General features: G+C 46.6%; 1 protein-coding gene and 4 long non-coding RNA genes across 19 annotated transcripts; 3 read left to right on the forward strand and 2 right to left on the reverse strand.

Annotated features, from left to right (window-relative positions):
• Window positions 1-36,864: 36,864 nt before the first annotated feature.
• Window positions 36,865-40,740, reverse strand: LOC123602399. Its single transcript, XR_006714480.1, has 2 exons — window positions 40,489-40,740; window positions 36,865-37,551 (listed from the first exon to the last, which is right to left on the reverse strand). It is a non-coding gene; the product is annotated as an uncharacterized LOC123602399 (long non-coding RNA).
• An 84-nt stretch (window positions 40,741-40,824) lies between these two features.
• On the forward strand, window positions 40,825-41,700 carry LOC123602398. The gene is made up of 2 exons (XR_006714479.1): window positions 40,825-40,946; window positions 41,422-41,700. It is a non-coding gene; the product is annotated as an uncharacterized LOC123602398 (long non-coding RNA).
• A 6,199-nt stretch (window positions 41,701-47,899) lies between these two features.
• AMOTL1 (angiomotin like 1) lies at window positions 47,900-201,370 on the reverse strand. Of its 14 annotated transcripts, XM_045483579.1 has the most exons (16): window positions 201,200-201,370; window positions 179,723-179,848; window positions 179,268-179,317; window positions 168,031-168,081; window positions 118,735-118,884; window positions 113,488-114,424; window positions 98,708-98,999; window positions 92,227-92,371; window positions 90,806-90,895; window positions 71,256-71,401; window positions 67,550-67,699; window positions 63,787-63,977; window positions 59,142-59,267; window positions 58,244-58,470; window positions 54,674-54,934; window positions 53,079-53,424 (listed from the first exon to the last, which is right to left on the reverse strand). In XM_045483579.1, the coding sequence occupies exons 2-16, from the start codon at window positions 179,788-179,790 to the stop codon at window positions 53,282-53,284; spliced, it is 3,027 nt and encodes a 1,008-aa protein (XP_045339535.1). In that variant the 5' UTR covers window positions 179,791-179,848; window positions 201,200-201,370; the 3' UTR covers window positions 53,079-53,281. The 14 variants fall into 14 exon arrangements, with proteins under 14 accessions (XP_045339533.1, XP_045339543.1, XP_045339535.1 ...); XM_045483577.1 differs by lacking the exons at window positions 179,268-179,317; window positions 201,200-201,370 and adding an exon at window positions 199,021-199,044 and having other exon boundaries at window positions 47,900-53,360; window positions 179,644-179,848; XM_045483583.1 differs by lacking the exon at window positions 179,268-179,317 and having other exon boundaries at window positions 168,031-168,077; window positions 201,200-201,369.
• On the forward strand, window positions 168,730-184,586 carry LOC123601003. 2 transcript variants are annotated; one of them, XR_006713922.1, is made up of 3 exons: window positions 168,730-168,956; window positions 179,819-179,923; window positions 184,387-184,586. It is a non-coding gene; the product is annotated as an uncharacterized LOC123601003 (long non-coding RNA). The 2 variants fall into 2 exon arrangements; XR_006713923.1 differs by lacking the exon at window positions 168,730-168,956 and adding an exon at window positions 178,186-178,296.
• Window positions 201,371-218,614: 17,244 nt separating the features above from the next.
• On the forward strand, window positions 218,615-219,373 carry LOC123601002. Its single transcript, XR_006713921.1, has 2 exons — window positions 218,615-218,821; window positions 219,060-219,373. It is a non-coding gene; the product is annotated as an uncharacterized LOC123601002 (long non-coding RNA).
• Window positions 219,374-275,976: the final 56,603 nt, after the last annotated feature.

Below are 275,976 nucleotides of genomic sequence, written 5' to 3' on the forward strand. Positions count from 1 at the left end.
AGTCAGAGGAAGGACTAAAGCATGTTTATAGATTAATTTTGGTGTGGGGTCTACTTCTTTTGTGCATGGTGACCGACTGCATTTTCCAAAAATCACCAAAGCAGTAGTTCCAGCAGCGCATATTTTCCAGAATCTTACCATTTGTGCCAAGTAAACTTGGAACCTGGGCCGGCCTTTCTGCTCGACAAACAGACGTGACGCCATGGGAGCTCCAAGGCCAAACCAGACAAGGCAATATGGCTTTTACTGGGTGCTCCCTCTTAGAAGGCTCACCCTTGGAGCCCAGCCCCTTGCTGTGAGGAAGCCCAGTCTAGTGCAGCAAGGGTCACATGGACATACTCGTGTGAAGAGGAACTGGGGCCCCCATCCAGCATCACCCCCCGACACATACAAGAAAGAACTTTCAAGTGATTTTAAGCCCTAGCCTTTGAGTCATCCGGCTGAGGCCATCAGGAAACACAGACAAGCTGTCTCTGCCATGCCTTGTCCAAATTCCTGACCCACAGACTCTGCGGGCGTAATAAATAGTGGTTTTATGTCACCAGGTTGGAGCGATTTCTCAGGTGGCCATAGTAACAGAATTTCCACTTGCGAATATGAAAGTGCTTCAGCAAATCCATCTGCGGAATCCACCTTTTGGAAACAGCTTTTCCGCCTGGAGTCCTTTCAAATCATGATTTTCTTTGGCCGATGCCCCACCAACTCTCCTATGACTGTGAATTCTGGACTTTTCCAAGACTGCAGGATCCGTGTTGACGGATGCTCTGGTTGTTCTTCATGAGAGCACAGTTGGCCTTTGGCCAACTTCACGCTCCTCACCACCGCCCGCTCCCCCCACCAGGAACTCCCTCGGCAGGCGCTGAAGCGGACTCTGCAAAGACCCCTGTGCTGGGGGGCCAAGCCACGTTTGCATTCCTTAGCCTTTTCACTTTCTAGAAGGAGCACCTTTCATTATGTAGACCGAAGTGTCAAACTCTAAATGCTGCTTTTTTTTTTTTTTTTTTTTTTTTTTGAAGGGCCGTCTTCCTCCACCTTGTCCATCATGGCTGTTTCTCAAGCAGTAGTACATCCTCTGGGAGAGACCTGACCCAACCATGAAGTTTTCCCGAGACAAAACCTGAGGCCCTGTCCCCATAGCAAACATCCGGTGCGGCACGGGCGGGCGTTGACAGAGTCGGGATGGAAGGGCTGGGAGTCTGCAGGCAGACAGACCTTGCTTTGCCACTTAATTTTCAGCCGAGGACCTGTGGGTTCTCCATCCATAAAAGACAGATAATAATACCTGTCTCTTAGTGTTGCTGGGGAGTAAATAGGTGCTTCTGCATAAACAAGTGCTTCTGCATAAACAAGTGCTTCTGCCTATGTCTGTAACACAGGTAGAGCCTGGTAGAGAGAGTTACCACTACCCTACTGCTACGGCCAACCAGCAATACCACAGGCATCACCACCACCACGTCTTCTGCCACACCGCCCTGCCTTGGCTCATCCACCTGGCTCACCTACTACAGAAAGCACAAGTCAAAGGCAGGGCGGGTACGTCTGTCTTTGCATCCACAGTGGCCCCATCCGGTGCTTTGAGACCGCTAGACACAGACACGTTATGAACAAGTGAATGAACATACATGATAGTGTTTTAAAATCACCTCTAGCACTAAATGGTTTCGGGACAGGGGTGTGAGACCTAACACAATCCGAGTTCCCACAACGTGAAAGGCACCGAGCAGGCCCTCCCTGTGTGAGGTCACATGTACTCTTTAACCTCGCCTCCCACCCCGGCGGGCCCTATCTCTACTGGCCCCCCTCTTCATACTCACCCATTCATTTTCTTCGGCCCACCTCCAGCTGAGCCCAGTTGTCATCCACCACTCACCGCCGCCCTTTCCTTGCGTTTTTAAGTTCGTCTGTCTTCTCCGCGTCTCGGGAATGATTTGTGCGAAGTTTAGATGGTATCCCTATAAACTCGCGGTTCTCTGTGGGTGGTTCCCTGGACCAGCAGCAGAATCACCCAGGGAACGTGATAGAAATGAAAATTCATGAGCCCCCACCTGCGACCCAGTGAGTCCGCAACTCCAGGAGTGGGGCCCAGCAATCTGTGTCTTAACAAGCCCTCCAGATGGTTCTGATGCGGACTCCGGTTTGAGAGCCACTGATATAAACCACCCAGACGCAGGTATGAAACGGTTACATGGCAACAGTGAAATGGTGGGGCGCCTGGGTGGCGCAGTCGGTTAAGCGTCCGACTTCAGCCAGGTCACGATCTCGCGGTCCGTGAGTTCGAGCCCCGCGTCGGGCTCTGGGCTGATGGCTCAGAGCCTGGAGCCTGTTTCCGATTCTGTGTCTCCCTCTCTCTCTGCCCCTCCCCCGTTCATGCTCTGTCTCTCTCTGTCCCAAAAAAATAAATAAATAAAACGTTGAAAAAAAAAAAAAAAAAAAAGAAATGGTGAATGAGCAGTCTTCCACTTCAGCCACTGTAGTGAGTCTACAAGGCTATTTGAAATTCCTAGAATACAGTGTTTGTAGATAATAAGGGACTGGCAGGAGTGAGGGCAGCATGGGCACAGGGTGAAAAGGTACAGGTCAGAAGGACAGGGACAGAGCTGAGAGTGAATCTTCCGGCCAGCTGTCAGCTCAGAAGTGCTCATTCTTCTGGCTGGCATCAGGGAGGTTTGTAAAATCCTTCTAATTCCACAGCAGAGCTGTGATTTTTCAGGGGAAATTGTCCGTGGGGGCGCCTGGGGGGTTCAGTGGGTTAGGCATTGGACTTCAGCTCAGGCCGTGATCTCGTGGTTCGTGGGTTCAAGCCCCGCTTCCCGCTCTGTGCTGACAGCTCAGAGCCTAGAGCCTGCTTTGGACTCGGTGTCTCCCTCTCTCTCTGCCCCTCCCCCGATTGCTCATGCGCACATGTGCGCACATTCTCTCTCTCTCAAAAATAAATAAATATTAAACAAAGAGAAGGAGAATTGTCTGGAGTTGTATTCAACAGAGAAGACAGAGCAGTTGCAGCTGAGGGGGCCAGGGCGCCCAAGGCCTTCTGCTCCTTCCCTGTCTTGGAGAAGCCGCATGCTTCTCTTCCTTGTAGCTGTGATTCCATAAGGCCATTCACAGAGCCCTTGATTGTCAGTAACATTGGAAGAATGTTGACAAATAGGGCAGCCCGGGTGGAATGGGCCCTGCCCCGTGCACCTGCAGGGGGCGCCATCACACAGGGTACACGGCAGCTAGGTCAGTCTAGGAAGCCGGGGCAGGGACCAAATTCCAGGCTGACCCAGTATGAATGCAATGCCCAGGCCAGCGAGGTGAGCGGCCGCACTGAGACCATGGGCAAGTCAAACCCCCAGGAGGCAGGAGGTGACGAGGAGAGAGAGCACCAGAATGGCTGTGGGCACCCCATCAGTTTGGATGACTTCTCCTAGACAGCCTTGCATTAGGGAGGGCTTGGGGGGAGACATTTCATAGTTTGTGCTTACGTACACACACACACACACACACACACACACATTGTATAGAAAACTAGTTATGGTTCTTGTTCCTCAGAGTTCAGTTCCTCTCAACAAGTCATTTTGTTGCATTTCTTTTTTTTCTTTTTTTTTTTTTTTAATTTTTTTTAACGTTTATTTATTTTTGAGACAGAGAGAGACAGAGCATGAACGGGGGAGGGGCAGAGAGAGAGGGAGACACAGAATGCGAAGCAGGCTCCAGGCTCTGAGCCATCAGCCCAGAGCCCGACGCGGGGCTCGAACTCACGGACCGCGAGATCATGACCTGAGCTGAAGTCGGACGCTTAACCGACTGAGCCACCCAGGCGCCCCAAGTCATTTTGTTGCATTTACTTTTTTTTTTTTTTTTTAAAGTTTATTTATTTTTGGGACAGAGAGAGACAGAGCATGAACGGGGGAGGGGCAGAGAGAGAGGGAGACACAGAATCGGAAACAGGCTCCAGGCTCTGAGCCATCAGCCCAGAGCCTGACGCGGGGCTCGAACTCACGGACCGCGAGATCGTGACCTGGCTGAAGTCGGACGCTTAACCGACTGAGCCACCCAGGCGCCCCAAGTCATTTTGTTGCATTTAAAAGATGCCCCAAAGTTGTACACCATGGTGTTATTTACCCCTCTCCCTTAGCTCCTTCTGGAAAGCCTTTCCCTCCCTGAAGACTCCTATCAGGGGTTGCCTCCTCCTGGTAGTCTTCCCTTAGGTTGGCTGCCCCTTCCTTCCCTTTGCTCCTGCTGTGTCTATCTCTGCACTCTGTTAAATTGCTTGTGGACACATTGCCCTCTCAAAACCACAACCCCTTGGTGACAGGCTCTGTGCACTCAGCTAATGCCAGCCCAGTGCTACTGCATCACAGATGTTCGAGAAATCCCTACCGAATGACCAAATCAATCGTGGCGGCGGAAGGGGCATCTCAGCTGGGCGAGCCCTGCCGACAGCTGGAGGTGGGTCCCGGTAGCTGGGCTCAGCGCACAGCTCAGTTGGACAGCCCACCTGCTGGGGGGTTGGGGGCATCCTTCACAGTCCCTACAAGCTCCTGGCCTTCCTTCCCTCCTGCTTGGCGAGGGCAGCTGCAAAGGCAGAGGAGGACAGATCTCAGAGCCCAGGAAGGTGCAGGCTTCTGTGGGTAATGAACCTCACCGCTAACACCCCAAGCAGAATGGCACTGAAGTAGGTCTCACTGCGCCCCCACCTCCACCCCCAGACTCAGAATATCAAGTCTCATTGGCTACAAGTTTGCCACTGAGCTGCAGTTTTCTGCACATGTGCTTTGTGTGTGTGTGTGTGTGTGTGTGTGTGTGTGTGTGTGTGTCTAATTTAAGCTGCCTTTCAGTGCCAGGACTCTGAGAAGGAAGGGGGAGATTGGGGGTCAAGGTGAAAATCAGCTGCATTGAATTCATCTGACCAGGTAGGCTGCTTCCCTTTTCCCCTTCATATCCTGTGACAGAGTTTCCTTCCACAGGGAGGATGTGTGTCTGACCTAAAACAGAGCACTGTCTCTTTCATCCAGATACATATTAAGGGCTTTGCTGTGCATTGGAAGACGAATAAATGACTGCAATCAGGTTTTATTTTTCAAGTTGGCATTTTTAACATTTGCTAAGCTGTTCTCAATAATGTTCACGTAATTGTGAAGTTTGGATAGAAGACAAACCTCCCCACCCACATTTCCTTCCCTAGCTTGAAAGGACCACGGCAGTTAAGGACTATCATGGACTGAACGTTGTGTCCCTCAAAATGCATATGCTGACTTTTTTTTCTCTGCCTGCCCAAGCACACTCACTGGGGAAAGACCACGTGAGGACACAGCCAGGCCTTCTACATGCCAGGAAGATGGTCCTTACCAAGAATGGCATTTACCAGCACCCTGGGCTTCCCAGCCTCCAGAACTATGGGGGAAATAACTTCCTGTTCAAGCCATCCTGGCATGTTATGGCAGTCTGAGCCGACTAAGAGAGGGACAAAGTTTGGAGTGAGACAGAGAAGGCTAGAGTCGGGACCACCTCCGAAGCTGCCTTCCTTCTGGACTGCATAGAAGCAGGCCTGGGTTTTCTTAGCAGCCATAGGGACTAGTCACTATGGCAGTCGCCACGCAGGCCTGGGCTGAGGCCTGGGCACAGGTTCCCTCGTCCCTGCCACAGGACTGCCTGCTGACCAGAACTGTCATGCCGAAGCCAGACCATGGCATTCAGGCCTGCAAGCGATCTCAGGGGTCCGCTCTGCCCCCCACCAACCTACGTCAGACCCTCACTATAGAACAACCTGAAGCTGAGCTCTCCTGGGCTTTTTGAGCCAAAGAGCAAATAGTGTGAAACAGGAGTCTGAAGAGGTTGCATACACCATCAGCAATTTTCAGCCCCCGCCTTTCCTCCCCACAGTCTGCCCTGTGGGTTGTAGGGAGGCTGGGAACCTCGAATGTGGCTTTGGCACGTTGCCGGATGCCAACATCTGTTCCAAAGAAGAGACAGCATCCCCCTCTGTCACCACAAGGTCAAACCCTACCCCTCAGCCCTGCCACCCAGCCAGAGCCCCACATCAAGGCAGGGATGAGGGCAGGCCAGAAAGGTTGTTACCATATTTACTTTAAAGAGAAAATGAGGATGTAAACCCAATTAAAAAAAAAAAAAAAGGTTCTATCCATTGTGGATGCTGAGTTCACACAGAAATATCAGAGAGGAGCCCTTGCAAACTAGCCAGAAGCTCCTGGTTTTACCCCGTCTCCCATGGCTGGCCTGACCCATCCTAAGCTCTCCGGGGAGTCAAGGGTTATGGGGTCCGGGGACCAGATTGTGACCCAGACTCGAGGTGCAGGGAAGGCATTTCTTATTTTCTCATCCCAAGGGCTTCTTCTCCTCAACTGAGAGCTGAGCCAGAGAAAATTAGGTCAACTAGCAGCCAGAGACATGATTTCCAGTCGAGAGAAGGGACTTTCAGACAAAAATGCAGACTTTCTGGAGCTCAAGTCACCTGGTTTGGAGGAGCTTTTGTGCCTTTTTAGGAAATCCATGCGGTGTATTTGAAGGAGCACTAGACCAGGAGTCAGGAAAAGTGGGGTATAGTGCCAGTTACTAGCCAAGCAGCCTGAGATTAGACAAGTCTCTTACCCTCCCAAGGACTCAGTGCCTCACCTACTGGTGGGAGAAAACACGGTCTGTGCAGCAGTCAGGCTGAGGATCGAACCAGAGGGGAAACGTGTGCAGCGTTCTTTGTGGACGCGTGACATACACAAAAGATTTTCAAGCACTTCGCATCCCTCAAAGAAAACGTGTTGTTAAAACAGACGGTGGCCAGTCTGGTGGCAGGAAGCAAATGCCACTCTCTGAGCAGGCAGCGGTTAGATGGCCCAGAAGGCACACAGTCTGGCCTTGCTGTTCCGCTCGTGCCGGTGACTGGGTCTGGAGTCACACAGCTGGCTTGCAACTCTGCAGAGAACCCGAGTCAGTCTATTCACAGAGCGCACTGACAAAAAAAAAAATTTTTTAATTTTATTTGTTTTCGAGAGAGCACAAGCAGGGGAGGGGCAGAGAGAGGGAGACAGAGGATCTGAAGCAGGCTCTGGGCTGAAAGCAGTGAGCCTGATGTGGGGCTCGAAGCCACAAACCATGAGATCATGACCTGAGCTGAAATCCAGACGCTTAACTGACTAAGCCTCCCAGGCGCCCCTCAGAGAACAAATTGATTGGGCCAGGTCAGCCCGACAGCTCTCCATTCTCTGCATGGAATCGGTCAAGCTGCCTCTGGGGCAGGATTGCATCGACAGGCTGAGCATCAGCCGGGAAACCTCACCTGACGCAGTGCCAGGGGTATAGAAAAGCTGGGAACCCAGGAGCTGAAACCACAGATTTAAAGGTGGCCATTTTTAGAAAATATTTTTAGGTTTATTTATTTATATTGAGAGAGAAAGAAGAATAGAGAGACAGCAAGCTGGAGAGGGGCGGAGAGAGAGGGGGAGAGAGAGAGAATCCCAAGCGGGCTCTGTGCGGTCAGCGTAGAGCCCGACGCAGGGCTCAATCAATCCCACGAACCATGACATCATGACCTGAGCCCAAACCAAGAGTCAGATGCTTAACCGACTGAGCTACCTAGGCGCCCCCAAAGGCGGCCAATCTAAGTGCACAGTGTGGAAGAGATCACTGGACGCTACCAGCCTCACAATAAGAGCGTTTATGGATATCGTTATTTCTTGAGTGCTCATCACGTACCCGGTGCCGCTGTGCCAAGTTCTTTACAAACATCTCCTCTTTGAATTCCCTGAAAACCTGCAAGAAGCCATTGCCATTTTACCTGTGAGAACGCCAGAGCTCAGAGCGGTTTAGGTGACATGGCCAGAGTGGCACAGGCAAGAGAGCTGGAATTCGAATTCGGGTACACGTGATACCCAAGACCGAGCTCTGAATCACTGTGTCAGCGAGCCCCAGTCAGTAGCGGGCACCGGATTCACCTGCAAGCCTTGCTGAGACCAGAGATTCTGAGCTCCGTGCCCAGAAAGTCTGATTCGGGGAGTCTGGGGAGGGCCTGGGGATCTCGAACAGGCTTCCCGCTGCCGCCGCCGGCTCTGGGGAGCAGCACGAGGTCGTGTGCCGTGCCAAGCGCTTCTCAGACCACAGGGGAGCCCAGCAGCAGGGCCCTGCTGTGCATGGGCTGCCGAAAGGGCCCGCCCGGCCTCAACACCCTTTCCAGAAGTGAATTTCCCCCTTCAGAAGCCTCGCCTGAGCTAGAGGTGGCAAACATAGGGGCTGTCAGCTCCTCGTTCACCCGATTCCTGATCTGTTAGGTCATTAACCTCAGAAGTGCCAGGACCTGGAAGGATCCTCTTACAGAACCTCGCAAATGGGAGGGAGCTCTGGGGTTCCCCTGCTGTGTCCTCGTGGGGATGTCACCAGAGCCGGCACAATAGGCCGTCAAAGATCCCAGGCTCAAGGTGCGCATTGCTGTGGTAGGAGACAGTCTTGTGAGCCTGGCCGAAGGGTCTTCAGAGCCTCCGTCCCCGCCTTGTTTTGTGGACTAGCTGGCTGTTCGCGTCAAGTTCATCCCACCCCGCTCCCAAATGCTCGAACTTCTGTCTTAGCCTCTGTAGCCAGTCAAATGTAGTGAATTAATAGATATGTCCGCAGTCTAACTTCTGCATGAAGGTCAGAGATACAGGATGATAGTCAAAACCCACGCTGCACAGAAAACAGCAGAGCACTCCAAAGACAGGCTTTTCCTGCTTTGCACTTTTCTGAAATACCGGTCGACATCAAGTAGCATCATTTTGCCATGAAAAGGACAAGGAACACCTTCAGCCTTTATACGGGCTTCAAACAGACAGACAGACACACACTGTCATCCGAGCCCACGTGTCCTCGGCACTCCCATCGGGCCACCACCAGGGAGGCTCAGGGTCACTGCAGGGGGGCCAGCCCCCCCCCCCCCAACTCACACCCCTAACAGTCTTGTCTCTGCTCACCTCCACCCCACCTGAGCCCTTTCCGCCACGGTCACATGGAGGCCTTGTCGTGACCTGGAGCTCTGCTAACAGAAGGACTGTGACGGCTCCTAGATGTTAACGACCCCACAGTAACCCCTCATCTCAATCTTCCTCCTTCCTGGACTTTCGCTTTCGTGCATGCGCCTCACCTGTCCCGGCCCTCATCAAAATCTCCCTGTCCACACTCCTGTGTTCTCCCCACCTCCCATCTCTCAGCTCGTCTTCATGTCCCCTGTCCCCTGCACTGCGGTGTTGATCCTGTGGACCGTCACTAACTTGACCATTGACACTTGTTTGCCACTCTTCTGGCAGAACTCTGACTCTGGATGATGTCGGTCCATCTGATTTCCCCTTTCTTACTCTCAGACCTCAGAACATGGCAAGAGACCGTCATACTCAAGTGCAGATTGAGGTCATTGCAAATGAATACAAGGTCTCCCAATTCGGAAGGGCCTCGGTGCTATCTGGCAAGGCTTTTCCAGGCCCCTAGTCAGCAGCTCAGTCCCAGGCCACAACCCTCCCACACGCAACGCTGGTACAAATGACAAGGTCGCCCCTTTTTATGGGCTACGCACAATGTAGGGCTGGGTGCGGGGCTGGGATTGCTTTGGAAGAATATCTTTGCAAAATTCAAACCTGCACACCTGCACTGGCCCTGCCTTTTCTATGTTTTTAAATTGTTTATCATTTTTATTTAAAAGTTAAGTTCAATAAAGTTATTTATTTTTCTTTATTTTTTTTTTTTTAATTTTTTTTTTCAACGTTTATTTTATTTTTGGGACAGAGAGAGACAGAGCATGAACGGGGGAGGGGCAGAGAGAGAGGGAGACACAGAACCGGAAGCAGGCTCCAGGCTCTGAGCCATCAGCCCAGAGCCCGACGCGGGGCTCGAACTCACGGACCGCGAGATCATGACCTGGCTGAAGTCGGACGCTTAACCGACTGCGCCACCCAGGCGCCCCTATTTTTCTTTATTTTTGAGAGACAGAGAGAGACAGAATGTGAGCGGGAACAGAGAGATAGGGAGACACAGAATCCAAAGCAGCTCCGGGCCCTGAGCTGTCAGCACAGAGCCTGATGCGGGGCTGGAACCCACGAACACGAGATCATGACCTGAGCCGAAGTCAGACACTTAACAGACTGAGCCACCCAGGCGCCCCTGCTCTGCCTTTTCTAGTCCCTTCAGTAGCTGTTTGAGAACTTTCTTCTGGCCATCACTTCCACTGACAACCTTGCCTTTACTTGATGGGGTAGAGACCACCAAGTATGCTCCCCATAAATTCCCCTTCCCCATTTTTTTAAGTTTATTTATTTATCTCGAAAGAGAGAGAGAGAGCACTTGTCTGTATGTGCGCATAGGGGAAGGGCAGAGAGAGAGAGGGAGAGAGAGAATTCCAAGCAGGCTCCTCTCTGTCAGCAAGGATCCCGACTAGGGGCTCGATCCCACAAACACTGAGGTCACGGCCTGAGCAGAAATCAAGAGTTGGACGCTTAACACACTGAGCCACCCGGGCGCCCCTCTCTTCCCCATTCTTAACAAATCTGTCTGTACATGCACGCTCGCCCTTCTCCTTTTTCTTCCGTTCTCAAAAGAAGCGTCTCTCCTACTCATTAAAACAAATCCTGTGTTTGTGGTTCCCTTTCTCCCTCTCCCTCCCTCTCCCTCCTCCTCCCTGAACCATCTTTCTAGTTCTTTCTCTTCCCATCCCACCCGGATTTCAATACATCCAAACCTCTTTCATTAAAACAAGACTTCCGCCCCATCTTCCATGCAACCCAGCCACTGCCCTATTGCCCTTTCTTCCTTTAGCCAATACAATCACATTAGGATTATAAAGCTTGTCAAACAGAATAGAACGCTGTCCACTCATGCACCATCTTATTTCCAGCCAAGCTTCTCGAAAGAGTGACTGGTCCTTACGACCCCCTCCTTCCATAACCCCCGAGATCTGGGGTTCCCCCTCACTACTCCAGTGAAACTGGATCCTCTGGTATTTCCATCGACCTGACAGCCAAGTCTACCAAACACTTTCCAGTTTGTAGCTCCCTACAGACCTCTTTCCCCTTCAGTTCTCTGTCCTTCCTTGCTTATATGTTGCGGTTTCTCCCAGCTTTACTGCTACTGGTCGGGCTCCTCTTAGCGCTGCTTGTCCCCTAAATGTTCCATTGGATCCTATCTTTACCTTTCTCCCTCTTATTCTTCCCCCAAGCATTTCCTGACATCCCACCACCCCCCAAATTGAGTAAGACACCTCTTTCCCTTGTTTCGAGAGCCCCCAACCCACCGAATTATACCTGCCTGGTTAATTATTGCCATTCTGGAATAAACTATGAATTCCTTAAGGTGAGGAACCCTATTTTTATTGATATATTACCAGCACCCAGCCTAGTTTCTAGCTCCCAGTAGGACCCAGTAAATAAGTGTTGGGGGCGCCTGGGTGGCTCAGTCGGTTAAGCAACCAGCTTCGGCTCAGGTCATGATCTCATGGTTCGTGGGTTCAAGCCCCACTTCGGGCTCTGTGCTGACAGCTCGGAGCCTGGAGCCTGCTTCAGATTCTGTGTCTCCCTCTCTCTGCCCCTTCCCTGTTGTGCTCTGTCTGTGTCTCTCCCAAAAATAAATAAACATTTTTAAAAACAATTTAAATAAGTGTTGAGTGAAAGTCCTTCAATACTGATGTCGGGAGAACAGGCCCATTCCCACCAGTGAAAATCACATCACCAAAACTCTGTTAGGGGATGTCTCCAGCTTGGCTCTGAGGGGGAGCAAACCGAAACAACTCTTCATTGTCCCTGCCAATTGGGGCACGAATAGGGAAAAGTCCAGAGAGTTCCCAAGCCTCATTTAAGTGCAGAATTTCAGAGCCTCCCAAAATAGTGAAAGGATTCATGCCAGAGGGATGGGTTTGTGTTTCAGACGCTCACTCTGTTCCTGGTCCCCAGGCCACGGAGGCCAACGAGCCACAATGAGACCCGGAGATGGGAAAGAAGAGGAAGCACTGAGGACAGAGAGTTTTCACAAATCGCAAGGAACTGAATGGGACCAGTATTTCCCCGTGTGAGTTCCGAGGCTAGGAGAATCCCCTCAGGTCAGCCGGTTTCTCTATAAGGCCTGGGGTGTGGATCACTGTTTCGCGGACTTTGTTAAATTGTGAAATTACCAAATTTTTCTGTGGAGCTCAGCTGTGAAACCCAGCCGGTGCTGGGGATCCTGGATCGGTTCTGGGGGACAGAAGGCTGGAAGCCAAGTTGGGGATTACTAAGCCGCAGCACGTAATGAAAACAACTGCCACTTACTGAGGCCCTCCTATGTGCCAGGCACCGAACCGGGCTCTCTGCATATCCTCAGTCCTCCAACGAGCCAAGCAAAGCAGCTTGTTATTGAGAACGGCATCCGGGACACCCAGACCATCCCGATGCCTCCACATGGCTGCTTGACCATATTTGGAAAGCACCCCCGTCGCCATCATCTTTGGCTTTTAAAAAATTCTCTGAGCTAGGCGCTGGGCAGCGTTCCCCCTGCACAAGGAGAAAACAGCAGTAGAGAGCATCTGTAGGACAATGCAGGTGACGGAGTCAGATATGGGCCCGCCTGCACCGTCTGCCTCTAGGGCTGGGGCTCCCTTCGCACTGTACCTGTCCCGAGGGGGTTGTCCCCACTGACCCATGGCATTCCTAGAACTAGGAACTAGATGTTTTCCCCCTAAGATCAAGTACTCACAAGTGTGATTAAGGGCACAGCGTTCAGAGGAAAGCTGAATTTCTTCGCTTGTCAGGATTTTAAGGTGACCTTTAAACAAGCAGCCAGCTGGGTTCTTAGTTCACAGTAATTTAGAACGGTTTAATGCAGAGGTTTTGAAAGCACAGATGAACACAGAGAGAAATATTTTGCAGGCGCCGTTCCCAGAAACAGCCAGAGGAGAAACCGGAGCTCCCAGGGGGCATGGGGCTGGGTCAGGAAGCTGGCCCAGATCTCTGCTGCCACCAGCTTCTCATCCCCAGAGTCAGGCAATCCTTGTCCCTCCTGGCCCTTTCCCACACTGACTTTCCGCTTCCTCCAGGTGGGGGCGGGGGTGGGGGGGGAGCCCAGGGTCTCCTCTGGCCTCCTGATCTTGGACCGGGGATGCGGAGGAAGAAGGCGGAGGGTGTGTGTGTCCAAATGCTCTGCCCATGGGAAAGAGGAGGGGGTGTGGGAGAGGGAAGCAAGGAACTCATTCACTGCTCTGTGCTGTAGCAGGCTGGCTGCCTCGTGTTATTTCATGTCTCGTGCTGTATACAAGGGTCCTACAGGGCAGCTGGATCTGCTCCCATTTCAGAAAGAGGAGACTGGGGCTCAGGCCTGGGCAGGGTACAATGTGAGGACTAGGGCACAACTATGAAGTGGGAGGGCTGGATTTAGGACGTGTCTAGTTTCAACTCTATACTCAAAGCAAACCTCTTTCTCCTGAGGGTCTCTCTGGGTATTCGTTGAAGTATATGCAAGCCCAGCACTGTGCATGGTGCCTGACCCCAATCCCGCCCCCCCCCCCCCCCCCCCCCGCCCTGCCTCTCCCAGCAGTACTCTGAACATGAGAGCACACTCTCCCTGCCCCGCGCTCTGGACTTGCCTCTTCCGTCTGGTCTTCTGTCTTGCTGTTCTTGAACATTTGGGAGAGTCACGGAATTCCCAAACACAGCAAACGTGTCTCTCAGCCCTTCTTCCCACCTGGCCTCCCTCCTTACATATAATACCCTGTGCTCATCCCCAAAAGTACCCTCCTTAATACCCATCACCCATCTAGCCCATCCCCCCACCCACCTCCCCGCCAGCAGCCCTCAGTTTATTCCTCTGTATTTAAGAGTCTCTTACGGTTTGTCTCCCTCTCTGTTTTTATCTTATCTTTGCTTCCTTTCCTCTATGATCGTCTGTTGCGTTTCTTAAATTCCGCATGTGAGTGCAATCATACGGTATTTTCCTTTCTCTGACTGACTTATTTCACTTGGCTCAATACCTTCCAGTTCCATCCACGTTGTCGCCAATGGCAAAACCTTAAGGGAGAAAAGGCAGAAGCAAAGCAGGGAAATTATTGATTGGCTCTAGCTTAAAGCCTAGCTGGCTATTCGCGATCACTTGCCCTTAGGTTTTGACTTCATAGCCTTGAGGCAGTGACCGGCTTAGATTTTGGTTTGCTTGCTTAGAACTCCACAACCTTAGGGCCACCTCGGTCTAATGGCCTCTCGGTTTTATTAACACCACACCACTCATCTTTGAAGGCTCGACTCAAGGGTTGGTACCTCTGTGATGCCTTTCCTTATCTCACCGTTCACTCAAAGATAGAATGGATTCTTTCCCTCTTAAGTCCCCACTGTGGCCTGTGTAGCTTTCTACTATAATATGCATAATATCTTATTTTTCTTGTATTTACAGACCCATCTCTCCCATCAGATCATAAGCCCTTTAGGACAGGGACAATATACTGCATAGATTTTGGGACTTCTGCAACCTTTTTCAGGGGACTTACTAGGTGCCATCTTAATTTAAAAACACATGTTAGTGCACAGATGCTATATTGACATGTGTTCACTGCAAAAACGTCAAGCAATAACGATAAGAAGAAATTCCTTTTTGACCCCAATTCAATCTCACTACCCTTCCCTGAGTAATCAATATGGTATACATACTTCCAGGCCTTTCTCTGTGGCTTTACATACCTCACCTACAAACATAGAGAAGTGTATACTCTTGAGGTAGTACGTAAAAACAGAATTGTATTATTAACTGCTTTACAACATGCCTTTTTTTCACTTAAAAATGTCTTCCAAGCATCTTAACAAGTCAATACGTATAGGTCTGCCCGATCCATGGTAAATGCCAGTATTCCACAGTGTGAAGAGGCCATAGTGGATTTAACTAGTTCTCCATTAATAGACATTCATGTGGCTTCCAATATTTTGCTATTATAAGTAATACTGCAATGAATATCCCAGGACATCCCTCTCAGAATACAAGGCTGAGTGTTTCTCTATGTCAGGGTCTCTCAACCAAACTGTATATTGGACTCACCGGGGGAGCTTTTAAAAAATGAACATACATGCAAAAATCCTCCATGGAGTATGAACAAATCAAATCCAGCACGAGATAAGGAGAATTACACACCACAACCACGTGGATACAAAGCCAACTCACTATTCCAAATGAATTCCACATGCTAGAAACGAGAGGAAAAATCATAGAATCCTATCAAGAGATGCAGAGAAGTGTTTGACAACACACTTTGGGGTTCAACACCCATTCATGATAAAAACTCTCAGAAAACTAAGGGTAGAGGGAAGCTTCCTTAGCTTGATAAAGAAAATCTACAAAAACCTGCAACTAACATCAGACTTAATAGTGAGAAACTAGATGTTTTCCCCCTAAGATCAAGAGCAAGGTGAGGATGTCCTCAGTCATTACTCCAGTCAACATTGCACTGCAAGTCCTAGCTAAAGTCATAAAGCAGGAAAGGGAAATAAAAGGAATATGGATTGGGAAGAAAGAAAACTTTCTTCATTTGCAGATGATGTCTATGTAGAAAATCCCACAGAATCCACAAAAAACTTCTGAAACTAAGAAATGACTATAGTAAGCTTGCAGGGTACAAAATCAATTGCTTCCCTATATAGTAACAATAAATGATTGGATTTTAAAATTAAAAATGAACACCATTTACATGAGCATGAAAGAAAGAAAAAAGGAAGAGAGAAAGAGAGAAAAGAAGAAAGAAAGAGAGAAAGAAAGAAAGAAAGAAAGAAGGGAGAAAGAAAGAAAGAAGAAAGAAAGAACACAGAAAAGAAAAAAGAAAAGGAAATACTCGGCTGTAAATATAACAAAATTTGTGAAAGATCTATATGAGGAAAACCACCCGATGCAGATGATAAAAATATAAGAACTAAATAAATGAGAAATATGCTATGTGCATGGGTAGGAAGTCTTCAATAATGTTAAAATGTCAGGTCTTTGCAACTTGATCTATAGATTTGATGCAATCTCAGTGAAAATCCCAGCAATTTATTTGTGCATATCAATAAACTGATTCTCAACTTTATATGGGAAGGGAAAAGACTGCGAATAGCCCACACAATCCTAAGTTGGGACAAAGTTGGTGAACCAACTCTACCCAATATTAAGCCTAACTATAAATCTATAGCAATCAAGACTGTGGTATTGATACAAAGAACAGAAAACTAGATCAATGGGACAGAATAGGCCAAAAATAGACCCACACAAATACAGTCCACTGACGTTTGACAAAGGAGCAAGGTAATTCAACGGAGAAAGGAATGTCTTCTGAACAAATAGTGGGGAATGATGGGACACCCATATGCAAAAAAAAAAAAAAAAAAAAAAAAAAATGGATCCAAAGTAGACTACATCTTTCACAAAAATTAACTCAGAGTAGGTCATAGACCTAAGTGTAAAATGCAAAACTATAAAACTTCCAGAAGATAGCCTAGGAGAAAATCAGGGTGAGCTTGGGCTTGACTTTGTAGATACGACACCAAAAGCACAATTCCTAAACGATTTAACAAAAAGATGGTCATTACAACCAAAAACTTCTGCTCTGTGGAAGACACTGTGAAGAGAGTGAAAAGACAAGCACAGACTGGGAGAAAAATCTCTGCAAAATGCATATCCATTGCCTGAAATACTCAAAGAACTCTTAAAGTTCAACAAGGGAGGAATCTAATTTTTAAGGGACCAAAAATTTAAATAGACACCTCACTAAAGAAGACATACAGATGGGGAAGAAACATATGGAAACACGCTCGACATGATACGTCCCTAGGGAATTGCAACTCAAAACAAGATAGCACTACAGACCAATTAGAATGGCTGAAGCCCAAAACACTGACAGCAGCAGATGCTTGCAAGGATGTGACACAACAGAAACTCTCATTTATTGCTGTTGGGAATGCAAAATGGTACAGCCACTCTAGGAGACAATTTGGCAATTTCTCGCAAAGCTCAACATAAGCGTGCCATATGATCCAGCCATCATTCGGCTCCCAGATATTTACCCAAAGGAGTGAAAACTTATGTCCACACAAAAACTGCACATGAATGTTTGTGGCAGCTTTCAACTTGGAAGCAGCAAAGATGTCCTTGCATAGGTGACTGAGCAAACAAAACCATTTCACGTCCACACAGTGGAATAGAGTGCAGCCACAAGGAGAAATGAGCTATCAAGCAATGAAGGGACATGGGGAAACCTTGAGTGCTAAGTGACAGAAGCCAGTCCGCAAAGGCTGCATGCCGTACGAGTCCAACTTTAGGACATTGTCGCCATCGCCGCTGCCATCGTCATCATCATCATCATGTTTGCAGGCCCATACCGAGTTCAGAAGGCACGACACCGCAGCGGTGATCCCATCTGATCCGCACAAGGAGCCCACAGACCAGACAGGGGAGAGGTGTTGATCCCAGTTCACCAGATGAGGGAGCTGTGATTTGGGAGAGGGCCCTGCTTAAGGTCCCACAGCTGGTAGCAAAATCACATCTCTCCATCCCAGATCTTCTATTACACGTCCTTGCCTCCAGTCCAACCTCCGAGGCTTTGACTAGGCCTCAGACGATGGTGGGGGGGGAGGGTGCCAGGGTATGTGACCATGGGACTTGATGCGTCATCCTGGAGAGGAGTGTAGAAGACAGTGTGGAAGAGAGTGGATTCAGGGGTTCCCTGTTCTCTCTGGGACCCGGATCAGCACTGCTCTCCCTCGATCCCTCCCTGTGGCAGGCGCTGACACTCGCAGCACGCAGAGACAAGACAGCAGGATGCTTATTACTTATGCACTGAGAGCACATCAGCAGATTCCTTCTACTCCACTTGCCGGGAGAGGGTAGGTCAAGATGTGCCAACCTCTGCCCTATCGGCCCTGGGGGCTGATTCGCTGGCCACAGACATGCCTGCTTGCAGAAAGCAGAGAGAGGATTTTCTTTAGGTAAGAGAGCTCCCCTGAGATGTCCATAAATGGACACAGTGGAGCTTTGCTAAGGAAATGTACAGAGGGGCGGGGAACGGGAAAGAGGAGAGAGTCTCTTTCACTAGCCTCTGGTCACCATGGCAACAATGTCACCTTAAAAGAAGCATAACTGATCATTTTAAGTCGGAGGGGTTTTGTTTGTATGTTTGTTGTTGTTGTTTTAACAAATATAAACATCCACTGGATTCCAGCCTCTTCCATAGATGGAATTCTGGAATACATGAATGGAAGGGCGAGTCTCAATACCCAGGCATAGAGTCTTGGTGACAAATGTGTATCTGAGCCTGGAAACCCCTGATTTAATCCCCTGACTCAGAACATGCTTTTTTTTTTTTTTTTTTAATTTTTTTTTTTTTTTCAACGTTTATTTATTTTTGGGACAGAGTGAGACAGAGCATGAACGGGGGAGGGGCAGAGAGAGAGGGAGACACAGAATCGGAAACAGGCTCCAGGCTCTGAGCCATCAGCCCAGAGCCCGACGCGGGGCTCGAACTCACGGACCGCGAGATCGTGACCTGGCTGAAGTCGGACGCTTAACCGACTGCGCCACCCAGGCGCCCCTTTTTTTTTTTTTAATGTTTATTTTATTTTTGATAGAGACAGAGACAGAATGCGAGTGGGTTAGGGGCAGAGAGAGAGGGAGACACAGAAGCAGAAGCAGGCTCCAGGCTCTGAGCTGTCAGCACAGAGCCCGACACGAGGCTCGAACTCCCGAGCTGTGAGATCATGACCTGAGCTGAAATCGGACACCCAACCGACTGAGCCACTCAGGCGCCCCCATGCTTTTTTTTTTTTTAAATGTTTATTCATTTTTTTTCTGAGAGAGGAAGCATGAGTGGGGGAGGGTCGGGGGTGGGGGGTGGGGACAGAGGACCCACAGCAGGCTCTGAGCTGTCAGCAGCGAGCCCAGTGTAGGGTTCAAACTCACAAACTGTGAGATCATGACCTGAGCTGAAGTCGGATGCTCAACCGACTGAGCCACCCAGGCGCCCCAGATCATACTTTTAAAAACTGTTGAGCCTGTTGGTGGGAACTGAAAGAGCCGTATCTTGAAAGCTCCCACAGGGAATGACTGGGGGCAGGAGGGGTGGGTCTGGCCTTCCCAGAAGAAGCAGCGGGGCTCACCTACCAGTGATGGGAGGCAGGCAGACCTCACAGCTATGAACAACGATGCAAAGAAGCAACTGTGTGGGACCTGTGGTGGGCTGAGTAATGCCCCCCCCAAAGATGCCCACACCCCAAACCCTGGATTTATGAAGATGTTACCATGGCAAAAGGCACTTTGCAATCGAAACTAAGGCTCTTGAGACGGGTGAGGGATCATCCTAGGTTATCCTGGTGGCCCAAAACAATCACAAGAGTCCTTATAAGAGGCAGGCGGGAGGATCAGAGTCAGAGAAGGTTATGTGACAACAGAAGGAGAGGAAAACAAAGATAAAGAAATATGACAAAATGGAAGCAGGGGCCACACGCCGAACATTATAAGCAACTTCTAGTGGCTGGAAAATGCGAGAGCCCGCAGAGAGAGCACGGCCCTGTCAATACCTTGGTTCTGGGCTTGTGACCTCCGAAACAGTAAGAGAAGAAATGTGTGCTGTTTTAAGCCACTGAGTTCGTGGTAATTTGTTACAGCAGCATTAGGGGACTCATAAGGGACTGATTTTCAGTTATGGCATGAGCCACTGTCACAGAAGCAAAGGGACCAGCCAACAAGGGCCCATCGGTGAATGATCAGACTCTGAACCTCCATGTGCCTGGCATCTGATGGCAAGACGGGCCCCTTGGAATGAGCAAGGCTATGCTGGACCAGGGAAAGGACGCTTGGGTTACGGACCTCGGGCGAAGCACGCAGTGCTTGGGAGCTTCCTTTCCACAGAATGGCAGAGGGGTGCGGATAGGGAAGGGGAACATGACCTTGAGGTTTTTTATAACACTCACCATCATCAGAAGTATCAAGTGGCTTTCCTCATCCGTGCAAACAGTAGGGGAGGGAAAACAGAACAACTCAGGGAGGCAACTGTGGTCAGTACTCACCAACAAATGCGATCAGCTAATCTCCTCTGCAAAGTCAGGGTGGCCATTAAGTTTGGAAACAGTCACATTCTTGTAGTGTATTTTTTTTTTAACGTTTATTTATTTTTGAGACAGAGAGAGACAGAGCATGAACGGGGGAGGGTCAGAGAGAGGGAGACACAGAATCTGAAACAGGCTCCAGGCTCTGAGCTGTCAGCACAGAGCCCGACGCGGGGCTCGAACCCACGGATCGCGAGATCATGACCTGAGCCGAAGTCATCCGCTCAACCGACTGAGCCACCCAGGCGCCCCTCTTGTAGTGTATTTTTTAGCCGGTTGTTATGTACATGCATGCATTTGTAGGTACCTCCTATCTCCAGAATCTGTCTTTCATCCACACACACATGTCTCTCTTAGCTGGGGCCATCCTCATTTGTTATTTTGGGTATGGTAACAACCTCCAACTGGTCCTCCACTCTGGCTGTCCTCAATTCCATCCTCTCCATTCTTTCCAGAATGCTAATCTTACTCCATCATCTCCTAGATACAAACCTTTCCATGGCTTCCCGTTGCCCTCAGGATAAAAGTCAAAATCCTTCACTTCTCTGGACTAAGGTCCTCCAGGGCAGTGGTTTTCATTGGTTCAAGTAGAATTCTCCAGCATGAGAACAGGGCTAGACCCCTACCGCGTGGTACAGGGCTGTCCTACGGGAACCTCCAGACCTCATCTTCCTTGACTTCACTTTGAGACCACTCCAGCCGTGCTAAATACCACTGATTCCTCGGCAGAGAGCTGTGCCCCATTTCCTGGGTCTCCGGGTCCCACTCCCTTGAGTCATAGCCTCCCATTTACCCTTGAGGAGTTAAATATCCCCATGTGCTCAGAGGCCGGCCCTAATCTCTAGGTTAAGATCTCAGAGTTTTAAGTTCTTACAGTGCCTTGCACTTCCTCTCCCATGACTCTAATCACACTTTACTTTAACAGCCTGTATGCTCAGTGACAGGGCTTCTCAGCCTTAGCACTGTTGACATTCGGGACCAGATAAGTCTTTGTTGGGGGAGGGGGGGTTCCTCCTATGCCTTGCAGGATGTCGAGCAGCATTCCTGTACCAGCCCCCTCCCAAGTCACAATAATCAAAAATGTCTGCGGACATTGCCAAATGTGCCCTGGGAGGCAAAATGGCCCCGGTTGAGAACCACTGCTGTATGAAAGTAGGGTCTATAATTATCTTGTTCACCTTGGCATTTCTAGCGTCTGGCAAAGTACCTGGGTCACAGCAGGCACTGCCAACTAATTGAGTTATGAAAACTCATGGGTACCCATGCCTTTGTAGCCACTGAACATGATTTTATACGTCCTCCAGGCTGGCACACATATGCCTGCCCCTTCCCCTCCAGGGTCCTCTCTGTTCTAGGAAGTTTTTTTTTTTTAAAGGCTTTCCCTGGGGTGCTGGTAAACCTCTGAATCCAGATGAGGATTATAGACATTCTACCGATCTTAAAAATCTGTATCCCCCCGCCCCCAATATTATACCCTCGCTGACGGATGGCTAGTTAGGTGAGCTCTGAGCCCTATACATTAAGGATTCAGCATACTAAAAAGCCATTTGAAATCATGGAAAAGCTCAGCAGCCCGGGACTCAGTTCTACCATCCAAAGCTCTGTGTCCTTGGGCAATTCACTCTCTGGGCCTCAGTTATTTTAGCTGGAAAATAAAGAGTTTGGCCTGGGAGATCAGCAGCTTTTTCTAAACATCCGGAAAGCTGTCCTTAAGAAAATGGCATTATGGAAACTACCAACGAATAATAGAACACTTAAGAAAAAAAAAATCTTAGAAAAGGAAGCAGTCCATCAAGTCCAGTCTCCCCCATCCCCCCCAGGATGCTCTGCTGTTCCCGATGGGATGTACACTGCTCTGACTTTGTATTACAGCGTCTACATCAGGTTAGTTCTGCAGCTGGATCAGGACCCCCCTGCGTGAGATCAGGCAGGAACGCTGTGGCGTTCTTCTTCACACCCTTCCAGACACATTTATTTGTGTTACTCAGAGCTTGTCGTGAGCAACAGTCACTATAGGCCCCCACACATTGCCCATGCATAGGCGGAGCTCTGCACACATCCATAGTGACTCATTTAATCCTCCCACCAGCTCACAAGGTAGGATCTGTTGTTATCTCCACTTTACAGGTGTGGAAACTGAGGCACAAGACACTGAAGAAACTTACCCAACTTTCACAGTTGGTAGATAGACAAGCCCGCACTCCAGCCCAGGCAGAAGGGCTCCAGCGTGCACCCACATGGTCTCGAGTAGCTGTTCAGTCAATACCCGGTGACCAGTCAATCGGCTGAATGAATCAATCTGTCGGGAGAGGCCTTCAGGCCTCAGGACAGGCCCCAAACTCTGCACAGAGCCAGGGAAAACACACTGCAGGAAAGGCATCCGGGGAAAGTGCTGGCCACCCCAAGAGGTATGTTTTTAAATAGTTAGAAAATAGGACACCCATAATTCACAGGCTCCCACATGCACACCTAGTACTTAAACTTACCAAGATTATATAACCAGCCAAGCACAGACACCCTGGCCTCAGTGAAACCAGCAGTGCCCCGACTGAACCCCCAAAAACCCATGTCTCCCAAAGCTTCATTCATGCTCAGATTCAGGAGAAATTCCAAGTATTCATTTCGGAGATTTAAAGGAAACAAGCAAAAAGAAAGCCTTCCTGGCTGGATGCATGGGGATTTTCTCCCCAAACGGAACACACCTAATGACCCACATCAGTTATTCACCATGTGCGAAGGGGCAGCCTAGAGGCAGTGACGTGAGCCTGTGGCCCAGCTACACTGTTCACCAGCTGGGGCATTTGTTTTAATTGATTGATTGAAGTTTATTTATTTATTTATTTATTTTTAAATTTTTTTTAAACATTTATTCATTTTTTGAGAGACAGAGACAGAGCGTGAGCAGGGGAGGGGCGGAGAGAGAGGGAGACACAGAATCTGAAGCAGGCTCCAGGCTCTGAGCCATCAGCACAGAGCCCGATGCGGGGCTCGAACTCACAAACCGCGAGATCACGACCTGAGCCGAAGTCGGACGCTTAACGACTGAGCCACCTAGGTGCCCCTGAAGTTTATTTATTTTAAGAGGGAGAGAGAGCAAGCAGGCATGTGCACACACGAGAACTGGGGAGGGGCAGAGCGAGAGGGAGAGAGAGAATCCGAAGCAGGCTCTGCACTGTCAGCGTGGAGCCTAACGTAGGGCTCGATCCCATGAACTGTGAGATAATGACCTGAGCCAAGATCAAGAGTTGGATGCTTAGCCAGCTAAGCCAGCCAGGCGCCCCAGCTGTGAAATTTATATGCCGAGGCTCCGGGTGTGTGGTGTCACACTAGTGACAGTAATGTCGACCTCATCGAGCTTGGGAGGACGAAATGTATGTGAAAGTGACCGAGTGGGCGTGGTCGGGATGGTTCACCTTGTCTGCCCCCGTCCCTCGCTGGCGTGGAGACTCCAGCTGGTGGTCGGTGCCTGCACCTGTCAGTCCATCCTGTGAGAGGCTTTTCCTGCCTATTGCCTGAAAGGGCCCTTTTTAATTCAGGATGTCCTCAGAACTGCAAAAGGACCAATGGAGCAGAAACAAGCCTGTATTGTGGAGTCACTGTGGCCTGGCTTATGAAATCTGGGTTGGCGATCGCGTGGTAGCTCAGAGCACGGGCCGGGAGTCAGGCAGGCCCGGGCCGAGTATCAGCCCTGCCATCACATGTCTTCAGGCAAATGACCAACCCGCCTAGGTCACAGTTTCCTGTCCCCTACAATGCGAATGCTGATAGTAACCACTTCACAGGGCTTCCGTGAGCATTAAACGTGAGAGCGTCGGTGCATTTCTTAGCCGGGTCAGCATCCCCGGTCATCGTGGGAATGTACAGCCATCTGCACTCAGCGCACAAGCAGCAGAGGGCAAATTCCAAGCCTCTGAAACGAGCCTTCCCTGGTGAGGCAAGCGGCTCGGGGTGCGCACGTCCACCCTGTCTCTGGATCCCTCACCAGGCCAGATCCCATCCTGGAACACATCCGTCCGCAGCAGGGAGGACTTCCTTGAGTCACGGTGGGTCGGCGGCTGCAGATAGTTGGGGTCTCTGGACAGTCAATGGTTTGCTGTCTTTGCTGGGCCGACGTTAACAATGGCACATACTTCCATTGCTCTGGCTCATTCCGTTCCCGTTTGCAACTGCACAGTCACTCACTGCAAGGCAATGTTGGAGGGGCGCCTGAGTGGATCAGTCAGTTAAGTATCCGACTGTCGATTTCGGCTCAGGTCATGATCTTACGGTGGTGAGATCAAGCCCCGCGGCAGGCTGTGTGCTGAGTGAGGAGGGTGCCTGGGATTCTCTCTCCCCCTCTCTCCCTGCCCCTCCCCTGCTCGTCCTCTCTCTCTCTCTCTCTCTCTCCCAAAATAAATAAGTAAACATTACAAAATAAATAAATAAAAGGCAATGTTGGAGATGCCTTTAGTCACCCTAGTGCCTTGCCAAAGGCCTGGATCAAAAGAGGTGCTCCATTAATATTTACTGAACAGACTACCTCCTACAAAATGCTTACAAACACCCGCACCAAGTGTCTGCTGCAGCTATAGTGGAAGAAGTTTCCTAGACTTCTCGGCACTGCCTGGTTTCTCAGGAGACTTTTTTCTTCCCTGGGCATCAAACGTACTTAAATGCTGCAGCTAGAGCTAAAAAGAACTTGTTCCCTTTCAATAAAATGTAGCTTCGTCCTCATTTTTCAGCTTAACCGTTTCATCTTCAGTATGAGGGGATTTCAAATGTACTTTGAAAACTGGGAAGACCCATAAAAGCATAATTGCTACTGTTTCATGTAACAAACTAATAGAGGTTTCAGGCAAAAGGAGCCTGGGTCCCTGCCAGTCCTGATTTTCCAAAGGCCTAACAATTTTTTTACACCGGTTCGGTGTAGCAAAGTTGTATTTGAAAGAAACAAAGAAAGAGAAACACAAGATCAAGAATGCTTTTGAGTGATTCACTGAACAGTAGTTTGCTAGGAGTCTCATTCCTGCAGGCAGCAGACCCCAGTCACATCAGTGAACGGGTAAACCAGAAGCTCTCACCAGGCTGGAGCTCCCCATTTGCTCTGGCTGAAGTCAGTATTTAGAAAATACGAAGCAGTGGGGTGCCTGGGTGGCTCAGTCCGTTGAGAGGGTGACTCTTGATTTCGGCTTAGGTTGTGATCTCATGGTTTCACGAGATCGAATCCTGCATTGGGCTCTGCACTGACAGCATGGAGCTTGCTTGGGATTTTCTCCCTCTCTCTCTGCCCCTCCCCCACCTTCAAATAAATAAACATAAAAAAAAAAAAAGAATATACAAAACACATCTCACCCATCTCCCTGATGCTAATCATCTCTCATACAATGGCCACAGGGATCCTTCTAAAACAGATCCAGTCGTGACTCCTGGGACACTGCTCCTCTGGTTTTCCTTCTACCATTTTTTTTTTTTTTAACATTCATTTATTTTTGAGAGACAGAGCAGGAGCAGGGGAGGGGCAGAGAGAGAGGGAGACACAGAATCTGAAACAGGCTCCAGGATCTGAGCCGTCAGCACAGAGCCTGATGTGGGGCTTGAACTCATAAACCATGAGATCACGACCTGAGCCGAAATCAGACGCTTAACTGACTGAGCCACCCAGGTGCCCCTCCGTCTACCATTTTGATTTTCCTTCTCTGTCATCAGCCATTTCCGTGGAGTTCATCAGGGCTTCGGCCTAAGCCCTTTCCAATACTTCTTCCTCGTGCTCTCCTCCAATAGTTTCAAGTATATCTAGAGGCTTAATTCCCACCTACAAACAGATGACCCAGTTATTTCTAACTCCGGTCCAGATATCTCCTCTGACCTCTAGATGCACTCTTTCAATTGCTTGCTTGAGGCCTTCACTTAAATATTTCCATGGCATCTCAACCTTCATTTATTCAACACGAACTCACGGTACTTTTTTTTTTTTTTTTTTTTTTTTTTCAGTGTTGTAGCCAATGACCCTGCCAATTGTCTGGCTGCAGGAGCCAGACCCAACTGTCACCTCCAGCACAGTCCTCTCCCTCCAGCCCCATGTCCGACCATCATCAAGCTTCCTCTCCTTCTCCATCACTACTGCTCTGGAGCAAATGTCCATGATTTGTCTCTTAGGCTATTACAACAGCCTTTCAACAGATTTCCATTTTTCCCCCTGAATTGCAGATCTGATCAGGTTACCAACTCTCAACAACTATTAAAAAGAAAAATCTTTTCCCAGGACTCCCTGAAAATAAAGATCACCTGGAAAATCTTTTAAAACAGTTTCTGGGGACCCAGTACAGATTTATGGAATTAGAATCCCCAGGATAGCTGCTTAAAAATCTGTTTACTAAATAACCACCCCAGTAATTCTCACTGTCAACAAGTTTGAGGCTCTAAAATGGCCCATGTGACCTGCATTGTGTCCACAGCCCTGGGTCCTGCCTGCTTTTGGGGTCTTACTTTCCTCTACACAAACTTTTCCCCGGAGCTCCAGCCTTCCTTGCCTTCTTTCGTTTATTCAGTGTAACATGGTGTCTTGTACCCTCTGGCCTTTGAGGAGGGTGTATTCCACTCTTGCTGGAAGCATCTGAGCTCTATGGATCTCCGACACAGAAAACCCACAGCTTAGACGTCTCGCTAAATCTCTTTGGGCGGCGATAACAAAATACTATGGCCTGGATGATTTATTTCTGTTCTGGAGGCTGGGAAGTCCAAGATCCAGCTGCTGGCAAATTCAGTGTCTGGTAAGGCCCAAATTCCTGGTCCATAGATAGCACCTTTTTACTGTGTCCTCACACCGTGGAACAGGCAAAGAAACTGTCTAAGGTCTCTTTTCTAAGAGGCACTAATGCCACTCATGAGACCTTCACCTTCCTGACTTAATTCACCTCCCAAAGGCCCTGCCTCCTAATACCATCACTTGGGAGGTTTCAATATAGGATTTTGAGGGAAACACAAACATTCAGAGCACAGCACTCCCCCAGTCTTTTATCATGCCTGTAAGCTCGCTTGGTAGAGGGCTGTAGGTAGGGTTTCACTGGCAACCAATAAATACAACGTCCCACATTTATCTTAACTGTCCTTTCCAAGAAAATAGGACCCCAAAGTCATTTTCTTGACGATTGGTCTCTTAAGGCCAATTCACTTTGCACCAGTCACAATGCTGTTTTATTTATTTATTTATTTAATGTTTATTTTTGAGAGAGAGAGGGCATGAGTGGGAGAGGAGCAGAGAGAGAGGGAGACCCAGAATCCGAAGCAGGCTCCAGGCTCCGAGCTGTCAGCACAGAGCCCGACGCGGGGCCTGAACCCACAAACCGTGAGATCATGACCTGAGACGAAGTCGGACGCTTAACTGACTAAGCCACCCGGGCGCCCCAATGCTGTTTTATTTAAAGTTAGCCTAAGCACCATATCGATGTCATCCTCCTTCTTTCTTCCTTCGGAGAGAGATTGTGTTAATGCTTTTAGTTCTCCCTTGCTTGAGCAAAAAATAAATTCAGCGTGGTTTTCCCAATTTTAACAGTTTGAATATGCTGCCCACTTCCCACCTCCCCTTCAAAGGCTTCCTGTGGCCTCGACTGGTCTTTCCCAACTCACCCTTCATTCACCTTAGCTCGCTGCCAATCCCCCAGAGAAGTATCTCAGAGCCCCTGAAAGGCCTCCTCGTTCCCAGTGCCCTTCACAGTGGGATTTTTACACTCCTTTGCAGGGGCGGTATTTGAAAGCTGTCCTGCCCTAGACCGTAAGCTCCAGGAGGGCAGAATCCTGTTCTTACTCTCTACTGCTGGTCCAGCCCCGGGCCAGGCAAGCCTCCCACAGGTGAGAAGCCTCCATGTTCCTTGAATGAATGAATGAATGAATGAAGCTCTCCCTTTGTTTTAAAATATCCAGTGATTCGCCATTGCCTGTGGATCAAGGATGAACCCCTTCCTCCTCCAAAATGAACATAAAAACATCCATGATGCTGCTTCAGATGTCTGACAGCCTGGCCTCTTCCGTTCATGCCCCAGCCCTCCCCTTACTATTCTCCTCTCCTTCCCTTCTTGTTACCACCGTCCGTCATTTCCTATGACTCATTCATGACTTAGAAAAAATACAGAAGAACATGTTAAAACCCACACTCTGGGGATGCAATAAGTGAAATCTCGATGCCAAGGAAATCATATAAAATGGATGACCCAATTCCTTCAAAAAATTAGCTGCTGGATTGGGGGTGGTTGGTGGGTAGGGGGAGAAGGGATGGGGAGGCAACATGCAGATTAAGAGATTTAAAAACACATCAGCCAAGGGGCGCCTGTGTGGCTCAGTCAGTTAAGTGTCTGACTTCTGCTCAGGTCATGATCTCATGGTTCGTGAGTTTGAGCCCGGTGTTGGGCTCTGTGCTGACGACCCGGAGCCTGGAGCCTGCTTCGGATTCTGTGTCTCCCTCTCTCTCTGCCCCACCCCTATTTATACTCTGTCTCTCAAAAATGAATAAACGTTAAAATTTTTTTTAAAAAAACACATCAGCCGATCACAGTGAGTGCACCTTGCTTGGACTCCGGTTCAAATCAATGGTAAAAAATAAACATTGATTACATTCCTGGGACAAATGGAAGTTTGAACACTTCCCATTTGGTATCAGGAAACCACAGAGATTCTTTAGGTGGTATTAGTATTGTGATTGTATTTTTTTTAAATATCCTTATCTTTCAGGGAGACATCCTGAAATATTTATGGATTAAATGACATCATGTCTGGGAGTTGCTTCAAGATGATCCAAAAAGGGGGAAATCGATGAGGATCTGGATGAAGGGATAAAGACAGAGGAGGTGGGTTTGATCCAAGCGTGCAAAGGCAGAAGTGGCCAGGCCTTCCTTCCCCAGGCTTGGGAGGCCAGTCCACCCTCCGTGTGGAGGGGAGGTCCCTGGGGACCCACCCTCTGCCAACAGGGCCCCCACTCCCTCCCTCTGAGCCCCACCTGAACTCACTCTCAACCTGCCCATTGACACAGAGACAAAAGCAGACGTTCTCCTGCTCGTCTGTAAGTGCAACTTCATCGTTCTTAGGACGAAGTCCAGACCCATTGGTGTGGCCCACGGAGCCCCTTCCACATTCTCCATGTCATCTCCCACACGGCACCCCGGCCCTCCCCTGGCTCTGCCTGCTTCTGTCCCTGGAACCTGTCTGGTTCCTCCAAGCTCTCCCGGGGGCTTTCTCCACCTCCTCCCACTCCCCACCCATCTCTCCAAATCTCGGTTTAGGTGTTATCTATTCCAGGAAGCCTCCCTCAGAGGCAGACTGGGCACTGAGTGACCCAGATCCCTTTTCAAGAGAGGTCCTGCCACTGGTCACGGTGATGCATCTGCAGACAGCATCAGCTCTCAGTTCTTTGCAGCCTCCATATTTAGTGGCCGAGCAAGGCGGAGGCAGGGGAAGGCCCAGCAGTGTCCACTGACTGGGGCCCTGTGACAGGCAGTCTTCTCTCCAGAGTCCCACGCCCAGTTGGCCGAGGCTTTGTTGGCATTGCGTTGCCTCGGCCCAATCCCGCCTCTCCCGTCTCCTTTACACAATTGTCATCCCACTAAACGTCCTGCGCTCTAAACTCCGTCTCAGCATCTTGTGACCGAGAACCCAACTTGCCATCCTGTCTCATCGAAACTGCTCAAAAGCATAGCGTTGCACAAAAATAAAAATGGCTGCACTAATGCTTCAATGAGGCTTGGTTTTGGACTAAGCAACCTTTTCCCTGTCTTGCTCACACCTCCCCTCCTCGCTTCCTAGCTTTTTGCTTCAGGAACCTGGTACCACGTGGAAAATGACCAGGGGGCTGGCGGTAGGTACACAGTCCTGCTGAAACTGGCTACGGGCTGTCAAACTCCCCGGAGCCCCTCCTCCCAGAAGGCTCGCAGTTTTTGAAGACCTTGGCCTGTCGCGGCCTTCTTTCCCTGGCAAAGCAATAAAGCTATTATCGTTCCTCTTCGTCTAAAACTCTGTCTTCGTGTTATATTTTGCTTCCGAAGCGTGGAGGCTGGTTTCCCATACATTATCCCACACCTCCTTCTGGCCCCGGTCTGGGTAAATGGCTCTTCTAGTTAATTGGAGAACAACTCTTTTCTCATTCCTTTGTGTCACTTTCCCTTCCCGCCCCTGCATCATAACCATCGATGGAAGAGTCTGTATCCCACACTGAGCCAAAAGTCCACCAGACAGGCTCGCCTTGGCGTGCTTGGGACCCAGGACGATTCCCCGGCGAGCAGGAAGCTGGAAATCAGTATCAGAATCCCACCATTCCTGGTATTCATAAATGACTTTGAGACCCTCCTCCTGCTGGCCTGCTCAGTCATTGATAATGAAATGAAAGCATCGGCATTTCCAAGCCTCAAGAAGACTTCGGCAGAAAGCAGCATTTTTCCAAAGAGGTGGATCCTTCGGAGAACCTTGCTAAAATGAGGTCTGCGGTGGGTGTAGCCATTCTTGGGGTCTATTAATAAATAAGTTTGTCACCTAGGCAAGACATCTGGGGACATTATCCTACAGATATGTTCAAAGAAGCGTTTTTAAAACGCTCATAAAAGCTGAACAGTGACTGGGAAAAGACATTCCCTGGGGAACGGAAACCCTGGGGATATATCTACATATATATATATATAAGCCTTCCAGCATTTCCTTTAATAGCCAAGGGGCTCTCTGGGGCCATTTTAAGCCCATTTTCCCTAAGTAATGTGCAGCCAGAAAGAGGCTGCCTGGATTCTTCCTTAGTAGCTGTGGGAGAATCAGGGCACAGAGAGAAAACCTTCTGTTTTATCTCTGTATGCTCTCCTCTCTTTCCTAGGCCACCCCTCCCCTACAAGAACATCTGCCAAATCTCTGTAGCACAAAATTAGTAATAATAATACCCTGACATTTTATTCAGTACTCAGTGGGTGCCGGGCCTATACCGGGGAACTCACTGTGGGTTGTCTGGGTAAACAGGTTGCAGGTTGCCAGCAGCAACCCCGAGGGACTAATGTCATCCCCAAACAGACGCAGAAGCTGAAACTCAGAGGTTGAGTTGCCCAACCCTTGTAGGAACTTTGAAAGCGAGGAAGGTGTGAAGCTACGTATGCGCGATGCCACAGTCCATCCTCTGGGGCCACAGGTAGAATCACCTTGCAAAGTCAGTGCCTGTCTTAAATGTCTTATGGACGGAGGCTGCTCTCAGAGGCAAGACGAGACACGGCAAGGGTGGGGAGGGCGCAGGGGAGTGGGGATGAGGCAGCTGCTGCCCTAGGCCTATGCTCTGCTGTGTCAGCAGAGCCCCAGTGTATAGAAGTCCTGGAGGCCTGCCTCCTAGGATTTTCTGAAATATGCTAAATGCATTAAAAGTTCTGGGACTGATTCCAGTGTGCGTGGGTGTTAGTTTCCACATACTGCCCAGCCATTCTCAGGACACCAGCTGGGTGTCCTACAGCGTAGCTCAATTCTGATGCTAACTACTCAGACTCCAGTTTGAGGGTTTGGTCCTACGGGACTGTGCCCGCCCCCTGCCCCTCCCCCTCCAGATGCCAGTCGCAAACCCAGGTCATCACTTTGTGCTTCTGACCAACTGGCTACAGCTTGGAGGTTCTAGTGATCCCCTCCTAGGGCTTGTTAAGTTTGCTAGAGCAGATTTCGGACACTCGTCCAGGTTCTAAATCAGAGGTTCCCACGACTTTCTTCTTGGGCTCAAGCAATTTGCTAGAACAGCTCACTCACAAAACTCAGGAAACCTTTTACTCATTAGATTACCAACTTACTACAAAGGGTATTAGAAGATTCCGATCAATAGCTAGATGAAGAGGGGCGCCTGGGTGGTCAGTTGGCTAAGTGTCCGACTCTTGATCTCGGCTCCGGTCATGATCTCAGGGTTCGTGAGCTTAAGTCCCATGTCGGGCTCTGAGCTGGTAAGGGGGATCCTGCTTGGGATTCTGTCTTTCCCTCTCTGTGCCCCTCCCTCTTTTATACTCTCTCTCTCTCAAAATAAATAAATAAACTGAAAAAAGTAGCTACATGAAGAGATACTTAAGGCGAGGTCCTCAATAAAGGAGCTCTGTCCTCATGGGGTTTACATGGAGATGTCCTCGTTCCCAATCTGGAAGCTCTCCAAACCTCCTCCTCTGGGGTTTTATGGAGGCTTGATTACATCACGAGCCAGTCCCCAGCCCCTCGTCAATCCCCAGAGGTCAAGTGGGTAGGACTGAAAGTTCCAACCATCTACTCCGGACTGGTTCTCCTGGCAACGAGCCCCCATCCTTAGGTGCTTTCCAGAAGTCACCTCATTAACATAAACCCAGTTGTGGTGAAAAGGGGCTTGCTAGGAACGACAAGACACCCATTTTTACCTTTACGGCTCTGTTTTCAGGAACTGAGGCCAAGAGACCAAATATTGAAACCAAAGATGCTTTCATTGCTCTTATCTCTTAGGCAATCTCAAGGACTTGGGGAGCTGTGAGCCAGAAACAGGGGATGAGGACCAAGTGATGTGAGAAATACATTTTGGTCATCTGAGGGACCAAATAGGTATTTCCTATAAATCACAATATCGCATGCATCTTCTGGAAGTTAGAGCAGTTGGGCAAGAGCTGCAGAGAGGAGGCATAATGTAATGGAAGAGAGCATTACACCTGATTAAATCCCAGGGTGGCCAGTTCCTGGTCATGTGACTCTGGCCTTGCCTCATTTCCTCATCTGTAAATGGGAGGGGGGGGTGGTTTTGTACCTTACACGTAGGACTGAGCGGTTTAAATCAATTAGTAATTCATGTACAGTGCACCATAAATGGTGGTTCCCTTCTCATCAGCATATGGTCTCTCCACGGCCCCATGGAAAACTCACAGTGAGTGACCAATGGAGACTTGGATGAACCTCGGGGCCTCTGAGAGAGGTGCTTCTATGGTCACCTCCATTTTGCCCTCCAGACATCAGAAGATGACAGCAAGGCCTCAGTTATGTCTTCCCTGGTTGCTATGACTGTATAAAGGGTTGAAGGTTGGACAGGTGCCAGGAGCAAGCATTCATTGGTTAGCAGGGTTTCCAAGTCAGGATCCGGGAGAGAATGGTGGTCATTGCCACGGTCTGCCACGCGAGGGCGCCGCTGTCAGAGCCGCAAGCCCTGAGGGCGCCCAGTCAGTTCCTCTAGTTACCTATTTTTTAAAGGCGGAACAGGTGGCCAACTTCTTGGTGATACTTCCATGTCATATGCAGGCAGAATGTCTTTCCAAAATAATTTTTCCCGACGTCCGAATGCACTGATCAATTTCAAGGTTTTGACCTAGTTATTTCGAGGCAAATTTCCAAAGAATCAGTAAGGCTTACCAATCACTTTCTGAGAGTAGCTTGACTCAGAGAAGGAAGGGTTAGGAGAGTAATGAGAACGGATGCAGGGTGGGTTGGGGTAGGATTCACGGGAGGACAGGTCACTGGAAAGGGAGGAGCAGAGGAAACTGAACACAAGCCCCGGTGCCAGTCCAACTCTTCCTCCACTGTGATGAGAAAAACACGCAGGACTTAAAAGGGTTCCCATTATCCCACTTATGGCTGGGCAGGGGAAAGGGAGGGAGGGGGTGCACGTCCTTCAGGGACAAGCCCCCTCCCCACCACTGATTTTCAGTATTTCCATCTCATCTCAAGAAGAAAACCCCTCCCCCTGGGTCTTAAGCAATAGCTCTTTCCTATTTACCTGTTCAAACCTGTGAGCAAGTTGGACAGGGAAACAACACCACCTCCATTCTATCAGAAACTGAGCTTCAGAGAGCCCAGTGACCTTCTCCAGATCATTCAGCTAGTGAATGACAGAATCAGTTTGGACCCAGGTCTCTGTGACTCATCCTGAGCAGTATGGTTGCACAGGTTGTGCATTATACAATTGTAGGAAGGGACATGCACTTAGGGGTCTCCCTAGATGTGTAGATATATAATCATAGTTTTCCAAAAAATAGCAATCAAGGGTCTTGAGTGAAGGTACCCTTTTCCTAATTTGTCAAAGTTACCATTTGAGCCCTCAGAAGTCCTAGCATGGCTTCAATCATTCCTCTGTCTATAAGTGGAGCCAATGGGCTGTTTCTGAAGTCTGGAAGATCACCTTGAGGGCTGGCCCTGCTCAGTTGGCCTCCTCATGCGCTAGTGCTCAGGCTAATTCCAAAGTCGACTGAGAACCTTCTGAATCCCAGCTAGGACTCTGGGTAGGGATAGAGACTGGAGGTCAGAGGAAGATGCCCTTTGGTGAAGAAGAATTTGGTAATAATAATAATAATAATAATAGAAAAGAATCCATTCTCTACTGACCAGGAAAGGAACAGAAGCACCAGTAGGGTAATAAAGAACATGGATTCTGACACCAGACTGTGGACCAAATCTGGGCTCTACCACTTACTAGCTGTCTGGCAGGCAGTAAGCTCCTTAGCTTCTCTGAGCCTCAGTTTCCTCATCTGCAAATGGTGGGTAAGGAGGGGTTGCACGTTTTCAAAGATTGTTGTGAGTATGAAATGAAATAAAGCATGCAGAGAAGGCTTGACATAGTGCCGGGCACAGTCAGGACTCTGCAGATTTCAGCCGCCATCATTGCTATTGGATATCAGGTCAGCAATCAGAGATGCAAACCCAGAGAGTGGGGCTGGGAGCGTGGAAGTCACGGACCTAGAGCTGAGGACCTCTCTGCAGTCCTGGTCGCAGGCTGAGGAGACTGGGCAGCTGGCGAAAGCGAGCCTCATTCCACCAAGGCCCATCCAGACATCCCACCCCCAAAGCTTAGTAGGCAAAGCGTTGAGAGAGACGAGCTGTCCTGGGTGCTGAGCACCCCTGCCCAGTCCTACTAAGTATGCCAAGAATGCAAGGTCCTGACTGCTCTTTGCCCAGACCGGTTTTTCAAGATTGTGTTTGCAGCAAGCCAGCACCTTAGAGGGATGACGTAATGTCTCCCTCCCGATGGAGAACAGGCATGCTTGCCGCTCTGTATAAAAGCAGTAGCTTCCTCAAGGTTAGTGATCCTCAGCTTTGACGCAAACCCACTTTCGAGGACAACATCGATCTGTGTGACTTGGGACCAGAGGAGACTGATGCCAACATGATGCTCACACTGCTTTGCGTGCCACGAATAACCAAGTCCTTTGTCGCTGACCCAGGACTGCCATGTCTTCTGCCAGGACCCACGAAAGAGTATCAGGCTAGCTTATTATCTCCAAAGGAGATCTCCCAGGGCTTTGGGAGCCTTCTGGTTGGAAGGAGGGGCGGTGGGGGGTGGGGGGCGGTGTCATTTAGATATTGTTTTTATTATTGAAGCTGTGTCTGACTCTCAAACACATTAGGGGCAGCGTAAGAGGAAAAGAACACATTGAAATTCATTAACGCGTCTGCCCCTCCCCACGGAAGTCCGCTTGGCACCAACACAACCTTGGATGGGGGGGGCTTTTGGAGGCGCAGGCAGGTGGGTTCGCCCTGGTCTCGGGGAGGCAGCAGGCAGGGATGCTTTATTGATATGCAGTGGTCAGCCTCTCCTGCACCCAGGAATGGGGCTGAGGCTGAGTGGCTTGAATTTCCAGGGGTTTGAAAATTATCCCATGTCACGAATCTTCAGCATCATTAAAGATGAAGGTAGGGAGGGGCGCCTGGGTGGCTCAGTCGGTTGAGCATCCGACTTCGGCTCAGGTTGTGATCTCATGGTTTATGAGTTCAAGCCCCACATCGGGCTCTGTGCTGACGGCTCAGAGCCTGGAGCCTCCTTCGGATTCTGGGTCTCCCTCTCTCTCTGCCCCTCCCCCGCTCATGCTCTCTCTCTGTCAAAAATAAACATTAAGTTTTTTTTTTTTAAGACGAAGGTAGAGATTTGAAATCACAACTGTCAAGGGTCTCCTGTTTTTCTTTTATGAGCCATTCCGTGTGTGTGTGCTTTGCTGTGAACCGCCTGGAACCCTTGTGGGAAAGATGAAAGATAAAAAAACAAGCTGACCAGCAAACATTAGAAAGACAAAAAAACCCACATTCAGATTCTTCTGATCAATGCTGGTGAAGTTCCAAGGATGTGAGAAAAGGGATTGACCCGGCTTTTCAGAACATGAAGTTGGCCTGCTCTTTGAAAGCTGTGCGTAAACACAGGTTCTGTAAAACTCCCACTTGAAACGCACGGTGGGAAGTAAGGGATCTGCCCTTGTCATGGTGCTCCCGAGAGGGACACGGCCTCCCATCAGGAAGGCTGCGGTTTATTTATTTTTAATTTTTTTAACGTTTATTTATTTTTGAGAGGCAGAGAAAGACAGAGTACAAGGGGGGGGAGGGGCAGAGAGAGAGGGAGACCCAGAATCCGAAGCAGGCTCCAGGCTCTGAGCCATCAGCACAGAACCCAATGCGGGGTCAAACCCGAGAACCGTGAGATCATAACCTGAGCCAAAGTCAGATGTTTAACTGACTGAGCCACCCAGGTGCCCTGGAAGTCTGCGGTTTAAAGCCAGGCCTACCTGTATGTAGCCTTTAATGTTGATTTTTGTTTTTCAAAAGGGAAAGGGAAGGAGCAAAGAGTGAATTTAGCTCCAAGATAGCCTGCGGAGTTAATATAGGAAGAAGGGAGGGGGATTCTCACACTCAGCGGGTCTTAACCCGGGGAGGACGGGGGAGGGGTGATCCACAGTGAGGACACCCAAGAGTCTGGCTTTGAAGTGTTTGGAAGGAAGGTTCTACGGAAGGCTGGAGGGGTGAGGCCATGATCTCTAAGGATCCTCGCTGCGGGGCGTGGGAGGCAGGCTGCTGCAGCTGGTCCAAAAACCCTCTCATGTGAACATCACTCAGGGCTTGGAGTGATGGCTCACCCTGGGGACCGGACCAGCCAGCCAGCTCGGGCAGGGGGAGGCACGTTTTACTTCACAGAACCGAATCACCAAAACACCAGAAGAACAGCAGTGCCCCTGGGTGGGGGACCATGGGCAGGAACTCAGCTGGGGTGCTCCCAGGGGCTGGTCCTCTCCACCCTCTCTCAGCCCTTCTCCGTGACGCTGGGCACCTGCCTTCCGGAGCCTAGCTCCACTTCCAGAGAAGGGGTGCGGAGGGGGTGAAGAATGTCACGGAGGGCTTGGTAACTGAACGGCCCCGCCCCGATGCCTGTGTCATCTGAGGTGAGCAGGAACTTAGCCTGGGTCAGTGGCCGCAGAAGCAGGTGTGGCCTGGGCATGCCAGCCCCACCAGGCCACGGGGCTAGAGTCCCCAGAAGAGGGGGTCCTGGCCACTCCAGGAACAGTGGACGCCCCCCACCGTGCGTAAACCAAAGGGAAGGGCCACGCTTCCAAGCTCTGGGGTCTCGGCTCCCTGCTCACTCTTCCGAAAGTACCCGTGGAAGCTTCTATGAAGCCTGCCAAGCCCTCTGGGGAGCTCCAGGCATCCCTTCACCCTGGCCTCAGGGCTGATTCCTTGCAGTCACTTGCCCTGTGGTCGGAGGAGAAGCTTCTCCATGGAACTTTAGCAGCAGCAGGATGATACTTCATGTGGGGCACTTCTCCCGGGTGATGAGAGACTCTGCACAGGGGCTCAGCTGGAAAAAAAAAAAAAAAAAAAAGGCCTAATTTGGAGTCGAAGGCAGGTCCCTCCTCTCAGGTGCCTCCCTGTGTACAACCACACGAGCTTCCTTTCGAAGCAGAAGTGGGGTTGGCCGGGCAGGTGGTAAAGATGCTGACCACTGCGGGGGGCTCGTTCTTCCTCGTTTGCAGCTCCTTTTCCAACCCAAAGTGCCCAGGCCTACATCCAGAGCCCCGCTCGGCATCACTGGGATGCAGCCATGTGGGCTCCGACTCAGGCCATCGGTGGCATCCCTGGGTTTGGGGCCAGTGTCCATGAAGCTGCACTGTGTCTGCACACTTTTCCGTCTGCCCCTCACCCCACTCCCCATTTCATCGTTCGTTTATCCCCTGCAAGTGGCTGGGCGGAGTAACCCGCCCCCACCCCCACAAGGCAAGTATAAACAAGCCGCTCTTGTCCCTGGGCAGAAAACGATGCAGATCCCCAGAGCGTGAGATCTCCCGGTGCACAAGTCAATGCCACGGAGCCGCTGGCACCAGCCTCCTGGCAAGACACAGTGGCTGCAGCCGTCAGGTGCTTCTTCTGCGCCACGGGGTGCACGGAGACCGCCCAGGCTTGTCTTACACTCCTGCTGAGAACCTCGTGTTACAGAGGAGGACACTGAGGCACCGAAAGGTTAAGTGACTGGCTCGAGTCCACACAGCTAGTGAGTCGTGGGGCTGGGTTCCAGCCCAGCCTGTCCGAGGGGGCTTTCCTAACCGCCCCGTGGCCGGTGCTGACCCATGAGAGCGGGGCGGGGGGGGGGGGGGGGAGCATCAATTCATCGGTTCCTGTTATCATGGTGGATGGGGAAAAAGGCAGGAAAGCGGGGGCCACGGGGTGAGGTCCCCTCTGCGATGCTATTCAACTCCTTGAATTCCTTATTCAATTAATAATAATACCTGTCTCACAAGGTTATTGTGAAATTAACGTAGGGCACGTGAAGTGCATCTCCCAGAGCCTGGCACTCGGCAAGTGCCAGCTGATAGCTCTGACTCCCGGGTATTTGTGGCGACTGCCACAGGAAACGCTGGTCACCTGTCACCTGTGATGCAGATACAAGGTCTTCAAGATCTTCAAGAACTGTTCATCTTCAAGATCTGGCCTTTAAGATCTGTTGGTTCAGCCTCCTTTTCAGCTCATAAATCGCCCTCCCTTTTTAGTGGTGATAGCATTCTGGGGCAGAATAATGACCTTTGAACTAGCCTGCTTCCGTGGTTTCCTTCCCACGGCTGAGGTGGCAGCAGGGAGAGGGAAAGACGCCCAGGGGCCATTGGCCTTGCACCCGGAATCCAGCCCCATTGCTGCTTGGCGTATGGCTTTAGGCAGACCACTTAACCTCTCCAAACCCTCCTGGGATTTCCTGGGTGTAAAGGAGACAGGATTAATACCTCCCTCTTGGGGCGCCTGAGTGGCTCAGTAGTTAAGCGTCCAACTCTTGATTTTGGCTCAGGTCATGATCCTGCGGTTCATGCGATCAAGCCCTGTGTGGGGATCTGTGGGGATTCGCTTCTTCCCTTCCTCTCTCTGCCTCTCTCTCCCTCAGATACATAAACTTAAGGAAAAAAAAACAAAAAACCTACCTCTTAGGTAGAGGGGAGAATAAAATGAGAAAATGTATTTAAAACTTTGGCTCCTGGGCCTGGCACGTAGCAGTGGGGAACTTTATGTTCCAAGGTGGTCAGAGCAACAGCAAGATTTCTGATCCCCCCATGTTCTTCGAGAACCCTGCCGGTTCCACTTGAGGAGTTTCAGGCTACCCTGCCCTGCCCCCTCCCACCTGAACCCTGGCCGGTCCCTGTCACTGCCTGGATGAGCAGAAGAGGAGCTGTGGCTCCTGAGGCCAGGTCCTAAGAGGCAATCCCATCATCTGCCTCCACGTACGCCTTTGACACCCTGGGCCATGTCAGAAATGCCGCCTCGCCGGAGAGACCCTGTGGGGAGACCACCAAAAGGGAGATGCCCCAGGACTCCCCACTGCTGTTGCCCCGCCGTTGAGCCCCACCTGAGCCAAGCGGGGACGAACTACCCCAAGCCCTGCCCAAATTGCAGTTCTGAGCACAAGAAGCAGTTGTGCGGCTAAGTTCGGGGGGTAAGTGTCGTGTGGCCATGGGGACTACAACACCCAACGCCGTTATGCCCCTTGCTAATGCTCAGAACTCTGCAGACCTCATCATCTTTCCATAAAATAGCACTGGCTGGATCCCGTTCCTGCTTAAAATACACTTTCGCCGGCCCCCAACACCCTACGGCCACAGGCAAAGGCCAGATTCTTTGGCACAGCAGACGGGGGACCCAGAGGGCCACCTAGCTTCACGCCCGCCTGCCGCTGCAGAGCACAGCCGTTGTGTCCTGAGCATGCCTGGCCTCTGTGCCTGCTGTTGCCTCTGCCCCCCCGGCCTCAGGCCTGTCTCCCTTTCTCACCCATCCAAGGTCAGTTCACAGGTCACCTGCTTTTCTATTTCCCTCTCCTTTAGACCAAAGAATAGCCTGTACAACCCAAGAGTTTGACACTGTATTGTGGTCCCTTCTTGGTCTTTTCACCCTGACTATGGGCTGGAGGTGGCCATGGCAGGTACAGCGTCTTATTCATTTTTAAGCCCTTCATTTATTTTTTTTAATGTTTAATTTTGAGAGAGAGGGAACCAGCGGGCGTGCGGCAGACAGAGAGGGAGACACAGAATCCAAAGCAGGCTCAGTGCTGTCAGCACAGAGCCCGATGTGGGGCTCGAACCCATGAACCATGAGATCACCACCGGAGCTGATGTCGGTTGACTGAGCCACCCGGGTGCCCCCTCGCATCCTTCATTTAATGCGCTAAGAGGGCGTTGAAGTGATGTGTGCGTGTCACGGGTAAGCATGTTGCTCAGTGTGAGTTATTTACATCAGTTACTTGTGATGCTGATGACGTTACCTGGGATGTTATTTGCAGTTATTCACATCAGGAGTTACTTGTACATCCGTTCGTGTACGCTCTTCGCACACTGAGAGACCTGAGGAACCAGCTGCTGTGTGTGGCCTCCAGCAGACCAATGGGTGGTGTCGCTCCAGTCTCTCCAGCCCTGGACTCTCAAATGCAGAAGGGAGCCGCGGTTACCATCAACTCCGTCATCCCTGGGGAAAGGCCCCCTTGCTTATTTCGATCTGCCATCTCGTGGCTGTGGCCGTTCTCATCTCAACCCTGCTGTGAGGTCACAGGTTTGGAGGCTGGCAGAAGGATCCCCAAGCATTTCCCACTGTGATCTCACAATACTGGCTCCCGCCCTCCTGGCTCTGCCACAGGGAGCAATTCCAGCTCCCGAGTCTGGAGGGATGTCTTTGTGAAATCTCTTAGCTCTTTAGACATCAGGTCAGACACGAAGCTCTGCTTAGGTGAGCGCCTGACTGACCCACGCCAAGCCCATCGCCTCTCCGTTTACTGATACCCGGGCAGGGAGGGGTGCAGGGCTCTGAAAAGACGCCCACACTGCATCAGCACAGGTGGCCGGACTGTGCTAAGAGGGCTGCAGGAGGGCCCAGCTCTAACCTGGCTCTGCGGGCGTTTCACCATGACCTTGGGAAGTTGCCCCTATTTTCTGCCTGGTTTCTCCCAGCTGTGTAGAAACGAATCATGATAGCTGTCCCTAGGCAGTGTTACTAGCGTAAAAGACCTACTTAGGCTCTCTCGAAGGAAGGCATTGCATCCAGGGGGAGGGATTGTTACTGCGTAGAGATTTCGCATTTGCCTGCTCACTCACTGAATGCCCGGCATCTCTGTGCAGAAGACAGATGCCGGTGGTGGTGTTTCTTATTTGTTCATTTCCAGAAGCCCTAACGCTGTGGGCTTTCATCCCCCCGCCCCTCCCAGAACACTATGCTGGTCTTGATCGAGAGGCACACACGACTGGAGAAGTGGCTGGCTTTGCATTTCTGCTTATGACTTCCGTTCGTTACTGACACCCCACATTGGCAGTGCGCGCCCGGCGAGCCGTGGCAGGCACCCGAGCCTGGGTTCACGAACGCAGAGAGGAGCCGCAGGGACGGGACAGAGTGGAGAAATGGGAAAGGGGGGTTTGTCGGGATGTCAACTGTTGACATCTAATTAAAACAACTTTCTAAACATAAGTAAAGATACTTATAGTTACTGCCTCGGACTACTTCCCTTCCAAGTAAAATCAGATGGAGACGATAAGTAGATGAGAGAGAAAGGAGGGCAGAGGCCACCACCGGCTCCTGCTGGACCCCTCCCAGGGGCTCTCAGTGGGACAGGACAGCAGATGGCCTCGGCTGGTGGTGGTGGCACTCTTAGAGCTCACACGAGGGGGAAAAGATTGGGTCTGGGCTCTCTAAAGGTGTCCCCACTTCGAGCCCGCCGCATGCAAACTCCGGCGGTGCCTGGGTCTGCTCGCCCCTTGGGGGCTGGGGACCACCACGCGTGACTGGGCACCGTCAGCTGAATTCCCTCTGGATGCCGAGGGTGGCGGTATCTGAACAGGTATGTCCAGGGATCTTGGCGTACATGCCCCGACGAGGAGCACATTATCTCCTATACGTGTCTTTTGACCTCACGCAGACAAACATGGGGGATGCATGATGTCGTGGGAAAATCTTGACTTTTCACCACCCCAGCCTGGGCTCAGCCTCCGCTCTGGCACTTATGTGGGTAAGTGTGGACCGTGGGTCATGTGTTTCCTTGCCCTGATCTCCCTGTACTTGCTGTCCTGATGGATGTAAAATGCTTGGCACACAGTAGGTAGCCAGTTCTCCTCAGGGCAGGGGTCTCCAGAGCAATCTGCACCCTCTGGCTTCCCTCCCCACCACCCCCTGCCCAGGATCGGAAATGTGCTGGGCACATCATTAATTTTCCGTTGTAAACTGACAAGTGAATCACGAATCGGTGTTCTGTTTACAGGCTATCCTAAAGCTAAATATTTGCAAAAAGCTGAAAGACAGTCTGCAAAACGCAAGTGCCAGGGACAAGGGAGGGACCGATGCCATCAACGTCACTGAACACAGTCAGACTGGGGCTGGCTCTGAGTTGATTATGCCAGGAAAATGTGTTCTTCTCTAGGTCAGAAGGTAGAACATTGGATGGAAAATCAGCTCCTCCGTCAGAGACTGAGGTTTTCTGGATAGAAACAGTCCAGGCCAGGCCAGACTGGGCCTGAGCCATCAGCTGGGGCCATGGCACGGTCAAGTCTTTGGGATCCCAATGTCATCACATGAATCACCAGTTGTGCTTGGACAGGCAAGTGGAAAAGCTACGAGGCACTGGAGGAATCAGAGACAGCACTTGGTCAAGGCTGACATGTATTGCAAGTTTCGGCCTCTTAGAAGAAAAACTGCACGTCTCCCCAGTGTCCTCAAGCCCCTAGCTCTCCTTTAACTGCTGGGGGAATTGCCGTGGAAAAGCTGGGTAGCAGCGAAGGAGCACGCTCCAGATTTCAGTAAACTCCCCCTCTTCCACACAAAGGAGCATTATGCAGCCACCAAAGATAAGAAGAAACTATAAGTTGGTAGAGAAATCTGCCTATGATCTATCGTTGAGTTTGAAAAACAAGTTAGATGAGGGCCACCCGGGTGGCTCAGTTGGTTAAGCGTCGGACTTCGGCTCAGGTCATGATCTCGCGGTTCGTGGGTTCGAGCCCCCGCATCGGGCTCTGTGCTGACAGCTCAGAGCCTGGAGCCTGCTTCGGATTCTGTGTTTCCCTCTCTCTCTGCCCCTCCCCTGCTTGGACTATGTTTCTCTCTCTCTTCCCTCTCTCCTCAAAAATAAAAAAAAAAACATTAAAAAAAATTTTAAGAAGTAAGTTGGATGAAATAGCATGATCTTATTTTTAAAATTAATATCCGTTCACACAGAGCTATGAGCCTAGCTCTATGGTTGTATACAACAGTTAACAATGGTGACTCACAGGGCTTTAGAGGAGACAATGACTTCTTTGTTGCACACTTGTGTATCATTTGTTTATATAACAAATGTGCATTACTTGCATAATTTTATTTTTTTTAAATTTTTCACATGTTTATTTATTTTTGAGAGAGAGACAGAGCATGAGTGGGGGAGGAGCAGAGAGAGAGGGAGACACAGAATCCGAAGCAGGCTCCAGGCTCCGAGCTGTCAGCACAGAGCCCGACGCGGGGCTCGAACCCATGAACTGTGAGATCGTGACCTGAGCCGAAGTCCGACGCTCAACCGACTGAGCCACCCAGGTGCCCCTACCTGCATAATTTTTAAGAAAGATTTTTACTTTAGGTTCCTCTTCCAGTTTCCCTGAAAACATTCACTGATCAGAGGCTTGGGGTAATTCACATTCAGCACAAATTTTAATGAGCAGCTACTCCGGACCCCAGACAGAGGAGCGGACAGACATCCATGCCAGAGGATGCCACGATGCTCAGGGCTGTCGCGCATGGAGGGCCTCTGGTGTGCAGGCACATTACAACTCTTCTCTCATTCAATCCTTAGGGTGACTCATTCAGTCAGCAAATATTCCAGCACCCACTCTGTGTCAGGACATGCGCTAGGTCCCCGATTCCCATTAGTGAAGAAATAGACACGGTACCCGCTCCAAATCATCTTACAAATGAGACGTTTTGAGGACATAAGCAACTTTGTTAAGATGACTCAGCTCAGAATGGAAGAGGGGCAATTAGTTGTGACCCTGGTGATCTGGAACACCTCCCTGAGGGAACACAGCATCTGAGCCCCACCTGAAAGAATAAATAAGGCTTGGACAGACGAGAAGGAACTCCAAGCCAAAGCACCTTGTGAGCAGGGGCCAAAATGGAGATGCAGAGAGCAGATGTGGGCCGCGGTGGTGATTCCAGAGTGACTTGAGGGCAGGGTGGGAAGGGAAGCAGAGGAACCAGCCCGGGGAACGGGCCAAGGTCATTGTGTAGGGCATGGACGCCTTATTAAGCAGTTTCAGCTTTATCCTGAAGGCCACAGAGAACTCAGAATTTTGTTGTTTCCCTCAAGGGGGTGATGTGATCAGACAAGCTTTAGAAAGCTTGAAGGGAACGGTGCGGCCCAGAGTCTCTGGAGCCAGTCTGCCTGGGTTTGGATCCCAGCCCAGCCGCTCACAAACTCTAGAGTTTTGGGCATGAGACTGAACTTTCCTGCCTCTTGGGTTCTCCCACAGTAACATGGGGAGGGACTAATAGAGCCAGCCTCAGAGTGATTGTAAGAATTCAACGTCCCTAATACAGGCAAGGGTGACAGGAGTGTTGGATGCACAATGATGATAAGTCAATGTCAGTCATTACTCTCATTTCTCTGTGTCCGTGTCAAGGATGGAGTGGATGGGATGGGAGGCGGGAGGTGACTGCAACTGTCTGAGTGAGATGAGGTCTTTTTTTTTAAATCCTTATTTATTTTGAGAGCGGGGGAGGGGCAGAGGGCGAGGGAGAGAGAGAATCCCAAGCAGGCTCCACACCATCCGTGCAGAGCTGACACGGGGCTCAAAATCATGAACTGTGTGATCATGACCTGAGCCGAAATCAAGAGTCAGGTGCTCAGACGGAGCCACCCAGGCGCCCTTGAGACATGAGGTCTTGAACTGTGAGGAAACAAGATGGGAAGGCAAGTGGGCAGGACAGGGGAATGGCTGGCCGGCCAAGAGGGAGGGTTGGCGAGGAGCCCACCCTTGTGCGGCCACAAGCAGGACAGTGAATGTGGCAGGGAAGGCGCCAGGTTTGGGCTGAGGCCACGTTTCGGGTGACTGGGAAACCCACACAACGCATAGAAATCACTCAGTACAATCAAGGATTTCCTATGACCAAAAAACAAAGGCTCGGCATCTCTGGACTGCAAATTCTGAGGTCTTAGGACGTGGCTGAGAAAAAACAAGAAGGGGACCCCCAACCCATCAGAGTCAGGTCGCTCTGATTTAAGTCTGTCTCTTACAAACAGACCGGAGGCTTTGATCCAGCCTCTCCGTCCGGTTCGGGCCTTCTGCCGGAGATACCACATTTCCAGAAAGAGCCTCAAAAATGCTTTCTCCCCCCGCCCCTTTTTATTTAATGTTTATTTATTTTGAGAGAGAGAGAGAGAGAGAGAGAGAGAGAGAGAGAATCCCAAGCAGGCTCCATGCTGTCAGTGCAGAGCCCAACATGGGTCTTGATCCCACAACCCTTGGGATCATGACCTGAGCCAAAATCAAAAATAGGATACTTAACCAACTGAGCCACCCGGACGCCCCCAAAATGTTTCTTTCAGTTAGCCATGTGCCTACCGATTCTCTTTAGAGCCATTGAAAACAAAAACAAGCAAACAGACGTTAAAAATAAAAAGCCACGAAAGTCCAAGGCCACAACACAGTACATGAAGAATGGGGGTGTAGAAACGAGCGGGCCTGGGCCGGATGCTAGGGAAGAAGCACGCACTGTGCTTCTGGTGAGCCCACGTCCTCGTCTGAAACTCCGGTCACGATGTATGGGAACACCCACCTTGGGGGCTGTTCAGGCTAAGTGATATTCAAAAGCCAACTCAATAAACGTGAGGTCTTCTCTCCCTCACCCAGAGGGGTGAAGCCAATCAAGGTGTAGTCACGTATTCTTATTTTCCAACCAGAGGAGTAGGATTCCCATCATGTTTCTCCAAATTATTGACGCTGTTGTCTGTGAAAGCTACATTCTCTGTATACGCATCAGAGCCTTGGGAGGGGGCACCCTTTGACCAGAATCCACACCAGACAGGAAGGGCCTCTCCCGGGCAGAGAAGGGAAGAGGTTGGAGGGTCAAGAGAGCTCAGCCTCACCTGGGCACGGTATCGGACATCTGCCTGGCGGGAACACGCGGTTAAGCTTGATAAAACGGTGACAGAAACAACAAAACAGCAGCACTGTTTAATGATAGAAAGCTCCCTTTATTTCATCATTACAGACTCTTTTTTTAAGAAAGGAATTTCAGGGTTCCTGATTCATTTCTCATTTGGGGCCAACTCCTGACTGTGATGAGCCTGGGCGATCTAAAAGGCACCGTTCCCCTGCCACCCGTGTGGGGAGGCCCCAGCCCGGGATCTCGGGACAGGGGCGACGTTCCTTCAGGGTACCATGGTGCGTGGGGCAGCCACATAGAACTGGTGGGTGGACGGGTCTCTCCTGCGGTGTACAAGCGGCCGAGAAAGGCCAGAGCTTCGGGGGGCCTCGCGTGAGCTGCCAGCACTTGGTCAGGGCGGGGAGATGGCGGAGGTGGATGCGGGCTTCGAAGGGTCCTTAATCTGAGCCCCAAATCAGGTGCAGTCGTCATCAGGCTGTCCTCCCAGGCACTCGGGGGCTACAGAGCTGCGAAGTTTATCCTCTTGGCTGCACGGTTTCTATCCTCGTGTGTGCAGAGATCTGGGGGCCCTGCAGGGAACCCCTCTGCAGGGCAGGGAAGACCCCAAGCCGATGGGGGTGTGTGTGAGCCCTCCCGCCTCCCCTCACCTACCCCCCGCCCCCTTTTACTGCAAGCGCACGGACTCTGTGTCAGGCGGACCTGGGTTCAAAGCCTGCTCTGCTGTCTTCTGCACGTTACTTGCTCAAGGTTCGGTCTGTTTCCTCGTCTTTCAAGTGGGGGTAATCAGGCTGTTGTGAGGACCGAGGTGATGCACGTTCAGTCATACCAGCCATCACTGGGGAACTAGAGGCGCGTCCCTTGCCCTCCCTGAGCTCACTTCCAGGAAGTTCCTCCCGTGCGAGGGCCCAGGGTGGGTGAGGAGAGAGGCTCCCCAGCAGAGGCATGACCAGAGGACAAGCAGAGGAGAGGTCCTCTGGATCAGCGTCCCCAGAGTCACTGTCTCCTTGGGAGGGGGCTTCTTGTGGGGACTCTCACAGCACTTACTCAGTTCTCCTGCCTCAGCCGCTCTGACTCCCACCTGGATGGCACCAGGTCACCATATGACCCCTTGCGTTTCCTGTGACCCCAAGACCCAAACAAGGCAGATCCGTCGTGAGGTGCAAAGACGCATCCGACTCCAGCCCAGACTTAGCCGTTTGGGTTAATTTTCCGAGTGACCGTGGTCTCCGACACACTCGGAACCCAGGATCCCCAGGGGAGGACACTCAGATGTGATCAAAGTCACACTGCCTCCCGGGGCCCAGCCTCCCTGCATTTCCCCTTTCCTGGTTTGTCTGGAGGAGCTGGGAGTGGGCGGACGGCAAGCTCCAGTGGTCTGGATGACTCATTTCCTTCTCAGAGTCAAGAGCGGGTGTCTGTGGAGGCATGAGGCCCACGAGGGGGGCACTGGCTGCCTCTGGAAGCAGAACAGCAGGTGACGCTGCCTCCGAGCAGAGAAATGACATTAAAGTCAACAAGTACATGAGCTTTGGGGAAAGAAAAGAGCACGCGCCAGGGCAAGAAGAGCCATTTTATCCCTTTATTATATACAATATTAAGGCACAAGTTTAAGCAGCAAAGAATAGGAAAATCTTTGGCTGACCAACAGTGTCAACGTTTGCTGTGGGGGACACACTGCGTTCTTGGATTTCCTCCCCCACCCCCATACACAGACCCCCTGGCTGGGCAGCTGTGCGTACCCTCCCCCCCCCCTTCAATATAGACCCGTGAGGTGCCAAGATGTCACGCTAGAGTCCGCTGGAGGGAACTGAGCACTCTGCCACCAGGCACAGCAACCACGTACGTGGCGGGCGGAGAGCGTGGCGGCCCTAGGGCCGTCCGAGTTTTGGCTAAGGTCGGTGCGCGTGCCGACCCTCGTTTCACAGAATTTCACACAGATCCTGCCAGTGCCCCCTTGAGGAGGGGGCCCCACTGTCCCTCCACCAAAGGGGAAAACACCTTAATTCAAAGAAAACCACTGTGGATAAATGTGCTCACATTCCGGTTAGTAATAAATACTTGCAGGTGTCTAGATGCAAACAGAATCCTAGGCAAAATCACATGTAATTTGGGGCAGCAACAGTTTGGGAGCTGATACAAGAAAAGGCTGTGTATGTACCTCCTTACATTGAGAGCAGGAGTTTAATTCTGTGCAGAAGCAAAGTTTTATGACAAAGAAACACCCCAGTCATTGCTTAACACGACAATAACATGCACTTAAGTATACATGGGCTTTACAGAGCACTAAGGAATATGCACTTCCGTCTGCGTGTATGCAAAGATGTGAACGCATCACAAGGCATGGCAAGAGAAAAGATTTTTAAAAGCAAACCCACCAGAAGTTACACGTACTGATGACTCCCGTCCTTCTCAAAGGGGCCACTTGGAGAGGCGCTAGGAGTCCAAAGACTCATTCCAAGGAACATTTTTGGGATTTCCTTTTTAAATGTTGTGGCCTTAATCACCCATCTTTATTTATTCAACTGGGATTATTTCCACACTTAAATCCATCCTCAAAGGATGAAGATTTCTCCTCTGGAAGGATAATTAAAGGAACGTGCTAGGCCCCAAAGGCCGTTCTAACAGAGGCGTTTGCAAACTGTTTCCACTCGAGCAGCGGGGCGGTGATGGGTACAGTCCCCCACAGGGTCACCGTTTGAGGAAGGGGTGACATGAAACATTTGGATCTTCCGGATTTTAAGAAAGGAAACCCGACGCACAGCCTTGTACTCATACCTCATATGTTCGCACTGACATATACACAGGTCTTCGTATATCGTTAAATTACTAAGCAAGAAAAGGATATACTACTTAAAAGGAAGAGCGAAAGTTGCTCATTAGTTCCAGAAGAAATCCGTTTACTGAAATGCTGACCTTTACATGCTCCCAGTTGGTCAGCTTCTGGAAGCTTCTTAATTACTCCACCCATCTCCTATGGAGCCACGCATCAGAGGCAAGCTGATTAAACGAACCTCACATTGAATAAAGACATTTTAAACACATCGATTAATTAGCAAGAAAGAAGAAAAGAAAAGCAATATTTATAAAGCATCTACCATGGCTGCCTCCGGCTTGAGGAAGCCAACCGTGGGCTGGAGACTCTCTGGCTCGGCAATGGCTTTACCATTTAGGAATATCTGCAGGTTCCCACTTACCACGGCCACGGAACTCCTTCGCTCAGGAGTACAAGTTCATTTGCAGCAGCACACAGAAGCATGCTCCCCCGACTCCAAGTGCAGACTGGAGCAGGACTTTGGTTTTGGAAAACACGCCTTTTTTCGGTATCTGACCCGAGCCCTGTGCAGTCAAGTGCCCGATGCGTTCCCAAGAGCTACCCTGCAGGACTGAAGAGAGAATGGCCCCACTGCTCTCTGCCCTCTGACCAAAGCTCTGCGTGAGACGCGGCGGCCTTGTCCTGCAGGTCTGCCTGGAACGGGCCAGATTCAACAGTCACTGGCAACCAATCTCTGGGAGGCAGAAGAAAAGCCAAGGGAAGAAAATACTAATGCACTTGCTCTGAAATGAGTTGCTGGATTCCCAGCAACACCTCTTCCATATGATACCCTGGTCAGCACGCAGAAACTGCTAGACAACCCATTCCAGGAGGAAGCAGAATTACTCTGGCATGTCTTCACACAAAGCCAAAGCCTTTACCCTCCCCTGGGACAGGACTCGTGAGTTCCATAATCAGACACCACTGGGAAGTCCAGGCCTCTGGACAACGTGCCAAGCGTTTTTAGATGGATTTTGTAAACTTGCATGGGATAGAACATGAAGGCTTCCCTCTGTACCTCGTGTTTATGGGCAATTCTAGGAGTTCTGAGCTTTTAGTCCTATTTCTTAGCTCCCAAGAGGTGTGGCAGGTGTAGGGGTGCGTGTATGCGTGTGTGTGTGTGTGTGTGTGTGTGCATGCGCACATCACAGACGAGGCAGAGCGGGCCAAGGCGCGACATGAAAGATGGCTACCACCCAGCCAAGCAAAACTCCCAGTCCAGCCTGTGATGGAGCACAGCTCCTCTCTCAGGCCTTTGGTTCAGACGCCACTACTGTGAGGCTTTGGGGAGGGACTGAACCTCCCCGAGCCCTGGTTTCCTCCTCTGTGAAATAAGGAGAAACTAGCCTTGGCTCTCCGGGTGGCTCAGAGACTCGTTAAAAGGTACTTACCACCCTGCCTGCATATAGTCAGCACTAAAAAACAGAGCTGGCATTATTTTTCTGAAAATCAAATGAGATAAAGGATGGTAAACTGCAGAACGCAGAGCAGGGGCTCAGTATTTGCAATCCCTTTCTCCTATGCGCAAGCAAGGCTTCGAGAAAGCTGCAAACATAAAAAGCCAGCATCAGGGGGCCCTGATGGGGCAGGAAATCTCCCAGAAAAGAAAAAAGCCCCACATCTAAAAGCTAGAGATTCCTTTTCTTACGGAGGAGTCTTAGCGAGTTGGAAGAAATAAGACTGACGGAGACCACAGCACGCTGAAAAAAAAACCAGTGATGTTGTTTGCGTTTGTATTAGACGATTAACACTCTGGATCTGGGCAAGCGAGACTGGTGCCCGCAGGTGCCAAAGGGTGTGTTGCAACAGAAAGATGGGGCTTGGGGAGACTGGGGCTGTGGCTCTCGCTTTTACCCATGTCTAGGGGAGACAGCCCAAGTTTGGGGTGGCCCAGGTGTGGGTAGTGGAGGCTGGCAGAGAAGACTCGCCCTCTTATCTCCAGACTCTCTCATGCCCAGTCCGTTCCCAACATTCATCGGGGCTCAAAATATCCTTAAGAGAAACAGCTGCAATCACCTAAGCTTCACCACTGGTAAAAAGCGATGGGGAGCAAAGATTGGGACGGTGCCTCCTGTGCCCCATCCCCGCCCGCATCCACACTCGCACAAGCCCGGGGCATTAGGCAGGCTGCTCGGCCCCCAGAACCGCTCTGGGCCCCCAGAACCGCTCTGGCTTCCCGGGGCGGACGGGACTCGAGGAGGAGGAGGAGGCAAGAGGCAGGAAGCACCCAGCACCCAGAGCCCAGCAGACAGCAGAGCTCAGGAAGAGTCAGTGCTGCAATGTCACACTCACTACGCCCCCTCTGGCCGAGGCCACAGATTTCCTCCCTCCCCCTCTCCAGTCCGCACCCGAGTCCTCCTTCCGCCATCTCAATCTGGGGAGGCTACGACACCACCCACCTTGCACTTGAAAGACCAGCTCTAAAATAAGCCAGCCAAGCAAAACTCCCTGAGGAGTGTGGTCTTCAGGGCTCTGTTCAGGTGGGACTTGAGAAAGCCTCAGACCCATGCCCTTTTTCTTCCTTCCCTTAAGCGAGCACAAGGGGAAGGACCTGGGATACAAGGATCCAGCTGATCTGGAGGGACAAAAATATCAGGACCCCGCAAGAGCATCTGACGGCCTGATCAGCTTCTCGTCTTTCCTGCCCAGCACCTCTTAGGCGTGCCACCACACACAGGGGTCAGAGGCTCACCACCTTGCCCACTCCCGGCTCTTCAACATGGTGCTTCCGTCTTACTTTGGTCAACTTGTCCCAGAAGGAAGCCTCGAAAAACGTGCCCGCACCGTAGATATACTGGCCAGTTAGGTTACAAAGCAAGCTCACGACAGAGAACGTCTTCCATGTTTTCACTGACGGGTCACCACGGAAATCTACGTGCTTGTTAACAGCGAGCAGAAGGGTGCGAGAGGGTGGAGACGATGGGGAGTATGTGCACGAGCCACAAATTCTAGAAAGTGGGACAAGCTGCCTGGTGAGACTCTGGATGCCACCGAGTCAAGAGTCCTCCATTTCCTGGAGGGCAGTCCTGAAAAGTCTTAGCCCAACAGAGCAACGGGGTGGAGACGGCAAGGTCTATGCAAGGGAGCTGATGTGAGAGAGAAAAGCCAGGGCCTCGAGCTGAATGCGATGTGTCACAAGGACCATGGGGTCTTGCGCCTGATCAAAACTTACCTAGTTCACAGTCACAGTGAGATTAAGGGCTGCAGCCCAAAGACTCCAGAGTGGAGAAAGCAGCCAGGCAGCCAGCATACGGCTCTGTCCCACTGGTCACTATTAAACAGAGATCATGACGCTGCTCTCGTAAATCCCAGACCTAAGGAATTCTGCTGGGTCTTATTAACAAGAAAAAAAAAAAGTGAATGAAAAGAAGAGTAAAGTGAAAGAGAATGAAGCAGAGGAAGAGATGAACTCAGAGCAATTAGGGAGTTTGAGCACCAAAATCATAATGCTCCCATCCTGTTTTGTATTTTTACAAAACAGAATCCAGAAAAGCTAAGAAGCCCCAGAATCTCCTGAAAACCCAAACCAAGCAGATAGTTAGGTGAGAACCGCCTTCTTAATTCCCTTCACCCAAGGACACTTCTTTTCACTGCCACACCCGCACACATTCACAGGACACCCTGGATGGCGCAGGTGATGTTACATTATGCCGAGATGGGCTCTCTGAGACTTCTAGGAGGTTCTTCTTAATAAAAACAAACATGCTAAGAGGCAAGGAGAATGGGGCTGTTTCAAGGAAGATCCACGTTCAGGTTTATATGTTTATAACCAAAGAGCAGGTGAACACAGACCCCCCCCCCCCCCCACAGAGATACATTTTCTATACAATGAAAATCCCACTTCCTGTGACTTCCCTGTTTCCAGACCTACACGTGTCTTCTCTCTTCCACCATAGGCAATACAAATCCATATGAGTGTCTTCACGTGGGTCTTCTGAATTTTTTTTTTTAACATTTATAAAAAGTGTCCTCACTAAATTTAAAATCTTTATCAGTTCAAATCATTCCTGGTTTCCCATCCACAACTTTCTTGATCTGTCTCCTCCCTCTCGGCCACATTCCTCATTCGTCAAGGTCCCACTACAGAATTCCGCGGGGACGCCAGTGTTAGATGAGGACTTCCATCATCTCTCCGTCAGGGAACTCGGGCTTGTGGAGCAAGCTGCTGACGCGGCCTTTGTGGTCGGGGGACTTCCCGTGGCCAGGAGGGTTCTCTGCCAAACAGAAGGGGACATGAGCAGCCTGCCCTGCAGAGGGGCCGGGCCAGGCCGGCTCTTTCTAAAATGAAAGCATTACCAATACCCACACTCAGCACCAGCGTTTGTAGGTGAGGCCACAGAACCCGGCCCCTAGTGGAGAAAAGCAGAATGATGGGCCCCGGGATTCAGACGCAAGTCTCAGAGCCAGGGTGCTGATGGGAAGGGGTAAGTGGGTGAAGCGGACGTGGGGCTGTGTGCCCGGAGCCCCCACGGTGCTCTCCCCCCACTCTATGCAAAACCACCAAGTGCTGCACCTACAAGCCAGGTCCTTTCACATGCTCCTTGCCTTCCTTGGAAAAGTACGTCTTGAGAACTGAATGTTCGAAAAATGACAATGCTGGGGCGCCTGGGTGGCGCAGTCGGTTAAGCGTCTGACTTCAGCCAGGTCACGATCTCGCGGTCCGGGAGTTCGAGCCCCGCGTCAGGCTCTGGGCTGATGGCTCAGAGCCTGGAGCCTGTTTCTAATTCTGTGTCTCCCTCTCTCTCTGCCCCTCCCCCGTTCATGCTCTGTCTCTCTCTGTCCCAAAAATAAATAAACGTTGGAAAAAAAAAAAAAAAGAAAAATGACAATGCTGTGTTTACCTGCCTATTTTGGAGGATGCAAAGAAAGCAGCCCCATGGAGGACATGGTTACTTTATGCCCCTGAGAGCCCCACACTCTCCAAAGAACGCAAGAGGACTATCCCCATGACTGAGATTGGTCCAAAGGCACGTCTGGTCTTTGCCCGGACGCCTCTGGACTCAGGGCCAGCCCACCCCAGGCAGGCTGTCTTTTATTTTAAAGCACCTCATTAGTGCTGGCCTGAGTGATGGGCCTGAAGTCGACCTGCCCTGCAGTTAAATCTGCCTTCTCCTTCAGTCAGGAGAGCACCCCAACCTTGAATCCCTGATGAGTAAACCTCTCGAAGGCAACATCTATGTACCGGGTGCCTGGCTAGCTCCCAAACAGGCTTTGGGGAACTAATTCCCTCACACCCCACAGTGGGTCCATTTTCACCCCTCTGGGAAAGGACTGATCACAAGCATGTGTTAAAAGGGTATATTCAAGTTGTGTACTCATGTAAATGGTAATAAGTTAAAAGCATCTACACACATTTCATTCCCGTAAGAATACAGTGCATGAGGGTAAGCATAATCATTCAAAAACCCCAGAGAGCGAGAGCCGATGAGAGCCCTGCTCCCTCCCTAGCTCCCAACCAAAGGCTGGCTCCCTCTCAGGCCAGAGTTGTGGGCTTGTCTAAGGATAAGCGGAGCTAAGAACTTCCTACCTGGTTTCTCTGCAGGTCCTTTGGCCACCGGGTGTTTCAGGACCGGGCTGTTGGAAGGGGTGACGCTCAGCCTGCCACGGTTGGGCAGAGAGGCCATGCTGGGCCAGAAGAGTTCGGCGCTCTTGTCCGTCTGGGTGCTGCTGTCCTTGCTGCCTGTCTTAGCGTGGGCGCTGCTGGCTGAGGCGGTGGAGGCTGCGGGGGACAGCGCCGCGGTGGAGGCCGTTGAAGTGTGCTCAGGGTGGTCCTTCCCCAGCAGCAACCCTGAGGGCGCAAACACAGCTTTTTCAATGCCATTCTTTTCTTTTTTCTTTTCTTTTCTTTTTTTTTTTTTAATGTTTATTTATTTTTGAGAGAGAGAGCACAAGCAGAACAGGGGCAGAGAGAGAGGGAAACACAGAATCCGGAGCAGGCTCCAGGCTCTGAGCTGTCGGCACAGAGTTCGACACGGGGCTCGAACCCACGAGCCACGAGATCATGACCTGAGCCAAAGTCGGCCACTTAACCTACTGAGCCACCCAAGCGCCCCTCAATCCCATTCTTTAAACAAAAACAAACAAACAAAAACCCCAAGTCTTGGACATGATTTCTTTCTTGCCTGAGGACTGCTTCCTTCATTCACTTACTCATTTACCAAATGCATTTATAAGCACTTCTTATGTGCTTGATCAAATGACAAGTGCTGAGAAAATTAAAAAAATAAAAAGATTACTCCCTTCTCTAAAACTATATAGGTTTTTTGGGGGGAGGAGAGAAGTTGTTAAGTAAACTGCTTATGATGTAATATGATGAACAGTAGGATAAAATTGTGCCCAATGTAATCTTAAAATTAAAAAAAAAGAAAATTAAAATTTTTTAAATAAAGAAGAAAAAGAGTTGCCTAATAGCCAGTTTTGAGGGACAAGGGCATTCCTGGAAGGCTTTCTAGAACGAAGCTGTAACAGGCCCAGGAGGGCTCGCCTTGAGCAGCAGGTGTCTGCTGAGGAAACACTGAAGGCTCCTTTGATCTGACACATGGTCCCGGTGACCCGCACTCTGTTGAGCGGTCCACAACACCGCCCCACTCTTGGTGGCCCCCGGCAGGCCCAGGTTCAAAAACAAACATGCTTCCCAGTCAGGGCAACACTTGTGCACATTACTCCCCAGAGGAGAACCCTTGCAGTGAGGGGACAGCCACGGCCCCCAGGAAGCGGGAAGCCAGCTAGGCTTCTGGACAGAGCCACTTAAAGTTTTTTATTTATTTTTGAGAGAGAGAGAGAGACAGAACACAAGCAGGGGAGGTGCAGAGAGAGAGGGAGACACAGAATCCAGAGTGAGCTCCTGGCTCTGCGCTGTCAGCACAGAGCCCGACACGGGGCTCGAACCCACGAACCGTGAGATCATGACCTGAGCCGAAGTCGGACGCTTAACTGACTGAGCCACCCAGGCGCCCCTGGACAGGGCCACGGAGCCCTCTTCCTCCTCTCTGTCCCAACAGCAGGCTGGGGTGGAAAGGGGACGTGCTGGCCAAGAGAAAACCTTTGTGTTCCTCAACGGTGAAATACAGCACACATTCAGGAATGTGCCGGCACTCCACAACACTAGCCTATAGAAAAGGCTGTGAGCACACTCAAGGATCTGTTCGCCAGGGCTATGTCAAGGTGCCCACTCCTAACACAACGCAGGGCAATTCAGTTTGCCCACAGCGGTGCTTCTCCAAATGCAACGTGCACGGCAAATACTTGGATACATTGTTAAGACGAAGATTTGGTTCAGTGGGCGGGGCCTGGATTCTGCTTCCCCGAGAAGCCCCTCAGAGACCCGACCAGCGGCCGCTGCTGGTCCCCAGACTGCATTCTGAGGGACAAGCGTCTTTGGCTAGGTGCTTCACACGCATCAGCTGGCTTTTTATCTTACAGCGCTCTGACACAGGTCCTGCTGTTTTCTTCTGTTTTACAGAAAAGGACATGGGAGCTCGGAGAAATTAACATCTCCATGGCTAAGAAGTAGCAGAAACAGGACTCAAGTGCAGCTGGACCTGACTTCAAGTCCAACCTGCATTCCCCCGTCCCCCCCCCCCCCCCCCCCCCCCGCTCATCACCCTGCCTGTCGAACCTCCACAGTCCGATGGGGGACGTTCTGGTGGAACCGAGTCACTCACCAGTCACCCCGCTGGGGAGCCCCGAGCCTGCAGGAAGGTAGACGCCATCACCTCCACCTGCTTCCAGAGCCCACGGGGCAAGAGACGGCAGAAACATTTTGGGAACTGTGAATGCGTGCCCCCTGCCCAGCCCCTCCGAGAGGCCCCTTCTGTTTTCCTGTGATGTGACCCCAATCACAACAATGAGGAAGAATACCCATGCGGAGAACACAGCAACTCGTCCTGCGGGCCGGGTCCTCAGGCTCCCGGGCCCGGTTTAGGCTTGCCGAATGCCAGCGGCCACAGGCACAGACACCAGGGAAATGCCTGCCCGGCTGGATGTCATCAACGGCCTGTGCCAGCAAGGGCTCCATCACAGCCGAGCCCACCTCAGACTCCTTCACCAGACCTGACCGAGCACTGCCCCCAGGCTCTGTTAACTGGGGTAGGGAGCTACGTGTCCTCGGGAGGGTCTTTGGTGATCCTAGCTGCTGTCCACACGTCCTCTCTGAAGTACATTTCCTTGGAGGGCCGGGGCCGCTGAACTGCCTTGTGGAAGGACTTCAAACGGAGACTCTGGGCACCTTTGATCCCCCGACTCTGTCAGGCCCACCCTGGAAGCTCTCCCCTTGGCACAAAGCAGCCAGGCTCCTCTGGGGTTCCATGCTGAGGGAAACTGGCTCTCAGCTCCACAGATAAACAAAACACACCGGGACCCAGGGAAAGGCATCAAAGGGCCAGACCCTGGGAGCTGCCGGAGCGCCGGGGAGGAGCAAGGAGGACGGGTGTCTGGGGGTGCTGCTGCTTCCTCTCCAGCCTCAGCTACCTCAGTCAGCAGGCCTGCCCTCACCCTAGGAACCCTGCTGTGGCTAAGACCACATCTGGAGAACTCGCCCCGAAATTGTGCCCGTGCAACCACAGCACCACGAAAACTACCACCGCCCACCCCGTACGCTCGAGAGCACCGTTCCACAGCACCGTCTCCCCCTTCTCCTCCCATCCGGCCCTCACCTCAGCCGCACGGCACAAAGCAGGGCAGACAAGGCCTTGCTTTCCCAGACACAGGAGCGGAGGTGGAACCAACCTCAAGGCCCGACGGCCCCGGGCTTTTCCCATTGGAACGTGTTGTGTTGTAAGGGGTCACTTCAACTTTCAGCAATAATGATGATAATCATGACGTGAATCAACCCATGGCTAAATGCTACCCCTGGAGGACAGCTTTGTTTCCACATAGCTCATTTAATTTCTCCCAGCAAGTAGGAGTGGTTATCCTCCCCAGTTCACACACGAATAAGCAGACTCAGAGATACTCGCTGACACTTCTATGTCCCATGAGGGGCAGAGGCAGCGTGCCACAAAAGGGTCAGGACCCTTTCCTCCGGATGCGCTAGCCTCGCCACATTTCTGCAGCTCCTGCTTTTCCGACCCTGGCCCGAAGGAGGCACGGGGCTCACCTATGCTCCCCTTCCAGGTCTTCTCCTCCTTCTTCTCCTCGGCCAACTGGCCGCTGGTGAGGGAAGTCTGGCGGGAGTGTATCCCGGTGGCCGCAGCAATGGACGGCACGGAGCGGGCAGGCCGCAGGCTCGAGGAGTCCGTCTTCCCGGCATCTTTACGGGATCGCTGCTGAAGGACCTTAATCATGGCGTCCTTCTCTATGATTTTGGCATGGAGATTTTTAATACTGTACAACAAAACAAAACCAAACAGTCATAATCGAAAGCTATTTGGCTGGAAGAATTTGAAACATTTCGCTCAGGCTGCCCCAGGGACTTGAATTGTAACCCAGGGACGAAGAGCTAAGTGCATGGTGAGTCTTTGGCACTTACACTCTGCAAATGGCAGAAGATGGACCTTTCGTGGTAGATCAGAGGGTGCACCTTCTCTGGCCTCTCAGGGGACTCTGTGCCCTCCTGGGATCCGAGGACAGACGGGCAGAATGGCTGTGGCCTCCCAGCAGGGACCCCTTCCACCCCCACCCCCCCCCCCCCAGGCCAAGGTGTGCTCAGGGACCAAGTCAGAGGATCTTGGGTCCCGGTGGCAGGGGCGGGAGGGGCAGCAGGGAAACTCGGAAACCCTAAAGCCTTACCCAGGGTGGGCGTTCCACTAAAGTCAATTTCCCCATTTTCTGAAGAACGAAAAGAAAAGATGGATGGGTTTTCTGGGAAAAGGCTATTTTCTCCCCTCATGGCCAGAACTGAGAGTCAGAAAGTACTTGGTGTCTCTTCGTGACTCAGCTCGTGACTGGGCTTGTCAGCTGTTCAGAACAGGGAGGGGCCGGTGGGCCCCGTGGGGACCTTGAGAGTGGCCACAGGGGAGCCCGGTGGCGCAGCCAGGCACAGGGCTGTCCCTTACGTGTACTCCATGTCCTGACACCTCCTGGTGGCCTGTGCCACGTCCTCCTCCTCCTGCCAGATGTGCACCTCCAGCGAGCTCTCGCCGTAGCTGCCGTTCCTCGAGTGGTTGATGATCGTGGTGTCCCTGGTAACACAGGACACACACAGAGAGTGAGGCAGATGCCCCGGGGAGGCGCCCGAGGGCACCACACGAAGGTCTCTCTCCACAAACTCCTTCACCTAAGTCCTCTCCTAAACCCTGGCCAATGCTCCCCCTAAACCCGACAGATGAAGACAGTGTCCAGGGAAAACAAAATAAAGTCCACAAATCAAAACTCCCTGCCCCTTCTACTAACGGCATTGTGCATTAAGCTATATGGCATGCTGTGGACCCCAGACATCGGGTGCTGTTGTTACTGTACTGGTGTATCTCCGTTTATTCTCTTCCATACTTATCCATTCTCAATCACAGGCAAAGTTTTATTTCCATTTCTCCCCCACCCAGCAGTGATTTCTGTATTTTACAGTAAGAAAGAGACTCAGCAAAGACATGAAACAGACGCTGGTCCTCCCGGATGGTGAGGCTCAGCTGGAATCTTCCTTCATGCTTGCAGGCTAGCTCACTTCTAGTTTTCTGAGCCTCTGCCTAGGATTCAGGTCCGCTCAGTGTGACAGCCATGCTGGGGAGCAGGGCAGAGGATGAAGGCGGCACACGCCTGTCCTCAGAAAGTCCAATTAAGAAGGTGAGCGAGGGCGGGGCACCTGGGTGGCTCAGTCGGTTCAGTGGCTGACTTTGGCTCAGGTCACGATCTTGCAGTTGGTGAGTTCGAGCCCCGCGTCAGGCTCTGTGCTGACAAGCGCCGAGCCTGGAGCCTGCTTCAGATTCTGTGTCTCCCTCTCTCTCTCTCTCTCTGACCCTCCCCCTCCCCCACTCACACTCTGTCTCTCTCTCTCTCAAAAACAAATAAACATTAAAAAAAAAAGAAAAAAAAAAGAAGGTGAGCAAGGGGAGGGACAGACAAGGTGAATGAAAATGCTGGAAGCAGGCGTCTGTCTGAAAACAACTGGTCAAAGATCACTCTTCCTGTCACTGGTTTTGGTAATTTATTACTCCTAATTAGCCATGATCAATAAAAAGATAACTGATGGGGCACCTAGGTGGCTCAGTCAGTTGAGCGTCCAACTTCAGCTCAGGTCATGATCTCACGGTTTGTGAGTTCGAGCCCCGCATTAGGCTCTCTGCTGTCAGCACAGGGCCCGCTTCGGATCCTCTGTCTCCCTCTCTCTCTGCCCCTCTCCTACTTGCACTTTCTTAAAAATAAATGAACATTTAAGAAAAAGATAACTGAGCCACCTGAAAGTCATCTAAGTATATCTCAGACCGAAAGGTGTAGTAATGTCTCCGATCAGTGAACGTTACATTGATAAGAGAGGATCTAGCCGAAGATTTCACATCTCTTTAGCTTCATATTCCAATGCCACAGTCATATTTAAAATCTGAACAGCTCTTTTCTAGAACACTCAAGAACAGCAACGAGAACGCCTTCTTTCAGCTCTGTGACGACAGCTAGCAACGGATGAGCATTTCCTTTCTGCCAGGGACGGGGTAAGGCACGCTGCACACGGCCTCTCACATGGTCCTTATAGCAACCTGTGCAGTTGGCATGACTGTGTCCTTTTACAGGTGAACAAATAGGTTAGGTGACTTTGTGAGAACACTCAGCGAAGGTGGAGCCAGATTCAAATCCCGAGGTTCCCTCCATGCCCTCAGCTACCACTCGACACCACCAAAGCTTCCGCGTCTTTGTGAAGAAGGCCCCAGCAGAAAGGCATGAAGAGAATATAAACCAATGAATATAAACATGACAGTGTGTGGCATCTGTGCGAAATGTGGCTGAAAACAACCACAGGGCCAACTAACACAGAAAATAAGCAAAAGCTTTAAACAAACTGACTGGCAAAAGAGCACTTGGGAAGAAGGGCTCTGGAGCACCAGGGGTTGATGGGTGGGGGTTTCTGCTGTGTCGTCACATGGGCAGAATTTTGAGGCCAGTTCTGCAGGTTATGGATTCACCCTGGAGTGCACAAAAGTCATCAACACAGAAATTGGTGGCGAGGAAACATTTCCAACCGAGTGGCTTTGGGCAAATTCATACAGAGCCAGAGACAAATTAAAACATTTGTGTTTATACTGTCAAGTAAGGACAGCAAGAACAATTAGATCAAAACAACTTAGAAAGTGTAAATACACTACAAGGCTCTCGAAAAAATATTTCATTGCATTGAAATCTGTAAAAAGCTTCAAAACCATAAAAAGGCCCAACCTCTCAAAATTCTGATCGTTGGTGCCAAAATGCACCAAGATGGGAAAATCACTTGGTATACAAAAATAAATTTTTAAAAATTCACTGCTTTATAAATGTGAAGCATGCATCAGAGGTTGGCAAGTTACAAAACCAGCGGCTGGTCATTTTTACCAGTTCACAGGCAGCCATTCAGCATCAAGACGAGAGCTCAGAATTTTGGCCTTCCTCAAAAATTCATTTTCCTTTTCTCCCTTTCTATCAAGAGGAAAGCAGTGCAAAATTACAAAGGTTTTCCGTGAAAAGAACATCAAGACTGGAGTGACTACCTGACCTCCTCTGCACTGACTTTCCCCAAGGCCGTGGGAGGGAGTGGTGGGGAAAGGGAAGGTAATTTCCACAGAATTAGTAGATACTCAGTAAATACACACCTCTGGCAGCAAAGAAGGGGGGAATGGAGGGATGGTGGAAGGAGCTTTGATTCACCTGCCCATCTGCGACTCCAAACAGGGCAGAAGACAGCGGCGGGGCTGGTAAACCCCACGGGACTCCCGTTCTTTGAGGGCAACAGACCAATTTCTCTTGCCCGGAAGATGACGAGTAAGGCAGGGCCTAGCACAGGCGAGTGGCTGAAGGTGGACTCTGGTCCGACACCCTCCCCCCCCAACGGTCCCCCTCTGGCACCCACCACAGGGCGCTTCTGATTTGACATCCCAGTTACACTTGTCCTCTCAGGGCCCAGGATCCCACACACACACACACACACACACACACACACACACACACACATCTAACCTGATAAAACAGCAGAAGCGGAGACAACATGGACCCTTGTGGGGTCCCCACGCGTGCCCTGCTGTGGGCTTTGGTGTCCTCGGCCAGAGGAATGTGCTGTGGCTCTCTGCTCGAAAGTAGCCAAGAATTATAATTTCCCTTTCGGGGATCGGGTGAGTTTTGAATGAAGTAAGGACTCTTGGAAAGAATCACACCTACGGGCAGCAGTCGAGGCAGAAGCCTTGAATGTGGGTGTCCTGCCTACGCGGCGTGCTCTCCGTCAAAACGACACGGCGTGAACGACTCCCAGGGCAATCACTGACAGCTGTGCGTTAGCCCAAATCTGGCAGAGAAGGCCAAATCCCCCTGTCGCTTAACGACGGTCTGCGTTCTTCCTCCAGATACAGAGGTGACTCAGCATTGCCTCAGAACACGAAAGGCTGAACGTAAAAGCCTCTCAACTACGTAAAAATCAAGGCTTCGCGGTTCTCACCCATGGGCACGAGGACTGAACTGGAGGCTGCAGATTCCTCCAGGTCTCGGGCCACGACTCGGGCTCTGTCACACGACGTGCCTCGCGCTGGTCTATTCCCGCTCCCAAGTCTCACTCAGAGGGGCTTAGGTGGGCTCTTTTCCCTCATGGCACAGACATACGTAGGTAACACGTGAGCCCTAGAAAATGACCCCCGGTAGTCATTTTCCACACGGGTCTGCAGGTCTCCCCAGGTACCAGTGTGTGGCACCCAGTGAAGGCACCTGTGTCCTTGTGGGTGGCACTGCTCCCTCTCCAAGTCCCTGGAGGTAACATCTGGGGTGCTGGGGGGGGGTCTTTTCTACATGAGTTATGAGACCTTACAGAGCACCCCCATATACCCTCCACCCCGACAGGCCTTCTCTCCCTCGTTGAAGAAATAGCACATCCCCCCAAATGTGGGACTGACCAGATGATCGGGTTGCATCCCGAGTCTTTACTCCTCACCTGGTTCAGATCCCACCCTCCCAGATGGTGTAACAACAGCCTGTATGTATCAAGTCCAGTTTTATGGGCGCTCCTTTGCGATTTGAGGATCTTTTCCATATATGTTGACCCTAAACGTGGAAAAATCCCAAATGACTCTGAATTAAACGCCCACAGCATCTACGGGCCCACAAAAAACTGGCGGGGGAGGGGTGGGGAGGCAGTGGGGGCCCTGGCTGGTGGGGGGATGCACGGCCACTCAGATCCGGGCTACCACATGCACAGGTGAGCCCCTGCTCATACAGAGAAGCTGACGGTTCAACAGAACTCCTTCGGGAATTATAGAGCATCCTGAGCTAATTTTTTAAAAACGGTTATTTGTTTCGAGAGCGAGCGAGCGTATGAACACGAGAGGGGCACAAAGAGTGGGAGAAAGAGAGACTCCCAAGCAGGCTCCGTGCTGCCAGCACAGAGCCTGACGGTGGGTCCGTGAAACACACCCCCTGTTAGAGAACAGCCTCAAATACCCTTCTGCAACACCCCACTGGAGGCCCACAGAGTTCTCTGCTGCGTGGGTGTCCTTGCAGTGTGTGAACGAGTCCCCCGGCCGCACCGCAGGCCGGCCTCACCTCTCAGCCGCGGCAGTGGCTGCGGCATTCATGGCGAAGTGGCGGATGGTACTCTCCTCCAGATACTTCTGTTCCCACTTGGTCATGTCGGCCTCCAGGGCCAGGATCCGCTCCTCCTTCTCCCTCACAAGTTCCATGAGGGCTGGGGCATTATACTCCGGCACGCTGGCTGGCTGGCCGTTCCCATGTTTCTGCAGAAGCAGGAGAAAGAACACTGGATCCAGAAAAGGGCCAGACCGTGCACACGGTGCGCAGCGCGCACGCTTCGTGCCGATCCCGCGGCATGTTCCCACGCTGCCCTCACGCTCTCTGCTGCCTCTCAGGCGCGGGTAACCCGGACTCGACAGCTCCCGCCACCAGGCCGCCTCACCTCCCAAAGTCTCCATCTCATTGCACTCTCACGGAAGAGCCTGGGAGACAACATCCTCCCAGTGTTAGAGATGACAGAACGAGGCCTCTGAGAGGCGAAATGAACTGTTCGGTTATCCCTCAGCTACTCAGGAGGAGGGTCGCACCGGGGGGACTGTCTGGCCACACAGCTCCGCACAACTACAAGCGGCTTGTCCGGCGTCCTGCCGTTCATTTATCCCAAGAGCGAAAACAGGAACTAGGGCTTGGCCTGCTGGGCTAGGGCATTTTCCCTGGGGGCCAAGGAAGTGGTTCCCACTGTCTGTTGCCCCTGGAGGCTGGGAGGTAAGATGTAAAGGCAAAGGAAGGGGGAGCCAGATGCCCTGAGGTACATGTCCCCCCACACTTCCCATCTGGGACACAGAGCAAGGAGTGCTTGCGCCACAGAGGGGCCTCAGAATCAAATAAGATAGTGCATATGAAAGCACTTAATGAATCTGAAAGGGCCAGCCAAAGTAAAGTGCTACCAGAAACCTCCAATGCAAGTCGAGCTTGTCAGCCCTTTCTTTTCATCTGTGTCTGGAAGATAGGAAGTAAAGCGGTGGTCACAAGCCGAGGATACTGACATTTCAGGTCCCCCCCCCCCTCCTTTTGACTCAGGGATACTATTTCCTCTGAACAGCACGACTTCCAGGACGGCGGGGTTTTGAGGAAGTTCTGCCTTCAGGAGAGAATTTCGCCCCAGTTATTCTACGTCCTGGGACGCACACTGCCCTCGTGTTTTCCAGCGATCACAAACTGTAAATGGCAGGGCTGGTTGCAAGGTGAGGGGTACCTGAACACTTTACCCTGAGGCACACCCATTACCCAGAGCAACAGCTCGCACGCGAGCTGCAGTCACAAGAGTCCAATCCTACCACAGAGGTGACAGCAAGTGGGCCCAGGGGCTTTCTAGAACCCATACGTTTCTAGTCAGTTTTTTAAAGCTATAACTACAAATATTCTAGAATCTGGTGGCTGCTTGCCAGTAACCAACGGTTAGGCAAGAATGGAGCAGAAAGCACGTAACTGTCCTCATCAACCTGTACAGGAAGCCGCTGTACAGGCCAGGCACCGGCCTCAAGCAGGGGGACAAATGAACCCGTCCATCGAGAGGAGAGGCTCCCCTGCTGTTAGAAACTCTCTAAGAACAATATCCCACAGCCTGGCTAAGCTGCTATCTCTGCTTGTCATTTTCTAAATCCCTTGTTGACGTCACTGCGGCTGGCTTATTTCTGCAACATCCTTCTGACCTCCCATGAGATCACGGCACCTCTTCCCAGGGCCCTTCATTCAGGTCATTAAGAGTTATCTAAATAAATGCATGAATTTCAATGTTCAAGAACACAGAGATAACACGGTCTAATGGGTACATATCCTGGCCAGAAAAACGGGTTGAGGGTCAGGTGGGCCAGCTTCTGCTGCCCACTCACTAGTCCACAAATATTTACTGAACACGTACCCTCTGCTTGGGGATACCACAGTGAACAATACACATACAATCCTTTGTCCTTCGTGTTTTCACCTGGGAGGAATGTCCTAATTAGCTAATGACCTTGGGCTGGCCTCTTAACTGCCCTGTGCCTAATTTTCCTCTTCAAGAACATTTCCCACCCCCCACCCCCCCACCACCTTCTCTCTTTTATCTCCTAGGACTGCTGTGGTAGCAAGACGTGAAAATTATTTTGAGCTCTTTGCAAGAAAGATAAAATTGTGAATTCTTAAAAATGTTCATTTCCCTTCCTCTTACCTTCATTTCTCCTTTACCTCGTCTCAGCCTCAAATGATGCTAAGTACTATTTTACCTCCCAAGGTGGAGAGAGAGTACTTATAATAACAAAGATAATGGAGTTGAGTCTGCTTTCACAGCACTCAAAATAGAAGATCCAAGGATAAGGAATCTAACTGCAGGGTGTGGGTGGCACATTAACTGAAAAAGAAACTTCTTGTTTGCTCTGATTATTGAGACGTGCCCTTTTTGTCAGCCAAAAGCTCATAAGTATCCACCTGGTACTGTGGAACCAGAGTACCAGAGAAGCCTGCCCGCAGTGTGGGGAGGTTAAGATCTCAGTAACTGAGAAGAACTGAAGGGTGGACCTTAAGTACCAGGGAATATGGCACAGGTTAGAGGATGTGAAGTCCAGAGACAGACTCACCCTTCCTATGAGCTATCAACTAAGCCAAGATGGCGGGAGGCTGGGTGGGTTCCTTAATTTTCTGGGCAATCTCACTAACACCTCCTTCCCTGGCCAAGTACACACACCCAGAGGGAAATGTGTGCGCCTGCCATGGGAAAGAGCTGAGCTGGACTGAACAGATGCTTTCAAGTGTTTTCAAGTATTCCAACCACAACCACTATGCTCTATCCAGTAGATAATTCCATGGAGCCCTGTCTAGTGTTTCCCTGGTTCCCAACTTAGAACACACCCTTCACCAGCTGCAGAGAGGGCTCAGCCCACTGGCTGAGGACACACAAGCCCAGGCTCTCTCTGGAGCCGGGGGCCTTTGACCAGTGTGTAATGGAGCCCGGCCCAGCTGCAGAACTTTCCGGCATGACTTTTCCCCTTGCTGAGGCACACACGGGCCCTAGGCTGGTGCATTGTACTCTAAGCTATTAACAGCAAAGTCATATGGACAGCTGTTATTGGCAGAAAGAAGGAAAGGCGAAACTAGGAGCTTATGGCCAATATTATAGTCTAGTGATAGTCCTGAATCCTTCCTCTCTTTTCCTCTCAACACTCACCGGTGACCACGCCCTACTAATTTCACCCTCTTACTGACTCCCCCTTAGAGTCCCACCCATAGCCTGGCTCCCTTAACTTCAACATTCACCCCTCCAGACCCTCCCAGAGGGCTCTTTCTCCAGTCTTGTATCATGTTCCTCTCTGCCTTAAACACACTCCAGTCACTGGTTCTCTGCTGACTACAGGAAAAAGTACAATCTCTCAACCTGACCAAATGCCCCCTCACAAGCCACCTCGCTGCATTCTCCCCCAGCTAGCTGTACCCAGCCGTCCGGAACTCGCCCCGCTGTTTCGTACCTCTCTCCCCTACGCAAAATCCTCCTCCTATCTCTGATGTTCTTTCCGCGGAATGTCCAACGAACTCATCTCTTCAAAGTCCAACTCAAGGGTCCCCCTCTGTGAGGCTGTCTACAGCCACATTCCGCTGTGCCCTGCCCCCCCACCCCCCTCGGTGGCCACCACTTTCTCTCTTTCGTCATTGCAATGCGCGGACTGCCTGGTTCCTCCGCTGGCTGCTACGTTGGCTCGCTGGGGATGGAGTTCTCGTTCACCAAGGCACAGTGCACAGCCTGAACCACAGCAGGTGCTGGCTGCAGAACAGGTGCTGGGTGGATGTGTGGCCCCGGCCTCACCTGCTGCGTTCTCAGCGCATCCAGCTCTCTCTCCAGCCAGGTCCGCAGTCTCCGCTCCATCTGCTCTCGCTTCTCACACGCAGACTGCAGCTGGCTCAGGGCCTGCTGGAGCTTCTCAACCTTCTCCACATAGGCTTGCTTCTCTCGTAGCTGAGCAGGGGACAGTGAAGAGCAGCAGAGAACTCAGACCGGCAGTACTCAAAGCTGGGGTGGAGGTGGGGGGCTGGATTACCTGGGGTCCTATCTGAACTGCAAGTGCATGTGCCTTCCCTACCGCCATCCCCCTGGTGTGCTGGGGCAGAAAGGGTTCAGACTAAAGGCCATCAGGAATTAAAGACCCTACTAGGGAGCCCGCTTTCAGTGGCGTGTATAGCTCTGAGCTCCATCCTTGGTAATCGCTTAACAATCACAGCATTTGCAGACACCGAAAAGGAAGCCAGTAGAGTTTTCAGTGCCACGAGGAAAAGCTTGTTCTAGAACGTGAAGTAAAAAACCCAGAATCAAAAACTATATACGTGCTCACAACTCTGCCTGCCCATCTATCTATTGTCTATGCGTAAAAAAAGACTGGAAGGGGCGCCTGGGTAGCTCAGTCAGGTAAGCGTCCCACTCTTGATTTGGGCTCAGGTCATGATCTCATGGAGGTTCGTGGGATGGAACCCCGTGTTGGACTCTGTGCTGACAGCTTGGAGCCTGCTTTGGATTCTCTCTCTCCCTCTCTTTCTGCCCCTCCCCCACTCATGCTTGCACTCTCTCTCAAAATAAATAAGTAAATAAATTAAAAAAAAAAAGACTGGATGGTTAAGCAGCCGACTTGGGCTCAGGTCATGATCTCGCGGTCTGTGAGCTCGAGCCCCGGGTCGGGCTCTGTGCTGACAGCTCGGAGCCTGGAGCCTGCTTTGGATTCTGTGTACCCCCCTCTCTCTGCCCCTCCCCCACTCGTGCCCTGTCTCGCTCTGTCTCTCAAAAATAAATACATGTTAAAAAAATTTTTTTTAATTAAAAAAAGACTGGAAATTACTTAAAAGCATCACCATGTTTATGTGTATGGCACAACAGTAGCTTCTCATCTTCCTTATTCTTTTCTGCAATTTTCAAATCTTCTATAATAACTGTAGGTGTATGTATACATGCATGTGTACCCATTGTGTGTGAATAAATATAAAATTTCCTATTCAGATATTTGTGGAGTAACTTTCTCCTAAAAGACTTCAGAGCCTTTTACAGAGGAGTGGTTAACAGCCCCAAAGACTACCGTAAACTGAGGAGACGGAAACTAAGGTAAAAAGGATTTATGTAAATGTCCCATCAGGCACAGATTTAGAATCATGAAAACTTTGTTTTCTTCCAATTAGGAGTCTGGCCCGTGTCCATAAATCCCAGGCCCAATTCTAACTTTCTGGGAACTGGCTCATGCCAAAAACCAGGCTGAGGTGTTGACTTGATCTGGTTGTGGGTGAGAAGACACCAGATGGTATTTCCTGTCTGCACCTGGGTGTGCTGATGCCTTGCAGGTGATTCAGATCCTGAGTTCAACCCACGATTGCACCGGCAAGCTGGAACATGCTAGTGATTTAAGAGCTTGCTGCAAAAGGCGGTTTCTCAACTTAGCACACAGCACCGTATTGAGCTATACCTGTATCCCAGCCAAAGCCACTGAAATAAAATGGAGGTGCTTCTGACCTTTCGTGGCCGGGGGGTAGGGGGCAGCAACCTTACAGCCTTCTCTAAGCCTGCTCTTGGCATCAGTGTCCGTCAAACTCTTTCCTTCACTGTGCTTTTGATGACTTGTTTCAACCAAACAGACACTGAAGGACCCACTAACTGCAGGTTCCTGTGCCAGAAGAGGACTGATCTGAGGAAACATTTTGTGAGTATCGTTCATACACTACTTACAGCACATCCTACACTGTATACAGTTTTCTGCGCGTGCAGCCATTCGAACAGAAGGGCCATGAGATCTGTTCATGGTGGTCGCTGTTGGGCAGAGGACACAGTATGTCCCTAATGCCTGCGACAGTACCTGACACCCTGCAAAGTACTCAGCAAATGTTTGCTAAACAGAGAGTTGCTATTCCTAATCAATAGCAAGTTCCTTGAAGGCACAGATCTGTCTCATTCACCTTTGCATCAGCCGTAAGTCTAGCAATGAGGATATTAGGTTGAGTGTGATTAAGAATAACAGTTAAGGGGCACCTGGGTAGCTCAGTCGGTTAAGCGAGTGACTCTTGATTTTGGCTCAGGTCGTGATCTCATGGTTCATGAGTTTGAGCCTCACGTGGGGCTCTGCTCTGACAGTGTAGAGCCTGCTTGGGATTCTCTCTCTCCCTCTCTCTCTGCCCCTCCCCCACTGCTCTCTCTGCCTCAAACTAAAGCTTCTCCATGCCAAGCATGTGCTTTACATGCAATTATCTCATTGAATTCTCCTGATGACAGTAAGAACACAACTGCTGTATTATCTCCATTTAAGAGAGAGAAGACTGAGAACTGAAGAGGTCACAGGACTTTGCTCAAGGTCACACACATCGTAGGGTCAGGATTCTAATTCACCACAGTCTGGCTCTGGAGTCAAAGAAGTCAGGGCAAGCACTCAATATGAGCTATCTGAACTGAATGAAGACCTTTCAAAAGAAACTTTAATGAGAACAGGGAGTCATGCTGGAAGGGGGACAAAGAGATTTTGGAGGAGCTCCATGCAATCAAAGACCTTCTGTAACAACAAGAAAAGATCCATACCAGTGACTATAAAAAAAACCTGTCTTTAAGGAACTCACAATTAGCTTGTATTTTATTAGAAATATTAAAATGAAAAGATTTAAAAAATTTTAATTCTCTTTGGCTCCATATATGGAGATGGAGCCTGAATAAGAAATTTCAGTGACAACCTTAATGAGGAGTCCTGGCCTCCCTTTCTCCAAACAGACCTTGTGTCCTTGAGGGATTAAGGTCGCTGTCTGCAGCACGTGTACTTCCTACTTAATGAGTGGCAACAGAGAATCCTCTGGGACTGCTGCTTGGGGTCCTCATGCTAGTCTTAAAATTGCGGTTTCTGCAGAGGCGCCTGGACGGCTCCGTCGGTTAAGCGTCCAACTCTTGATGTCGGCTCAGATCAGGATCTCACGGTTCATGAGACTGAGCCTCGAGACGGGCTCTGTGGCACTGATCCTGCTTGGGATTCTTTCTCCCTCTCTCTCTCTGCCCCCTCCCACCCTCTCTCACGTGCACACTTTCTCTCTCTCTCTCTCAAAAATAAACATTTTTGTAAATTGCAGTTTCTATATTAGGATTCATGGGTTTAAAAGGCTTCTAATGGGCAAGACCTTTGTTGATTTAACAGTCTCCCCCTTCAGCTGCTTGAACCTTGAAGTCGAAGGTGCTGGGACACCCGGGTTTTTTTTAAACGGTTAGTCTCTTTTCTCCACAGGAACCAGTGGTTTCCGATCCCTCCATTTATTTCCAGCCCTGGACACCTGCCCACCAATGGGCGGCAGGCTGGCTTTCAGGCGGAAAGTGTGCTCTCTCACGGCTGTCTTTCATACTCTGCCTAGTTCTGGGCTGTATAAACTGTGTTTGTATGAACTTTTATTTGGGAGGCCTCCTACATCCCTCCCCCTGACTTAACGCCTTGGAGTTGGCTCCGGGCAGGGGTGCTGGTTAGGAAAACGAAGCAGAGGCCCTCAAGGGTTATGTCTTCACCCCGTCTCACCTCCTCCTCCAGCTTGATGACCCTGGCCTGGGCGTTGCTCAGAGCCTGGTCCAGGATCTCGATGTGTCTCCGGTGGTCCTCACTCGCGGTCCGCACTGCTGCTAACTCCATTTCCAACTTCTCCTTCTCCTTCAAGAATTCTTTGTCTAAAAGGGAGACAAGAACAAAACCACCTCTATCAGAAAGCACTCACGCTCTGGGCTCACGGCCAGTCTACATCTGGCAAGGATTAGAAACAAAAAAGCCTGCAGAGAGCAGAGGGTTGAATTACTGCTTTTGCTCCCTCTTAATAGCGGTGATGTGTGCGGTAAGGATTTGCTCAAAAACCGCTGTTAACTCTCGATACATTTCGGCTCATGGTTCCAGAGATGAACGGTACACAAAGAACCAGTGACCCACGTTCTCTGTAACTCACTTCTGTACAACATTTACTTTAATGCTTCAAATCAGCCTTGTACCTACGATTTCATTTTATGCTCAAACCTCCCCTGCTTCTGTCTTCTGAACCAGTGATGAAAGGGCAGGCAGGACTAACAATAATACTAATATTCTCATTCACAGAAAAATAAACCAAGGCCCAGAGGGTTCAGCTCTTTGACTGAGGCCAAGAACAGAGGGGAGCTCTAACCCAGGCCTCCAATCTTGGGCTGGATCCTCTTCCTGTACGACCCAGACCCCCACATTTTCTCCTAATTCTGTTCAAGAGGGGAAAGGGAAATTGCTTTGGATTTAGGGACACTGCTTTGGATTTAGGAAACTGTTTTCTTCTCATTCAGTGGCAGTATATCTGATGGCAATCACTGTCTCTTTGCACACGGACAGCAAGGGCCACCCTGCATTCAGTAGCTTCCACACTACCTTCCGGTAGACTGACCACCATGTTAGTTTAAGCACGGGAACAGTATTACTTATCGGAGACATTTTTCCTGTTAACAAAAGCAATACATTTTATTTTGAAAATAAATCCAAATCTTTGGTCACGTTGTACGTAATATGGAAAAACTTGAATGAACTCAATGTGAAAGTTTAAGGGATTGGGTAAATAAACTACTTAAAACCCTCCAATAGCCTAGGTTGCATCCATTAAAAATTAAATAAGATATTATTAGTGACACGGAAAAACACTTCATTATTAAAAAAAAGTGGTTACATAAACCCTACTCATGCTGTTCCATCATTGTGAAAAACAAGGCATATGCAACAGCAGCGGCGAGAGTTAGAAGCTGATTTCAACGGGCCCGCGCCACTCGAATGCTTCAGATGGGTTATCGGGATCCTTCGGCAACCATGGTCCAGAAGCTACACCAGCGGGTGCCCATGGTTTCACTCATTCGTATTTCCTCGTAGAGTCATCCATTAATTCAACAAAGAGTTATCAAACACTAAGGACCAGCCCAGTGGGCATGGAAGCAATGGAAAAAATGCTGTGCTTAAGGAGCAGGAAACGTGCTTTTGAATACAGGGCAGGAGAATAAAAAAGACACTTTAAGCCTACAAATAAGCATTAACAAACTCATAATTTTAGAGCCGGAAGGGATCATAGGAAATACCCCCTCTGGTTCCGCCTGCTACTTTATGAGTGCAAAAAGGAAAGCCCAAGAACGAAGGCACTTGTCCAAGGTCCCCCTGCCAGCTGGCACAGAGAGAGAGCCCAAACCCGGGTCTCCTGATGTCTCAGCACAATGTCCTTCCCCCTTGACTACACTGCCCCTGCACTGTGAGGTCACGGTGACAGGATCCGAGTGCAAGCAGAACAGCTCTGGAACTGGCAGCCTGGGTAGCCTTGTACAGCTAAGTGGCAGAAACAATGGCATCCCCTGGAAACAAAATGAAGCCACGAAGATCCTGACCCCGAACACAGAATTACTTGTGGGCTATTTGTGTGCCTCCCGGCAATGGCCAACTGACCTCCCCACTTCTCCCTTTCAGCGGCATCTGACACTTCTTTCCTAATCCGTGGAGAACGGCCACGCGAAAGGCCCAAACGAATGGGTCAGTAGCAGCCCACTGGCTCTGCGCCCCACCATCCACAGCCCTGAACAACCCAGAGCATTTCACTCTTTCCATGCAAAGTCAATGACATCCGAACACTAGCTCCATGGGTTTGGGCAACATCTCAACAGGCAGAGTGCCCACTTGCCTTGTCCAGGCTCTGGAGGGCACCCAGGAGTTACTCAGCATGCTTGGGAATGAAACGCTGGATTTCAGGGCTTCTGTCTGCTTATCAGCCTAAGCGTAAAAGTTTTTCTCTTTGTTGAGGGCAGCCAAGGACATGTTGATTTTGACCAGAAGAGAGTAAAACGATAGACTGAGCTCAAGATTAGAAGACGCTCAAGTTCGGCAAATTGATGATCACAATTTTTTCTGTGTCGCAAGGACAGCTATTCATATTTCTGAATTAAGTATCCTTCCCCTCCTACACACACACACACAAACACACACACACACACACACACACACACACACACACACAGGCAGACACACTGGATTCTAGCATTTACTACTTACTTGACATCATACTGTGGTTAAGGCATGGACCTCAACATCAGAAAAGAACTAGATTCAAATCCCAAGTTCACCACTTTCCAGTTATGAGGTCTCAAGCATGGTTAACCTCTCTCTGAGACTCAGCTCCCTCATGTAATCAAATCACCTAATGGAACTATCCGACGAGAGAGATCGCATCTATATCACAGTGTTATCAAACATGACTCTGTTGGTAGAGATGAGGCATATAAAGCCTGAATATCCTAGATATCTGTTTTGGTCATTATTGACTCCTTGAGCCTAGAAGAGTGCCTGGCTCAATATCGTTGAATGAATGGATGAATCTCTACTATGTGCCAAGTTCACTGCCAACCGCATAATAAACGGTAGTTAGTTCTCGTTAGCTGCTAGCTATCTCCTGACAGCCTTTGTTCCACAGCTGTCCACTCTGCCACTGAAGCCGTGCTGACCATGGATGTCCCTGGTTCCCTTCTCTGCTGAGGCTCCCTGAACCCCACAGGTTGCATCACCGGACTAAGACGTAGGTATTGAATGAAGACTCCATTAGCTCTGGACTGCTTTGCAGTCCTCTGAAACTCACAGGTCGAAACATCTCTGTTATGAGGTTGATGACCTTAAATTTCAGGCTGTAGCAATATCACTTAGTATCAGTCACACTGGCTCAGAACTTTTTGTCCACTGATAGGACAATGTTCTCGACAGCAGCAACAGTAACAAAATCTGCTCATGTTTGTTGAACCCGAACTGTGTTCCAAGAATGGTGACTTAATTCCCTCTAACTATTCCCATTATTCTAAATTTACTGTGTAATTATTATTCCCGTTACTATTTCCACTTTCCAAATAAGTCACATGCCCACAGGAGCGGGACGACTCTGTCAACGGCTGAGGCAGAAAGTGCTTTTGTGCCGAACTCAAGTTCACAAGCATGGTGCTATGTGCCTCACCTGTGCAAGCAGGCAGAGAGAAGTGCAGAATACAAGACGCAGAAAGTACCAGAGAGCTCCATGATGCTCATTATGGAAGACACTTAAGTATGTCACAGGCCATATCACATTTCTCCAAACACAGAAATCCCATCCACATGTATATTCATTTGTAAATATAAATCAATTAAGCATCTATTACATGGAGGCGTCAGAGGGTACCGTGAAAAGCTTGGTTCTAGAAGCAAATTGCCTGGATTCATGTCCAGATCTACCACTTACAGTTCTGAGACTTTGGGGGTAAATGAACCTCTTTGTGCTTCAGCTTCCTTGCCTTTAAAGTGAGGATCACAATAGTACCTACATGGAAAATGCATATGGTATGGCGCAGGGCGCCTGGGTGGTCCAGTCAGTTGAGCATCTGACTTCGGCTCAGTTTGTGATCTCATAGTTCGTAAGTTGGAGCCCTGCGTTGGGCTCTCTGCTGTCAGTGCAGAGCCTGGAGCCCGCTTTGGATCCTCTGCCCCCTACCCCCCTTTCTGTCCCTCCTCTGATTGTGCGCTCTCTCTCTCTCTCTCTCTCAAAAACAAACATTAAAAAAAGTAAGTACCCAGTAAATGTCAACTATGATCATGCTGTGGTTATTGCTGGTGTTCCTAAAAGTGTGATAAATTCGGGGGCTGTGAGATGAGTAGGTTGTAGCGTTTTCCTCTCAGTCAGGCAGGAAGACACAAGGACACACGCAAAGGCAATGTGACAGGTCGCACTAACATGCTTGCACAGGTGCTATGAGAACACAGAGAGAACATCTAATTCAGGCTAGTGTGTGAGGAGAGGGGTATCAAGGCAGTGAGCCTGTGGGGGCGCGTGCTGGCTGCGCCCCTAGAGACACAGGACTGAGGGGTGTCAGAGCTATTCTAAAAGGTCCTCTCTTGGGAGATGCCAAGGAACAGCCCCATGGGTGAAACCACTGCATAAGAGAGTCGCTTCAGCTTATTATTAGTTAAGCCCCATGGGGTATCTCAAGAAATACCAGCCTCGCACTGAATTTTTGGTTGGGCTCCAACGTATATACTGAGAATTCCTAGAACAGGCAAGTTGACACAAGAGAACTCTTGCCCAGAATGGTCCGTTTACTCAGTGGATATGAATTACCCTGAACTGCGTGGAGCAGTGGGTTGTTTAGCACATGGCCCCAAGCCCATTTACACAGAGGATGTCTGCTCATACACTGTTTACTCTGGAAACCACAGCGGTGGCACGGCTTTGCCAGGCTAGCCTGGTTTCATTCTGGCACTTTCACACACCGGTTCACCTTGGACACGTGAGATGTCCTGGACTCCATCTCCTCAAAAGGAACAAACAAGATCCACTTTGCGTGACCGATGTGAGGATTAGAGTGGCTATCCGCAAAATACCTCCCACGGGGCTTGGCGCATAACAGGTACTCGATAAATAACAACACAAGCTGACGTCTTACTGGGGGCTTACCATGTCTCGGGCACCATGTCTTCTGCTTTATAGCAGGACCTCACTCAATCCTCCTAACAACTTTGTTCGACAACTGAGAAAACCAAAGCCAAGTGAACTGTGACACTAGTACAGATCAAACGGTAGTCGCTTCTTTGCCGCCACCCACAAGGTTAGTGTCTTTCCTAAGGAAAGTGCAAATGTGGACGCAAACTAGAACTGGCCCAATAATTCAAAGATGCTCCCTCCTCTCCATCTTACCTTCTCCTCTGCCAGTTCTAGGGAAGGTCCAAAGTGGACGGTGTGTTGAAAGTGTTTCTGCAATTGCTACCTGAGTCAGCTCAACAGCTGACTGAGCCATGGGATGGTGAGTGTGTCCTGGGAAATACAGAGGATGGGGTATGTGGGTGGGGCCTGACAGTGGGGATGCCAGGGTGCCGTGTGCCACACTGCTAGTTTAGAATTCGGTGCTCCAACTTATGTCTGGAGTTCATGCGGGAGCAAAGCTGTGACCTGGCTCTTCTCAATAGGCATTAATTTCTAGGCCTTTCCTGATGTATGGGTTTTTGATGAGCTTTTACCCTGAAGCCAATATAGCTGGAGGGACAGGAGAGACCAGCTGCTGCCAGCGTGGCCGAGGGCTGACTAATTTACTGGAAGGCGTGGAAGGTAAAAGATAAGTCTTCCTTTCCCCATTCTCTCCTTGCAGCCAGAACCAAGGTTTAACCCATCCCTGGCTGGTTCTGTGGGGATTTAGATCTGTCCTGGATTAGGTGCACATTCGTGTGTGTATGTGCATAGATATAAACACAGACCAAGCCAATTCTGTTCGAGTTCCAGATCCCATGTGCTCACACAGACGCACACAACTAGCCCATTAACTGGCTGGTTCTGTGCGGTTATTTCCCTGGTACTTCTCAAGGAAGATTCTTGTTGCCCTGCATGTGGCAAGAGGACGCAGTGGTGATGGAGCAAAGGGAGGAGAAGGCAGGCACAGCCCAACACAGCCTCTGAAATGCCAACAACCTGCACTCTCGTTCTGACTGATGAGACCGATTGTAGGAGTACAGCATCTGGCTGCTCTGAGTAACGAGAACGTAAAGGACGCTACCAGAGAACAGGCCATGGACAGTGGGAGTCAGAGGAGATGGTGCTGACAGTCCCCAGGCCCTCTGTACCACAGCAGAGGGCCCACGTCCAGCACCTGTGAGACAGGGCCTGCAAGAGGCAAGTGCTTCCTCACTGGCTCTCCATGGAGCAGCCAACTTTCAGAGACTTGGTTTAGACAACACTCAGTTTAGAAGGGCCATTACTACAGTGCTCTACCCACAGAGCTAATCTGGCAAGTTGCCATGAGTGCCCTACAAAGCCCCCCTCATCTGTCCCTGCCTAGTACTCCCCATCTGAGGGGGTCAAACCTGAAGGGCCACGCGCCCAACCTAAGCCAGTCAGAGTCTCTCGTCCAGGAACATGCAAGTGGGAGCCATGGAGAGGCGTGATGCTGACGTGGTAACCCAGCTCTTAGGCTAGCAGCCGTATTCCAGACGTTCTTTGGAGACACGGAGAAAGCCATTCTCTAGAGAATGCAGAATCAAGCAGGTGAACATAAGAGTGGATGAGAATCCACGGTGAGAGAGGGAGGAAAGCAGAGCTGTACAGACAAACATAAACCCTTAAATGCAAACTATGCCTTGATTTATGGAAACCCCGGCCCCTGACTATACTTCCTGCCTGAGGGCTCCATTGCACACAGATGCGCTTAGAAAACAGCCCTCTTATTTGGGCTTTAGCTACTAGCTCAGGCACATTTTACTTTTCATAATGAAAGATCGCTAAGACACTCTACTCTTCTTTATACGTCTACACCCTTCTCCACCAAGAAAGGACTTGGTAGTTTGGTTAACACCTTAGGAGGATGCTGACTAACAGTAATGGCGTCAATTCTGTTAACCAGAAACTCCTCTGCACCGCTAATGAAACAGATTCCCTCTTGCAAAAACGTGTCCAAATACTTATTTGCCATATTCTCTCCCTAAAGTTTCTTCGCCTGTTTCTTCTCCTCTAGGATGCTTTGGCTCTGGATTCCCTGGCCCCGTATCTTATTAACACTGAACAGATGTTGGGGAGAACTCTATTCCAAGGGCCAGCTATAAGCTATGAGGTAAGGGAAGAGTCAAATCCTTTTGGAAGTCCCGTTGACGTTAAGAGTAATTTCTTTTTTCTGAGGTCGTGTGAGTGCAAAGACAACAGGAGGTATTTCATTTAGTTCCCTATTTGCAAATTATTCAGGTTCATTCTGCCTCAGAGATATTTTACACGGGAGTGCATTCTTGACATCTGCCCTCACCCCCTCACCTCAGTTTGAGAGTCAGACTGATGAACCCAGAAAGGGAACCCCCCTGCCCCCCGCCAAACAGGGTGCTATTTACATTATAGAAGAGTGAGCTCTTGACATGAGACTCATTTGATGTAAAAGATGAAAGATGGGGCGCCTGGGTGGCTCAGTCAGTTAAGCATCAGGCTTCGGCTCAGATCATGATCTCGCGGTCCGTGAGTTCGAGCCCCGTGTCAGGCTCTGTGCTGACAGCTCGGAGCCTGGAGCCTGCTCCGGATTCTGCGTCTCCCCCTCTCTCTCTACCCCTCCCCCCGCTCATGCTCTGTCTCTTTTTCTCTCCTCAAAATAAATAAACATTAAAAAAAAAAAGATGAAAGATGATCCCCCTTTCAAAGCCACGCTAACTAATTCAGAGATGAAAAAGCAATGCAAAGCTGACCCCATAAGCTGCTTTTCTAGCTTTTTGTTGTCTTTGTAAAATCGGCTGATACGGTTTCTCAGGTAAGGAAACTTGTCATCTCAGGAAAGGGTCTTCAGCTCTGGCAGCCCCAGTGTGCAAGTGCGGGTTGCCATGGTTCCGCCGGGCGACTGGAGACAGAGGAGAGGGTGTGAGTGGGCGGCTAAGTAGGTCTGTTGACACACACACTGAACAGTCCAGTGGGGGCTTGTTTTACATGGCTCAGACAGTGAACTGTTTTTAAATGAATTCTCAATAGGGAAGTTAAGATCGGGAGTTCAAACCCCACTGTTTTGCAGAGCCTGGGCAGAGAGAGCTGGGGAGGGGAGAGAAGGGATGTGGGGGGCCAAGTAGGAAGGAGGGGGTTCTGAAGAAGGCACCCCGTCCCAATTTAATTAAATTTCTTTCAATTTACAAGGAAAAACAGTTTCCCTTTCACATTGTACTATGGCAGCAAAATTACTCTAAAATACTAATCAGTTTTCAAGGCCCACCCTGAAGGTTACAGGCTGCATGAAGCTTTTCTGATTCCTTCCATAAAACAGATCTTTCCTGAACGAGACAGCCCGAACACATACACTTTGCTTGGGGGGGGGGGGGGGGGTAGGGAGGGGAGAAGGGCGGGGGCGGGGGGCAGCAGGTGTGGGGAGTGGTCTTAATGAGCCCGTACCATATTCTGCCTTGTAGTCCACACACAGTGGCCGGTGTCTGTCTAGAATCTTCCTAGCGGGCTTACTTTGTACCACCTTTGTAGGATTCTAAGAACCTAAGATAACAGAAGTTTCCTAGGTAAAGAGCTGTGGCAGGTTTAGGCAACAGCTTACTGAGCAAGACAATGCTTCTGATACACGATCAAGTTCTAACTCAGTCTTTAAAACTTTTTAAAAAATGGGGGCGCCTGAGTGGCTCAGTGGGTTAAGCGGCCGACTTCGGCTCAGGTCATGATCTCGTGGTCCCTGATTTCGAGCCCTGCATCGGGCTCTGTGCTGACAGCTCAGAGCCTGGAACCTGCTTCGGATTCTGTGTCTCCCTCTCCCTCTGTCCCTCCCCCATTCGCATTCTGTCTCTCTCTGCCTTTCAAAAATGAATAAATGTTAAAAAAAATTTTTTTAAACATTAAAAAAAAAATGAAAGTTTCAGATACTTCTCACTGGAAGGAGACAAAACCTAACCAGAAAATATTCTATTCATCTAATGAAGGAAAACAATACAGTTTGGTCTTAACATACTTAAATTTTTGGTACTTTATAGAAGTTATCCGTTGCATGTTAATACCCAGGCCTCAAAGTGAGTTTGCAGCGCCGAAAGTAAGCTACCTTAGCTATGATGTGGTAAAAATATTTGAATATCAGTAGTCCTTTCCAATATAATTTTCCTTTTTTTAAAAATGTTTACTTTTGACAGAGAAAGACAGACACAGAGAGAGACAGAGCACGAGCAGGGGAGGGGCAGAGAGACGGAGACCCAGAAACCTAAGCAGGGTCCAGGCTCCGAGCTGTCAGTACAGAGCCCGACGCGGGGCTCAAACTCACGGACCGTGAGATCATGACCTGAGCCGAAGTCGGAAGCTTAACCAACGGAGCCGCCCAGGTGCCCCAATATAATTTTCTGTAAATACGGTCTTCTTAAATAAAACATAATCTCTTAAAATATAATGTTCCCTACTATAGTCATTCTTCCTGTTGCATTTCAATCTTGGAAACTGTACTTACACATTGAGGTATAATTTACAGGTGCTGGTTTTTTTAACCTACCTAAATTTATGACCCATGCAGCTTGCTAACTTGCTTGACTGAGTAAACACCCCTGCATCCGCTCAGCTTCCAAATGTACTGTTCGACTTGCCACTTTATTTATTTATTTTTTTTACTCGAAATAAAAATGTACTGCTACTCCTGTATCATTGCCGATGGCAAAACGGCAAATTCGGCAATGAATAATGCCACATAAATATAGGATACACCGGGCGTGTGGTTTTGACTGCACGCATATTTCGTAAATCAATTATAAACCGAATTTTCTCTAACCACCAGAGAACAGAAGTGCGTTTTTTATTTTTGTCTTTTCTTAATATAAAAAGATGAACCACAGACCCTTCTGTTTAGTGTGGCTCCCCGTGTAGAAAACATCCATAAAACCTGGACATAACACAGAGAGCAGTGATGTGAATGCGGTGGAAAGGGATGTAAGCAGACACATGGGGGGAGGCGAGGGAAAGGACTACAAGGTCTACATGTGCTGGACCTTGACTGAGGTGGTTGCTTCATCTCCTCACACGATACACCTGAAATGTGTAAATTTTATTATACATATATATATACACATTATATACTTATGTCTGTTTGAATTAAGACATTAATTATAGCATCATTAGAACATGTACATATAGAAAGCTATGGTTTTAAATGGGCCCTTTAGGGGGGCACCTGGGTGGCTCAGTCGGTTAAGCGTCCGACTGCGGCTCAGGTTCGTGGTTCGTGGGTTCAAGCCCCACATCGGGCTCTGTGCTGACAGCTCGGAGCCTGGAGCTTGCTTCGGATTCTGTGTCTCCCTCTCTCTCTGCCCCTCCCCCACTCATGCTCTGTCTCTCTCTCTCTGTCAAAAAGAAATAAATATTAAAAAAAAAATTTTTTTAATGGATGCTTTGAATGGCAGATAAGACACCAAGGCCTGGCCCAGGCGGGCATTTATGCTGAGGAAGTTGTTTTCCCTGGGGAATCAAGTGGTCCATTCTAGGACTGATAGAGGGGAAAGAAATGTGTTGCCTGCAATTACACCTTCTGCCTTCCTTATTTTTAATGGTCTAAGACCAGAGTTTCTGGATTTAAAACAAACATTTTGTCCCCTCAAAGTTCTCTGATTCCATTGAGATCCAGCTGTATGCTCTCACTACAATTCACGGACCAAAAATAGTTTTGAAAACGAATTGTCAGGAACTGCACCGCAGAATTACCCACTGTTAGGCTGCTTATTTTGTATCATCTCAAGAACAAAAAGTTTAATTTCATAGATATTTTGAGATATCTTTTTTTTTTAGACTCTAAGTTCTATTCTAGTCTCAATGATTCTTTTGTTTTTGTATTTGAAGAGAGATTCTGGATTATCCAACAAGGCCTTCTGTTATAACTGGCGGGGGTTCAAAGATAGATATAGAAGTCGGAAGTCCAGAAGATTAATTCCAGTAGTTAGAACTTACTCGAGAAGACCCAAACATTATTATCATAAGTCACGGTGCTGGGCTAAATAATTTGTGACCAAATAACAATTCTAGAAAGGGACTGTTTGTCTGCCCTACTATCCCGGATTCTTCTTGAGGTAAAAATGTGAAATCTTTCATCACCCCCAGGGCCAAAAGAGATGACCTTTGCAGAAGGGGAAGAAAAAACATAATGAGGAAGCTCTAATTGTCATCGTGGTTTAGCCATTAAACACCTACGGGGCCTTGGGCAAACCACTGGACCGTGCTTGGCTGAGGTTTCTTTATTAGTAAAACATGCAGGCTACACTCAATGTGTCCTAAAGTCACTGGGAGTCCCCCGCTGCCACCCTTCACATTACAACCTCTCTCTCCACCTCCCAGTATATAAGAAGGGCATCCCATGCCAGCTCAGTATGTTTGGGCTCCAGACTCAGAATGACCTGGGTTCAAAACCTGTCTGCCCCACTTACCACCTTGTATGACCACGGACAAGCTACTTAACCTTCCTGTGCCTCAGAGTCCTCATCTGCAAAATACCTAGAATACAGACCTGACAGGTTGTTTGGAGGATGAAAATACGCAATGTACCTACAGAGGCTAGCAGAGTGCGTGGCACACAGTAAGTGCTCAATTAACGCGGGCAGCTGTTACTGTTCTTCCACACAGGCTGGCCTGAACCAGGACCCACAGGACAGATTAAAGGGGGCAAACTGCACCCGTACCTGAGGATAAACTTTTAACCATCAGCTCAGCAGCCTCTGAAGACCCTGTCACTCACAGCAGCAATCAGATGGCCTTTTAATGAGCTTCAGTTCAGAGGATACATGCATTGCTCCTGACCAGATTTGTGATCTTCGAGGTCCTCTCCAAGATCTGCAGACCTCATCTCCCAGGAGGCTGCTTAGGGCAGGAATTTCTGGCACTGATGGGAAAGGCACCCCTAAGACCTCACTATCCAGGCAGTTACCTACCATTACCCACTGGCTAATCCTGCCCAGCGCTCCATCATTATCAAACTCCTGATCCTCACTGAGAGCTAAGCCTTGTGTCTGCATTTCTACGTGTCTCGGTTTATCTAAAATGATAATCATCATGCTTCCCTGATTCGGGATTAAGTAAAAGAAGACTGTGAAACTCCCAGGAAAGCAAATAACAATTACATCTTGATTTATTAGTTAGGGCAATTCACAAAGTGAGATCTAGGGAATGCTTCAGGAGGGTTTCATTTTCCATGCTCCTTTTACTGAGGTTCCTTCTTTTTCTTTCCTTCCATGACTAATACCTGGGACAGAGGTCAGCACACTACGACCTATGAACCAAATCCCACAGCCTCATTCTGTAAATCAAGTTTCATTGGAACTCAGCCACACCCACGTGCTTATGGACCATCTATGGCAGCCTGCAGACTACAGGCACAGAGTGGAGCAGTTGTGGCCCCTGAGCTTAAAATTATTTACCATCTGGCCCTTTACAGAAAGAGTCTGCTGACCTGTGGCCTAGAATACAACTCGTACAAAGGAAATAGCCAATAACTGCTTAGTTAAATGAGAATCATCATCATTTTATTCAGTAGCCAACAAATATTTTAATTTTTTTTTTTTACATTTATTTATTTTTGAGAGACAGAAAGAGACAAGAGTATGAGCAGGGGAGGGGCAGAGAGAGAGGAAGACACAGAATCAGAAGCAGGCTCCAGGCTCCGAGCTGTCAGCACAGAGCCCGACGCGGGGCTCAAACCCACAAACTGTGACATCATGACCTGAGCCGAAGTCGGAAGCTTAACTGACTGAGCCACCCAGGTGCCCCATCAACAAATATTTATTAAATGACTCTAAGTGCCAGGCACTGTACCAGAGTCTGGAGATAAATGAGCTGGGACTACAACAGTGAGGGTGACTGACAGGGCCCCAACCCTCACGCTGCATACAGTTTAGGAAGGGAAGACAGACTATGACCATCCCCATAGTTATTTATGTACAACCGTAATGGGCGTTTACAAGGGAAAAAGTACCAGGCGTGGGAGGAGGATATAAAAGGAAGACTTCGCCCTATTCTCAAAGACTTCTCTGGCAATTGCCTTTTGAGCTGAGACCTGAGATTCTGGATTTCCTGGTTCTGAACTGCCAGGGAAAGTGAGGGTTTCCTGATGGCACATGAAATGCAAATGGACTTCAGCATGTTTCTCGTTTTGTGCTCAGTCCATCCGTCCATCTACGTATTAGTACAAGAAACACGGACCCTAATAAAGTCAAAGACATTTGATTTTTCAGTCCCCTAACAGGAATGCCAAGGAGCTACACGGCTTGAAAACCAACAATGTGAAACTCATAACCCACATTCAGTTGTGAGAGGCCGGTGTCAACACATGATCAAGAGGCAGTCCTTTAATCAGCTCTGGTTCTTTAAGCACAGAAAATCAGCCAAATTGAATAATGTTAATTTTCACACTTGGGGAGACTTGATTGAACGTCAACAGATGCCCTGCAGCCTGGGCGTGCTGCTGGTTGTCATGTAGGTTTGAAGTTTCTCAGTGCTGCCTGTCAAGGTTGATCGAGTGGTGTAAGCATGCACATGCTCTGCTTTCCAAATTCAGCAAGGCTCGGTGAGCCACGCAGGCATTCTTTGGGAAGGCAGCCCATCGCCCTGCCCTGAAAACTGGCAGGTCCTTCCAGAGAATGCGAGTGCTGGAACTGATGGAGGATGCACAGATGCACGCGCCACAGAAGTAATGCAGAATAAATGCATTTTATAAAGTCTTTGCATTTCCCGTCACTGGTTATCCCACAGAGCTCTGTTGGTTGAATTAGATTTATTCTATTTCTTTAGATGAAATGGAGGTACAGGGAGATTAAGCATCTATCTTCAAGTCACTGAGTACGTTAGTGAGAGACCAGGATTCAGATCATGCAGCACCCGATCCACGATTATTTGCTTGAGCTTGTACCCACAAAACCTTTGATACTAAGGACCGCACAGTCCTATTAAACATAGGGATCGTCTCTAAGGAGCATCGGTTAATTCAGGGCAGGACCATTTTCTCAACTTAAATGACACTGCCTTGGCAGGTTTCATGGACAAGTCCTTCCTCTTCACGCAGACACTGATCTGTGGTGTCTGGAATGGCCTACGGATTGGTCAGCATAAACATCTGGCCGATTGCTACAAAATGGTCAACTCTCATCTCCAACACAACCACAACGGAGCAAAAGGGAAGGAGTCAAGGGAACCAAAGTCAACTCTATTAATACCAATGTTCAGGAAAAATACTATTAAATATTACTGTCCTTATTAGTAAAAGATTTCCCTTACCTGGATATCCTCCTACCTGGAAAAAAAGGAAGGAGGGAAAGAACAAGGCCAAAAGGGAATTTGAGCATTTTTAAATTGCTCCTATTCTGATAGTTCTTTTTAATAATTTGCCTAATGTCTCAAAAATAACTGAGGATAACTCAGGTTATCTCCAAACATGACTGGGAGATAGCTGAAACATTTCGATACGGATGCTCCATCAGGAGAATTTCCAGCCTAATGTTACAAGGGTTTTCCACTTTCATTCATTCCCTCAATACACACTTATTGAGTGCCAGGAACACAAAAAGGTTCAAGGGCTTGTAGTGCGGGTTGGAGATGGGTACCGTGACTATTGGTAGAGAATGCCTACAGCTCTCCCACCTAGAAGAGGAGATCCATGCAAATAAATCACACCCATATGGAATGCCAATAGAGTAAACACTGCAGTAGGGGCTCAGGAGAAGCTGTGGGCACTGGCAGGCCCAGAGGAGGGTTAAACCAGTGCACCCATAACCTAACCTGTCTTTCCCAATGAAACCTGATGGGAACTCACAATACGAGGAAATGAAACCCAATGAGGATTCAGAACAATCTCCTCATGCTCTACGTGGGTCAGCTGAACCAATGTTTCTGTCATTGTAAATTCTGCTTGGTGTTTCACACAAGCCCTTGCAGGAAATACAAACATCTCAGAGGGATGTTCTTGCAGGAAATTATGGTAGTTTCTTTTATATGCTACAAAAGACAGAAAATCAAAGTACCTAAAACAGGATTTAAGAGTAAGATGATGATTACAAGACACATGGAAAATGGCAAATTACTGTTATTTCTAAAATACGTTGGTCGCACACATTTTTTTTGTGAATTTCCAAACCCATGAGAATTATAAGAAAAATCAAATCCATGTGGTTCTGACTTAGGTACAGTCATTTTTCAACAACTTGGACAAATAACGGAGTGTTCAAAACCTATTTTTTTTTTTTAAAAGAGGGACACCATTTAACAGCCAGAATCTAACTTACAACAGACTGAAATTTAACCAAATATGCTCAACCTGTAGGGTCTAAAGAACCCTGGAGGGGCAGAGATAAGTTCTCGCACACCATGGGACATGACTGGTTTCATCCTGGAATAACACACATATTCCAAAGCTAACCAGCTCCCACTCAACCCGAGAACGTAGTGAGATCATCTCTACTAGTCCAGTTTCCGTGGATCTAATATTTCATTTTGGGTTTTCTGGCCTAATGGCATGGAAATTCTGCAGAGCTAACAATTTTCAGAGAGAAAAAACAGTTAAGCCGTTGTACTTATGGAGAAGACAGAGCTAAGAATGATGACAAACATTCCCGGGGCTCTGCCTTTGGTGGGCAGCGGCCCGCCTCTGCTGTACGTGTGAGCACACGCGTGAGGACGTGCACAAGTGCATGTGCGTGAGACAGACAAATACATGAATGGGAAGACCAGGGGTCCCAGTAAGTTAAAGACGTTAAACGGGACAAAGAAGCCCCAGTTTCGCGCAGACAAAATAGGGATTGGCTAGATGCCCTGTTTTTCAGGAGAATTTGTTTGCAAAAACATTTAGAAAAATAAACGAGCAAACCCAGAAATCAACCAAATAAAACTCTGAATTCCTCCAAAGACAGGGATGCAACACCATGAGGTGATAGAGAAAAACAACTCCGCGCAGTCACCAAACTCCTAAGCACTTAATTAAGTGCAGTTTTTTTTTTTTAAATGTTTTTTTTTCAACGTTTATTTATTTTTGGGACAGAGAGAGATAGAGCATGAACAGAGGAGGGGCAGAGAGAGAGGGAGACACAGAATCGGAAGCAGGCTCCAGGCTCTGAGCTGCCAGCACAGAGCCCGACGCGGGGCTCGAACTCACGGACCACGAGATCGTGACCTGGCTGAAGTCGGACGCTTAACCGACTGCGCCACCCAGGCGCCCCTATTAAGTGCAGTTTTTAATACCGACAGATTTCACGATCAAGGGAGGCTCAATAATCACCCTGTTTAATGTTCGTTTCAATCTGAAGAGCTACGTAGTGACCACCCTGGCAGTCCACCGAGGTCTTTATCAGGCTCCAACTTAAGAGCAGAGAGTTCAGGCCTCAAAGGAAAACTCCCCTGGGCAGCAGAGAGATTTAGTGATCTGGCCAGGAAGGAGTTTCTCCCTCTATTATTAGAGAGAGCTTTACAGAAATCCTACTGACCAATGTACTGCAAGAGTTCCTTGGGTGTTCTTGGACCTGAACTCCTAGATCCAACAAGAACACCTAGCAAAAAAAAAAAAAAAAAAAAAAAAATCAAACATACCAGACTCTACTTTCCCCTTCCCTCCAGTGTCTCCATTGGCCAAGGTGTTTGTCAGGGGCTTGGCGACTTAGCCTTAGCTCGCTGCCTTGTGTTACTCAGAGAAGTCACTACTATTTGGTCTGCAGTCTTGCTTTCTCTTAGCCACGGGCTAGAATCTCAAAAGATTCATTTGAAAAGGATGGCTGCTTTTGTGTGTGCAATGCTTATAATTATGATTACTAAGCATTGAAAAAGCATTCCAGGGGTGCCTGGGTGGCTCAGTCAGTTGGGTGTCCGACTTCGACTCAGGTCATGATCTCACAGTTCGTGGGTTCGAGCCCCACGTCGGGCTCTGTGCTGACAGCTCGGCGCCTGGAGCCCGCTTCGGATTCTGCGTCTCCCTTCCTCTCTGCCTTTCCCCTGCTCGCATTCTGTCTCTCTCTCTCTCAAAAATAAAACATTAAAAAAAAAAAAAAAAAACTTAAGAAGTATTCCAATAATAGAGCTTCTAAAACAATACACGGATAATGGAACACATTAATAACGATGAGGAGGGGTAGTAATTCATGCCTGCCCTTCTGTGCCCACATGCTGAAGCCTGCCAGGGGGCAGTGTCCATCACCAGCCTTCTGGGCATGTCTGCCCCTACTGTTACACCTGCTCATTTAGCGAGGGGCTGCAGCACGAGAGGACTCAACGTGCTCAAACCATTCCTCATTATCTAATCCCAACATGCTAGTCCTGCTTTTTACTGGTAAAGGGTGACCATCCATCTTATTGCTCAGTCACACCTTTCTCTCACACTCTCACTGCCATTACTCAATAGGTCACCGAATCCTACTAATTTCGTCACTTACTTCTCTCTCCTCTACCCTCCATCACTATTTCTGTTTTCGTTCAGGACCTCTTGTCTAGATCCTAAAATATCTGGAAATTAGTCTTCTTACCTCTAGGTTAGTCCTTCGTGAATTTCTCCTTTACTGTGCCTCCCTAACTAGCTTCCGAAACATAATAAGCCTTGCAAACAGTGAAATCATAAACACATCTGAAGAAAACATAGGTGAATATTTTTATAATCTGGGTGAGCGACAACCATCTCTAAACATGATATAACACCTAGATGGCATAAACAAGGTTACTTAAAAAAATCTCCTGTAACATAAAGAACACTGTAATCGAAGATTAAAAAACAACTGAGGAAAATATCGGCAACATGTAGAGTATGCTAATTTCCTTAGTTTACAAAGAGTTCTTACAACTCACTAAGAAAGAAAAAAAAACCTACCTGCAAATTTGAAATAACATCTCAAGTCCATCTCTTGCCACACCAGGAGAGGAAAAGCTAACGCAAATAATTATAAAGCTGTGATAAAGGCACAAGTGTCCTATAAAGAGTAGGCTTTGAAAACTTGGTTAGATATCACTGGTAGCAAACCTGTTTCAAATGCCCTGATTCAATTACATTACACATCAACACTGAGATACCTTCAAGCAGTTGAAAAATGTCTCTGGACGCTCTTGTTTATGCCTTTGGAACACAGTGGAGCATGTTTGCACAGAACAAATCATTCCCTGTAAAGCTAGAGACCCTCTTTGCCTGCGTTATTAATGTTTTAGCTTTCAGCCCGGAGGTTCAAGTCTTCAGGAACATTTCTCAGCTCACACAGCACCAAATCTTATTATTCCATCAGCACAGTCTGGGCTGGGAGGCTGGAGCTAATGCCCATCAGATGAAACTAATTGGCTTTTCCATTTTCACTTAAACTATGTGACAAAATAATATCCCCTGACAAGAAGGCAGGGTACCAGCAGGGTGACATTGCTCACGTGACTGCCAAAGACACACACTCCACCTAGGCACACGGTCATCCAAAAGCAAGGTGTTACAATCCTAAACGCAAATAGTACAGGTGACTCTTTTTTTTTTTTTAACGAAAGCTCAGATGAGAGATGGACTGCACCCATTAGAAGAAATAATATTTGTTAGGAGAGCGAGTAATTCAAGATACTGACATAGTTTTTTTTTTTTTTTTATGTAAATCTGGAACACAAGCCAATTCACCTATTGCCAGACACCCAAGGAATCGGAGGCAAAATCCCTCGACGGGGTTAAGTGTCCATTTCCCAAAACAGAATTAAAAAACTGAAGCTGAGGCAAATAAATGGAGTGGTCCCAAGAGTAAATTTGGGGGAAACAACGGAAATTGAACCCAACCAAAGAGTACTGGGAATTAGAAAATTGAACCAACTATTTCCCAGCCTTGAAAACGTAGGGCTGTACTCAGGACCCAAGCATCAGAACACCACCATTATACAAGGGATGGCCAGTGTCTGGATACACAGGACTTACTGAGACTTATGATACAGAAATAAATTTGATTTTCTAAACAGCTTAAAAAAAAAAAAGACCTGGATTTTTACATTTCTGACATACAATGGATTTGCAGGAATTCAAACCATGACCGATGGTTTCTCAAAACCCTTTTGTTTCTATCTTTTGCCTCTGGTAAAATGAATAAAATATTCTCCCAATGAAGCCAAAGGCACAGGAAGCCACTGAAGATTTTTTTCTGCGCTGCGCTGGGCTCAGTGGCTTTTGGAAACGGGCACCACATACGAAGATACAAGGTGAGACCCTTCGGTGACTCGATGCTGCCAGAGGCGGCCAGGCCGGAAGTGCTGAACCTAAGGAGCACAGAACATGCCAGGAGGACCCAATCCCGCCACGAGCCTCCTTCCCTCTCCGTGGAGCAAAAGAATTGCGCCTGACTGAAAGTGGTGAGTGTCAGGAAAGACTGCCATGTTGCTTCTCCGGGAGGATATTAGAGAGAAACTGTAGGTCAGAAGGACAGAATACACATTGCCGAAATAATACAAATCAACCTTGGCTTCGTCTCTGGCAGACGTAGAAGGGCCTCCTCCGAGGCCCAACAGCTCATTCACTAAATGAACGAACCAGAAGCCAACGACCTACTTACAAACCTGCTTAAAACCTGTAAGATTCTTTCCACAGGCCCCCAGTTTTTAAGAATACCAATGTCGGGACAGATAAATGTTGGAGACTCACTCTGGGAAGCATAAAGCCCCTCTGCGGCTCTGTCTTCGTGCCCGTCGTAGTCCCTGCTGGACAGTTGCCTGTTGGCGGTCTCCAGTCGATCTGCGTGCAAAGAGGAAATGGTTACAAAGAAATGCATATGGATCTAAGACACCATCCAAACAAGAAACGACGTGGGTGCCAGGAGCTAGGTATGCAGAGATGCTCAGGCAGGGGCCCCAAAGTGAGTAACTCTTGGGGAGGGGCAGTGTGCTCTCAAACACCCAAAGGAAAGTCTCCAGAGGGCACGCTGTGTGCCTTCATGCCATCTGATGTCAGGGTAGGCAGTGGCGCGAGGCAGCCGAGCACAGGTTCTGAGAACTGCATCACTCATCACTGCCTGCAAGGCCGGCAAACCTCTGTTTTGAAGCCCCTGAAAAGGGGTTAAGTCTCCTTGGCCTCAAACCCAGCCCTAGTTCTATCCCTCACCACCAGCCCTGTGGTTAGCCAGGGACAGCTGCCCGTAGCTGGGAAGCAAAAAATAGAAATAACAATTCAAGAAATACCAAACATTTTTTTAAAAAGTCACAATGACCTAATGGATAAAGAGTCTACCTACGGAGTTCCATGTCTGCTCAAACTGCTTGGTTAAGTCTTCCCTTTTTCAGTGAAATAACTCAGAAGAAGTCTTTGTTGGACGTGCACGAGTCCCAACACAAAAGGATTTGTAGGAATAGGAAAGGGAGGCTCTAGGTCCTGGAGACCGCCATCAGGACATTATTTTGGCAGACGAGGCAATTGAAAAATGGCTTAGTTGACTGAAAGACAAGGGAAATTTTAGGGGTTGAATCATTCTGCGTGTTGGAGACTGCCAAGATCCCGCTGCAGGTGGCTTCCAGCTTTCGGGGAGTTTATATATATCTACATTTATCACAACTGTGGGCTTTTTTTTTTCCCTCCAAGAGGGATGCTGTCTAGCTCCACCTTCTCTACTATATCTAGCAAGTGCGGAGCGGTGGCTTTCAAAGAATGCCACCCAATGACTCAGCCCGATGTGGGAAGGGTTGTGCCTCCAAACGTTCGCCTTTGCGTAGTCACAAATCACTGAGTACTTGTATTTTATTATTTTTTTTACATTTTGAAGTGATGTTTTTATTTTTACCTTACTGAATAAATTTGCCATGGACTAGCAAGTACTTTCAAAGCGGAGAAGGAGCTGCACACACTCTCCCTCCCTTTCATGGGCTCGTGCACGGAGGCCGCCATTTCTCAGACCCAGTGCTGCAACCCACAGCCCACGACCTACAAAGGAGAAAGGAACAATCCTCCTCTTTGAGTGCCCCTGCCCCGGGTGGTTGGACTTTCCAGGACCATCGGACAGTGTGGACCTGAGGCCAGGCAGCCAGCTACAAGGGAGTCTAGGGCAGAGAGTGTGTGGGTGGGGCTGGACATGCCTCGCAGGTCTCTGTTGAAATCATGAAGTCTTCGGATCTCGCCTTCCAGTTTGTTTCGCATCGCCTTGTCCAGCGATTCTCGCTTGGTAGTAGACTTGACCAGGCTCTCATAGGCTTCTGAAATCCTCTGAAGCTCTTTTTCAAACTGAAAGAAAGAAGTGGCATGAAAGTCGGATTCCTGGCATGCCCACGGGTGCCTCTGTGACACTGATTCTTTAGCATTCCGAGTGCGAAGGCTCTGTCTTGGGTGCAGTCTGCCTGCCCCTCCAGTCGCACACCTCCCCAAATGCGTAATCGGTTCCGCTCCCCCTCTGCCCTCTAAGGGCCACGTTAGGACCCTGTAAACAGCAGGTTCACAAGGCTGGCTGGACTGCCTAATGTCACCTTGTAGAAGTTTCTCTGGACACTTACCAGGAAGGGGTGAATGTAAACGTAAGTTCAACCTCCTATATTTTGTATGGCAATTTGCAACTATTTTTCTTCTTCTCACTTTAGGTAAGGGAAAAGTATTCACGTACAGAAAAACTAAAGGGCCACAGCTAGAACCCACATTTCCAGGCTACAAGTGCAGTGGTCTTCCAGAGCCCCTCCTACCCGGCCCCAAAGGAACATCAAATCCACGCAAGGAGAGGCATCATCACTCAGCATGTTGACCCCTTTGTCTGTGAACTGACCCGCGTAAGGACAAAGGACTCGGATCTAATCACATACAAATGCACCACAGGAAACCTCTTTATGTGAAGGAATTGAAAGATATGGGGTTAAAACCATTCTTTTTCCATTTTTCAAGAAGTCAAGAGGTGTGCCTTTAATCTCGGGCGCAGGTAAATCTATAACAAGTAGCCATACCTGCTCTAACAGGAGTTTCCTCTAACAGCATGCTTTCCAGGTAGGTGTCAACAACCCCCATTTTATTGCTGTGTGACATGCACGCAGGAGAAGGGAACACGGAACCTTGATGAACTGCTGCTCCGAGTCAGAAGAAGCAGAGGCCCAGTGGGGAGGGCTGAAGCACTAGCGCCCCTCACTGGGCACCAAGAGACCTGCATTGTGTTTTCGGTCCCTTCACACGAGACCTGTGTCACCATGAGCCAGGCAAGGCACCCTAACTGCCGGTACCTCAGCTGCTCCGATCAGAAAGTCCCTGCTGGGACCCCTGTAAATAATGCACGTCCTGACATAACAGACATCTCTCGCACATTTTCGATGTGTCCTTGTGCCAAGGATACAGAAATTAGTAAGATAATTCCCGGTCTTTGGGAGCTCAGTCTAGTGTTGGCCTCTCCCCAGGCACGTGCACTTCTCCAAAGCAATGGGAACCGGGGGGTGGTGGTTCTGTAATGCTCTGACAGCCTAGCGATAAAGTCATTAATTCTGCAGGGGTGAGAAATGGTTTCTTTAAAAAAGATATCAGAGAAAATGCCGCTTAAAATGAGTCTTGAAGGATGCACAGGGTTTGCCCAAGCAAAAAAGGCCAAATGGCTTTGGCGTTGTGGAGAGAAGACAGGGTGTGAGCCACAGCACAGGGCCACAAGAGAAAGTGCATGTCTCTGACATGACAGGTAGTCCAGGGATGAGAGCCAGATGAGGGCGGGAGCTAGTCCCGAAGGAAGGACTTCAGGGGTGAGGGGGAATTACAGGGGTAAGGAGGGTTGGGGAACAGAGGGGTATCTAAGCAGCTGGGCAGCATGACCTTATCTGAGACTTTATAGAGATACAAAAGGCAGAGGGGGTGGGGGGGACGTAGGGGGTGGGGGAGAGTGTAGGGAGAGGAAACAGGAGAAAACAAGTCCAGGTAAGAAGCTAACGTAAATAGTTCAATGACAGATGACAAGGGTAGGGAACTATGACAACTGAAAAGACAAATTCCAATGACACTGAGGAGTGGAGTCAACAGGGCACAGGGAGTGGTTGGGATGGCAAAGGAGAAGGAAATCAAAGACAACGTAGACATTCGGATCTGGGAAGACAGAGTAGTAAGACTTAACCAAAGTAAGTGATTCTAAGAGAAACGGGCTTAGCAAAGCCAAGGAAAGCGGCCTGGTTTGGGAGGCACCGACCTCCCTGCAGAACAGCAGGCAAGGATTTCCAGGTAGCAGGTAGAGATGCAGGTCTGGGGGCCTGGAGAGCGGCTCGCTCGCTGGGTCCCGATGACAGCTGATGTCATACAGTGGGGACGACTTAGGGAGATTGACAGAAGACGACAGGGCCAAGGAGGGGGCGTCAACCCTGTGCAGTACGTGGGGCAGAGGAGCCACTGGACAAGAATGAAGCTGGGGGTGCCACAATCTTACGAAGAGAGAATGCGGTTACAATGGAGCCGAGAAGACACGTCCGAGAAGAGGCCAGTGAAGAGGTGTGGAGAGCATCAGGGCTTCTGTGGGATGGAGGAGCCAAATACCAAGGCCCCTCTGGGCACCGTGTTATTCTCCCAAAGGCCTCCGGCTACCAGAGTCGATTCTCTCAGAGTCCCCTCATTTCAATAGGCCTTTCTGTTTCTTCCCAAGATCTCCTGAGCTGTTGGGAATATGGCAGCCAGAGAAGGGCACATCCTGACTCCTGTTCCTAGCCCTCCCCCAAATCATGTTCCTTCCTTTTAATTTTGTGTGCAGAAGAGTTGGCTTTGAAACATATCACCATTTCTATGCTAATTTCATCTATAAAAGATGGCCTTTGTTTTCAGACAGATGGGCATGCCTCAGGGACCGTCCCCTTGAGGGCCAGAGGGCATCACCTAGTGCTGGGAAGCCTAGGGCAGCATAGACCCTGAGGGGGGCATCCCCCCTGAGGTGCTCAGTGCTTCAAGTCCAGGACAACGAAGAAGTCAAGCCAGAAACTGTCCTCAGCTACACCGGCCACTGGAACTTCGCTCCGGCTGATTTCACGGACTTCCATCTGCAGGATTCATCTGACTGGAATTCGGCTGTGCACGTGTACTTTACATCCCCGATTTGACGTCAGCTCCTCGAGTGCAGAAAATAAGCCCTTACCGCCCTAAAACTCTGCCCTGCCCACGACAAAAATACAGACTGATCCATTAATCTTTACATGTTGTAAGTTTCCAAAGACAGACTTGGGCACTGATGAACCATACCCGATCGTGGATTCTTTCCTTTCACTGAAAGAGCTGCCCTCTGCATACTATAAAAGGAAGCTAACTGCGGGATCCCTGTGACAGCATGGTTTGCTATCTTAAATACTAAAACAATGAAGAACTGGGATACGGTTAACTTGACTATAGCTACCAAGTGAGAAAGGGTAAGGGTTTCAGTTCAGTACAAGGTATTTCCTGATGGAGACGTTAGTCTCCTTCAGTGTGGTGAGGGAGGACAGAGCTATGACTCAATGTAGGAAGTTGAAGAGATGCAGCTTTTGATTCCACATAAGGGATTATTTCCTAACTACGTTTTCCAGAAGGACGCCCGGTAGGGAGCTTCTCTCCTCTGTAGGCATTCAAGTAAAAAATGAGAGCTCTCCTTTCAGGCACATGAAGCAAGGATTCCTCAAGAGTGGGAAGCTAGACTAGAATCATTTTAAGAATTTTAAGTCTAAAGCTCTATGATTTGACTGCACACTCCTTCAGAACAGGAACCACATACCCACTGTGTCCAGAACATCTGAATCCCCCTGATATTTGTTAAAGATAAAGGGAAGGTTGGACAGGCTATACAAACACCTGGGCTAGTGATGGTCCAAGTACGATCCTCTGAACACAGCCCTGGGTTTGCCTTCACAGCGCCTATTTTCCCTTCCAGCTGGATGTCAGGAAGCTCTTAGGCCAAGCCGCAGAGCCCCTGAAAGCACACAGAGAGACGCTTGCCGCAGGAACAGAACTATGAGCAGAGTGAGAAGCCCGGAGAAAATCTCAGCCACTCCAAGCTCTAGATACTGGTGTTTCCCTGTGCCCCTTCATGTGCACAGTCCAGAGACCCACAGGACAAAGACTGGCCTTCCGTCCAAGCGGCAGACGGCCCAGTCAAAGCCACCGCTACTGCGCTGACAAAAGAGGGTCTCCCCTAAAGCAAGCCTGGGGGAGCCATAAATACCTGGCCCTTTCCCTTCAAATGCCCATCTGTGCCCTGACGGCTTCTGAGGCCAACCCTCTCAACAGCCCACAGTCTAGTCCTGCTAGAAACTCTGTCCATTAACTAGGTTTCAGGGAAACTGGGAGGAAAGAGAAGCAAAATGAGCGACCCAGAGGAAAAACTAAAAACAGCCACTCCTTCTGGGGGTCCTCAACCATCATTCCAACACCAACAGCGATAATCACCACCTTGCACCTCTCTGGAAACAGGGGCTTCCTATCTAGGCCGCGCTCCGGCAGCCTCTGCGTTTAGTTGTTCTTCCCTGCTGTGTTCCTGGCACGGGATGCAGAGGGTAAGCCCTGTAATTAAAAATTCATCTATTTCTGGTTTTGCCTTTACCATGAATCTCTGCGAGCGCTCTCAACGCTGTGAGGGCCCCGGGATGGATGTTCCTGTCGGCACAGGGCGCCCACATCCTCCGGCACAGTTCGTGTCTCCACCCAAAGCTGGGTCATCCTCACTGCCAAGTGAGGTCGTCACCTCATCTGACAGTCCTCTCCCCAGGCCTGCCGACACACAGCCGAGCAGTGCGGCCGATGCGGAGGCAACACCTGGGGCAAGGCCGACCTCGGGGACACAAGCCACGAAATGTTAAGGTGCAGATTGCAGGCAGCCCTTGTGTCTCTCAGTCCCAGTTGTTGACAACAGCTGGGGAACTCGTGATGAATCCGGCAAGTATCCACCAAAATCTGGGTGTTCAAACTGGCAATTCCAGTTTGACATATGGCTGATTAAGGGCACGTAATAATTATAGAACCATTTACAATATTCAAGGGACTGAAGGAGTTTTGAGTTCCAGAAAGGAAACAGCTTTTGATTTTTCCTTTCTTGGTCATCAGAATCCTTTTGGCTGCAAAGTTTAATAATCACCCCCTGTGCAGGGAAACTGAGTCACCGGGAGATTGATTTTGTTTTCCAAAACAGAAATGTGCGCTGACATCAAGAAAGAGATGTGCGTGGGGCACCCGGGTGGCTCAGTCGGTTGAGCGTCCGACTCTTGATTTTGGCTCAGGTCATGACGCCAGGGTCATGGGATTGAGCCCTGCTGAAGGTTCTCTTTCTCTGTCTCCCTCCCTCTGCCCCTCTGCCTCTCTCTCTCTCTCTCTCTAAATCTCTAAAGTAAATTAAAAAAAAAAAAAAACCCCACAAAGATCTTCACGCAAAAAGACCCAGAACTAAACTGCCCTCAGCTGGGTCTGCATAACTCCCGGACATGTCTGCCATAGGGCTTCGTTGGGGAGAAGAATTAGTTATTTCCCAGGAGGGGCTGAGTAGCTCCTTCCCAGTGTTCGACTGCACCCGGAAGGAAGCTGCCCCAGGACGTGTCAGACACAAGTTTGGGCCTGAGCAGTGACTTACAACCAAGGCCACGAGACAGCATGCTGGTTTCCCAGCTTTTACCGTCCGAGCAGGGTGGGAGTGAGGCCGCCACCTTCAGGCAGCCCATTTGTTTTTGGCTCTCATCTTCTCCCTCCAGGAAAGGCATCCAGAGCTCTCTGGACCAAGTCTGGTCTTGACTCCAGGGAGCTCCAGACCTCTTCAGTGGAAGCTCTGCACAAACGTGCTGGGGCAGATTCTGTCTGTGAACATATGCACCATCAAACCCACTGCTCCCCACTGGGTACCGCCAGGAAATCAGAGGCGCCCACTACTCTGAAAACCGGACCAGCGACAAAGACTCCGCCTTACCTGAGAGGTGAACGCTAAATGGGCCAACCGGGAGCATTAACTGACATATGGAACCAAACGGCAAGGCTCCTGCAGTCAGGCAGGGTTTATATTCCTACCTTTTCTATTTATAAAAGCCCCTGATTGTCCAGGACAGAGCCAGGGACTCAGACTCTTACAAGATCACTTCTACCACACATGCCCTCTCGCCTCCAGAAAGGAAGCTAGTGCCCTGTGGCTCTGCTACCCTAAAACATCCTATTGCCCTTTGCCCCCTCACCTCTTCTGTTCTACCACAAGCATTTCTGGTGCTGACACATGGGGGTGGGCGGTCACCATGAAATCACTGCCTACCACAGTTCATCTTGCATAAAGTCTTCCTGACTGTGGCTCTCGGCATAAAGCCCTAAGAATGAAGGTGGCCACACCCTCTAATATTCCCGATGTCCTCCTGGGGAAATACTACCCACCTCTGAGTCCCAGGTCCAGGGCCACCCTCACTGTACCTTCTATAACCACCTGACACCCTACAGCAGGTGTTAGCTTAGGCAACCCTCCCCCTTTTGGACGGTAAGCTCCTCCAAGGCAGGGCCTGTGTCCTCTTTATTCGTCTCCGTAAAGCTTTGCACAGTGCCTGGAATACACGGGGGTCGCTGCTGGCCAGTGAGTCAAGCAGCGGGGAAACAACTCTGTCCCTTCCCCTCTCCTTCCCTCCGGAAGTCACCTACCTTATGGAGCTTGTCCGCATTGTCGTAGTAACCCTGAAGCTCCTGGTGCAGCACGCGGTTCTCCTCGGTCAGGATCTCCACCATCTGCTGGGCTCGCTCCACGATGGCGAACGCGTCCGGCCCGAGCTGCTGGCTGGGGGAGGCGGCGGGCGGGGGCTGCGGGGCCGCCAGGGTCATGGGCAGCGCGAGCGGCACTGACACGGAGTGCAGCGGCCCGCCGGCGGAGGGGTTCTGGGAGGACATCGGGCTGTGCGGCTGCACTGTCGACGGGAAAGGGAGCTGGCAGGGGCGGCTGCAAGGGAAGTGGACACCGGTCATCACACCCGAGAAACAGGGGAGCAGGGGGGATGGGGTGGGGGGGGGAGTCACAAAAGGACGCGTCCTAGCGACTGGCCTGGGCTACCAGAGGCCATCAGCGCACATCTGGGTGCTGGCGCCAGTAGAGCAGGTTGGGTCCTTCACCCACAGGCATTTAATGCGTTCTCCCTCTAATCAGCACTGTTTTGGTCGTGGCGGACACAAGGTCCCTGCTCTCGTGAGGCTTACATGTTCGGGGACATGCTGATCGGCCAGGTATAGCAGAGTAATGTGACTGTGAGTGGCTACGTGCCTAGTTCGTACAGAGAGGTCAGGGAGGGAGACGTGGGTGCTTGCGTTGAAGTCTGAGTGACAGCTAAGAAGGACCCTGGGGAAAGGAGGAGGAAAAGGAGTCTCCCAGGTAGGGGAATCAGCTAGGGCAACGGGCCCAGGTCAGGATTTAGCACAGGCACCAATGAGTACGAAAGAGAGCGCACACGCAAATACCGAGTAGAGTCTGCAAGTAGTGTGAGATACGACCAGAGCCACGAGCAAAGGCCTTTGTCAGCCAAGGCCAGCCCTTGGTGTAGACCGCGGCCGCAGAGGAGCTGCCCCACTGACTGGTCTGCAGATGGGACGCAGTGGCAAAATGCATGAAGGGCGCCCGCAGGGAGGCCTGAGCGTGGTCTAGGTGAGAACCGTGAAGTCTCACAGGGCAGCAGCGGCAGAGAAATCATGGATAGATTTGGAATATGGCTGGATAAATCATGGACAGGGAGAGAGAGGTGAGGAAAATTTAAAAATTACTCCTGGGGGTGCCTGGGCGGCGCAGTCGGTTAAGCATCTGGCTCTTAATTTCTGCTCAGGTCATGATCTCACAGTTCGTAGGTTCGAGCCCCGCATTGGACTCCTGGCTGACAGCATGCAGCTTGCTTGGGACTCTCTCTCTCTCTCTGCCTCCGCCCCTGCCCCTCTCATGCTGTCTCTCTCTCTCAACATAAATAAAGGTTAAACAACATTACTCCTAGATTTGGGGCTTTACCATGGACAGAGGTACCATCCAGTGAAATGGACAAGTCTTGGGGAAGGGACAAATCTTTTGTTTTGATTTGCCAGGGTGAGGAGGTCTGGGGATCTTAGCCACGTAATAAAGATGGTTCCAAGCCCAGGCACTAGCTTATCTGAAATCTTGGGGGGCGCCTGGGTGGTGCAGTCGGTTAAGCGTCCGACTTCAGCCAGGTCACGATCTCGCGGTCCGTGAGTTCGAGCCCCGCGTCGGGCTCTGGGCTGATGGCTCAGAGCCTGGAGCCTGTTTCCGATTCTGTCTTCTTCTCTCTCTGCCCCTCCCCCGTTCATGCTCTGTCTCTCTCTGTCGCAAAAATAAATAAATGTTGAAAAAAAAAAAAAAAAAAAAGAAATCTTGGGCTGCCCTCTCTGACTTCATTCCCTAACAATCCCTCCTCACTTCCCTGTTCCGTAAGAATCATCGCATTTTCTCTCAGCCTAAGCCAAGGGCTCCTACCAACAACTCACGCAGGTATTAGCACCAAAGGCAGTCATGGTGGCCAGTTCTCCAACTACGGCTGTCTCTCTTCTGCAGACTCGGGAAGACAAGTTTTCTTGTTGACCTCCCTAACCTTTAGGATTCAGTCTGGGAACTGGAGTGAGCAGAATGGTCAGCAACCCTAAACCACCCACATTCTGTATCACAGGGCAGAGCCCTCTGGAGATCCCGCTACTTTCCAATCCTTGACACTCAGCCCCTGCCACCTCCCCTTATTCCTGGCCAGCCGGAGCCAAAGCCCCCCTTTTCCCCAGGAGACTGTGCGGCCTTCTATCTTCCTTTTAGGTATACTTGCTGGAATGTTTTTGGACCCTGTCAGGCTCCGTGCCGCTTATTTTGTAAGCGTATCGTACAGTCAGGAGCCCTCTGCATGCCGACTCCTGGCACCTAAATGTCAAACTCTAGAGGAAAATTTGAGAAGGGCCACCTTAGCCCTCCCTGCACGGATATGCAGACGTTCGTAAAGATGACCTCAGAAGAAATGCAGGAGAGCCCGACAACGTGACCTACCACAGGCCTCGCTTTGGTAACAAACACCAGAGCCTCGCACCTAGGCTCGGGAGGGATTGCCCAACTAGGTTTCCTTATGCCTTCAGTCAGGAAGCCCCTTCCATTTCCTGTTGAAATGGCTGGGATCTGAGTTCTGCAACGCCTGGTGGAGAACGATGGAGCTCATTCGGGTTCTTTACTCCTTAAGCGGGCTCCACCTTCCAGCCATCCTCAGAGTTCAGAAGGAGTGTTGTCATGAGGTGGGGGGGGGAGGGATGTAAACCAGTCCTCCTCCCTCCCTCTCCATACCTGTGACATAACTACCTGCCCGTCTCTTCAGAAATAAAACGCTTCGGCGTTTTGATGAATTTGTGCCCCTTCCACAATGAAGCGTGTATATGACTATGTGTCGTCCTGTGTGTATGAGGTCCAACTCCGTGGCAAGAGTGGAAAGGCTCTGAGTGTCATACTCCCTTCCTGCTTCATCCAAGGCAAGGGACACATGTGGCGTGTCTCCTTGGAGGTGAGGTGGGTACAGATGAACCTATCACCTGCTCTCCAAACCATGGGGCTTCCCTTTGACCCAGGCAGCTTCGGACTAGGGCTTCTATCTTTTAACATTTATTAAGCTCTGGGATTTGGGACTCACTATGGTCAATGGTAGGCTTATCTTCTCATCTTTCTCTGATATATAACAAAAAGGAAGTGTTTTCTGAATGCCAGCCTAAGTTACCCATGATGGTGACTAGTTACCTGAGTGGCAATGCAGGAAAAGGGTGTTTGCCAAAGTCAGGCGACAGAAAAGAACTTACTTTTTCAAAATGGTTACTCTTCTACTAAAGAGAACACTGGCCGCATAAATAACTCCGTTACACATTCGATAAACACCACATTACAATGGATGATGTGCAGGCAGGTCAGCAAACTTCTATTCATTGGCTCCACTACTCAGCCAACGCGTTGGTGGGCTCAACGATCTGTACAAGGCAGATGTGGGTTTAGTGTGAATGAGGGGGACACGGTGTTGGGACAGAACAGGAAAATGTCACATGAGATCATACTAAAAACCACCTACCCTTAGCTTACACAGATAATGTTGTTGATTGGCCGTGACCCTGGCAACGGGGACACAGAGAAAAGGGAAAAAGACAAGATGGGAACCAACAGTTAAATGAGAAACACCTGTGAACAGAATGCGATGCTACAGGGATTTGTGCGCCTCTTTCCCCTGCAGGTTGTGAAGTCAGAGAGCTAGCTTATTTGACACCATGTGTCTTGGGTTTCCTGGGACAATGCACAACTTAGCTCGATGCTAAAGGACTTAGGGAGCTAATAATATGTACAAAGCCCGGCACAAAGGAAGTACTGGTCAAACAGTTAGTCATAATCACCATTAACTATTATCACCTGAATCCCACAGCCCCTAATACAAATCCTCCCACCAAGCAATGCAAGCGTAAGTCCCAATAAATTTTTTTCTGTTATGGCTAATACTTATTAGCATTTTTTGCATTTATAACTGCCTTATAAAATAGGTATCAATGTCAGACTACTTAGATGAGAAAAACAAAGCGCAGGATGGTAACTTAGAAAATAGAACAGAGATAATAGGAACATAAAGAAGACCCAAGTCCAGGCTTTCGGTTTCCAGAGTCCATGCAGTTCACTATTTCCCTATACTGGCGAGAACAGGGAGGGAAGGCGGCCACCCTTTGGTTCTTTGCTCCTGGGTTCCCGTGGCCTTGTCGGAGCAACCACACGACGGGGTGTCCATGATCCACACCCTAACACCAAGCATCACAGCTTCTGTAGGCTCGAGCAGCCTTGGGGGAAGCAGGAAGGCTGGAAATCTGCCTCTGAGTTGTTCTCTTGGACTGTTCCTTACATTCAACATTATTAGCTTTCACGGGCTAATGTCCTGTCTACAGAGAGCATTCTACTAGCACTTATTGGAGGCCTAGGCTATCTGGGAGGCACCACGTTTCATCACCTTACCTAATGCTCACAAAAACTGAGGCCAGTACCACGAACCAGGTCCCGATCCTTTCTGAAGGAATGCAACGAACCTTGGAACGCCACAGGAAGTGACCTTTTTCCATCTGCCACCGAACCGACCAGTTACTTAAATATGTCTGAGCAAAGCTGAAAAAGCCTCTTGTCCCCAAGTCCACAGTGATGTATTTAAAAAAGAAAAAAAAAAAAAAAAGAATCATAGCATTTAAAGAGTCACATCTTGACAAAAGAAGGGTCATGTAAGGAAGCCTTGTAGACTGGTCCTCCATCATCAATGACTCTGGACCATGCTGCCCATAGCCTGACCCCAGAATTTGCTCCCCATTTCTTTCCTCCAAGCTTACAACATGCCTAAATCACAATCCTGACAACGTACAATCACTGGACTATATCATGTCTTTTGTTCTCCTGAATTTTTATTTAAATATATTATTATTTAATTTTTCATACATGAGCCTTTTCTCCCAAGTTTTTAGCATGTATCTTTTTTGAGGGTAGAAAATTATGACTTCTACTAAGTTGGTACTCCATACATTTGTGTCAACTGATTTAGCCCCTAAGCCCAAGAGCAAGTTGGGAGACCATATATGTTTGATGAGCTTTCAAATAATGGCTAAACCTTCAACATTACACTATTAAAGAGGAGACCTCTGGTGTTTAGATTGGCTCTGGATAATTGGTTCACGACAGAATCTCAAATCATGAGATTGCCAATATAATAAACAACATGGCTCCGTGTTATTGCCCTTCTTATGAATTTGGGGTCACAAAATGCAGCTCAAAATGGGAGCGACGATGTTATTTGGACTGCGGAAACAAGGTCACTGAGGGCATCTAATCAACAATCCATTTGTTCCTCTGTGCATACTGCAAACCTTCACAGACGAGCTTATGTAAACTTTTGTATTTGTTAACGCCTGTCCGTAAATGCACCACATTAGCATTTTACGTCAACTGCATCACTTAATTCTTACAATCTTGGGCATTCACTGATCTCATGCCATACATTATCCTACTTTTAAAGTATGCAACCTTCAGGATTCACAAAGCAGAGACTTCAAGGCCTTTACAAAGCCAAAAAATGGACTTTGATCTGGGCTTGAAATCACCCTCCTTGCACCACACGAGGGCTAACTCCCATGTTAGTACAAGAGAGCACTGCTCTTTAGTATGGGGTATTCTTTTTCTGCTTCGACTTCTTTCTAACCAGGTACCCGTGGAAAAGTTTTTAACTTCCTCACCTTTAAGTGATGATGATAATATCCACCTGACAGGGTGGTGGTGAAAATTCAGTGAGATAAGGAATACAAAGCATTGCACACAGTGTCTCTCTTTAGGGAAGTACTTAATACCTGTTAGCCTCTCTTATCACGCACTGCCAATAGGTGTTAGGAGAAAGGCAAGAGGTACCACCCTTGAATGTCCCTTCGTCTCCAAACACCACGGTCCCTAATCCTTGAGCTCAGTAAGGGATCAAGGCACACTCCAGCGCCACAGAATCTCCGACTTCTGAGCAGCTTTCCTACAGCGGGATGCAGAATGAGAGCATCATGTCAAGGTAGTGTCTGGACCCATCAGGACATTCTCTCTCGGACACAGCCCTCCTTCCTTCTGGACTTGTGCTGTCCCAAAGAGTAGCCAGGAGCCACATGGGCTACCAAACACCTGAAATGTGGCAAGTCTGGATTGAAATGCGCAAGAAGGGTAGAACGTGCATCAAAATCTGAGGACTTAGGACAGGGCATGTAAAAGAGCTCATTAATAGCTTTTTGTTTTATGTTGGTTATCTGTTGAAATGACAACAGTTTTAACTAACTAAAACATGTTTTTAAAGGTAGGTTTTTAATGGGTTAACTAAACTAGGTTTGAAAATTAACTTTACTTGTCTTCTTTCAACTCTTAAGAAAACATGGCTGCTAGAACATTTCTAAGCAGACACGTGTGGCTCACACTGTCCTTCTACTGGACAGCACTGCTGAAGACCCTGCTATACGTTCACCAAAAGGCCTCATTTTGGAGATAATTCCAGAATTCAGTGACTGTCAGAGCAATTCATGCAAACAGACCAGCAGTCCCCTCTCTGCGGTCCCCACATCCCCAAGCAGCAAGGGTGATCAGCAAGCCATATCCAACGTATGAAACTATATGTTCATCTGCAATTAGGTCATCCTGCGAACATTTATAAATCTGGCTTGTGTGATGGACAAAATGTTTCAAACCATGATACGAAAATAAACATCAGTGGATAAATGGATGGAGGATGTAATCAAGGAATTCAAAAGAGAAAATGCAGACGGCTAAATACATTTTCCAAAGCAAAGTTATTAATAGAGAAATAAAATCAAAATAATCTTTTTCAGTTTACTGACATTAACAATTCAGTTCAACAAGTTCTAACTGAGTCCCTAAGAAAGGATTTTTGTTTTTTGATAAATTTGTTTTTAATGTTTATTTATTTTTGAGAGAAACAGAGACAGAATGCAAGTGGGTTGGGGCAGAGAGAGAAGGGAGGCACAGAATCCAAAGTAGGCTCCAGGCTCTGAGCTGTCAGCACAGAGCCTGACGCGGGGCTCCAACTCATAAGCTGTGAGATCATGACCTGAGCCTAAGTCAGATGCTCAACCGACTGAGCCACCCAGGCACCCCAGGATTTTTTTAAATTCTCAAGATAAGACACATATTCAAATTTCACCTAGTATGTGTGAAAAACAGCATGCAGGAAAATGACTGGAAGGAATTATAACAAAGGGGCAGAGTGACTAATGCTAAGTGATGGAATTATGGATTTTTTTTTCCTTGTCCTATTTTTCTTTATATAATTTCCACAACGAACATGTATGGCTACTTAAAACAAAAATTCATTGTCTAAGGAATACATGAACTTTACAAAAGTTAGAAAATAAAGATAAGCCCAAAATCTGCATTGTTATTTTAATAATCAGAAAGTAAACAAAATGAGGTAAAGGAATGAAAAAATGAAATGAAATAATAAAGAGCTTCTTGGCTCATGGTGAAGAGGTTCAAATTTTAAGACTTCTCCTTAAGCAAAAATACCTATTTACATAGAATTTCCCAACCTAACAGTATTTTCTTATAACTTTCTGACCCTCAATACACAGAGAACAGAGTATTTAACAATGGTTAGTCTGGATAATGGGACTGCGGGTAATTTCCATTTTCCTTCTTTTTTCTTTTTTTGGCAGTGAAAAATCAGTTAGTTTTAGAAAACATCAACCGTAACAAGTTGCAGATAAGGAAACTGAGGCTCAGAGAACTTAACACAACTGACTGCAAAACAGAAGAGCCAGAACTCAAAACTCCTCAAATCTTCTCTCAAACCCACAGCCTCCCCACCCAGACCCGTTGGCTGTGTAGCCACCGGTAAGACTCGTAAATGCCCAAATTAAGACTCCAGTCTTGCGTAAACTAAGATCAGATTTATTGCTATGCAGGATGGATATAGACAATCCTCTTGTTTGAAGAAGTCACTTGTTTAATACATCATAGCTGGAATTGTGTTAGGTTTCCTGAGAAAGTAACCTGAACTTGACCCTAGCCTTTGAAATTCCCATACTGCAGAGCCACTTCTCAGAATAAACAGCATTTTACCTAGCTCACCCAGCCATAATCCAGCTTAAAAACTGTAGAAACTCCTAAATTCGAATGCTGGTGTTCAAAACACACGTTTAGCTGGTGGAATTTAAACGAGGCTCCATAGCCTCATTTTTGTTAAGGGCAATGCATAGTCTTTAATCCAACAACTCTGGATCTGGCTTACCTTTTGTCCTACATAGCAATTCATTTTCATAACTGGATGAACCACAAATCGCCACTCTGGAAACACACTTACTCTGAAAATTCTCCTTCCTCCTCCAGGCATTTCCGACTCAAAAGTACGATGGGACCACCAAACATTCTTTCTTGCAATACGGCACATTCCAAACCTCAAGCCAAGCCCACCAAGTAAGCCCTGCTCTTTAGCATGAATCTTTATGCTTGTTTGTGTTTTAAACTGCACTCTGGCTGCACATTTGGATTGACAGGAGTTTCCTGGGGAGAGGTGTTCTCTCTTCTTTCATTTGCCACATGTGCTCCTTGGCTGTGTCCCCTCTTGCTCCCTCCCTCCTCCCTGAACCCTCATTTGGCATGTTCCCAGAGAATGTCATCTATCCTAAATAAAGCCAGCCCTGGAGGTTTCTCGGGGGGGGAGGGGCCGGGGGGGGTGGGGAATGCACAGTGCACTTTTTAAGGAAAACATGAGCGGTTTAGGACATTAGTTACACCCACAAGTTCCCTCTCTGACTACAGGAAATGGCAAGCCCCTGTCCTGCTGGGAAGAGGGTGGTGGAGATGACGGGCCCCTGGGGAGAAGCAAGCAAGCTTCTCTGCGCAAGGAAGTCCACAGCACCTCTCGCTCCATCATCTTTTATCAGCCTCGGACAGCGGGCTGGGCCAAACACCACCATTTCAGGCCTTTATAACGTATCCACCTACATACTAAATATCAAATTAATACATTCACAGATGAATAAAATATTAGTAAACAGTCACCACTCTTTTCTCTGCTCCTGGGAAGCTAGGAAATCAAACCCCTTATGCTGATGAGGCGAATCAGCCAAGATACAGGACAAAAAAGGGCAACGGAGGTGGAAAGAGAGTGCTCTCTTCGTGGACAGGACTCATTTTTAGTCTTTTTCCAAATTGATACTGTCTGAGCCATAAAAGTTAGTCATTATTTTTTTAAAAAAAATTTTTTTAATGTTTATTTATTTTTGAGACAGAGAGAGACAGAGCATGAATGGGGGAGGGTCAGAGAGAGGGAGACACAGAATCTGAAACAGGCTCCAGGCTCTGAGCTGTCAGCACAGAGCCAGACGCGGGGCTCGAACTCACGGACCGCGAGATCATGACCTGAGCTGAAGTCGGCCACTTAACCGACTGAGCCACCCAGGCGCCCCAAAAGTTAGTCATTAAAATAGTACCCTCTCTTCCGTAACTGAAGCATTCTGTTAAAAAGAGGCTAAGGCAGACAACACTGCCTCGGTCCCCCCCTCCAAATGAAAGTAAGCCAGAAGCCAGCCGTAGCTCACAGATACAGCCGTCGGCAAGCTTAAGTTTGCTCCTCGGCCTTCTAAGATACCTGGAGACAAAGGGGGCATCTGGAGGCCTTTCCCCTAGAGTCTGGAATACATCATCAGTATTCTAGACCTCCTGCAAAAAAACAGAAGTGGGCAGAGCACAGGCTGGACATCAGGTGTGATATATACATCTGGTTAGAAATTCGCCAGAGGAGAGCTACCAAATAAAAACCGTATTTTTGCCTCTACTGCAACACACAGTGGGGTGGCCGAGGGCTCACTTTCTGGGAGCTGCAGTGTGTGGCAGAAAAACCCAGGTTTGCTCACTGGCTCCTGCACTCCCCACGCTGGTGCCTGGGACTACGTTACTTTAACTCACCTCTAAGCCTGAGGGTTTACCACGCACATCATGGACCTCCTCCCACACCATATGACAGTGACGGTGACACCACCCACCCCTCAGAACTGAAGGAGAGAGCGAGGATGAGGTAACCTACACAGCAGGCCCAGCATACAGAGTTCTAGAAACTGGAAAATCAGGGCAAGCATTAGAGGAAACAGGTTTTAGTGTACTCTGAATCCATTATAACATATAGATCATACGAACAAAAGACACAGTTGATTTTCAAGACCAAATCCATCTAACTAGTAAAATAACCCCCCGATAACCTAGCTTATAATTGCAAATTAAAATCATTAATGCCATCTGCCTATTAAATTAGCGAAGTTTTTGTAACTGTAGTGACTAATGTTGGTCAAAGGGCAGTGATACAGGCACTATCATATTTTTACAAAGGTATCTGGAATCACAAGTCGTTAAAGGTTTGCTACAATGTACCCAATAATTTCAACTCTAAACAATGATTCCTAAAGAAGTAAACCAAAAGTTCAGAGACCCCCTCCAGAGAACAGTTGGGGTGAGAACAGATAGGGTAACCATCCACTGAGCTGAAGCAAGGAGGGAACCAGGGCTCCAAAGACTCTTTAAACAGACTTTCAACTGGTCCTTCTGTTTTTATCTCCACCTTCACACTCATTTTCAGAAATACTATCAATTCTTTTTTTTTTTTTTTTGTTTTATTTATTTTGAGAGAGAGAGAGAGAGAGAGAGCAGGGGAGGGCAGAGAGAGAAGGAGAGCGAGAATCCCAAGCAGGCTACACTCTGTCATGGCAGAACCTGACTGGGGGCTCAATTCCACAATGGTGAGTTCATGACCTGAGCAGAAATCAAGAGTTGGTCACTCAACCGACTGAGCCACCCAGGCGCCCTGAAATAGTACCAATTCTTAAATGTTTGGACTCTTCTCCAGAACAGTCAGGCTGCCTCTCAGCCTCTTCCATTGTGCATTCAGGAAGCCACTCTCCCAGATCCAGGGTTAGGGTCAGGGTCAAGGCCAAGGTCAGGGCTAGGGCCAGGGTGAGGGGTAAGGTATATGCCCGGCACCCTGCAGCCCAGAAGCCCCTCAAGAGGGCCAGGGCTAGTTTCAGGGTCAGGATTAGGATTAGGGTCAGAGGTTAAGGGTTAGGGGCCAGGGCATGAAAAATTTGATATGCATGATGATGTTCATTACGTTATTTATAGAAAAAATGATGTAAGTTATATGTTCTATAAAATATTACACAGCAATAAAAAGGATGGCTATGGAAATTACACACTGCAAAAAGAATGTGATACAAAACTACCTAAAAAAAGCTACGATACTAAACTGAATATAATCTAGGATTACAACACGTGAAAAACTTAATGTGTATAGGAAAAATATTAACAGTAATTGTATTAAGAAAGTAGGATATTTTGAGTAATTCTTTGGCATCTTCGGCTTCCACTTTTGGAAATATGGTCAGATTTCTTTGGAAAGCAAACCTGCATTTGATTAACGTACTCCAAGCACTGTGACAGAGGTCAGCTCACCCACCAGCACCCACTCACGCATTCGCTTCCATTCACAGTACAGTCCCGTACCCCAAGTCACTACTTCTAGAAGTGTCCTGTTTCCACAAACTGAGTCAGAATGAACACCCAAATGCTTGCCTTTTTTTTTTTTTTTTTTTTAAAGCACAATTCTACATAGAACAGCCTGTCCAATTTTCACCTTGTCCTCCTTTGTATCCGTCCATTTCCACTTCTGGGTTGAAGGGTAACAAGTATGGAGCAGAAAAAGAACCAGAGCCTTCACCCATGGCTGGCTCTTGTTCCCTGGAGGTCCCCCCAGCCACCTCAGCAGGACCTCGGTCTCCCCGTCTCCATCAGCCTCACCCACAACAAGGGCCAAGGTGGTACAAGTCAAGGAGGCTTTGACTGATAGGCTCTCCATGGGGGTTCCCACCAGAGAAGACTAACACGCTTTACAACAGACTACCACACATGTCTGTCTTTAGCAGATCAGGGCAGGTGAATTTATAAGCTATGGTGAGTCAGTACTATGAAGGCCAGAACTCCAAGTTCATACTCCTCTTATCATAAGCTCTACACTCTTGTCTCACTCGTCTTTTGGACCTTTCCACCTCTAGGCAAAAAAATCAGTGAAGTCTGAACAAAGTAAAGGGTTGGACAAAACCACTGAATGAATCTTCACCACATGCTGAGCCCATTTTTTGCATCACAAGGCAAGGCGATGGACTCCATGATCTCACTCAGTGGCTTTTCCCTCACGTCCAGGAGTCTATTATGTATTGACTCATCAGGCTTCTGAAACCATTGCCATAAATGACAAACAGATAGCCCTTTCGGCACAAGAGAATGTACCCATGAAATTAAAAGGAGCCATGCTCATCTCTTGGCTCAAAGAAAACTTGAACATCACACGCTGCTGAGTTTCAGATCCAACCCTTGAAGTTCAGACCACGGTGGATGTGTCTGGAGCAGGGCTGGTGTGGATACAACTTTGTTTACTCTGTCAGCCCAGGGCTGTGCCGCCGGAGCCATGCTGGCTCGCCATGGCCAGGCTCACAAAGAGCCCTTGTAGCTCTGGGGCCAAGCCTCAATGGTCTGTCTGTTACGTCCCCTGCGCCATTTTGATGTGCCATGTCAATCTGCCTGCCAAGACTGGCAATTGGCTCAAATCCCTCATACATTTCTTCTTTTTAACGTCATAGCTTTGAGACAAATGACACTTTCCACAAATAACTGGGTACATCTCCTGTTGGCGTTTCCCTCCTCCCCTTCCCATATCTCGCCACTCCATATCGCACATACTGCCAAACGATGAAAAGCAGAATGACCCACTTTAGGCACTGCTGTAAAGCCAAAGGGAAGTAGGCTTCATGTGGGGATATTCCCACCTTCTATCAAGCTCTAGAGGCTAAGTTAAATGTTTAGGAAAAACTGTGAAGTATCACAAACCAAACTCTGATATGATCGTGCGATAAACATCACAGACTACTTTACACAAGTCTCTGGAATCGATGTGGCACCAATTGGAGATACGAAGACTCTTTCCCCCCTTCTTCAAACCTGGTGCTTTTGAAGTTTAAATGTCTCCTGTGGCTTAAGGAACTATAAAAGGGTAAGAGGCAAGAGCCCCGTGGGCCCCATCTTGGATTCCTCAGTGGGGTCAGGCTGTGCCCCCTTTAGGAAGAATGAGTTCTGCAGCCCGTCAGAGGTCTAAAAGGTAGCGTACTGCTCCCAAGCTGGCATTTCTGGCCCAGTGCGCGGAAATGTGTCAGCAGCTGGGAGGAAAAGGGCACGTCGGCCGGCTCTCTTCCTGCCAGGGCCAGTCACACCCTTTTCGGAAGATGGACAGCCAAGGTATGCCCTGCACCCAGTCGCTGGGGTCGCACAGGGAAAACTCGACTCGTCTGATTTAGAAACAGATAAATAAGGCCCTCTGTGAAAATGAAGACATAGCCAATAACAGGCAGTGGCCCCTTGCCTGTTCTTCTCACGCTCCACACTCTCCCCAAGAAGCTCGGCAACATCGAAATGCCGGGAACTCCCAAATTTGTATCTTCGGACCCAATTTCTCCCTTGAGAGCTTGGTTTCCAATTGCCCTATGATTCCTCAGCTTCCATACCTGATCAGTCATTAAATCCCACCAATTCTGCTTCCACGCCTCTCACAGTATATAACGCTCCCCTACCCCTCTGGCCTCAAACTTGGACCGTCCTCCCCAATTCCATTGAAATTGTTCCTGAAGGTCCGCATGGTCCCAGTCCTGTTCCTCTGCTTCATCGCCACCCTTCACTGCCCCTGAGGTCAGCCTAATAAACATCACCAGAGTCTCGACTTGAAAACACTGGCTTTCCTGATCACTTACGGCTAAATTCCAAACTCCAGAGTAGGACTCCCAAAGCCCTCTACCAGTCGGTCTCCGCTCCCTGTTCGAACACACCTCTGCCACTGCTGGCCAAACTGCCCCCACCAGCGGCACTGCAGCTCATTCGAGACAAACAGGCGGCGCGCCCCCTGCACGGCGCCCCCTGCACGGCGCACTCTGCTACCTCCTCTCTTCGCATGATTTCCCCACAGCTCCTGCTCGTCCTTCAAGACCCCGTTTGGAGGTCACCTCCCCTGTGGGGCTCTTCCACCGCCCCTCCAGTTGTGAGTCATACTATCTCCCTGGTTCCGAGCACACAGCATGCTGCATGGCAGCGATGGACTCAGAGGCTGGCTCCCCCGGGACAGCACCCTCAGGTTCTGGAGGGCAGGGAGTCTTTCTCTATCTCTGAACTTGGTACAAGGCTGCACAGAGTTTACAGTCAGCAAGTGCTGCTGAATGCACCGGGTCATCAGAAGAGGGATTAGAATTAGCACAACGGAGGGGAGAGATTTTGACGGTCGGGACACGTGAGCCTAGCTCCAGAAGCCTCGGAGCTGTGGGCTGTGGAAATGTATGAATCTCTCCAGGTTTTAGTTTCTCATCTGTTCAATATGGAGGGGAGACTACATGATTTCTATGGCCTCTTTAACTCCTCGGTTCTAGCGATCAGACTACGTTTTCCTTTCCAATCTACAATGAAGAAAGGCTCCATAAAACCCCACGGTAATAACATGCTCCAGGAGTTGGACGCTCTCCACAAAGCCAGCCAGGGAAATTGCTGCCTTGCCTGGCCACTGGGCACAGCTCCCCAGGACAGCCAACAACGGAGTCTCCTCCCCTCAACTCAGAAATCCCCAGTTGCCTTCTGTTACATTTGGAGAATATCCCTAGTTGCTCTCTGTTCTGTTTCACTCTACGTATTTTGGCCAAGAAGTGGCTTATTAAATATTATGCACAGGAAAAAAAAAAAAACAAAACTGATGGCAAAAACCTAACATGCCTTGAAAATAACAAGCACTAAGAACATAATGGGTTGAATTCTGACGCGCCAGACTAAAACCTCTGGGCTTGATAATCACCTCGTGACCCCGTACTCCGGGGGCGGCTGGTACCTCAGCACGGCCACCTCTGTTCTCGCAGGCTGAGGAGCAGGGTATGGCTTGACCATCTCATGGAGCATCCCCGGGTGCTGGTCACTGTAGAAAAGTCCATGCTCCTGGGTCTTGCTGACCGGGGACATCATCTGCTTGGTCTTGTAGGGGTACTCAGGTGGAGGACCCCGGGGGTCCAGCGCTTTGCCTGAGGGCTGGGCGGGGGAGGGGCCCCCTCCCGCCTTGAACCCCTTTCCACTCCCTGAGCCAGGGAGGTGCTGCTTAGCTCCGGTCCTCTCCAGGGACAGCTGCATGATTCTCTCACTGAGTGAGCGGACGTGGCCCTGCTTAAGCTCTTTGAGGGCCTCGTCCTTATGTGCCTGCCCGCTGTTGGCGCGGTTCACCGTGGGCCTCCCCTCAGTCCGGGCCTTCTGACTGGTGCCCCCAGCCATGTAGTAGCCATGGCCGATAGCCCCCTGCTGCTGCTGCTGCTGCTGCTGCTGCTGCTGCTGCTGCCCTCTGAAGAACTGGGACTGGGCCTTGGCCTCCTCGTAAGTGGGCAGCTCCTCATTGTTCTGCTGAGGCTGTGTGGGCCGCACCTGCTTCTCCATCACCGTGTTGTCCACCTGGTGTTCTTGACCCTGCGGTTCCTGGCGTGCCGACTGGTAGACCATTTGTGGGTCTTCTTGGGTGAGGTTTTCCGTGGAAGAAAAGTTGTTTGGAGGGTGGGCTGGTCCTGCACTCCCTGTGGCCTGGTGCTGAATGGCCAGCAAGTTCATGTTCTCGGTCGGGGTACCATACCGCAGTTGTTCCTGGATCAGCCGCTGCAACACTGTTCCAGCTGCCGCATCCTCGGAACCTCTCATTTCCACCTCTGAGATCCTCAGGAAGTTTGGGGAGTGGAAGTTGCACAGAGGATCCTCAACTGAAAGATAAACGTGGGAGAAAAGGTATCAGGATATTCCACAGGAATACCAGCCTGCTGATGCATGGTGAATAATGAACATTCGAGCCACAGTAGCACTTAAAGACAAGATTTCAAATACCCTGCCACCTCGATTTACCCCCCAGTTTCTCAGGAAGTGTTTCTCCAATTCAAAGCGTCTCTACCACTCTCCACTGCCAGGCCTCCCGCTTCCTGCTGGACCTTGCTCTGTCCTTCCCCTCTCCCCTTCCTTTAAACGCCCCACCGGCCCCTTCCCATCCGCACACAAACATGCCAAATCTTCCCCCTCTTAAAAAATAAATGCAAGCCAAAAACCAAGATCAAGCAAAAAGCAATCCCCTTTTCTTGGCCCTACCCATGTCCCCCTAACTGCCGCCCGTGTATCTCTCCTCCCTTTCTCTTCTGATTGCCCTCAGTAAGCGATCTGCACTCGCTGGTCTCCACTTTCCAGATGCTCCATTCAACACCCTCCCTACTGCTCTGATTAGCAACCGAGCCCAATGAAGATTTTCCACCTCCTGTAGTATGCACCTCACCTCTCTGAAGCATTCTGCACGTTGATCATCTGCTTCTTGAAATGCTCTCCTAATTCAGCATCCAGGTCCCCCACTCCCAACACCCGCCCTGGTTCCAGCCCCTGCCTCTCCGTGCACTTCTCTGACTCCCTTTTCTCCACCTGCTCCTTAAATTCTGGTGTTTCCCACAACTCTGCCCTGAACGCCCTCCACCCTCACTCAACAGAATTTCCTCCATCATCACACCTGCCACTGGTCTTCAACCACTGACTCAGGACCCACACCTACAACGACCAGCAGACGGTCCGTTAGTTCTTCAAACTCAACATGCCTTCCGCACCCCCAACCTCACCCTCACCAAACCCCACATCTCTGCCTCATCTACTCCTTGCCAAGCCACAAACCTGGGAGTTTTCCAAAATTCCTTCCTTTTCCCCTACCTCCAACATCCGGGGTCAGCCTGTCAATTCTACCTCCTGAACATCTCTCCCAACCTTCTTCATTCCCATCCCAATCTCCGAGTTTATTATTAATAACCACAATATAACCCCAAGAACCATTTGAAAAGTGTATATGATGTGTCAAGTTTTGTGCTAAATTCTCTCCATACGTTATTTTGTTTATTCCACATAAAATTGTATGAGGCACATAAAATCATACGACACAGATATCCATTTCCCCTATCTTACAGATGAGGAGGGAGGTTCAGAGAAGGCAATGACAGATGTCACAGGAGCAGCAAAGGCCAGAACCAGGACCTGATTCATTCTACAACAAAATCTGTGTTCATTCCACAACACTGCAAAGCCCTTGGTGTCTCATACCCAGACAATTCCAGCAACCTCCTTATCTAGTTCCCTGACACGCCTCTCATTCCCACCTCCAAACCCACCCCTTAGACCTCAACCTATCTTCCACATTACCCTGAAAGACTGTTGGAATAAGAAAACCTAATAATATCACTCCCCTGCACAAGATTCCTCAGGGGTTAGTTACCAGATGAAACTGACATTCTACCCTAGGATGTAGCAGGTATGGCCTTACTTATCCAGCAACAGTGCAGGCCACCAGCACCTAAGACCACGTACTTCCCAGACATGTCAGTTCCCTCCTGCCTCTAGGCCTTGGCTCCCTCTCCCTAGAAAGGTGCACCTCACCATGTCTCCTTGGGACATTCCTAGACGTGCTGTACGTGATAGCTTCACAGCTGCCTCTGAGTTAATCGTGTCCTTCTGCAGCCCAGCAGGCTTGAGCCCTCCTTCTCCTAAGTCCCCACTCCATTTGTCAATATCACCATTACAGCAATGATCACGGTAGATGGAAATGGTTTATTTACACAAGACTCTCAGCTTCTTCAAGGCAAGGATCATGCCACCTCATCTGGCTCTCCCTAGTGCGCAACCCAGGGAAGCAGCGTAATGGGGGAGCAAACATTTAACCAGCAAAGAATAGGGGCGCCTGGGTGGCGCAGTCGGTTAAGCGTCCGACTTCAGCCAGGTCACGATCTCGCGGTCCGTGAGTTCGAGCCCCGCGTCAGGCTCTGGGCTGGTGACTCAGAGCCTGCAGCCTGTTTCCGATTCTGTGTCTCCCTCTCTCTCTGCCCCTCCCCCGTTCATGCTCTGTCTCTCTCTGTCCCAAAAATAAATAAAACGTTGAAAAAAAAAAAAAATTAACCAGCAAAGAATACCTAATGAATGCCAAGAAATATACAATGTATCCATCTCACAACAATACTAAAAAGTAGTGTACTGAGGAAATTATACAGCATGAGGACAGTAAAAGTTCTAGCTCTTACTACCGGCATGACCTTGGCATGACCTTGAGCAAATCGTTTACTGTCTCTGAGCTCAATCTCATCTGCAAATTGACAGAACAGAACTCGACCATCTCCAAACAGCCTCAGTTCTACGATTCCACGCAACGATGGCTCTGTGTTTCTATATGTACAGAAAACACATCATCTCCCCTCGAAACATCTTTCTTCCCCAAGGTTGCCTCTTTGTTTTGTGGGTTTCTTTTTTTTTTTTTCTAAGTGACATCCTTATCATCTATGAGTCATCCAGATAGAAATTTCAGATGAACTTTTGGCCCTTTGTCTCCTTTTTCTCCCCACATTTGATCAACTGCCAAGCTGGTTTTTCTCAGTCCACAGTGAAATGAGAAAAAATAAAGGTGGTGGGGTATGCTTCCAAAATATATAGATATACATATACTTGCACATACACATGTGCATATATACAGATATATGTCATTGGCTTTGTGCCTTTTTTTGGCATGGGCTGTCAAGGGTTACATCACTTTTACTCTTTTTGGCATTAAAATTTGAGAAAAGGTGGCACTAGATGACATTTTTAGTGTCTCTGAGACAGCAAAAGACCGCAACCCTAACTTCTATGCCCTCAGCCACGTCCTGGGTTTGGGCTCTCCTTACCACTTGCCTAGATGTCCTGAATAGCCTCCTAATATCACTTGCCTCTGATCTCTTTCTTCGATCCACACTGCATTTCTTATCTGTCTTCTTCTACTAGAATTCAAGAACCGGACAGCAAAACTTTATCTGTTAATATTCACCTGCTGTATCTCCAGTGCCTATAATACAACCCTGACACCCAGAAGGCATTCAGAAAATACCTGCCCAGCAAATTCAAAAACTCTACAGGCTGGTTCCTAAAGCTCAGCTCTGATCATATCACTCTGCCTCGCCTCCACAATCCCAAATCACACCTATGAGATCTCACGCCAGTTTTTTGGCTTCTCTGAACCTCTCTCCTCTGTTAAATGGGCAGGCTTCATATCTGCTTCGCAAGACCACATGTGCAGTAAAAGCGAACTTATTCCCTACCTTCAGAGAATGTATATTATAACTGACATATAAACCCAAAGCTCAACAATAAAAAATTTTAAACACTAAAAACAGATTATTCAAAGTCCACATAAGATGAATTGCCAAATAACTGTAATAAGCGATGAAGAGATCCATGCGGGCTGAAATGGGCCACACGTTCACTGTGCAAATCCTGACCGCCAATCTGTTACATCCATTCTGACAGGTGCCAAGGCAGAGGTAAAGAGAGCACAGTCCTTACCCTCAGAATAACTGCTCTGAAATTTGAAAGCAAATTCAAAGAAAAATGAATGCTGTGAATAACTTGAATATAAATTTAAATAAAAATATATTTCCAAAAGAAAATGATTTTTTGGGATGAATAATAAAAGGAATGGGGTCTCATCAAGCACGAAAACTGCTGAATTCCCTTTTCATAAGCACATTTGCCAAGAACCATGAGATCCTTCCCTACAGTGATTTTAAAGATTCCCTTCCAGTTTTACCAATCTCAAAAGCCCTCAAAAATAGGCAGGAAGTTTTCATAGAGGAAACAGCTCCCTCCGTACTATAGTTTTGGATTTCTTCTGAGCTTCTGAATTATTTGCAAAAAAGAGATCAAAGTGAAAGCAGAGAAGGAAAAAAGATTCTGGGAAAGGGTACAAAAAAAGTATTTAGGAATCAGAGAAAAATTAGGGAATAAATGGTGTAACTCTCAAGTTCCTGCAGTAAGAACCCTGCTGAGAGTCACATGATATCGTAAAATAGTCTACTGACGCCATAGCAAAACCATTAAAAATAAGGCACCTACTAATAAAGAGACAATCAATAATACAACTGGCTGATTCTTAAAGCGAGGATAGAGAAAAAATTATGCAAAAAAAAGGCTAAAAATCAGAAACATATGATCATCCTGCTTTTCCAAACCAAATGCCGGTAAAAGAACTTACCAACTTTTTCCCTGATGCCACCTTTTGCCTCCACCGTCAGAGCAGATGCCTCGCGCCTCCCAGAATAGAGCTGGAAATCTGGGAAAAAGTAGTTGGGGTCTTCTAGAATTGGGGTGGGACTACCGGAGCGGTAACAAACAGGAGAGGGTCCTGGGGAAAAAGCAATGTGCATATTAGTGCCACTGAAGTCCTCCTCTCCCTCCTTCCTGTGTGACTCATGAGAGCCCACGAGGCATTTTCCCACATTCGACTCGGAGCTGCCTTTTTGATTCATAAAATTCCAGAGTTACCATTCAGAATTATCGCAAGGCCAGCCACCCACCAAAATGACCCATGAGGTCAGAATAACAATCTTCAAGAGACACTGAGTGAAGTCATGACGCTTTTACACAACCCGGTTCCAAGGGCAGCAGCAGCAACACTGACAAAAATCAAGCCCTCTGCAGAACTGGATGAGTCCCAAAGTTTGGGCTGGTCAAGGTGGGGGACAGAAAGGAGGGAGGTGGGGAGGCCAGCAAAGGAAATACCAAAACGGGGAGAGCAGAATACCTAAAAGATGCAGAGAGGGGTTGGCCATTTTGCTAGACCATGTGTCAGCACGAGCACGTCCCAGCCCAGGACAGAGCGCTCCGCTCAAGGTTTCTGGAGCCCCATGTGGCAGTGTGGGTCCGGGTCATGGGTTCCGGCCCTCTACCAAGCACCGCCTTTCCACTTTATCTCCGTCACACACAAACCAGAGTGCGCTTCCTGTTCCAATCAAATGTGACACAGTACTCAATCCTATGGGCACTGAACATGAGATACCACTACAATAACACTGATAGCCACATACAACATCGTGGGAACACTCAGCAGCCCGGCCCCTGCTCTCTTCCCTCCTCGCACTGACTTCTCTGCTTGGACACCACATTTAAGGCTCTTTTTGGCAAAAGTAGCTTAGTTACAGGGCACCTGGGTGGCCCAGTTGGTTGATCATCCAACTCTTGATTTTGGCTCAGGTCATGATCTCACAGTTTGTGAGTTGGAGCTCCGAACTGAGCTCTGTGCTGATGGCTTAGAGCTTGCTTGGGATTCTCTCCCTCCCTCTCTCCGTGCTCCTCCCCTGTTTGTGTTCTCTCTCTCTCTCTCTCAAAATAAATAAACCTGGGGGGGAAAAAAGTAGCTTAGTTTACTCCAGGGTTAGAATCATGCTTTTCTTTTTAAATTAAAATCCTTGACCAAATGATAATTCCATTAGAACAAAAATGTTTTTCAGCTATAACCTCAAACTAATTTGAAAGTAATTTGAAATTTCTTGCTGGGTTTTTTTATCAGCTCTTTTCTCACAAGGCCAAAGCTAGTAGTAATTAACTATTGAGGCCATAGATGGGGATTTAGTCATCATCTTCCTCAGCTTCTTCAACACACAAAGAAGGGTTTGCACCTCTGCTCACATATATCTTAGGCATGTGTGGACTAGAGCGAGAAAAAAAAAAAGGTTTTGACAGCTAGAATATTTATCTTGTAAAGCTAAAATAATGTAGTAGTGCCTCTCAACCTAAAGATGAATATAAACCAAATATGAATGGTGTAGTACATGGAGATCAGTCTAACATTGTAGTTCCAATGCCTATGACATTACCTGTCAGGGTTCTCTCTTTGGCCAAACTGCAAAGACTACCCTGGAAGAAACTTGCCCCTTTCTGGGCCTCATCTTCTGCATCTATAAATCTAAAAGTCTCAGGCTAAAATTAAGAATCACAGATGACCTAGATCCTAAGGCAAATTCTGACCTGGCTTCTACTTCAGCAGGTGGAAAATGCTGGTGGAAAATTAGAGAAATGCAGGGTGCAACCCTGGCTGCCATTACAGTTGCCGAGGAACTTTTAAAATCCTAATACCCAGGCTTCCTCCAGGCCTAGTCAAGTGGAATCTCGGGGGATAGGGCCCAGGCTCCTGTATGTAAAACTCCTCAACCGATTCCAGTGTGCAGCCAAAGCTCAGATGCCCTAAGCTGGAGGGAGAACAGTGCACACTGGCAAAAATCCCCCAACACGAAAACACCTTTCTGCGCCCTCAGCCACCCCACCCCCCCCCACCCCCCCCACCAAATCAGCGCCAGAGAGGTGTTGAGGACCCATGTACTTCAACAAAACAAAGAGTGGTGTTTTCTCATAGTGGATCTGGGTCAGGAATGGCCACGTGCAAGCACATGTCGCTTTGGGTGACACCGTCTAGTCACGGGACTATAAATTTTAAATGAAAACCGAGAGCAAGCTGCTAATGAAACTGAGGCCTAATTAAGGGTATATATGTGTACGTGTAGAATACAAAGGAGTGCGCAGGGTGCGTGTGTGTGTTTCTGTATAGACATATGCTTGCAACCTAAGAACCTAATTAAAACCTCTACACTAAGCCATTCTCATCACCACAATGAGACAGGGACCATGAGAACAAGCCCCACGTGAAAAACATTACGTACCTCGGGGGCCTTCTGTTGGCTGTTACTGTTAAATCGCTTCTTTTAGAGAGCAGAACCAAGATGCGGCCCCGCATACAAGCTGGACTTAAAACAGAGGACCCTGGCTCCTAAAAGCACCAATGAGCTGCCTGAATTGCCTGCCAATATCAACCAATCAGAACGCGGCCCTTCCAACCAATCAAGATGAAGCACGTTTGGGGGCACCTGGGTGGCTCGGTCGGTTAAGCAAGGGACTCTTGATTTCCACTCACGTCATGATCTCATGGTTGGTGGGATCGAGTCCTGCGTGGGGCTCTGCAAAGAAAGTGCAGAGACTGCTTGGAATTCTCTCTCTCCCTCTCTCTCTGATCCTACCCTGCTTCCACACTCTCTCTCTCAAAATAAATAAACTTACCCTGCTTGTGTGCTCTCTGTCTCAAAATAAATAAACTTAAACAAATTTTAAAAAGAAAAGATGAAGTACTCCCCCCTTCATTAGTATATTAAGCCAGAGTGGTAACCTGAGGGGGAGTTTTCGCTCTAGAACCTTTACTCCCTTGTGTCCCAGCAGGCCAGTCTAACCACTCTCTGTTAGTGCTGAGTCTCCTTCAGCTCAAGCTGTAGCCCCAGCAGAGCCTTGCCTGTGCCTTTGATTTTGGGGTCCAGCCTCAAGTTTCTATCCTTGTGGAGCCCCAAGAACCCGACCCCAGTAACAACACTGGTACAAATTGATTTTCCATATCTTTATCCAATGGCCTGCCACATGAGAACAGGTTCAAGGGCTCCAGGCCACAGAGCATATAGAGATACATATCAACCATCATTTAAGGCTTCTTTCTTTTTGTACGCTGGGGTGTCCCACACATTCTTGGAGAGTTACGTTCCCACCGCTGCTCCCACTCCTAGGAGCTGAAGAAAGAAAAGCCCAGCAGATGAGCAGACGGCCTGGCAGGCAGACAGGCCTGGTATCATAGCTCCACCGAGAGAACCAAGAGAAGCTCCCAGCACTGACATACCCTACAGGGCTCATGCTAGTTGTGGCTTCGTCACCTATAAGACAAGGTAAAATGACAAGAATGTGTGTCACTGGGTCTGCATCAGATTGCTGGGCTGCAGAGCAAAAATGCAAGGGAGGCCTCGCCCTTAATCCCACAGACACATAATCCTTCCCTGCCTATTGTAGTTCAGAATCTCCACTAGGAACTCTTTATGGCACAAAGCGGGTCTGTTTTCTTATGCGAAACGCAGGGTACAAGATCTACCCAATGGGGCCAAGGCTCTCTGACATGAGAAACTGGAAGTAAACATGTGACTTATGTTACACGACATAGGACAACATATGAGGGGGAATGCTGTTGGCTTTGTTAGCGTTCTCCACACCCAGGAGCAAAACTAGGAGAAGCCACAGACACTCCCAGATACCACTCCCACCCAGGAAGCCCCGCCTCTAGGGCGTGGCTCCGGCCCAGGGGCTCAGGAACAGGGCGTATTTTAGGGCAGCACGCAGCCAATCAAGGATCCTGCTCCAAGGTGTGTGATAGGCACATGCCATAGCCCCAGGGGCTTCATAAAGACTGTTTCCACACCGGGTCCTCCCGACTTAACCAATTTGCAGTCACCTGCTTCTTTCAAACCAGTCCTTGTCCCAGAATTATCACTGACAGCTTTAGTCTGCATGGGGAAACCGGCAAAAGCGATGGAAAACCAGCTAAGGCCCGTGTAAAGGAGTCCCCCGTCTACAGGGTCCCCTTCTGGCAGCTCCTATGGCTCGTGCCCTGAAGGAAAGCCAGGGATCTGTTAGCGCTGCACTCCACAAAGGGTGAGGTTCTGGCATTCTGCTTTGAGGGGTCACCATTCCTGCCTCATAGTGACTGTGATCCATCTCACCAAGAACGGTCCCTTCTTCTTTACAAACCCTGCGTGTCACGTGTCGACAAGAAGAATCTTTTGCTCAAAGAACCTTTCTATGAGCCTGACTGCCTTTGGCTTATTTCTAAAAGTGCTGAAGCTACCTTCCCATTATGGTTTTATGCTGTTACTTTCTCTGTAACCATCCAGAGGCCTTTAGGTAATGTGACCCTGAACAAGACTTTTTGTTTTCCTTACTCAATACAGCACTAACAAAGGGCATCACTGTTGAAGTTAAAATGAATTAAGGTAAAATGAAGTGAGTCTTCTGGGGTGGGCACGGGGCGCAGAAACCTGGCGATCGCCTCTCATCTGCTCCACCTCCATTGTAGCTAGTTCCTTCCCTAAGATCAGATCGTGAATCTGTCAAGAGGCTAATGTAACAGGCTCAGAAGTGTCCTTTGCGTTTAAACACCGGAGGACGCTCAAACTGCCACCCTATCATCATCCAACACTCACAGAACTAGGAAAGCTCCTGTCCTCAAATCCCACTTCTGGCAGGCCACTAGCTTGCACATAACTGTTTTGGCGAGGGTCTCAAGTTCAAATTTTGCTTCGTTTTCAAGGCCGCCTGCCATCTGGCTGCTTCTCTGCTGTCAACAGCCTGGGTGCTCTACTCAGCATCCCAGTGTCCCGTGACCATGTCACCCCCATTTTCCAGGTTCCAGCCGGGAATGCCTTCTGCCTGCACACTCCTCTCCCCAGGTCCTTTACAGTTCACCCCAACAAACCTCTTCACTCCACCTCCTGTAGACACAACCCCCCCCCCCCCAACACACACACACACACTGGCCTTCCTTCCCTCACCTATGGTGCCAGTTATGATGTGAGCTCACAAGTTAGCATTTAAGCATCAACTGCCTTTTTTTTTTTTTTTTGTAAGAGGCTCCAACGCTGGGTGGGGCTTGAACTCAAGACCCCAAGATCAAGACCTGAGCTGAGATCAAGAGGCAGACGCTTAACAAACTGAGCCACACAGGTGCCCTCCAACTGTCTCGTATTTTATAGCAGCCATTTAATATAGTCTGGTGCTACCGTCCTGGGGAAGCTGGAAGGCAGGCACCACCCACATACTTGCCACTTTCTGCAAGAAGGATGTGTAAGGGATACCCCTCCTACTACTTGCTGGCTGATGCAGAACACGGCACTGTCCTCTGGAATGGGCCCAAGTTTAAAGGAAAGGTCAAAGATCCCCCCAAAGCCAGTCTCCGGGAGTTCCCCATGACCCCTTGCACTTTTCCTTAAATGAGGAATGTTCCTTTAAATGTTCCATTAAATGTTCTCTAACATGAGGGGGGCACTTGCTTTCCCCTGCAGGCCAGAGGCCCATTCCTCAAACCCTCCACGAACTGCAAAACAACTCCCAGGTGTTCCTTCCCCAAAGCCCAAAACTTTCTCCCAGGCCCACCTAATCCAAACCCCCTAATGCATTTAAAAACCACTTCACCCTTTAGATTAGTCTAGCCTCCTATAACTTTGTAACAGAAATTTTAAACATAGCAACAAACAATCCTGTGGCCTCTACCTTCCCTTTCAAAGAGCTAAGGAATTTGCTGAGTGTGCCAGCTGCCTCAAAGTTAAATGTAAGCAACCAAAGCCTTTTGATTCTGGCAGAACTGGAGGTTTTTCCGGGGGGAGTGGAATACTCTGCTCAGGGAGACAGATGCCCTAGGAAACAATGTTTTGAAGCGGCCTGGAGAACCCATGACCAGTGCCTGAAAAATAAAGGCAAGTCTGTTCACAAGTACTCTTGCGAAACCCAGCTAGCCCAGGTGGGTTGGTCAGTTCACACTCCAGGAGCCTGAGACCTGAGTGCAGAAGCACGGACAGGTCAGGGCACCCTCTTCTAGGAATACGTGCCTGCAACACACGTTTTTAAACAGGAAACAGGAATCTCCACGCACTGGAATATCTCTTTCACCCAAGGAACCATTATTTGAAACCCAAGATGGGGATGGAGAGAGGTGGGAGGGAGGAAGGTTTCCAAGATTCCCAACCCCTAAAGTCCACCTTAGCACCCAGTGTGAATTCGGATCCCCGGACCAATCTTGACTATTGTGGCGAACAAATAAAATAATAAATGCGCTAATAGCTATTTAATTTAGACTTTCTCGAAGTGGAACTTGTGATTAATAACTTTAAAGGCAAACTTGGTAATGCTTTTTTAGGAATATTGGAGACATCATCAGTGGGAACCAAAACGCGAATGTATGCTTACCCTTTCAAGTAACAATGCAGTCAACAGAGCACTGTGCTAGGAGCTCTAAATACAAGAAATGAGTAAGACCGTCCTTGGCCTCAGGAGATCATGCTCTAGTTCTGGAGACCAACGTGCACACGTGCACACCGAAATTTCCTTGCAGAGTAAGTGCTCGACTAAAGGGACACAAAGCTTTGGGGGCCCAGAAGTAATCCATCACTACCTGTCGATTAGGGAGGTGATAGCAAGCTGAAATGACAAGAAGAAAGAGACAGGTGAGCTGAGCAGAAAAAAGTGAGGAGGATATTAACCTGCTGTGGGGTGAGGAGAGGGTGCTAAGAAGGAGAGATCAACACAGCGAGGTAAAAGGAGAAGCACAGGGATTGAGTCATGAAAGTGTTTCATCTTGGGCGCCTGGGCGGCTCAGTCAGCTAAGCACCTGACTCTTGGTTACGGCTCAGGTCGTGATCGCACAGTTTATGGGTTGGAGCCCCGTGTTGGACTCTGTGCCGGTGGCGTGGAGCCTGCTTGAGATTCTCTCCCTCTTTCTCTCTCTGCTCCTTCTTGGCTCGTGCTTTCTCTCTCTCTCTCGAAAATAAAATAAACATTAAAAAAAGAAGAAGAAGAAAGTATTTCATCTCTTTAAGGAATGGAGAGTTCAGTGTCACTTGGATATGGGTAAGGAGGAGGACGACTCAGAAGCCAGTATTTAAGGGAGCTTTTTGATAAACTTTTTAAATTTTAGTTCGTTATTTCCGTAACACTAGAGAAATGCAAAATAATTTCGAAAATAGGTGATTCAACTACGTAGCATGTTCCTGAGAGTCAATCACAATACTCTAAAATACTTTCAGTGTTAGGAAACCCTGAACTCACTGTGTAAACCTTGGGGGTAGGTTCTGGCTCCCATCACAGAAGCCAAAAGTACCCTTCTCTGTTCTATCAGCAAGAACAGACTAAGCTCAAGTCAACTGGATATTCTAGCCAAAGACTGTGAGTCTTGAGGAAAGGACACAAGGACAAAAGGTGCAGGTAAGTTACCTGTGGTTAACAGTATCACCAGGAGTTCCAGGAGCATCGGTCCTCACAAGACAAACACCGTGTCCCCGGCTGGGTTCCTGGTGTATTTTCACCTAGGTTCCTGCCCATTTTCTGGGCCTTCCTGTTAATATGTGAGCTGCCTAACATACTTCCAATAAATTCCTCTTTTGCTTAAGTTAGCCGAAGTCACTTTGTGCTTATAATCAAGAACTTCTGATAGAGACTTACATTTAAAAAAAATTAATTGTTCTGACCCTCATCATAAAAACTCAGCATTGTCTGTATCCTAAGTACTACATGACTTAGCACAATCTGCCTTGTTGCCCCAAATACCCTTTGCACAAACCCTAAAGAAATACTTGTGATCCCTCAAAGGTTCCTTCGTCTGGAAGGTCTTTCTCGCCAAGTCAGAAAACTCTTTCTTTGGCACATACTCAATGCTCAAATATACATGCTGACGGGGCGCCTGGGTGGCTCAGTCAGTTAAGCATCTGACTTTGACTCAAGTCATGATCTCACAGTTCGTGGGTTCAAGCCCTGCGCCGGGCTCTGTGCTGACAGCTCAGAGGCTGGAGCCTGCTTAGGATTCTGTGTCTCCTTCTCTCTCTCTGATCCTCCCCGGCTAGTGCTCTCTCTCTCTTTCAAAATAATAAATAGTCTGAAAGTTTTCTGAAGCTCTATCTAGTGCCACTTCCTCTGGGAAGTCATCTACCCCTTGCCCCCCGAATGTTTACATGCCACTCATCTGTGCTCCCATCACATTCCGTGCATGTTTCTGCCACTATTAAACTGCCTATGTATTTAGTTCGTATTTTTCTCTCCCTGTTAACTCATAAGTTGATCAGCAGCAGAAGACCATAGCTTATTCACCTTTGTCTCTCCAGTGTCTAGCAGAAATAAAATCACAGTAAGAGCTCCAAACACGTTTATTGAATCAATGAATCATCTGTGTATGTTCACAGTATGTGCTAGTTTCTAGCACATAATGGGCACTCAATAAATATATATTGATGGAATTTAGATACATTTGTAAATAACCAGTTATAAGCATATTCTTAATTCTACAGAAAGTAGCTCAAAGATGATTCTGTCTCTTTCAAACCAATCAGGAGACCAAGGCTTGGTAAAAGCTACTGGGGAACAAAAACGAGAGAAAGCCACCTAGTGCTAAAACACGTTAATTACAAGCATACTATGATCCACTTCCTGTAGGGGCTCTGTCCACGATTCTGAAGTGACATCACAGGGAGTCTGCACAGGGAGAACACAAGCCAGCTCTTAGAGGAAGGTGCTCTTTCACTCTGCTCAACCCCTGCAGGTGAGCCCTGTGTCCTGGGACTGTGCCCTAAATGCAGGCTTTGGCGCGTGCTTCTTCAAAAGGTCTGGGAGAAGGACCAGAGTCAACAGACCTCTCTCTGGGGGTGCCCAGTCACCCACCATAAGAAGAAGGAATCATCCTAGTCCCTACCTATCACGCAGAGTGACCACAAGCACACATGAGTATCCCATGAGAAAAAGATTTTATCTACAAAGAGAAAATCATCTTTTAATTTTGGATTTTAACATAAAATCCAAAGGCTAGTTAACTACCTTGCCTCCAATTGTACACAATATCCTAATTTTTATTTCAGGTAGATATATTTGGTAGTTAACCTATCTAAAACTAGAAGTACCTGGACTCCAGAAATTCTTTACTTCAGATAACTTAAAAAAAAATTTTTTATCAAGATATGCTTGACATTTAAAATGATGTACATGTTTAGGGGCATCTGGGTGGCTCAGTGGATTAAGCGTTCGACTCTTGATTTTGGCTCAGGTTATGATCTCTCGATTCATGAAATTGAACCCAGCGTCGGGCTCTGCACTGGCAGCATGGAACCTGCTTGGGATTCTCTCTCTCCCTCTCCCTCTGTCCCTCTCCTGCTCACACACACTCTCTCTCTCTCTCTCTCAAAATAAATATTAAAAAAAAATGGATAATTAAAAAAATGTACACATTTAACATAGACAACTTGTCGAGTTTGGGGATAAGTATCCACACATGAAGCCGTCACCATCATCGAGACCACAGATATACCCATCACCTCTCTAAGTCCTCTCCCACCTCCTTTATTAATATGTGTGCGTGTGATAAGAATATTTAACATACTATCTACCCTCTTAGCATGTTTTAAGCATAAAAAATACAGTATTGTTAGCTACAGGCACTACACTATATAGTCGATCTCTAGAACTATGCACTCAGGTGCGTTTTAATAAATAAGCCCTATATTTAATTAAATAAGTGAAACTTCAATAGTCTTTAATCAATTTCAGGACCAGAAACGTATTCGTTTGGGTGGCCCTGGCATACATTATGTTCCCATTGAAAAAAAAAAAAAACTTACTGGCATGTGAGCTCCATTGCTTTCAAATGTGTTTCTATCACTGCAGGCAGACAGTAAGTACTTAATCTTTTCTGAACAAAGGAAAACAAACAGGATGAGAAACCTTAAAATAAACCCCAAGACACAAGATGGCAACATGAATGCATAATTATGCTTCTCAAGGCTCCCTCTCTGAGCCACAGAGGACAAGAGCAGCTCAGACCTGCCATCAGGTTCCTTCCACCGCCCTCCCCGTCTCCTTATACTCACTGTGTCTTCTTGTACTCACCTCCCTCAGGAGTCAATGTTGACTCATAACTGGACACGATAATTCAAATCAACCAATGTTCCCCCAAAACTGAACATCCCTTTAGTAATAAGAGTATAATCAATAGTAGAAGGAGCTACCACTTGTGGAGGGCCTATTGAGTGTAGGGACGATATAAAAATCATCATGTGTAATTGTCAACACCCAATTTCCGTTTTGTAGATAGGGACTAGGCTCACAGTGGTTAAGTAATGCCCAGAGGCCCAGAGCTAGCCAGCAGCACAGACAAAATCAAAGCTTTTTTTGCAACGTCATTCTGCCTTCCAAAAATTCCTCAATAACGCACACTTAATTCTGAGTCCTCTTTCCCTGACTAATTTCTTACATTAAAATCAGGAGAGTTTTGGGGCGCCTGGATGGCTCAGTCGGTAAGCATCTGACTTCAGGGCGTTCGAGCCCCGCATCGGGCTCTGTGCTGACAGCTCAGAGCCTGGAGCCTGCTTCGGATTCTGTGTCTCTCTCTCTCTCTCTCTCTCTCTCTGCTCCTCCCCCACTCACACTCTGTCTCTCTCTCAAAAATAAATTAAAAAAAAATTTTTTTTAATTTTAAATCAGGAGAGTTTTAATGATACGCTCTTGCTTGTGGACAATGGGGAAAGGTACTGGGAAAGTTTTTCTCGGACTATATGAGGCAGAGAAGCATCCAGAACTATTTCATTTGTGCTCTTTTTCATAAAAGCTTCAAGTAATAATAGCACGCTCTCTGCCAATCACCAGAACACCAAGGCACTTGATGAAGCTACCCCTCCCCATCCCTTCCGTTGACCACATATTAGTTTCACGATGGTGTCTCCACTTTAACAGTGGATCCCAAGGCTGTGCTGTGTCAGTCGCCTGTGCTACATGTTAAAAATGTCACTTCCAGGGGCGCCTGGGTGGCTCCGTCGGTTAAGCATCCGACTTCGGCTCAGGTCACAATCTCACGGTCCATGAGTTCGAGCCCCGCGTCGGGCTCTGTGCTGACTGCTCAGAGCCTGGACCCTGTTTGAGATTCTGTGTCTCCCTCTCTCTCTGACCCTCCCCCGTTCATGCTCTGTCTCTCTCTGTCTCAAAAATAAATAAACGTTAAAAAAAAAATTAAAAAAAATAAAAATGTCACTTCCAAGCTCCATGTCAGGCCTGTCGGGATCTCCACATGTGCAGACCAAATGTATTTTGGCCTCACTTGACAGCTGATTTGAATACAGAGTCAGGTCTAGGAGGCTTACGCTTCTCTGCCATACGAGTTCTGATATGACACATGCACTCCAAAAAAGTTGTGATAAACTGAAATCTTGTCCATCAATCACACTTGAAGCCAAAACATGACGGATCTGATGAACGCAAACGGATGAGTAAACAACTCTTCCTAAAACAAACAAACCAATCAACCTGAATCGGTTCTTCTGGTAAAGAATTCTTTGTGTAAATGTGTTACTTTTTCATAAATTCAGAGTAAAGTCAGCAATTGTAGTGCCCTTCTAATTGCTAACCTGAATGACCAGGTAAGGGAATATGGCTATTTCAGCTACATCTCAAGTATTGTTCTAAAGATACAATAAAGTGATTATACCAAAAAATACATCCAGGGGCACCTGGGTGGCTCAGTGGGTTGAGCGGCCAACTTCGGCTCAGGTCATGAGCTCACTGTCTGTGGGTTTGAGCCCCGCATCGGGCTCTGTGCTGACAGCTCAGAGCCTGGAGCCTGCTTCGGATTCTGTGTCTCCCTTCTCTCTCTGCCCCTCCCCTGCTCGCGCTCTGCCTCTCTGTCTCTCTCAAAAATAAATAAACATTAAAAAAAAATTAAAAACAAAGATATCTAATTCAACATGATAAGATAAAGCCTGAGAAAATGCCTACCATATTACAAGACAAATGCTTGCTAAATCTGAAACTCAAAAACCACACAGCCTATGACACAGACTATGTCACAGTCATGTAAGATAAGCAGCTAATTTTACAGGGAAGGAAGGCATAGAACATAACATTCATCGAGCAATACATGGTACAAACATTATCTCAGGTAATTCTCACATCTCTGAGAATTAGGTCTCATTATCTCCTTTTTACCTAAACATAAACATAAATGACACGCTCTGGGTCACACAGCTCACAGCCATAAGGCTGAGACGCAAATTCGGTTTTGACTGTTCCAAAGCATTCCACGGAATTTAAGCGGTATTTTAAAACACCTAGGTACTTGTGGTAGTATTTGGTTTCTTACAATTCCTATACGTTACAAAAGATCATGGGTCTGGTGAACTTGATTGGCAGCAAAATGCAGAAGTACTCGCTAATTCATCCATCCGTCAATCCATCCATCCGTGCTTTCATTCACTCAGTCATTCCACAAACATCTGTGACATTAAGCATCTGCCAGGGGAAAGATAGTGCCCGGTATGGGAGCCCAAATCTGCCAGGCCAGACTTCTAAGGCAGACAACTGCCCAACAGTGGCCCAATGCGGTGATGCAGGCAAGCTCAAGGTAGCACGGACTGGCGAGCAGGGACACCAGTGTTCAGGTCCGTCTCAGGACACGCACACCTAGATCTGTAACTGTGCTAAGGGGCTATGCTTACCTCTTTCTTCTCTTAGGCCTCAATGCTTTGGATCATGGACCTCTCTAAAACAATCTGTCAAGAGCTACATAGTTTCTCCCTAGGTCTAAAAGAATGTATACACACTGATTTCGTGGCATTCACAACTCTACGAGGATTATCCTCACTTCTCAGGTGCAGAAACTAAGGCACTGAGAATAACTTGCACAATTACTAAAGGGCAAAACCAGGATTCAAGCCCAGCTGGTCTGGCCCCAGAGCGTGCAGTGTTTACCACTACACCAACGGTCTTCAAACTTTTTCATTTCAGGACCTCTTTACACTCTTAAGAATTACAGAGGCCCCAATAAGCTTTTGTTTCTGTGAGCCCTATCTATCCCTCCTTACCATATCAGAAATGGAAACTGAGAAATCTTAAAATATATGCTAATTCATTTCAAAACAACAATAATGGACCCATTCTCAGTTACACAAAACATTTTTATGAAAACTCATTTCTAAGACAAAAGGCAGTGCGAACAGTATTATTTTACAATTTTGCAAATTTCTTTAAGGTAAGGCTTACTAGACTGCTGGGTTTTCATATCTGTTCCTGCTGTCAATCTATTGTTGTAGGATTTTTATTGAAGAGGATCAAGGAAATGTGGCCTCATTCTAACATGTAATTGGAAAAAGGAGGAGTATTATGATAGCCATTCCAGATAATTGTGACTGTTCTTTGAAACTACACCAAAAGTCAACAAGTACTAATTTCTTTTTTTTTTTTTTTTTAAACGTTTATTCATTTTTGAGAGACACAGAGAAACAGAGCTGTCAGCACAGGGGGCTCGAACTCATGAACCATAAGATCATGACCTGAGCTGAAGTCAGACGCTTAACTGACTGAGCCACCCAGGTGCCCCAACAAGTACTAATTTCTTAAAGGTGGTTGCAGTGTGAACTATAAAACTGTATCAGTGATCCTGCCTTGGATATTCCTCTATATTCTAGTACATTAAAATCTACTGGTCCATCTCTCACTTTGGAGGGAGTTCTCTTTTCCATGATTTAATAATTTCATACATTGGTCATTTGGAAAATTATGGTTCACTGCACCATGCAAATCCTCCGCACATGCAAATTTTTCAAGTATGTCATATCAACAAAATCACCTTTGTTAATATACACTGGATTGCAATCGTCCGGAAAGTCTTTGGCATTTTAGGAAGTTGTCAAGTGCACAGTGGCAAATCCAAGTTTTCCAAAATTCCAGTTTTTACTGGAAAGCCTGAGTTTTATCACTGGCAACAAAGAGTGTCCATTGGTTTTCTTAAAGTGAAGGCTCCCTTCATTCGTTTTTGAGAAAACATCTAGCAAATACCCAATAAACCAAGAACTCGGAATTACCACGGTTTGTGGGTCATTCTCTCAACTACAAATGGCGTCCCACGAGAAGAGCCTTTAGCTAAGCTCCCCGCCTCGGTTTGCAGCAGGAGCACATCCTGTGTGCTTTCCATTTCATCATGCGAGGCATTAAAAAGGTGCACCTGAGGTTGGAGATTGACTACCGTGTGTGCTGGTAAGGGACAGACAGACCACTGATACAGTCAGTGCCCTTGCCTTGATCCATGCAAAGTTCTCCCCAGCACTGTTTTCGTACCATCAGTACAAATGTCAGTACGGTGGTCATGTGTCTTCGTGTTATTATGAAGATCGTGTTTTGGTCTCAGGAACCCCCCAGGGTTCCAGGGAGCACACTTTGAGAAACATCGCTTTCCATTCTATAGCCTCTTCTGTGGGGAAGGGACCAAAAGACATGAAACTGAAAAAGAACTTTAAGATGAAAATGGCTGCAAAACCAGGTATAACTGAGAGGGAGTTGCCTCCCCGCCTGGGCAAAGAGAGGTGCCTGCGGCCTCTGGAAGTGGGGAGCCTTGAAGGCACACACAGACCCTTTGATGTGAAGCACGGCTTGAACTCTACCTGTCAGAGCAACGGACTCCAATAACTAAAGAAAATGTATCAGAGGGGAGGCGGCAGCCTCTCTAGAAAACACCTGCCCGTGAATACACCTTCTTGCCCTTGAGGGATTTTTATAAAAGGGAATACCAATCAACAATGATATTTCCCTAGAGGAAAAGGCTCCATGAGATTACCTTTAGGAGGTGGGGAGAAAAGAAACTGTAATAACTTGCCCGGCAGGAAGTCAGGCAATGCTGGGACAAAAGGAAGGATGTTAAGACATGATGACGGAAGAGAAGACAGTGATGTTATTAAGCCAAAAGACCAAAGTATTAAAAGATTTAAAGAAACAACAAAGGTAGAGGAGACAACAGCCACCAGATGGAAAGGGGGAAAAACGGGCCAATTTGTTTTGATTTGTTTTGGCAAATCTGCTTCTTAAACAATCTAAGAATCCAGGCTCTGTGAGCAAATGAGTTAACTTCTTGCTTCCTTTCACCTTATCAGTTAAGGGAGACAGTAATTGGACCTACTACTTAGGGCCGTTATAAAGATTACATACGATAATGCAAAGGGCTATGAATGGTATTCCAGCACATAATAAGTGCTCAGTAAATTTTAGCTTTTTTCCTTTTTTAATCGGAGTGGGGAAATGGAACAGGAATCAATGATATAAAATTCCCTTTCAAGAAATGATCAAATCTGTGAGCTTTTTAAAAACAGCAAGATGCTCAAGCAGATCAAAGATGAAGACATTTAAAGTTTTGTCAGACTGTTCAGCTGATTGACAAACCAGACTAAAATTACACTTTCAATTTTCTAAGCACTTAGGTTGAGAAGCCTTAAAATATACAATTTCTCCAGGGCACCTGGGTGGCTCAACCCATTAAGCATCTGACTTTGTCTCAGGTCATGATCTCACAGTTGGTGCACTGGAGCCCCGCATCAGCCTGTCTGCTGTCAGCAAAGAGCCTGCTTCAGATATTCTGTCCCCCTCTCTCTCTGCCCCTCCCCCACTCACACTTTCTCTCTCTCTCTCTCTCTCTCTCTCTCTCTCTCTCTCTCAAAAATAAGCATTTAAAAAATATACAATTTCTCAGGGCGCCTGGGTGTCTCAGTTGGTTAAGCGTCTGACTTCAGCTCAGGTCATGATCTCTGTTAGCTGTGCTGACAGCTCAGAGCCTAGAGCCTGCTTCAGATTCTGTGACTCCCTCTCTGTCTGCCCCTCTCCCACTCACACACTGTCTCTCAAAAACGAATAAATGTTAAAAAAAAAATTAAAAAAATATATATACAATTTCTCTGAAAATAAGCTTAATGGTGCGTCCTACTATCACAGACCAAAATGAAAGAATACATGCTATTATCCAAAGGCTCTTCCAAAATTTCTAACTTGTCTACCACCTAGGCATACAAGTCAAGGGCTAGGTAGACCTGGAGAAGGTATCAGGTACCAGGCTCTAACCTGAATACCCTCAGCTGCCTAGGGAAACTCCTCTTCAGCCAGAAGGACAAGGGGACACTTATTAGGAGGTTACAGGGGAGTGAGTACGATTTGTCCTCTCTTCTAAGCGTTACAAATAAGAAGAAATAAACCTCTCCTCTTGCTCCACGGTGAATGTTCCATAAGGAACGTTTCTGGAGACTGACAATCTCAGGTCTGAATCAAACACAAAGGTCATCTCTGTAAGCATGGATTTCACTGCTGTATTGATGAGTTGTAAGCTTTGTTTAACGGAGATACATAGTTATTGATCAACGCATTGCACTCAATGGTGAAAAACTGAGAGCTTTTCCTCTAAGATCAGGAAAAAGACAAGAATGTCCTCTCTCTGACCACTTTTATTCAATACAGTACTGGAAGTCCTTGCTGCAGCAATCAGGCAAGAAAAAGAAATAAAAGGCATCCAAGTTGATAAGAAGTAAAACTGTTACTATGTGCAGATGGTATGATACTATATAGAGAAAACCCTAAAGGTTCCACCAAAAAAAAAAAAAAAAAAAAAAAAAATTGACACGAATTCAGAAAAGTTGCAGGATAAACAGAATTAAGAGTCTGGGTTTTCGTTTTGTGTTTTTTAACTTCTTAAACTGAACGAGCAAACGGCACATCCTGGAGTCCTAAATACTTTCTCTACCTGATTAAGTAAGGCAGACTTTGCAAACAAATCATCGTGCATAATTAGCACTAATTTTCCACTGTTCTTCCCAGACTGTACAACCCCCTCGAATCAAAGAGGAAACTGAAAGGCAAATGTAGACACAATCTGCGCTGCCGCCACAGAACGTGTCTCCGATGACCCTCTGCCACACCCCCACCTGGTAGCTGTCCAAGGGCTCCTCTCCCTCAGCTGGGAGAACCTACTGACTCTGATCTGGTCCTGGTTATGTGCGCCAGCTACCATTCCAGCCACGCGAGCTTCCTGAAGTTCCTCAAAAGCTCCGCAGATGAACACCGCCGTGCCATTAGACCCACCTCCCACAATCCTGCAGGACACTAAACCGCACTCACTCAATGTAAAGAGATTTCTAGAATGAGACACCCCCACGCTTCTCGTAATTCCTTGGTTGCATCTATAACCCTCATGTCCTCCCAAGCTCCCCATCAGGGAACTCTTCCCATGCTTCTAGAAGTCATGGTATCTGTAATTTAAACCCATTCCCTCTTAATCAGCTCACGGTGAAGATAAAATCCTTGGAAGGCAATTATAAATTGTTTCTTGTCCTCATAGCAGAACAAACGCAGTTCATTTGCCTTCTGTTTTCTAACACCGCACTCCATTACATCCCTTGTAGAATATAAATTCCATGGGCGCAGAGGGCAGATATCCCAGGCCTAGTCCAGTTCCAGGCACGTGACAGAGGCCTCAAATGGCAGACGGAGGACTGCATCTTTCCACTGTAGCAAATGCTCCACCTCAGTATGGACTTGCGTGGTCCAGAGTCACTCAAGGCTCTGCATCCCAATGTCTGCCTAATGTATAGTCTGCCCCAAAATGAGAAATGTCATGATCCCTGAGTTTCAACATGTACCTTCCTTAAGAGAAGCTGAAAATATTTCAAAGCAGTTTCAATTAGAAGATTCGTGACTGCTGCCTAACTACGAAACTTAACACTACAAAATCTGTTCACTTTACCAGCGAGTTTAATTACACATAACACATTGTACGTTCTTAAACTAATAAAGTGATCTTAGTCACTTAACGAAGGCCATTAAAATGTTAATATCTGCATTCATTCCAATTGTTGTCTCCCAATTCCCAGAATCCATTTTGGAGAAAGTTGAAGGTAAGAAACTTCAGACTTTCAGAAAATTTTACTTCTAAGCTCGGGACTGAGATAATCCATATCTCAGAGTAGACCTTTTTAGATCTTATAGTCTTAATTTTTTGTTTGGATGAATATTTTACAGGATCAAATCTCAAAGTCAGCTCAAGTAAACGTACTCCCCACTTTTCATGCCCCTGCCGCTCATGTAGAATCTATCAGGCCAGTCTATCAGGTTTCCTTAAGGGTTACGTCCTTTAGCAAACCTCCTGCTTTTCTCTGACACTCCCATTACATTTAAGGTTTGTGATGCTGTTTACATTACTTCCCCAGGTCTCTTAATTTAAGCTACTGTGATTTCAGAAGGCATTTCCTTCCACTCTTCTAGATAAAGGAGCTAAACTGGTGTTACATGCACTCTGCTGTGAATTTAATGCTATCTCCTAGGTACCGCATCCACTGGTTTCCAAAATTCTGAAAGCACCTTGTCTATTTCTCCTCCTCTTTTAAACCCCATTGTTCAAAAACAAGATCCCAGGCAGGCGATCCTAGGGGCCCTTCTCCCCACATCACCAGTGTGAGCAATCAACCAAACTGCAGCGATAGTTAGAGACTGGTCCCTTGGGAAACAGGGCCTTGCCAGAGAATTTCACACCTACCCCTTTCCCTCAACCCCCCAGATGGAGGGAGCTTACTCAGAAGAAACTTGGTGCCCAGAGGCCTTCAGGGTGCAGTTCCTGTCCGGAAGGGAAAGGCCTGTCTCACACCTGCCTTCGGGGGTCACGTTCCGGGGTCACACTACCCAGAGCAGCCCTTACGGCTGAGAAGCAGCAGGTACATGTGAGATGCCTCCTTCCTCCCTGGCCCAGGGCCACAGGGCACAGCACAGCCCCACCTAAGGCAAGAAGCACAGCAGCCCGGAAGACAAGATATCTATCATCCTTGTTCTCGCTCTGCCTGTTCTGAGAAGGGTGGAGGAAAGCAGCGAAAGGCAGGGTAGATGAGAAGAGGGGCGAAACAACAGAAGCAGGAAGACCTGTTGTGTGGCAAGCACAGGTTCCCGGGTAATGAGTGCCTCACTAGCTGGGGTGCAGATGTGCAAAGGAAGGTGAGGCACGCCAGACGAATTTGGGAAGCCAACCACAGGGACCCGGATGTGAGGCAGGGAAAGGAACCTTACAGAGTACAGAACTTTCGAAGGAGGCAACAGTTAGGATGATGCAGTGTGGAACGGTATCTGAGCAAGCCCAGACACCGGCGGGGATGAGCAAAGGCCTGCCACACCCCCCCCCCTTTTTCCCTTGCACTGACAAAGGCTGGTTCAACAGTGGAACAGACCCAAGGCAGAGGAGTCCAGGCTGGCTCGAGATCTCCCCAGGAGAACCTCTCAGTGCTAACTCTGCCCTGGTGTTTCCATTTGCTTCTCTCAAGGACCTGGGAGAATCCCAGGAACGGAATCAAGGCCACAAACATCCCTGGGAACAGCCTCCTGTAAGAGCCTGCCAACCTGGTAAACTCTACCTACTCCCGGCATACCCCAAATGCCTCACTGACCCACCCTCCAAATGAAATGAGCCTCCAGAGATGAGGTTCAGGGGCGCCTGGGTGGCTCAGTTGGTTAAGCATCCAACTTCGGCTCAGGTCATTATCTGACGGTTCGTGGGTTCAAGCCCTGCGTCGGGCTCTGTGCTGACAGCTCAGAGCCTGGAGCCTGCTTCGGATTCTGTGTCTCCCTCTCTACCCCTTGCCCACTCACACTCTGTCTCTCTTTCTCTTTCTCTCAAAAATAAATATTAAAAAAAAAAAAAAAAAAACAAATACGAGGTTCAGGTTGGCAGAGGGTTTGCCCTGTGGTCTTTTCTCCCATTCAGTCCACGCAGGACTTCAACGGGGAAGTGATTCATTTCAGTCAAAACTGTGTCACCTTCCCGTCCTATGAAGCCCCATAATGTTGCTGTCAATCAAACCGGGACTATCATGTCTCTAGCACAGCACTGACCAGTGGAACTCACTGCAATGACAGAAATAGCTGCTGGCCTATGAACTGTGCCTAACAGGACTGAGGATTTTTAGTTCATTTACTTTTAATTAACTTTGATGGCCAACACGTGGCTAGTGGTTACTGTGGACAGTGTAGACCCAGAACTCAAAATAAAAATAGACGGGGGTCAGGGGCACTTGGGTGACTCCGTCAGTTAAGGGTCTGGCTCTTGATTTCAGCTCAGGTCATGATCTCGTGGTTCATGGGATGGAGACCCGCATCGGGGCTTAAGATTTTCTCTCCCTCCCTCTCTGCCCTCTGCCTATCCACGCCCCCTCAAAAAAGACAAAAAACAAAAAACAAGAAACAGACGGGGGACAGATCACATCTTCCAAAGATGCCAGAAAAAAAAAACAAAAAAAACAAAAAAAAAAAAACTTCATGGAATTGTATTTCTCTCCTGTGAAAAAGTGGACTCTTAACAGTTCAGCATCTGTTCAAGCTATTTTCCAGCACTGAACCCTTCTTTGGTCATTACCACGTCCACACATCAAGTATCTATTTTGAAGGCCCTCAGAGACCCTACCCCCACCTTCCGTTTACTGCAGGAACCTTCTCCACGAAGGCCCTGCGGATTTCCTCCGGTCTTTACAAGCCCCGCAGCAGCAGTGAAATTCAGCATCAAGAGAAGCAGTTCATCCCCACGTCCAAGGATACTGTCCTGAAGGGCAATCAAGGACGCTCCAAGTAATAAATGAATTCTGAACCATGCTCTACCTTGTATTTAGTCCTTTCGTATGTGTTATCTCACTGCAGCCTCACAATTACCTTTCGAAGGAAGTACTGAGTCAGCACATTCATTTTACAGAGGTTAAGTGACTTAGCCAAGGCAATATGGCTTGTGGATGGTAACAATACACCGTAACTTGGAATATCTCCCGAGGACCGAGGAGGATAAAAGACAACAGAGGGAAGGAAAAGTCGGCCTGGAAAGGGGGAAGGCACAGAAGAATGATTAGAGCCGAGCATTTGGTTATGCAGATCAATTCATCACCTTAGAAATCAATCCAGCTCAGTCTCCGTCGTTTAAACATGAACACATGCGGTTCCAAAGAGTTAAGCACCTCAGTCGAGGTCCAATGAAAAGGAGACTATGCTCTAAAATACTGGTTCCCAAAGTGTGGTCCCAGGACCAGCAGGAACAGCATCACCTGGAAACTTGTGAGAAATTCAGATTCTCAGGCCCCTCCAAGAGCTAACTGAAACAAAACTCTGGGGGCGGGGCTCGCAGACTGTTTTGTTCAAACACAGCATCACCTCATCACCCCCATTTCAGAGCCATTGCTCTAGAAGTGTATATCTAAGGTCCATTCCATTTCCTCTGGGAAACAAACAACACGGTCATCAAGGGAAAGGAAAGGGAGCTGCCGGGTGTGAAGCATCCTGGTGACATCAGCCCTGACCTAACATACACCTAGGCTAAAGGCACTGTAAACTCCAGCCAGCACACAGACCTCCCGCCACCTCCCGTGGCTGGGGCAGAGAGGAAACTGTTCTTTACTCAAAAGTTTGGGCTTATAGGCAGGAAAAAAAGGTCTATTTTATAGCCAGTACTAGACCGGGCATAGAGTACCCTACCTTCTAACCTCATTCAATAAATAATATTTGGTACATGATAACAATGTTCCCAACTGTGAAGAGCTAAGTTTCTGTGAGTAAAAACTGGGATTCCAGTTTCTCAGAAAAAGGAGATAGATGAAAATACACATAACATCATAAAGCCATGGGTCAAGAATAATAATAATAATAATAATAATAATAATAGCAGCAAGTGTTTACTGAATGCTTTCAATTTGCCCAACATGGTATATAGGCACTGTTTCTCCTGCAACTCCAGGAGGCAACTGTTTCCATTTCATCCATGAGGCTTTAACAGGTCAAATGCCCTGAGATTGCACAGCAAGGAGGAAGGAGGGTCAGGAAGCAAGCCAGGTCTACTGTTCCTAAACAATCCAAAATACGACCTCCTTTTCCATTTTAACACATTCTAATTTTGAAGCTGTTTAACTTCATTCAGACTCTTTATGTTAGTGAGTTGTCAGTACTGGATCGTTACTATTTTTTTTAAGCTGTTATGCCACGTACAGTTCAAAAAAGCCCTCAACCGCCCAGTTTACCCCAAGTCCTTCAGCATGTGCTCAAGAACCGGGGTAACTCACACTGAAGAATTCACGGCAACACAGACATCCAAAAACTGGATCAAAGGCAAGAATCGATTTCATTCCCACCATGCTTGGGCAACGTGCCCAGGAAAGCCCTGACCCCCCGATCAAAGCGAGCCCTCTCAGCTCAGTGCTCCACGGCACAGCATGCTTATCTCCTTTACTGTACATAATACATGGAAATGTCCACACAATGACCGCACTAAGGGGTGAGCTCTTAAGAGTGGGAACATGCCTGATTCAACTGTGTGCTTCTAGAACACTAAATACATAATAAACACCTAAGGGATGGTTTTCAAGAAGGGCAGCAAGACATACACATTCTTAAGAGGGGGTAAAAGTGAACTACAGTTTAAATACACTATATAAAACTATGAAACAAAAAAAGAAAACGTAGGAGAAAATCTTTGGGATGGAGGCCGAGGCAAAATGTTCTTAGATTTGACACCAAAATCACAACCCATAAAAGGAAAAAAAAACAAAAACAAAAACAAACAATACGTGGGACTTCATCAAAATTAAAAACATTTGCCCTACAAAAGATCCTGTTAAAAAGATAAAAAAGGCAAACTACATACTGGGAAAAAAAAAAAATATATATATATATACAAGCCATATATATGGCAAAGGATTCATATTTAGAATATATGAAGAACTCTCAAAGCTCAACTGTAAAAAAGAAACCAACAGCAACAAGAAAAACACAATCCAGTTAGAACATGAGCAGACATTTCACCAAAGAGGAGATACAGATGGGAAATAAACACATGAAAAGATGTTCAACATCATTAGCCATTAGGGAATGCAAATTAAAGCCAGGATGAGACTAGAACACTTGTTGGGACAGCTACAATAATAAACCAATGCTGGTGAGGTTGCAGAGAAACCCAATCTCTCCTACATGGCTGGGGGGAATGTAAAATTGTACAGCCACTCTGGAAAAGTTTGGCAGTTTCGGAGAACACAAAATATACACTTAACCATTCAAAATCCAGAAATCACACTCCTGGGCATTGATCCCGCAGGAAGGAAAACATGTCTGTACAAAACCCGGTGCACACATGTTCATAGCAACTCTTAATTGTAAGAGCCCAAAGCTGGAAACAACCTAAATGTCCTTCGGTAGGTGGCGAGCTGTGGTATAACCATACCATGGAATACTACTCAGCAATAAAAGGGAACAGATTCTTGATAATGTGACAGCTTGAGTGGATCTCAAGGGTGTTCTGTTGAGTGAAAACCCTCATCGCAAAAGGTCATATGCCACATGATTTTATTTAACTTATGTTTTTTTCTTTTTTAGAGAGAAAGGAGGAGAGCACAAGCAGGGGGGAAGAGCAGAGAGAGAGGGAGAGAGAGGGAAAATCCCAAGCAGCCTCCATGCTCAGCGCAGAGCCCAACAGGGGGCTCAATCCCATGACCCTGGGCTCATGACATGAGCCAAAATCAAGAGTCGGATACCCAACTGACTAAGCCACCTAGGCGCTCCCCACATGATTTTATTTATGTAACACTCTCAAAATGGTAGATAGAGATGGAGAAGAGATTAGTGGTTATCGGGGTTTAGAGATGGGTGCGGGGAGGAGAGAGTGGATGCCACCATGAAGGAGTGGCACAAGGAACATCCTTGAGGTGATGAGATAGTTCTGTATCTTGACCGTGATGGTGGTTACCGGAATCTACACGTGTGAAAAAATTGCTTAGAAGGATATATGCACAAACACAAATGTGTGCATGTAAAACCAGTGAAATCTGACGATGCTCTGTGGATTGTACCAATGTCAATTTCCCAGTTCTATTGTACTGTGGTTATGTAAGATGCTACCAATGGAGGAAAATGGGTGAAGAGTACACAGGACCTCTCTACTATTTTTGCAACTTTCCATAAAGCTATAATCATTTCAAAGTTACAAGTTTTTTGTTTTTTTTTTTTAAACAAAGTGAACTACAGGCATTTAACTTAAAAGCAAAACCAAATGACAGAAAAAGAGGTGGACTGGCCAGTGAGATTCCAAACACAGATTTAAACGCACACAGTAGGACTATGTGACTTCATTTTTTTTTTTGAAGTTAAATCCAATTCTCCACAGTCTTAACAGGGATACATTTCCTAACACCTTAGAGCTACCTCCCTATCCCCCTCATAAAATAAAGTAAAATAATTTTAAAAAAGGAAAAAAAAAAAAAAAGCCTGATGTGTGAACCCCTTTGGGAAACCAGGAGTCCTATCCTGTCCTGGAATGAACAGGCCTTGTTTCACAAGAACAGAGGCCAAGGGCCTCACAATTTAGAGAACCCGGCAGGGTGCCAACACACAAGCCCAGGCGTGGCTTCCTTCAGCAAAACTACAGTACTGACCTACCCACAATGGCCAAGATTTAAATTTTGCCTTTCTTCCAAGACAAAACAAAGTCAAACCAACAAAATAAAATTTAAAAAAAAAATCACTAAGCAAACAAACAAAAACCTCAACAACCTCAGACTATTTCCAACCAACCTTATAATTAAATATGTCCTCTTGGTTGACCTCCAAAATACCCCTTGCTTTTCAAGTATTCTATTGCCTAGTGAATTCTGGGACACAAGAGCCTACCAAAATTAATGAAAAAATGGGAGGAGAAAAATTATTCAAAACGCTAGAGAATTTCCTGACCAGAGCTGCTTCCGTATGCATTTGAAATGCAGATAGCCACAGGGAGGTTTGGGGGGGGCGGGGGTGCTACTTGGGGAGAATTTTGCATATCAGAACTACTAACAGGTCTTATGGAGTTAACTTCCTTTTATTTGGCCTGGAAAAGCTTTCAGATTTTTACAATTTTCACTAGCAAGTCCCTTATTTCAGAAGTCATTATTTTTTTAAAAAAATAAAAATAAAAGCCTTACGTGATACAGTACTTTATCATTTTCAAAGCAGCTCCACAAATTACTATGGAGAAAAACAACACTGGTACCTAGGGGCTGCACTTTTCCGCTAAACGCTCACCAGCCAGGCTGCCTTCCAATTTCAATTAGTTCGGCCATCTTTCCCCTAGGCCCTGGGTCCGCTCTTCTCCACAGGGGCAGGTATCAAAAAAAAAAAAAAAAAAAAGAAAGAAAAGAAAGCATAGTTCTACCCAGAGAAGCCTCCGGACTCACTGGCCAAGGGCAGACACTCTCAAGTCTAATCAGCAGAGTGCCTTCTCATAAAATTACTCACATTTCTGCATTCATGTGCTTTTCTTAACGACAGCACTTTTAAATCTCATTTAAACTGAAAGTCCTCCATTAGCTTCCATGAAAAGATGTATTTTTAAATGCTTTGATCTCCACATGCCCTTCGGTACATTAGTATTCTTCACTCTCCACCATCAGCACAGAACCTAAAAGACCAAGACTTCTGTGCATTTTAAAAAGAAGAGGGAGGGAGAATAATTATAAGCGCAGCACCTTCTCGCCCTCCTATCCCCTTGCAGGGTTTACCAGGTTTCCTTATTTATCTTGAGAAATATATCTCACAAAAGCCAAACTATACCCATCCAAAAACTAAACATCCCCCCAGACCCCACCAGGGAGAGTGGAGGCATCTCTAAAACCTCTGCTGGACATCTTCCTCCTCTTCACTGTGGTCAAATCAGTGGTTTCCAACCCTTTACTCCTCTGCAAAACAGCTCAAAATGTATTCAAATATTGTTACCACACAATTCCCATAAAGAATGCTCGTAGTAGATGCACTACAATGCTCAGAACCCCATCCTGGGAAATAAATTTCACATTGGTCTAGATTCTTCAAGAACTTGCAATCCAGAGAGCTCCCTTAATCCTTACCCTGGATCTGACATCTACAGAGAGCTACTGGGGTCCAGCAGCCGTGGGCAGTCAGGAATGGGGGGCAGCTAGGAGTGGGGGGGGGCAGCCAGGAGTGGGGGACAGCCAGCAGTGGGGGGGGGCAGCCAGGAGTAGGGGGGCAGTCAGCAGTTGGGGACAGCCAGGAGTGGGGGGGCAGCCAGGGTTGTTGGGGGGGAGGGGAGGTGGGGGGGGGGGGAGACGGGGAGGGGGCAGTCAGCAGTGGTGGACAGCCAGCAGTGGTGGGCAGCCAGGGGAAATCTTAAGTCAGTTTGGCAGGGACCGACCCATGTCTGTTCAACATTTCAAGCCTTGACTTTTCACTTCCCGAAAAGGAAGGAAGTTTTTTGGAATAGTAGCTATTAATATTCCTCTATTCTGGTTTTACTCGCTTATGGCAAGTAACGTTATTGTTTGGGGTGTTCCAAAGAGCATCTTTGGGTAACACAACTGACTCTCGCCACCGCCTACCCACGCCGTCACCAAGGACTTGATAGGCAGTACAAAAGCTCGATTCTCCTAACATGCCTCAAAAGAAGGAAATGGGCAACCATGTCCGCACTTTATCAGGGCTGAGCAAAGGAGATGAGGGACCAAGGACACAAAATGCTCCGTCCTAAGAGCAAAGCCTCAGGAGGCCGCACGATCAGGGCGCCCGTCTACTGAAGCCCCAGTCCAGGTAGGTGATCCTGTACACTAGCCGAAAATTTTCCAAAGCACTTGCCATCTGAAGACAGTAAACCAACACCCAAGCCAAAATAGCAAAAAACCTGCAAACAAAAATGGAAAGGGAAAGTCTTGCCCGCCACCAATCAACACACTACAGAGCAGGGCGTGGCGTGGCGTGGCGCGGCGCAGGAGCTGCGGGTGGGGAGCCGGGATTCTCGGCCTGGGCTCCTAAGGGGGAAACTTGGAAACGTCGCCGCGAGCTCAGTCCTGGAGGCTGAGGCCCTGGAGGTGGGTGCGCGCTGCTTCGTGCGTTCCGCCGCCTGGTCCTCCAGCCCTGCAGCCTACGGAGCAGATTCGGCCTCTGCCCCAGCGCAGGGCGCCCGGCTCCGCTTGGCTGTCATCGGCCGACGTGCCAATCTCCCTCCTGCCACAAATGTCACATTCCAAGAAAAACCAGTTCCACTTGGAAAGTTTAATTTCTCCCCCATGAAACCAGATTCTTTTCAAGGCAGCACTAACAGCAAGGGAGAGCTAAGTCTAACTCCCCAGTTTCTGTCGAAGAAACTTGTCTGGGGAGAACAAAGGAGGAGCAGCTAACGCGATCCGAGCCCCGGGGTCTGGGGCGCGACCCCTTCGCCGCCCCCACCCGCCAGAGCCGAGACTTCCCCGCGAGGAGGACGGGTCCCGCCGGGGCGCCGCATCCCGTGGGGCGGGCCCTGGAGCGCGCCTTTGTCTCGCGCGGAGGGTAGCGGCCACCGGCCACCCGCTTCCGCCCCCTCCCTCGGCGGCCGGGGGACCCGCGCGCGGGCGCGTCTCGGAGAGTGCAGCCATATGGCAGCGCCCCTCCAGTAAGGCCAGCCTCGCCTCGGGGGGCGCATCCGCACCCCGGGGCCCCGGCCCGGCGGGCCCACAGAACTTCCCGGGCTCGGATGGGGCGCGGGACGGCGCGGCGATCCGGCCCGCCGATACCGGGGGCCTGCAGGGAGGCTCGGGAACAGAGTTCTGCTTTCTTTCTTCAAAAAAAAAAAAACAAAAAACAAAAAAAAAAACCATATCTGGGTGAGGGAGAGCAAGATTGCGGTGGCGGACACTCCCGGCCACCGGCGCCCAATCGGAATCGGCTGCCCGAGTCGCTGGGGAGCGGGGCCGATCTCAGCCCCGGGGCCCCGAGGAGGAGCCCAGTGCCCGGGGCAGCAAGGGGTGGAGGAGTACCGGTCGGCTGGGTCCCTCGCGTGGGAGACTCGGGGGCGCCCTCCCCGCGCCCGGAGCGGGGACTGGTTACCTTTCACGGCCGACTCACAAGTTCCCCGGCGCAACTTTGCCCTCCACATGAGGCGACCATGGCTAGCTCAGTGGCGCGGCTGGGGAAGGCGGCCGCCTGGCAGCGTGCAGGGCATGGCGTGGGGCAGCGCGAGGAAGCGGCGCCCGGCAGTCAGCCCCATTCACACAGGAAGGAGAGAAACGCCAGGGCTTCACCTCCAGCCCCGAAGCCGACAGCCGCTGCTGGGTCCTAGAGCGTCCCGCGCGCTCCGCCGCCGCCCGCGCTCCCCGCTCCCGGCTCCCCGCTCCCCGCGCTCGGGCCGGGGAGGGTCGTCCCGCCCGTCGCTGTAACCCTACACTCCACCCCCGCCCCGGCGCCCGGCCGCTGGGCCCTAGAGCCCGTCTGCAGCCGCCCGCCACCCCTCCCGGGCCGGGACGTCGCCCTCTGAAATTGCCCCGAGCTCAAGCTGACGTGTCTCCCTCGGAGTTTAGGAGGGCGACAGCCGCCGTCGCAGCGTTCCCTGCCGTGGTTTAATTAATGTCAGACTCAACAGTTCTCCCTCCTTCGGCTTTCTCTTCCTTCCCACCAGGCCAACTCGGGCAGAAATCGGTTTCCCGGTCTGCTCTCAAAGTCCAGATAGGTTATGTTTAGGATTTTTTTTTTTTTTTTTTCTCCTTAAGTGGAATTTCCAGGTGAAAAGTAGCCACATTCTCTGTGCATTCCCCAGGCCCTGGTGCGTCGATCACGCACTGGGATTGGGCGGCCAGCAGCTACATTGGACTCTGTTGACCGGCAGAAGGGCCAAAACAGATCTTACAGCCTCAGAAGGTAAATGTGTTGGCAGACTGTACATCCTGTGGTCACAAACCCACAGGCTGTTATCTGCCCCGGTGGAGGCACAGAAAGTAACTCTGGAAAACTGGTGCCGATTCTGCCACACCTCTTAAATCAGACTGTACTAAGAAATCCTACTCACCCATCCCATTACACTCAGTTATTCTGGACAGACCTCTGGAGCCTGGATCTGGGGACCTGGAACCACAGGACCATGACATTTCTCCGAAGCTCTCAGGGACTAGCTCTGCTACTCTGGAGGTGGGGAAGCCAGGGAATAGAATAGTTGTTGTGGAAGATGTTACCTGGACAGTCAGTGCATAGCACGCCTCTTACCTGGCGCGTGTCTCCTCTCTTTGCCCTGTCACTAGACCAGGATTTCTTCCGGGATTCCTGCCTGGATTGTGGCAATTACCCAATTAGTCTGGAGCAGCCCTACCCTTCCAGTCAAGTCTGGTGGATTATATATCCTGATTCCAGACTATTCTTCTGATTCCTCTGATGGCTCACTAACCTCTACTTTGAAGATAAAACCCAAATGCAGCAGGTTAACAATCACTTACCAAATACCTACTTCGTTTAAAGTCAGCTATCCCAGGACTTGAGAGCACATAAATGAAACAAAAAGAAACAACAGCTAACTGGCCTTTTAAGGATTTATTTAGATAAGATACGCAACCAGAAACCCGGAAAGCGCTGGAGAAGCCTGAAAAGTGTGGAGAAAACTGACTACGTGCAGGAGAAAGGAGAGCCTTGAAGGGTGGTGGGTTTCAGACAGAGGTAGCATGTGTAGGAATTTAGTATAGTCTGAGGAAGAGATAATAGATGCAAAAGGGAGGGAAAGAAGGAAGGAAGCTAACACTAATCGCCCCCATTAGATAACACACTATGCCCTAGGAGGCAGCGAAATTCAATAGTTATAAGCATCCACTGGAGCAAAACAGGTATGGGTTGAGTTATAGCTCACCTGCTTGCTGTGTGACCTTGGGCAAGTCATTTACTTCACAAAACTTCAGTTTCATTTGCGAGGCAAAGAAATAGCCATCACACGGCGGCAGTAAGGAGGGAATGAATAACAAATGTAAACTACTTAGCATAATGCATTGAAGTGCTGAACATATATTTGCTGTTATTAATTCCAGCAACCCTGCGACAGCCCTGTGAAATAGGGAGCCAATCTGGGAAATGGTTACAGGAATCAATGACATGTGAAGCTGGAGCAAAGGGGATGGAAAGGAAGAGAGATACCATGTAGATACCAAGTCTTTGAAGATTCCAAATACGGGGAAGATACCAAATCTTTGAGACAAGATTTTACTTTTTCCAGTGACTAGATAGGAGGAAGAACAAAGTAAGCAAGTTAACCCAGGTTTTGAGCCTGGGTCATAGGAAGAATGGCCAATGGGTCATTGGACGAATGCTGGGAGAAGCCGAGTTAGGAGGGGGGACTGGTTTGAGAAAGATGTTCAAAGACTTACTGTCCTCTGGGCAAGAGGAAATATGGAACAAGAAACTGGGGAAGAAGCGGAGAGCAGAGGTGTAGAGAAAAACAGAAATGAAGCTATGAAGATCGGTTTACTTGGACAATGTCCAGGGCAAAAAATAGGGAAAGGAGGAGGAAGAAGAGGAAAGGCTGGGCAAGTAGAAGAGTGGGAAGGTTGGAAGGCATGGAAGCCAGAGGAAGTTGTGAGATGGCCCCTCTATCAAGGGCTACAGATTCCCAGACTTCCCATGGAATGGCAGGCCACCCCTTGTGGGCTCAACAATCTGCTGACTGGAGTGACTGGACCCAGCCTGGGCTCTTCAAATTGATACCAAGTAATAATACCAGGGTCAAATGCATGGCAGGCCAATTTGTCCCCTCCATGCACCTTAATGTCCTCAACGATCAATAATCGCCACATCAAATACAAAAAATGAAGAATCTTCCATATCAAATATGAAAAACATAGACATAGCTGAATCTGTTGTTCAGGAACTAAGCCCGGAGAAAAAGACTTAAATTTGACTAGCAAGAGGTCGTCGATAACATTTTACACTAGATTTGGCTGCAGATTCCTACATGTGGTTGGGAGCAAATAGAAACAAGGTATATCGACAACAAAACCTGAAGAAAAAAAACTGAAGGCAGCTTTACTCGCAGTTAAGGTTGCAAACCAGGAGGCGTCTGTATTTTCTTTGGATCTGTATACCCACTTAAAGGTCAGCGTTCTTTCTAAAGTGACCCAGTTGTCTTTTACTCACTCCTAGGAAAGTTAAGAAGGCGATGGAACAATTTCAGCACTCTTAGGGACAGCTCAAAGGACAGTCTTTAACTCCAAACAGGGCACGTACTGGGATGTTCCAGACCAGCACAGAGGCTGCCAGAAGAATGAGGTGACAGAGGCATCCACGGAGAGGAGAATAAACACGGTCTTTAGAGTGAGTCCCGAGTTCTAGTCCTGTGTCCACCTATTTCCAGCTAGGGAGAGTAACATAGCATGAGCCTCAGCTTCCTCCTCTGTAAAATGGGAATAATTACACTTCCCTCATTGGCTGATTATGAGGATTAAATTAGGTAATACATGGGGGCGCCTGGGTGGCTCAGTCAGTTAGGTGTCCGACTTTGGCCCAGGCCATGATCCCGCATTTCGTGGGTTCAAGCCCCACATCAGGCTCTGTGCTGACAGCTCAGAGCCTGGAGCCTGCTTCAGATTCCGTGTCTCCCTCTCTCTCTGCCCCTCCCCTGCTTGCACTCTGTCTCTCTGCCTCCCAAGAAATAAAAATATACTAAAAAAAATATATTTTTTAAATAAATTAGGTAATACATGTCAAGGGCTGGACACACAATAGAAATTCAGGAAAAGAAACCCTTCTTCTTTTCCTCCAGTGATTTGAAATACCAAGGAATTGAAATTGTCTATTAAAATGAAAACCTCCATTCCCCTCACGCTTCTTCTCTGCACCCTCCAAACACCCTTTCAAGTCCTTATCAACTACCACGTTGGCTAGGATGTGCCCCACAAATGGTCCTGAGCTTACTCGCAGGGAAACAACAGATGGCAAAAGGACAGTGGTCATGACCACAAAAGAGACCGCTACTGCACAGCATCCCCTACAACAGATGACGCTACATTCCACAGTTCTCAATCAGCACCTGGTGAGTGCACAAACCAATGGCTGAATGTAGCCAGGCTGTCCTTAGCAAAATGCTTGTTTTGTTTGCAGAACATATAAGGACATTTTTTAAGCCCAAGTTCTGTAGTACTTCCCAAGGTGTGACTTATAAACCAGAGATGTATACATTTAAATTTCTGATGCCCCCCACCTCCAAATTCTAGAGATTCAGGATCTCCAAGGGTGACGTCCTAGAATTCACTCTAATGCCCGGCACACTGAAGTTCGAGGGCCATGAACAATGGTCTCCGACTGGCTCCTTGGGATCATGGTTCTCTCATGGTTCTCCTTCAGAAGCATGCACCACTACATCAGAGCTTAGTATGATAAAGGTAAAGGATGATGGGTGACATATTAGGGGATAAAAGTAAAGCATTATGGGAGCACAATGGAGTGACTTGATTCTGTACAGTAGGCAAAGGGTGGGTTCGGAGAAATCCAAGTGCTGAGAAGGAGGCCACTACTAACATAGTTATGGACACAGGAAAGGAAAGCACACACTGTCGTGCTTCCCAGCACCTTTCCTTTGAACCTCTTCCTCTTTTCATAAACATAAATGGTCATGCCCCCACCCCCAGATATGATGATCGCCATATTATCGCCAGGCAAGAAGATTTCTTCCAAGCTTTTCTTTCAGTTCTCTGTTTTACGAAGACAATAGTCGTAATTTTTTCCCCTGCTTGTTTCCAAATATAAAATCATGTTCTCGAATAAGCTTTTTCACATGGCACAGGCTTCCTCCAGAGATTCTGACACTTGCCCTGCCCCCATCTTGCAAACTGTTGGCAGGAGCAAAATAAGGAGACTGTTGGGAGGGCCTCAAGTAGAGGGGCAGAGGAATATTGTGTGCAGACAGGGAGGGGTCAAGGGATGAGCCCCTGCCAGGCCAGACTGACTAAGAATGGAAGAGCGAAGAACAAAGAAGAGGCAGATACACAAGCTGAAGCACCTCTGAACTTCTGGGAATACCAGGTGCCTTAGAGATGAGGGAACGGCTCCTCAGAGAAACTCAACGTTATATAACAGAACAGGTAATTTGGAAGCCCTGCTCCATTTGAAGCTTACCCAAGGACTCTGCTGATGATGAAAAATTTTTCCCTACAAATATTTATTAAGTACCTACTAAGGGCCAGGCTCTGTACTGCCATCCTACCTGGGCGTTAGGCTCGTTTAGTAAGTTACAGATCTGAGGCCTGTCTGTCTGGATGCTTTTAGCTTCACCACCCATAGTGACACCAGTCTCTTCTTGCCCGTGGCTTTCTCCTGTGAGTATATTAGTGAGTATGCGCTAAACACATAATTTGATCCATATAAAACACAACAAGCATGTCCAGGGAAAATGCACTTACACGAAATAGCTAAGGAGGAAGAATGGAGACAATGGCCTCAAACAAACCTGGGGTCAGATCCTGACTCAGTAGCTAGGAATTCTTTATAAAGAGGCTGGCAAGTAGCAGGTATTTAATGAATAGTAATCATTTTAATTATTAATCACTACGCTTAGTATAGAAATCTTAGGAGTATGAAAGCTCATACTTTTTGGTTGGTTGGGGTTTTTTCCAGGGTTTCTCAGGGGCAGTGCTACTGACATTTTGGACCCAATAAGTCTTTGTTGTTAAGGGCTGTCCTGGGCATTGTAGGGTGTTTCTAGCAGCATCCCTGGCCTCTGCTCTGCAGATGCCAGGAGCAACCACACCTCACCCCAGGTGGTGGCAGCTAATAATGTCTCCACTCATTGCCAAATGTCTCCTGTGGGGTAAAATTGCCCCCAGTTAAGAAACCACTGAATGGGTTGAGTAACTAATGGTGCCCAGTTTTCAGGCTCCCAAGCTTCTAACCATATCGATCATTCTGTTGAATTGTTGGGGGAATCCAACCTCAGACGAATAGGAAGCAGCCTCAGTTCTGTTCATCCAAGGAACATATCATAATATGGCAATTTCTTCCTTTTCCTCTTTTCATGAACAAGAAACTAGGTATGTTTTTCTCTATTTCCAGTGATGATGTAGACACATTTGGGATGTTCCTCCCTAAAACTGGAATCATACTGTCGTCTAAAACGACAGCAACATAAAATCACTAGTAAAAACAGGGATTGTGAGAGTAACTAGAGATAACTTAGGTCAGAATGTCTGTCTTCCAGATGGTGCGTAGTCACCATTCTGAAAAGGATGTTTGGGTGTTTTATTCTGCAAACACGTCCTTAGCTACAAACGACAGTGAGAAGGATGGTCCCTCCACAACCCATACAGAAGTTCTGGTTCTTTTCCTTCTAGAATATGCACTAAAGACGGCATGCCTTTTACTTTAAATGCCAAAGACAGAGAAGTAGGGATGCTCTCACCATTCCTAATGGCTTCAGCCATTCTGGGTGGTTCATTTTAGGAGAAAAATATCATTCTACAGCATGAAATCAGACTTGGCGGAAAGTTAAAACTCACATCTTTTTTTAAGTTTATTTATTTTTGAGAGAGAGAGAGACAGAGAGAGCATAAGCAGGGGGAGGGCAGAGAGAGAGTGAGAGATTGAGAGAGAATCCCAAGCAGGCTCCTTGCTGTCAGTGCAGAACCTAACACAGGGCTGAATCCCCTGAACGGTGAGATCACGACCTGAGCTGAGATCAAGAGCTGGACGCTCAACCAACTGAGCCACCCAGGTGTCCCTAAAATTCACATCTTACCTGATGAGTTATCCATCCAGAAATCAGAGAGTATTGTGTGTGTGTCCGCGATAAAGCCAGTATCACACTAAGCAGAACAGAGTCTTTAGAAAAGTTGAAGGTAGAAAGGGAAATAATTAGAAATAACTAGAAACAATTAACACCTTAACAGAAGGACCAACTGAAAGGATTAAGTGAAATCGCACTAGCGTTTGACAGAAGGCCAAGCCACTGAGAGCTGCGATGGTGCGTTCGTTCGTTTGTTCATTCAAAACCTATTGTTGATCGCATTGACTAATAAGCCACACTCTGCTAGGTGCGTGAAGACTGCGGCCTGGGCTCTGTCCTACTGACGTGTATACAAATACATCTGTACTCGCACACTGGTCTATGTGTGATGAAGAATGGGAGTGGGGCACAGTAACAGAGGCTAATGAGGGAGAAGGTGGCTACTTAGAGGGCTGGAAAGGGAAGGCATCTCCAAGGTGGTGGCAGAAGAGGCGGGGAGCGCCCCGGCTGGGAAAACAGCACCTGCAAACATTCGGAAGCGGAAGCGGAGAAGAGCTCCGTGAGAGGGAAGGACGGGAAGGAGACAAAGGGAGGAGAGGGCCTGTAGGGACGGGCCCTGGAAGAGTTCCATAGGAATGTCACCAGTCTCCCTCACCCAGTGTCTGCAAAGAGTACCTTGCTCTTCAACCCTTAGGACGTAAGGTATGTACAATATGAGTTTCAGCTTAAGTGGGAGAGACAAGGAACATCAGAAAATGAACAACTTGGGACAAACAATAAGGAAACGAACAAATGGAAATAACCTGAAAGTGAAATCCACGGTCTGTGTATTTGGTCACAGTATCTGCACGAGAGGTGCCGTCTCTCCAGAGGCTTCGATTGAATCCCGCTGAAAACGGGGACAGACCCAGGATCCTCAGTGCCAGCAGGGCAGTGGTTCTGAACTTTTAGCTGCATCATAATCACCTGAAGAGCTTGTTAACACAGACTGCTGGGTCCCACCCCGCATATTCTGATTCAGTAGGTCAGGGTGGGCCCAAGAATTGCATTTCTAACAAGTTCCCAGATGATGCTGATGCTGCTGGTCTGTGGACCACACTTTGAGAGCCACTGGTCTCAGACCTTTGGGGCCCCATGTCTCTATGCACTCCGAATCCCAGCCTAAATGAGGGAACAGGCCTCTTGCCTGTTGTAAAAGAACGATCAAAACCCAGCGTTCTGTCTTGAACTAAAATTACTTGACTTCATGAAAGTTCAGTGTTTCTTCTTTTAATAAGTAGTAATTACAATAGCATCCACCTCAAAGTGTTATGAGAAATCCATGAGTCAGTTGCATGTAAACTGTAAAACTCTCAGCCCCGTGCCTAGCAAGCGGCACATACTCCATAATTCTTAGCTTGTTATTACTAACCCGTCATCCATTTTCTTTCAAAATACGGTCATTTGAAGAGGAGATTTCATTTTTGTTGTGCTAGACACACAGTTTCTTTTCGTTTACGTTTCTTGAGTTTGAGAATATTTCATTGGTAGATCCAGGAAATCTTAAGACCCAGGGCATCTTGGGGCGCCTGGGTGGCACAGTCGGTTAAGCGTCCGACTTCAGCCAGGTCACGATCTCGCGGTCCGTGAGTTCGAGCCCCGCGTCGGGCTCTGGGCTGATGGCTCAGAGCCTGGAGCCTGTTTCCGATTCTGTGTCTCCCTCTCTCTCTGCCCCTCCCCCGTTCATGCTCTGTCTCTCTCTGTCCCAAAAATAAATAAACGTTGAAAAAAAAAATTAAAAAAAAAAAAAGTTACAAAAAAAAAAAAAAAGACCCAGGGCATCTTAATTTGAGCCCCCTCTGCCACAATTAGGGAAAATACCTCCAGATTACAGACCAAATGGAAAAAAATGGGCTAGAGTCGGTATTTTAGGTAAATTACAAATATTCAGTAAGTATACACACAATGAGTATTGATGAATGGAGTGATCGTAACGTGGATGGGAGGTTGAGGTCAAGGGGTCTGCACTGCTCAGGCTGTATGTGAGGTCATGCGCCTCGCTGCCCTTCAAAGCCAGGTTACAGTGAAACCTTCCACCACTAGAAAGCACTCAGCAGATGTCGGACAGGATGGCATGGAGAAACCAGAGAGTATTCAGGACAGTACCTTGCGTGGAGAATATTAAGGTACAAACATTTGTATGTGTGAGTCTAAATGTAAAATGTATCCTGATACTGGGTCACAGTAGGAAAAAACGTTGAAAACTCTAGACAACACAGACCACTAGGTGCAAGAGGCAGAAAATCAGGTTTTCGCTCCCTCCAAGGAAGCTGTTAGAATAATGCTTATCACAAAGCAATAGAAACCAGATTTTCTCAGGTGGTGGGACCCCCACACCTATATCAGCCCTCTGGCGATGATCTAACACAGGCTGAGTGACGATGCATTATAGAAGGAGGGCCCTGGGTCTTACTCCTGTGTGGACACTAAGATCTGCTGACTCTCCAAAAGGGAATGAGATCAGACCTGAGCTTCTGTTACAAGAGAGAATGGCGAACATCAAAACCTTAACATCCAGACTGCAGACGCCATCCAGCCTCTCTAGGAGAAGGAGTTGCTCTGTGTTGATATATTACACAGATGGAGCACGCATCCAGTCCCTGAAGTTGTTTAGGTTTTCTACTGTAGGATTAATTTCCAAAACATCCTTTTCTAATTGAGGTGATAAAACAACTCAGACATCAGCAATCAGGCCTCATTGATGGAAGCCCCTAAGTGGAGTCCCATGGGGATTGAGTACCTGGTGATAGGAGCTGAGCTGTGTTTTATCACACCTCCTACCAGAGCAAGCTAAAATCCAATGCAAAGAACAGAGAGTCCCCAGGCGCTGCTCCCACACCTAGAGCTGCCAGATAAAGCACGTGACACCAGTCAGATTTGAACCTCAGGAAAGCAGCAGAATTTGTCCAGTATAGTATGTCTCAAATATTGCAGAGGACACGCATATACTTTTGAAATCGCATTCTGTTTACCTAAAATTAAATGTAACTGGGGATCCTGTATTCTTGTTTGCTAATTCTGACAAATCCCTACCTACCCTGGGTTATGTCTCTGTATCTGCCTTAGAGGATTCTTCGGTCTCTCATTTGGTAAACAGTGCAGATGTCGGCACCAAGGAGGTGATGGTGGTAAAAAGCAATAATGATGCGAAGAATCACAAAAGGAGTGAAATTCACATGAACCTGGTGTTAGCTGAGCCCCACAGAGCCAAACGTAAGAGCCTTTTGAAAGCGGGACAGACTCCATGAGGCATCAGGACACGCACACATTTGCGGAAGGAGTGGATGGGGTTCCAGTCCTACTCTGTAGAGTGTCCACGCTAAACCTCAGGCTGGGATGAGGGAGAAGATTCAGCTTCGTTCATCCGCTGTCTGTTACCCAGCACTCTGGAACGCGATCCCTACAGGAGGCGCGGACTGTGGCTGGCTCGTTATTCTAAGGCAGATGTGACGCTGTTCATGCCCGGTACCATTGCTCTAGCAGATCCTGCTGTGAAGAACGGATCTCTTCCAGGAAGCCTGGTTGGCCTCCCCTCAACCCCCATGACTGAGTCAGATTCCTCTTCCCCGGGGTCCCATGCTCTCCTTGTGGACTTCCCTTTTCCTACTTACCGTAATAATAATAATTACAACCACACACAGAGTGCCGACTATGTGCTAAGTACTTTGCATACACTATCTTATTTAATCCCTCCCAATTAGCCTATGAAGCCGGTATTTTGCACTCCCATGTCACAGATGAGTAAACTGAGGCCTAGAGAATGTAAATAACCTGCTCAAGCTCCCCAGTCAGTAAGTACCCATGGGCTTGGAGGAGCCAGAACTCCACACTGTGAATTTTCTGTTGAGTGGGTTTTCTCCCCCACTTAGATCATCACTTCTTTGAGGGAAGGATTGTGTCCTTTCCCCCTCGTGTCCCCAGGCGTAGCCTGCAGTGTGCAGCAAGTTGTAGGCAGTATTATAAACCAGGGAAGCCCGTATGTTTACAGTCAGATAGACCGAGGTGCAAATCACAGTTCTGCCATGGATCTGCCACTGAGAATCAGAAGTCTGGGATCTTATAGCTTACTCTGGGATTGAAGGCGGTGGGTAAGAACCTTAGCAGTAAACAACAGAGCCGGACTCAAGCTCTGATTTCTACCACTCACCAGGTGTGATTTGGCAAGTTATTTAACTTATCTAAGCTTCCGTTCCCTATCTGTTAAAGGAGGGAAATAATAGTACCTGCCTCTCAGGATTGTTTTAAGATGGCTGACATAAATGTCTTAGCAAGATACCTAATACATGGAAAGCACTCAACAGACATCAGCTCCCTTTAATATAGTGCAGTTTTAAAAAATGTTTACTTATTTTGAGGGAGAAGAGAGAGAGTGTGCAGGCATCAGTGCACATGCAAGTGGGGGAAGGGCCGAGAGAGAATCCCAAGCAGGCTGCACTCTATCCACACAGAGCCCCATGCGGGACTCGATCTCATAAACCGTGAGATCAGGGCCTGATCATGAGTCGATGCCTAACTGACTGAGTCACTGAGTCAGGAGCCCCTATTATAGTGCATTTAAAGCTGCCATTTGAACTGGAGTAAATAAATTTTGGTTAACCCCTAGCATAAGTATTGCACGTTTTAGATATAGTTTTTATTCAGGAGATCCGAACTTGGGAAAAATAAACCCCTTCGTGTAAATAATTTGGGGGAGACTTATTTTTAAAGAATTCATCAAAGGAGAATTTAGTCTTTTTAGTATGTACACAACACTGGAAGACTTCCCAGAAAAAGAAAGAAATATCCATGAGAAGGTCACACTGGGAGTGTGGAATCCGGGCTACCATGTTCCGTTGTGTGGGCTGTTCACTGCACAAGGGTGCCAGGCTGAGGAAGTGAATGAGGCAGAGGTGGAGGGCTGAAATCCAGCTTGCACTCTGCCCACTAAATTGGGAATACTGGCTCTGCTCTTCATCTCCTTGGAGGGGTTAGTTTTTTCTAATTTGCTCAAAGGCACTGTTTGAGCTTGTGGTGGCTTTAACTTTATACTTTTGTGGTTGATTGTTTTCCCTTTTATCTTCTTTCACTGTCACTAGATGAGCAGAATAAGAGAGGAGAAACAGAATGGAGTTCAGAAGGAAGATATACCTGAAAGTGATGAAGGAAATGGGGGTACGGCAGAGGCAGCAAAAAAGAGCAACACTTATTAAATGCTGGTCATTTGTCAGGCACTGCCCTAAGTGTTTTAGATGTGCTAACTCATTTGATCTCGTTATATTCCTATACGACCAGGAGAACCACTGGAGTGAAGGAAGCAGGTGGTCACATGAGGTTAACCCACACAAGGGTCCCACAGGACAAAAAATCACCTGGAATACTCCTTAGTCCATAGCAAATGTTTGGAATCTGGAATCCCTCTTTTGAGAGTGGGGGGAAAAATGGCTCTTAGAGCCAAAAGGGAAATCTTTTTTGCTAAGGAGATAGTCTCAAGTTCTCTGGCTGGACAACCACAAAAGCTACAATAATGGACTCTTCTTTTTGGTCAAGAGCCAACGAATAGTGTGAGAGACAGAAACACAAATGCCCTGGCAGGTTACAAATCTCAGCAGTAGACTTTCATCATTCAGCTCCCCTCCAACCCCAAACTTTCTGTAGCGTTCATTTCAGACCAGGTTCTGCACCCACAGGTCCTTCCCTCTTCTCCTAAAAACCTGAAGTTTCCATCAAGTGTTTACTGTTAAACAGTGACCTGAAAGCAGCTATAGCGTCCACGGTTCCCAAACCTCTGAGTTTGAAAATAAATCTTGCTACCAGGTGGTCAGTGATCTTGCCAACTCTGGATTTGGGGGTACAGAGGTCACAGAGAGAGACAAATTAAGCAGAGATAAATACACATGCATATTTGACATGAAACTAACCGCACATGTGTGCCATGACGAACGTCCATAACTAGCAAGCCTTTAAGGAGTGTGTTTCCGCAGGCAGCAGCTAGGGACAGCAACATCACCCCTGAACATCTGTTTCCCCCATTTTGCCAAAGAGCACTCTTTCTTTTTTTTTAATCCTTTTTTATAATTTGACCTGTTCCATTCTCTGGCAGAGAGCCCTATGAAGGCAAGCACTGCTTTTTCTGTCCATATTCCAACTTAAGATGGGAAAAGGAGGGAGGGAACAAGAGAAGGAAGGGGGAAGAGACAGACATAGGGAAACGGGTAGAGATAAGGCTGGGGAGAGAGAGAGAGACAAGAGAGTGAGAAGGGAGAAAGGAGGAAGGGGGCAGGAGGAACACAGAGAGAAAGAGAGAACACAAGGGACACCAAATCATTTTAATGTGCCTGAGCCCTGAGCAAACCTGATTTGAGAAAAACACAAACAAAAAGAACACACTCCAGAATGATCATCCAGTAGGAACGTGACCCAGAAATCGTAACCACAGGATTCCTGAACAGACCAAGCTTGTTATTTACACTCTCTAGACTCCAGGAGCACTTAACAATTGATGAAATATCATTGCTTATAAGTAGTCAGGTTGTGTTTAATATTCAGGAATAACTGAACACAGGCCTATACATTTCTAGTAAAAACATCTTGCTGGCAAGGAAAATGCCTTTTCCATATTCTTGTGGGGTGTGTGTGTGTGTGTGTGTGTGTTCTATCCCCTTATTCTAGATCTCCTTCCTTGCCCTTTCTTCTGTTTAGCCAAGGTAGATAACCATTTATCCCCCAGAATTTATTGTCATTTTCCCTTTCCTGCTCCCTCTCTCTCTGAACTAGAACACCCTGAGGTAAAGCTTCATCTCCCTGGCAAAGCACAGTATCGTTTCGCAAACGAACATCAGGAACATGGTGATAAATTTTCTACTTGAGCCTGAGTCCACCTGTCCTTAGTTCCATTTTCAGATTCCTCTCCAAGCTCCTACTGTCCTGCTCCAAATCCTGCGGCTGCAAAGGTCTAATTTCCTTTCGAAATAGCGTGAGCACCATCGGGAAACCATAAGAGGTTTCCTGTCCCAGGGACGCTAGGCTGTAATACAGAGCAGGAAGAGCAGGAAGCGAATGAAGGAAGCTAGGAGGCGTTTTTCTGGTTGTTGCTTCAGATCCTATTATGGAAAATTCCTTTGGAGCATACTGATCGTTATTTGTTGGTCTGAAACAAACATATACATGTATGTTTGTTTATATATATATAGTCTATATATTATGTATATGTATACGTGTGTGTGTGTGTGTGTATGGTATGTATATGGTTAAGAGCACCTACCATTCATGCATTTATTCAACAAATATGTATGCAACAGCCATATACTGTATTGCCAAGCCCTGTGCTCGTTACTTTTACATAATTTATTGTATTAAACCCGCAACCAAATTCCCCTGGGAGGAGGGCAACTTGTGTAGTCTCCTCCCCAGGAAACTGACATTGGCTCTGGAGCCAAAGATGATATTTTCAGTCTAAGGTTTGCCTCTAACTAGCTGTGTGATTTGGGGAAGATAATTTAACCAGTGAGAGCCTCTGTTTCCTCCTCCATAATGTGAAAATAATTCCTTCTGCTCGTGGAGTTGTTCTGAGGAGGAAATGAGCTGATATCCCCAACCAGATCAATCATGGAAGACACTGAGTTGCCCAGATTTAGGGCACTACACTGCTGACGTATCTTCCGTGGCCGTTGTCTGGGAGCCAGGAGGCCTGACCACACCCTGCGGCAGGGTGAGGTTTCCTGTGAAGGGAATTGAATTTCCCGATGTCAGTCATCCTGAGAAAGCTAAAACAGGGTGAGCACTCCCTCCCTCTCAGCAGCTATGTTTGGGGTTTGGGTAGAAGGAAGGCCGGACTGGATAGGATTCCAAGGGTCAGAGATCTGGGATGGATCCCAGGCTGGGGTGAATTGCCCTGGCTGTTTTGGAGGCCAGCCAGAGTGGGGCAGGTAGCCAATCTGATGCCAGCCCCTCGATGGGTCTGGGTTTGTACAGTAATGAGAAGGACCCAGGCCCACTCAGAGGCTAAAACGGCATAGAGAAGCGTGGTACCCTCATCCCCCCGGGCAACAGAGGGTAGGATGCTGGGAAACCAGCCAGGCTTGCAGCAAGTGAATGCCAAGCCTCCAGGTTCTGGTATGAGCAGGAGACAAGGGCAGCAGCAGCCATGGCCAGCGTCGTGTGGCCACCGGTTTCCGAGGACACAGAGCAGACATCATGGTGCCCACTGGTCTCAGTGAGGTGTATCTGAATTCTAGATCCGCTGGCAAAAGGCTAGAGCCACCAGAACGGACTCGGGCTGCAAATAAGCACTCCTGAGAATTCCTGGACATAAACTGGAGGGTAGCTTTAGAGAAAGACTTAATCTGTGTATAATATGGACAGTCAAATCCTCAGAAGTCTTTATATTTGAGGGTATCAATGTGGGTGAATGATTCAAACTCCAAGCTGGGAAGCTGGGTAGACAGTTTGTGTATGTAAAGCACCCATCACAGTAGGTGAATAATCAGCCCAACATCTTTCTTGGTTTTCACCCCCAAATAACGGGAAGGAAGAAACTTTGGATGCAGGAGACATTTGACTTGGAACAGATTTGCTCCCAACTTTCGAGTCTTGCCGTATCCTCCTCACATAGGGTGGGGGAGGGGAGATGACTGGCAGTGTTATTTGGTTCATATGCCAAAAATGAAATCTTTCAGAAGGTTCTGACCACGCTCGAAGGTATCAGAGCAATTGCCTAGGGACGTGAAAACAGTAAACATTTAAGGATGCCTGCTACATTTGAGCGTCAGTCCTACAACGCATTTACTTCCCACCCCCATGGTCGGAGCACGTCCTATTAGCATCCCCATCGTGTCAGCCAGGGTGCGAGCAGGAAATGGATGGTGTGCCCAGATGGTGCCAGAAGAGAGTCTGATGAAGGCACCGCTGATTCAAGTGTGCCGAGCAGGGTTAAGGGAAAACTGGTGATGAAGCCCCCTAGAGGTAAAGTGGGGAACTGCTGCCACCCTGGGTCAGAAGAGAGGACTCCAGAATCCAACATGATGTGATGCTACAAGAGAGGGGGACTCTGGAGGAGCTGTGGCCTGGACCAGCACAGCCTGCCAGGAAGGGAATAAGTGCCCTGGCTCTTTTTCTTTCCACCCACCCCTATCCTGCCGAATCCAACTGGATATATTCCAGACGATATATTCCGAAAGGTACGTTTTCCAGGGCACACAGCAGAGTGGCAAAGATCGTATTGGGTCTGGCAGAGCATCAGAAAATAGATGACACAGGATTTTAGAGATTAGGAAATGAAGCTATAGATTAAGTAATTTGCTCAAGGTCAGGAAGAAAGTAAAATTTAAACCCCCACAGTACGACTCAAAGTACATGTTCTTAACCACTAACGCATGCTTCCTATAACTCATTTAAAAGATTACTAATTACCCAGCACCTCTTTCTGTCTGCCCCCTACCCAATCATTCTGCTGTTGATGGACTCCACCTTACGCCCACCCAAATTTCCCAGCCTCCTTAGAGCTAGGTATGGCCATGGGACTAAAGCTCAGGCCAAAGGAACGTAGGTGAAATGATGTGTGCAGCTTTCAGGCTGTGCCTTCCGTTTCCTTTCTGTCTTCCCGATGGGCCGGAATGTGGATGTGATGGTGGGGCCTGAAACAGCCACCCTGAACTGCGTGGAAGCAATATTTCAGGATGTTGGAGCACAGAGAAGCCACCATAACAGTACCTGCCTATGTTCTAAGTGAAAAAGAAACTAACTTGTTTCTTATTTAAGTCACTGTCCTTTTAGCTTTTGTTATAGCAGCCAAACCAGGATCCTAAATAACACAAAGACCCGGCACCTATGTGGCCAGCATATGGCTCAGCCATCGTGGCTGAAGCAATATGACTGGCAGAGACTGCTGATGATCCCAGTGTAAGTGTTCTCTCCTTCTTGGAATATTACTAGACTCCACTGCCTAGCCTCCTTCCTTCTAGGTGAGGCTACGGGCCCAGTTCTCACCTTGGGAATATGAAAAGTGAGTATGTTACCTCCAGGTGGAGACAAGTCAACATGACTGTAACACAAACAAGAAACACTGCCTTTATCATGTTAAGCCACTGACATGTGTGTGTGTTTGTTACAGCAGTTAGCCCATCCTGACTAATTTTTACTGAACAAGCTGCTGTACTCTGACAGACAGAAATACTATATTATCCAGAGCTGTGAACTCATCTCCTATTTTAGGAAGGAAAGGGGGGAGGCTGGTAAACATTTAAGTTATCATTTTAAAGACGTTACACAAATGTCATCATTTATTCTAATAGAGCCCATACATCCTGCTTGAATGAGGAGAATAAGAATCGCACAAGGAAAACTCCTTCTCATGGTATATCAGCCCTCAGCAGCATGGCTCCCAAGAATGGTATTTTCTTTTTTTATACATAATTTTTTTTAATTTACTTATTTTGAGAGAGAGAGAGAGAGAGAGAGAGAGAGAGAGAGAGAATCCCAAGCAGGCCCTGTGCTTTCAGCCCAGAGCCCAATGTGGGCCTCGATCCCATGAACTGTGAGATCATAACCTGAGCCAAAATCAAGAGTCCGTCACTTACCCGACTAAGCTACCCAGGTACCCTCCAAGAATGCCATCTTCAAGGGCACTCCTTTAGGGACTCAGAGGAAAGTTCGCAGGGTCTGAGCACAGACAGCAACAACTGAGCTCAATGAGGCACGCCAGAGGGTCAAGCAATCCCAAAGGGCAGCACATCAGGAAAAGTGAAGGGAACGTGGGATCTGTCTGCTTTTGGGTGGTAGGAGGGGACTTCCCCCCACTCTTTATCATGTCCAAATTTCCTAAAATAAACAGGTGTTACCTTTATACTAAAAAATGTTTTTAAAACTTCAATTTTTAAGAAAGGTAGAAAATAAACTGGATAAGCCTAACGAATGAACAAAGGAGAGAGATCTAGGCACAGGTCAAAGGATTCGGTCCCCAAGGCATGGTGATAACAAGCAGAAGATCCAATCTTAGAGATAGGTATCTGAAAAGACACAGAATCCCAGGGGCCACCATCACTCACTCGTTCAACAAGCATTTACTGATGCCAGGCTCTGTGCTGGCTGCTAGATTTACAGAGAATGAGGTGGCCGCCATCTGGGCCAGTAACTCACAACCTGGCTACACACTGGAATCACTGGAAATGTGATTTTTAAAAAGCACACTGCCGCCTGGGGCCACATTCTAGAAATTCTGATGTCCTTGGTCAGGGTTAAGGCTTGGTTTCAGGACTTTCGTTTTTATTTTTTTAAGTTCTTAAAATTTATTTTGAGAGAGAGAGAGAGGGAGAACATGGGGAGGGGAGGGGCAGAGAGAGGGAGAGAGAGAATACCAAGCGGGACCCCTATGCGGGGCTCAAACACACAAACCGTGAGATCACGACCTGAGCAGAAATCAAGAGTTGGACGCTTAACCGTCTGAGTCACCCAGGCACCCCGGTTTCAGGACTTTTAATAGCAACCCTGATTCTGATGTGCAGGGTTGAGAACCACTAGGACGACAGGACACTTGGGCTTAGTGTTGAACGAAGGGTAGGAGCCAGCCAGGAAGAAAAGGAGGAAAGGAGGGAGGGCACGTAGGCACGGGGAACAGGGCTGAATTTAGAGGACTGCCGCATGGCTCAAATACAACTACAAAGTTATAGTGGGTGCGGGTGATGCAGATCATGGAGGTCTTCCCATGCCTAACCAAACATCTATCCTCCAAGTAGTAGCGAGTCAGTAGAAGTTACTAGACAGGGGCAGACATGGTCACATCTGGGTTTAGAGAGCTATCACTTCTGCCTAGGGATGGGACTATAGAAAGGCTATGAAGAGGTGTGGGCTTTGCCTCCTTAGGAAATGGAACCACAGGGGCGCCTGGGTGGCTCAGTCAGTTAAGTGTCCAACTCTGGGTTTCGGCTCAGGTCATGATCTCAAGGTTCATGAGTTTGAGCCCCACATCAGGCTCACTGTACTGACAGTGCAGAGCCTGCTTGGGTTTCTCTCTCTCCCTCTCTCTCTCTGCCCCTCCCCTGCTCATTCTCTCTCTCTCTCTCTCTCTCTCTCTCATAATAAATAAACTTTTAAAAAATCCTAAAAAGAAAGAAAGAAAGAAAGAAAGAAAGAAAGAAAGAAAGAAAGAAAATGGCACCACCAGAGAGAGAGGGCTTATTTCTGGATTCTCCATCACAGGCGGCCTTCAGTACAGCATTCGTCTAGAGATAAGACTCTTTTTTCTACTGTCTTTTCAAAACCTCCTTTTTTTGTAACTTAATTTCATTACACGATCTTACTGCAACACTGAGGATAAAACTGCTAAGGGCCAGTGCAGTGCACTTGGAGACTCAGATGAAAATTTGGAGGTGAAACAGACTACCAATCGTGCCACAAGAAAGCAATGGAACTGTCACCAAAGATCTCAGATGGAAAACCATTCCATGTGCTACTGCAGGGACAAATCACTAAATAACTCAATTGACCTGATCAGCATCCCTGACCGTCTGTTTTTGGAGACTGGGTAAGTTGCAGAGAAATTTCTAGAAAGAAAAATGGTATCGGTTAAATAGGTGGGACAATTGACAAGAGCCATTCCATCCTTCATGCACAGGAAATAAGTACCTTTCAAACGAATAATAGTAACAGCGAGCACTCCCTGAAGACCTGAGTATACAACGCATGGTACTAGGGCTTTCCATACACCATCTACGACGTCCATGCAAGGTCTCCAGTTGGGCCAAGGAGATAACCAAGGCTCCGAGCGGTTCAGCCACCTTCCCAAAGTCACAAGTAAATGCAATGATAGAATTCAAACGAAGTTTTTATGACTTCCTTCTACCTCTTCTTCAGGTCCCTCATCTGCTGGCCAGGGGTTGAATCTGTGCTCATCTGTGTTCCAGAAAGAATAGCTTCTTGACAAGCTCATCAACTGCCGTAAGAGGCATTTTTCCCACTGTGTGTCTAAGAAAAGCACCAAAAACTATCATGACTCTTTCCAAGGGAGAAATGCCAGCTTCGTCTTTGATCTGAGCAGCAAGGAAGCAACGCCGTCCCATCCAGTGAGCTGCTCTGACAGGGAGAGAATAACCCTTTGGAGACACCATGCACGCAAACAGCATGGCCCATGAATATCAATAATAAACACCCATAGCTGTGTACCTCCTTTGGCTCAAGGCTCCTCACAGCATCTCAGGATACTGGAGCTGGATGACACCTTACGGGTCACCTGCCACAACCCCAGCTTTCCGAAGATGAGAAAACAGGCTAGTTAACATATTTATCAAGAACCCTGGTCTCAGGCTCTCAGACTTGTGTTTTCTATTCTCAGTCACCCAGGAGGAAACCCCATGGCTCCTATACCACTGTCATCCCCTCATGAGAAATTGCGCTTTTCCCCCAGGGAAGCTGAAGAGAAATAAGGTTGCTTCCTTATCCTTTGCCGCTAATTTGAAGGGCTCCCCCTACGTATCCGTGCCTCAGCACTGAGGGCAGTCCAGTATGCTGCTGCCGGAAGTAGATATGGAGACGAAAGAGGGTCAAACACCTGGGCCCTTTCTGGTGCCTAAATCATTCCGTGACTGCAAACAATTTAGTAGGTATACAGGCGGTTTCTCAGAGCAAGGAATGCTCAGCCCATATAGAATGCTTATGCTGATCTATAATTTAAGAGAACCAAATAGCTTCTGTCACACTGTGGAGTGCCAGGGCTGGTGTCATTAATACACAATTACACACGAGCAGAGCCCTTCACCACACATCCGCCCTCTTAATAAATCACTTCATGCAAACCTGTGGTGTAGATGTCATTTTCATTCCATAAAAGGATTCACTATAGTGAGCCTTTAAAAGCTAGTTTTGTTTATGCATTTAATCTGCGATTCCATTTACAGAGATAATGATGGCCTCGCAACTTGTCAGACACACACCTTCTGAATAAAACAAGGCACTCTCCCCTGTCTCGGAATGCCATCCTCCATGCAGACCTATTTTGGGTGCATGAGAGTCATCGCTGAGGTGGAGTTTTATTTCAGGTGGAGTGGGATTTGGTAAGGACCAAACGAAAGAAAAGGGAACCCATCGCTGAGCCACCAAAGTGAGACTGGGTGGCAGGAATATTGAGAGGGATCCTGACAATGCAAATTTCCTTCTCTCCGCACAAGGAAGTCTGTCTGTGACAGGAGGGTCGCAGTTCACCCACCACAAGTCTACACTTACAGGTTCAGGCACAGGAGGACGAAATGCCTCCGGTTCCCAGACACCTACAGGGAGGGACACAGCTCCCAGGTGGTGACTAGACCGCGCTTGGGGGCGCTCAACTCAATTCAGTAATGGACTACTCTCACGAGGTCCTAATCGGGCAAGGTCCTTGGTTGGGCAGAGACAGCCACCAATGTGTCCTTCCAGGTAGGATGAGTCCAGCTGCTTCCAGAGGCCCCAGGTCGGGAAGTTTGCTGAGCCTCGCTCCTCGCCACCGCCCCCCCCCCCCATGCCACATCTGACACTTCCCCTGTCACCCCCAAGCACCCCTGGGGGGTGCCTCCTGACCCTATCCCTCCTCCCCTCCAGCTGATTCAGTCCTGGCACCCCCAGACTCTCCGTTCTTGGGCGGAATTCTGAGAAGAGGCAAAGGGCTAGACTTACCTAACTCCTCGGGGCTGTAGGGCTCGGGAGAGGCTTCCACAAACTCACTGTCTGGAGTAAGAGAAAAAAAAAAAACAAAAAACAGAAAACAAAAACAGAATCGCAATCACTCAGGGCAAATCGATCAAGCATCTGCTACCGCGCAGGTCCCCTAGAAAAGCGCGGGTTTCTCTCTCGCAGAGATAGGAGTCCGTAAACCCGGGGGCCAGGCGGGGTTCGGGACACCGGATCCAAAGGGGGTAAGAAATTGCCAAAGAAACTTGCCGGGCCAATTCGGACCGGGGACCGCGCGCCTCCCAGGGTCGGGCAGGTGCGCGCCAACTTTCCGCGGGTGCGACCCCGCGGATCCCCGGGCCCGGCGCGCCGGGCCGCGACCTCATCCTGTCGCCCTCAGCCCGCGAGGCGCATTGCTGCGTTCCCCCGGGCTCGCGTCGACGCCCCGGCGCCGAGAAGCCCCAAAGTTTCGCGGCGGGTACCAGAGGCCCGCGGGCGCGCGGCGGTGGCGGCGGCGAGCTCCCCGCGCCCACCAGGCCGGGCGCCCCGCGCGCATCCCCGCCGCCCGTTGCTAGGCGACCGTGGCCGTCACGCTCGGCAGCGGCGCGCGCGCTGCCTCCCAACTCCCTGTTGGAGGGTGTCCTCCCCCGCCCCCACCCCTTTGGCCGTTTATTAAAAACTGGAGCATAACCAGTCCTAAAACGATCCCTGCCTTCTTGTATTACGTCTGCCCTACCCCGATGCTTGGGAAATCGTTTGTTCCGTGCTTCTCACGAGGAGATGCCGGATTTTCAGAGCTTGAATATGTCCTGCACCAGGGGAGAAGTAGCTTCGTGTGCCCCCAACCCCTCCTTCCTTTTGAACAGGAATTCTAACTGCAGTTCAAACAATATTTCCTCCCCTTAAGAGACCACCTGGTTCGAACGGCGAAGGTTAGTAGGTCTCCATTTCACAGGTAGTGAGACTGAGCCTCCGAAGTTAAGTAACTTAGGGATGACTGCACAGCACTGTGAGGTGTGTGTGACCGTCTAAGGAGAGCAGAGCAGAGCTCTTCTACATTAAAAGTTGAGTGGTTTCAAATACAGAATGTAGATTCAGAAGTTATGGTCTCAGAGTCCATGTTGTAGGTCCTAAAGCAATTCATGTTAGATTGCAGGAACTTCCCTCTCCGTGTCACTGGCCTGAGTAACTTGGGCAGATGCATTTTGTATTTCCCCCCAGGACTTCCTGACTGCTCTGCCTGGGAGGGCCCTGGGCTTTGGGGATGTGCTCCAGAGAGCCAGCCCGCACGGATGCCAGAAGGAGTTAAGAGGAAAGAAGGAGAAAACTGAGAAAATGGTTGTCCCTTCTCCTGTCCCCGGCCTTGGAGACTGACAGTGGGAGTCCGCAGTCTGGGCAACCTCCTGGGAGCCGTCTACAGTCTCAGAGCAACCAGATCACCAGCTGCAGCAGCTGGAGGGCCCCTGGATCTGTGCCAGTGTGCTCTAATTCTATAAACACTCAGCCATCTCTGGGTTTTCCACTGTCAGCTTTTGGTTTACAAATTACCTGGGAGGACGGAAAGAAGCCACTGTGGCCAGCATTGCTTACGCAGGAATGCTGGAGCAGCAGGGTGGGGCTTCATCCATAAGCGGCCTGGCCTGTCTCTCTGTCCTCCTCTTTTCCCCCCACTCCTCTGACAACGGGAGCTCCCAAGTGCATGAAGGGAACATGCTTGGGTGAATGTTTGCATGTGTCACTCCAACCCCTCCCACTTCCTAGAATCCCCCATCTGCCCTCAGGAATTCATGGCTCATCACCGCCACCCCTACTATACCTATACCCCCTATAGACCCTTGGGTTATTCCAACTCATTCCTTGAAGATGTGGGTACTTGGATCACTGTCACTTTCCCCAATACCATTCCTGTTATAATTCTGATTTCTGCATCTACACAGTGGATTCTTCTTGTCCTCTGGTCTCTCAGCTCTTCAGCGTCCTCTCCTTTCCTTGACCTCGTCCAACTCTCCAGGCTCCCTGCTCTCACAATGACATCATCCATAATTTCGATGTCACACATTCTACCCTCCACCCACCACCTCCTACTTTTCCAGTCTACTCTGTTATCTTAATCCAATGGCTCTCTGACCTTAGCAGCACCTATGATTTGCTTATCTCATGACATCTCCTCCCCCTTTATCCACCTTAGTTTCCAGGTACATTATTATCTTTTCTTTCCTTCATACACCTTCAGATTCAACTCCCCCCACCCCCTCCTCTCCATACTACTTACCTGGAAAAACCACAACCCTGATAAATACGAATTCTCCACTGTCTTTCTATCAGCACCTGGCTAAACATGGTCGGAAGAAGCACAGCATCATGCTTCCTGGCCTTACTTTCAGTTCGTGATCGCCTATCTCAAGCGGACCTTAGGATAGCCCAGCAATCACTCTCCGTTCGCCTACGTTTCTTCCCCTTCTCCTCTCCCATTACCTTGGGTGCACCATCCCCACTCCATCGAAGGCCACTTCTTCCATTGTGGATCAGATCCTGTCCCTTCTCATGTGGCTTTCCCCCCCTTTCTACCTAAACTACTGTTTTCCTCTGTCCTAGATGATTCCCATTGGAATACAGACATCCTACTATAGTCACTCTTCCCTGACACCACCTCTCTCCCCAACTCCCGCCAGTTCTCAGCTGCCCTTTACAATGAAATTCATCAAAAGAATTGTCTACACTCATTGTGTCCACTTCTTCCTTTTGTTTTTAAAGGCAAACAAACTTCTGTTCATCACTCTTCCAAAGGAGCTCTTGCCGTGGTCGAGACTGGCTTTGCTATTGCCAATTCCAATGGTTCTAATAGCAACTGTTGATCCACTGATCCCATGTGTGGATGGACTCGTGTAGACTGTCTGCGGGATTAGTCTCCTCCCTCTCCTCATCTTATTGAGAAGCAATTAGTCTTTGTGTTGTAAGGGAGGCCATCTATGAGTGCTTTGGGGTCAGCCAGACCTTGGTTCCAATATCTGTTCTGCTACTAATTAGTAGTTTCATTTCTGCAAGCTTCGGTTCCTTTAAAAATGGAGAAAATAATCATACTTAACTCATAAGGTTGTGTTCAGAGTGCAGTAAACTAATGCACGTAGACCCCCGCCCCAGAAGAGAGACTGTCACATTGTGAAAATCAGGTAAAATTAATTATTAGGGGATGGCCAGTTCCTTTACAGCTGAGAAAAAAATGGGCTCTTTTCTTTCTTTTAACAACTTTGAGTTACTGAAAGGAGTCACCAGCCACAGAATATGCTTCAAATTAAGGGCAATGTCACATTGCCCTGACTTTTGGTTGTGTTCTAAAAGAATTGGCTTGGAGATTGGTTACATGGAGTTGGGAGAAGGTTTTCCCCATGGGAAGAGCAATACAAATGTTCTACTTGACGACTGGGTTCTGGAGCCTGCCAGATTGTTCTAACTCACAATGGTATCCCTTCAATTTGTACCTATAAATGGATGCCTTGTAAGCCAAAAAATTTCCTTATAGCCCTTCAGTTGTTTGAATTTCTTAATCACCCGAAGGTTAATGAGAAAATATTTTTCTTATTTCATCATTTGCTGTTGAAAACAATTAAATCTATGATTCCAATTTCCTATCTTAGGAAGCAGAGCAGAGCAAACAATAATATTTCCTGTTCACCAAACAAACATTTATGGGGAATTTACCATACTTCCAGGACTGTGCTAAGCACTGCAGATACAAAGGTGGTCAGGACAGACTCCTGCCCTCCGGTCACTTACTGTCTAATAAGGGATTCCGTGACAGAGGATCTTACTGAACCTCAGGCAGTGTCCAACGTGCCTACCTAGGCTTGACCTTTACAGGCCTCTTATAAAGAAATGGTTCTGCTGGAGGGTCACTGATCTATAAAGGACAGTGCACAAGCTTATCAGTTGGAAGCTGAGCTCTGTCCATTTTTAGAAAGCATTCTCAGGATGATACTAAACCTCTCAGCACCTGGGTTTCCTGACAGTAGCAAAGTAGGTAAAGTATGAGACAGACCGCACAGTGTGCCTGGCACAGTGGATGCTTAGTAAGTGTTACTTCTCTCCCACATAGAGGGCCCGACCATGCCAGAGTCCGCTAGGAGGAGAGTGATCCTTCTGTGCCGTGGCACCTGCAGACAGGAAGAAGGAGCTCTTCCTTCTGTTTCTGTGGCAGCATTTATTAGAGGGTGGGACATGTGGAGAGAAAGTGGCAGGGAGGAGATATTTCTGGGGCTCAGGGTGAACTATTTCTAGAACTCAGGTTTTCCATAGAAACAGATGACACAGCGGGCTAATAATGTCCACTATTACTATTGCTTGCTACATCATGAGTTGAATGGGGTTTGGGAGCTAGTCTGGGAATCCGACCTCTTTCTTAAATATCTATATCTAGGGGCGCCTGGGTGGCGCAGTCGGTTAAGCGTCCGACTTCAGCCAGGTCACGATCTCGCGGTCCGTGAGTTCGAGCCCCGCGTCGGGCTCTGGGCTGATGGCTCAGAGCCTGGAGCCTGTTTCCGATTCTGTGTCTCCCTCTCTCTCTGCCCCTCCCCCGTTCATGCTCTGTCTCTCTCTGTCCCAAAAATAAATAAACGTTGAAAAAAAAATTAAAAAAAAAATATCTATATCTAAATCTCTATCTCTGTCTCTACCTCTATTCATATATATAAACTACACGTTACTATATAAACAAATAATACATGTTCAAGGTAAAGGAAAAATTATTTAGTACAGATGAGTACAAACTATAAAATGAGTTCCTCTTTCCCATCCTATCCCAGTCTCCATCCCTAGACTGAAACACCATCCACAGCTTCTTGGCGTCCTGGGAGAGATTATTTTCGGCATATTCAAATGGGTATATGAACTGTTTAAAAAAGTTACATATCATACTCCAGATTCCAAACTAAAGGCAATAAGTTTCTAAATGAACTTTTGGTCCAGCTCCAATCATAAGCTGGGGGCAAGGAAGCGTGCAGCATCCATGGGTAAAAGGTCTCATCTACTAGTGGAAAACAGTAAAACTTTGAACAACATGTAGACTTTGGAAGGACGATACTCTGGCTATCTGGGAAGCTCCATGAGACTCCTCACTCCTTGGTGAATGAAGTGTGGCCAAATGGCACCACTGGCTAGAACTCTAGGATCAGAGGAGTTCTTAGCCCCGTCTCTCGAGCTAAGAGCACACTGCAGAAGCTTGCGGGGGGGCTAGCACAGTGCTTTGAGCACAGTGGCCATCACGGATAGCCTGCTGAGGGTGCAGGGGATACAGCGGTGGCCAGGGCTATGCCTGCTGCAGTCTGGGAATGCCTCCATCCCCTGGCCTTAGGCTCTGCTGTCCAGACGGCAGGCCGGCCTGGACTGCAGGCTCCATTTGGGGCAAAGGCCACAGGGTGGGACCCTGTTGCTGTCTCCAGCCTGCTTTTTATGGGCTGCTCTGACTCTGGGGTCCCCAGGGTCAACACAGCTGCTCGGTCAGTGGAGAAGAGGAGGAGATGAGAGTCTTATACAGACACAGCTTCTTCCTCTAAGAAATGCACGAGGGGCTGAATGCCACATGGGGAGACTTATTTGCAGCTGAAGTATGTTATCAATTACCTTTGCAAGGAAGAGCTGTACCAATTCGACAAAACCAAGTTTGAGCAATAGCCAGAGGCCACTAGGATCTGTCCACAGTCTTCCCAACCCCGGGCCTTGGAAGGACACCGATTTCAAGCATGAAAGACAGAAAGAAGTGGGCTGAGCCCTCCCTCTGCCTTCCTCTCCTCCCCGGCCATGCCCTTTGCTCATCTTCTCTGCAGGTAGCCTTCTGTCTCCTGGAGGCTCTCTGCTAGTTAACAGCAGAGCAGCAATGCCCGCCCCCCTTCCCCACCCCCCTTCTCCCTGGGGAGCATGGACAGGACTGATTTAGGGGGAGAGAGTGGGGCCCGTGGCTGCCTGAGCACAGCACGATTCTCTTCTGTTATACAGTCTCTTATCTGTGTCCTCTTAGGACAGACCAACCAAGGACAAATGTATGCCCACCCGTAAGGTTTCACCAGAAAGAAACTGGTACTTAACTGGTCACAGCATTAGCTCCAGGGCCGAACTGGCGCAAAGGCCATCTCCCCTCCTCCTAGGGTTTAATATTTGTACATATATTTAGTATATATGTATATAAACATACATAGTTGCCTTATTTCCCTTAAACAAAAATCAAAACTTCAGACAACTGTTCTAAAAAAGGCGTTCTATAACTTCCAAAAGAGAGAAATGGGCTCTACAAGAAAAGTAACTATCTCATACCTGGAAAAAAGTCATCATCCTCAGCAGAAACAATACAAACCAAGAGATGAGATGCTGCTAAGTCTGCCAGGAAGCCAAGGATTCATTTTCTAAAAATGCTAAATATGTTCTCTGAAAAATCCAAATACCAATGCGGTAGGTGCTACTAACAAAAGCAAGGTGTTTCACAAAATGCATAAGCCAATTGTATTCGTCCAGCCCGCTAGGGTCCCTATTACTAAGTATGGAACAGAGATGAAGATTTAAAAGACTCCTCACTCAACATCATATCAAAGGAGATAAACTCCGGCTGAGCCAAGAAGCTACTGGAAGGTGTATGTGGACATGAATCAGAATAAAAAACCATTCCAAAAATACACACAGAAGAAGGTCCCTGCAGGGGAAAATCACACACTTCCAACTCACACCCAGTTGGATCTACCGAGTGAAATCAGACAAAATACCCTGTGTTGAGATTAAGGGCAAAAACATTTGCTGCAATTGAAGTCTGTGACCAAACTGCGACAAAAGAAATCCGTAGGATGCATGTGAGTCTCCGCTGAGATGCGGAGACCTGCCCTGATCTTGAATTTTCCACCCAAGCATCCTGGACTGTGGCCTGAGAGGAACTCTCTTCTCTCAGAGACTGCAGAGAATCCTCTCAGCCTGCCTGAGGCCTTTTGCCTTTCACACTGGAATGGCATTTCCAAGAGGATATGGCCCTGGCAGTCAACACAGCATAGGTACTGGAAGGAACAGCAGAGGCCAAGGTGCGAGCCCTAGTCTTGCCACTAGTCTTTGGGAAGTGTCCAAACCTGCCCAGACCGTGAACTCTTCTGTAACACGAAAAGACATTTATGGAACTTGTTAAAACAAATGCCAGGAGAGGGGGCGCCTGGGTGGCTCAGGGGTAGGGTGTCCAACTTCCACTCAGATCACGATTTCACAGTTCGTAGAGTTTGAGGCCCGCGTCAGACTCTGTGCTGATGGCTGCTTCAGATTCTGTCTCCCTCTCACTGCCCCTCCCCCGCCTCAGAAAAATAAACAAACATTAAAAATCGGGGCACCTGGGTGGCTCAGTCAGTTGAGAAACTGACTTTGGCTCAGGTCATGACCTCGCGGTTGGTGAGTTCGAGCCTCACATCAGACTCGCTGCAGTCAGCCTGTCAGCGCAGAGCATGCTTCAGATCCTCCGTCCCCCACCTCTCTGCCCCTCTCCGGCTTGCACTCTCCCAAAAATAAATAAACATTAAAAAAAAAAAAACCCTTTTTTTAAGTGCCAGCAGAGGACTGTGGATAACAGATTCCATCGTGTTAGTCTTTTTACCGCACCATATGCAAGAGAAACGTGCAAAAAAGACACAAGCCTCACAGAAAGGTGGAGATGCCACACAGCGTTGTCCTTTGAAACCGAACAAAGAAGTAAAATGGACACCGCATAGCCCAGCGGGATAAAGGCCCGAGTTCGAACGTGAGCTCTGCTGGCATTTAGCCGTACGACCTTGGCCTCGCCATCTTGCCGCTCCAAGGCTCTGTTTCCTCCTCTGCAAAATGCGGATGATGCAAATAACTCCTTGTGGGGATTTCAGTGAGAATCGATAGGAAACAGAATAACGCCCGCAGCAGTGTTTAGCGCACACAGCGCTCTCAGAAAATGTTCCTCCTTTCCTTCCTGCCTGATGTGAAAACTCTCCCTGACCTTGAGAGAAACCGGAAGGGAAATCTGCTCCTTCCTGTTTTTATAACCATAACGGAGACAGCACCGCGGCATTTCTATCACACACCTGGCCTGGCCTGCCGGGTTAGGGTTCCCAAACTTCCTGGCTCTCCCCTGAGGAGACACTTAAGCAGGTGGATTCCACTGGGAAGAAGGGACAATAGGGTTCCCGAAGGGCTGAGTGAACGCATTTGTAACAGGATTTGGAGATTCGACGAGGAGGGCTGCGGAGGCCGCCCCTCCTGCGCCAAATCCCCACACGTGTGGTGTGCTAGCTGGCAAATGCAAGGAGCAGCCACATCAGCCTGTGACGCAGCAATCGGAAACAGAGCTCTGGCCAAATGCTGGCCCCCTTCTGTCTGATGCGTCAGGCACTGCAGACAGCTTCGTTTGGAAAATGGGTTCCAGCCCTTTCAAATAAGTTGGAAAAACCACCGGCCCAGGTCCTCGAGGGCGTTTTTAGCAGTGGAGGAAGCAAGACTGGCAGAGGGACTTTCCTCCAGAAACTTCATTTCACCCCCAGACATCCTGGGTTCTCCTTGCCAGCTTCCTGAAGGCTGTTCCTACTCTAATGGCCGCCCGCGACGCCCTGACGATAACACAGAGGCAGATGTTGCGTGGATCTGGCCCTGCCCCAAGGCCGATGACTCACCAGGATGACGGAGCCTCCCTGGCAGATAACACGGTTCTCAGAGGATTCCATGAAGCTAAGAACAAAACCCGAAGGCCTGGACACTCCAGGACTTTCCCTGGTACTTCACTAGAAATGGAAACTCTGTTAGCCCACAATGGGCATCCCACAATGGGTGGGAGAGGTGGGACAGGGGTCAGGGCATGGAGGAAAGATGCTCAGAAGCAGGTGGGTCAAGGCCTAGGCAATGCATTAGCTGAAGTGGCCGTGGGAGGGTCTTGGATGATAATCCACACGTTGCAACAGCACTGTTGGTTTTCTGGCCCTGCTCCGAGCTACGGGTCTTTTCTTCCATGACAATGAAATGACTGGCAATAAACGTCTGAAACTGGCCCACCAGAGGCCTAAACTGAGAAGGGGGTGTTGGAGGGTAAAGCGAGGAGCGATAGCCATAGAGTGGCTTGGGGTCAGGCAGATCGAAGTTCAAATACCCACTCTGCCACTTCCCAGCTGAAGGATCTTGCACAAGCCTCTTGTCAGCCTCTTCGGGCTCAGTTTCTCCATTCATAAAATGAGAAGAAGGTTGTGAGAATGAATTGAGATCATCTATATCTATATGAAAAAGGCTCGGCATCATGTCTGGTGCAATGTATATACCCAATGAATGACTGCTCTTTATTTATTTTGGTGATGACGCCAATTGTGACTTAGCTTTGGCCCAGCGGGGCTTCCACTTCATTTCTGAGTGCAAGTTCCCATTCTGGCCACCTCTCTAGTCCTCTTAAGACCTGAGCCCTTTCCCTGAACCACAGCCCAGGCCTCTGAGAACCACCCTAATACTAGCTGCCCATAAGGATTTCTAGATTTCAGCTCCCTTGATTCTTTGTCACTGTGTTTCACCCACATACCACACCACTGCCATCCTTTGCCTTGGACACCTCCATCATCACCTACTGATGGTCCGAACTGGGACCACATATCCGGTATCTGTTGCCCACTAGAGTTAAACTCCTCCATCAGCCCCCGAAGCTTATCAATTACCTGAGACCAACGCCTCCCCATCAGGCAGTTCTAAGACACCGGTCTGGTTCCCCTTCCTACTAGCCAGCCGTGCCCTGAAGATGGGAGATCCACGGCAGGGTCAACTCACAGCGGGATGTGGTCATTTGTGGAGTTGGTCGCAACAAGCAGTTTTTAGCCACCGGCTTGTCACAATGGTCCTGAAAGCTTCTAAAATCCTGTGACAGGTGATTCTATTGCCTAGGTTACAAAAGCACCGGCAGACAAAGCACATCTACTTCCTTTCTCTCCTCTGACTTCAGACTTTGGTGAACAAGCCTGGAGCGGTGAATGGAATGCTATGGGTGTGCTCACAGTACCATGAAGTGGTGCCGTGGTGCCGGGAGAGGTGTGCACAGACCAGCTGGGTCACCACAATCAAAGGTGGCTCTCAGCGAAGGAGAGATGCCCACAGGATGCGGTCCTACCCATTTATTCATTCGCTGAGCCACGCAGCCAGCCTGCCATTGTATGTATATGCATCAAGTATTCGCTAGGCTGCTTGTGAAAGGGATGCAAAGGCCAATGAAGCAAGGCCTCAGGAAGCCCAGAGGCTGCCCAAGCTATGCACCGTCACAACACGGTAAGGCAGGCGCCGTGACACGGGAACCTGTAAGTTCCGCGGCCGCGCTGAGGTCAGGCCTCTCGGTCAGACCAGGGTGGAGTGGTAGGTGGCGGCAGGGAGAGATCCAGAATAGATGACTTCGGCTGAGGCTTCACTGATGCGTGGGAACCTGCCGGGCGGAAGGCAAATAGCAGTAACAGCCCGTGCAGAGGCTCATGGTGTGCGAGAGCGTGACATGTCCAAGGATCCAGAGGCCGGTCAGTGCATCAACAGAAGGGGTTTGCTTTTAGTAATGAACAGCAGGAGATGAGTCTAGAGAGGCAGGCAGAGGTCTGATCAGGGAAGGCTGTGTGTTGAGCGAGGGAGGTTCAACTGTATTCCATGGGCTGTGAGGAGACACCGGCATAAGAACCTCTTAACAAGTGGTTAGGTGGAGGCGTGACAGGGCACAGGAGGGAACAGCCGTTGGCTTCTGGCTGAACTCATCCAAGTTTTCTCAAAGTTTTGACCTTCCCTTTGGGCAGTCTCCCATTGCGTGCGGTAGGCCCTGTCGGAAGATGTACCCTGGGGCAGAGCTCTATAAGTTACCCATTTTAGAGACGGGGTGCAGCAGAGTGTGGTCTGGTGATCTCCCCGACCATCTTTCTCCCTTGTGTTCCCAGTGCTTGGCACATAGTAGATACTCAATACTGGTTGAACGAATGTATAAACGACAATGGGAGGCATAACCTTACTAAAAACCTCGTGTGAGTGCATTAGGGGCCTTTATCTCCTTATCCACAGAATGGTTCCTACCGCCAAAGTAGATCTCCATTAGATTTGGAGGATGGGGGGGGGGGGGTTCTTAGACCTGAAAGAGGCCCACAAGTCTGTGTGAGGGTTACATTTGTATGCGCCACTCCAGGAAACTTACAGCATCCCCATCACTTAACACTGAGTTGCATTAATCAGATGTCAGGCAAGAGAAAAAGAAGAGAAAGTGAGCTGACCTACTCTGTTTCTACTGGTTGCATTATCCTCAATGCCAGTCTTTGCAGCGCTGTTGAGAGGAGAGGAGACAAGATAAGCAGGAATACAGTACCTGACACATGTTAGGTGCCCAGAGATGTGTGACTAACTTCCTCCCTGGCTAGGGTAAGGGCTCAGTAAATGACAGCTTGCAATTCTCATAGTCCTTATCACAGCCCTACGAAGTAAGCATTCTTACTCTCATGTTAGAGCTGAGAATACGATAGGCTTTCTCAGGCCACGTAGCTTATAAATAGGAAATTCAGGATCTGAACCCAGGTCTGCCTGACTCCAAAGTCCATTCCTCTCCTCTCCTCCTGGCTTTTTTTGAAAAGACAAACAGCACTGGGCACGTACTGAGCACAGCTGGGTTGACACAATGAATGCAGGAGTTGAAGAGTACCACGTGTATCAGGGACATCAAAAGCAGCCATACCCCCTCTGGTGTTGGCAAAGTGATGAATTCCAGCATGAGACAACCAGGTTCCTTCCTCCAAGGGCCATTTTTCACCAAGATCCATGTTTCCAACAGCTCTCTTGTATGTGCAGCTCTTGGAATCTCCTGAAATAAATAATGAGCACAAAAGAAGGGAGATGAATTACCACTGATGCTCTCCTGGGACAGAGAAGCCTTCTGGTAAGAAAGTCGTCATTTCCAGTTCAGTATGTTTCTTTAGCATGCAGAGATTTTGGTCAAGATCTGGGCACGGCCCAAATATGACATCTTCCAATGAGGCTACTCAAATCTGCAAACCATGGTTTCCCTCCCCATTCAGTTAACAAATGTTTATGGAGCAACCATCACATGCCAGGCTTTGAGCGAGGAACTTACTGTGTTGAGTTCTGCACGTAATATAGACTTCTAGAATTTCAGGGTAGGATACAGTAGAATCTCAATTTCATAAAAATAATCGGTATATACTTCTATATATGCTTAAAACACAGATTGGAAAAATTTTGAACCAGAAAATTGGAGGTACCTACTAATACATTGGAATTATGAGTGCTTATTTTCTGTGTAATTTTCTGTATTTCCACAATAAACATGCATTACTCTGATCATCTGAAAAATGTATACAATAAGTGTCATTTGAAAGAAAAATACCAGGGCTAAGAAGGATCATGGAGACCAATTTTTCATTTCCCCTTGAAAACCATGACAGAAAGTCACATGTCACGAGAGGTCCTGGCTTTCACGAAAAGGTCACCTCACCAGGTACCTCTGAGAAGTCCAGCCTGGGGAATCTCTACCTGTATCTCGGAAGATTACAACTCATGGCCAATCTTTTGCTTTTTCGTTTCAGAGGTTTTCATAAAGCTCTGCATGTAGCAGGTTCTCAAATCGACGTGGCTGAATAATTGGACGTGACTGATTGACTTAATCTAGAAATGCAGTGCGTAGGCTATCCACCATGTCAGAAACCCTGTCAGCCTAACTAGGATGGCCACCAATTATCAGTTGTCGCAATCAGACCAGCTGGCTTGCTTTGATCTCTAGAACACTGTCGAAAGTTGCCTTGAAGTTTCCTGCAGGCACGGCACATTGACTTGTTGTCTTTTGGCTGCCTGCCTGGCGAAGTCTGGTGCTCTTGGGAATTGCAACGAATAACGAAAAATCTCTCGTAAAATACCAGGTGGTACCAAAGATTGTGCTGTACTTTACTGGGTACTGGCTCCTTAGGGATCTGTTTTCAATCCAAGCACCCAAAAGTTTTAGAAGGGAATCCTAGACCAGAGGGGATACAGCACAATGACACAGCAAAAACATTGGACTTACGAATAGATCCAGATTTTAGCCCTGGCTCTGGCACTACTGAGTGATTTGGGGCAAACCACTTACTGTCTCTGGCTTGATTTCCCCAACTTTAAATGAAGGAATTAGGACCAGATGTTGGCAAAGGCTTGTTCAGTCTTCCAAAACTTGCAGCTTATAATAATATGCTTTACATACAAAGGCGACCTATCCACCCACATCAGTGGGTGGAGAAAGCTGTGTTATTTATCCATTAGCAAACTGAGACATCAGCCTGAGCACATGAGAGGTGGCTGATCAAGGCTAGAGATAATCTGCCATCAGAACAAGACATGCTCTCTGTGCAAAACTAAAAACATGTCCGGAATAGAAATCCAATCCTGAGCCGTGATCACGCCGGCATCGTCATTTAATCAAACGACCTAAGTATTCAACATCTTGTACCTTCACCAGTCATGAAATAACATCAATAATAGTACTACATCCTTAAAGAGCAACTTTTATTTACAGTAGACTGGCCATTCAAAACCATTTCGTCATTAATTCTTGCAGTATCTTTGAGGAGTTGGAGATTCTAATAGCTTTATTTGGCAAAAATTGAGCTTTATTGATTACTTGGACAGTGGTTTTCCTCATTGCTTTTGGCCCAGTGGTCTAGGCACCCCCTGCCCCACCAAGGAACCAGATTTGTAGGATGATCTCTCCTGGATGTGTGAGGTTAGATTCTCACATCTGTGTATTTATTTTATTAATCTGAGCTACATAGGCTCACATTGTTTTATTAACTTCAACCTACAAACCCCGCTGGTTTCTCTGATGCTTGAATTTCACACCCCAGCTTGGGAAAGCCACACACAAAATGTGAACTGAAATTGCATCAAGCACAAGTATTTCGAGGAAGACTTTGATCAATCCCATCTGTTACTGACACCCTAACACTATCACTTCAGTCACGGGAAGGCCCAGCGTTGCTCGTGAAACTGTGGAGCCTAGGAAACATTTTCCAGGCCTCTGGCCATAATTTATTCAAGGTTTTCTATAGAGTGGTGAACCTCTATCCATGTCTCAAAGACTAAGTCTGCACAGAAGAAACTAAAACATGCAAAAAATCTTTAAAGTTTATTTATTTTTGAGAGAGAGTGAGAGAGAGCAAGGGAGAGACAGAAAGAGGGGGAGAGAGAGCAAATCCCAAGGAGGCTCTGCACTATCAGCATGGAGCCCAACCCAGGGCTTGAACTCATGAATCATGAGATATCATGATAGCAGATATCAGATATGATGACCTGAGCTGGAACCAAGAGTCCAACGCTTAACCAACTGAGCCAACCAAGTGCTCCTGAAAAGACAAAATTAATGCAACCTTGGGAACGGGGAGTGAGGAAATACTTTAAAAGATAAGGTGGGGTGGTGTGAGTGGGAAAGCCTGTTCAAATCCTACAGTTGTAACTGACTTTGAGAAGCATTTTTCAAAGAGCTATCTGTTGAAAGTGCTGCTATAAACATTGGGGTACAAGTACCCCTATGCATCAGCACTCCTGTATCCCTTGGGTAAATTTCTAGCAGTGCTATTGCTGGGTCATAGGGTAGATCTATTTTTAATTTTTTGAGGAACCTCCACACCGTTTTCCAGAGTGGCTGCACCAGTTTGCATTCCCGCCAACAATGCAAGAGGGTTCCCGTTTCTCCACATCCTCTCCAGCATCTATAGTCTCCTGATTTGTTCATTTTAGCCACTCTGACTGGCATGAGGTGGTATCTCAGTGTGGTTTTGATTTGTATTTCCTTGATGAAGAGTGACGTTGAGCACCTTTTCATGTGACTGTTGGCCATCTGGATGTCTTCTTTAGAGAAGCATCTATTCATGTTTTCTGCCCATTTCTTCACTGGATTATTTGGTTTTTGGGTGTGGAGTTTGGTGAGTTCTTTATAGATTTTGGATACTAGCCCTTTGTCCGATATGTCATTTGCAAATATCTTTTCCCATTCCAAATTATGGAAAGAGCCTAAATGTCCATCAACTGATGAATGAGTAAAGAAATTGTGGTTTATATACACAATGGAATACTACTTGGCAACGAGAAAGAATGAATTACGGCCTTTTGTAGCAATGTGGATGGAACTGGAGAGTGTTAATGCTAAGTGAAATAAGTCATACAGAGAAAGACAGACACCATATGTTTTCACTCTTATGTGGATCCTGAGAAACTTAACAGAAGACCATGGGGGAGGGAAAGGGGAAAAAAAAAGTTAGAGAGGGAGGGAGGCAAACCACAAGAGACTCTTAAAAACTGAGACTAAACTGAGGGTTGATGGGGGTGGGAGGGAAGGGAAAGTGGGTGATGGGCATTGAGGAGGGCATCTGTTGGGATGAGCACTGGGTGTGGTATGGAAACCAATCTGACAATAAATTTCATGTTAAAAAAATAAATAAATAAATGCTAAAAAAAAAAAAAAGAGCTATCTGTATTCCCACGTTCATTGAAGCATTATTTACAGTAGCCAAGATATGGAAACAAGGTGTCTTATTAATGAATGAATGATTGGATTAAGATGTTTTACTTAAACATACACAGTCACATAGTAGATCTGGAGGGCATTATGCTAAGTGAAAGAAGCCAAAGAGGGAGACAGTAAATACTGCCTGATATCACTTACATGTGGAATCTATAAAGAAAAAAGGTAGAACTCTTAGATAAAGAGAATAGAAAAGTGGTTGCCAGGGGCAGGAAGTTGGAGAAAATAGGGAGAGGTTGGTAAAAGGGTGCAAACTTTCAGCTGTAAGATGAATAAGGTCTGAGGGTCTAATGTACAGCCCAGTGACTCTAGCTGATAACACTGTATTGTGTAAGTGACATTTGTTAAAAGAGTGGAACTTGAATGTTGTCCCCCATAGGTAAATATGTAAGGTAATGGATATGCTAACTAGATGGGAAGAATCATTTCACAACGTACACATACATCAAATCACCAGTGTATACCCTAAATATCTTTCGATGCTATTTGTCGATTAAACGTCAATAAAGCTGAAAAAATAACATAGGAAAAATAAAGAGAAGCACTAAGCCACCTGCATCGTTGGACACTGGGATGTATGGGATGCAGGACACTGTGAATACATAATTGATCTTTCATAAACATTGATTGATTGAACAGACGCATAAATGATAATGACCAGTGTTTGTAAGGACCCTAGTCAGATATCAGCTACTGTTAAGCTGGCAAAGGAAACCTTCCTGCCCCAAGAGAGTGGTATGGGGCCCAATGGACCTTTGGACTTGAGGAAGTTAACTCTGACTCCCTGACGACCAGAACTCTCCCTAAACAGACATGCCCTCCTCTCTTTTCAGAGCTGCCTCCAGAGCAAGCCATCCTCCCAGCTGCCTGAGCCAGAAACAGACTATCCTTGATTGATTGATTACATCGCACATCTGATCAATCACCACATTGTGTCCATTCTAACTTTCAGGTGTCTCAAGAATACATTTGCTTCCCTCTGTTCTCAGTTCAGCCACTGTCATCTTCCATTGAAATACTACAGCAATTTCAATGGGTCCCTGGCCTTCCTTTCCTCCAACCCAGTCTCCACACTTTGTTGTATAGTATATTTTTTAAATTTCTTTGTAAAATTTTTTGTTTATTTATTTTGAGAGAGGGCACACACAAATGGGGGAGAGGGGCAGCGAGGAAGAGAGAGAGAATCCCAAGCAGGCTCCATGCTGTCAGCGTGGAGCCCAAAGTGGGGCTTGACCTCACGACCATGAGATCATGACCTGAGCCAAAAGTCAAGAGTTGGACACTTAACTGACTGAGCCACCTGGGCGTCCCAGTCGTATTAATATTTTTAAAACACACATCTGATCATGTCACTCCTCGATTAAAATACTTCAGTGATTCATTGTTCTCAGGGAAAAGTCTGGACCATTTCATACATAAGGCCCAACTATAGCAAAGTATTTACAGTCTCTGAATAAGCAGCCTTCTTTGGTCTTTTGTGTATTCATCGGGCCATTCTAGAGCTCTAGCAAGACTGCCTTCCTGCCTCACCTTGCTAACTGCAACTTATCCTTCACATCTCATCTTAGAGATGGTTGTATGTTCCCACAGACTTCCCTGTCCTTACCTCATTACACGTTTCACACTGTACTGTAAATGTCTGTTAATATGTAGAGTTTAGTTCATAATTTATGTCCTTGAGAACAGAGATCCTACTTATTTGTACCCCTGGTATCTGTACAGGGGCTGACCCAAGGTAAGCACTCAACATATATCTGTTGAATGAATGAATGAATGAATGGTGGTGCTTGGCACAAGCATCTTTAGCATGTTCCTTTGGAAAGTAGTCTCTTTGCAACCTCACCCACCTCCTCTGCTTCTTTGGAAATTTCTCCACTTGAAAGCCACACCTTATCTGCCTCTGCTTCCTGGCCCCATCCTGACCTTCTCATCCAGTCTAACCTGCTGAGATTCTCCCACTTATACTCCCACTTCAGTCTGCATACCTGTTCCTCTGCCCAGCATGCCACTAGAGCCCCTGCCCTTCACACACCTGCCTCCCTCTCCAAGCTTGGGATGAAACTACATGTGACTATCCACAGGAGATACCTGCCCACCTAACACAGCCGAATCACACCTAGACCTCTAACCAATATCTCTGGAGTCTTTTCTGTCAGTGGGGCTAGATCTAGAAATACAAATTCAGAAAACCCCTGGCTATAACCTTGACTCTGCCTTTACTGCCATAATATAGTTCCAACTGTAGGGAAGGAATAAATTATGTAGACGTGCCGTATGTGGGGAATCATGTGGTATATTGCATCATCTAGGTATTCGAGCAGCAAGGGGTTGTAAAGAATATGAACACCCTCACAGCAACAAAGTCCATTTGCTGATTACTTATACTACAAATCAAAATATACATAACTTATACCATAAATCAAGATGTATATAGAGATATTAACATAGTTATACAAAATTTATTCATTTGATAAATATTTACTTGGTATCTCCTATGTTTTAGTTACTGTGCTAAATGCTTGGGATAGAACAGGGTAAATGTCTTTCTTCAAGGAGTTTTCAACCTTGTCTGGGAGACAGATATCTAGACATATCATTACAGAATAATGTACTAAGTGCAAGCATAGAGGCACACACAAGGTAAATCAAAGATCAGCAAGTAATAAAATCTAGAATTTGGTAGGGATCTTAGGGCCTTTAGTCCAACCCTTGCCTTATGCATGAGTATAACCTCTCCAGTATATGCCTACCTGGCTTAAACTTAAATACTATCAGTGGGAAGGACCTCCCTTTCTCTCCAGGCAGCCCGTGATATTTGTGAACACTTTGGTCAAGCACCTCATTTTAAAATTCTTCATATGTTGATATTTACCAACAATAAATATTGGTGCTGAGCTATTTTAGGACTCCTACCCCTTGTTCTGTTCTTCGAAGGCTGCTTAAAGATGTGATACTTTTCCAGGAATATCAAAAATTGACCCTAGTTCTGCTGTTCTCCGAGTCTTGCAGATCTGAACCTCCTTCTTCAACAAGTCAGGAATCAGAAGGAGTGTTCCATACTGGTTCTGAGTAGAAGGTATAAATCTATCTTGTCACACCCAGAAAACAGGCCAAGCAGCTAAGTTACAGAGCAAGAGGGAAGAGGTTCCACGATGGGATCTTCTTCTCAACTAGGAACTTCTGGCTAACACCTGCATTACCTGGGCTGTAGGTGTCTTAGTCAGTATGGGATGCTGTAACAAAGTACCATAGACTGGGTGGCTTTTAAAAACCAGAAATTTATTTCTTATAGTTCTTGAGGCTGAAAGTCCAAGATGAGGCTGCCAGCATGGTCAGGTTCTGGGGAGGACCCTCTTTTGGTTGTACACTGCTGACTTTTCATTGCATCTTCACATGACAGAATGGGCTAGAGAGTTCACTGGGGTCCTGTTTACCAGGGCATTAATCCCTTGCATGAGGGCTCCACCCTCATGGCCTAATCGCACCCAAAGATCCTCCCGATACCATCACATTGGGGGGTTAGGACTTCAATATACAGATTTTGAGGGACACAAATATTCAGTCTCTTGTACTAGTATCATCTATTAGAGAAATCCAATCACCAGCAACCTTGTGGACCAGGGTAGCACAGAGGGCAGTATCCTCTTGGGCTGCCCCAAGAGTTTGGCTCCGATGAGTTTCAGTTTCTAAATTTGGAAGATTCTTTTCTTTCCATCTCCAGATAAACCAAGCACATCAGAGTCTACATTTGGGCTCCTAATATTCAAGTGATAAAATTCAGCAACACATACAAGACAAGACTCTTAAGCTGGGAAAAAGAGGAGTAGAATGTTCTTAAGTATCCTGTGTAAGAAAATGCCTCTTCACGTGAATAAAGGGACATGAAATGCTAGAGGCAGAGTCTTCCTCTGTCTGAAATGGCTGATATTTAGAGTTGCCATGATTCTTCTGGGATTCTTATTTGTTCCAAAGTATTCTTACCAGCTTTGTAGAATTGGAAAGTTTGAGTAACTTAAAAACCATTATTTCAAATAGGCTCATCCAACTAAGCAGAGTATTTGTGAAGGTACTGTGTAGTTTATTGATGTTAATATTTTAAGTACTCCGATAAATAATTTATGCTACTACTCTAAGGAGCTATGGCAACAAGCATATTTTTAGGAAACCTAATGAAGTTATAAAATTGTGAGGTTCCTTGCAGAACTCTCAGTGACTCAGACTTTTCATCTCTAAAGTCAGTCCATTGAGACGGAGCTTAGAAGTCCCATCTGCCATGAAACCTTCCCAGGCAGTTATTTCCTTCTCTGTGCTTTGCAGAACTTTTTGTATTCCGTTAGGACAATGCTTTTCCATTGGATGATAGTACTGTCTTTACAAGATGATTGTCATGCTCAGTGGGAGGCGGTCTCCTCAGGACAAAGTTATATCTTATCCACCTTTCCATTGCCACCATTAGCCCAGTAGCCCCACATCTGGCCGGAAGTGGGGTTAGGCAATGCTTGTTGGATGAATGAGACTGACATACCTACAGCAGAGACTTCAATGAGTCTGTACCTGCAAACTCTTCACATAACTCAGGGTTCCACCAGCAATCACAGCAAAAGATTTGTCATCATATTCTGCCATCCAGGCAGCACAATGCCTAAGCCCATGCTGATGAAGTTGGGAAAAGGAAGATAAATACTTCAAGAAAACTGGGTTCTCATGTGACCCTGGACAAATTACTTCATCTCCCTGGAACTCTCAGTTTTTCTAGTGTATGACATAGAGCTTATAAAGTCCATTATTCTATCTTTAACAGAGTTTTGTGAAAATCATATGTCAACTGGAGAATCATCAAAACAGTATACAAACACATAGCACTGTCATCATTCAGCAAATTTGCTTAGAGATATCACCTGCTATGCAGCATTGAATTCCAACTTGTAGTTGCCCAAGTTGCTATTCCAACTTGTAGTTGACATAGCATGTGGGAGGCAGTATAAATGTACAGTCTAAATTTGGGTGAGAGCAAGGACTTTGGGGACAGATCTAGATTCAAATCCCAGGTCCACCATTTCCTAGCAGTGATCCAAGAGCGAAGCATATAACCTTGCTGAGCCTCATTTTTCCCCTAGCGGATCACAGCACACACTTTGTGGGGTTGCTGTAACGATGAAATGAGACATATCTGTAATGTACCTCATATAGATCCTAATTGGTAATACAACTCAATAAATGGTGATAGTAGTTGTTGTTTAATTTAATATTTATTTTTGAGAGAGAGAGAGAGAGAGAGAGAGAGGCATGAGTGGGGGAGGGGGAGAGGCAGAGAGAGAGGGAGACACAGAATATGAAGCAGTCTCCAGGCCCTGAGCTTTCAGCACAGAGGCTGACGTGGGACTCGAACTCCCCAACCACAAGATCATGACCTGAGCCAAAGTCGGACGCTTAAACCAACGGAGCCACCCAGGCACCCGATAGTAGTTGTTTTTATTAAAATCGTTATTAACTCCTGGAGTAGATATACTTCTGCAAGTGACTTAGTCCCACCTGCAAAGTCCATTCCATGGGGAAAACTGTGATGGAGCATTAGGAAGCAGTCATCTGTCCCTGGAGCAAGGCTGCTGGCTGGACTCCACTTCCAAGAAAAGGACATGTGTAAAAAGTGGCCTCCAGTACACATGTGAAACATGGGCTGTGTGCCAGTCCTAGAAAGGAAGGGGGCTAAGCAGGAAGGAGCAAGAGAGACAAAGAGGCAGAGAAAAGTTCCGTAAGCACTTGCTGAGGCAGAGCCATAAACGATGTCGTCTGCGCGTGGGATATTGTGAAACCACAGGAGAGGATTAAGTGGTTCTATTTCAGAACAGGAATTGAACTGCACTCTATGAGGCAGAGACAAAGAGCCAGAATAAGACAAGTGACCAAAGCTGTGATAATGAACCAAAGTGCCACAGCTCTGATCGAGAACAGGGTATTGACAGAGAACATACTGAAGGTTGCTGCCAGGGTGTTGGGTTGGGGGATGGGCTAAACGGATGATGCGCATTAAGGAGGGCACTTGTTGGGATGAGCACTGGGTGTTACATGTAAGTGATGAATGACTAAAGTCTACTCCTGAAACCATTACTACACTATATGTTAACTAACTTGGATTTAAATGTAAAAAGAATATATTTAAGGAAATTAAATCATTTAATATTTACAGAAAACACCTGTCAGAACCAAGAGAATTCTAAGAAGACATAAAGATTAGGTATAATGTGGTATCCTAGACAGATCCTGGAACAGAAAAAGGCCATTTGGTAAAAGGTAAGGAAATGTGAATAAAGTATAGACTTCAGTTCATAATAACGTACTGTATCAATATTCATTAATTATAACAAATATACTTTACTAACATAAGATGTCAATACTAAAGGAAACTGAGTGTGGGGCATATGGGGACTTTGTGTACTGTCTTTGCAATTTTTTTCTATAAATCTAAAACTGTTCTGAATAAATCTATGAGCAATAATAATAAAAGAACTGTGTATTGAAGTGGGCCCCACAGCAAAGGGCTGTTGTTCATCTACAGATCTTTACACACTTGTGCAGGGGAAAACGTCAGAGTCACCATCTAATCCAAGGGTTCATTAGAAAGAAAATGTGAGCCACATGTGCAACTAAAAATTTTTTTTCTAATACCCCATTAATAAAAGCAATACAGGTGAAATTAATTTAAATGATGTATTTATTTAATCTGCTCTATTCAAAATAGTATTTCAACCTGTAATCAATATAAAAAAGTGTTGATAGCAATATTAGACTTCTTTTTTTTCATACAAAGCCTGCAAAATGCAGTGTGTATTTTGACTTAGAGCAGATGCCAATTTGCACTAGTCGCACCTCAAGTTCTCCACAGCCATGTAGGGCACAGACCTAATTCCACTGGAAGATGAATTGCATTCTCCTGAATTCCTAGGCTGGTAAGATCTTTTAAAAGCCCAAATAAGTGGAGCTAAAAAAGACCTTTAGAGATGTTCAGAGTGCAAGGACCATCTATACATTCCTGACGGATTTTTTTCTTTGCATCTTGGCTTGAATTTAAGCAGCTTCACACCCTGTTGGAAACCATCCTCCAATTCCACGTTCACTGAGGACTCAGCGTGTGGCCTGTCAATCACGATCCATGTTCTATCCACTCTCTCATTCTAAGGGAAACTGCCTCGCCCACCTTCCCCCTGCAACCCCAAGGCAGTTTCATGCACTCACTGTTCCTCCCCATGCCCTCTCTGGCTTGGGTGACCAGGGGTGAGCACATGACTCCATGAACCACTTGGAGTCCATCTTTGTATGGAAGAGCCCATCCAACCAGGCACAGGCCATTGTGGACTAACTGGGCCAGTCAGATCCTCTGTCAGGAAGACAGAGGCAGAATCAGACAACGGATGGGGAGAAGCATCAGAGGAAGACACACATGGAAGAAGAAGAGCTACAGTAATATTGGGTTTCCAGTCAATCCTTAGGCTGCTTTAATTTCCTCTTTGATCTGTTTTCCAGATTAGGCTTCCAAAAACCATTTCATTTTAACAAAGCAATTCTCCAGATGAAAGAATCCTGAAAGTCTCCTATGGGAGGGTCTCCAAGTAACCCTAGCTCCTGGAGCTCTCTTGGAACCTTCCAGTACCAACCACATTCTGGGCTCCCGAGGCACAGCTGTTTTGCTGTGTTTGGTTTTCCATGAGATTCCTGTATCTTTTATGGTCATGATTATTTTCAAAGAATCCCTTATGTGTTGAGGAAGCCCGAATGAGTCTAAACCTTTCAACAAAAAGGACTACCACAGAGATGGATGCCTTCACACACATGCCAGAACGCTCTTCTCCACCACTCCCCTGTGGACCTGTTTGTACTCAGTCTCACGCCAACACTTAGCCTGACAGAGAAGTGATGGATTACTTTGGGTTGCATTCCCAAGTAATCATATTCTGAAAAGACCTCATCACAGCGGCCTTCTGGGGACCCTTTTAGGCCTCACATCGTCTACAACACTGGTTCTCAACCGTGACTGCATATCGGAACCCCCTGGAGCACTATTAAAATATGCTGATGCCCAGGCCCTCTCCCAAACCTATGAACACAGAACCTCTGGGGGCAGGTGTCTGGGCATCTGTGCTGTTTAAAAGCTCCCCAAGTCACTCTACTATGTAGCTGTTACTGAGAAACACTGATATACAGACCATGCCCTTGTTCAGGCTTGGGTTTCTGGCAGAGAAATCATATACAGTTTTTAATTATAAAAGAAAAGCAAATTTTTTTAAGGATACATGAAAAGTAGGGAATGATACACACTGAAAAGTAAACTTCATTCATCAATAGAGTCTCCAAAAGTCCCACTCCCTAGAGGTAATTATTATAGTTTTGGGTGTGCCCTACCAAGAATTATCTGTGCCTATGCACAAATATGTATGTGTACAAGCATACACATGTATATACGTACGCACATGTTTTCATATATACTTACATGTGTATACATATATTTTTATGAATGTGCTTATATATACACACACATGCATATGAATACACAAACACACACACATGTATCTTTTCTTCCTGTGTATCTTTCTCTTACTAACATACCTTGGTGATTAACCTAGATATTTACTTTTATTTATTTTTTAAAATTTATTTATTTTTTAGAGAGAGAGTGCATACCCGAGTGCATGGGCATGACAGTGAGAGAGAGGCACCCCTAACCTAGACATTTCTGATATAGAAAAATTATGACAGGATTTGACAGGATACCTCCTTTCCATAATACAACAAATTATAAAGCTAAAGTAACTAAAACGACTTGATTTTGTTGGTGGAACAGATAAATTATTTATTTGCATAGGATAAAAAATGTTTAAAAAGAATCAATGAAATTGATTTGGTATACGAAAAAATTAGCACTTCAATTCAGTGGGGAAAAGACAGACTATTCAATAAAGAGTATTGGGCTAATTGGCTATTTTTTAAGGTGGATTCCTATTTCACAGTATATATAAATTCAAGACAAATAAAAGATCTAAACAATAAAAGCAAATCCCTAAGCATATTAGAAGAAATAATTTTATCCTGGTGTGGGAAAACTTTGCTAATATATGAAGTCTAGAAGTCATAAAATAAAGGATAGACAGATTGCACTACATAAAATTAAAACTTCTCTAAAAAGAAAGACACAATAAAGAAAAGCAAAATAAAAACGAGTGAAGGAAAACAATATTTACAACATGTATAAAAAGATTAATATCCAGACTATAAAAAAGCTTCACATAGCAATAAGAAAATGACAATCAACAGAGAGATGGGCAAAGCTATAAACTGACAATTAACAGAGTCACAAACATGAACTATAAATGTATAAAAACATGTTCAGTCTCAATACTCAGAGAATGCAGTTTAGAATAAAGCAGGCTTTTTTTTTTACTCATCACATTGTCAAAGTGTTTTATTTTTTTTATTTTTAGTTTTTTAAATGTTTATTTGTTTATTTTTGAGAGAGAGCAGGAGCACAAGCAGCAGAGGAGCAGAGAGGGGGCGGGGGGAGACACTAAATCCGAAGGAGTCTCCAGGCCCTGAGCTGTCAGCATGGAGCCCCATGGGGGGCTCAAACCCACAAACCGTGAGATCATGACCTGAGCTGAAGTCAGATGCTTAACTGACTGAGCCACCCAGGTGCCCCATGAGTGTTTTAAAACACTGCTTAAAGGGCACCTGGGTGGCTGGGTTGGTTGAGCATCCAACTCTTGATTTTGGCTCAGGTCAAGACCCGAGTCAGGCTCCATGCCTAAGACTCTCGACCTCCCTTTCCCTCTGCCCCTCCTGCACATGCATTCTCTCTCTCTCTCTCTCTCTCTCTCTCTCTCACACACACACACACACACACACAGAGTTAATTAATTAATTAATTAATTAAATCTTTTTTAGAAAATGTTGGTTAATATCAGGAAATGGTGACTTTTTGAAAAAATAGGTATTCTCACATTTTGGTAGATGAATCAATTGATACAGCTTTTAAAATGGCAATTTGGCAGGGTGCCTGGGTGGCTCAGTGAGTCGAACAGCAGACTTTAATTTCCTCTCAGGTCATGGTCTCGTGGTTCATGGGTTCAAGCCCCACATTGGGCTCTGAGCTGGCAGTGCATAGCCTGCTTGGGATTCTCTCCGCAACCACCCGCCCCCCCGCCACCGTCTCTGTCTCTTTTCTCTCAAAATAAATAAACAAACTTTTTAAAAAATGGCAATTTGGCATATTGTCTAATATAAAATGGCCATGTCCTTTGATCCAGCAATCTCACTTCAGAGTATCTATTCTACAGAACACAATTGTGAAACAGGTGAACACAAAGATGTATCCAGTGTGGCATTCCTTGTAATGAAAGAAGAAAGGAAACCTTTAAATGCCTCTTCATAAAGACTTAAGTAAAATAAGGTATAATTATACTGTAAATCCTATGCAGCCACTTAAACAAATAAGGTGACTATAATAATCAATATGAAAAGTCATGGTGATGATGTGAGTTGTAGAGAGCCAGGTGCAGAACAATTTGTAAATAGGATCCATATGCATAAAAAAGAAATACACACACACACACACACACACACAAGCACACTTCTAATCATATAGAGAAAAGGCTCAAAGTAATAGCAAACTTTTAATAGAGATCATTTCTAGGGAAAGAAGAAACAAAGATTTCAGGCTTGGGAGGGTATAATGAGGCTGTGAAGGAAAGAGTCACTTAACATTATATACTTTTAACGCTTTTTGCCTTTTTTACAACGCATGCTAATTTTGTCATTCTTTAAATAATAAAAAGAAGCAAGTTTTCTCACTTTTAATTTTGCTTGTTAAATTGGGGGCTTATCTTCCTTCTCAAGTTTTTTGGCCATTTGTATTTCTTTTCTTCTGAACAGCCTGTTCATGTACTCGGTCCATGTTTACTCGGTTGGAATGTACTATTGAAATTTTAGGAAACTTACATTTAGGAAAATATATTTTACTATGTTACATAGATACTAAAAATAACTTTTCTATCTGCCATTTGTATTTTGATTTCATTTATACGGTTTTCATTTATATAAGATTTTATGTATTGGGATGCCTGGGTGGCTCAGTCGGTTAAGCATCACACTTCAGCTCAGGTCATGATTTCACCATTCGTGAGTTTGAACCCCCAGTTGGGCTCTGTGCTGACAGCTCAGAGCCTAGAGCCTGGTTTGGAATCTGTGTCTCCCTTACTCTCTGCCTCTCCACTCACATTCTGTCTCTCTCTCAAAAATAAATAAACATTAAAAAAATTAAAAGAAAAGATTTTATGTGTAAATGTTCCAATCTTTTCCTATATAGTGTTTGGGTTTGGTACCATGCTTCAAACTAAACCTGACGCCATATACAAAACTTGTCTTAAATCAGATAACACACTTAAAGGTAAAACTATAAAGCTTTTAGGGGAAAAAAAATGGGACAAAATCTTTGAGGACTGGGACCAGGCTAAAGTTCTTACACTTTGCAGTAAAAGAACAACCCATATAAGGAAAAATTGATAAGTGGGACTTCATTAAAATTAAAAATTTTTGCTCTATGGGGGCACCTGAGTGGCTCAGTCAGTTGAGCATCTGGTTTTGGCTTAGGTCATGATCTCATGGTTTATGAGTTCCCTCATCAGGCTCTCTGCTGTAAGCACAGAGCCAGCTTCAGATCCTCTGTCCCTCTCTCCCTCTGCTCCTCCCTTGCTCGTGCATGCTGTCTCTCTCTCTCTCTCTCTCTCAAAAAATAAATATTTTTTAAAAACTTTTGCTCTATGAAAAATCCTATTTACAGAGAGGGAGAAAATATCTGCAAACTGCACATCTGAAAAGGGACATATCTCTAGAACTCCCAAAACTCAACAGTAAAAAAAACAATCCAATCAGAACATGAGCAAAAAAATTAAGAGACATTTCACTGAAGAAGACACATAGATGGCAAATAAGCACACGAAAAGATGTTCCACCCCATTATCCATTAGCAAAATGCAAATTAAAATCACAATGAGATCCCACTACCCACCTATTAGAGCGGTTTAAGTATAGTGATAACACCAAATGCTGACAAGGATGCAGAAAAACTCCATTACTCATACATTGCTGGTGGTGACACAAAACATATGGCCACTGTAGAAAAATGTTGGGCAATTCATTTTCAGACTGGAAATGGACTCCCGTAAGACCCAGGTACTGCCCTCTCAGGCATTTATCCCAGAGATGACAATTTATGTTCATGCCGAAACTTCACACAGATGCTCATGGCACCTTTGTTTGTGGCAGCCTCAAGCTGGAAACTACCCTAATGTCCTCCAATGGATGACCGATTCAACGCACCATGGTGCCTCCATACTGTGGAATACCACTCAGCAATAAAAAAGAACCACCGATTGATACATGCAACAACCTGGATGGATCTCAGGGAAATTATGCTGAGTGGAAAAAGTCAATCTCATGCATGTACGTACTGCATATGATTCTATTTATATAATGCTCCTGAAATAAAATTATTACATAGATGGACAACAGACTAATGGTTACAAAGGGTTAGGGATGGGAGGTGGATTCAACGGAGGTATACAAGTGGTGATGATATAGTTTTGTATCTTGACTGTGGTGGTATTTACGTGAAGTTAACATGATAAAAATTACATACAATTACATACATACACACAAGTGAGTACATGTCTAATGGATAAAATCTAACTGATATGGTCTATGGAATGTACCATTGTCACCTAGTTTTGATATTGTGCTATAATTATGCAAAACGTTAACTTTGGGAAAGGCTGGGTGAGCAGGCACACATTCATGAATCTATAAATATTTCATAATACAAGTTTTTTTAAAAAACATACAACTCAGCTGTTTTTAATGGAATGTCTGCATTATTCTTTGTTTTAAAAATCCATGTGACTAGACAAAACATAAATTTCACGAGACATGTCTGCCTAATGTCAGTTCCTAGATTAAAGTTTTAATAACTCTCATTCACAAAGCATAAATAAAGCAAGAGAACTTAACACTCACATTTTGCTCTCAAGAATCATGTATCCTTCACCCTGACTGTCCTACCAAAGTGGTGACATCTGTAAACTGGTAACGTTAAGATTTCTGGGGCACCCTGGGCTCAGGATCCCAGCATAAGTCACCCGACCTCAATTTCTCCTTAAATAGAGTTTTTAAAATAGTAATAGTTTAAATGTTTTGAGCACTAAACCACTGAACAGAAGGTATGACGAGGACTCACGAGAAATGAGAAAATAGGGTCTTGGTTCGTACGGCACACTGAAAGGAGAAATAATGTCCACTTAAGCTTTTTAAGCCCTTGGAAATTTATCCGGGAGACAGGAAGAAAAAAAATCGTGGTAGAATATTTCAAATATAGATATTCAGTCTGATTTGAGTATTTGTTGAACACTTACCTCGGGCACCTGTTGTGTGACTGACAAGCTGAAGCTCAAGGCTTACCAAGGAGCCTGTGGCTTTGGAATTCGTGACAATAACACTGCCAGTGTGACTCCTACTGCTAAGTGCAACATCCTTAGGTACTGGGTTGAGCACTCTACAAACATCATCTCATTTAATCTCCACGAGGACTTAGTGACATGGCATTATTATTATCCAGATTTTAAAGATGAAGAAATTGAGAACAGGGATGGTGAGATACTTTGCAAGGTCAACCAACTAGAAAATGTCAGAATCCAGATTGGAATCGAGGTCACCTGGTTTCAAAATTCGTGCTTTAACCACTAATCCCTGTGTCTTCCCCAAGCCTCCTGCTTTAATTCTTTTTTTTTTTTTTTCCCCTCTGGTCTTTTCTAGAGGTCTCAGTGGCTCCCTACCAGACCTCAGGGCTTGGGCATTTCCTTGACTTCTTGTTTGTTCTGTTCTGCCTGCTTCCCTCTTCCCGCTCCCCGGATCCCATGCGGAGGATGGACCAGACCCAAAAGAGCAGCTAGTGATCTTCTGTCAGAGCTTTGGACAGTAATGGAAGGAAGCCTGTGTGCACGCAAGTGTGTGTGTGTGCACGTGTTTGTGTGTGTGTGTGTGTGTGTGTGTATGTGTGTAAGAGAATTGTTTTCAGTTATAACAGTAAAACTAGTTGGTAAAGTATATGAGCCTCTTTTCCGGGCCTTTTTAACCAAAACATTTTCTCCTTTGTGTTGTGAGGCCTGACACTAGGCACAAAGACTTCTCCGGATAGACTCTTCTACTCCTCCACACTCTCCTGGGGTCCTTCATCCAGGCTGGCTTTTGCAGAAACAAGAATACCACCTTGTTCCAGTTATCTTTCGCTGTGTAACAACCACCTCTAGACTTAGACAGGATAAATTGTTATTATCTCTCAGGGCTCTGTGGGTTGCCGGGGCTGAGCTGAGCAGTCCCTGCTCAGGGTCTTTCATATGGCTGCACTTAGCTAGTGGCTGGGTCTGGGGTCGCCCGAAGGCTCCATTCCTGGAGCCTAAATTCAAATGGCTGGAGAATCTGGGGCTGGTTGGGCTTCTCTCCACATGGCCTGTGCACCTAGCTCGCTGTCACGTAGCATGGCAGTCTCAGAGGAACTAGCAGCCATGCCCTGGGGCTGGCTCGTACCAACTTGTATGAGGCGATTCTGTGTATTTCTTTCCAGTGCTGCATCCAGTGCTGTCACTTTGGTAGCTTGCAACCGGCCACGGTGGAAGGGAGTACTTATCTAGAAAAAACACTACAAAATCAGGGTTACCCCCACCCCGTCCCCAAGAGCCAGGTTACCAGCACGTGACTTTACATAATGGTTGGCTTCCCCCAGAGTAAGCCAAGAAACCTAGGAGGAAGCTGCAAGACTTCTTAGAATCTAGTCATGGATGTCCCCAACGTCACTCTCTTCTCATTTTATTGGCCAAACAATTCCCGGAGGCTGGCTGTGATTCAAGAGGACTACCATCCATGTCCCGTGGCGGAGTTGCAAAGAAATTGTACAATACAGGATCTGGCACAGGGTAGGTGCTCAATAAGTGTTTGATGAATAAATGAATGAGTAAAGTCACTTACATGAGTGTATCACTTAATCTCTATGCCCTTAAAATCACTCAAAAAGTATAAAGTCTCCTGGGAAGTCTTGCTTCAACATCAGAGAGGCCAATGATTTTTTTAAGTCCCCAAAGAACCTAAATCTAAAAATCGCTTGACGTAGGTCTACTTACACTCGGTCCACAGGTACTCACGGACCCGTTTACACAAGCCCTCTGTGCTTATGTACTCAACTGTATTGTACACATGTCAATCGCAGAATGCTTGTTTTATAGATGTTTTCATACTATTGAGGTTTGCTTTGCCTCCTCCCTAAGTAAACTGCAAATTCTTTTAAGAGAGTTCTTGTGTGTTTCTTTGTTATTCCTCCTTTCTACCGTGCCCCAAACAGATAATTACACGTATGCATACACATGAATACTTACAAGATACATGATAGTGAGAGATTATAAGCCTTAAAAGGAATGGAAACAAGAAAAGGAACTAAGAATTCTTCATTGTTATGTTGCACAGCCTTCTCCTTTAACTCTTCCATTCACCTAGTGATGCTGGCCTTATTCCATTCCATTTCACAGTTGAGGAAAATGAGTCTCAAGAAGGTTTACCAGTTTGGCCCAGGCCACACTAGGAAGAGGAGATGGGATTCAAATGTATGAGCTTTATGTATTCTTCAGGCCATCATCTCACTGCAATATACACCCCCTACCTTCCCCCCTTCTCACTGCCTCCTTCCTTGAAGCATCTACAAAAGTCATACAGATGCTGATGTTTTCAAACCTCAGACAGAGTAATAACTATTTCAAGTTCCACTCTTGAAATAGCCTTTAAAAGCTTGAAAACACAAAAAGTGTGAAGTGTCTTCCACTGGGAAAGGAGTGAACCTGTTAGCAGGAGACAAACATAATAACTCAGGCAAAGGGTGTTGGTGGGTTGGACCAAGGTAGTGGTGGCGAGAGGGAAAGACATGAACAATTTTGAGGGATATGAAGAAGACAGGATCACCAGGGGCGCCTAAGTGGCTCAGTCAGTTAAGCATCTGATTTCGGCTCAGGTTGTGAGCTCATGGTTTATGAGTTCAAGCCCTGAGTCGCACTCTGTGCTGACAGCCCAGGTCCTGCTTGGGATTCTTTCTCTTTCCCTCTTTCTCTGCCCTTCCCCTTCTCTCTCTCTCTCTCTCTCTTTCTCAAAAGAAGACAGGATCACCAGACTAATGATTGACTGGATTGAGCAGGTGCGGATCAACCATTGCAGAATCACGCTGGCTGCACCAGAAAGGTGAGAAGAGAGGGGAAGCCTGGATGGGAGGTTTCCATATTCCTGGAAGGAGGTGGTAATGGCTTAGACTAGGAAAAGAGCCATGGAAGTAGGAGAACGGATGGCTTTGAGAGATAAAATGGAGGTAGGATCTGCTGGATGTACTGCCAAACTAGATGTGGGAATGTGAGGATGAAGGAGGGGTCAAGGACAAAGTCCAGAAATCTGTCATGGAAAACCAGGTGCTTTTTGCTGAGCTAGGGGACACAGAAAGGGGAGCAGATTTCAGATAAGGATGAATTCGGGACATGCCAAGTTTGAGGCGAACACGTAAGCAAGTGCTGGCAGCCAGTGTGCAATTGCATTTAAAACAAAACAAGCATCTCTTATCTAAATGAGATTCTTGGCCCCCTTCGAAGGTGCTAGATGGACGCCCCAAATACCCAAATACCCAAATGCGTGGCAGAGTTCTGTGCCAAGTAATAGAGGGGCTCTGTAATTCTCCATGTTTTCACTTCACAGTGCTTCAACCCCTTCTCCAAAAGCCATTTATCACCCTGCAGGCACCTCTGTCATAATCAAGATGTCTTTATTGAGACTTCCAAAGCTAATAAGAGCTGTATGATTCAATCGGTGACTGTGCCTCATATAACTCATAGAAGTGCTACAGGGAAATTTCAGGGGTCCTTAGGACCCCAGGTCTGCCTACACACATGCACACATCAAAACTCCTGCTGATTTTCTCAGAATTCGTAAGGACAGGCACTAAGATGTGTTTGCACGCTTCTGCCACACACAGCAGCACGGCCGTTGTTTACACGAGGTCCCTGCATGTTACAACAAGGAGCCCGGGCCCCTTTGTCTCCAGCTGTATTCTAAGGAAGAAGGGAAGCGTTCGAGCCAATGAAGGCTCTCCAGAGAGCTGCAGCTTTCCTGCACATCAGCTTGTATCATGAGACCCTATAAGGGTTCTACCCAAAACACAATGCCAGCTGTAAGGACGGCAAAGAAGCTAGGACAGCCCCAGACCGAAGGAGATCACTTGTAAGTGTTTCACCAACGTGCTTGTTATGCAACTGCTAGAATAGGCCCCCGAAACCAAGCCAGGATTAGATTTCCATGCCCACTCTGAGAACCTGACGCTGCAACCCTGAGCCTGAGTGGGGTTCTGCTCGTCCAGCCCAGGGCCTGCCAGCCCACCAGGTGGAGACCAGCTGGCTGGGAACCAGCCGTCCTCCTCACTCAGAGCGTCCCTTGACCTGACTCCAGCTCTACCCAGGGATCCCCTCCCAAATCCCCCTCCACTCAAGCTCTCCTGGATGGAAACCCACAAAAGAAGAGCTTCCTTACCTGAGAGAAGGTCCCGGCGACCGGCAGTAGAAAAAAACACCAAGTCCTAACAGAAGCGACAGGGACTTACAGGGCAAATCTGTTGGTTTTAAAAGAAGAAAGGTGACTTCATCCCTGGTGCCGTGGAGTTTAAAAGAGCAACGAGTGCTCCCTGGCTGAGCCAAGTCTGTCTCATCGGTGATGACTCCATCCAAATTATGCAGCCACTGCCCAGACACGCTCAGCCTTCAGAAGGTAAATTGCTGGAATCTGACTAGCCCTGTTGTTTTCAAAGAGCTTCCGAAAGTCCTGAACACCAATCACCTTAACAGGCACCAGGGATACGGAAACCATGCACCTATTTCCCTGAGTCGGATCATTATCTCCCCAAGAATCCAGCTGTCTGAAAAATAGCGTTCTAGGGAAGGAAAAAGAGATATTTAAGCTGCTGAGAGGTAAAAATTCCCAGGGACGGAAGGGAGAGAGAAAAAAACAAAGGTATTTCAGTCAGGAGGAGGGGCAGGGCGAAAGCGGGAAATGGTCACCTTGCTAAGAGGTTTTCAGAGCTGGTGGATTTGTAAGCACATAAAGGTGACAAATGCTAGTCTGGACTTCGCAGAGGGGAAAGTATTCAGTTATGCAAAGGAATGAGTCACTGCATGGAAAGAAAGTGTGACAGCCTTTCTAATGAAGGCAAGCAACCAAGTTGTATTTACTTTTTATCGCTTATGGTACCACTCAACCAATTTGGGGTCATTTCTAACATAAATAACTCAAAACATGCCCACATTCCAAGAAGATTTGGGAAAAGAGGTATTTAAGTGAGGGATTTTCTCTTTTGTATGTTAAAGGTAAGGCTGGAGGGATCAGATTTGTACCATGGGATTCAAGGTCATGTCAAGCTACTGAGGAGGCCAGTCACTTCTCCTTGAGGCCATGTCCTCAGGCCAAACCTTGGGCAGGACTTCAGGCCTTGGTGCCGGGGCAAGGAATGGTAGTGGGGGTGACTTCTGTTGGAAGAAGGGGGGCAGAGGATCGTGCTTAGCAGCCGACTACCTTTTCTCTCTCACACCGCTAGTTCAGGAGAGTGGAAGGTGACGTTGGGTCACTCAGCATGTGTCCAACTTTTTGCTGAGCTATTTTGAGGCTTTGGAGATCTCTTCTTGTGTTAAGTTTCACTCCTGAGAGAGTCAAACAAGAAGAGATCTCTTTCTGCCTAGCTAGAGGTACTCAGGGCCAACATTAGAAAGGGGTTTTTGATCTGAGAGATTTAAGAAACGCCAATAAGGCTTTTGAAAGGAATTTGCAAGTATTCAGGTCGGGGTGTAAATAATGATAGAAGTAGAAAAGGAGCAGAGTTTTTATCAATAGTAAGATGAAAAAAAAAAGGAGGGCAGGATCCATTGGTACTCAGTTCATCCTAGTATCCTTAAAGCCTAGCACACAGACTAACACACAGTAGGTACTCAGTAGATAGTACATGGTGTCAGACAACCCCTCTCTGTTCCAGATTTCTAGAACAGATCTGTTGAGAACTCTTAAAGTCACCGTCTGGTAAGGTAGGCAGCTACTGAGAGTATGAGCCAGTGGGTCTTAGGGAATGCAAGACGAACTGGGTCGTTTGTTTTGCTTCAGCTCCTAGGTTCATTGCCAAAGTCAGAATAGAACAAAGAAAGCCAAATGGAACCAGCAGCCTCCTTTGCCCACACTGTCCCTTATATATCAGCGATATTCTAGTGTCCAGGCCCGGGACTCCCTCCTATAGGCAGCCTGCCAATTAGCCTCAACTCTCTTTTGTTCTCAACATTCTTTCATAAAATTTTCAAACGTATTTCCTTCAATTGACATTTTACTATATTTGCTTTATCATATATTGATTCTCTATCCATTCCTCTATCCATCCAGCAACTCATTTTTATGGCATTCCAAAGTTGCAGATATCGATACATGCCCCCAAATACTTCAATACGACTAACAAAAATTCAATATTTGTTGACAATTCAAACATTTGTTTACAATTTCTCTTCAGATAAAATTCATATACAGTGCAATGCAGAGGTCGTCAGCATAGCATTTTGAAGAGTTCCTATAAATACATATATATGTGCAGTTCAAACCCCTGTCAAGGGACGGAACATAATCATTACCCTAGAAAGTTTCCCCATGTCCCTTCCCAGCAAACTCCTGGTTCAGCATTCCTAAAGAGAATGAATCTTCTGATTTTTTTTCACCATGGTGCAGTTTCACTTATTCTGGTACTTCATATAAATAGAATCATAAAACTTGTGTTCTTTTGTGGAAATTTTTGCTCATCCAGCAGGTTTTTAGGATTCACCCACCCATGTTGTTGCTTCTATCAGTAGTCGGTTTCTTTTCATTGATGAGTAGTATTTTCCTATATGGATAGGCCACGGTTTGTTTATCCAGTCTTCTATTGATGGACACCTGATCGTCTAGTTTAGGGCTATTACGAATAGAGCTAATATGAACATTTTTGGACACATACTTTTGTGGATATGCATTCTCATAAGCATTGGGTAAATACCTAGGAGTGGAGTTGGTGGGCCTTAAGGTAGGTGGGTATTTAATTTGTAAGGAATTAGAAGATCTTTTGCAATGTTCTCATACCATTTTCTTCTCCTACCAACAATGTATAAGAGTTTTCGTTGCTTTGTATACTTCTGACAACATGTGGTGCTATCAGTGAAACTTTGGCCATGCCCATGAATGTGGAGTGGTATCTCATTGTGGTTCTAATTTGCATCTCCTTGTTGACTAAAGCTGTTGAATGTTTTTTCACATGCTTATGGGCCATTCTTTTACCGTCCTTTGCGAAGTGTCTTAAATTGAGGTGTTTGTCTTTTGATTAAGGAGTTTTAAGAGTTCTTGATATATCCAGGATACCAATTATCTGACAGAGACATTTCCCAAATATTTTCTCCTGCCCTATGTACATTTTCTTGAGGACATTTCTGCCGGTGGATAGGTATTTAGTTTTGACTCAGTTGATTTATTTTCTTTTTTTGGTTTTTGTCTTCCCCCAAGTCATGAAGATATTCTCCTATGTTTTCTTCTAGAATGTTTATGCCTATGGTCCATAACAAATTGATTTTTGTGGATGGTACGATTTAGGGCAAGGTTGATTTGTTTCCATATGAATATGTGGTTATTTCAACACCCTTTGTTGAAAACCTTTCCTCTCCCAATTGGGTTTCTTTGAAAACTTTGTGAAAAACAAAATAAATATAGAAGCACGAGTCAATTTCTGCCTGGGGTGTTTATTCTGTCCTACCAATCAGTTTGTCGATCCTTGTGCCAGTATCCCGCTGTCTTGATTACTGCAGCTTTAGGGTAAGTCTTGAAGTAAAGTGCTGAAGTAACTTTGACTTCTTTTTTCACCACTTCTTTGAATATTCTAAGTTCTGTGCAGGTGTACAGAAATTTTAGTATCTGTCAATTTTGACTAAAAAGCATCATAGGATTAGGATTGTTCTGAGTCCATAGAAAAGGTTGGTGATTACCATTTTAACAACCCTGAGTCTTTCAATCCATTAACCTGGTGTATCTTGCCACTTTTTTTTTTTTTTTCAACGTTTATTTATTTTTGGGACAGAGAGAGACAGAGCATGAACGGGGGAGGGGCAGAGAGAGAGGGAGACACAGAACTGGAAACAGGCTCCAGGCTCCGAGCCATCAGCCCAGAGCCCGACGCGGGGCTCGAACTCACGGACCGCGAGATCGTGACCTGGCTGAAGTCGGACGCTTAACCGACTGCGCCACCCAGGCGCCCCAGTCTTGCCACTTTTTACATCTTCAATTTTCTCACAGCATTGTTTTATTGATTTTGTCATTGATTTTCGCACTTTGACTATGGTTTGCCTAAGTGTTGTTGTTGGGTTTCTTATTGTTGTTTTTTGTTTTTGGGATTGTTTTTTTTTTTTTTTTTTTTTAGAGCATGTGAGCAGGGAGGGGGGCAGAGAGAGAGACAGAGAATCTTACGCATACTCCATGCTCAACGTGGAGCCCAACGTGGGGCTCAACCCCACAACCCTGGGATCATGACATGGGCTGAAATCAAGAACCGGACACTCAACCGACTAAGCCACTCAGGTGCCCCTGTTTTGTTGTGTCTTTTTTTTTTTTTTTTTTTTTTTAATATTAATCTTCCTTGGTGTTTACTAGGGTTTTAAAGTCTATAAATGTATGTCTTTTGCCAAATTTATGAACTTTTCACCCATTATTTATCTAAATAAGTTTCTGGTTCATTCTTTCTCTCTCTCTTCTCTTTCTAGGACTCTAGTTATATGTATATTAGACCTTTTGATATTGTTGCAAAGATCTATGAGCCTATGAACACTTATTAAATCTCTCCTCCTCAATCTGGATCATTTCCATTGATCTATCTTCTAGTTCATTGACTTTTTCTTCTTTTATCTCCCTGTGCTTTTAAAAACATCCAGTAAATTTTATTTAAGATGTTTATTTTTCAGTTCTTACATTTTCATTTAATTCTTTTTTATAGTTCCTATTTATCTGCTAAGATTTTCTATACTTTCATTCATTACAAATATATTTTCCTTTACGTACATGAGCATAGTTTCAGTAACTTCCATAAAGTTTTTGTCTGCTAATTCCATCATCTAGATCATCTCAGGGTTGGTCTCTGTGAATTGTCTTTTCTCTTTAAAAGTAGTCATGTTTTCCCATTTTGTTGTATGTTGAATAATTTTGGAATGTATCCTGGTCATTATGAATGGTATGTTGCAGAAAATCTGGATTCTATTCTGCTCTTCTGAGAAGTATTGACTTTTCTTTACTTAGGCCCTTAAAAGTGGCTGAATTCAAAGTGTGACCTTATCTTCCCATGTAGCATCTAGAATTTCAGGCCAGCTTTTTCAGCTGTAGTTGGGATTTTTAAAATCTGTCTCTTGCATAGGTAGTTCAAAGGTCAACCAGAGATCTGGGTAGAGTTTATACATAGAGCTATAGGGCTTCCCCTCTGCTCTGCATATTCATAGACAGGGCCCTACTCTGAGGACAAAAGCTATAAATCAGGAAACTCATCCCATGTCTGTCTCTTCTTCCAGTGGTTCACTCTCCTCTGGCTTCTTTCAGTTTTTGGTCTCTTTGCAGTACCAGTTGAAACTAATTGTTCTCATATTTTGTCCAGAGTTTATAGTTACTACCTATAACAGGTATGGTCCGATAGGAGCTACTTGGCCATACCAGAAGGCTTCAGTTACCTTTTGAGTCATTTAGCTGACCCTCAACATGATAATTCATAGCTCTTTCTTAGGATACTAAATATGTTTCATTTCAAGCACCACCTCAGATTGATTGGCAATGTTGAGAAGATACTGAGCTTCAGCAGAAAAGACAATAAGCAATGTCTGCCTTTGACATAGGAGGGGAGGTGTAAACCCAATATTTGTCATTTCTGATATAGTTATTTACAAAACAATGCATAACACTCAGCAATTTATGCCTGCTAGAACACCTCCCTAAATCAGAGTACCATATTTGTTTGTCTGATAGTTAATCTTCTTTAGATGTAAACTTCATGAGAGCAGGAAATGTGTCTGTGAAATTTACTCTCCTATGTCCAGTGTCTATCATGTGAGATGGCAGGCTCTCAATAAATATTTGGTGAGTGAATGAGAATCCAGTTTAATGTTTGTTTGAGATTTACTTTTCGAAATTATGTAATCAATGTGAAGAAAGAAATAGAGAACACAGGTTTGCAGAAATAAAATAAGTCAAATCGCCTAATTTTCCCCCTAGACATAACCATTATTACAATTTTTTTCACAAAGCTTTTTGTTACCCTTGAAATTTTTATTCTCAACCTTGGGTGCTTATTAGAATTATCTGAGCAGATTTGAAAAGTCTGTTCATGCCACACCCCAGACCAATTTATTCACAGTCTCAGGGATTGACCTTCCCATTAGCATTCTAAAATTCCAGAGATGATGCCAATATGCTGTCAGAAGACCTAAAGATGTCCCAGCCTATCAGAGGTTTTTTCAGATGTTGTTTTCTGTCCCCTAGATAACATAGTCCTTGCCTTCTATGAGAGTTCAGAAAGGGCAGGGCTTGAAGCAATTAAACATGAAACAATTAGAAATCAAAAAGACACATGGGGGTACATTGGGTGGCTCAACTGGTTAAGTGTCTGACTTTGACTCAGGTCATGATCTCATGGTTCATGAGTTTGAGCTCTGCGTCGGCTCTCCGCTGACAGCACAGAGCCTGCTTGGAATTCTCTCTCTCTCCCTCTCTGGCCCTGCTCGTGCTCTGTCTCTCAAAAATAAAAATAAACATAAAAAAAAATCAAAAGGACACCAAACATATGTAGTCAAGAGACAAGATATATGGAAGCTGAAGTTAAATATGCCAGGAGCGGACACCTGAGTGCGATAAGGGGTGGGTTTGCCTGTTCTTCTTGTTCCTTGGCAAAGCCCTGCCAGTTACACGGAGGGACTCTTCTCCTTCTATAAAGGTTTGGAGAAAGGTGTACCGTGACGTGCTAGAATGGTAGGTGATGCTAAGTCAACCCCTCCCTTCTTTGAAAATTTCTTTTTTATAGAATCCTAAGTCCCCAGGCTCCTGGCCTCTGCCTTCTCTTTGTGGGAATGCCATTTTAATTCTTTACCTGACTTCAGAACTTGACAAGACCACCTTCGACCAGAAAATCTTCTATGGGAATGTGCCATTGCCGGCCAGGTGGCCTGCCTGTCTGGTGCGGAACCTGGGTGAGTTGGACATTAACATCTATCACCACCCTATTTCTCAGGCTCACCCCAGGGGAACTGATCAGAATCAAAGCAAAGAGCCTAGTTTTTGACCTCGGCAACACGACAGAAGTTCCCAAGGGATTGTGAAGTACCTATTCTTGGGCCCCACCCAAGAACCATTAACACAGAACCTCTGGGTGGCAGTGCCCTAGCGCTGGTATGTTTGTGAAGGCTCCCCAGAAAATTAGGATTTGAGGGGCGCCTGGGTGGCTCAGTCAGTTAAGCAACTGACTTCAGCTCAGGTCATGATCTCACGGTTCACGGGTTCGAGCCCCACGTCGGGCTCTGTGCTGACAGCTAGGAGCCTGGAGCCTGCTTCAGATTCTGTGTCTCCCTCTCTCTCTGCTCCCCCCCTGCTCATGCTCTCTCTGTGTCTCTCAAAAATAAATGCTAAAAAAAATTAAAAAAAAAAAAAGAAAATTAGGATTTGACTCAGGGTAGGAAATACCAGTGAAGCAACTTGGTTGTCCATTCTCATGGGTTATGAGTGGGTTTGAAATCTCCCTTCCTACTACTCTGGAGGCAGCATAGAGGAAAGTGCCAGACCTTATGTTAAATAGGCTAGGTTTGACCCCCTGCTTTGCCATTTACTAGCTAGACGATGTTGACCAAGTCACTGAACACATCTGACATTCCATTTAATTAAACGGCAAAAGAGGTGAAATAATAGAACCCACCACTGAGACTCAATGAGGCACCACGTACAAAGGAACTGGCACACAATGTGTACCTAGTAAACTTCGACTCCTTTCCCTCCCTGCACCCCTCGCTGTCACCCCACCTTAGCATTGCCATAGGAGCTATGGGCAAGCTCTGGCTTGGTTTTGTGCTGTTTCTCCTTGATCTGACCGTGACCGTGATGTTGGTCTGGATTCGCAGCCGCGGTCCCTGGATCTGGCATTCTGAGCTCAGCGTCTGAACTTGATCCGGCTCTTCTTTCCTGCCTTGCAGGTTCCGGGCCCAGTTTCCATCACCTGTTTCTGTTGTTCAGCAATAAGCCCCAAAGGGATGGTTTCTAAAAGCAACTGGCCCCATGTTGCTCCAGCTGGGTTTTAGCACCAGGAGGGGGTGGGGCTAATTTTAGCCTTGTCCTGGATTAACATCCGAGAAAAGGCGAGGCCAAGCAAGTCCAACCTGCCCCTTAATATCTGGGTTGGAGTTTACAGAGAAGGGTTAGGGAGCTTTTGCCACGGGGTTTGTGTACCTGTATCATGCCAGGAGCCTTTTCCTATATTTGGAAATGTATTAAACCATTTGCCTCAAAATCTATTTGGATTTGTGCCTCAGGTGCCGTGCTGAGTGGGAGCAACCACAATATAAACCACAGTTTTTGATATGCTAATGTCTGTACTGAGCTAGGTTGGATTATTAGCTAGTGTTTACCTCGGGGACAGGATCAGACAGGTGTGAGCAGAGCCCTGGGCCTGAGACCCTGCAGGAAAGAGGCTTATGAAAAGATAGACGCGGTTATTGATGTATTTGTGTTTTAGAGGAGCTGAGAAGGAAAGGAGACGGAGCTGTGTGGTGACAGCCTGGTTGAGGGAAGCGGCGATGGCATGGAAGCTCCCAGAACAGGCCTGGCCCAGAGTGGGTGGGTTAATGACCGCTTATTGCATGAGTGTGGAATGAAAGGCTTCTGAGGTCGAGAGCAGATGCTTTGAGGATGCCCAGTGAGTATCTTGTGCTTTGGAAGGAAGGGCAACTAACCACATTGGGTGTAAACCGGCCCCACAGCAACTGAAGGGATTTGTATCCTCCGGGTCAAGGAAAGATGAGAGGCAAACTAGCTTTTCTGTGATCAGGACTATAGACTAACAACAAAGAAGGGCTGAACCAGGAACCCCCACCCTCCACCGCCACCGCCCCATTAAGAGATAAGACAAAGAGGAGGAGTGAAGACAGTTTGGAGTGAGTTAAACTAGTTCCCCATTCCACCACTTAATGCTGTATGATCTCGGGGGCACCTGGGTGGCTCGGTCAGTTGCGCATCGTACTCTTGATTTCGGCTCAGGTCGTGATCTCACTGTTTACGGTCTCGAGCCCCGCGTCGGGCTCTGTGGTGACAGCACGGAGCCTGCTTGGGATTCTCTCTGCTCCTCCCCTGCTCGCGCTCTCTTTCTCTCAAATAAATAAAAACTTAAAAAACAGAAATTGTAATGCTGCGTGATCTCGTGCAAGTGACTTGATTACTCTAAGCCACAGTCTCCCCCCCCCCATATTCACTCCCCACTCACGAACATGAATTTGTTCAACCTTCACCAACAATGTGTTGAGCACCCACTGCATGCACCAGCCACCTGGATACTGGAGTGAACAGACAAGCTTCTCACCCGGTGGGGAGGCAGACTGGAGAAGAGGATGCTGTAAAGACGGAGGGTGCTAGGTGCTGTGAGGAGTACCAACAAGACAAGAGAATGGAGACTGATTTGGATGGGGAAAGCTTCCGTGAGAAGGTGTTGTTGGCACTCAGTCCTGACTGGTGAGAAGGAGTTCTGAAGAACATTCCAGGCAGAGGGAACAGCAAGAACTAAGAGCCCCCAAACAGCAAGGATCTTGCCCAGTCTGAAGAACAGAAAGGAGAGCAGCGTGGACGGAGGACAGTGAACCCAGAGGAGGGGGACTGCAATAAGGTGGGGGGCGGGGGGTGCTGGGCAGGGGGAGGCAGGAACGCACAAGGCCTCGAGGATGAGGCTGAATTTTCTAAGGGGAGAGTGATTTCCATCTCTTGGAGTCGAGGCCAGACAGGGCGGGAGCCGCTGACATGGGGGTCCTAAGTGTGGGGCCGACTGTGAGGGCAGACCAGGTGAAGGGTCTGAGATTCGGGAGCCCTTGGGACACGGATCCTTAGAATGCAGCCCAGATGCCAGCTGGGGCCAGATAGGTGGGAGCCCTTGTAAGAGAAAAGTCCATTTTAAATCTGGTCTAGGACAGAACCTTTTTTGACTGATGTAATTCAAAACCGACTTCTGGGAGGAAATGAGCATTCCTGATGAAATGATTAACCAATCCATTTTCTGAGCAACTTTAAAGAGATTAAGCTCTGTTCTGGGAATCTAATCGCCCGAAACCCTCTACCTGCTGTCAGTCAACTGCCTCAGTGTTCAGTCAATTGTTTAAGCAGACGATCCCTTTTCTTTCTGTATCTTAGACTAATAATGAGCTAACTGATCTCTTTTCCTGCAAGATGTCCCTACCAGCAGTGAATCTTTGAGACTGCTGGAAGCCTTTTCACTTGCAGCAAGATTGTAGTCAAACATTGACAGGTGCCTTCAACTGAATTTTCTCAAAAGTGGTCTGTAACCCCCGGAGCGGGTGGTCAAAAGGCATGGGAAGCCTTCCTCATTTTCTGCGAGTCCATGGCTCTTTTGTCCCCAAGCTCCCGTTTATGCCCGTATCCTCTCCAGCTGCACATGGCCCTCACCATGGGAGTTCTGCCAAAATCCAATTCTCACAGCCCTTGCAACTTGTAAGGAGTAAGAGGAAGCCTGTATGGGTTGAATCGTGTCTCCCATCCACCATAACATATGCTGAAGTCCCAACCCCTGCTATCTCATAATGTGATCTCAGTTGGAGATAGGTTCTTTACTGAGATAGTTAAAATGAGGTCAGTAGAGTGGGTCCTTATCTAACATGACTAGTGTCCTTATAAAAAGGGGAAATTTGGAGGCAAACTTACACACAGGGAGGAGAGGTCATGTGAAGATGAAGAGAGATCAGGGTGATGCATCTACAAGCTAAGGAAGGCCAAAGATTTCTGGCAAATCAGTAGAAGCTAGAGGAGAGGAAACAGTCTCTCCACAATCTTCAGAAGGAACCAACCCTTCCCCCAACACCTTGGTCTTGGACTTGTAGACTCCAGAACAGAGAGATAAGACATTTCTGTTTAAGCCACCTTAAACTTTGCGATGGCAGTCCTAGCAAACTAATACAGGGGTTTAAAATTTTTTGAATGTTTATTTTTGAGAGAGAGAGAGAGAGAAAGACAGAGAGAGAATGAGTGGGGGAGGGGCAGAGAGACAGGGAGACACAGAATCCAAAGCAGGCTCCAGGCTCTGAGCTGTCAGCACAGAGCCCAATGCGGGGATGGAACCCACGAGCTGTGAGATCACGACCTGAGCTGAAGTCAGATGCTCAACTGACTGAGCCACCCAGGTGCCCCTAATACAAAGGTTTTAAAGGGAATATTACAAAGCCTCCTTCAGCATCCCCAGCATGGAGTAGCCCAGAATTTTCCACCTTCCTGGTCCCAGGCTCTCTCCGCTTTGCTGTCTCTTTTTGCCCCCCTCATTCTCCCCCACCTCCCTCAGAGAAAGGCAAATTTATCTTCTTGTATGATGCGTAAGGGTCTCCTTCCCATCTGAAACAGCTTATAAAATGTTATTTTTTAAGTACGCTTTCATAAAAGTAGAATCCACAAATCTCCAGGGGAAATCGTGATGAAGCCCAGGCTTCCTGCTGACGCTTCCTTCCCTTCCTTCCGTCTCACAGTGGGTCCCAGACGCTCAGCGTGTTGCCTTGCTCTTCAGCGCTGCCACTTGCCGACCTTGAGGTTCTTCTTTCATCCAGAGAAGCCCTTTTAATTTTCATCACCCAAGGAAAACAGGCTGAAGAGAAATGCAGGGAATTAACAAAGATTAAGGTATCTTTCAGATGCTTTTTTCAGCTCCTGACTCCATGTTGACATGAGAACAGAAAGTGCCTCTGGACTTTTGTCTTCTCCCCTTATTCCTGAGGGTGGCTTACACCTCACAGGCTTCTAAAAAGGCATTTGACCCCTCTCCCATAAAGGTTCTTTTCGCCAGCACGGGGCCCGTGAAGCAATTAGAGCGGAAAAATGGGTGCCCCATGAGTGGAGTTAAATTTGACACAGAGATAGGCCTTGAGAGGTAACATGAGACGTGAAAATTGCATAGAATTCAAAACAGCCTAGAAAATCTCCTATAAAGGTATCATTTTGGAGACTGACACACTGTTTCTCGATAAGCCAAACGTGACGGTCGCAACCTGTACCACCAGCTAAGGCCGCTGGCTTTTAGGGGCCATGCTGTACAAACATCGTGCCGTCTCCTTTATTCTGCAATCCCATTCAGTCCCAAGTAGCTCTCACTGAAGCTGACCCAGAGAACATGAGATCCTTGTCCCTCACCTCACGTTCCTTCTAGAGCACAGCTCTACTGAGCAGGATGGTTCGTGAAGCAGAATTACCCATAATAGTTAAGTGGTTGCTTTCTTGATCTAACCTCAAGTAAATATGGCTGGATTTGCTTCGTAATGAACCTTTACTATATAATCATTCAGATAAATGGTGATCATCTTGAAACCCAGCCAGAATTTCTCTTCAGGTGAAAACCATCTTTAAGACAAATTAAAAAAAGAAAAAAAACACAGAATAATTGCCAGCAAACCAACCACCCCCCCCCACCCCCGCCACTGAAAGACAAATAGACAGATGACAGAAAAGCCAGACTTTAAAACTGGTAGAAGGCATTAGAGTGTTATCTGGGGAGCTGGACTTGAGGCGCCAAGGTCTCTGAGGAGAAAGGAAACTCATTAAGGTGAGCCTGATGCTTTAGGCTGCTTTTCCCCTCAAGGAATTTTCCAGCTCATAACCATTTTGAGATGAAAGACGGAGAAACCAAGCGGAAAGCTGTGGCTAAGTAGAGATTCTAGCATAAATCAAAGTTTCAGGCCACCGAGGGAGCCAGGAACAGAGGACAAAGAGAGAAGGGAACACAGGGAAGTGAGCGCCTTTCTTCTCAAAGCACTTGTCTACTTCTGAATAGCATGGAGTCATGCTGATCACCAGGAGAAAGCATCCTCAGGGGCTGAGAACTTAAGCAGACCTCAACAATCTTGCCATGCTGAGGAGAAGGGAAGCTGTGAAACACCGTAAGCTTCCAGTTGCCATTTCCACAGCTATGGCCTAGAAAGAAGGGCAAATTAGAAATAGACCCAACGTTGCAAAGCTGAAATGGAGCCTCAAATCCGTCCAATCTCTGTCTAGACTATTCTAGAGAAGTCATTTGGGCTATAAACTCACAGTGGGTCACTGTTGCCCACTGACCTCTCGTTACAAAAATAAGCAGAGGCTCTAAGGCACCTCAAGAAGGCAGCCCTTGGCAGGAATTCTAAAAGAACTGTTGTGCTCTTCCCCAAACTTAGCGATTTCATGAGACACGGTTAGCAGCACCTGTCCCATCCCCCTGAGGGTGGTACACAAACCAGGATTAATAAGATGTATCCCTGTTCTCAGGGGGCTCACCGTCTACAGCAGGAGACCGACAAGCAAAAAGTTAATGGCCACCGAGTGTGACAAGGGTTATAAAATATTTAAAGGGATGTCCTGGTAGCTGAGGAGAAGGGTACCTCACCTATCCTTGAGGTGGGGGGTGAAGGGTAGGTGAAGCCAAAGGGAGCTTCCCAGAGGAAGTGACTCCTCAGCTGAGCCCAAAGGATGAGTAGGCTTTCCCAGGTGAAGAAGTGAAAGGTAGTAAAAGTTGAGGGAACATGTATAAAGAGAGAGAGCATGGCTTGTCCAGCAAGGAGAAAATAATTCTGTTTCGTGCCGATGTATCACGTTGGGAGACTCAAGAGGGAAAACCAGAGAGACAAGCAGGAACCAGACCATAAAGAGCCTCTTATCCCAGAAGTTAAGGAGACCTCAAGCTATGGTCAGCAATTTCAACAAGTCTACTTGAGATGGTGCATTTACCTAGGGCAGTGCTGCCCTAGGACCACATCGTTTTGTTCCCTCTGGGAACACTGCTTCCCTCATATCACGAACTCTCATTGTTAAGGGCACCTGCCTTTGATGAATAAACTAATCAACAAAGAAGCTGATCTTGCCATATAGGTGGCACAGTAATGGCTTGAATTGGTTTGAGGTCTTGAAAAGGGAACAGATAGGAAAGACCTTTGGGAGCTAGACCCAGCAAAGTGGCCTTGGTGGATGAGAATGAGGGAGAGGTCAAGGGTGATGCCTGGGACTCTAGCTTGGGCAATTGGATGAATGTTCTTATGAGAAATGATTACACTCTTGGGCCTGGTTTAATCTCCTTTCTAGAGTGAAAGCATCAAGGATTTTACAACCACGTGATTTTACTGAATACCAGCTACTTGTCAGGTACCTCCATCATTTCATTCATTCTTCCCAACAGCCCAAAGGGTTAGTAGTCCTACTTTTACTCTTTGGCAGATGGAAAAATGGCTCTAGATCCCCCGAACTGGGAATAGATGGCTTAGAATTTGAGTCCAAGCGTATGTTACCCTAGAACCTGAATACTGAGACCACTTTTCTAGGAGATCCTACTTGTATTTGAACGTAAGCCTGCTTTGAGTTGGTCCTTGAATCCATCCACTTTGGCGTGGCTCATAAAGCTGGCCCCACGACCTATGGAATTAGCTGATATTTCTAGGTCCTCTTACACTGGGGGGCCTTACCTACTGTATAGACGGACCCTATTCTAGTAGTTAAGGTGGGCCCAGCCCTGGAAATGGAAACCCAGGGGCATGGGAATGGTTCTTAGCCTCCTTCCCTTTGTGAGTCCCCTTCCGGGAGGCTCGGAAACATGAGCTCGTCCCAGCCATTTAGTGATTGTGCTGAGCTGCCAAACTTGGGTTGAGAACTGATTGGTGTCAGCTGGGAGTGCAGGTGCTGTTCCTGGGCACATGGACTGCACTTGGCAGCATGGGGGTGGGCAGGGAACTGGTTACCGCGGGGCTTCTATGACATCTCTCTTCCTCCAGAAAGGGCGGCTGGAAATGCTCTATTGTATACGTCTCTGAGAGGTCACCCACCTGTTCCCTCTCTCCCCGAGATGGCAGTCAGGGACATTTTAATCCTTGCATCCGGATGACCCTTATGGCTTATTTCCTGCAAATTGTCTCCACACCCCACCCACATATATCCCTTGGGTCTCCTGGCCCAAACCGGGCAGTGAGCGCCATAATACCGATAAACAGCAAGAGCGTAGACCCAGAATTTGCACAACTCTGTCACTTGCATGATCTCAGCTCAGCTTCACCACAGCCCGGGGAGACCGGCCAGGTAGGCTTAGCCTTTCTGTGAGTTTACAGCTGGGGAAACGGAGGCCAGCGCAGCGAAGTGAAGCTGGTGCGTGACTGGTCCCGGGCTAGTGCTGCTCTTCCCAGGCCCCCTTAGATCCGAGTATAAAAGGAGACAGGGGACACTGGCTTACACAGGCTGAGGGCTCCACGCCAGCCAGCCACCCAGCCAGCCAGCCAAGTGGGGGCGGCTCTCAGGGCTGCAGGGGAGTGAGTGTGGAGGGGGCCGGGGCTGAGGTGGTGCTGGGGAGATTCCTCGGAAAAGGAGAACTTCTGAACTGGTCCCTCCCTTTGGTGCCTGGAGGACTCATCGTTAAGAGGTGCCTGGAGCCGGCCCGAATGTGTCTGCACAAGCCAACCCCAGTCTTTTCTGCAGGCGCTGTTGGGACAGGTCTAGACCCCTCCGGTTAGACCACAGGAGAGATGTCACTCACCCTCCAATGCTATTGCCGACAGGCCTGGGGAGAAAGTACTGGAAGTGGGCACCTGCTGTCTTTTTCACCCCCAGGAGCTTACCACGTTGAGTTTGAACAGCGTCTAATACAAGACAGGCAAATTGAAGCACGTTCTCCTTTAGAGGTGGTGATTGCTTGCCTCCCCTTGCACATTTATTGTTTATTTGGATAAGGCTTATGTGTCTATTTGAAAGATGCACGTTTCTGTCTCCAGACACAGTAGAATGCCAGCTCCCTGCCCTGGGACCCCAAAGTCCTTTGTGTGGTCTGTGTCTCCATCAATGACAGCTCTCCTCACCTTGGATTAAGTCCCATGCCTCCAAGCCTGTCCCTTTGTATTCCCAGCATTCCAATAAATGGAAAGAAGGAAGGAAGGAAGGAAGGAAGGAAGGGAATGAGTGAAGGTATGAGGGCCCCTGGCCCATTACATTACCTTCTACAAGGGGCAATGACATGGTTTTAGGCTCAAGAAACCTGGCATTGAACCCTGATTCCGCCATTCAGTTCTGTGATCATGAACAAGTATTTCCACATTTCTGAACTTGGTGTCCTTAGCCGTAGAATGGGGATATCAACACTTGCTCTGCCTGACTCAGAAAGATGCTCCAAGGATCACGTAGGAGACATTAAGGCCAAGTGCCTTAGTGTAAGTCTAGGACAGCCTTGCCGCGAGGACCCTCTCTGTCAGCAGTTCTGATGCGGAAGGCTATATTACGAATCCCAGTTTGGGCATAGGGATTGAGAAAAGCAGAAAAGAAGCAGTGGGTCGGTGGTCTTCAATTCAGGAAGATAGGAGGGTCTAGGGCATCCGGATGGAGGAAAGCCTTGCTCGGAAATGCCATCTCCCACAATTTCAGCTTTTCTCTGGGCCTTGAGCTTTTATACAGAGGGCTGTTACATTTATGATCTCACCTGGCTTCACACAGCTCTGGAAGGGAGAAACCATTAACTGACGAGCTACAAGGAGTTGAGAGACGGGGTTAAGATATGTGAAGAGATGACCAAACTCCATGCCTGCTGAGGCCCATGATTATACCCTTTCTCCATGTCGGCCACCCTGATGGGGAGAGAAATTTTGGTTTGGGGATAGAGAAAGGAAGGCTGAGATTATTTTGGAGAAGAAGCCACTTCGGGGAGATGAGGCCTGGGGTAAGGGAAAGTGCATCAGGATGTGTCTGAGAACCACAGCATAGGACAAGGACCCTGGGGGTCTGAGCAGAAAGTAGAAGTATGGAAATTCACTCATTCATTCATTCACTCATTCATTCATTCTGATTACCCTTCCAGACCAGTGGGAGCTGAAACGTTCAGACCCAGACCAGCAACTTGAGGGCCAGAGTGGGGTAGGGATGAAGGTAGGGATGGGGACGCTGTTGGACCACCCACAGGGGTTGTCAGAGGCAACGGGGAGAGTCAGCAATGACAACCAAAGCCAGATGTGCAGCCAGTTCATCAGCTCGAAGGGACTGGTCCGAGAAAGATCTGGTTCCAAGGCCTAAGGACTGAAGCTGGGGACCCCTAGAGCAGAGTGAGAGGATTTTCAAGGCTGCAGTTGGTCATGAAGAAAGTAGCCTGGGGAACTCCCTGAGAGCAGGAGTGAGAGGTAAAAAGAGGTGAGGAGTCAGAAGCGAAAGACAGATTCCTTGCTGGGATACTGGGAACCACGGGAAGGTTTCAGTGAGGGAAGGAGCCTGACTGCCCGTGCGTTCTAGAAAGAACAGTCTGGCTGCAGCATGGAGGATAAACAGCGGAGGTCATTAGTGGGGAGGACGAGTAGTTAGAAGACTGAATGGATTCGGTGACGATGGCAATTGGGACAAATCCGAAGTATTAAGGAGGCAGAATCCATTGGCTTCAGTAATAATTCGAAACTGGGTGACTTGTGAAGGGGAAGAAGATGTCAAGAGTGACTTCAGATTTGCTGACCCGGAGGCTGGAGAACTCCACCCAGGCCCCCACGGTGCCATTATTTTCCAACTTTCGGAACACAGGCCACTGTCCCCTTTAGGTCTCTGCTTCTACTTCTCGGAACAGGAAAGTTGATCTAGAGAAGTGACTTTCTAATTATAGTCCCCAGGGCCATCCTGCTGGTGTGGCTGGGCCTCAGGGAGAGAGCCCAGGGCTGGAGACAGAAGGTTTAGCTGTGCCTTAGCTCTGCCTGTGACAGTAGGCAGGACACTGTTTCTGAACCTGGGCCTTCATTTGTCTAAATGGAGATAATTTATTCATTTACTCAAGAAACAAACATTCTGGGCAAAAGAGAAAAAGAATGGGACTTGCTCACAGCTCGGGAGGAGGAGCAGACATATAAACAATTATAAAGGAGCTCGGTAAGTGCCGTAGTGACCTAAACTGTATGCAGAGGGAGGTGGCCCAAAGGAGGGAGGGACCAAAAAGTACAGAGGCTGTTTCTAGAGATAGGACACGGGGTACCAAGTAGATCGAGGGAAAGGGGCTTGAGAAAGTCAGGCTGCTCCCCTTCCTCTCTGCCTTTTTTCTTTTCCCTTCCCTGACCCTTACCTCTCCCTTCCCTCCTTTCTAAATAGCAATCCTCTTTCTCACCTGCAGGTGAGCCCCTGAGGGATTCTTCGGAAAGCAGGACTCGGATCAACACCGTGCTATTAAGACTCAGCCTACAGAGAGGCGGGCTAGCTTGACATCGAGGGTGGATGCGCCAGTGATGGGCTGCCAGGCACCAAAGACAGGCCTTACTCCAAATTCTACAAGCTAGTACCAACCTATCAAGACTATGTACTGCAGGTTCTAGAGGGCAGATACTGCATTTAGTTCATAGTTGTATCTCCAATGCCTACGCCATGCCTGGCACATGGTAGGTGACAAGTAACTGTGTATGGAGTGAATAAAGCTCCACAGAATCTTTCCATTTCAAAGGTCACTGCCTCATGTATTTTTCAGCCTCCGGGTGGGACTGCATCTCAACCACCACACCTGGCGCCTGTTGAGACTCTTGAACAGATTTAAGGGCACCCACCTACGAAACGGGCAGAGAGGCAGCTACACCTCATGTTTTTTTGTTTGTTTTGTTTTTTTTTTAAATGTTTAGTTATTTTTGAGAGAGACAGAGACAGAACATGAGCAGGGGAGTGGCAGAGAGAGAGGGAGACACAGAATCCGGAGCAGGCTCCAGGCTCCGAGCTGTCAGCACAGAGGCCAACCCGGGGCTCGAACTCACGAACCATGAGATCATGACCTGAGCCAAAGTCGGATGCTTAACCGACTAGGTCACCCAGGTGCCCCTCATGTTTTTTTTTAACCTTTTTTACTTGACAAATACATGGTGCCCCAGTCTTAGAGATGAACGTGACCTCAAGAATGTCCCAGCCGCATGGGGGAACAGATCTTGCCTTCATAATTGCCATCCAGTGGAGGCCCAAGGAAGAGGGGACAGGCTCTGCTGTGGGGATCTGCATGGGGGATGCTTGAGCCGCGTCTTGAAAACTGAACAGGCTTTTGATGGGGGGGCGAGGCTATGGGGCCAGGAGAGAGCCGGGTGGTGGGACAAGGGCATTTGAGGGGAGACATACCCACACATACAGTGCTCACAGCAGTTCTAGTCAAAGTGCAGATCCACAGTGAGATAAAGAACTCTCCCAGCACTGCCTCCTTCGGTGAGGAAGTCTTTCTGTAAACAAACTGTCCTCTGATCTAAACCGTGTGTTTAGTGAGCACTGATTTACATTTTGGCACAAGCTCCTCCGTGGACTCAGCAACAAACAGTTTGTAGACGGGCAGCTGGTCTACCACCCAGATCACTGTTTCCCAGTTTCCCGAGGGCCTTCATACAAACTGAAGGGGTTTTTGGCCCTCAGAAAAATCTTATGAAGTCAGCAGGGCAAGTATCTTAATATTCATTTCACAGGATGGAAATTGAACCTCAGAGAGGTCAGGACTCATGCCGGGGAGCAGGGAAGCAGTGAGGATGGGATTCGAAGCCTGGAGTCCCCCAGGTTGTGTGGAAAAGCACCACTGACTCATGACACGGCTCGTGGCCAGCAAGTCCCTAGGAACAGATGTCAGAGAGGCTGCTATAGGTGGGTCATGTGTGTGACCTCACATGGCATTTCTTCTGTTCCTCTGGCTCATATTACTGTCGTATCCTAAATAGAGGCGAGATGACTCTTCCTTTCCATCCGCCCACCCTGGAGCCACCTCCCACCTGCCATCCGAGGAGAGCTTCCTCCAGCTCAGCCCTCTGGCTGACATTTCGCTACCTGGAAGGGGTTGGCATTGGCCCCACGGGGGAAGATTATCTCATAGGTACAGCAGGCGTCTACTCAAAATAGGCTTAACTTTCCACCAGTGCCACTCTGGGGCGTGTTGTTCTTACCCTGGCCAGGTGTGCCATGGTGCCGTGGTGAGCTGTCCTGTTCTCCTTTGGAGCACAGTTCCCTGGACAGAGCCTTTGTTTTTTTTCTTTCTTTCCCCCCCCCCCCTTTTTTTTTCCAAGTGAAGAAGCCAAGAGCAAGTGGAGACAGATATGGGAAAGGTCACATGGGCCAGGAAGAAGGGAATCTCCGGGCCTCGGAGGCCACAAATTGGCAGCTGCGGTCTGGCCATTCCTTCAAGCAGCAAACTAGTAGAGAAAGATCCAGGGGCCCAGGTCTGTGTTCCAATAGCCATTGGACTTCGGGAACATTCTGTGAAACTGAAGCGAGCTGCAGAGGGTCAACGGCTCTAACACCTGGCCTCCTGGAACATAGCCGTGGGTCCCATCCGAGAGGTTCCTGCTTGGAAGGAGGCTCAGGCAGGGATCCTCACATATGCGGACCCTCAACTGGGAAGAAGTCTGGGTCCTAGCCTTTCAGGAGCTGGGTCTGGGATGCCGGGGCAATAGAGGAGAAAACAATTGGAGAGATTCTTGCTATATGTGTCTTTCCTTCACTTTGACCCGAGTCCCATATTCTGCAAGAGTACCATAATGGAGAAAGGAACAGAGCACTCAGGAGGCTATCCTGATCCCAATCCCAACTCTTCTTTGACCCGGAGCAAATCTGCTAACCTCTGTGGGCCTCTGTTTTCTGTCATAACTGTCATAGCTGCCTCAATAATGGGAGATGATGCCCAAAGTCTTTGGGGAGGCATCACACTGCAGCTGGCCATTTCCCTGGCCCCAGTGCCTACCACATTATTTACCTCTATATTCCAGTTATTGAGATCCATTTGTCCCCTATACTATGGTTTTTCTTTTCCCTCTTTTCATTAGAACAGCCTTATAAGATCCTCCCACGCTGAGAAATTTCTATCTTCATCTAACTGTGAGCATCTTGAGGTCAGGGTCTTCTTCCTATCTGTATCCATAGAACCTAGCACAGTCCTTACCTGATGAAGTGTCTGCTGAATGGATGACTGATATTTTCCCCCTACAGAACCCCCATGATTCCTAAATATTTCTTTAATATTTAACAAGCAGCTATATTAAGCTTACTACGCACCAAGCATTATTCTGAACGTTAAACATGTACAAACTCATTCAGTAGGTACTATTATTACCCCTATTTTATATACTAAAGTCCATGTCTGATAACTCCAATAGTTGGGTTTCCTACTGGTTTACTTCTGTCAATTTTTCTCTTGGCTTTGACCGTTTTTGTTCTTTCCTCTTGGTCTGTCTGACGATTTTGGATTGAATGCCAGTAATTGTGTGTGGACAATGATTGGTAGAGGAATTTCAAGGTGCTAGATGATGTTATTCTCCAGAGAGGACTTGCTTCTGCTTCTGAAGGCAGCTAAGAGAGAAACAGATCAGGTTAATCGATTACGAGACTCAGTAGCTGAGCATCTGACTTCAGATCATGATCTCACGGCTCGTGAGTTCAAGCCCCGTGTCGGGCTCTGTGCTGCCAGCACAGAGCCCAGAGCTTGCTTTGGATTCTGTGTCTCTGTCTCTCTCTGCCCCTCCCCTGCTCGCTCTCTCTGCCTCTCTCTCTCAAAAATAAATAAACATTAAAAAAAATTAAGGGGCACCTGGGTGGCTCAGTCGGTTAAGCGTCCGACTTTGGCTCAGGTCATGATCTCGCGGTTTGTGGGTTCTAGCCCCGTGTCGGGCTCTGTGCTGACAGCTCAGAGCCTGGAGCCTGCTTCTGATTCTGTGCCTCTCTCTCTCTCTACTCCTCCCCTGTTCACGCTCTGTTTCTCTTTCTCTCCCAAAAATAAATAAACATTAAACATTTTTTTAATTAAGAAAAAAAAGATTAAGCTGATCTGAAATGTGCCTCAGTCTGTGATGACCAGTGTTTCCAGTTCATCTTTGCTCCTAGTGTGTTGCTTCTCAGTGTGTTTATCAGGGTCCTTCTACCCTGATGGGCTCTTAATTCCAATTTTTAACTTTCTTTATCGAAGTAACTACTGCAGCTCTGCTCAGCTTCTTGGCAGATATCTGGAAAATATCTGGAAGGGAAAACTGACCCCAAATATAAGACCAAATTCTCTTTTTCCTTCTCTTTGGGGATTTTGACCATTCAAGTCCTCACTTCCTTATTCCTGTCAATACCTTTTAAAAATTATATATATAACATATATATATATATATACATTATATGTAATTATATATACTTTAAAAGTATATAATATATTGTAATACATAATTATATGTACAATTATATATAATTTTTATATATTTATAAATATACATTAGATATTATAATATTTTTAAAGTATATATTTACATATTTATGGATATATATATTTATATATGTACTCTTAAATAGACATATTTCAGTTGACCATGTGTAACTGAGAAAAGCAAACCACTGGATAATTGGGGGACAGCCGTACGAGCTAGTCTGCCAGAGTTGGAAATCTAAAGTACTTATCCCTATTTAACACATGAGGAAACTGAGGCATAGGAATAACTTGTCCATTTACTATGTGTAAGTGAAATATTTACTCATTTATTTAAAGAAATATTAAAAAAATTTTTTTTTTACATTTATTTATTTTTGAGAAACAGTGAGACAAAGCGTGAGCGGGGGGGGGCGGGGGCAGAGAGAGACGGAGACACGGAATCCGAAGCAGGCTCCAGGCTCTGAGCAAGCAGTCAGCACATAGCCTGATGTGGGGCTCGAACCCACAAACTGTGAGATCATGACCTGAGCCGAAGTCAGATGCTCAACCGACTGAGCCACCCAGGTGCCCCTAAAGAAATATTTACAAAGCACTCACCATGTATTATACACTGTCTTGGGCACTGGGGATACAAAGTCAATCAGCTAGTCCTTGTCCTTCCAAATCTCAGTATCGAGTAGACGTCACCGATGATTCGTTGTCGTCAGTACCACTACTGGGGGGGCTGGGGAGGGGGTACAGGTGCTCCAGGAACTTAGGTAAGATCATCTGGGGCTGGCCTCTACTTCCTTGCCTGCAGAAATTTCTCCTCCACCACATGGTGAATTTCATCAGGTGGCTTACCTCACTTCTCTATGTCCAGTGCCCAGCACAGTGCCTGGAACAAGGAAGATTTTCTATGATCACCTTCTGGATTGTGTTGAATTATTTTCCTTTTTTTTAAAAATGATTGTCTTTTATTGAGAGCAAGAGAGAGCAAGCAGGGGAGGGGCAGGAAGAGAGGGAGAGAGAGAATCCCAGCAGGCTCCGCTCTGTCAGCACAGAGCCGGATGTGGGGCTCGAACTCACGAACCTTGAGATCGTGACCCGAGCCGAAACCAAGAGTCAGACACTTAATCGACTGAGCCACCCAGGCGCCCCTGAGTTATTTTTCAAACAGGGAAGAAGAAAGCTAGGATAGGAGGAAGACCATAAGATGCCAGGGCTGCGTTCAGCCTGGCAGTCAGGGGTCCCTGGTCCACCAACTCTGCGGGCATCTCTCTGAGTGAGTGTGGCAGGCCACCTCCCCTGTCTGGGTCGGTTTTCTCCTCTGCGGATTGAACACGCTGGACTAGATACACGTAAGGCTCCTTCCAGTGATATGTCCCTGCAGCCGAGGATGGCCCCACAGAGGATGGATGACCACAGCTCACCCCAAAGGTCCCCGTGTGCCTTTTCAGGACCGCAGTACCCTGCAGAAGGTCTGTCAGACAACACCAAAGCGGCTGTTTGTATGTCTGTGTCCCTGTTTTCTCCCATGGAAACATGTAGGGTGAAAACGGTTTCCCGAGCTCACCCGGCAAACGCCAGAAGTCTTATACAGGCCAGGCCGGCCAGAGACGGGAGCGTGAGGAAATACTTTTTTAGGTCCTCCTCTGCTGGGCCTGGCTTGGCCAGCCTACTCCGTCTCCTGCTTCTCCAAGCACAGAATTTGCTTTCCTGTTTCAGCACACAGTTTTGTCTCTGTGGCAAGCACAATGCGTGTCCCAGCTAAAGTGTGGGAAGGAAGCCGGTTCCCTCGCCTAATTTGGCTGAGTGGGGATTGTCTTTGCAGACACCCACCTCCCCATCTCCCTGGGATCTGGACATTCTCCCAAAGGCATCCAGAGAAACAAGTGGACACAGATGCACGCTCAGACCTGCACCTCCTGAGACAGCACCTCCCTCGAAAAGGCTCTGCGGGAGCCGGTACGTGTTAGCACGAGAGCAACGAGAGGCGGGATAGACATCCAGCCGGCTCACGTCCTTTTAGGGATGAAAGGCTGGACCCCAAGAGTCGGTCGCTCTCCTGAGGCCACATTGTTGATTTTCGGGGCAGGGCATGGAGTTCGATGGCACGGCCAGACATCTCGGCCGGCCCCCCGGGCCGAGAGCTCAGCTCGATTCCACTATGGAACCACGTAGCCAACCCTCAACTCCTCTGTCATCGCGGGTCCTGCGTGCAGGCGCAGCGGGGCCAGCAGCACGTGGGCCGTCGCAGCCCAGTCCTCGCCCCGAACACTGAAGTCAGCTTCAGCTGGGGGAAGCATTTGGGCCCAATTATGTATTTCCAGACAGCTCCAGCGGGGGGAGGAGGGGGAGGAGGCGAGGAGGCAGCCAGGGTTGTTTTCGTGGATTATGCAGTTACTGACCTAAATTTCATAGTGGGGGAGGGAAAAAAAAAGAGGAAGAACTGCCTCAGGTAACACTGACACGTTGGAGAAAATACTGAGAAGATGAAATGCCCGCCTGGGGTCTCTGAAAATGTTGTCTGTTTTAATTGGATGTGTCTCTTCTGAACTGGCTGGTGGCAGGCCTGTCACAGGCTCCTTTTAATCAGCAGAATTCACATTTCCCCACTGCGTCTCCACACAGACTAAAGAGCAATGGGGCAGGGGCTGATGGGGGGAGGATGTGGTTCCAATCTGAAATATGATAATTTAGGAGAAGGATTTCATTTCAAATGGAATTGCCAGGCTCCTTCTGCTTTGTGCCTTGGTGAGTACATTTTTTCTAAGGGGGAAGAAACTGTTCTCTTGGAGCAAGAGCCTGGAGTGATCTCCTGGCCCATTTTCTTCTCTTTTTCTGGACTATGCATGCGTCTGTGGGTGTCCTCCTTTTCCAAGGTTTCGTGCAGCAGAATTCAGTGCTGCCCAGCCCAGTGGGCAGTGTAGAAAGGAGACGGATGGGTGCTTGTGGCTTAAGGTGGACAGGCGTTGACACAGGAGACGCCAGGCTTTGTCATTGCAAGGGCCAGGCGGGAGTAGGGCAGCCATTGACAGAGTTACTGGGACAGCTAAGAAAATAGTCAATCGATCTCTGCTGTGAGATAAGCAGGGGTGCTCAGTCTGTGAATCAGGGCAGGCTTCCTGGAAGAGGCAACTGCTGAAAAGGAAGTAGTCGGGGGAAGAGCTGGAAGAATTACTTCCATACCAGCGGAGCAGAGAAGCAGCTCCTAATGGCTAAGCATGGGGGGAGTCAGGAGTGCCAAAAACAAGAGGCAACAGTGGGTAAAGACTGGAGGGTAGGCAGAGGCCGCCCCCTGCAAGACTAAAGTGGACCAGACTGCCGAGAGTCACCGGTCCTCCCCTACAGCATCTTCCTAACTATTTCTCCCAGAGGCAAGCGAGGACATCTTCCCATGGTTTTGAAGCTTTTCCCTACCAAGGGAGCTCAGATTCATCATCAGGAGCCCCGGCTACAGGCAGAGGTCAAGTCCACTCAGTAGATACGGGCTGGACCGTAGGTCTCTCTGAGCCTCAGTTTCCTCACTAGTGAAATGGTGATGACGAGTTGTCAGGGCGGCTGTGAGGACCAAATGGGAACACGCATATGAAAATGCTCTGCAGGTGCCCCAGAAATGCCAGGGTTTGCCCCGTGGCGACACTGCTGATTGATACTCTGCACCCTGCCTATCCTACAGGCTTGTCTGGTTTCTCCTCCCACCACCTGTACCTCTCCTCCTCGTGGTTTCTCTGAGCTGTGGGAGACTCCTTAGTCTCTTGCTCTGAGGTTCAGTAGAGACACGCCCCCCCCCCCACCTCCTCTGCTGAGAAGAAAGCTGGGTCACCTTTGTTCACTTTCCCAAGATGCCCAGGAAGCAGCTTGGACGTTTCCCAAGCAGCCCTCGGTTTGGCCTTGAAGGATCTGCTGCCAGTGGACTGGCCGGGGAGCAGTCCCCACCGTGCTTTCTTGGCCCGGCCCCAGAGTCTTTCGCCTGCAAGCTACCCGCTAACAAGTCTCGCTTTGCTCTCAGAGGAGGCGCTTTTCCCCAGGATCAGTAAACATGGCTTTTGACTTGCTGTGCAGAGCTCACTGTCCAGCCCTCTTCCTCTTGCTGTGTTTCACTGAGGTCATTTCAGAGAACATTTTGGAAGGCCTCTGTGAGTGTGGCATTTCACTTCTGTGGCTCGGCGTGCAATGTGGCTTGACTATCCGCTCCACAACCTGCAGATGCTCCAGGCTCAGCCCAGGGGCACAGGCCTGTGTGCAGTGCTGACCCTCAGCCCCTGAGTACACGTCACCACACAATGCCTGGAACATCTGTTCATCTGGACTGTAATGTGAATGACACGTCCTGGTTTGACAGTGCGTAACCTGTGCAGCTGTCCCTGACGGCCCTGGTTACACATTCTTAACAACGTGTTTTTATGGTAACTAATAGAGCTCAGAATTTCACTGCTTGCTTGAACTGAGCAAGCAGTAAGAGCTTAGCAACTGAATAGTAATAGAGGAGAAGGCATGGGCTTTGAGTCGGCCTGATCTAGGTGCTAATCCCAGGGCTGGCCCTTACAAACTAAGAAAGGTAGAAAATCTCTTTAAGCCTCAGTTTGTTCACGTGGGAATATAATAATTTATGGAACTGTTGTGAGAATGATCATTTTACAAATAAAGCACATTTTATTTAAAAAAAAAAAAAAAGAAAGAAAGAAAGTGATGACACAGAGGCTGAGGGCTGGCTTGAACCTAGGTGTTCTGACACCAAATAACATGTAATAGGTACTCAATAAATGCTTGATTAATTGAGAAATCATATCAACAACCTGCCTTCAGGTAGTGATTCTGTGGGAATTTTATTTAATCTACGTAATTGTGAATGATTTCCAAATTTCTAACCATCATAAAAATTAGGAACTATCCAATAAAAGTTAGTAATTACCTTGAACAATATGGGGGTTAGGGGTGCCAACCCCCACACCATCAAAAATTCGCATATAACTTTTGACTTCCCCAAACCTCCTAATAGCATACTATTGACTGGAAGCCTTACCGATAACATAAACAGCCAATTAACATATAATTTGTATGTTATACGTATTGTATACTGTATTCTTACGATACAGGAAGCTGGAGAAAAGAAAAATTTTATGAGGAAATCACATGGAAGAGAAAATACATTTATAGTACTAGACTGTATTTACCGAAAAAAATCGACCTATAAGCGGACTCGCACACTTCAAACCCCTGCTGTTCGAGGGTCAACTACAAGCACAGGCAGGAGAGCAAGAGAAATTAATAGTGATCGTTGATGAATTTGACAGTAAGAATTATGTACAAATTAGGGCACTGAAGTAATTTAGAATCCTGCTTTGTTTGACGTTGGAACAAGTTTTTAGGATTTTTCTCCCACCTGGCTATTTCCTGACCACCAGGAGCTGAGTAGTGGAGGAGAAGGCCCCCTGAATCAGTATGCGTGATAAGGGCAGAGACTAGGAGGGCTAAGCAACAGGAGAGAGGCCCCAAAAAGAAGTCACCACTTGAGCTAAGCCTTGGTAAGTAACCAGGCATGATCCAGGTGAAGGAAGGACAGGACGCTCTGGGGGCACACGCGGTGGCAAGACGCTTGGCTTTTTGATCCTGGGCAAGTCACTAAACTTCCTCGGCCTCAATATTCTCTTCTGTAAAATGAGCAGGTCGGACCAGCCCTCTGGCTACAGGTTACAACCATCTGGGGCACAGAGCAGAACACCAAAGCCTAAGCCCCACCCTGTGTCAATTACATCAGAATTACTAGGGGTGGGAATCGAATGATGCTACTTTCAAAGGCCCCCAGCTAACCAGGAAGCGCAGCCAGGACTGCGGACTGCTGGACCAGGAGGTCGCTAAGTCACTTTCTGCGTTCTTCTCTGGCAGTACACCTTGCAGGTTGAGATAAGCCTGATAGAGCTTTCCCTCTCATTTTGCTTTCACTAATAAAACGTTAATATCATACAAAAAAATGAAAAACAGTGGTTGCTTTTTTTTTTCAAGCCATCACAAATGAACCAGAAAGAAAGTGTTGGGTGGGAAGGGGTGGGGGGGGGAACAACAAGGGTTTTGTTTCCATACCCACAGTTAGCTGCTGCCTGCTCCTTCAGGCACGCACATGGATGGAATCGTCACACCCGACCACTTCTTTTATTTTACACTGGTGTTTTACCAACTCTGTGGGTGGGTGGCAGCTCATTTACCAAATGTAGAGAGAAAAATAAGTCATGGTCCTCATTGCAGTGACCAGGCCTATCTCAAATGCGCCTGTGGGGTACCTGGCTGTCATTAGTTTGCTAATCAACCACCATAGTCAAGTACCATAAGCTGGGAGCCTTGAAACAAGAGAAATGGATTCCCTCACAGGTCTGGAGATCAGAAGTCCAAAATCTAAGTGTCGGTAGGACCAGGCTTTCTCTGAAGGCTCCAGGAGACATTCTGTTCCATGCCTGTCTCTTAGCTTCTGCTGTTGCTGGCAAGCCTTGGCATTCCTTGGCTTATAAACACATAACCCCAATCTTTGTGGTCACCTGGTCTTTCCTCCATGACTGTGTCTCTCCTCTCTTGTAAGGACAGTGGCCACATTGAATTAGGGCCCACCCGACAACCTCATCCTAACCCGATTACATCTGCAAAGACCTTGTTTCCAAATAGAGTCACACAGGGACTATGGGTTCGGGCTTCAACGTATCTTTTCGGGGGACACAATTCGACCCATACAACTGGCCAATGTGAGCGATTTTCAACTGCAATTTGGTGAAGCCCTTGGGCCATTCAGAAAGCCATCGGTCTAAACATTTGGTGACCTAAAACACCTGATTCTTTGAATAAACCGATCAAGCCAAATGATGAGCTGCCTAGACACAACTTCAGTGTTCACAACTGATGTGGCGATAAACAAATAAAAATAAGACAGGAGCAAAAATTTAACCCAGATTAGTACGTGAAATCCAAACTCACGAGGGAGGTAAGTTCTGAGAGGATTATGGAGCATCTTGATTTATGAAAATGTTTTACGGCTTAGCCGGAGACCAACATTTAGACATCACGTTATACTTTGCAAATCACTTTGATACAAACTAACTTTCTCAGATACTCTCAACCACCCTGTTGACACAGATGCTATGAACCCATTTTTACCAAGAAGAAGAAGCTCTTCTAGAAGCAGGAGACCCAAGGCTCTTCACGGCCCCACAGACAGCAGGCTCTCCTTCCACTACCAACACCCCTTCTCAGGGTCTTGAGAGTAAGTTCTTCCCATCTTACATAACTGAATTTCTGGAATGTTGATTTGCAGCTTGGTGGGAGCAGAAAACTCCTGCGTGAGACTTAGTTCTGCTTGTGGTCCACCCCAAAGCATTGAAAAGAAGAATCAGATTTTTTTTTTTTTTTTTGAAGAAAAAAAAGAGCTTGGAAAGTTTCACACAGAGCTTGGTGAATGTTGCCCGTTCTTGGTGACAAGCAGTGTCTGTCCTCACTACCAGCTAACTCCAGTCCCTTGGGGGCCCAGGCAATTACCAACTTTTCGTGCTATTTAAAACAGCAGACTGGTGATTTACTGTTGGCATTTGACAGTAAAATTGGCATGGGGCTGGTATGTTTGCTCTGCTTAATTTAGAAAGAGGTCTCATGTGAAAAAAATATTTCATTAAGAACGAGGTTTCCAGGGGTGCCTGGGTGGCTCAGTTGGTTGAGCACCCGACTCTTCATTTTGGCTCAGGTCATGATTTCATGGTTCCTGAGTTCAGGCCCCGCATTGGGCTCTGCCACTGACAGTGTGGAGCCTGCTTAGGATTCTCTCTCCCTCCCTTTCTCTCTGCCCCTCCTCTGCTTGCTCTCTCTCTCTCTCTCAAAATAAATAAATAAACTTAAAAAAAAAAAAAAAGAATGAGGTTTCCACTTGGGAAAACAGTATCACAAACAAGTGCCCGTAACAATTATACTGCTCTTAATATAGTTCTCATATTCGCTCGTGTCTTTCTTTTCCCCATGAGGTTCACCACACAGGTGATAGAGGCCCAGAACCACATTCACTGTCTAAGGACTGGCCTTCAACAAGATTCCACTGATATTTTGGGCAAATGCATTCTGAGCACCCAATGCCTCCTAGGTGGGAGGTATGTAGTAAACAAAACAGAGCAAAATCCCCACTTTCTGATGAAGAGAAAGAGAGTTGATAAGCCTACTAAAGAAGGAAGTCATATACAATATGTTAGTAGACAATGGGGTGTGGGGGACGACGGCCTTATAAGCCAACGTCAGGACTTCAGCCTCTACTCTGAGAAATATGAAGGTCTTTGAATAAGGGAGGTTTTAAGAGAGTTTTTTTTTTTTTTAAACAAAATGACATGATCTGATTTATGTTTTAAAAGGATCATTCTGGCTGCTGTTTTGAGAATAGACAGTGCGGGTTGGCGGGGTGTGGCAAGAGTAGACGAAAAGGAACCGAAAGATCTTGTATATCTAAGAGACACGGGAGGATGACTTAGGCCAGAGTGGCGGGAATGGGGCCCGTGAGCAGTGGCCGTGGTCCGTGTTGAAGTCAGAGCTAATGCAAGTTTCTTGATAGACTGGACGTGAGGCACAAGGAAAGAAAGGAATCAATGATGACTCCAAGGTTTCTGTCCTAAACAACTAGAAAGCGTTGTCATCAACCAAGATGTACAAGACTACAAATGGATCAGGGTTGAAGGAGAAGAGGAACATTTGGAGACCTTTCATGTTTGAGATGTCTTCTACCTACCCACGTGGAGATGTCTGGAGTCCAAAGGAAGTTGTCAGCATATGGACGAAATTTGAAGTCAGGAGACTGGATACAATCATCAGGAGGATATAGATATAGATGAGAATAGACCCAAGGAGTGTCCACGCATGCTGACATTTGGAGGCTGGAGAGATGAGAAGGAACCAGCAAAGGGAACTGAGGAGTTGCCAGTGAGGGGGGAGGAGACCCAGGTGAGCCTGTGACCCAGAAGCAAGGCCAAAAAAGGAGGAAATGTGATTGACTCTGCCAGGGTGCTCTCAATGTTCTCTGTCTCTCTTTCAAAAATAAATACACGTTAAAAAAAAAAATCAAAATGCTCTAGAAGTCTGTGGATTGAATTTTGAATTTAGCACTGCAGAGGCCATAGTAGAGTGATGAATTCTTTTTTTTTTTTTTAATTTCTTTTTTTCAACGTTTATTTATTTTTGGGACAGAGAGAGACAGAGCATGAACGGGGGAGGGGCAGAGAGAGAGGGAGACACAGAATCGGAAACAGGCTCCAGGCTCTGAGCCATCAGCCCAGAGCCCGACGCGGGGCTCGAACTCACGGACCGCGAGATCGTGACCTGGCTGAAGTTGGACGCTCAACCGACTGCGCCACCCAGGCGCCCCTAGAGTGATGAATTCTTAAGAGATCCTTAACTTAAGGGGTATGCCTAAAGATTTGTGTCCAGAAAATCTGTCATGATACCATGAAGAATCCTAGAATTTGCAAATTCTTCTCTCACATAATTTTCCTCCCTGTTTAATTCGTTCAAAACTTTTTTAAAGCCAAGAATAAGCACATTCTTAAATTTCTTCAAAGTCTTTTTGTCCCTTTTCACCAACGGCAGAAAGTAGGGGTGCTAGTCGTATGTTTTCTGTTCCATTCTGTTGATTTTGCACCTGAGACTGATTCCTGACTTCACTCGCTAGCTGTGTAAATGCGGGGAAATTGCTCCACTCAAGTCTCAATTTCCTTACCTGTAAGATGGGAATTCTAGTAAGAACTCATGGGAGTTTTGTTAAGGGTTAAGTCAGAAGATGTTTATGTAACACTGAGTAGGTGACATTGTTGGTAGGGTTAAGCAAAGTTTTTCATTTCTCCATGAAATTACTGACTGCATGACCAAAGGCAAGGAAGACACAAGTCACTCCGAGAGGGAAACGCTGGGCGATTGACTAAATTCCCTCACTAGCTAGTCGCTTACTTTCGCGAAACATGCCTCCCAGCATGCACAGTACAAACTGGAGCCTCAGGAAAGTTGACAAATTCTTACACGTCAGGGATGTTCCAATTGCTTGATAGCAGTGGAAACCCGTGGAATTTGCATCTGCAGTTATTAAAAAGGATCAGTTACACCGTGTACATTGGTGGCAAAAAAGAGCAAGTAGGGAGAGGGGTGTAGCAATTAATTCTCCTTGAGTGGGTTCTCCCAGAAGACTCTTGCATTTAGTATTGATGACTTAAAAAAAAAAAAAAAAAAGATATTCCAGGCCAAGAGAACAGCATGTGCAAGTGAACAGTCTTTAAAGAGCAAGGCTTTTGTGGGTAAAGAGTTCATTAAGAACAAAGAAGAGGGTAAAAGGACCAGGGTGGGGAGGGGGCAGTGGGTAATGAGGAAGAGGTTAAAGTGAGCAAATAAGGCAGCGACACCATCAGTGAGAGCCTGAGGGTAATGCCAAGGGGTGAGCTTTCCTGAATGGAAGTGACCAGAACCACTGAAGGGCTTTGTGTAGGAAGCGGCATGTCCAGATTGGTATCTTGGACGGCAGACCGTAAGATGGTCTAGAGAGGGGAGGACAGTGGGACCAACGGCTGCTGACATCAATTCCAGTTCTCTGGGGGTGACATATTCCATTCTTCTTCAATCTCCATGGATGTCACGCTGATATTCTTCTGTCATACACTTGAAAAAATTTCCCGGTTTCAAATGTCATCGCTCTATCCTCTTCCAACTGTGTTGTTCTTTTATGTTGTTCTTGCTCTTTCCACATACTCTGAGACCACTGGAATTACCCTGCGAGATTTCCTTAATCTTCCTCATCGGTATTCAATGATTTCCCCCCAACCCCAAATAATGGTGACAGTTTCTCCGAAGTCAGTGACACCACCTGGAGTAACAGATGACATGATGGATACCTTCTCCTCTCCAACCCCCCGTCTAGGCATGCTGTACCTGTCACTAGAGACCCCTGGGTGAGGATCAAGACCCCCAAAAGGACTCTTCTTAGGGTTCAAAGAGTACAATCATCTTGAAATAATTCCTCTCAGGATGAGGTGTTATGGAATGCAAAGAGCAGCAGCTTTGGAGTCAAGTGTGTGTCTGTCAGAGGCCCTGCCCCTCTATATGGACATTCTCGTACCTTCTTTAGTCCCAGAGAGAGACAAAGCTGTTCCTGCTGCCCTTTCCTCAGCAGGCCACTGCTGAAAACAGAGATGCACTGGGGCGCCTGGGTGGCGCAGTCGGTTAGGCGTCCGACTTCAGCCAGGTCACGATCTCGCGGTCCGTGAGTTCGAGCCCCGCGTCGGGCTCTGGGCGATGGCTCAGAGCCTGGAGCCTGTTTCCAATTCTGTGTCTCCCTCTCTCTCTGCCCCTCCCCCGTTCATGCTCTGTCTCTCTCTGTCCCAAAAATAAATAAACGTTGAAAAAAAAATTTTTTAAAAAAACAGAGATGCACTGTCCTTGGCCTAATAAATTGCCCTAGACCCTCTGGACCTTCTATTAAAAGTCAGTTCCCCTGGGTCTTGCCCCTTTCCTCTTCTGCCAAATCTCAGTTATGTTCTGACTCTTCCCATTATTAGACAAATGCATGGCCATATTTCGAGTCACCGAAGGCCAGCTTACAGTCCCTTCTCTGTGCCCCTGTCTCAAGCTGGCAACACTGGCATCAGTCACTTCCTAGACATAGTCATGCTTGCTGAGATTTTGGCATCCAAAGATTCCTGTCTCCCGAGAACTTCAGGATTTGGGTTCCACTGAACATCTTATGGAAGTGCTATTTTGATTACATGCTTTTCCTACTCCCAGAAGCTCCCACCATTATGTGGAGCAAGAGAATTCTAGGTTGACTTCTAGAGGCTCTTCTGTCCTCTCTGCCTCTAGGCAGGAAAATAATGGAACAAAGTATTTTGCCAAGAACAATATCTGACAATACCTGGCAAGTCCACAAAATGTGTATTTCACGGCCAGGGGAATGGCCTGGGGACTCACACAGGAACATAAGCAATTAATAGAGACAGACGCACACTCTCCTCTGAGGATCTGGGCCCGAGCCACGGGAGGAATTGGAGCACGGTTTGGGCATTTCCAGGTAAATTTAATTAAAGGAAAGAAAAGGAAGAAAGAAGTCTTTTTCTTCATCTTTCTCAGAATGCTGTATCTGAATGGAAGGAGCAGATTGTAGCTAAAGGCCAACTTGTGGCTAATATTAAGAGGAGGCGACCCATCTTGATACTTGCCAGAGGTTCTTACTGATGTATCCTAGAAAAATAAAATGTACTTGACAACATAGAGAAGTCAGCATCACTAAAAGCCAGCATATTTGTAGGTCTTCAAATATATAAGTCATCAGTAGCTGGCCTTACGGACAAAGGCTTTGAAGCCAATGGGATTGAGGGCGAGGGAGCTGCTGAACATAACCAGGTTTCTACTTGGGCACTCAAACAGTCTTGTTCTTTAAATATCTTAAACCATCTCTTGATAAAGCACACGGAACTCATCCTCATTCAGGTATAAATGAATAGCAACAACCTAAAATATGTCTGTGTTTTTGAACAAGGATCAAAACTTTAAGCTAAAAGTAGATGCATTGAACAATGGCGAGGAGGTATCTGGGACAGAGTTGGCCCGATGTTCTGTAAACCAAAAAGCATGAAACGTTGGCCACGGATTTCTTCACATGTCAGGCGGGCCCGCCCCGAGGTGAGACCCATTTAGAGTTCCCAGCCTATGATACCCTGAAAGCCATTTCACCCCTCCACGCTCCCACACCCTTCTGTTGAATCCTACTGTTCGTTCACCCTTCAACCCCAGCTCCGACATCCCACTCCCCCTCCTCAGACATCGTCCTTCCTCCGGAGGACTTCTGAACCCAAAGCACATCTCTACCCCTGTACTCAGGATGCTGTTTCATAATGTATTTGTTCACATGCTTGTCTCCTCCACTAGCCTGTGAGACGGTCAACAGAGCATTGTGGCCCACAGGACTGGCACAAAGTAGATGTTCAGAAAATACTCGTGATTTTGAATTGGGTTGAAAATTGGCTGGAGCCCTCAAATCTCTCCTGGTGGGGATGGTTTCCCTCTGGCAGCAATTTTGAAAGCAGATTTTTGTCGTTGAAAACTCCTTGGGTTATCCATTGACCGTCATTTGGATATAGGACAAATGATGCTGGCTTTGCAGGTAAGTGTCAGGGCAGTAATCTCACACATCGGGAAGCCACCATGTTTTATTCAGACCCATTCCACACCAACTCTGAATTGCTTGGGGGGGAAAAAAATGTTCTTTCTTACTCTTTCTGAACCAGCAGTTAGGGATTGCATTCAGACATGAGGAGAGTGGGTCTGGTCATCTAGACCCTGCCAGCCGTTGTCCCAGCCCGGCTACCCTTGCCAGGCAGCAATCCCATTTATGAGAGCATACAGCCTCTTTGTCCTCACCCGCAGCTCAGCTGACCCAAGCCTGACTGGCTTCCTTTCTAGGTCTTTCGTGTGTCTCACCCCCCAAGTCTGTACATTTGTGTCTTACACCTCTTTGGGTCTCTCACATCACCTTGCAAAATGATTAGCACATAGTACTCAGGCAATATTTGGTGATTTTCTTTTTTTAAATCAAGCTACTTCCTTTAGGAGCCCTCGATTTCAGATTGAAAAAATTCAAATTCCGTTATTGCTACTGAGAGTGAAGAATGGTTCATTCAGTGTCAGAGTCCCCAGACGTGCCGAAAAATGGGTTTTGAGTAACAGGCCCCCGGACGACACGGCCACTAGCCTTACTGAACGTTTACCCTGTGCCGAGTTCTGCATTGGTTTTGAACGCATGGTGTTACTTTTCGTAATAACCGTATGATACAGAAGGGGTGACTCAGATATGCAACAACACGCAGCTGGGAAATGAAATAAGCAGGTTCTGAGCCCAGCTCAGATTCCAAAGCCCGCATGTTTTTCTGCTACACCCTTTTCAACACATGGCAAGACACCAGCCATGAATTGAGTATCACAGAATTCTCTTCTTTCCTGTCTGTCACTGTCCATAGCGTCCTCTATTTGTTTATAAACACTCCCTCCCCTCAGGATTTCGAGGAGAAAATTTAAGAACAATTTTTTTTTTTTTAATTCTAAACAAATCTCCGGACAAATCATGGTCCAGAGCCGCCATCTTGGGCTTCAGAAACTGCGGTAACCCAACGGGCTTAAACCTCAATATAGTACTTGGAAGATATTATGTAACACGACATTCACCCATTCCTGTTATCTGACAAGTTATTTATTTTTCCTCCCTGGGGAGAAGTTCAATGCCGTCTTTAAAGTCCGATCCAACAGGTGAGTATCGAGTGGGAACGTTTTGCCCGCTTTCCTGATCCTGTGGGAGTCCCTAACAATGCGATATTTGGGGAGTTCTTCCAAGCTGAGTTATTTCTAAGAGCTTTTGACTTCGTTGAGGCCTGGCTGGCCTTCCTTTGTGTGCCGGCTGCGGTGTGGAAGCCCCTGGCTTTCTCTTTGTTCCGTAAGAAGGAAAGTAAACACAAGAAGCCTAAGCCTGGGAGATAATGAACACCATGGAAAGAGGGAGGTCTTTGACCCCTCTTCCTGCCTTACTACCGCCACATCCAGTCATGAAACCCGTCCACTTTCCTGCATCCCCACTGCCACACTCACCAGATCCTCTGCTTGCTCTGTGGCGGTGACCTCCTCTTTTTGTCTCTCTGTTTCCACTCTTGCCCTCCTCCACCTCCAGCCGGTGTCCTACGTGGCAGGCAGAGTGATATTTTGAAAACACGACTCTGAATGTGCGCTTCCCAAGGTGAACCACTGTCAAGGCTTGTGGGGCACCTGGGTGGCTCAACGGATTAAGCCTCTGGCTCTTGATCTCAGCTCAGGTCGTGATCTCACAGTCCAGGAGGTCGAGCCCCGTGCTGGGCTCTGGGCTGACAGCGGGGACCCTCCTTGGGGTTCTCTCTCCCTCTCTCGCTGCCCCACCCCCCTCTCTTTCAAAATAAATAAATAAACAAACAACAACAACAACAACAAAACACCATCAAGGCTTCCTATTGCTCTTTGAATCCCTACAAAAATCTTTAACCAGAACTCTAAGGCACTTAGTGGTCTGGCCCCTGCCAGACTTCCCAGTCCCATCTTGCCCAATCCTCCCTTATTTTACCCTGCAGCCATATGAACATATCTTTCTAAATGCTGCCGATCTTCTCCTGATCAACAAAACTTTTGGCTTTTAGATGCCAGCTTAAATATTACTCCCTCAGAAGAAAAGTTCCCAACTCTCCAAGCTCTGTTAGAGAACCCTGTAACAAACTCTCCTAGAACCTTGCATATCTCCATTACAATCACATTTTCACCAGTTATTTCTGGGGTTGTTCAGCTGATGGCTCAGGGTCACCTGCCCTGTTCACCACCACCTTGCCAGGCACATTACAGTGCCTGGCACCTAGAAGTACTCTGGAAATATCTTTATGGAAGGAAAGAATGAGCGAGGGACTTGCTGAGAGGAAGGACTGGCTTCCAGGCCTGGTTCCGCCACTCGCTGAGCTATGTGATGTTGGGCAGGGCATTTAATCTCTCTGAGCCTCAGTTTCCTCATCAGTGTTAACCTTAAAAATAAAACTGCCAGTTACAGGGCACCCGGGTGGTTCAGATGGTTAAGCATCCGACTTCAGCTCAGGTCATGATCTCATGGTTCGTGAGTTCGAGCCCTGGAGCCTGCTTCAGATGCTTTGTTTCCATCTCTCTCTGACCTTCCCCGCTCGTGCTCTGTCTCACTCTCTCTCTTAAAAAAAAATAAATAAAATAAAACAAACATTAAAAAAAATAAAAAATAAATTAAAAAAACCAAAACTGCCCGTTATTTTACCAGCAAAAGATGCCCCCCCCCCCCCGGGGAATAATAGAGGAGTCAGTCTGGGACAAGTACAGCAAAACTGTAGGCAAGTCCCAAGAACAAAGGAGAGTCACACTCTTTTATAGAGGAAAGGAGGGAGTTTAAAAGGCTGTTATAAACAAAAAGTCCATTGGAGTGAACCGGAAATTGGAAGTATAGTGGCTTCTCATTGGCTGAGCTGTGGCTCTCTCCCAATGGCTGGACTGTTGCAAGGGCCTTTCTTCCTCCTGATGGGAGGTCTGTCTCTTCCTATGGGATTTGTAATTGACCTCAAGAAGTAGGACATGGGAACTCCCCCTGTCAAACCCCTCCACTCCATTTTAGTGAGGTTTCCCTGTATTAATTTTCACATCCGCAAAACAGGAATGATGACAACTGCTTTGTTTCCAGGACTATCGAGAGAACCAGATGATAAATAGAGCTTAGAGCAACCTAGAACCTACAAAATGTTATGTGGATGCCGTATATGATTACTCTTTTATAATTGGGTTGTTTACTAGATGACTCAAGAGCCCAGCACCCAAATCTCAAGCATCTTCGCTTTCGATTTTTCCAGAAAAGTTCTGAATGGCCAGGGGCCTGCTGATGCCTAAACTTGTGGACTCTGGCCAAGAGGGAAGCGAGCTGGGTGCTTCCTGCCAAAGCGGAATCTCTGCCAGGTTTCCTCCTGAGAGGCCCATGTCCACATAGAGATGAGGAAAGTTCCATTAGTGAGCCTTGTGCTTACATTTCATGTCAGAGCCAGTGCAGTTTCACACGTGCTCTGTCCTTGGGGCCAGGCATGCCTATAAGTCTCCCTCTCCACCTCTGTCCTCACTGTGGCAGTGGCTGAGCTATTCTTTATAACAAGTCACCAATCCCATGGAAATCAGAGCTGAGCGATGGTTTTCACAAGATTTCATGGGGATAAAAGGCCAAAGGATAAACAGTGAGAAGTAGGAATACAGCTAATTGACCTCATAGGGTCCATCTATGTGAGTGGACTGGAGTCATTACAGATCAGATCTGAAAGAGAATGTCAGTTATTATCTAAAGGAATTAGGGTGGGAGCTTGAATAACAAACAACACAGCTATTCATGCACCTTCTCTATGGTTTTTCTATTGCTGTATAACAAATTACCACAAACAGGCTAAACCTTATAGTTTCCGTACATCAGAAGTCCAAGAATGATATAATTGAGTCCTCTTTTTAGGGTTTCATGAAGATATAATCAATATGTCAGCCACCCTGGGTCAAGTCAGACTCCAGGTCGTTGTCCAAGCTAGTGCAGTTGTCAGCAAAATTCAGTTCTTTGCAGGTGCAGAACTCACGTATCTTGTTTCTCCAAGGCCAGCAGGAAAGACTGAATCTCTGACATCTAGACCCTCTTTCAGAGTCTCACCTGATTAGGTTGGATCAGCCCAAGATAATCTCTTGTTTGGTTATTAAAGTCAAGTGATTAATGATTGAAAATTCCCTTCACTTTACTATGCTCTATGGATCAGAAGCAAGTTACAGTTCCCTCCCACAACCTAAGGGGAAAGATTATACAAAAGCATGGATAAGAGTCACAAAGGCCATCTTAAAATTCTGCCTGCCACACTTTGCATTTGCTGAGCCACTACTGTGTGTGTGTGTGTGTGTGTGTGTGTGTGTGTGTGTAAGCAAAAATCAATTTGTTCCAACTCACCTAAGCAAACTCAGAAAAATTTGTTTTAAGGAAATAAGGATGTCTTGGGGACCAAAGCATTTGCTTCATCATTGTATCTGTGGATCAACCTTACCCGATCTGCAATTACTGCTCTACATTTCCAGCCACATGCTGTCTCAGATAGAATAAGTCCCCCCCCCCACTGTCTCTCTCTCTCTCTCACACACACACACACACACACACACAAACACAGTTCTAAACTCTCAGAGAAGGAATCCTGAGATTCATCTCTAGTGCAGTCATCTCTGGAAGAATGGGAAAGACACATGCTACAAGCATAGTTACCACTCATGATGACCGTGTAGTGGGGGGGGGTGGGGGGAGCTAGTTATCCTAGAAAGAGGGTGAAGTCCCAAGAGATGTCCACTGCGCAGTGTAAGGCATCATCACCAGTGGCCAGAATGTGCATCCTCCACACCATCTTCTATGCGGGTTAGCAGTGGAGGGAACAGAATGAGATACGTTTGGTGGTGTCCCACAGATGGTGCCATGTGCTGTATAATCAGGGACGTGTTTTCAGCCAGAAGTGACTTTTCCTGTCAAAATGAGTTTGAAACTACGCTCCCATTCCCATGGCACTTCGAAGCAGGGTCTTCCCCCAAAAGAATTCAGCGGCCACAGAGAACTCAGGTAGAGCAACAGAGGGCCCAATTTAGAGGCAGAAGTATGGCAGCATCTTGCAAAACCTCCCCTAGAAATGGCTGAGGAAGAGCATGTTTCAAGTAAGTGCATAAAGCAAAAGAGGTCTGGGTAAGCAAAAGCCCTGAAGGGGGGATGGAATGTTCCAGCACAGACTGTATTGCTCATGTTCTGATAAGAACACAGTGAAACACACAGAAGATAATCCAGACAGGGCCAGTAGTTAAAACTCAGCCACACTCTTCAAGATCTCTTACCAGATTGTATTTATAAGGAATTGGTATCAGAATCCCTTGTGGGTCTTACAGTTGTCTTATTTAAATGTATGCAGTGATGCGTAAACTGGGTGTGCGTTTCACCCTAGGACGTAGGTGCGTTACCATCAAATTCTTCCGTGGTTGTACTATAGTCTAAAGTTAAAGACCATTTTCAATGTTGTCAGATTTGTGTAAATGTGGACACCTGGACCAGATGGTCTCTACTGATGATCATAGTTCAAGATTCTGACGCTCAGAGTAGGCCAAATCAGGTAAATACTCACAGCCCCATGTCCTTGAAAGACCTTGGTTTCAGTGAGGCTTATTTCAGCGAGGTATTCTACATACCACACAAAAAAAAATTCCCAAGTGGGGATTTGATCTGACGGTGTTAGAGTCCCACTATATTGGGCACATCTTTTTTTTTTTTTAATTTAATTTAATTTAATTTAATTTAATTTAATTTTTTTATTATGAAATTTATTGTCAAATTGGTTTCCATACAACACCCAGTGCTCATCCCGACAGGTGCCCTCAATACCCGTCACCCACCCACCCCTCCCTCCCACCCCCCATCAACCCTCAGCTTGTTCTCAGTTTTTAGGAGTCTCTTATGTTTTGGCTCCCTCCCTCTCTAACCATTTTTTTTTCTTCCCCTCCCCCATGGTCTTCTGTTAAGTTTCTCAGGATCCACATAGGAGTGAAAACATATGGAGTCTGTCCTTCTCTGTATGACTTATTTCACTTAGCATAACACTCTCCAGTTCCATCCACGTTGCTACAAAGGGCCATATTTCATTCTTTCTCATTGCACGTAGTATTCCATTGTGTATATAAACTACAATTTCTTTATCCATTCATCAGTTGATGGACATTTAGGCTCTTTCCATAATGTAGCTATTGTTGAGAGTGCTGCTATAAACATTGGGGTACAAGTGCCCCTATGCATCAGTACTCCTGTATCTATATTGGGCACATCTTAGCAACAAAATCAAGGCCTAGTCATCTCCATATTGTGATGTCAGCACATATTAGGTTCTCAAAAATTGTTTATTGAATGAAAAATATTACTTATAATTTCCATGTCCTATAATAACTATAATTATCGCCTGCTATCTGTCCTAGTAGATCGTGACCCCCTCTAGAAATGCATTTCCGGAGGCACCTGGGTGGCTCAGTCAGTTAAGCGTCCAAGTCTTGATTTGGCTCAAGTCATGATCTCATGGTGCGGGAGAGAGCCCCATGTCAGGCTCTGCATTGACAGCACAGAACCTGCTTGGGATTCTCTTTGCCCCCCTCTCTCTGCCTATCCCCCACTTGCACTCTCACTCTCTCTCAAAATAAATAAATAAACATGAAAAAAATTCCCTTAGAAGTGCACTGCCCAATATGGTTGCCACTAGCCACATATAGCTCTTCAAATTTAAATTTAAATCAATTCAAATTGGGGCGCCTGGGTGGCTCAGTCGGTTAAGCATCTGACTTGGGCTCAGGTCATGATCTCACTGCTTGTGAGTTCGAGCCCCACATAGGGCTCTGTAACGACAGCTCAGGGCCTGGAGCCTACTTCGGATTCTGTGTCTCTCTCTCTCTCTGCCCCTCCCCCGCTCACACTCTGTGTCTCTCAAAAACAAATAAACATTAATAAAATTTTTAAATTAATTCAAATCAAATAAAATTTAAAATTCGGTTCTTTCATCACAATAGCTACATTTCGAGTGCTCAATAAGCACATGTGGCTAATGGTGCCAAAGAAAAATTTTCCCATCGTCACTACAAGTTCTTTGGGACAGTGCTGCTCTGGAAGGTGGAAACTTCATCAGTACCCCTCAGAGAACCTGTATTAGGATTATACAACATTGTGTTCAAGAACTACTTCTTAAACTAATGACAATTATACTCTCCTGGTAAATCTCAGCCTAGTCTTCATTTCTGCACGGAAGTCTTCACCGAGTTCTACTCTAGGGTTCCCGAGACTGGGACAAAACTCTGTCTCATCAAATTCAACATCAAAATGAAGTAAACCAAACTAAACATCAAACTATGTCAAACTAAAGCTCTGTACAGCAAAGGAAACATTTAACAGAGTGAAAAGGCAACTTGTAGAACAGGAGAAAATATCTGCAAATTGTATACCTGGCTTGCAACTACATGTAATCTGATAATGGGTTAATCTCCAAAATATATAAGCAATTCCTACAACTCAATAGTAAAAACAAAAAACAAAAAACAAAAAAACAAAAAAAACAAAAACAAAAAAACACCTAATAACACAGTTTAAAAATGGGCTAGAGACTTGAACAGACATTTTTCTAAAGAAGACATACAAATGGCCAACAAGTACATGAAAAAAATGCTCAACATCACCAATCATCAGGGAACTGCAAATCAAACTCACAATGAAATGTCACCCCACACCCATCAAAACAGTCATTATCAAGAAAACAAAGATAAGACTACTGGGATGAAGACAGAGTAGGAGGACCCTAAGCTCACTTTGTCTCATAGATACAACTAGGTAACACTCACATCAGTGTAAATAACCCAGAAAATGACCCAAAGCCTGGCAGAACAGACTCCACAACTAAATGTAGAGAAGAGGCCACATTGGAGAGGATAGGAAGGGTGGAGATGTGGTTGAGAGCTAAACCTGTGGCACTGCCCACAGGTGTCCACAGGAGGGAAGGACCCAAAGGTACAGAATGAGGATACAAACAGAATATCATACTGAGGAGCCTATATAGGGAAGATGAATCCCCATAACATTGGGCTTTGAAAACCAGAGGGGCTCAAAAATGAACTATTGGGACCTCATCAAAATAAAAAGCTTCTGCACAGTGAAGGAAACAATCAGCAAAACTAAAAGGCAACCAATGGAATGGGAGAAGTTATTTGCAAACGACATATCAAATAAAGGGGTAGTATCCAAAATCTATAAGGAACTTATCAAACTCAACACAGCCAAAAAACAAATAATCCAGTGAAGAAATGGGCAAAAGACATGAATAGACACTTCTCCAAAGAAGACATCCAGATGGCCAACTGACACATGAAAAAATGCTCAGCATCACTCATCATCGGGGAAATACAAATCAAAACCACAATGAGATACCACCTCCCACCTGTCTGAATGGCTAACATTAACAACTCAGACAACAACAAATGTTAGCGAGGATGCGGAGAAAGAGGATCTCTTTTTCACTGCTGGTGGGAATGCAAACTGGTGCAGCCACTCTGGAAAACAGTATGGAGGTTCCTCAAAAAATTAAAAATAGAACTACCCTACAACCCAGCAATTGCACTACTAGGCATTTCTCCATGGGATAAAGGTGTGCTGTTTCAAAGGGACACATGCACCCCCATGTTTACAGCAGCACTGTCAACAGTAGCCAAAGTATGGAAAGAACCAAATGTCCATCGATGGATGAATGGATAAAGAAGATGTCGTATATATATACAATGGAGTATTACCCAGCAATCAAAAAGAATGGAAATCTTGCCATTTGCAACTACATGGATGGAACTGGAGGGTATTATGCTAGGCAAAATTAGTCAGTCAGAGAAAGACAAGTATCATATGACTTCACTCATATGAGGACTTTAAGATACAAAACAGATGAACAAAAGGGAAGGGAAGCAAAAATAATATAAAAACAGAGAGGGGGACAAAACATAAGAGACTCTTAAATATGGAGAACAAACAGAGGGTTACTGGAGGGGGTGTGGGAGGGGAGATGGGCTAAATGGGTAAGGGGCACTAAGGAATCTACTCCTGAAATCATTGTTGCACTATATGCTAACTTGGGTGTAAATTAAAAAATAAATAAATAATTAAAAAAAGAAAAACAGAGGGGCTGAATTTTGTGAGTTCTTGCAACCAGTGGGATTTAAAACCTGGAATTTTAAAAATCAATGAACTCTGTTCTGGGAGAGCTAAGAGGGCAAGAGGAACCTGAGTCCCTGCCCTTAAAGAGACAACACAATAAATAGCCTGTGGAAATGCAGCAGAGAAATAGCAGTTTGAAAAACACCTGGAGTATATGGGAAGGAAAGTTATTTACCCATCTTAGAATGTATCCTGGAGGGACAGAGATTGTTGGGGGACTTCTCCAAGAACAAAGGATGTGGCAGGCGCCATTTTCCTCCCCCGCCCCCCAGCATAAACACACAACCACCTGCAGGAACCAGTGCAGCACGGACACTCACTACCTAAGTTGCTAACACGGAGCATCTGGCTCCTCAAGCTTTGGCAGATCCACCTCCTCTAGCCAGGCCTATCTCAGTCCTGGCACCGCATGTCCCCTGTCACAGAGGACCAGTGCATAAACATTGCAAATACTGTGCCTCTTGCCCCCTGCACACACTGCAGATCTGACCCCTGCAATATGCTCTTGGTTGGAGACCTTCCAAAGTGTACCACAAGCCTGGCAGAGTGCAAACAGCCCCAACAGGGGCCAGCACCACTCCAAAGAGACTCCTGCCCCAGAGAGAGGGAAGTTAACTATACAGACCAGTCAGAACTAGCTGTCTGCCCCAGCCCACTGCTGGGGCTGCAGTCTGACTGTAGGTCCTGCCCACCAATAAGAGCTTCTCAGGTGACAACACAGGGAGGGCACCCTGGAGTTTGGTGCTACGGCATGTCACAAATGGTCTGGTCTGGCTCAAGTTGAGCCCCAGGCGGCCCAGACTGGCCCACTAACATCACAAGGTGAAACACTGCCCATGACAGGCAAAGAGAGCCACCGCAGATGACTGGATGGAAGGAAAAAGTGACTCAGTCACAAGAGCAGAGTGCACGCAACACACATAGGAGACACCCCTGAAGCCCAGTTTCTGGTGAACAGAGGACATTACACCACAGGACATTACAAGACTCTTCTTCATGAGGCCACTACTTTCAAGAGCAGGACACATCGCTGACTTTCCTAACATATAGAAAAAGACACAGAGTGTTAGACAAAATGAGGAGACAGAAGAGTATGTCCCAAATGAAAGAACAGGACAAAAATCACAGCAAGAGACCTACACGAAACAGAACTCGGTAATATGCCTAATAGAAAATTTAAAGTAGTGATCATAAAGATACTCACTGGACTGGAGAAAAGAATGGAGGGCATCAGTAAGACCTTTACCAAAGAAATAAAAAGAGAACCAATGAGAGATGTAGAACACAATAAATGAAATTTTAAAAAATTATAAAAATGAGAATGGACTTATGGAAGGAACTCAGTGACATCATCAAGTATAATAACCCTTGCAGTATGGGAAACCTAGAAGGAGAAGAAAAAGAAAGGAAGGCAGAAAATGTATTCAAAGAAATAATAGCTGAAAACTCCCAAATCTGGGAAGGAAACAGAAATTCAGATCCAGAAGGCAGAGAGCCGCCCAGTAAAGTCAACCCAAGGAGGTCCACCCAAGACACATAGTAATTAAAATAGCAAAAAATAACGATAAGGAGAAAAATGTAAAGCAGCAAGAGAAAAGAAAACAGTTACACATAGGGGAAACCTCATAAAGTTGATTTTTTAGCAGAAACTTTCCAAGCTAGAAGGAAGTGGCATGATATATTCAAAGCGCTGCAAGGAAAAAATCCTGCAGCCAAGAATATCCTATCCAGCAAGGTTAATATTCAGAATAGAAATAGAGATAGAGATTCTCAGCCAAACAAAAGTTAAAGGAATTCATGACCACTAAACCAGCACTACCAGAAATGTTAAAGGGGACTCTGAGTGGAAAGAAAAGACCACAAGTAAGAGCAACAAAAGTAGAAAGCACAAAAGCAGTAAAAATAAGGGTACCTGTAAAAATCAGTCCAGGAACTCACAAAATAAAAGGATGTAAAATATGACACCATATACCTAAAACGTGGGGAAGAGAGAAGTAAAAAACGGGTTCATACTTAAGCGATCAAGTTAATATAGACTGCTCTGTGCAGAAGATGTTACATACAGACTAAATGGTAACCACGAATCAAAAACCAGCGATGGATAGGCGAAAAATCAAGGAATCCAAGCATATCACTAAAGAAAGTCGACTAATCATGAGAGAAGAGAGCAAGGGAAGAAAGGAACAGAGAAAAACTACAAAAACCACGATAAAAAAAAGCAACAAAATGGCAATAAACACACATCTATCAATAATTACTTTGTATGTAAATGGACTAATTGCTCCAATCAAAAAACATAGGATAATGGAATGAGTAAAAAAAAAAAAAATAAGACCCATCTATATGCTGCCTACAAGAGACTCATTTCAGATCTAATGACACTTACCGATTGAAAGTGAAGGTATGGAGAAGCATCTATCATGCAAATGGGAGTGAAAAGAAAGCCAGGGTAGTGATACTTATATGGGACCAAATAGACTTTAAAACAAAGACTATAGCAAGAAACAAAGAAGGACACTGTATTGTCACAAAGGGAACAATCCAACAAGAAGATATAACAATTGTAAATATTTATACAGCAAACATGGAGGCACCCAAATACATAAAACAGTTAATAACAAACATAAAGGTACCAGTTGATAGTAATACATTAATAGTAGGGGGCTTTAACACTGACATCAATGGATAGATTATCCAAACAGAACATCAACAAGGAACAGTGGCTTTTAATAACACACTGGTCAAGAAGGATTTAACAGATATAGTCTTAACATTCCATCCTAAAGCAGCAGAATACATGTTCTTTTCAAGTGCACACGGAACGTTCTCCAGAACAGATCACATTTTAGGCTACAAAGCAAGTCTCAACAAATTCAAAAAGATCAAAGTCATTCCACACGTCTTTTCTGACCATAATGCTATGAAACTAGAAATTAACCACAAGAAAACAATTTGGAAAAAGCACAAATACATGGAAGTTAAGTAACATGCTACTAAACAATGAAAGGGTCAACCAGGAAATCAAAGAGGAAAGAAAAAACACATGGAGACAAATTAAATTGAAAACACAGTGGTTCAAAATCTTATGGGATGCAGCAAGTGGATCTAAGAGGGAAGTTTATAGCAATACAGGTCTACCTCAAGAAGAAAGAAAAATCTCAAATAAACAAATTAACTTTACACCTAAAGTAGGTAGAAAAGAAGAACAAACAAAAACCCAGCCCAGTAGAAGGAAGGAAAGAATAAAGATTAGAGCAGAAATAAATTATATAGACACAGTAGAACAGATCAATGAAAACAGTAGAACAGATCAATGAAACCAGGAGCTGGTTCTCTGAAAAGATCAACAAAATTGATAAAATTAGCCAGACTAATCAAAAGAGAGAGAGACGACTCAAACAAAACCACAAATGAAAGAGGAGAAATAACAATTGAAACTACAGAAATAAAAAGATTGTAAGAGAATATTATGAAAAATTATATAGCAACAAATTAGACAACCTTGAAAAATCAATAAATTCCTAGAAACATATAACCTCCCAATACTGAAATCATGAAGAAATAGAAAATTTGAATAGACTCATTAGTAGCGATGGAATTGAATGAGTAATCAAAAAAGTCCCAATAAACAAAAATCCGGGAAGCAACAGCTTCATAGGTGAATGCTACCAGTTGAAGAAGTTAATATACCTATTCTCCTCAAACTATTACAAAAAATAAAAGAGGAAGGAAAACTTCTAAATTCATTCTATGAGGCCAGCATTACTCTGATACCAAAATCAGATAAAGAAACTACAAAAGAGAGAGAGAGAGAGAGAGAGAGAGAGAGAACTACAGGGCAATATCTCTGATGAACATAGATGCAAAAATCCTTACAAAATATTAGAAAAGTGAATCCGACAACACATTTTAAAAAGTCATTCGACATGATCAAATAAGATTTATTCCCAGGATGCAAGGGTAGTTCAATATTTGCAAATCAATCAATGTGATGCATCACATCAATAAGCGAAAGGATAAAAACCATATTATTATTTTTTCAATAGATGCAGAAAAAGCATTTGACAAAGTACAACATCCATTCATAATAAAAAACCCTCAGCAAAGTAGGATTAGAGGGAACATACCTCAACATTCTAAAAGCCATCTATGAAAAATCAACAGCTAACATTATACTCAAGGGTGAAAAGCTGAGAGCTTTTTCTCTAAGGTCGGGAACAAGACAAGGATGTCCACTCTCACCACTTTTATTCAACATAGTACTGGAAGTCCTAGCCACAGCAATCAGATAAGAAAAAGGAATAAAAGGCATCCAAACTGGTAAGGAAGAAGTAAAACTTTCACTATTTGCAGGTGACATAATACTCTATATAGAAAACCCCAAAGATTCCACCAAAAACCTATTGGAACTGATAAATGAATTCAGTTAAGTTTGCAGGATACAAAATCAATGTACAGAAATCTATTGCATTTCCATATGATAATGAAGCAGCAGAAAGAGAAATTAACAAAATAATCCCATTTACAATTGCATCGAAAAAACAAAACCAACCTAGGAATAAACTTAATCAAGGAAGTGAAAGACTTGCACTCTGAAAACCATAAAATATTGATGAAAGAAATTAAAGATGACACAAACGAATGGAAAGATATTCTATGCTCATGGATTGTCAGATATTGTTAAAATGTCCATACTACCCAAAGCAATCTACAGATTTAATGTAATCCTTATCAAAATACCAACAGCATTTTTCACAGAACTAGAACCAACAATCCTAAAATTTGTATGGAACCACAAAAGACCCCAAATAGCCAAAGCCATCTTGAAAAAGAACAAAGCTGGAGGTATCCGAATTCCATACTTCAAATTATATTAAAAAGCTGTAGTAATCAAAAGAGTATGGTCTGGCACAAAAATAGACACATAAGTCAATGGAACAAAATAGAAAGCCCAGAAACAACCCAGGATTATATGACCAATTAATCTTTGACAACGGAAGAAGGAATATGCAATGGAAAAAAGTCTCTTCAACAAATGGTGTTGACAAAACTGGACAGCTACGTGCAAAACAATGAAACTGGGCCATTTTTCTTACACCATACGCAAAAATAAACTCAAAATGGATTAAAGACCTAAATGTGAGACTTGAGACCATAGAAATCCTAGAACAGAGCACAGGAAATAATCTCTCCGACATAGGCCATAGCAACATTTTCTAGAAATCTTTCCTGAGGCAAGAGAAACAAAAGCAAAAATAAACTATTGGGCCTACATCAAAACAGAAAGCTGCTGCATAGCAAAGGAAACAACAACAAAACTAAAAGGCAACCTACTGAATGGGAGGAGATATTTACAAATGACACATCCGATAAAGGTTTAGTATTCAAAATATATAAAGAACTTACACAACTCAACACCAAATAACACAAATAATCCAATTAAAAAATGGGCAGAAGACATGGACAGACATTTCTGCAAAGAAGACATACATATGGCCAACAGACACATGAGAAGATGTGTCACTCATCATCAGGGAAATGCAAATCAAAACCACATGCAATATCATCTCACACCTGTCAGAATGGCCAAAATAAAAAAACATAAGAGGCATCAAGAGTTGGCAAGGATGTAGAGAAAAGGGAACACTTGTGCAGTGTTGCTGGGAATGCAAAGTGGTGCAGCCACTATGGAAGACAGCATGGAGGTTCTTCAAAAAATTAAAAATAGAGCTACCATATTGTCCATAATCACACTACTAGGTATCTACTCAAAGAGCATGAAAACACTAGTTTGAAGGGACATATGCATGCTTATGTTCATTGCAGTATTGTTTACAATAGCCAAAGTTTGGATGCAGTCCAAATGTCCATGATGGATGAATGGACAAAAAAAGATGTGAGATAGATATAGATATAGATGATATAGATATAGATGATATACATGTCGATGTCTCACATCTTTTTATTATATGTATAATGAAATATTATTTAGCCATAAAAAAAATGAAATCTTGCCATTTGCAACAAAATGGATGGATCCAGAGTGTGTAATGCCAAGCGAAATAAGCCGGTCAGAGAAAGACAAATACCATGTGATTCTACTCATGTGCGGCATTTAAGAAACAAAACACAAACAAAGGGGAAAGAGATACAAACCAAGAACCAGACTCTTAACTGTAGACAGAAAGTGATGGTTACCAGAGAGGAGGTGGGGGGGGGGGGGGTGTGAAACAGGTGAAGGGGATTAAGAGTACATTTATGGTGATGAGCAATGAGTAATAAATAGAATTGTTGAATCGCTATATTATACACCTGAAACTAATATAACACCGCATGTTAACTGTACTGGAATTAAAATAAATAAAAGTCAAAAATTAAAATTCAGAAAAACAAAAAAAGAAAACAAAGATATAATAAGCACTGGTGAGTATGTGAAAAAATTGGAACCCTTACAAAATAGTTCCTGCTATGAAAAACATGGAGGATCCTCATAAAGTTAAAAATAGAACTACCAGATGATCCATCAATCCCACTTATGGGCACTTATTCAAAAGAATTGAAATCAGTATCTTGAAGAGATAATTAGTTCTCCTATGTTCATTCCAGCCCTATTCACTTATATCGAAGGTGTGGAAACAATCTAAATGTCTATCAACAGATGAATAGATTTTGTAAAATGTGATATACGCATGCAATGGAACACTATTCAGTCTTTTTTAAGAGAGGAAATTCTGGGGGCAACTGGGAGGCTCAGTCGGTTGAGCATCCAACTTTGCCTCAGGTCATGATCTCACAGTTCATGAGTTCGAGCCCCCCGTCGGGCTCTGGGTTGACAAGCTGAGAGTCTGGAGCCTGCTTCAGATTCTGTGTCTCCCTCTCTCTTTGCCCCTCCCCCACTCCCGCTCTCTCTCTCTCTCTCTCTCTCTCTCTCAAAGGTAAATAAACACTAAAAAAAAAAAAAAAGGAAATTCTGTCACATAAAATAGTATGGATGAACCTAGAGAACTTCATTGAAATAGGTCACAGAAAGACAGATACCTCATGATTTTACTTACATAAGGGACCTAACATAGTCCCATTTATACAATCAGAGAACAGAATGGTGGTTGCTGGGCCCGGGAGGAAGGGGAAAAGAGGAGTTACTAATGAATGGGCATAAAATCTCAATTAATCAAAGTGAATAAACTGTAGGGAGCTTCTGTACAACATCGTACCTATGGAGTAAAATTATGCATTGGGTACTTAAAAATTTGTTGTTGGGTAGAGCTCATGTTAAGTGTTCATACCATGATAAAAGTAAAATAAATAAAATAAAATAAAATAAAATTAAATTAAATTAAATTAAACTAAAATAAAATAACAAAATAAAATAGAAGTTTCTGCTTTATATTGAAATGGCCATCCTTCAGGGCAATGTTCTGCCAGCAGGCAGTAAAGCCCTGGAGAGCAGGGACAGCTGTGGTAACTCTGCACCTGCAGCATCTGGCCCATCGGCTGACAGAACAGAGATGCTCAGTCATGTTTGTTGAACAAAACCAAACAGGGAGAGGAAACTGCTGGCTTATCGCAATATCTGTTACGTGTCAAGTTGACGACAGGGTAGGGGCAAATGTCCCAGGCTGTGTCTCTGAAGGAGGGCAGGACTCTTGTGTGGCACATCTGGTGGATGGAGTGGTGGGGGGTATGGGGCGGGGGGGAACGATTCACCTAAAGCACAAGCACGAGAGGGTCTTATTTCCACTAATGCCTAGTTTTTCAAGGCATGCCAGGTTCTTGGGCAGCTTTTCATACTCTTGGGCTTCTTCCCTCTCAATTCCTTACGTCTCTAATACTTTTCTTTTTTGTGTGTTTTAGAATTGCAAAAATTGCAGAGAAGCAGCAAACACTTTACACCCTGCATCAAGAAGGGTCCTGATGGGAAATGTATGGCAAAGGCATGGGCGAGGTGTAGGAAAACCACAAGAGATAATGTCGTACCCCCACGTTCAGGAGCCTTAGCATCTCTAAGGGGCAAGGTTGAGAGCCGTCAAGAATTTGACAAGATAGAACTTCCTGAAAGGAGCCTCCATTTCCACAGAGCGGGAGGGGACTGGGCGAATAAATACCCAGAGTCTCTCTCACTTCTCCCTTCCATCTCTGCCCCCTTCCCAACTGGTTAAACTCAGTGGGAGCTGCAGGGCTAGGCAGCTGAGCAGAGAGGGCAGCCCCCAGGGCCACAGTAGGTAGAGGAGGAAGGTAAGCGTGCTTCTTGAGGGCAGAGAATGCCCACATAACTCCCTCATCTGGAGTTAAGAAGTGGTGACAACTTGTTATTTTTGCTTCTCATGTAAAAATAAATAAATAGAACCTTACAGATAGAGTTGAAAGTCTCCTTGGTTTACCCCACCATTCCACTCCCCTCCCTCATTGAAGATAACCAATGTTATAAATTTGGCGTATGCCCTTTGTGGCCATGTTCTGTTTTTGGTTTTGTTTTACTTCCGTGACTTATATAAAAATAAACACTGGATAGCATTATGTTGACATCTTAAAATTTGTATAAATGTTTTCATGCTCTACATATAATTCACTTTTCTTAATGTTTATTTACTTTTGAGAGACAGAGTGTGAGAGGGGTAGGGGCAGAGAGAGAAAGGGAGACAGAGGATCTGAAGCAGGCTCCATGGTGACAGCAGAGAGGCTGATGTTGGGCTTGACCCCACGAACCATGAGATCGTGACCTGAGCCAAACTCACTTAACCAACTGAGCCACGCAGGCGCCCCCATATAGTTCACTTTTTTCATTCAGTGGAGTGTTTTGAAGATATGTGCATGTTAGTACATATCAATATGTTTCGTTCATCTTAACTGCTGAATAGTGTTCCACTCTATCTGTTCTCCTGCTGATGGATATTTACATTGTTTTCAATATTCCCTATTCAATCAGTGCTGCAATGAGCAATTTTACGCCCTGGCTCATAGGGTTTAAACATTCTCAGCTTTACTAGAAATTGCCAAATTACTCTCCAGGGCGGTTGTACTAATTTATATTTTTACCAACAACACACAAGAGTTGCTATTTCTTAGCCTCACCAACTCTCAGTGTTTCAGATTTTAATTTTCGCCAACAGAATGTGTGTGAAATTGTATCATCCTATCGTGTTAGTTGGCATTTGGGGATCACTAATGAAGGCAAGTATCTTTTTCAAATATTTATTGGCCATTGGGTTTCCCCTTCTGTGAATTGCCGATCTGCATCCTTTGCCTACATTTTATTGAATTGTTTCTCTTTTCCTTTATGATTTGTAAGCCTGTATGTTTATTCCAGATGTTAGACTTTTGCATAAAATGTGATTTGTAACCTAACTCTCACCAGCTTGGGATGAGGTTTTATAAATATCCGAATCCGCCTAATCATCCTCAAAGAAAAGGAAAAGACCAACCAAAGGCAAGGCTGTATTTGCTCACTTGGGGATATTTTCCCCCCACAGTACTGGAGATTAACAGAAACGTGTATAAAATTCAAAGGGGCTACATTAAGTTAAGGCTCGTCTTCTCCTCGGAGTTGCTGTCCCCTTGTCCCCTGGCTCCAGATGGACTGCATCATGAGATGGAATTGCTGTTTTCAGCGTTGGCTGTTCTGACTTGACAATGTACTGCATGATGAATTGACATTGTCAGGGAGGCGGATATGTGCAGCATTTTAAGCCGCTAAACTATGTGAACTAAATCCCCCAACTCCTCTCTCAGGCACAACTGCCTGAGGACAGGGTTCTTTCTGAAAACATAAGCTCTGATGACAATTTTTACTCAACGGAGTGCTGCACCTTGCTTTAGATAATGCTTTTTACAGGCAGCACAATGATTTGTGTGAGCACTTCTGTCTGGGGAGAGGTGTGGGAGACCGTACCCACCTACCATTTGTTCACCTGTGCAAATTTTCTCGGGTTTCTCCTCCATGGCCCAGTCATTCAGCAAGACCATGGGTACACATCAGTGGATTAGACACAGGGCCTACTCTTGAAGAATGCACAGTGTGACAGGGAGAAGTATGTGCAAACCAGCGGTTAAAATACAGTGCGGTATTCAGTGCTGTTCGGAGGAACACACAAAGCGTTATGGGATCGGAGAAGAAGGACCGACTAACCATCTAGCTCCTTCCAGACTCAGTTCTGGAATCATCCTGACCCCATTTCCGTAACCTCCCCTCTCTCTTCCCTTTTCACATTACTTGGCATTGTCTGCTCTGGGGTCTCTCCCCACAACAAGGCTTTAAGCCAGGGTTTCTCAACGTCAGCACTATTGACCTTTTGTACCAGATGTATTTTTGATGGGAGAGGGGCCTGTCTTGTGCATTACAGAATGTTTAACAGCATCCCTGGGCTCTATGTTCTACCTGCCAGTATCGTGCACACACACACACATGCCTACATACATACACACACAACTTGCACCAGTGATGACAACCAGGAATATCTCCGGGCCCAGATGTGCCCTGGGCAGCAAAAGTCCCCAGCTAAGAAGCCCTGCTTTAAGATCTTACAAGGCAGCACCCACGTTGTCTTTATCTCTGAATTCCCAGTGCCAAGGACATGCCTGGAACTGTACAGCAAACAGAACTTTGCTTGGAGGGATGAGGAAAGGCCTCTAATTTGAATTTTGAAGGATGAAGAGGAATATTCTGTCAACCCTCTCCTACAGAACTTCCTGTGATCACGGAAATGTCTTACACCTGCCCTTTCCAACACAGTAGCCACTACCGCATGTGACCTTTGAGCACTTGAGAATGTGTGACCATGGAAGCGAATTTTTAAATTTCACTTAGTGTTAATCACTTCACATTCAAATTTCAGAGGCCACATGTGGCCAGAGGCTGCCATATTGAATAGTGCACTCTAAGCACTGACTAGCCTGCCCCCACGTAAGCTCTACTCACCAAATGGGAGCTCGGGTTTGGATAATTTCCCAGATATGCAGAAACATGTTTATGCCTCCAAGTGTCTCTGACTGTTACCCAAGTCTAAAGCAGTATAGAATGGAATAGAATAAAGTAAATATTACCATGCTTCGCTCTGCAGAGTGATAGAAGAGACAGATCCCACCCATCGCAAAGCAACTAGGGATGCCAGGGCCTAAGGCAGATGCTGGTGAAGCTCTCAGACTTGCCCAATTTAAAAGCACCCATTCATCGACCTGTCCTTCCATGGATGCGTCCAACACATATTGACAGCCTACCGTAAGCTCTCACGGAAATCAAAAAACAGCAGAACAGCCGGAGCCACAAATGTGTAATCAGCTAACTGCGGTACATTGCAGGGAGGGCGAGGATGGATCTCTGTGTGCGGTACAGTGAGGCCCCAGAGAGGGGAGGTCGTAAGTGCCTCTCGTGGGTAGAGAAAGCTTGTCAGCGGAGCCGAGCCCAGCTGAGCGGAGTCTTACAGTTTGAGAACTAGCTGAGTCTGTTTCCTAAACTCATCCAAACAGCCACCACAAAAAAATCATCTGGAGGCTTGTTAAAAAAAAATTCTCGGGGGCGCCTGGGTGGCTCAGTTGGTTAAGTGTCCGACTTCGGCTCAGGTCAAGATCTCACGGTTCGTGGGTTCGAGCTCCACATCGGGCTCTGTGCTGACAGCTCACAGCCTGGAGCCTGCTCTGGATTCTGTGTTTCCTTCTCTCTCTGCCACTTCCCCACTCATACTCTGTCTCTCTCTCAAAAATATATAAACATTTTTTAAAAAGAAAAAAAAAAAAGAAATTCTCAAGCTTCTTTCCCAGAAATTCCTAGCAGAGAGCTTAGAGTTCGCACTTTCAGCCAGCACCTCAGGCAAATCTAGGAAACAGGTGTTAGGAGGATGGGCCCAATAATTCCCAAGTGCAGATAGGAACAAACAACACCAGGTCTTGATAATGTCCCTGATGTCCGGCATGTATCAATTTATCATGACTGCAATATAATAGATGGCAGGAATTTGAAAATGTATAGATATTTTTTGATATCAAAACTAGTTAGAAAAATGAGAAAATAAAGAAAAATAAAACAATGAAGGAGAAAGTGAAAGCCACCCACAGTCCCACCATCCAGACCTAATCACTATCTGATAGTTCTGCTAAATATTTTGCTTGTCTTTCTGTTTTTACACACACACACACACACACACACACACTCACATACTCACACAAAATTGGGAGGATTCTGTAACCTATTGTGTTTATTAAATAAGCTTTTTCATTTTAGAGTAATTTTAGATTTAAATAACAGTTGGTACAAAGAGTTCCCATAGACCCCACACCCAGCTTCCCATTTGTCACAATTAATGTACCAGTATCGATCCATTATTGTTAACAAAATCCATATTTTATCTAGATTTCCTTAGTTATGTCTTTTTTGCTCTGGGACCAGATCCAGGAAACCACCCCATTGCATTTACTGATCATGTCTCCTTAGGCCCCTCTTGGTTACAACAGTTTCTTAAACAAGACTTTCCTTATTTTTTACGACCCTGACAGTTTTGAGGAATACTGGCCAGACGTTTCACAGGATGTCCTTTCACTGAGATTTATTTGATGTTTTCTCATTATTAGACTGGAGTTTGAACATGCACATAGCCTCAACCCAGAATTGCCAGCTGTTACCATGTTTGTGATATTTGATCCTTTTTTGAAAAAATGAATAGGATTGAAGTTAGATCCTTGTTCTTGAGCATCCGTATCTACAATCTGAAAAACACTCCTTGCCTTATAGATGAAACCGTCTTAAATTCAGCATGTAACCTTCTATCTGCACTTTCCCCTTTTATATTGTGTATATGCACCCCATATAACCAGGAAAATATATGCTATTTTACGTGTATTTTAAAACTTTAGGGGCACCTGGGTGGCTCAGGTGGTTGATTGTCTGACTCTTGGTTTCGGCTCAGGTCATGATCCCAGCATTGTGAGATCAAGCCTTGAGTCCGGCTCTATGCCGAAAGTGGAGCCTTCTTAAAACTCTCTCTCTCTCCCTCTCTCTCTCTCTCCATCTAAAAATTAAAAAAAAAAAAAAAAAAAAACCTGTAACAGGAATGGCATCATGTACACCTCATTCATTTTTCACTCACCATCGTTTTTGAGAACCATCCATGTAAATCTACTTAACCCCTTTCTTTTAACTTAGTTTTCTAGAGTATGAATATCATATATCGTATCTATTCCCCTCCTGTACATACACACATGAGACTCTCTACAGTGCCCATCTGGAGGTAGAACTTCTAGTTTGTAGGGTATGAACCTTCCATTATGATTGTACCAGTTCACACTCCAGCAGCAACATTTCCCCACATTCCCAGAAACAGTTAGCAGACTTCAAATTTTTTTTCCAAACATATGAAAACGAAATTAAACCACACTGGTATTTTGTTTTTAACTTCCCTGATTATTGGTGAACTTGAACATCATCTCAAATATTCATTAACATTTGTTTCCCTTTACTATGAATTGCTTGTTCCCTTTTTTGCCTATTTGACTTTCGATCTCTTTTTCCATTTTCTTTGTTTTTTTTTTTAATTAATTCGATAGCATTTTTAAAAACATATTTTGGGTAATAATCCCTTCCTGTTGTATGTGTTACAAATGCATTATTCTAGTCTGCTGTTTGTCTTTTAGTATTACGATGATCTTGTCATTCAGAATCTGACATTTTGACATAATCAAAATTTTCATTCTATCCCTGTATAATTTATGCTTTTTGTATCCTACTGCTTAAGAAGTTTTTTCCTACCCTAATATCCTAAAAATATTCTCTATTTTCTTCTAGTTGCTATAATTTTTTTCTATGTTTTTAATGTGTAGGTCTTTTTTTTTTTAATTAAATATTTATTTTTTTTATTTATTTTTATAATATATGAAATTTATTGTCCAAATTGGTTTCCATAAAACACCCAGTGCTCATCCCAAAAGGTGCCCTCCTCAATACCCATCACCCACCCTCTCCTCCCTCCCACCCCCCATCAACCCTCAGTTTGTTCTCAGGTTTTTTTTTATTTTTTTTTTAAATTTTTTTTTTTCAACGTTTATTTATTTTTGGGACAGAGAGAGACAGAGCATGAACGGGGGAGGGGCAGAGAGAGAGGGAGACACAGAATCGGAAACAGGCTCCAGGCTCTGAGCCATCAGCCCAGAGCCCGACGCGGGGCTCGAACTCACAGACAGCGAGATCGTGACCTGGCTGAAGTCGGACGCTTAACCGACTGCGCCACCCAGGCGCCCCTGTTCTCAGTTTTTAACAGTCTCTTATGCTTTGGCTCTCTCCCACGCTAAACTCTTTTTTTTTTTTTTTTTTCTTTTTTCCTCCCCCTCCCCCATGGGTTCCTGTTATGTTTCTCAGGATCCACATAAGAGTGAAACCATATGGTATCTGTCTTTCTCTGTATGGCTTATTTCACTTAGCATCACACTCTCCAGTTCCATCCACGTTGCTACAAAAGGCCATATTTCATTTTTTCTCATTGCCACGTAGTATTCCATTGTGTATATAAACCACAATTTCTTTATCCATTCATCAGTTGATGGACATTTAGGCTCTTTCCATAATTTGGCTATTGTTGAGAGTGCTGCTATGAACATTGGGGTACAAGTGCCCCTATGCATCAGTACTCCTGTATCCCTTGGATAAATTCCTAGCAGTGCTATTGCTGGGTCATAGGGTAGGTCTATTTTTAATTTTCTGAGGAACCTCCACACTGCTTTCCAGAGCGGCTGCACCAATTTGCATTCCCACCAACAGTGCAAGAGGGTTCCCGTTTCTCCACATCCTCTCCAGCATCTATAGTCTCCTGATTTGTTCATTTTGGCCACTCTGACTGGCGTGAGGTGATACCTGAGTGTGGTTTTAATTTGTATTTCCCTGATAAGGAGCGACGCTGAACATCTTTTCATGTGCCTGTTGGCCATCCGGATGTCTTCTTTAGAGAAGTGTCTATTCATGTTTTCTGCCCATTTCTTCACTGGGTTATTTGTTTTTTCGGGTGTGGAGTTTGGTGAGCTCTTTATAGATTCTGGATACTAGCCCTTTGTCCGATATGTCATTTGCAAATATCTTTTCCCATTCCGTTGGTTGCCTTTTAGTTTTGTTGACTGTTTCCTTTGCTGTGCAGAAGCTTTTTATCTTCATAAGGTCCCAGTAATTCACTTTTGCTTTTAATTCCCTTGCCTTTGGGGATGTGTCGAGTAAGAGATTGCTACGGCTGAGGTCAGAGAGGTCTTTTCCTGCTTTCTCCTCTAAGGTTTTGATGGTTTCCTGTCTCACATTCAGGTCCTTTATCCATTTTGAGTTTATTTTTGTGAATGGTGTGAGAAAGTGGTCTAGTTTCAACCTTCTGCATGTTGCTGTCCAGTTCTCCCAGCACCATTTGTTAAAGAGACTGTCTTTTTTCCATTGGATGTTCTTTCCTGCTTTGTCAAAGATGAGTTGACCATACGTTTGTGGGTCTAGTTCTGGGGTTTCTATTCTATTCCATTGGTCTATGTGTCTGTTTTTGTGCCAATACCATGCTGTCTTGATGATGACAGCTTTGGAGTAGAGGCTAAAGTCTGGGATTGTGATGCCTCCTGCTTTGGTCTTCTTCTTCAAAATTCCTTTGGCTATTCGGGGCCTTTTGTGGTTCCATATGAATTTTAGGATTGCTTGTTCTAGTTTCGAGAAGAATGCTGGTGCAATTTTGATTGGGATTGCATTGAATGTGTAGATCGCTTTGGGTAGTATTGACATTTTGACAATATTTATTTTTCCAATCCATGAGCAGGGAATGTCTTTCCATTTCTTTAAATCTTCTTCAATTTCCTTCGTAAGCTTTCTATAGTTTTCAGCATACAGATCCTTTACGTCTTTGGTTGGATTTATTCCTAGGTATTTTATGCTTCTTGGTGCAATTGTGAATGGGATCAGTTTCTTTATTTGTCTTTCTGTTGCTTCATTGTTAGTGTATAAGAATGCAACTGAGTTCTGTACATTGATTTTGTATCCTGCGACTTTGCTGAACTCATGTATCAATTCTAGCAGACTTTTGGTGGAGTCTATCGGATTTTCCATGTATAATATCACGTCATCTGCAAAGAGCGAAAGCTTGACTTCATCTTTGCCAATTTTGATGCCTTTGATTTCTTTTTGTTGTCTGATTGCTGATGCTAGAACTTCCAGCACTATGTTAAACAACAGCGGTGAGAGTGGGCATCCCTGTCGTGTTCCTGATCTCAGGGAAAAAGCTCTCAGTTTTTCCCCGTTGAGGATGATGTTAGCTGTGGGCTTTTCATAAATGGCTTTTATGATCTTTAAGTATGTTCCTTCTATCCCGACTTTCTCAAGGGTTTTTATTAAGAAAGGGTGCTGGATTTTGTCAAAGGCCTTTTCTGCATCGATTGACAGGATCATATGGTTCTTCTCTTTTTTTTTGTTAATGTGATGTATCACGTTGATTGATTTGCGAATGTTGAACCAGCCCTGCATCCCAGGAATGAATCCCACTTGATCATGGTGAATAATTCTTTTTATATGCCGTTGAATTCGATTTGCTAGTATCTTATTGAGAATTTTTGCATCCATATTCATCAGGGATATTGGCCGGTAGTTCTCTTTTTTTACTGGGTCTCTGTCTGGTTTAGGAATCAAAGTAATACTGGCTTCATAGAATGAGTCTGGAAGTTTTCCTTCCCTTTCTATTTCTTGGAATAGCTTGAGAAGGATAGGTATTATCTCTGCTTTAAACGTCTGGTAGAACTCCCCTGGGAAGCCATCTGGTCCTGGACTCTTATTTGTTGGGAGATTTTTGATAACCGATTCAATTTCTTCGCTGGTTATGGGTCTGTTCAAGCTTTCTATTTCCTCCTGATTGAGTTTTGGAAGAGTGTGGGTGTTCAGGAATTTGTCCATTTCTTCCAGGTTGTCCAATTTGTTGGCATATAATTTTTCATAGTATTCCCTGATAATTGTTTGTATCTCTGAGGGATTGGTTGTAATCATTCCATTTTCATTCATGATTTTATCTATTTGGGTCATCTCCCTTTTCTTTTTGAGAAGCCTGGCTAGAGGTTTGTCAATTTTGTTTATTTTTTCAAAAAACCAACTCTTGGTTTCGTTGATCTGCTCTACAGTTTTTTTAGACTCTATATTGTTTATTTCTGCTCTGATCTTTATTATTTCTCTTCTTCTGCTGGGTTTAGGCTGCCTTTGCTGTTCTGCTTCTATTTCCTTTAGGTGTGCTGTTAGATTTTGTATTTGGGATTTTTCTTGTTTCTTGAGATAGGCCTGGATTGCAATGTATTTTCCTCTCAGGACTGCCTTCGCTGCGTCCCAAAGCGTTTGGATTGTTGTATTTTCATTTTCGTTTGTTTCCATATATTTTTTAATTTCTTCTCTAATTGCCTGGTTGACCCACTCATTCGTTAGTAGGGTGTTCTTTAACCTCCATGCTTTTGGAGGTTTTCCAGACTTTTTTCTGTGGTTGATTTCAAGCTTCATAGCATTGTAGTCTGAAAGTATGCGTGGTATAATTTCAATTCTTGTGAACTTATGAAGGGCTGTTTTGTGACCCAGTATATGATCTATCTTGGAGAATGTTCCATGTGCACTCGAGAAGAAAGTATATTCTGTTGCTTTGGGATGCAGAGTTCTAAATATATCTGTCAAGTCCATCTGATCCAATGTCTCATTCAGGGCCCTTGTTTCTTTATTGATCGTGTGTCTAGATGATCTATCCATTTCTGTAAGTGGGGTGTTAAAGTCCCCTGCAATTACCACATTCTTATCAATAAGGTTGCTTATATTTATGAGTAGTTGTTTTATATATTTGGGGGCTCCGGTATTCGGCGCATAGACATTTATAATTGTTAGCTCTTCCTGATGGATAGACCCTGTAACTATTATATAATGTCCTTCTTCATCTCTTGTTACAGCCTTTTATTTAAAGTCTAGTTTGTCTGATATAAGTATGGCTACTCCAGCTTTCTTTTGGCTTCCAGTAGCATGATAAATAGTTCTCCATCCCCTCACTCTCAATCTAAAGGTGTCCTCAGGTCTAAAATGAGTCTCTTGTAGACAGCAAATAGATGGGTCTTGTTTTTTTATCCATTCTGATACCCTATGTCTTTTGGTTGGCGCATTTAATCCATTTACATTCAGTGTTATTATAGAAAGATACGGGTTTAGAGTCATTGTGATGTCTGTATGTTTTATGCTTGTAGTGATGTCTCTGGTATTTTGTCTCACAGGGTCCCCCTTAGGATCTCTTGTAGGGCTGGTTTAGTGGTGACAAATTCCTTCAGTTTTTGTTTGTTTGGGAAGACCTTTATCTCTCCTTCTATTCTAAATGACAGACTTGCTGGATAAAGGATTCTCGGCTGCATATTTTTTCTGTCTAGCACACTGAAAATCTCGTGCCAATTCTTTCTGACCTGCCAAGTTTCAAAAGAGAGATCAGTCACGAGTCTTATAGGTCTCCCTTTATATGTGAGGGCACGTTTACCCCTTGCTGCTTTCAGAATTTTCTCTTTATCCTTGTATTTTGCCAGTTTCACTATGATATGTCGTGCAGAAGATCGATTCAAGTTCCGTCTGAAGGGAGTTCTCTGTGCCTCTTGGATTTCAATGCCTTTTTCCTTCCCCAGTTCAGGGAAGTTCTCAGCTATTATTTCTTCAAGTACCCCTTCAGCACCTTTCCCTCTCTCTTCCTCCTCTGGGATACCAATTATGCGTATATTATTTCTTTTTAGTGTATCACTTAGTTCTCTAATTTTCCCCTCATACTCCTGGATTTTTTTATCTCTCTTTCTCTCAGCTTCCTCTGTTTCCATAACTTTATCTTCTAGTTCACCTATTCTCTCCTCTGCCTCTTCAATCCGAGCTGTGGTGGTTTCCATTTTGTTTTGCATTTCATTTAAAGCGTTTTTCAGCTCCTCATGACTGTTCCTTAGTCCCTTGATCTCTGTAGCAAGGGATTCTCTGCTGTCCTGTATACTGTTTTCAAGCCCGGCGATTAATTTTATGACTATTATTCTAAATTCACTTTCTGTTATATTATTTAAATCCTTTTTGATCAGTTCATTAGCTGTTGTTATTTCCTGGAGATTCTTCTGAGGGGAATTCTTCCGCTTGGTCATTTTGGATAGTCCCTGGCGTGGTGAGGACCTGCAGGGCACTTCCCCTGTGCTGTGGTGTATAACTGGAGTTGGTGGGCGGGGCTGCAGTCCGACCTGATGTCTGCCCCCAGCCCACCGCTGGGGCCACAGTCAAACTGGTGTGTGCCTTCTCTTCCCCTCTCCTAGGGGCGGGATTCACTGTGGGGTGGCGTGGCCCGTCTGGGCTACTTGCACACTGCCAGGCTTGTGATGCTGGGGATCTGGCATATTAGCTGGGGTGGGTAGGCAAGGTGCACAGGGGCAGGAGGGGCAGGCTTAGCTCGCTTCTCCTTAGGTGATCCACTTCAGGAGGGGCCCTGTGGCAGCGGGAGGGAGTCAGATCCGCTGCCGGAGGTTTGGCTCCGCAGAAGCACAGAGTTGGGTGTTTGGGCGGAGCGAGCAAGTTCCCTGGCAGGAACTGGTTCTCTTTGGGATTTTGGCTGGGGGATGGGCGGGGGAGATGGCGCTGGCGAGCGCCTTTGTTCCCCACCAAACTGAGCTCTGTCGTCCGGGGGCTCAGCAGCTCTCCCTCCCTTTGTCCTCCAGCCTTCCCGCTTTCCGAGCAGAGCTGTTAACTTATGACCTCCCAGACGCTAAGTCGCGCTTGCTGTCGGAACACAGTCCGTCAGGCCCCTCCGCTTTTGCAAGCCAGACTCCGGGGCTCTGCTTGGCCGGTGAGCCGCCCCTCCGCCCCGGCTCCCTCCCGCCAGTCCGTGGAGCATGCACCACCTCGCCACCCTTCCTACCCTCTTCCGTGGGCCTCTCGTCTGTGCTTGGCTCCAGCGACTCCGTTCTGCTAATCCTCTGGCGGTTTTCTGGGTTATTTAGGCAGGTGTAGGTGGAATCTAATTGATCAGCAGGATGCGCGGTGAGCCCAGCGTCCTCCTACGCCGCCATCTTCCCTCCCCTCCAATGTGTAGGTCTTTAACCTACATGAAATTCCTTTTCTTTTTTCTGCATAAGATAGAGATCTAATTTTCTTTCTGCAGGAAGCCTAGCTGCCCAGGACCTTTTATCGAGTAGTTTATCCTTCCCTCTCTGAACTGTAATGCCAGCTCCATTAAATGTCAGTGTCCATATATGCAGTGACCTATTTTGGAACTTCTAATCTGCTCAACTCTTATCTATGGATCAGCCAAAGCCACACTGCGGTACTTATTTAGTACTTATTCATAATAAACTCCGAAGGGAATCAGCATTCCCTTCTTGTTATTCTTTTTCAGAATTCTTTGGATTTTTTTGCACTTTCTTCTACCAGGTGAATTTTAAAACAACTTTGCAAAGTTTTGTAGAAAACCGTGCTAGAGTTTTCATTGGAATTGCACTAGTGTTAGATATACTTGGGGGAAGATCACCATCGTTACCATACTGAACCTTTCTATTCATGAGACAGTTTCTTTTTTAAAATACGTTTTCAACACAGGTTTTGAAATTTTCTCAGCAAAAAAAATCTTACTTTTTTTGTTTTATTTATTCTTAGGCATCAAGTTACTTTTATTGCTAGATTAGATTTTTTAAATTTCTTTGTGCAAATATTAGCTTGTAGGAATTCCATTTGTTTTTGAAGGCAGCTTTATATGATCCATCTTGTTGAATAATTTTATTAGTTCTGTAGGATTTCTTAGATTTTCTAAATAGACCATCATACCACACAAATAATGATAATTTGTCTCTTCCTTTTATTTATTTAGTTTTTATGTTTATTTATTTATTTAAATTTTTTTTAAGTTTATTTATTTTTGAAAGAGAGAGAGAGAGAGAGAGAGACAGAGTGTGAGCAGGGTAGGGGCAGAGAGAGAGGGAGACACAGAATCTGAAGCAGGCTCCAGGCTCTGAGCTGTCAGCACAGAGCCCGATGCGGGGCTTGAACTTACGAACCGCGGGATCATGATCTGAGCCAAAGTCAGGCACTTAATCGACTCAGCCACCCAGGCACCCCAATGTTTACTTATTTTTGAGACAGAGAGAAACAGAGCATGAGTGCGGCAGGGGGAGAGAGAGAGGGAGACACAGAATCTGAAACAGGCTCTGGGCTCCAGGCTCTGAGCTGTCAGCACAGAGCCTGACGCAGAGTTTAAACCCACCAACCGTGAGATCGTGACCTGAGCTGAAGTTAGATTTTTAATGGAGTGAGCCACCCAGGAGCCCGTCACTTCCTTTTAGATCCATGTTTCTCCATTGCCTTATTGGCTAGAAGTTCTACTGCAGTGCTGATAACTGTATCACCAGTGGGTAGTGGATATCTTTGTCTTGTTCTTGACTTTCATACTTACTGACTAAATACTTATTTTAGGATCTTTGACAAAATGTATTTTGATATGATAGAGATTTTTGTTAGATGCCTTTTTTCTTTTAAAGTCCAGTGTGTTCAGCTTCCCTTGTACTTAAACTTTGTTAGGAACTGTCTTTGTAAGTCACGGTTGGGTTGTAAATTTTCCTGAATGCTTGGAATGCATCTATTGCAGGAAGCACGTGGGTTGCCTCTTCCAATCTGCTACTTGGTGAATGACACTGATAGATTGTCTTCAGTTAAAACTTCTGTGCATTCCTGGGGTAAACAGGCTTGGTCTTATTTTTAAAACATATTCTTCTCTGGTCCTAAACTAGATTTGTTAGTCTTTTACTTGGAGTTTTTACATCTATATCTATAAGTGAGTTTGGCATGTAGTTTTCTGGATTATACTGTCTTTAGCACATTTTGGACTCAAATTAGATTGTCTCATAAAATAAATTGAATGCCTTTTTTACTTTGTCTATCCTCTGGAACAGTGTGTATAAGATAGGAATTATCTGTTCCTCAATGATCATAATAATACTCAGCTAGAAATCTTTCTGGCTCTGTTTTCTTTTTAGGGAAGATATTTTTTACTGCTGATGCAATCTCATTATTTTGCTATTCCCATATTAGCAGCAGGTAACACACAGTGCGAGCCCCCTGTTCCCATCCTTGCCTTTCGACAACTAATTCTTATTTAATCAACAGTCTTATGACCTAGATACAATTATTATTCCCATTTTACTTATGAAGAAACTGAGGCAAAGAGGGGTTAGGTAGTTTGCTCAAGCTCACACAGTAATGGCAGAGCCAAAATCAAACCCAGGCAGTCTGGCTGCAGAATCTATGCTCTTAACCACTAGAGTATAGTAAATTTCTCTATTTCATTTTGGGTAAATTGTATGTTAATTTACATATTCCTAGAAAATTATACCTTTCTCTTAAAATTCCATAATGATTGGCTTAAGAGTATTATAATACTCACATGATATTTTGAAATCTCTACCATACATTTTTTATCGCTAATATTATTTTATTTCACCATCTCCAACAATAAGTGAAACTACATTCTTACATAAATTATGTTAAGATGAATTATGTTTTTAGTGTATATGCACCATTGTTTTTTTATTTTTTTTTAATATATGAAATTTATTGTCAAATTGGTTTCCATACAACACCCAGTGCTCATCCCAAATGTACCATTGTGTTTTTAATGTTTATTTTTGTGTGTGAGAGAGAGAGAGTGCAAGCAGGGGAGGAGCAGAGAGAGAGGGAGACAGAGGATCTGAAGTGGGCTCTGCACTGACAGCAGAGCCCGAAGTGGGGCTTGAACTCACGGCTTCTGAGCTGAAGTCGGGTGCTCAGCCAGCTGAGCCACCCTATATGCACCGTTCTTATCTGATGTGTCTATTCATCCTGTTCATTTTTTCTTTACTCCTTCCTCTTCTCTTTTCCTGATCTTTACTGAATCGATAGTATCATCTGTCCTCTTTTCTTCCCTTCTACTGATTCAGGGTAATGAAGTCTTTATTCTTTTAGAAGAAGCCCGCATACATTTTAAGCTTATGTTCTAACGGACTGTGAAGTTGCTACGTGCAGCCTCCTCCCTAACACGACAAGGACTCGTGTGCACTATAGCTTCCTTCTAAAGGCTCTCACCTCGCAGGCTTACTGCTGTCCGTGTTGACTTCTGACCTTCTATTAACAGGAACCAGGAACGTGTTTGGTTTGATTTGGTTTTCTAAAACGCCCAATACTTATTTAGATTTCCAACATATTTTACTGTTTTCTTTTCTCCTTCTTGCTTTGTTCAGTGGGTTTGCTTTCTGTCTTCCTTCATGAAGCACATTCTTCAGCGGTTCTTCCAACAAGGGGCTGTGGGCAGTAAACACTCGCTGTCTGTACATTTTTTTCATTTATCACTCCTTCTCCAAAAACCATTAATCTGTGCACAGAGTTCTAACTTCATTTTTCTTTTCTCTCACGAACCGAAAGATATTCCATTCTTTCTCACCTGTTCTTACAATGTGAAGTCTACAGAGCGCACTTGCTTCTTTGCAGGTTGTCTGCAAGTCTGCATTTCCTTCTTGAATCCTCTAGGATTTTCCCTTCACTGCTGATGTTCCATGTGTTAAGTGTGAAATCTCTTATTTATCCTACTTGTGGTTTTTCATTCCACTGTAAGAATGTATGTTTCAATTCGGAACACTCTTAGGCATTCGCTCTTTCAAAGTTGATTCTGCCTTCTACCTCATTCTCTGTATTGCCCGAGTCCAGAACTTCCACGAAACGTGTGGTGGGATATCTCCTGTTACACCCTGTGTCTGTCTCTTTATTCTGCATTCTAAGTGATTTCCCAAAGGCTGTTTTCCAATTTGTTAATTCTGTGTTCACCTGTTTTTAGTCTTAACAAATCTATTGAGATTTTAATTTCAGTGATAATTTTTTTTTAATTTTTCAAAAATGTTTATTTTTGAGAAAGAGAAAGACAAAGCGTGAGCAGGGAGGGGCAGAGAGAGGGAGACACACAATCCGAAGGGGGCTCCATGCTCTGAACTGTCAGCACAGACCCTAATGGGGGGCTTGATCCCACGAACTGTGAGATAGGACCTGAGCCCAAGTTGGATGCTTAACTGACTGAACCACCCAGGCGTCCCTATTTCAGTGATTCTGTTTTCATTTATAGGATTCCCACTTCATTATTTCTTAAATCCATCAATTATTTTCCAGAATTATTTGGAAAAAATTTGTTTAGTTCTTACTTTACATTAAAATAAAACCTAGGGGCGCCTGGGTGGCTCAGTTGGTTAAGCGTCTGACTTCGGCTCAGGTCATGATCTCACGGCTTGTGAGTCTGAGCCCTGCGTCAGGCTCTGTGCTGACAGCTCAGAGCCTGGAGCCTGCTTCGGACTGTGTCTCCCTCTCTCTCTCTCTCTATCCCTCCTCCGCTAATGCTCTGTCTCTCTCTGTCTCTCAAAAATAAACATTAAAAAAATGTTTTTAAATAAAATAAAATCTAGATGGATTTACAGAGTTAAATTAATGGACATTAAAGGAAAAAATATTTTGCAAATCTCTAGATGAGGATAGATTTTCTAGGTTTCAAAAATCCCAGATCTACTTTTGTAATCTTAAAAAACAATAGTGATAATTTGAATATATAGACTTTAAGTGTCTACAGCTAAAGATGCAGCATAAGCAAAATTTAAAATCAGATAGTAAATTGAAGGCATAGCTACAAAAGTGTGGCAAAGTATTACTACCTTTAACATATGAAGGACTCCTAGAAATTGATAAGAAAAACATAAAAATATAAATGGCTAATAAACATTCAAATTGTCTTCCTTTACTAATAATTAAATAAATAGTAATAAAACAAATTCTCTGACATCTACCATATTAAAATATTTTGCTTTTAATAAGAATATACAAAGCTTGCTATGAGAGCATAAAATACAATAGTTTTGAAAACATTTTGCAATATATACTAAGCAACTTACAAGTATTCTCTATATTTTTTTAAGTATGCTACCTTTTTGATATACTAATTTCACTTTTAGGAATCTAACCCAAGGCATCAATCCCAAATACTGGGGAGAAAAAACCTTATGCCATCTTCTGAGGGAAAGAGAAATTGGAAACAATCTAGAGGTACAATAAAGAGGGGGGAAAATAACTGTTACATCTGTACAAGAAAATACTACTACTCAGTCTTTGAGATTTATGCTTACCCTGTAGTGATCAAAATAGTATGGCACTGGCACAAAAACAGACACATGGTGAATGGAACAAAATAGAAAATCCAGAAACAAACCCACAATTATGCAATCAATTAATCTTTGCTAAAGGAGGCAAGAAGATGCAATGTGTAAAAAAGCTTCTTCAACAAATGGTGTTGGCAAAACTGGACAGCTACATGCAAAAGAATGAAACTGGACCACTTCCTTAGACCATACACAAAAAAGAAATCAAAATGGATTAAGGGCCTAAAAATCCCAGAAGAGAACATAGGTAGTAATTTCTCTCACATGGGCCATAGCAACATTTCTAGATATCTTTACTGCAACAAAAGCAAAAATAAACTATTGGGCCTACATCAAAACAGAAAGCTCCTGCATAGCAAAGGAAGCAACAACAAAACTAAAAGGCAACCTACTGAATGGGAGGAGATATTTACAAACGACATATCTGATAAAGGCTTAGTATCCAAAATATATAAAGAACGTACAAAACTCAACACCAAATAACACAAATAATCCTATTAAAAAATGGGGAGAAGCCATGGACAGACATTTCTGCAAAGAAGACATACAGGTGGCCAACAGGCACATGAAAAGATGCTCAACATCACTCATCATCAGGGAAATGCAAATCAAAACCACATGAGATATCACCCACACCTGTCAAAATGGCTAAAATCAAAAATTCAAGCAACAACAAGAGTTGGCAAGGATGTAGAGAAAAGGGAACACTGTGCAGTGTTGGTGGGAATGCAAAGTGGTGCAGCCACTATGGAGACAGTATGAAGGGTCCTCAAAATATTACAAATAGAACTCCCTATGGTCTAGTAATCGCACTACTGGGTATTTATCCAAAGATTACGAAAACAGTAATTCCAAGGGATACATACACCCCCATGTTCCTTGTAGCATTACTTACGATAGCCAACCTGTGGAAGCAACCTAAGTTTCCATAAGTAGATGAATGGATAAAGAAGATGTGAAGATGTGATATATTGATACGTATTGATATTATATATTATATATATATATAATAGAATATTATTCAGCCATAAAAGATGAATGAAATCTTGCCATTTGCAACAACACAGATGGAGCTGAGTATAATGCTAAGTGAAATAAGCCAGTCAAGGAAAGACAAATACCATGTAATTTCATTCACATGTGGAATTTAAGAAATAAAATAGTGACAAAGGAAAAAAAAAAAGAGACCAGAGAAATAAAAAACAGACTCTTAACTATAGAGAACAAAGACATGATTGCCAGAGGGGAGGTAAGTGGGGGGATGGGTGAAACAGGTGAAGGGGATTAAGAGGACACTTAGGGTGATGAGCACTGAGTGATGTATAGAATTGTCGAATCACTACGTTGTATATCTGAAACTAATATAACACTAACTACACTGGAATGAAATTTAAAAAAGGCTTAGGCTTACAAAAATATTTTAATAAAATATGAAAATACCCAAGCCATATCTTATGTGAAAAATCAAGCGTAGAAAACTACACATATGGTATAGATAAAGGATTAAACGAAAAGTATATATCAAAGTGTTGACAGCATATATACGTGGGTAGTAGTTGTCCTAATAGGGTGTTTTTCCTACCTCATTATACTTTTTTGTACTGTCCAAATATTCCATAATGTACCTCTATTATTTTCACGGAAAACTTTCTCAATAAATTGGAAGGAACTTGATTCGAGCCATAAATTCTTCAGTTGTGCTTGGCTTCTCCCCCTTTGACATGAGCCCTCACCTTATCTTTCCAGTAGGCGCTGATAGATTATCGCTATTACAATATCACTGACTGCATTTCTCATACTCTTTCCATAACTGGAGGCCTGTATCTCCCTCTTCACTTCACCCATTTTGGCCACACACTGCCCCCCCAGAAATCACCAGTTTGTTCTCCATATTTGTAGTTCTCATTCTGCTTTTTGTTTATTCATTTTTAAATTCTATTTATGAGTGCAGTCATATAGTATTTGTCTTTCTCAATCTGACTTATTTCATTTAGTGGAATACCCTCTAGATCAATCCTTGTTGCCTCAAATGGCATGATCTCATCTTTTTTATGACTGTATAATATTCCATTATGTGTGTATATATATATATATATATATATATATATATATACACCACATTTTCCTTATCCATTCATCTACTGATGGACACTTAGGTTGTTCTCATGTCATGGTTATTGTAGACAATGCTGCAACAAACAGGGGTGCATATATTTTGAGTTCATGTTTTTGTTTTCCCTGAGGAAATATCCAGTAGTGGAATTACTGGATCACATGGTATTTCTATGATTCTTTTCCTCTCGCGAAGCATAATAATATGCCATTTTTCATTAAAGCCAGATACTTTTTAAAAAAATTTTTTAACACTTATTCATTTTTTGAGAGACAGAGTGTGAGTGGGGGAGGGGCAGAAAGAGAGGGAGACACAGAATCTGAAGCAAGCTCCAGGCTCTGAACTGAGAGGGGCGCCTGGGTGGCTCAGTCAGTTAAGCATCTAACTTCGGCTCAGGTCATGATCTCGTGGTTCATGAGTTTGAGCCCCATGTCGGGCTCTGTGCTGACAGCTCAGAGCCTGGAGCCTGGTTCGGATTCTGTGTCTCCCTCTCTCTGTGCCCCTTCCCAGCATGCACACTCTCTTTCTCTCTCTCTCTCTCTTTCTCTCTCAAAAATAAATACAACATTAAAAAAAAAAAATTGAACTGAGAGCACAGAGCCCAACGCAGGGCTCAAACTCACAAACTGTGAGATCATGACCTGAGCCAAAGTTAGATCCTTAACCAACTGAGTCACACAGGTGCCCCTAAACCCAGATACTTTAGATTTGATATTTCTAATTCTTGTAATAACAACCCTATGATGCGGACATTGTTAGGTGTCTTTAAAGTAGATACACTGAGGCTCAGAGAGGTTAAGTAACTTGATCCAGGTCATACAGCTAATAAGTGGTGGTTCTGGGATTCCAACCCAATACTGCTCCAGACCAGTAATCTTCAATTCTGGCTAACCATCGGAATCACCTCCAGAAATTTAAGATATTCAGATAATCAGGCCTCATTTCAGAGTGATTAAATCACTGTTTTTGGAGGTGGGCCCAGACATTTGCACTTCTTTTTTTAAAAAGATTTTAAATGTGGAATGTTCTATTGTTTCCAAGGTTGAGCACCATTGATCTATAACAACCCCTTCTCTTTTCACGGATTGGATAACGGAGTCTTAGAGAGGGAAGATTATTGCATTCCACAGCTAAAAGTGTTGGAACCAGAGTGCAAAAAGATTTCCCTAATCCCATGTTGCCCTCTGGGAGCTTACTGGACAGTTCTTCCACGATCTCTTGCACCCCCTGGGCGAAGGCGCGGGGGGAGGGGGGGGGTGCCAGTCTCAGCCCACATGACAGTTCTTGTGTGCCCCCTGGTGGGCTAAAGTGATAAGAAGCCACTGCCTTAATAGGTATTCAACCGGTAAAAGAGTGAAGAGCTCTAAGGGTCTCTGTATTGCCTGATCCCAATGCTGCATGTTGATTTATACAAGCCGGCTTCTCGCTTGGTGGCACCTTACAGCATCCCCGCCCTTGGAAGGAACAAACCAACTTCTACACAAAAACCACACTGGATTGGTACAGTGCCTTGCCTCCAAAGACGCCACATACAAAGCCGATTTTAAATCGCGCGAGACACTTCCTCATCTAAGCGCTCAAGGGAGAAATTTTTTAAAATCTGATAGTAACTGTACCTAAGGCAGCCCTATGGTTCATCTTACAGCTTTTGGAGTCAAACATTCCTGAGGACGAATTCTAGCTCTACAATTATTAATCTTACACACTTCAGTGAGCCACGTGGCATCTTTCACCCTCAGTTTTATCACCTGTAAAATGGTCATTATAGTGCCCAATTCCTACAAGTGTTGTGGAGACTGAGTGCGCCTGTAAAGTGCACTGTGCCTGGACTGTATTAACCTCCTCCACCCTCAAGCCCCACAGATGATGATGGTTACTATTACCGAAATTGACCCGTGTCAGGTGCATTTTTACCAGGCCTGGGAAACACTGTTAAATAGGAAAAAATGTTTTCAGTGCCATCTTCTGGGATCTCACATGTCTGACAGAACCTGCAGCACTCTGCACTCCCCCTCAGGTCATTTTTTCCCCTTAAACATGTTTTCTGCATGTAGTCCTGTTCTCATTCCTGGGGCAGTCTCACCTGGAAGGGATGAGAAGATGAGCAGCGGCCAGCAAAGGAGACCAAGAATGAGGCATCTGATGAAGAAGAGAAACCAGGAGAGTGTGTTGCCCTCGAGGCCACCTCAGCATCTCTGGAGGAGGAAATGACTGGCCGGGTAAATGCTGTGATAGGTCAGTATGCACCGCCAGGAGCTGACAATCCAATTCAGTAAAGGGAGGTCATTGGTGACCTGGACAAAAGCAATTTTGATGTGGAATTCTGATTGGAGGAAGAAATTTGATACAAGCATACATTCTTCGGAGAGGTTTTTCTATAAAAAGGAGCAAAGAGATGGGGTGGCCACTGGGGGAGGAAATGTTTTCGTTTTTAAGGAGAAATCACAGCATATTAGTAGGGATGCTGGGAATGATCTGGGGTGAGGGCAGACTGGTGCTTCAGAGGACAGAGGGAAGAATTGGGAGAGCAGCTCTCCTCCTAGGTCAGCGCGAGGGGATCTGATACACACGGGAGCACAGACATGGTTCGTTTCCGGTAACAAGGCCAGGGGCAGCGTCTACGCATATAGGCATCTACGCACACCGCCCTCAGGCGGGCAGATGGCCTGGGAGCCTGTGCAAGCTCTCTTCTTGTGGACTCTGCTTTCTCAGTAAGGTATGAAGCAAGGTCATCAATGGGAGTAGCTGCTTTTAAGTGAAACAAAGTACCATCAAGAGAGCAAGGGACATGTTAAGATTTAGAAATAATCATTCATGGGAATGAAAGCTGGTGCAGCCACTCTGGAAAACAGTATGGAGCTTCCTCAAAAAACTCAAAATGGAACTACCCTATGACCCAGCAATAAACTAGGCATTTATCCAAGGGATACAGGTGTGCTGTTTCCAAGGACCACATGCACCCCCATGTTTATAGCAGCACTATCAACAGTACCCAAAGTATGGAAAGAGCCCAAATGTCCATCGATGGACGAATGGATAAAGAAGAAGTGGTATATATATACATATATATATATATATATATATATATATATATACACAATGGAGTATTACTCGGCAATCAAAAAGAATGAAATCTTGCCATTTGCAACTACGTGGATGGAACTGGAGGGTATTATGCTAAGTGAAATCAGTCAATCAGAGAAAGACAAATATCATACGACTTCACTCATATGAGGACTTTAAGAGACAAAACAGATGAACATAAGGGAAGGGAAACAAAAATAATATAAAAACAGGGAGGG

Source organism: Leopardus geoffroyi, chromosome D1 (assembly GCF_018350155.1).
Source record: "Leopardus geoffroyi isolate Oge1 chromosome D1, O.geoffroyi_Oge1_pat1.0, whole genome shotgun sequence".
Taxonomy (NCBI): Eukaryota; Metazoa; Chordata; class Mammalia; order Carnivora; family Felidae; genus Leopardus; species Leopardus geoffroyi.

What these genes read in the sequence shown, in the direction of transcription:
- AMOTL1 (XM_045483576.1), bottom strand. An exon ending in TGTCAGGACATGGAGTACAC is followed by an intron (nt 58,471 to 59,141) that starts GTAAGGGACAGC and finishes TTTGTTGTACAG; the next exon opens with TATTAAAAATCTCCATGCCA. An exon ending in GACCTGGAAGGGGAGCATAG is followed by an intron (nt 54,935 to 58,243) that starts GTGAGCCCCGTG and finishes TTGCGCCCTCAG; the next exon opens with GGTTGCTGCTGGGGAAGGAC.